A 256,001-nucleotide genomic window follows, 5' to 3' on the forward strand; every position below is an offset into this window, starting at 1 on the left:
TGATCAAGTTGCATCAAGTAATCTCATACTCAAAATAATTTATAAGCTTTCCCTGTTCTTGTTCTATAACTGTACATTAGAAAAGATGCTATAATTTGCAACACAGCTGAAACCTTTAGAGGATTTCTTTCCTCTCCAGCTACCAGATAGTCATAAAAACAGTAGGTAAAACACAGTGAGCCTTTGCATGGTGTGCTTGTCCATTTTATTTGCCTGACCCACCCCCATGAAACACTCCTGTTGGTATTCATGCCCCCGTGTAGTTCCTTGAACTTGAACTAGAGTGATGTTGTGCTAGTTCCAGGCTTATATCTTAAAAGGACAGTGGCTTCTACTTTTTGTTTTTGGGAGCCCTGAGCTGCCATGTAAGAAATTCAACTACCTTGCCATAGAGACCATACAGAGGCCGTGTGTGTGTGTGTGTGTGTGTGTGTGTGTGTGTGTGTGTGTGTGTCTGTGTGGGCGGGGGGTGGGGGGGGGTTGGAGAGTGAGACTCAGCTGAGCCCAGCCCCCAATCAGCCAGCTGATTGCAGCAAAACAAGTGACCACTCACAAGACTAATAGAAAAATCACTCAGAAGAGCCCAGCCAAAATAAACAATTGTCGTTTTAAATCACTGTTTCAAGATAGTTTGTCATGCAGCAGTAGATAACAGGTGTCTTTGCATTTTTTTAATGCACTCATTCCAAAACATTTATTAAATCTCTATGGCATGCCAGCCCTAGGAATTAGATATAAGTGCTTAAAATTAACGATTAAACACATAAGTAAATCATGTTTACTCTGAATAAAATATAGCCAGATAAAGAGTGACTGGTGACAGTGGTTATTTTACATGAGGAGATCAAGGAAGGCCCTTCTAAGGTTATTCCTTTCAAGCTGAGATCTGAATGATCTAGAAGGAGCCAACTACCCAAAGATTAGAAGGCAGCAAGTTCCAGGGGAGCAGACAAGTTAAACGGCTCTGAGGTGGGAGTGTCTTGGTATATTTGAAGAGGAGGCAGCCAGGAGCTGGACCACAGAGAGTGAGAGGTAGAGTGATGAGGAAACACGGTCGAAGAGATAGGCAGGGACTAGATTGTGTTTGGGCCATGATGGAGTTTGGATTTTATTCTGTGTGTAATGGAAAACCATTGGAGAGTTTTATGCAATAGAGTAGTATGCTCTACTGTGAGCAATTAAAAAGGTGGTTCTGGCAGCTGTGTGGAATAAAACCTTCACAGGCAGTGGGACACCCTGGTGGGAATTTCCCACCCATCAGGGAAATTCGTGAGGCAATTCTTGGAATAGTCCAAGCCCTAAGTGAAACTGGCTCAGACTAGAGAAGTAGTTTTTAAAGTGTGGTCTTGCCAGTTTGGTAGTTCCTCAAAAAGTTAAATTTAGAGTTGTCATATGGCCTAGAAGTTCTTTTCCTAGGTATATATACCCAAGAGAATTGAAAACATATTTCCACACAAAAATTTGTGTACTCATGTTCATACCAATATGACTGATAATAGCCAAAAAGTGAAAATAACCCAAATGCCCATCAACTGATAAGTAAAATGTGATATATTCATACAGTGAAATATTAATCAGCCATAATGCAAATGCAGTGCTGATACATGCTACGACACGGATGAACTTTGAAAATATGATGTTGTATAAAAGAAGCCAGACAGAAAAGACCACACATTGTATGATTCAATATTTATGAAATGTCCGGAATTGACAAATTTAAGAATAAGAAAGTAGATTAGTAGTTACCAGGTTCTCGTATGAGGGGGAATGGGTAATGGCTGACTGCTAATGGAGTGATAAAAATGTTCTGGACTTAGATAATGATAATTTTGCATGATTTTGTGAATATACTGAAAACTATGAAACTATATATCTTAAAAGGATGAAATTTATAGTATGTAAATTGTATCTCAATTTTTTAAAATGTCGAAAATATTGCTGGGGATATACTAGTGGGCCTGCAAGGTCAAAACGATATTCGTAACACTAGGATATTATTCACCTTTTTTATGCTCATTCTTTCATGAGTATGCAGTAAAATTTTCCGGTGGCTACATGGCATGTAACATTGCAGCAGATTGAATGCAGAAGTAGTTATGAAAATCTAAGCTTTTTTAAAAAAGCCAATAATTAAAGATATTGAGGGTGAAAAAGAAAACAGAAAGCAATGCCACTCATCTCACTAAAGTTTTTGGGAAAACATGGCTACTTTAAAATGTACATATTATGTATATGAACATGCTATGGACTTTTATTAAAGAATAAATATTTTAGATTTGTTTCAGCTCTAATTTCTAACAGTAATAATAAATATTAATGTAACACACATAAACATTGGAATCCTCGATAGTTTCCAAGAGTGTAAAGGGTTCCTGAAACCAAAAACTGTGAGGATTGCTGAACCAGAACGACAGCCATGGAGGTGGTAGGAAGTGGTCGGATTTAAGATCTGGCTGGGGGTTTAGATGTTAGTGGTAAGGGAAAGAAAAAATCAAGAATGACTTCTGGTTTGGGGCATAAGCAAATGTGAATGGTGGAACCATGGGCTGAAATGGGGAGAACTATGTGCAGAGGAGGATTGGTAGAGAAAATCAAATTTCGTATCAGAAATATAGACATTGAGACATTAAAGGGTGATCTCATTTAATCCTTCCACTGATTTGAAGAGTTAGTATTAATAATATTTCCATTTTACTGATGAAGACATTGTGACTTAGAGTTTGCCTAGAACACAGAAGATGGATCCCGATTTGAACCATATCTGACTCTGAAGTCCCCGTTCATCTCAGTAGCCCTACTTAAACTCACCCAGACTCTCAAACAAGAGGAAGTAATGTAGGGATTTAGTAAAAGTGTTACTTGAAATATGTAACAACCAGTTGGGTACCCTGTGGAGACTGTGGTTCTCACAGCAGCTACAAGATTATCTGTGGGATGGCAGGCTGGTCAATCAGGGTGAGGCGGCCAAATGGGTAACAAGTATTACCCACTAGAGCCCAGGTCTCCTATAGTCCAGGGCCAAAGAAACCAGGGGATGGTGGGGAGAGAGGCAGGCAGAAGCACTAGGGTAGCAGTTCCCACCTTTTAAGAAGAATTTTAATATTTTAACTCTGAGTGCAATAACAGTGTAAACCAATTGAAAGTCAGCCATGGCGTTGGGAAAGAAAAGGTCAAGATATTTTTCCTTCACCCTGGACTTAGAGAAATTGTTTTCAAAAGCAGAGAGGTTAGGTTTGAGTTTTGCTATTTCTTATCCTGCGAACAATCAACTGGCTCCATTTCTAGACCTTGGATAAAAATCAATCAATCAATCCATCAAATATGGAAATGCGACTTATAAAATATATTCGTTTCAATACAGGACAGTGTGTGGAAATACTTAAACTAAAAAATTCAGATTCCTGTGAAGTTTAACTTGAAAAAATTTTATATTGCTATGAAATATTATCTAAACTAGGTGACTATAAGACTTTTGATATTACTGACTGTATATTATTTGATATTAAAGTGTTCTTTTTTTTAAGTTTGAAAACAGCATTATGATTTTGCATTTTAAAAGAGTTACTATCTTAGATATACATATTGTGGTATTTTCTGATGAAATGATATGATACATCTGACAGTTGATTTTAAATAATCTAGTGGAGGGGGTGTGGGGACAGTAGGGTTATAAATGAAATAAAATTGGGCATATGTTGACAAATGTTGAATCCAGGTAATAGATAAATGGGGATTTATTATTCTATTCTTTCTATTTTATGTATGTTTGGAAATTTCCATAACAAAAGGTTTAAAAATGAGTTCAATATTTATTCAGTGTTTGGAGATTATGGCTGCTGCTCCAGAAAGGACACAAAGGATACAAGATTGTAAATTTTTTTTCTGTATTTTACTTACTTTAGGGTTTATTTATTTTTTGACAGAATTTTGTGAAATTGTACATTTCAAGGCGAACATAAAAAGTAGTGTGTATTTATCCATAACCTCCTTTATAGTAGCTTCTGGATGCCTCACATATGCTTCCAAATATAGCAATGAGAGTAAATAATTACCCCTAATTTGGTCTCAACAGTCAGCTGCTGTCATATTAATTGCTACCTTTGTGTGTAGCTACTGCTTGCCTGTAGCCAGTGATAACATTTGAAAATAGACTACTAAATTCAGATGTTAACTTAGTAAGCTTTTCCTTTTTCAGGTTATTTTTTTTTTAGGTTAAAATTTTTTAATTCTGTTATTGATTTAGTTCTTTATTATAATCTGGCCATATTTTACCTTAGAGGAGTCTCCAGAACTCACTTTTTACCCAACTGTTGAAAAGGTGGCTCAGTAATAGTTTACCATTTCTAGCTATAAATTATACTGTATATGTGTGCATGTGTATGTATTTATATATAATGTACATACCTAAATAACATTTGTTTTCATTGCTTCCTCCCCTGTTACATGAGAACATGACAAGAAGATGATTGTCTGCAAACCAAGAAGAAGGCCCTCACCAGGCTCCCAATCTGCTGGCACCTTGATCTTGGACTTTGCAGCTTTCCAAACTGTGAGAAGTAAATTCCTATGGTTTAAGCCACCTAGTTTACGATCTATGGCCATAGCAGCCTGAACTAAGACAAGGAGTTTGGTGTTTTATAAACCTAGATAGTCAACTATTTTTTGAAGTGATAAAGAGTTCAATTTAACTAAATTTAAGGACAGAGTAGTTAAATACAGAGAATTGGAGTTATTTAATTCATCTCAGACCTTGAAGAAATGGGAATGTAAATTTAAAATGGTTGTTTCCTACTCCTGGCTCTTCACTACTAGATAATGTTCTTTCCTACTCTTAATTAATAACATGCATATCTAAAATTAAGCCTCTTTTGTTGCCTTGGATTCTGTTACTTTAAATAGGCACTCACCAGATTATAATTTTTGCTTGTTTAAAGATTGTTGGAATCTGATACTAATTTTTTTTTCCTGCCAAGAGAATCACAATGGGCAAGCTGGAAGTTAGAAACAATTATTCAGGATAGTACAATTAAGTTGGCATTTCTCCCGGCATCTTTCTTGCTACCTTTAATTATTGTTGGACTCTAGTTCAAGGAAATCGTCATAGGAGAAGAATTCTTTAGGGAAAAAAAAGAGTGGTAGAGTCCCTAATTCTAAAATACAATATGTACTCTCTACAGTGTATTCTAAAAACTATTATATAAGCTAAAATTGCTCCTTAGAAAGGATGCCTATGGAGGAGGCTCCAAGCTTGGAGATTGACAGTCACTTAGAAGCCAGCTAAGGTAAATAAATATACCGAAATTTCTTTCTAAGACTTCGAGCCTAAGTCAAGGATGGGATTATGTCTAAATGGCTAAACTTAGAATAATTGCCTCATGAATAGTAATATTGATTATGACTGAAAAGCACAGAGGATATGTGTTCTATTTTTGGTTTAACTGAATGCTCTTTGTTGAGGAAGCTGAGTGATGCATTTAGTCAATCGATTTTCTGAAAGAATAAACCGTGCGATATGTGGATGTGAGGAAACAGAAAATAGTTCTTGACCTTCAGAATCTCTCAGCTGCACAGGTTGGAAGGAAGAAATTTATAGACCTGAGTTAGTTAATATTGTAATACTAAACTGTGTAGGACTGATTACAAGTACCTGCTCATTCAGAGTGGGAGAGAAAAATGAGTGAGATTACTGTGATTTAAAGGAGGTGTGAGAAATTTTATATGAAGTCTGGTGTGGAGATCTCAGGTTCAAATTCACCCATGTAGTAAAGGTCTAATGATTCTGTATCCAAAAAATGCCCAGATCAAGACTTGTAGTTTTATTTAATTGACTGTTTATTTTTAACACAAATAGTAGGACTATACAATATATTCTTTTAAAAAAATTTTTTATTTTTCCACTCAATTATATAATTTTGGTGCTGCCTCATTCCTAGCATTGCATTGTATAGATATTCCAGAATTCAACTGTTGCCTCTTGGTAGAAATAAGATTGTTTTTACTTTTCAAAGTTCACGAACAACATTTCAGTGAATGTCATCACACACATACCCCTCGCTTGTGTATTTCTGTAGGAGAAATTCTGAGAAGCAAAACTGATGAATCAAAGGGTATGCGTGTTCTCAATTTTGATGGAAAAATCTGCATATTAATGGCTGTTCTTATATTCTCCATCTTGGTTTAGTGAGAAGGAATCCAGCCAACCAAGGAAAATATCTTCTCCAGAAGACTGCTGAGAAGGCTTCTTCCTCATCTGAGGAGCCCTGGCCCAGTGGGGAGCCTGCCTTAGCTGCCTGAGGCTCTAGCGGCACATCATTGTCACCTCTTTAAGAAGAGATAGCTCTGGAAATTCCCGCCCCCCCCCCAATATGGAGTTATATATTCCTTTCCCTTTAGATTTAGCATATAATTCTTTTTAAGTGGAAGGGAATTTAGAGGTCAACCCCCTTATTTGGGAGAAAAGAGGAGTGTGCTTTTAGCTTCAAGTTAAAGAAAATAACTCAAACTGGCTAAAACAATAAATGGAATGTATCAGCTCACATTAACTGACAAATTCTAGATAGCAGCCTTCCTGTGTGACCTGATTCAGAGTTTCTCTTGGCTCTGGACCATTTTGTATGTTGGCTTCATCCTTGGCCTGGCTTTCCTTGTAGGGCTACCGGCAATTCTCCTTGTATACTTCCTTATTTTTATCCAAGGTACGAAGAGGGTGTTTCTTCCTCCAACCATCAAACAAAAGTTCTGAACTTCACACTAACTAGACCAGCTTAAGACAATTGTTCATCCCTGAATTCACAACTCTTATGAGGGACATAGGTTCACAAAGCCTCACACTAGAGCTAGGAGTAGGGCCAATGCCACCCAAACAACATGAAAGCTTCACAGTGAATGGATTCTGATTAAACCACTACCTCTTACAGAGGAACTTCATTTTCTCTTGTCTTGTGTTTCTGTACAGAGGGACTTCTACTACTGTAGTACTCTGGGCCTCCCCTTCACCTCTTGCTTAGCCCACCCTGACTGGTGGATAGTAAAGTCTGACATTCATGGTCCTCATTTCTCCACTGGATGAAGCTAATCTAATTAAAGATTGCAAACTTTGGATTTCTGTTTTCTTTCCACATAGAGCTTATATAGAGCAGTGATACTAAGATAAATGTAGATGTTCTGTAGCCTCATACATCTCTGGTGTGCTGTGCTAGGCTCTGGTCTGAGGGAGGATGAGGTTGGAGGGACACAGTAACACAGCAAATAATTTTGTCCACGGAGTTAAATTTCTCTCTTCTAATCAGCTTTATCAGTAATAGAGTCTGTATTTTGTTCCCCTTCTCTTTATGTCTGATGTTGTACTTCTGAATTGGTTCTCATCTTAGGAGAGAGAGAGACATAAAATTATTTATTGGCCTTTTAAAACCCAATACTGCACTGTTTCAGGTTCTAGCCTCCTTAAGGCTTTTATTCTCTGTAGGTGGAAACACCCAAATGTGATTATTCTTGTCCTATTTTCTGCTTCAAATCTAGACCTTCTACCCAATCTAGTTCCTGCATTTTCCATTTAGAGTTTGTCATTGTACCCAGGTTATTGAAACTGGGTCTTATCTTAAATGAAATGTCACCCTCCTTTGATGAGCCCCCAACTCTTATGTATCTTGGGTCCAACTTGATAACCTACTTAGGTCTCCAGTTCCCTTCTCAGACTGGGACCTTGCCAGTTCCCCCTCTGTGTTAGTTTCTTGGGGCTAACAAATTATCACAGACCTGGTAGCTTAAAAGAACAGAAATTTATTTTCTCAGTTCTGGAGGCCAGGAGGTAAAAAATCAAGGTATCTGCAAGGTTGATTCCTGCTGGGGGCTGTGAGAGATAATCCATTCAATGGCTCTTTCTTAGCTTCTGGTGTCTGCGGGCAAATCTTGGCATTCCTTGGCTTGTGGCAACTGCACTCCAATCTCTGCCTCTGTCTTCACATCGACTTTTGCTCTATGCGTCTCTGTATCTCAGATTTCTCTTATAAGGATACCAGGATTGGATATAGGGCCCATCATAAATCCAGAGGACTTCATCTTGAGATCTTTAACGTAATTATGCCAGTAAAGACCCTGTTTCCAAATAAGGTTACATTCACAAGTGCCACAGATCTGGATTTGGACACATCTTTTGAGAGGACACAATTCAACCCACTAAATTCACTTCTTAGTCTAACTGGAGAAACTGTGACTCCTGTGACTTACCGAAGCTCATTGCTTGCCTGGACTTCTGAAGACTACCTGCCTTGTATCCTCCTTTTGGCCACGTTTTGCAACAAATAAATCTTAAAACCATTTTCGCTGACTGTCTAGATACCATCTAGAGATTATGGCTCACCTTAAATACCAAGTTCAACTGCCCAATTCAACCTCTGCTGTTGGCACCAGCACAAATTCTACATTACCCCTACCCCCCTGCCTCAGTGTTTAATGTACTTTATTGTGTGAATCCAGGGCTAGGGTCTGATACTCACACTGGCCCTGCATGATTATAACTCATCATGTGCTACAGTATTCTGAGATGCTACCCAAGCATCTCTGGACTTAGAATTTTAATTGAGAACTTCAAATATTTATGATAATACCCAAACACTGGTTTTCTAATCCCATAACTTCTACTAGAAGTCAAACAATGAGATATTGCGTGTTAAACTATTTAGCTCAATGGCTGGCACATAGAAACACCACCTTACATGTATGCTATGCCTTCTGTGTGCCAGGCACTATATGCTAAGTGCTCCGGATATATTATCTCTGTTGAACTTCATGATCCTATTTTGATCCTCATTGTATAAATAATGAAATTAAAGCTTGGTAACTTTAAGCAGGCTGTCTTATAGGTAAGGAAGGAAGAAGTGATATTTGAATCCAGGCTGTGTGAACCTGGAAACTGTCTCCTTCACCAACACACCAAATTGCCATAAAACATGCTTGCTGAGAAAATAAACATTAGACAAAATTTTTGTAAGAATTTGAATCAGCTCTTGTTAATCAACCAAAATGAGTAGAACTTTAGGAACTGTAAAGTTTTGAAACATAAGATGCAATTAAAAATTGACTTAAATCTTTTGACATTTTTCCTTTTTAAATAGAGTTCATTGAGGTCTAATTTATATACATTAAAATGTATCCATTATAAGAGTACAATTTAATGGGTTTTGACAAATGTATGTATCTGTGAAACTACCACCACAATCAAGATAGTAAATTTTTTTATACTCCATAAAGTTCCCTTCTCTTGGCGTCCTATGTCTTACTGTACACTTTTGTGTTCAATTCCTACCCCAGCTCCACCTGCATCCCTGACCCCAGGCTGCCACTGATCTGCTTTCTGCCTATTCCAGAACTTCACATAAATGCAATAATACACTATGGGCTCTTTTGTATTTGGTGTCTTTTGTTCAGCAGACTTTTGACAGTCATTACCTGGTTGCATGTATCAGAAGTTCATTCTTCTTTACTGCTGAGTAGTATTCCAGAGGACCAGCACACCAATGTATTTATTCATTTAGCTGGGAGGTAGACGTCTAGGTTGTATATCAGTCAGGAGATTGAAACTAGTCATTTGGATAGGAAAATTTGATATAATTGGTACCAAATAAAAGGCGGTTAATGTCTTAAAGGGGTGAAAGAAGGCTGTAAGGGATCTAGAAGTAGAAAGCAAACTGAAGGAAAGTGGGCTCTGAAGGAACCAATGACTTAGGATAGGATGCCCAGACTCTTATAGGCTTCGGTTCACACCTCTTTGAGAAGAGTGTGGCTACCACAGGAATGCACAGCTTGCTTGTTCATGGTGAAAAAACTTGCCAAAGGACACAGGCTGGAGCTGGCCCACAGGTGGCCCGCAGCTTCAGATAATGTGGGCAGCTGGAGGAAATCTGTAGTAGCAACCTGAGGGTGGGAAGAATAAGACCTGAGGCTGTGGCTGGAACTGGCCAGTGAGGGCTATAGAGGTGAATGCTACTAGGTATTAGTACCTGCACTGAATAAAAATATGGAAGAAGGACCAGAACCCAGAAGGGAAATGCTGTCCTGCTGATATCATCTTGTAGTGTCCCTCCTGTGCCCTCGATTTGACAAAGCCCCACATTGTGCCAGTAGGCAAAGGAGAAATGCTTACAAGTTTCTGCTCCATATCACAAAGCAGGGCACAGAAAGGTGGATTTAAACCTGAGAGAGAATAAACTGATGACTAGCTTAGGTTATTGCTAGTTTGGGACTATTATGAACAAAGCTGCTATGAACATTCGTGAAAACAAGTCTTTCTGTGGTCATATGTTTCTACTTCTCTTGGGAATTACATAGGAGTGAAATATGCCTGAACATGGGATAAATGTATGTTTACCTTTATAAGAAACTACCAAACCATTTTCCTTTCCAAGTTGTATCATTTTGCATTCCCACCAGCAATATATGCTTCTTTCTCAACACTTTGTATTGTCAGCTTTTTATTTATTTTTCTCTCTCAACCTTTTACATTTTAGCCATTCTAGTACATATGAAGTGGTATCTTTTCAGGTTTTTGTCATCTCTGATGTGATTTAGTTATCCCCGACCCTTTCTATCTCTTCCTGTTGAAACAATGATGTTAGGAATCCTTTCCTGTGGTACTTGGCCATTCATATATTTTCATTTGTGAATTGTTCGTTCAAATATTTTACCCATTTAAAAAATGGATTGTCTTATTGAGTTGTATGAGTTTTTAAAATATTCTAGATAAAAGTCCTTTGTCAGATGTATGTACTGCAAAGATTGTAACATTCAGGTTTTTTTGGGGAAAAAAAGATTTTTGAACACAAAATGCAATCTAACAATAGGAAAATAAATTTGTTCTATTTTTTTAAATGCTAGTTTACTTTTTTCATACTATATGTACATAATTTTTTTTAACATTTTATTTTTTTATTCCCTCCCCAATTCTATTTTTGATGTAGGTTTGCTATTGTTCTGGAGGAAAACATGTACGCAATGATATATAGTTAATTCTTAATTTCCTTTTCAATTGTTTCATTGCAGCTTAATGCTGAATATATTTACACAGTGTCATTCTGAAGTGATAATTAGGAACATATCCAGGTATTTTCAAATTAGTGTGTACTCTTGTCATGTGTGACTATTCTCTTGAAAGCTCTAAGAAAGATTTTAGGGATTGTGTCTACTTTGAGAAGATTTATATATCATAATTCAATGAATTGTATTTGGGGGCTTCTTTCTATTTTTTCCTCTTTAAAACGTTAATGCAGGGCTTACAAACTCATAAATCAGTTACTTTTCAAATGAACAAAAAGTGGCATGTCTCTTGGCTGGTGCAAACGGTAAATTAGTTATCTATTGTGTTTTGTTTGATTAGTCTAGAATCTAACAAACATTCCGTTTGGAGCTGTAACCAAAAATAGGAGAAACACACATACATCCAGTTACTCCTTTCCCTCCTTATTAGTGAAGTTGTTTTACCTATTTCAGTACCCTGTATATGAGGAGAAGCAATAACTAACTATATAACAGCAAATTAGCAAATGTTCATAAATATGTTACGGATACTACAACTTGTGTATCTTCCTAGCAGTATCAATGGCTTGTTACTACCTAGATAACCATCCTTCTTTTATTCATTCAGTAAATATAAGTTGAGGGGCTACGTGGAACCAGGGTTCTGCTAGACACTGGAAATATGATGAACCAGACAGCAGGACTCCTGCTCTGTGCAGCTTACAATCCAGCTAAGAAGACACAGAAAAAGTCATTGAAAGTGTTCTGAAGGAAAAGTTCAGGGTACAATAGGAGCTAAAGGTCAATTATCCTGGTTGTGGTTCACTCTTTTTTTCTTACATTTCAAAATAGATGAGAGAAAAAAATGAGGATACAAGCTACTGTAAATGAGGGTATGTATGCATACATTTCTCCCAGGAAGAACAGTATTCAGTCGAATGATTGAGGTTTGCTTGGTCTCTGTCTACTGCCCTGGAAGGTTTGCTTGTGACTACAGTGGTGTTCATGATGCCTGATCACCACCCTATCTTATACTCTTCTACTCTATTTTGAAATAGAGTGGTGTGGAAGGGATGACAATGTGGAGATGGAATCCATTCAATTTTTCACCTTTCAAAGGAATGAGAACTGGTTGGTGAGCTCCTCTGAAGAATGGATAATCAGAGGAAAGAGCAGGGTTAAGAAAGCCATGGCCTTGTAAGGAGCAGAGTTCAGGGTCTAATTCCCGTTGCCTTATCAGTCTAGGATTGTACCTGCAGGGAGAGCTGATGGTATCAAATGAGTACAGAGCTGAGGAATTGGAGCGCCTTGGTTATTTTACACTGACCTGGAAAATATCAGGACAAATTACGGAATTGCTGGGGAGTGGGGGGGGGGGTGGGAGGGGATACGGGCGGCGGGAACTGGCAGTGGTAGTCCTTTTAGAAGTCTCAATGCTTTGTGGATATTGAGTGTTTTTTTTTTCTCCCACCGCTGAGTTGTCACCAATTCACCTAAGAAAGGATGGCTTGTGAATGGGGGTGAGGGCTTGGGGAAGGATTCAAGGACTAGGAGCTTAAAATTAGATAGACATCTGCTTCTGTCGCAGTTTAAAACGTGTTGATGGTCCAGACCGTTGTGGAAAATGATCTCAAAGAGGCTGTTAAGCTTTCTTCAAAGCTGCATTAAAAAACAAAACAACAACAAAAACAACATTAGGGTAGGTAGCATCTCTTTAGGAGGCAGAATCCCGCTAGCTGGTTGGAGGAGGTCAAGAGGCGTGTGTGCGCGCGCGCGCGCGCACGGCCACAACGCGTGCTCCTCTCGCGCGCGCCCTCCCCACCGCCCGTCTTCCTCGGCCCCACGCGCGGGTCCCGGGCGCCCCCGCCCTCCCGGCGCTCGCACAGCCCGAGCGCCGCTCAGCTGACCGGCAGGCGCCAGACGCCGGGGCTCCCAGCTCGCGAGCGCAGCTGCGGCGGCGCGAGCCTCTCACGCCGACACTCCCCCTGCGCGCCCATCCCCCACCGGGACCGGGATCGGGACCGACTGGGCGCGAGCCCGCGGCCGCTTCCCCTGCGCCGAGCGAGCACCGAGGCTGCGGTGACGGGCGGCGACTGCGCGGCCATGGGCGCGCCGGTGTCGCCCTAGGACAGGCGCGCGGAGACCGCAGCCGGAGCAGCAGCCTTGGCAGCTATCAGCCTTCGCGAGCGGCGGCGGCGGCGGCGGCGGCGGCGGCAGGAGCGGTGCGGCCGGGATGAGCGGGAGCGGCGCGGCGCCCGGCCCGGGCTCGGGCTCCTCCCCGGCCGCCTGCCGTTTCGCGCACTACTTCGTGCTGTGCGGGATCGACGCGGACAGTGGGCTGGAGCCGGACGAGCTGGCGGGTAAGGCCGGCTGCGGCGGCGCGGGACGCCGGGGACGCGCGGGAGGCGGGGTGCGGGCTCCAGACAAAGTCAGCTCCCGGCGGCGCCCGCTTCCCGGCCGGACGGGCGCTCGGGCAGCGATTTAATGACATTGTTATTTATTCCGCGTGCAGGGTGCGCTCCTGAGCCCGCGGGCGACGTGCCGCCCTGGCGCGTCCGCCCCGGGCTCTCGCCTCCCGGGCGTGGGGTTATTAATCATGGGAGCGGGGGCAGGGGTGGGGGGTGGCCCCGAGGGCACGGCCCCCACTAGCACGCTGGCCCCCTCGCCTGCAGCTGCACGCGGAGGCGGCCAGTGAGTCACCGGGCACGTTGACTCCCCTGCCTCGCTGCGATCCCGTGTATCCCACTCCTCCCCCCCCACCCCCTGCGCCCCGGCTGCGAAGTTTCAGCCCCTACACGTGACGCGGCGAACAGGCCCCCTCGGGGAAGGGAGCGTCCGCGACAGCTGGGATGCGGGGCGAGTCCCCACCAAGGCGGTGGTGGCCCTGCGGGGCGAGCGCAGGGCGGGAGGCGAGTTGGACTTCATCCCTGTTCCCGGTCCGCGCCGCCTCCCGCCTCGGGTTCTGCGATGACGGTCGAGTCACCTTTTGGAATCCTGTCGATTTGGCAGTGTCACGGAGCTGGCGAGGACCTTTGAACGCTGGGGACCGGCACGACGCTTTGTTGACACTGCGGACACTGTTCCCGAGTTTCAGTAGTTAGATATTTTCCCCTCTGTTGGGCGCACTGTGTGTTACTGCCTGGGTTTTCCTGGAGGGGCTCTCGTCCCTCCTCTTGACTCATTTGATGGCGCAGTGCAGGGTTGAGCTTGGGAACCAACGCTGGGAAAAGGGGCCGTTAAAGGATGGTGGGTGGGAGGTAGGTGGGAGGGGGGTGGTGGGAAGGAGTGCGCAGTGCCGAAGGGAGGCCCGGGAGAAACGACTGATTTCATTTTTCACGCCTGTTTCTTTCTGCGTGCCTTCTTGGATCTGAATCTTGATTTTTTTTTTTTTTAAATGGGTAAGACAAGTGACATCTACTGCCTGAACTTTATCTGTGTCAGTGTTAAGCAGATCGCTGCCTTTCAGAACTGCTTCCTTTGGAACACAACATTCCTTGTTGATTGCATCGATGTGTGTGTGTGTGTGGTTTTTTTTTTTTCCCTCTCATTTTGGATGGATAGGGGACTGGGCATAATGTATTAAATAATAAACAATAGTAAACAAAACTTCAGCCTCAAGATATAGTACCCATCAACGTATATCTTCTCTGAGTATCTTTTTAAGTCAGTTTCACAGCAAAACATTTTCAACAAAACCTATAAGTCTACTTTTAGTTAAAAATTTTTTGAAAAAGAGACATGACTACCAGGTTTTTCTTTATGTGTAATTAATGTACTGTGTCTTCAACTAAGATTTCATGTTAAGGAATATCAAGTTAGAAAAAACTTTCTAAATTTATATAAGTCTGCAGAGGGATTTGGAGAGATTCATCTTTGGGGATTGGTGAAGGGATTATTTCATTTTCTAGTATTTCTTCTTCCCTAAGCATCCTAAAAATTTATGGTACCAAGTCTGTTAGGAGGCTTTCTCAGTGGTGACTGATGAAAGGAGAAAGCCTGTATTTTTTTCCTTCTCCATCTCAAGTCTCTATGCCTAGTAAAACTAAAACACCTGTAGAGATGTGGCTTGGGACTCTTTGGGCATAGTGCAAATAGCTTTAACAAAATTAAAACAGTAAAAAATTTATTAATGCATTTTTTAGACAAACTGGCTTTTCCTTTTATAATACTATGTGTGAGTGTGGGCAGTTAAGATTTCCTCATAATACTTAGTGTTTTGAAGTAACGATTTTACCCGATATATTTCAATATCAACAGATAGTTGAATGACAAAGCAATCAAAAACCCTTGCCACTTAGCCCCTACATTCTAGTGTAAACAAATAGTGAAAATATATATAGTTTGCCAGACACTAATATGTGCTATGAGGAAAAATAAAGCAGGGAAATGAGGCTAGGGTAGTGCCAACAACATGGGTTAGGTGGTGGGGTTGTGATTTTAAGTAAGATGGTTAGGGGAGCCTTACGGATTAAGTTGACATTTGAACAAGCCCTGAAGGTTTCAGGGAAGTAAGCCACGTAGATGGTCTTGGGGAACAACGCTGTAGGCACAGTAAACGGCTCGCACAAAGACCTGAGGTGGGGTAGTGCCCAGTTTGTGCAGGTAACAGCAAGAAGACCAGTGTGGTTGGAGCTGGGCGGGGCGGGGGGGTTGGGTGGGGGCCGTGTGGGGACGGTGCAGGGAGTAGTAGATATGACCATAGAGAAGTGATAGGGGAGATTCTGTAGGGCCTCATAGGAGAGTTCTTAAGCTTTTACTTGGAGGTGAGAAACCACTGGGAAGGTTTTGAGCAGTGTAATGATGAGATCTGATGTAATCCAAAAGGATTACTGTGGCTGCCGTGTCGACTAGACTATATCCTGTGCAAGGATAGAGGTAGACTAATTAGGAGGGTCTTTTTCATTATTTGAGTTGAGAGTGGTTGATGGCTTGGACCAAGGCAGTAGCTATGAAGTGATATGCTGGATATATTTTGAAGGTAGAGCCAGCAGAACTGGCTGATGAATGGGATATGGTATTCATATTCAAAGAAAATAATCAAAGATGACTCCGAGAGTTTCAGCCTAAACAATTATAAGCATTTCTATTTATTGAAATTGGAAGACTGGTGGAGAAGCAGGCTAGAGAAGATTAGTTCAGTTTTGGGCATGTTAAGTTTCAGGTGCCCGTTAGACATTCAAATGGAGATATCAAGTAGGCAAAGACATCTCTCAGGGGTCTAAATTTATATTTAGATATAAGTGAAAGCCATGAAATTGGGTAATATCACCCAGGGAGTGAGTACAGATAGGAAAGAGAAGAGGCTCAAGGATTGTCTTGAGTCCCAGAAACACTCCAATGTTCACAGGTGGGGTGGATGAAGAGGAGACATTATCAAGGAGATTAAGAAGCGTGGCCAGTGAGATGAGCGGAAAACAGAAAATGTAGTGTCATGTTCCAAACTCACAGTCTTGTCATGTCTCTTTCCATCAAGCTGCATTTGGGGATCAAGGAAACAAGGCCAGTGAGGTAGGCAAATTAGTCAGAAGATTGTTTCTGTTTTGCTGCATTAGCTTCCAAGTTAATAAAAGTTAAGTTTCTATTTTACTTTTCTGGAACAGATCTATTTTTATCACATTGTTTTTTAGCAAGTTGATGCCTGCCTATAGAAGGTTTTAATTGACTTCTGTTAAACATACATTTTACAAGTTGCTTCATAGACTGTTTCTTAATACATGCATGTTCCTAGAATTTATACTCTGCAGGTGGCGGGACATTGAAATCAAGTTAAGGACACAAACTATATGATCTAGCAGCAATTAAATGGGCTAAGACCTTATGATAAAGTTAACAGGTCCTTAAAATTGTTTTCTGGACACTTCCCAGTTAAGACCAGCTTTACCAACAATAGAAAAGACTTGTCTCATCTCAAATAGGTCTTCTAACAGGTGGAAATAATTTAAACATATAAATAAAAAAATATTTTTCAATGGAGGACCTGGAAATTTTATGGGGAGGGACACACACACAGTATACACACACGTACACACATATGTGTATGCGTGTCTTTACATATACAGATATACTGGTATTATGCATTGTTCTTTCCCTAGCACATCTTAGCTGTTAGGCTTCTCTCATTCACTGTATATTTTCAATTTATACTTCATCCATAAACAAAAATGTCTTACATGCTAAAGCAGAAATGTTTAAATTTCCTTTAAATGTTAACGATACAAAAAAACTTTCAAACCAGTTTTTTATTGTATAAAGAAGGAAAGAGATGTAAGTAGAAATAAGTTATTGGAATTAGTTGATATGAGAGAAGGTAGATGTCATTTTGAAATTTTCTTTTATGGCCCATTCAAAGACCTAGCTATGGGAATTTACGTGGTTTGATTTACAGCAGTAGATCTTTTAGGCAATGGAAAAATAAAGAACATACTTAGACCTTTATTTAAATAACATAAATATGTAAGTCCCCAAGAGGAAAGAGTTTTGCCTCTCTCTTTCCTAGTACCTTATACATAGTACACCGTGTTTAATAAGTGAATGACTATGAGGTTTACATATGAGTCTACAAATTGTGTGGTGACCAGAATGTTCTTAAAGTATTCCCGTGGTAGCCTGGATTCAGTCCTGCTGGTAGACATTGAAGTCTGATGGGTGAGGTTCCTGCCACAGGCATTTGTTTAGCTCTCTTCCTTGGTGTCTCTAAGCTATTTATTTTTAGCTTTGATTACCGTGGGTGTGGTTTCCAGAAGAGCTTAGAGGCGGTGGAGACCTTGGTCTAAATTCAGATACAAAATTTAGTTGAGACTGACAGAATATCATGCCATGATAGTTGTGGAAGGGACCTTAGACACCATTTACATTGAAGAACCAAGGCTGAGAGATGAAGGGTCCTCTCAGAGGTCACATTTGATCAGCAGCAGACATCAGACTAGAGCCTGGTTGTTATAGTACACTGTGCTCCACAGTTATTTTATGTAATCTCAGAAAAAATACAAGCTTTACTTGAGTTCAAGCATTTCAGGCTTGCCCTTATTCCAGGCTGAATGTCATAGTCAAGACTGCTAAAGTATGTCTTTGCAAAATAATGGCCAGGCTTGGGTGGGATGGGAGTGGCCCTGGCCACCATTATTGGTAGTGCCTCAATTGTTAGATTTGTTGATATCCTTGGCCCACAACAGATTATGTTTGGGAGGTCTGGCATGGTCACTAGGGGAGTAGGGAAGGAGTAATACAAGAATCAGCCTCCATTCTAGTGAGGCCAAAGAAGATTCAAGGCCAGTTGTTCTGGTATAGTGATAACTTGGTTTTAAAAATCCACTGGAAATGAACTGTAGTGAAATTGGTCCAATAGTGGGTACAGCTAAATTTCTGTGATAATCCCTGGGCTTAGACATCTGCTCCATTTGTTAAGGCAGGACAGACCAGAGAAGATGAGATGGGAAGGGATAGGGAAGAAGGGAGACGTGTGTGTCTTTGGAGGAGGAGAAAATTGTTAGAGAAAAGGAGAGAAAGGGGATGGGGATAGATAAAGGAGGCTGGAGGAGTACAAGTAATATTTGCTGCTGAGGTGTGAATATATCCTTTTGCTTGGATTTCCACTCCTGGTCACAGACACTCTTGGGGTAATAAAGTAAATGTCTAGAATGCGATGCATTATTAGCCATAATTTCTATGATACTCCATATGGAAGAAATCATTTTCCTCTTCTATGATCTATTGGAGGATAAAGACAGTTACTACATATGGCAGTTTAGGAAACAAGTGTCACATCTCCAGATCTTTAACATTTTGGGTTGATAATGACCTAAATTTTATTTTGGTAAAGTATAAAAAACCACTACACTTTGGATTAATTACTTAATGTTAAATGCTTACAGTGTACCAGGTTGTGGAATATTTAGGTGACAGTCGCCATTTGGTAAGAATCTATAATGAAATAGCAATAATACAATAACTTACATTTATTTAGTACTTTCTTCATGCACTGTGCTAAATGCTTCATAGCTATTACCTTGTTTAATCCTGATCACAACCGTAGGAAGTGGCACTGTTTTCCTGTATTACAGATGAGGAAACAGAGGTTGAGTTTAAGTATTTCACACAGGTTCATGTAAGTGAGAAACCTGGATGGATAGTCCATGATCCATCTATGCCCATAACAACTGCATTTGCTGCCTCCTTAGTAATACACTAAATCATACAGATCGGAACCCTACTTGGATAACTATAATCAAATGAGACCGTCTTTTAACTTTTCTATATAGGAAAGATAATTAAGAGGAAGACTACTGGTCTCTGTGACCTCTATGGCTTGACCTCGCTGGTTTCTTCTTATGGCTAGGACTGATAATGTCTATCGTCTGTATTTGTTTATAAAGATAAGATATTACCATATAAATATAGGCATTGACTACATAAATAAAAACACTTTCAGTTTTTTTAACCTCTTTGTTCCTCTTACTGGGTTTTGTCTTCTGTCTTTTCTTAGCATAAATTGTTACTCATTATTAGATAAGTTTATAATTTTTGAAAGGAATGTGTAGTTTCTTGTGAAACCATGGCTGCCAGGGCAGTGAGACAGTAGTTAAAACTGACACGTAGTCAGAAGCCAAGATTCCAGCCCCGGCCTGTCTCTTAGGACAGCTCTGGGCCTCAGTGTTTTCATCTGTCTCGAGAGGGTTAACCGAGATGGCTGATTTCCCAACATACCACTCCTCTCTTCCATGGGCCTGAAATTGTTTTCAAGTAAAAAAATCTAGATGCATCAGTTAAAAAAAATTAATCCTAAATGACAAAACATGAGGACTAATATATCCCACATACACCACATGAAGACCAATCGAGTAATTACAATTTCTGCTACAAGGAAAGGGGGAAAAAAATCAATCTGTACATTTTTCTTTACAGGAAGGGTGCGATTTTTAATAAGCTTTTGAAATCAGTTCATGGACTCTCAGTTATTACTACCTACATGGGCTCTTAGAGATCCAGGGACCTTTGTTTGAAATTACCGTATTAGATAATTTCTAGAAGTCTGTATTCTGGTATTTTGGATGATGTTGCCAGTTATCCACAAAATAGCTGGTGGGATCTTAGAATAATTTTTTTTCCACTTTAACTTTTTCAGTATCTTTTTTTTTGTATTCAGATTAAGATTCAGACTCTTTACCCTGTATCTTAAATCTTTTCTGGCTGCCATACATAGACAGGGAGGGTGACTTATAAACAACAGAAATTTATTTCTCATAGCTCTGGGATTTAGGAAATTCAAGATCAGGATGTGGGCAGATTGGGTGTCTGAGAAGAGCTCTCTTCCTGGTTCATAGGTAGTCTTACTTGGAAGGAATGTATAGGCAAAAATCTCATTTATGAGGGCTCCACCCTTAGGACTTAAGCAAGTACCTCCCAAAGGACCAACCTCCAAATACCATCACATTGGGAATTTAAATTTCATCATATGAATTTTGGGGGGACACAAATATTTAGTCTATAAACCCTGGTTTACAAAGCTTTTGATGAGTTTCTCTCTACCTACCTTTGCTTCCTGTTCTGACTAGATCACTCTTTCTAACTACATTGGATTTCTTGTAGGTTCTTAAACAGAGCAAGCTTCTTATCTCATGGCCTGTTCATCTCTTCTCTTGCTGGAATCCTCTTCCCCTAGACCAGCATTGTCTGATATTACATGTGAGACACATTTGTAATTTTAAATATTCTAGTAGCCACATTTAAAAAATAGAAAACAGGTGATATTAATTTTAATGATATTTAATATATGCATCTAGGATACTATCTCAACATATAGTCAACAAAAATTATTAATGAGATACTTAACATTTTTTTGTTACTAAATCCTTAAAATCCAGTGTGTATTTAACACAGCATATCTCAGTTTGGACTAGCCATCTTTCAAGTGTTCAATGGCCACGTATGAGTAGGTGAGTGGCTACCCACCCTGTTGGACAGTGCAGCCCTACATCTTTGCAAGAAAGGCTTCTCCCCACCCTTCAGGTCTTTGCACACCTGTTTCCTCTTCAGAGTGGCCTTGCCAGACCATCCTGTGTAAAATAGTGTCCTTCTTCCCTCTGCCTGCCTCATTCTTGCCAGATGCCCTGCTTAATTTTCCTCATGACACTTATCCTGACAACATATTGTAGATGCATTTCTTTACTTTTACTTTTAAATGTCCATCTTCTCCAATAGATTGTTGGCTCCTAAAGGGTAGGACCTTTGTTTCTTGTTTATTATTGTACTACCCCTGGTAACCAGAATAATGCCTAGCTCATAATAGGGACTCAGATCGTTTGATTAAATGAATGAGATAATTTGAGATAGACAGAAATATAACTTATTTTATTACTGACAGGGGTTAATACATTTGATTTATGTGTGGGTTTTTAACCTCTAAAATAGAAGAAATAGAAGGTAGAGTTTTTTTTTTTTTTTTGAGAAGCTTGAGATTGATGAAAAAGCAAGAGTGTAGATGAGTGATTAGTTTTTTAAAAATACATATATCATCTTTGTGGTGAGCTACTAAAATTACTTGTCTATAATATATATTAGCCTATTCCTGCCCTTTGAAATAAACTGTAATAAGTAAAATTAATAACCGTTTTTTTCTTTACCAGCTTTATGCAAGCAAGCATGCAGGTATCAGCAAGGTTTTGACTCTTTAAAGCAAATAACATGTTTTATTTATTTATAAACTAGTGCCAAGTGATGAGCACATAAATAGTGGGTAGTGTTTGTGAAATTTCAGAAAGTGGTTGTGTTAAAGAGCACTTGTAGCATCAGTTGTGGTTTTAGTGGAGTATTTTAGGGAAATTGGATTCATAGTTTCCTTCTTCATGGGCATCACATCAGTTTGGGGCATGATAAGCCAGGATAGTTCTCTTTGCTTCTATAAAGTTTAGTTGTTTGTATATATTTTCCATTTATATTTTGTCTTTATTGTACTTTGTATAATGTTCTACCTAAAGCTTGACTTTTTAAGATGTCCTCATATGATGACCTTTTAGCCAGAGATTCCAAAAATTTTTAGCATGAGATTGTATTTTTCATATTACTTTCAAACAAAATGCAAAGATGGTTGGCTGAGTGTAAGGAGGTAAGAACTAAGAATTCTAGGAATAAAAGTGGAAGTATTTTATATATGCTGCTGAGACAGCACATCATGAAAATAGAAGAACATGAAACAATTGCTTTCTCAGACATCCCTGCACCTTTCCCAAGAATCCATGGCATTTATTATATTCTGAATTAAATATTGTAAATATTTTAATTAACATGGACTTCTTGAATTAATATTTTTTATTGATATATATGAATGGTACAGAAAACTTTTTGAAATAATGCTTTTTTTAAATGGCTTTAAAAGGTATATACTTGTACTCTTAAGTTAGAGGTAGCTCCAAGAAATCATCTTTATATGATGAAGCTATGAAAGTAGCGAACACTATTGGATCATGAATTATGATTGGTGATTTGTAAACATCTTTAATCGTTACAATAATAACTTGAAGGTATTTTTTTGCAAATGAGGATGCTGAGGTTTAAAGAGATGTTGTGTGACTCCCAGACAGTAAGAGCCAGAGCTGGGTTTGCATTCCAGGCTGTCTGGCTCCAAGGTAGAGCTTATTATAGAGTGCAGTAAGAATATGAGGAAGAATTTTAGAGTTGTAGAATCTTTCAAGATTGGCCATGCTGTGAAGGATGAGCATGCTCTGAATCCTTAGGTGCAGTGTGGACCTCTATATTTTAAACTGTGAAACCCAGTTTAAAGATATTTTTAAGTAGTCTCTTTTCTAGATCTCTGAGGCCTTATGATGTAAAACCACTTGTTGTGGGTAATTCTTTTCTGCCCAAGTCTGGAGAGTCCAGGTTTCTGCTCTGAAGACCATGTTTTCTTGCCCCTACCAGTCTTCCTCTTTTCTGGTACGTCACACTCTTACTGTCATTTATGTAACATGGGAAATTATTCTGTAGTTCGAAGACACATTAGTGTAGAAGCGATATTTAAATTACGTTTCTGATAGTCAGTTCCACAGTACAGCTTGTCACACGTTTGCTCAGACCAGGCTTTTGTACTTCTTTTTCCTCGTTCCTTTTTCAAAGATCACTCCTATTTTCACATTAGTCCTCATGAAGCCACCTTCTTTTTTCTCATTTGGTTGTCTCTGTTTTATAAAAACCTATAGAAGAAGAAATATTCTTTTGGCCAACATTTCCAATGTCATTAAAACCTCATAGCGAAGAAAAATTTCTCATGTTTAATTGACTCCTCCAGTTACCTTCATCCCCAGCAGAAACTGGGAAGAGTTTATGTGCCGCAGCTCTTCAGGTTTCCTGCGTTTTGTTCCTAACATCCCTTCGGTTTCTGTCCTTTTCCTTTTCTCATGGTCCTTTGAGAAAACAGGGACATTCTGCCAGGTAAACAATATTCTTTGTATACATTAAGTTTATATCATCCCCCCCCCCCCCGTAGATGGGACCTGAAATAGCAGGGAGGGATCGGTTTCCCCTAGCAGATGAGACATGAGTTGTTTTGAGGGGCAGTGAGCATCTCCTACTCTTGTACAGTTTCCTGCCCTGAATGTCCTCCCTGTCATAAGAATCAGCACCAATGTATCAACTGGAATTCCATAAGGATGAGATTGACTTTTGTAAGAATAGTGTGAGCAGTAGGAATTTAGGGCTGGTTTATAGGCGTAAAGTTTAGGATGATTCACTTCCAGGACCATAGTGTTTTGTTTCATTTTCTAGGTTAATTTCTCTTCAGTTTAAGGAAATTTAAATGGCTGGGGTAACAAGATAACAGATTGTTTAAAAATGTTTCCCATCTCCTGTCTCAAGTGTATTCTTTTTCTTAATAAATAAACTTGTCTGGATTTCAGAATATTCTGGCTTAGCTCCAGGGAACTGAGCTTTCGTACTTGACTTCATTTGCTTTGTGCCGTTGTTCACGAGAACAGTGACTGTGATTTCACAGTTTATTAAAACATAAGCATTGATACCACTGAGGTGATTATGCCAAAATAGGTTATTTTATTTAGTTGTTCTCTCTCCTGTCTGGCAGTGCTTATTTTTCCACTGGCAGCCCTGGCTATGGTTTGATTTTAAATAAATAGATGAAAGCTGTGTGTACTCGAATGCAAAATCTCGTTATTCCTCATGGCGAAGGACCATCAGGCCTCATTTGCTGTGAACCGTTTGTGAACCTCATTTGTCCCTGGTGGAAGGAACTAGTGGGAAGAGCATTCAGGTGTGGGTGTATGGAAGCTGGAAGGTGGCAGAAAACAAAAAATTAAAACCGCACCTGTTATTTCAAAGTCCTTTTATACTGATCTCGTTGATCTCTTTCTCACCCTTTCTTCTACTACATTTTATGGTTAGAGTGTGAGAAATGGGACAGAGGCATCCAGACCAATGCCCAGACCCTGGAGACCCCATAGATTTAATTGTCTACTGGAGGGGTCATAGCCTCCTGCACAAAGATCGTGCCTTTTGAAAGTTTAACAAGAATCATGCTCACTCTTCCCTGGAATGAAATCAAGCAGGAGTAAAAATTTAGCTTTTTCTGAATGTGGCTATAAGACCCAGAAGTAGACATAATTTGTTGAATCATTAAGGGGCACAGGCCTTGATGAGAAACGTCTGTTGACATGTATGCACATTTAGTATTTATTTCTGTGCTCCATTGAACTCTTGAATAGATCAGTCTCTTCTGTTGAAAGTCTTTGAGGGACAGCTGAAACATTGGTGTATGTGTGAGAGAGGGAGATTGGTGGTCCCTGCTGCCCCCCTCCCCCAATGTAGGGAGAAGAAAGAAGTAATTTCTTAAATACCTTGCTCTTAAGAATAAATTCTTTCGTAAAATTCAGATTTGCTTTGGGGCTTAAAGGAGAGTGTAAATGGTTGTATTATTTTAGTAATCACAACTGAATACTTTTTGAATACTGGAATAATGAGATATAGTCTCCTCTCAAGTGTGGGAACTATTTTGTGCCCTGTTCCCCTGTACCCTGACCTCTACCTTTTGACCTTGCTGCTTTGTGATGAGATTATGGGCCTTTGAGTTTTTCTCCAGTCTGCCCAGGTTTCCTTACACAGCAACATAAAGCTTTAAGCTTCCTTGAAAGACGTCCTTAGAATTGAGGATAACATTCAGATTTAATGTAGGCATGAATTTTATAAATTTTTTTATTTGAAAAGCCTGTCTATATATTTTCTAATAAGAACTTTCTAGTTTTTGTGGGTGTGTATATGACTATGTTCTTCCTTTGGCGTAAAACATTGTAAAGTAATTATGCTTATTTAGGGAGAGGCTAAAAATTAGAAGTTTCCGGGATGAGAAAACCCAAGAGAGACCCAACTAAACAGTTGCCTTTTTAGGTACGAGAAGTTAAAATTTAGATTCAGGGGCTGTCATTCGAGAGCAACAAATTGAATATTTTCAGAAATAATCAATGCTTTAATATGCTTATCTTATAAACACTTTTTAAGATACCTTATCAGATGCCTAAAATAGAGTAGAAAGAGAATCGGGGACAGGGAAAAGGAAATAAACTTATCTGTGTTTGCTACTTGTTAGTAGTTCATAAAAGAGAATTTTTTTTTTTTTTTGAGAGGATAAAATTAGTGTCAGAATAAAGGTTTGGGGGTTATCTATGTATTTTACTATTGTTTTGCAGACTGTTATCAAGTTTATCCAGAAAACTAAACATTTGCTCTATTTCAGACATTTTAGTAGAACTTTCTGAGGAATGTCTGTTTTATGCACTGTCAGAAGAGTTTTTAATAATGAAGCGTTAGGTTTACATGGCACTTTCCTGCTACTGAATGTTCCACTAGGACTGAGGATAAATAAAATAATTGGTTTGAAATAATAAGAGTCAGTGACTGCTTTTTAAAAAATTATGGCTTTTACATTATAAAAGTAATATGTGCTGAGTTTAAAAACTGGACATTACAGGATTGCATTAAAGAAAATAATCAGCTATTATCCCAAAGGGGTGGAATTTAAAATGAAAATAGAAGTTCTAATTTCTGGTCACTAACTAAAAGCCAGAGCGACAGTTTTACTGAGGTAGTGTAGTTAAAGGGGCTGAGCAACAACCCAAGAAACACAGTAAGATTTTTTTTTCCAAGTCCTTGCCACTAATTTAGTATATGACATCTGTAAAGATCTCTGCAATTGTTGATTGAAAGAGTGAATGAATAAATAAAATGGAGTTGTCAACCTCAGGTGTTTACTTTGAGTGATAAAAATTAAATCATTAGTGCTTGCAACACTTTTGTTTTTTTTAACCCAAATCCTCACTATCAGTAATTAAAGAGAAATGGGAAAAGAAAGAGTAGCTTTGACTCTCAGGAGTTTAAAGCTAAAATAATCTGTTTAAACTTTTTTTTTCTTTCCCTCCATTATGGGAAAGAGGAAAGCACTGGTGACAAATGAGATGGGAAGACAGGAAGGAGAAACTCGTAAGCAAAAGAGACAGTTCAGTGACAAATAAGATGAAGTCTTGATCCCTGACTTACTGGGAATCTGATTTACTCATAATCAGTAGCAGAAGGGAAATACATTTAGACAGTGTAAGAAACCCCCAATGGAAAATCTGGCTGTGTACCTTCAGGTTGTTGGGAGAGAGAAATAGCTTAGGGAGGCTGAATCTAGAAGCCACAGCAGATATGACACTTGTCCCTGACAGCTCCCTTCCTGTCTCCCATGTAAGGGTCGTGCAAACATTTCATGATCGGAGCTGGCAGTGGCTGCCGAGAATGCAGAGAATGCCTGACGTTTCCCTTTCCATGTAGCAGAATAATAAGAACAGGGTCAGTCTTTTCATTGTCTTGCTCCGATTTGGCTGTTGGTGCTCTTAGATCCTTTTGGGAAATGACTTTTCTCCTAAAACACACTTATCATGAGTTTCATATGTTTAAACCAACCAACCAACCAACCAACCAAAGATCTTAAACCAAAGAAATCTTTGTCATAGTAATTGGAAAAACTTATACAAGGACAGATGAGCTTCCTTCATTTCATTTAAATATATTACTTTACTGACATGAATATGACTTTTATTAGTAATGACCGTGCATTTAAAAAATTTTTTTTTTAGTAAACAAAACTCCAAAATAAAATTTTTTTCAAAAAAGAATTCTAGTTCTTATCTGGAGAAATATTATTTGCATTTTTGTTTCTGTTTAGTTATTTTTTAGGATGGGCTGAATTGAAGTGAATTTTAATTGCTTTAAGTACTGTGACGCATTGCTTATTTAAAAAGTTTTTGGAGACTACTATAACAGTCGCAAAAGAAAGTAAAGGGGCAAACCATGGGGAAAGGGTGTTTATTTATGGCTAGATCTTTGTTTCCACTTTTTGTTTCTAGAACTAGAAATAAAAAGAGATCTGTAGATTAGTCTGCTTTAAGCATTTGATGGAGTGGGAGATGAGTTGGGAAGAGAGGTTGAATCTAGCTTTTGGAGGATTTTTCTATCAGAATAGATCAAAGAGATCCTAAGAGATAAAGGCGTTTGGCTGGTTCACATCACAGTATTTGTGTGTGTGTGTGGGGGGGGGCATGTTCAGGTATTATTTGAGCAGAGCTCTAACTCCATTTCACTGCAGTTCTTTATGGTCTGTCTATCCCCAGCGTTAACTCTTCATGTAACTTAATGATAACAAAGTGGTGGCAGCAGTTTAAGCTTCACATTTGTACATCACACCTTGCCTAAGAAAAGATTTAACTTTCCTCATCCACTCCCCACTCATGTCATGAAACAAAATTCTGAGGAGTTGTTACGATTAGAACACTTTATGTCGCGCTTCCTTGAGGCCCATCCTTGAACCGTTAGTGCTGCAAGGGAGATGGGATTAAACTGACTGTTTAAAGACCAATTTGTGATTGGAAAAAACTACAGGACTGCTTCACAGTGGAAAGGGGGTGGGAGTGGCTGCTGGGAAGCAACTCAGCTGAAGGCTAGACTGTGAAGAGGGCCCCTTGAAAGACAGAAAAGAACCCCTCAAAGGTTTCGAACAGGGAAATGGCATGCTCATAGCTATGCTTTAGGAATATCACTCTGGTTGAGGGCTATAGAATGGAAAGAAGCTAGAAGTGGGGAAACCAATGAGGAGATTGTTCTGTAAAACAAACTAGAGAGGAAAACCTGAATTAGGATAGTGGCAGTGGGAGTAAAGATGGATCTGAAAGGTAGAATAGACATTAGATGAATTGACAGCCGTTTTGTATGTGAGGTTACTGGGGAGATGAGACGTACGTGACTGAGATTATGGATATGATAGTGACATTCATGGAAAGAAGGAACACTGGAGGAAATAAGTTTCAGAGGATGGCCAGTTAGGTTAATTTTGAATTTGTGCTAGTGACGGTGCTAGTATGACTATTTTCCATTATAGCAGGAAGGATTAAGATCACTTTCTCCATATATTATGATAGTTGTGATTAACTATGTTAAAGGATATACATACAGGCAGGTGGGAGAGTGAGAACTTGAATTCAGGGCTTCAGACCCAAAATTCTATGTTCTTTCCATCCTGTCACTCGTACCTCTATTTATACACCTAACTCATGCTACAAAACATTAGCTGTCATCTTGATGCATTCTCTCTCCCTTTCCCCTCCTTCCTTCTTTCTCTTTTGAGGGATACAAGCTGAGACTTATTTTGAGGTAGGATAATTTGTTGGGCATTAATTACTAAATAATTTACCTTTTCCTGCACTGCTTTAGCTTGTAATTAAAATGCACAGTTGTTTTCATTGCAGGCTTTCATGGTGCATTGAAAATGCATCTGTGTTCTGCAGCTATGAGGCAGTGAACCAACCATATGTTCTTTAACATTTTAGAGTTTGTACAGCAGACAAATAACCAGGTTGAATGTCTGGTGGTGCTTGCACTGGGGTTCTAGGCATTTACACCTAGAATGTTCAGGTCATCTGGTACTACTCTAGAACTATGTTTATCAACCGGCTGACAGTGAGTGTATAGGTCTTACTGTAGAGCCCGGGTGGATGTAATTGCTCAGTAAACATTAGCTATATCCTCATTAACATAATTGATTGGATTATGCCTCAGACACTGACTTTTAAGGTATTGCTGGAATTCTCTTTAGATGTTTAAAGACACTTTCTTGGGTTTATGTCCTTTTTTACTGATGGCTAATTTTTTAAAATAGGTAACATATTGATGTGGTATCATGTTCAGAAGATACAAAAAGGTTATGTTAAAAATATGTCTTATCTCTTCCCCCAGGCATCCAGTTCCTTTCCCCAGACAGAACCGTAGTTATCCCTTTCTTGTACATACTTCCAGAGGCGTTCGCTGTGTTTCATGACATATTTCTTATTGCTTTTATGATCTCACCTTTGAACTTTGATTTATTCCTTTTACGTATGTTATTGCCCTTCTACCTCACTTTACTTAGTAATGTCAATATTAACGGTATCGCTCACATTGTATTTTTTATTGTTTCTAGCAGGTCAGGTACAGTCCCTAGTTTGCAGTTGACTGTCATGTTTAAAGGTGCCTGACTTCATTGTTAGTGGCAGAAGTAAGACCAGGAGGAAGGTTCTTTTGGATTTAAATTCAGGCCCCTTTCACAACAGGGAACTTAATCATTCTCATGTGTAACAGAGCCCACCTTTTTTTTTTCTTTAAAAAAATTTGTTTACATTTTTTTATTTTTTATTATTTTTATTTTTTTATCGTGACATTGGTTAATGAAATCCAATAAATTTCAGCGGTACACTTTAACAGTAAGGCATATATATATATTTACACTGTATGTTCACTTCCCGTAGTCAGATTTCTTTCTGTCACCACATATTTGATCCCCTTTACCCTGTCTACCTTCCCTCCCTACACCCCCTCCCCTCTGGTAACCACTAGTCCATTGTTCATGTCCATGAGTCTCTGTTTGTTTGTCCTGTTCATTTGTTGCTTTTAGGTTTATATCCCACATATAAGTGATATCATGTGATTTTCAACTTTTCAGTCTGGCTTATTTCACTTGGCATGATTATCTTGAGGTCCATCCATGTTGTCACATATAGCAGTATTTCATTTCTTCTAATGGCTGAGTAATGCTCCATTGTATATATGTACCACAGCTTCTTCATACAGCCATCTGTCGTAGGACACTTCAGTTGCTTTCATGTCCTGGCCACCGTGAATAATGCTGCTATGAACGTCGATGTGCAAATATCTTTCCGGACTTGAGTTTTCAAGTCTTTGGGGTAAATACCCAGTAGAGGGATTGCTAGATCGTATGGTAGATCAATTCTTAGTGTTTTGAGGAACCTCCATACTGTTTTCCATAGTGGCTGTACCAGTTTGCAGTCCTACCAGCAGCGTATGAGGGTTGCTTTTCCTCCGCATCCTCTCCAACATTGTTATTACTTGTCCTGTCGATTATAGCTATTCTAACAGGTGTGAGATGGTATCTCACTGTGGTTTTGATTCAGAGCCCACCTATTTAATTCATTGGAAAGCAGCTCACTTATAAAAGAACAGTAATAAACCCATTATATGTGAACTTAAATCACATTCTGAATGAAAACAGGACCAACTTTGGACTTTTGTACACATGAGAATTACAGAGTCTGTTGGCTGCCTGTCTGTTTTAGGAATAGATTATCTGCATGTAATTGATGGCAGGCACTCTCATAATCAAGACATCTAAGTTGGTCAAGAGGGCTCAATAGCCTAAATGTAAAAGGGCTCAAAAGATATAATCCTTTCTTTTAATAGGTAGTTGAAAACTATCCACGATCTTTTAATAGATAGTTGAAAATCGTGAATAAAAGCTTTATTTAAAAAAAAAATTATTCTCTAAAGAAATACAGAACACATGTTTTAGTTTAACCCTTTTCTTTGGTAAGATACAGTTCTACAAATTATGTGATATCACCTTGACTTTATGGAGTATTACTACGCTAAGTGGAAGTTTTGATGGATTATGGTGGAAGGTAGGAAATTATCCAGTGTAGAGTATGGTTTGTTTTGTGTGCTTAGGAAAAAAAAGACCTCTTTGAGATGGCAAATTTCAAATATACGCAAAAGTAGAGAGAATAGTATAGTGAACCCTCATGTGCCCATCAACTAATTATCAATTCACTGCCAATATTATTTCATCTTCACCTTCTTACTCCTACCTACCACTACAGAATTATTTTGAAACAAATTCCAGATTTTATGTTATTTCATTCATAATATTTCAGAATGTGTCTTTAAAAATAAAGTTTCTTTTATGTACTTTTAAAAAATGAGTTTTAATTTTCTATTTAATTTTCAGATCCTGGGTACAATCAATTTATGTATCAGATAAACAACATAAAGTGTCTTAGTCTCATTAACCAAATAATTAAGTCAAGAAGTAAGCCTTGCATGTGCTTTTAACATTTTTAAAGTTATATTGATATATATTTTGAGAAGTAACTAATTATTAAAAACACCAGTGTTATCCCAACTTGGATATTTAGAAATCTTTAGAAGGCTCTTTTAATGCCATTGTTATAAACAAGCTTGTCATTAGGGCTGCTTGATTGTATTTATTATTGCTGTGGAACAAATTACCTTAAAACATAATGCTCAAAACAGGCATTTATTATCTTGCATACTTTCCAAGGGTTGGGAATCCAGGAACGGCTTTGATGAGTGTTTCTGGCTCAGTCTGTTTCATAAGGTTGCAGTCAAGTTGTTAGCAGGTGCTGTAGTCATCTCAGGGCCTAGCCCAACTGTAGCTTAAGAATTCGCTTCCAAACTCACTTGTGTGTTTCTGCAGGCCTCTGTTCCTCAGTATGTGGGCTTCTCCACAGGACGCCTATATGTCCTAATGACATGGCTGCTGGCTTCTCTCAGAGCAAGTGATAGGGGTGGGGAGGTCATGACGGAAACAGTAATTTTTTATAACAACCTCAGAAATGGCATGCCATCATTTCCGCCTTATGCTATTGGTCAAACAGACCAACTCTGGTCCACTGTGAGAAGGAGGCTTTGAAGACCAGGAGGCAGGGATCCTTGAGAGCCATCTTGGAGGCTGGCTACCACACACTGACTTTGGCAGTGTTAAAGCTTTCAAACACTGATTTAGGATTTATAATCTTCAGCAACCATTTTAAATAGAGCACACCAAAGCTATAGTAATGTGCAGGATTTCGATACTGTCTGTGTTTGAAAGAAATAATGCGTACAACTATTTTAGAGAAGCACTGTTGCAGAGTTTGAGTGCAGGCTCTGAAGCCAGTCTGCTTTGGGCAAGTTACTTAAATTCTCTTTACCTGGAAATAATCGTACTCTTAACTCCTTGAGATTTGCTGGTCAGATGCTTAGAACTGTGCCTGGCACATAGTAGGCACTCAAACGTTAAGTTTTTATTATTGTTAAAAGAACTTGAGAATACAAGTTAACTCAGCTGCTTTTGTACATGGAATATAGCGTAGCAGTTGAGGTAGCATATCAGAATGAACACTGAAGTGGAGAGTGGAGAGGTGGGCAGGGACCAGTGTGTGGTAGGAAGGATGAGCCTTCACCTCTGATGGCTAAGCAGAGTTGATTTGTATTTATGCTGTTGCTAAACCTTGACAGTTAATGTTTATTTGAAACTACTTTGTTTGAAAAAGTGTGGTTAGGCTTTTGTAGCACTTCTTCATTTTTGTTTCAGTAATAACACCTGGTTTCATACTTCAGCCTCAGCAGTATAGGGCACACAGGTGTTCTTTTCTTTAAAAAAATTTTTTTCCTTACAGCCCCACTTTGGAAGAGAAGTGATGATGGTATTTATTGCTCTTTAAAAAAGAGAAGAAGGAAAATGAAAAATAAAAGGAAAAGGATGACAGTGGAAGGGAACTGAAAAGCGCTTGATAATTTATGTAAGGAAGCATTTGGCTTTGGTCAGAAATTTAGTTGTTAGCCAGTTGCAAGCCAACCCATCTGGCACACTTTTTCATTATTCTTCTGAAATATTCATGGACTCCAGCATTCCCTGCCTTGTTTCCATTAGATCCTCACGTATTATGATCTTCTGGTAGCCAATCTGGAGTTGCAGTGGGTTGCCCTTGTTTTGTTTTCTTGTTGCTGTGGATATAATCAATATAGAATAGACACTTGAGAAAAAGTTTGTATATACTCAGAAAGTGTCTTGCAAAATAAGGTGTGGGGCAGATTAATGTAGGATTTAAGAGCACACAATGGCTAAAGTAATCAGTATAGTTCATCATGCTTTAAAAAGTATCTATAATTCTTAAACATATTTGAATTATGAATCTCCTCTGATCATTAAGCAGCCTGTGTCATTTTCATTAAAGATATTTTACTTCTGATTTAGGGAACATATAAGATTAGCAAACTTAAAACATTTTATTTATAAAAGGTATTTACTAGTTTCTTAATAATTTTCCGGTGATCTTTTAGGATGTAAATCAAGAGGGATCATAAGCAATCCTTTTATATTTTAAAATAAACTTTTACTTCAGATCATCGACACTAGGATTATTATTTAGCATTCAAAAACAAAAGTTCCAAAAATTGGTCTTATAAATTCCTCTTAAAGCTCATGAGATGGCTTTTTTACTGAATAGTAACTTGAGATTCACCTGGTTTTTCCTACTTCTTTTTTAAGAAGAAACTTTGCCAGTATTGAGAATGTCTTCAGTGTTCAAATCTGATTTTCTTCCATTAGCTTCATTTTACATGGGTAAGAGAGCCCTCATTTGTTTTTTTTAAAGGAGGTTGGCAGTTTGCTGAGATTTTACCTAGCTGAGTGATGGATTAAGATTTTAAAAATAGAGTAGGGTTGGTCTTTCCATTTTTGTAGGTTTACACTGTGACAGCAGTGTTGGAAAACGGGATGTTTGTGTCACAGATTTGTATGATATTGATTTTAATGTTTAAGTCTCATCTTCCTTTGGTTTCTCTTCTTTCGGCTTTGGCTTCTTTGTCTGTTCTGGTTTGAACGATGAAGAAACATAATGGCTTTATTGGGGTCAGTGCTTCCCAGAAACCTGGCTGACTTTAATGGTCAATAGGACCCATTTGCCACCATTTAAACAAAGGATTTGAAGGCCTTACAGGCTGCCCATCTGTCTTAGGAAGCTTTGTGTGGCTAACGTGCAAAAAGAAGTTTCACTTAGAGACAGAAGGAAGCCCTTTCTAAGAACATAAGTATTTGGAATTTGTAAAGTTTCTAGGTAAATACTTAAAGTGGTATTTAGTTTTGTGCTGTCACAAGTTACAAGTCACCTGATTTTGTTCCTATGTGTTAGGAAGAGATGAGTTGGACAGAATTAGAAGTCTTGTTGCTGAAGTAATTAATTTGAAGTTACTACAGAGCAGATTTTTTTTTTAGAGTAGAAAAGCTGAAAATTAGTTATTTCTGTGTATTATTTTCATTTACTTTTTCTTTCTTATAAAATTGCTATGATTACCTAGATCAAACACAACTATAAGCCATTTATTTGTTTAAAATTAAATTTGTCCTTTAGGGAGTAATTCTGTAGTATAGAATGTTCGCACTCTTTACCTGTGGCTCCTTAACTTGCCGTTTTTATTTGTCAGGTAGACCTTCGGGCATGAAGGAGGCAGGGCTGGCTGCATGTATTAACATTCTTTCTAAGTATATCTTCCTACCCTCTAGACTTGAGGGAAGCCTTAGCATAGTGGCTAAGAGCATGGGTTCTGGAGTTTAAAGTGCCTAAGGTGAAATCTGCCACTTGCTAGTTTTGCTTCTTAAACTTTCTAAGTGTTAGTTTATCATCTCCAAAGCAGGGACATATTTAACTCATAAAGTTACTGGGTTGATAAATGAGGTAATATACAGTACTTGGGTACATAGGAAACAGTAAATATAACCCATCGTTTACTTTTATAACCCCTCAGCATATAATAGATGCTCATGACACATTTATTGAATGAGAAAACTTCCAGAATGTGTAGCTATTGTCAATATAATTGATAAATACATTGAAAAAAAAAAGCCTGTGTGGTTGATGTCCGTACCTCATTTTGACTGCAGTCACTACACTCTTGAGATCATATCAGCCTCTATCACAGGCCTAACAAATATGAGGCACTCAGTTACATATTTGAATAATTGTTGATTTTTTATTCTCCCTTGAAGTGGGAAGTTTTTCTTTTTGTCACTTTATGTTATCCTAAAAAAGATTGACATTTTAGGCATTCTTGTTGAAAACTGAAACTATAAATATAGGAAGTCAAATGTTGGCTAATCAGATTGCAAAAGGATGAGTTTTTTGCTTCTTGTTTTGAAAGCTGAGCATCAATTCTCAGGTAAGCTCTTACAGACAAACTGGTACAGGTATATGGAGCCAAAATTATTTAATTTATTTGCATATACCTGGAATTGGAATCTATTTCCTTGCTAGTTCTTTTTTGCCATGTGTGAGTAAGGAAATTCTGTCTATGCTTTAAATTTTCTTTTGTTTTGCTTTTTGTTTTTTCCCAGGAGACATTAGTGTGTAATAGCTGTATATTTATTTTTCAAATAGGGCCTCTGAGTATAGATCCTTTATGGTAACTGAACTGCTCTTTTGTTTATTCTTTGCATATAGAGTTCTCTTTTCAAGTCCCTAAACCTGACTGGGGTCTTGACAAAAGGTTTCAGCTAATCTCATTTTCTATTTTCCCATGAGAGTATACCTCCTTTAGTTCTGCTACTTTCTTCCACAGTCTTTGTAGGTGAGGTGGGTTCACCAAGGGTAAATTCTTTTTTGTCTTTTCTTTTTGTGTGGGAAAGGCTGGTTGCAATGTTAAATAGGGTAAACAGAGAAGCATCTTTGAACAAAAGCTTAAAGGAAGTAAGGGAGTTAGCCAAGTGGATTTTGGGGATAAGTGCCTTCCAGGCTTAGAGAAGAGGCCCAAAAAGGCCCTCAAGTGGGGATGCGGTGGCTGTCTGAAGACTTAACCCTAAGGAGCTTGGAGGAGTGAACAGGATGAATAACAGGGGCGGGTGGACAGAAGAGTCACAGGAGCCAGATCATAAAGAGCCTTTTAACATTGAAAGGACTTTAGTTTTGACACTAAGGTAAATGGGGAGCTATTTCAGAGTGCGAACAGAGGGGAGACCTCTGACTTAGCTTTAAAAGGATCATCTGGCAGCTGTGTGAAGACTAACTTGTAAGGGTACAAGCAGGGAGACCCTTTAGGAAGCTTGCAGTAATCTAGGTCAGAGATGATGGAAGCTCAGAATGGATGGTGAAATATAATCAGATTTTGGATATATTTGGAAAATTGAAGCAACAGGATTTTATTACTAAATTGTGGGGTGTTGGGGGAAAGAGTGAGGGGAGAAATGTTTAAAAAAGAAAAAAGAATAAAGGAAAAAAAGAATATCAGCTAATTAAACTTAAAAAAAAAAATTGTGGGGTGTGAGAGAAAGGGAGGAATCAAGGATGACTCCAAAGGTTTTGACTTGAGCAACTTGAAAAACGGGGTTGCTGTCAGGTGGGGTAAGACTGTGGTTTGCATATGTTGGAGAAGGGGTGGTGCAGAATTAATTTTTGGACATCTCCAGTTTGAGATGCCTATTACATATTTTAATCAAGAGGTGGTTAGGTGCATGAATTTGGAGTTAGGAGAAAAGACTGCACTGGAATTATAAATTGTGCATTTTTTAAATCCTTGAGCCTGGATAAAATCACCAAGGGAGAGAATGTAGATGGAGAAGAGAAAAACGGCTGAATATAGCTCATGAACACTCTTTAAGTTCATATCAATAAGTGAGTGTAAAACATTTTAGGGAAACAATTACGAGTGTTTTTTAAAGGATAGAATAACATAGAAGGGATAGCAACAGCACCTGGTATCTTTTTTTTCTTCCCCCTTTTCCTTCCCTTATACAATTCTTAAGATTTTTCACTTGGTGGTAAGCTCAAGGTCAGTCATAGTAAACATATAGCTGACCCTTTTTCTGGTGGATTACCATGTTTTGATTTTGTTCCTTTTGCTCTTTCATTGATGTTCTTAAATCTTTCCGTAAACTTCAAGTATATAATTAATAAACAGATATTAGTAAATGCTGTCAAGATTTTTACATTTCCATTACACTTTCATTAAGCAGAACACTGAGACAAACTATAGGCAGTATATCCTTACTGCTAACAATATATTAATGTTATAAATTTTGAAAATGACCGGCTGTTGGACATAGTAGGGTATTTTTTTTTTTTTAACTTCATTCTTGTGTTTTTACTCCTGGCCTGAGATAATTCCGAAATGTTTGCCTTTTAGCAACTTTGTGTGCTTAAGCAGTACATCATAATGAATGATAGAAGGAAACTCGTCCAGCTGATGGAAAATCCTTGCCGATACTTCCAATTAGATTATTGGAGCTGATTCTGAACTGTAATAGGGTTTAGGTTAATTTAGGAGACCCTTTCCTCCTCACTTTTCTCTTCTTCCATGCTATAGTCCCAATTCCTAGGCTTGTCTTTGAATTTGTTATGTTGAGAGTGGCCCTTAGTTCATTTCCTCTTCTAATGGAAGGGTTCAATGAAAATAGGTTGGAGACTGATTATTTTCCCTTCCTTCAGCAATAAGGATTATTTATCAGTAGGAGGGAAGAAGGTTTGCTTTTCATATTTTACCTGTGGTTAAAACTTTTGTTTAAAATGACATATTTACCATTGAATCAAGGTAAATATTCGAAGAGCAAGTATACTTTATTTTGTCTCCATACTTGTAATGCTTCAATAAATTGCTGAATAAGTTGGCAGTCATAAGAGTCTTAAATCATACCTTGTGAGAGATGAAATTGTGCTAAGTGCATTAGTTAATAAAAGTCAATATCAAACTGAATTCATGGGGTTTCTAGTTTGAAGAATGACAGTTTCAAATACTAAGATTAACTTTCAGTTGGATAGTCAATGGATGCAGTCAGTTCTTAGTCATTAGATTGATTTGTGTTTGGGTTTTACTACTAGTAATTAAGCCAGTTCTTTAAGGGCAGGGAAGCAAAGGGAAGTTGATTTAGAGTATGAGTATTTTTCTTGTTTTATTCATGGAGTAATGGGTTTAGAGAAGCTTCAATAAAAGCCTCAATTTTATCTGTAAGTTCAGAATAAACCTTGTAAATAAAAGTTGTGACTCGTGGTTACAAACTAAAAGAGTAGGAAAGGAATTTATTTGAATCGTGCATCTAAATTTTAGGATAGCTTCTAGGGAAACCTCTTTGGGCTCTGGAGGTCTACAAGTCTTTGTAGATCAAAACCTGGGGTTGCATTTTCTTATTTTGCTGTTGTTTCGGTTTCACTGCAGGAATCTTTGATGGGAAAACTGAGAGCTCATGTCACTGAAGCATCATCAATGCAATTGCCTTTTGTTCCATGCCGAGGAAAAAGAAAAAAAGGAGGGGTGGGGAAGCTCTGATCCATATTGGCACATCACATATACAGAAATTTAGAACTGTCCTCTATGAGGAATTACTGAAAAGAACAATCAAACTTTGTGGTCAGTGATATACTTCCACATTACTTTGGAATGGGCTCAGTGTCTGCGTATGACTAAAGCTGGATTATCATGACAGCATGACAGTGAGCTCATGAGACTAGTCTGTGTGGTCGGTTCTCTTTGGGGATTGGGAGACTGAAGACCAGCTTCCCCCTGCCCTGCTTTTGATGTGGCAAAAGCGGTGAGCATTTCTCTGGTTTTAACAAGTTACAGATTGTTCCTGCCCCTTCAGCTCTTTTTCTCATTTCTCCTTTTCCCTACTTCCAAAAATCCTGAAGTGTAGTAGGTGGTAGATTTTTTTCGTTTTTATTATTATCTTTTTCCATTGCTAAGCTTTCTTATTCACCCTAAGCATTGACTTTGTACATCCACTTTTTGCTTAAAAAAAAAGAATATAATTGCATTTTTAAACTGGTTGTGAATATATCATACATGATTTTTTTAGGCAATTCAGATAGTAAAGGAAAATATAAAGTAAAAATGAACAACAACCCAACCTTGAGAGATAACTACTGATACATTTTTTTGGCCAAAGTAACCTTTCTATATATACATAAAGATACAATGTATAATAGGTAATTTATATTTATTTAATATGTAATAGTAAATACCTTTAATATATGACAACTATTTTTATTTACTGTTTTTCTTTCTTTTATTTAGGGGAGGCAACCCTTGGTTGACCTTATAGATTGCAAGGATCTTGTCAGCTTACAATCCCCTATTTATTTATTTATTTATCTATCTATTTATTTATTTATTTACTGCCTACAGCACCTGGTCTTCCTATGTGGTCTCCCATCCAAGTATTAATCAGACCCAACCCTGTTTAGCTTCCGAGATCAGACGTGATTGGGCTTGTTCGGGGTAGCATATCCGTAGACTATTTACTGTACTTTAATAATTATAATAGGATTTTACTATGTACAAACACTATCTTGACCTTTTAAAACTCTGTAATATATTTTGGAGATGATTCCATTTTAGATCTCTATTATCTTTTTAGTAGTAGAACACCGTGTACTTTTTGATGCACGCTTATTTATTTATTGTCTTCCCATAGGTTCTTAGGCGGTTTTGAATTTTTTACTATAAACAGTATTGCACATAATTTTCTAGTAGGAAACTCTTTGTATACATTTTAAATTGTTTCTTCAGGTCACCTTCCTAAGGGGGAGCTATGGGTTTAAGCAACATGCCTGTTTTATTTTTTAATGCATGTCGCCAAACCGCCCTCCATAAAAGCTATACTAGTTTACTCATCTACCAGTATTCTTGAAGAAATACTACTGGTGTTGACTTTTTTTTTTAAACCTTCATTGTATATTTTCTTAAAACATACTCTACTGAAAGATTCAGATTCTCTTTACTATGTAAACAGTAGCGTTCTGCAAATTTCTGGAATTCCAGGTGTCAGAGTTCTCTTCTGAAAATTAAGCTTGACTAAAAAATTAATTTTCGTAAAAAATAGATATATACCGTGATTAAAGTAGTATTTGCCTCTTAAAATAGCTTTAACGATCTTTGGTTTATTCACCTTTAAAAAAATCATAATTTCTTTTCTTTGAATTAGGAGAAAAAGGCAGAACCTTTTTAGTGAAACAAGAAGACTTGGTTGTCATTGCTGATGGGAGCAGATGGTACATTTTAAATCATTTCTGAACTTTCTTTTTGAAGACACAATTAGAAAATGGGCTTGGCTTTCAGTACTGTGTTTATCGATCCTATGCTAAAAGGCCCAAGTTTTCAGCTGCATCCATAATATATTCTCTGCATAAGGAGAGTATCGTACTGACTTTTGAAAAAAAATACATAGCCATTAATTAATTGAATTGGTCCCCTTGAAATTACTCTTGCTGAAAAGGTCTAGCCTTTCATGCAAAGAACGAAGAGGTTTGATTAATTTACAGATCCTGCTCCAGCATGCCACATAGTGTTTGGGAAATTGTCAGGCATTCATGAATTTTAAAAAGTTATCATATGGGAAATTCACTTGTTAGTTGAATTAATATCCGGAAGGACATGAATGTCCAAGAGGATCTTGTGCTGGGAATCAGGTTTACTGAGAGGCAATGTGTCATGTAAGGAAAATGCCCGGTCTCAGAATCACATACTCTGTGTTTTACTGTTGGGGAAGCCACTTACCTCTTTCTAGGCCTCAGTTTTCTCAGCTAGGTGGAGCAGAGTCATTCATGCTTTGCAAGCTTTGATGAGCAGGCCAGAAGCTGGGGATCTGGTTAAACTGCAGTCTGGTCTGGACCTGGCCTGAGATTCTGTGTTTCTGACAAGCTCCAGGGCGATGCCAGTGCTGCTGGCCCAGGTGTCACCATTAGAATAAGGAATTAGATGATACCTGTTTCCTTCTAGCTCCAAAAGTCCGATTCTAACTTAAGCTATTCTAGACGTTAAGCTTAATATCTTAACACTTTAAATATTTTTAATACTGTAAGGTTTAAGTGAAAGAAGACAAACATCTTTACGACTTTAAGTTTGCTAGTGCGGAATTTTTTTTCTGTGTATGTCTAGGATTTGTTTTAAAACATTCCAGCATTCACTGCCTCCCTTAAAAAGTCGGGAGGGAAATCGATAAAACAAGAATAACAAAATATGGATAATTGTTGAAGCCGGATAATGGGTACATAAGAGTTCATAATACTTTTCCAGTGTATGTTTAAATATTTAAAAAAAAATAAAAGTAAAAACAAACAAAAATAAATGTGAATCTGCCAGGGTCCCAGACCGAGGGGTGCATGTGTGTGCGCACTGCTTCAAGGCACTGGTTTTTCACTTTTAGCTTGTCTAATAGGAAGCAACGTAGCAGTGACCTGAGAGAAACTCTTTGAAGAAAAAAAAGCATAATGAAGCACATTTGCTGGAAAGAGAGAAACTCAAAGCTGCCATTCTCCATGTGCGAGACTTAGGCTCTTTGTTTCTGTTAAACACTGCAAGTGTGTCTGTGCCAACTAAACTTGAATGTGTTCATGTGATGTTTTTGGAAATTCATTTTGCAAACTGTAAACTCAAAATAGATTTTGGTCACCATTGTTGAATGTATCAATCAAATATTACCATATTTTTATAGGACAAAGATACTTAAAATAGGTATAGGAAGTACACATTGAACAAATGTTTTTCACTACCCCAGGGGTCTTTAGATGTGGGGTTATAATTTTGCTTTTAAATCCAGAGTGATTTTATAGTCTATGAAATAAAAATTTGATTCCAGTTAAACTCTGTCTTTCAGGGAAGAGTTGAAAACAAAGTGGAAAAACAGTTTATCCCAGAGAGCTTTGTTTTGGTTACCATTCTATAAAATGGTTATAGAATGGCACCCTGTTTAGGAAATAACATTTCGATATGGGATAAACAAATATGCTACATCTCACCAGCTCCACTACTACCCCCTGGTCAGAGTTACTGTCATCTCTTGCCTCGGTTACAGCTTCTACAATCTCCTGCTTCTTCCTTTTCCCCCTACCCCCCTAGTCCATATTTTTTAAAAAATATTTGTTTCTACAAATTTTTATTTTGAAAAATATCAGTCTGCAGAAAAGTTGAAAGAATAGTATAATAAACACCCATAAATCCTTCCTGCTATATTCACCTGTTGGTAACATTTTGCTGCATAAGAATTTGCTTTTTTAAAAACAAGGCAAACAAAACATTTTGTTTCGAAATAACTTTAGATTTGCAGAATTCCAAAGACAGTACAGAGTTCCTGCATAGCCTTCGCCCAACACTCCAGATGTTACCATTCCACATAATCATGGTACAGTTATCAAAACTAAGACATTAACATTGGAGACTGTGTTTGTGTTTCACTGATTTTTTTCACCGCTGTCCTTTTTCTGTTCCATTGGCCCATCCAGGATACCACATTGCATTTGGTTGTCTCTTTAGTGTCCTCTAATCTTTGGGGGAGACAGATTCTTAAAAGACTATGAATCTTTCCCCGGAATACCAACCAGTGCAGAACACTTGTAACTTATACATTGTTTGAGCAGGAGATTGTTTCTAAGGGAAAGAAAGATAGTAAAACTCAGGAGCACTAGAACTATGTAGCCACAGGGCATGATTGAACTTTAGATAAGATTACAGGATTTGACATTTTCTCCGTTAGATGCAAAGTATGTCTCATCCATACTTTGACAGCATAGAGGAAATTATTTTTATTTGAGGAGGTGAGAAATAGGGGAGGATCACATTTGAATTTGCGCTTAAAGTGTGTGCAGAATTTTCTAAAACAACATAATTGAGGTATAATTCACGTACCCTGTATGTGTCAGACAAGCCATTTAAAGTGAACAGTTTCCGTGGCTTTTAGAGTAGTGAAACCATCACGACAGCCAACTTTAGAACATTTTCATCATCCCAGAAAGAAACCCCATACCCGTGTCAGCTCTAGTTCCTCTTCCCCTCAGTCCCCGGCAATGACAAATCTACTTTCTGTCTCTACAGATTTGCCTATTCTGAACATTTCATGTAAGTGGAATCACAATATGTGTCTGACTTCTTTCACTTAGCATATTTTCAAAGTACATTTGTGTTGTAGTACATATTAGTACTTCATTCTTTTTTATTGCCAAATATAACTCCATTGTATGAAAATACGACATTTTGTTTTTCCGTTAGTTAATGGACATATGGGTGTTTCCAGTTTTTGGCTATTAGGAATAATGCTGTTGTGAATATTCATGTACAAGTTTGTATGGACATGTTTTCTTTACTCTTGGATATTGAACTTGGGAGTGGAATTATTGGGTGGGTCAAGGAATTTGTCAGAGCATTTTCCAGGGCAGCTCTACCATTTGACATTACCACCAGCAATATATGAGGGTTCCAGGTTCTCCATGTCCTAGCCAACACACTTACTGTGGTTTTTTTTTTTTTCCTTCATTTTAGCCTAATCCTAGTGAGTGTGAAGTGGCATCTCATTGTGGTTTTGATTTGCATTTCCCTGATGACTAATGATGTTGAGCATCTTTTCATGTGCTTATTAGACATTTGTATCTTCTTTTGAGGTGTAGAATGCTAATAGATGAAGGGGAAAGGGAAGGGAGCACATCAGCCTAAGAGAACAGGGACAAAGGCCTGAGAAATGGTGAGACAATCAGTAAAACTAGAGGAAAGGAGCGAGAGAGGACACTGGAAAACTGTTTGGGTCTCTAAGTTTACTTTTTAAAGGGTCAAGTCACACTGTCCTTTGCTTATCTTAAGCTTACATTGCTCAAATTTCAAGGATAGTCCTTATTTTGTAAATGTCAGAGAGAGTTGTGGCTAGCTCATTTGATTGATTCATTCAACCTTAAAGAATTATTGAGGGCTTACTTCCAGGCGTTAGTGAGAGGGGTAGACCAGTGAGCAAAAACAGACAAACTCCTTGCTTTTCATGGAGCTTATTTTCTAGGGGGGGATATTTTGTACCAATAAAAAAATCTCGGAAGCTGCCTTTATCCCAGCCATTCCAGGGTTTGGTAAACAAATCAGGTTTACTTTGTTCATGCTGTGGCTGATTATATTGGTTTGGGACATGGCCCCTTTCAGCTTTCACCTTTTCAGACTACAGTGATCTTGTTTCAATCTTCCATTGCATTAATATTCTTTATCAGTCATTTGTCATATGAGTTATATAGGTTTTGTGGCCTTAAGAAGAAATAAAAATGTTTCTTATCTCCCAATTTAATTTTTAAGTTTGGTAGAAAGCAGAAACTGTATCCTATTACAGTAAAAAGTTTTTTTAATGGTATAATTGTCCAGAAATCTAGATGGATTGGTGTTTGATAAAATATTTTGAAATTCTTAATTGTCTGCTTCATTTATTAGTTGTCCAAATGGTTGTGTGAATTAATCTTTATCAGATTGCTGGTCGTACAATAACATTTATTGAATTTGCACAGTGCAGTAATGTTTGTTGAATTTGCTGATTGCAGTAGTCATTACACTCCTGCATATGATGTGTAATGTAACTGCATATTATAATGAAATAGTACCATAGAAGTATGGATTTTTGGTTCTTTGCTGCCTCATATCTCTCCTACACTTAGCAGAATATCTTATTCATATAAGCTGTCCACTAAATACTTGTTAGAAGGCTGGAAAATCTCTAGAGTCTTTAAAAAAACAAACTCATTTTAGGAATTATTGTTTTTTAGAAAAAGTTCATAAACCAAAAGTGTTTTGGTTCAAATATCTAGGTTATTAAACTACTACGTTAACTTATTCTTGTTATAATAGGACTTAATGATGCTCTGTTTATCTCAAACTTATGATACATGGCTATAAAAATAATTTTCCTCTTTCCCTAACTTTCAAAAAACTTACTTGCTCATGTACTTCCTCTGTTTTCTTCAGATGGACTTCTTCCAGTTTTGCCATGGTAACATTTGTGGGGCACTTCTTTTTGAACGGTGCCCATTCCCTTGATGTCTACAATATCACCTTTCTTATAGATTCACATGTATGCGGCCAAAGGAATAGTCTGTATTTTATAAAAGGCCTGGAGAACATATAGCGAGTACCTCTTCTGTGTCCCTTTGTATTGATCCTTTTGATGATCGGAAGGCAGTGGAATGCTGAAAGAACCGCAGATTAGTTCTTGAACTTCATATGGAATCTTTAGTTTGGCTGCTTTCACTCAAGAAAATGTTACTAAGTTTCATCCAAGTTGTTATGGGCATGTTAGTTTATTGGTTTTTTGTGACTCAGCTGCGTTCCATTGAATGTATGTACTACAATTTGTGTATCCTTTTGCTTTTTGGTGGACATTTGAGCTTCCAGGTTTTTTGTTGCTGTAAGTAAAGCTGTCATTGTACAAACCATTTTGTGGGCATTTGCTTTACTAGGAGTAGAATTGTAGGTATTGTGGATTAAATATATATTTAATTTTATAAGAAACTGCCTGATAGTTATCTGAAGTGTTTTTTTCATTTTACACACCCACCAAAAATGTATGAGAGTTCCAGTTGGTCTGTGTCCTCACCAATAGTTGGTATTGGTATTGTCTTTTTAATTTCGATCAGTCTAGTTGGAGTAAGGTGGTGTCTCATGGTTTTAATTTGTATTTTACCTGATAATAAATGATATTGAGTACCTTTTCGTTTGCTTATTGATTATTTGCATGGGTTATGGTTATTCTCTTATTCAAATCTTTTGTCCCTTTAAAAGATGGATTTTTTTTAATTATTGATTTATAGGCATTCTTTAAATATTCTGGTGACAAATCCTGTGTCGAACATAAGGACTTTTGGTTTTGAAATTAGAAAAATATTTAATTTAGAGGTTTCAAGAATCTTTGGGGATCAAAGCAATTGTTTAATATATTTTTGGCAGACATTTAATTCTAATTATAAATCTAGGGTTCTAGAAGAAAATCAGAGGATATGTGGGACTTGTCAGTTACTTATTGCTGTGTAACAAATTACTCCATAGTGGCTTAAATCACCAGTGACTCATTATTTCTTCCAATTTGCTGGGTCAGATAGGCAGTTATCCTGCTTTCTGTGCTGTCTCCTAGGGTCACCAATATGGCTAGATATCCAAGATGGCATCTCTCTGTTGACGTGGGTGGCAGTAATGGCTAGAGGCAAGGTGGGCCTCTCTCTGCTTCTTCATGTTATCCCTTTATTATTCAGTACTTTGGCCCAAATTTCTTTAAATGATGGTTAGATTCTAAGAAAAAACAAGAGCTGCTGGGACTCTTAAGGGCTGGGCTTAGAACTGGCACAGCGACTCTTCTGCCACATTCTGCTGGTTAAAGCAAGTCACTGGACCAGCCCAAATTCAAGAGGAAGAAAATAGAACCCTCCTCTTTATGGAAGAGGTGGCATGCACATCAAGGGAAGGGAAGAATTTTTGGTGGCCTTTTTTGTGACCTTTTACCACAGGGAATAGATGCTTAGAATTTCCTAATAAAAGATAATTTCATTAAAAACATAATTTATAAGTTAGTCCTATGTTTATTGTTAAGCATCTTTCCAACTTTTTTTTTTTTTTTTTTTTTTTTTGCGAGGGATAACAGTTTATTTTTACAAAGGATCCAACAAACAAATTTGTTTCCAGGAAAGGTAGAGATTTGTTCTGACTACCAAAGTAGAGATTTGTTTATGACTTACTACATAAATTCTACCACCAATGTTTCTAGGAAGTGATCGGAAATTGGAGGTTAAAAAAAGCTCAGTGGTTTTCACTTAAAAGACAACAAGGAGTCTTACTGAGCTATTAAAGATGCTAATTAGGATTCGTTTCCTTTAATACCCTAGAAAGAATGTTATGATGCCACTTTACTGATGAACAAAATGAGCTTAATCACATCCTAGGAGCTAAGTGTTCTGACATTATAATCTCTTCTTTCAGAGCCCATCACAGCAGTGTTAAGATTCAAGATCTATTATTGGGCCACATTATAGGACCAGGTGTGTCATATGTATACAGTGAAGGGAAATATGATGGCCTTAGTAATCCTGCAGTATTTTTCTTGTCATGTACTTTTTTTATTTAAAAAATAAATGAGGTAAAAATTCACATAACAAATTAACCATAGACCATTTAAAAATGTACAGTTTAGTGGCATTTAGTACATTCCCGGCATGGTACAACCATATACTTTTTAAAAGAAGAATCTACAGGAAAATGAACAGTAAAATTATTACAAACCAAACTGATAAGATGTCTAAACGTTAACTCAGAAATAGTGTATTTGGTGAAATGGAATGAGATATATATACCGCCTTACACTGGGGCCACTGCATTCCCGCTTAAGTGCCAGTGTCTGGGCAGTAGCAGAATGGCCAAAGCAATCTGCTTGCCTCCTGCCAGCTTCCTGAATCCGCCAAAATTGCAAGAATAGATCACTTTTATCTCACCTTTCCTCTTTTAGGGATGGTAAGCATCTTCAGGGAATTTACCAAATTGGCCCCCTAAACCCCAAGGCTTGGGGGTTTCAGAGACCCATTCCATACCTGAGAACAGCCCTGTCCCTGGCGGTGGAGGCTGTGACCATCCGTTAGCCTTTCCACACCTGCAGAATATCCGACACACATGTTGTCCCAAGGGCTGAAGCCACCTTCCATAAACTAGACGTTGCAGGCTACGTGCAGTCCCCGCTCCCTTCTCCCTAAAAATGGAAAGGCATCTAGAGATTTTGTCATTGGTGCTTCACTGGGATCAGGTAAGAACTGACCAGGTGTAATAAGGTATTAGAGACTTAAAGGTACTTTAAAGTTTTTTTGCTATACTCTCCTTCTCACATTTACAACAGTCTCAAGTACTACCACCTCCCTTAACCTGAAAAGGGGCGGAGGGAGTGGCGAGGAAGGAGACATCTGTGAGGAAAAAGAAATACTCTGTTCAGAAGAATCAGTCATTCCAGCATCCATGTTATTAACTAGGATGGGATAGACTAATGTAGAAGCAAGAAGATTAAAGATAAAAATAACCTCAGATTATAGTAGCCCAATGATTTTTATTTAAAAAAAAAAAAAAATCTTTGAGGAGGAGCCCTGATAATTATTGGATACACTAAGAAAATGTTAGCAACCTTACCAATTAAAATTTCCTACCAGTCATGACTTCTTTGATATTTCCCTCATCTGTGAAACGGAGATCTCCGGAACTCCCAGAGGAAGGTACATTTGGGACTGCGGAGTGCAGCAACGTCAGTTCCCAGTACGACCATGCTTTCCTAGGAAATCTCCAAATGTAATTTGACTCTGATTTTAGCCTGACATGATCACATTGGAGCCAAACCCAGATAAAAATTGACTCCACTGCACAATGTGATAGATGATGTAAAACGGAGTTTAGAGGAGTGCATCTAACTTCTCATGGCAGGAAATGGGAAGAGTTTCACAGTGTAACACTGAACTTGCTAGATGGGCAAGGATTGAGGGGAGGATGTCTTGAACTGCAGGAAAAGACTTGTAAGGCAGAAAAGGGTAAGATTATGACAGCAAGTAATTTACGATAGCCAACATGGGAGAGAAGAGGAAGAGTAGAAAGTAAAACTGGAGAAGTAGTCAAGGGCCAAATAAAGTTTTATGTTATAAACTAAAGAATTTGGATTTTTATTCAGCTGTAAAGAGCCTGAAGAATTTTATACAGAGTATTGCAATGATCAGACTAGCATATTAACATATTAAAAAGATCATTTTGGCAGCAATATAGAGAGGCTGGATTGACAAAGAGACCCGTTAGGAGTCTACTAGAATAATCTGGGCACAGGTGATGAGTTACTAAACTAAGGCGGTCCTTTATGATGAATGGGAAGAGACACTACCCTCAGTAATGTGAGGCTGTGCTGCTCAGTATTGGAGTCACTTATTGAGTGCTTGAAACTTGACTATTCCAAAATGAGATGTTCTGTAGGTGTAAAATACCAGATTTCAAAGACTTAGTAGCTCAATAAAATTTTTGTATATTGATTACAAATTGAAGTAGCATTTTGGCTACATTGGGCTAAATAAAATGTCATTACAATTAGCTTTTCCAGTTTTTTTTTTTCTGATTAAAAATGGTGGCTACCAGAACGTTTTAAAGTACATATATAGCTCACATTATATTTCTTTTTTTTATTGCCGACTAAATTCATTTTAGTGCAGTTACCTGTTTTTTATGCTGTTTACTTAGAAAATGTTTCATTTTATTTTATAATAGATGTCTTGAAACTGCAATAATGCAAAATTGTTTTCATATATTTGGAAACAAATTATAGCTAATTTTATTAAAAAGACCTTCAACATAATATCTTCAGGAAACTGGTTTTTGCAAGACAACGTTGCCATGAATTTAGAATCCATAAGTTGGATAAAGTTTACTTGCTCTTCTGCAAATAAATAATTTTTGCAGTGAAAGTTCCCAAGCTGGCACATAGATAAGATTGAACTAAAGAACAAGTTTTATTTGGAAAACATTTTTTGAGACTTTGTAGGTGTTGTCTAAATACTCTAAAAAAATTTTTTGCCATGTTTTAGTTGACAGGCCAAGAAATACCTGTACAGGTAACAAACACTCCTAGCAAACAGAGCTGCTACATCAAAATTCTGTCTACTAATGGGTAAAGGGTTTCTTTGGGAGTGACGAAATGTTCTAAAATTGGATAGTGGTGATTGTTGCACAATCCCGTGAGTACACTAAAAACCACCAAATTGTGTACTTTAAAGGGGTTAATGTTAAGGTATATGAAATGTATCTCAATAAAGCTATTATTAAAAAAAAATCTCAACATGCACATCTGTTACAGTTACTGACTTACTAGGCATTTAATGAGAATTATGTGAGCAGACGCACAAAAAGCAACCATATGTTCGACAATTACTGTGATGAGACAAAATGGCCTTTTTTGGCTTATGTACCAGCCCCACAGATCTGGTGGTGTTTAGGGAGGCCTAGTGTCCTTTGGCAGGTATTTGTAAACGCATTAAACAATGGTTATATAGCTAACAGGATTGAAAGATTGAGTATACTTCATTCTCATTCAAGTTCTAGTACAAACTGAATATGTCACACTGAAAGGCAAGTAGGAAAAAAAAACACTCTAATATTTATTTGATCATTTGATATTGAAGAATTTATTCTTTAACAAGTTTTAGACAGAGTTAGAGTTATTTATATTTACACTGGATCTCGCTAGGCACATCTCCCATTTCTTGTACCTCAGGTTCATCCTGAGGACAATCATGCTGTCCAGCTCACTAGATACCCAGAGAAAAGCCATTCAGTGTTTTCAGCTACAGGACTGGCAAAGGATGCATTTATCTTTTTTCCCATTTGCTACCATCTGAAATAACATTTTCTGGCAAGTCAGTAGGCACCCATCATCCCAGAAGGAAAGAAACACAGCAAATTTGGTGCATCTCTTTTCTCCCTAATTCCTTTCCAAGTCATTTCCACAGAAGTGCCAAGGCTCTGAAAAGAAGGGCCCCAGTTTTACTGTCATGAGCAAACTGCCTAGATTTGTACACAGCTGCTGCATTTGTCTGAATCCCTGTCCTGAACAGCCTTGTTACCCGGCCTTGCTCTTTGCCTGCTCTCAGTAACCTTTCTGACACAGGTTTAATGCTGATTAGTCCCAAAACAATTCTAGGGCAGGGCTCCCTGCCAGGATAAAGAGTGAACAAAATTGGTTTGCACACAGGCCAGCTGCAGTTGCTGCAGCTAGAGTCTGTCAAATGTGGACCATTTTCTTGTTTACCAAGATGAGGTTAAATTAGCACAGCATGAAGCCAAATGGATAAAAAAAAGAAGAAAATAGAAAACTAGCTATGCTAGTTGAGTAAGATGCAGAGAGGGTGGAATTCAGGTGACTTTAAGTTAGTTTGAGAAAGGAAGGTAGTATACAGTGCTAAAAGCTTGATTAAAAGCCACTCGAAAGATTTGTTTGCTGTAAATGGGGAAGGGGGCAGTTGGATTGCATAATCTTTTAAAGATTATTCAAATATAATGTAATGAATTATTCATTTATGCAGTATTATTTTCTAAAGTATTCAAATCGGATTTTATGTGTTTATAGAGTGTTGTTTTCTGGTATAGGGACTTTTAGTCCAGAAGAGGAGGTAAGAAGAACTCTGTAATGAGAGAATCCAAACCTAAGAGTCTCTGACTTCCCAGGCTTCAGTTACCAGGCTCCTCTTCCCCAATTCTCTTCTCCTGGCACTGCTCCTTTGCAGAGCTTGCCCCCAGATCCCCTCTTGGGAACTCAGGCTTTTAACCCCAGCAGTGGAAGACTGAGTTGAGGGAAGGAGTCCCTCCTACCCCATTGCACCCCAGCCCTGGGCCTACAGGGGAAGAGGTCATAGCTGAGGGTAAAGAGAGAGAGAGGAAGAGGAAAAGGGAAAGAAAAGGCAAAAACAGAAGAGAGAGTATGAGACCAGAAGGCTCAGCGAAGGGTGAACTCCACTGGGATATTATTTTAAGTCTCCTCTGACTCCCAGGGCCTCTGGGCTTCACTGTCAAACCTTTCATCGGCTGCAGATCTGAAAGCTTCTGAACTTTTATCTCTGTTCCCCTCTCCCCTGGCCCTCCCAGATCCCTGTCCTGAGTTGTTAAAAGTGCCCTTACTAGTTTAGAGCTAGGGAGATAGGGAGGCAACCACCTTAACCTCCTATAACATTGTTCCTATAGGAAATGAATTCTCTTAACAGACCATAATATGAATGCAGCCATTAATGAAACCAAGGCTATTAACCTCAGCTGCAGCTTGTGTGTTTAGAGAGAAAGCCTTTCTTTTACTAGCTGTGCTTCTCATTCAACACTGCACTGTACTTTTCACTGTCCCTTACCTTGATTGAGGTGGTTTTACTTCATGTCTCAAGAGCAAGGCAGCAACATGATACTGACTCAGGACACAGCAGTAAACTCAGGCGTTAACTACTGACAGGCCATTGTTAGCTCAGGCTTGAGGGATGTCACAGAAAAGAAAAATCTGCCTATATTAGATGTCAGTTTGGGTAGGTTTTAGAGAAAAAGAGGCATCACTGTGGGGTAGAGTAAGGTAGTTTACAGTAGGCTTTAAGCCAAGCCCCGAAAGGTAGATTCAGCAGAGTGAGGAAAGGCTGGTCTACTGAGCTCCAGGCCTAAAAGAGTTGGGAAGGGGCACAAAGGGACTTTTATTCTATCTCTAAAGTTTTATTTCTGTTTTTTAAAATTGTTAAGCACATACGACAACATGTTAACATTTTTTGAATTTGGACAGATGACACCTACACAGAAGAGTTCATTGTTTCTGTTCTGCTTTTCTGTATGTTTGAAATATTAATTACAAAAAAAGAAGATAAATAGCCTTAAAAGCTGAGCATCACAAGAAACAAAGGAAAGAACTTCAATGATATACAAATCAGGAGCCAGCTCTTAAGTAGGCAGATGCTAATGGTAGTCCCTTATTTTATCAGGGTCTTAAAGGAACACACAAATAATACAAATAATATATTTTTCTGCAACCAAAGAACTGAAAAGTGACGGTCATCCATAATAAAAGATCAAATTAATGAAGAAGCAGACAAGATAAAAAAAGGTCAAAGTTTCTCTATGGCTTGGGCTTTTCATCTTTTAGGCATCAGATATACTAACACAGAAATTATTGTTGTACATTATTATTAAAGGAAATACATATAAATAAATGTATTTTAGTCACTGTCATTAAAAGGAGCAAGTTTAGGAATACCACACAAGAAATAACGATAACCTGTATACCTACTTTTTACACCTATATTTCTATGTGAAAAGTAAGTATAAGCATTATTTTTCTGACACAGTGGCTTTAATGCATTTATTTAAATTCTTCAAAAATATACTGAATAGCCTCTCTTTTGTGATATAATTGTGTCTGTTCACCAGCTTGAATTATTTTCTTTCTAAGAATTTTTCTATAAGTACTGTGGAAAAACCATTATCAATTTTTCTGTATTCCTCATTGCTTGGTTAAGCTCATAGCAAGAATTGAATATATTTGTTCCTTGGCAATATAGAATTTTGAACAGTCTATTCATCACCAGTAATATTGTGTTCCTAGTGAATAAGTAACTTTAATCTTAGTGCAGAAAGTATTTCTGTGTAACAGTTTTCTAAATCACAGTCTACTGATTATATGTAATTGAACAAAGTAATCTGAATTTGGTGGATGTTTGTTCATTCATTCGTATAAAATGGAAAGGCCTTTAAAACTCATCCTAAAAGCACCTCCCACCCATTAGGATGGCTACTATTAAAAAAATAGAAACCAACAAATGTTGGTGAGGAGGTGGAGAAATTGGAAACCTTATGCATTGCTAGTGGGAATTTAAAATGGCACAGCCACAGTGGAAAACAGTATGGCGATTCCTCAAAACATTAAAAATAGAGTTACCATATGATCTGCAATTTCGCTTCTCGGCATATACCCAGGAGAATAGAAAGCAGTCTTGAAGAGATGTTTGTATAACCCGTGCTCACAGCAGCATTATTCATAATTATAACATAGAAGCAACCCAGGTGTCCACCAAGGGATGAATGGACAAGCATAGTGTGGTTTATATATACACTGGAATATTATTCAGCTTTAGAAAGGAAGGAAATTCTTCAATATGCTACAACATGGATAAACTTGAAGAACACTATGCTAAGTGAAATAAGCCAGTCACAAAAAGATACCGTATGATTCTTTTTATATGAGTTACTCAAAATCATAAAGATAGAATAGTGGCTGCCAGAGGCTGAGGAGTGGAGGGAATGGGGAGTTATTGTTTAATGGGTATCAAGTTTCAGTTTCACAAGATGAGCTATGGAGACTGAATTATGGACGGAGATAGTTGCACATTATGAATGTATTTAATACCACTGAACTGTACACTTAAAATGGTTAAGATGATAAATTTTATATTATGTGTATTTTACTACAATAAAATTTGAAAAAAAAACTCTAAAAGAATTTGACTTACAGTAGTCTCTCACGGAAGTACAATTTAATAGACATCGATAGCAATAAAATTTATCCACTATGTAGGAATACCTGTAAAAGTATCTCGCAGGAGCACAAAATCCATAATGCAGCTTTCTGTTATTTCTTAGCTATTTCTAAATATATTGTAAAAGAAGAAAATACTTCTACAGTAATAATAATGATAATTTATAATTTCACTATAATTATCACAAATCTTCAATTCTTACTAAATGACCTTCATACTACTGTAAAACTATTATTCTAGAATTTGTACGTACAAGGTAAAAATCTTTACACAAAGTCAGCAGCAATTCCATATTCTTTCGGCTCCCACATGTTCATACTTATTCATTTACTTAGTAAGTGGTCCTTGAATTTGTATTTACTGGGTACTCTGTAGGCCCTGCAGTTTAGTAGTAAATAAGATACTACTCTTACCCTCATAGAGCTACAGGCTTTTTCAGAAGAAATGCCTCTATAAGCTTAGATCTGAAGGGTAGCCAAGAATTTGCAGGTGGCATGGGGACAGGGGTCAGCAATACTAGAAGAAATATTTATGGCAGAAAGAACAGCATATGCAAAAGCTGGCTAATCTGAGAGAGCTTAGTGCATATGGTGACCAGCTAGTGATTCTACATGGCTGGAATACAAAGGATATGGAAAATTCTGCAGGAAGGGCTAAGACACAAGCAGTCAGATTGTGAAAAATTCTAAAGCTATGTTTAGGAATTTGAGGTTTACCCTTAGTATAATGAAGCACTATTGAAAGATACTGAAGGGAAGTAATAGATTTGTATTTAGAAAGATTTCTTGGCTACATTACGGAGTAGGAATCAGTGGGAGTAAGCTTGGGGGCAGTTAAACAGTGATGACATTTGTAATATTCAGATGAGAGATGACATTGGATTGGACAAGCACAGTGGCAGTGAGGTGGCGAGAGTTGGGTAGATTTAAGACAAATAGGGAGGTAAACCAATAGGATGAAGTGATTGATTAGGCGTGGGAGTAAGAGCAAAGGAATGTCAAGGGCGACTCCAGTTTTCTGACTTGAGCCACTGGGTGAATGGCCATGCTGGTCACTGAGCTGGAAAAGGTACCAGGTGGAAGGCTGGAAGTGATTTTCTCTGGTCTCTCAGAACTCTTCCTAGTAACTCCAAGAATTTGTGATTCTCGACTAAGAAAGCACATCCTATATCCTATAGATTAGACCATTTTTACTGCCACTTATTTAAAAGTGAGGAGTAAATATGTTATTCCTGAGATGTCCATATCACTGGTTACTCGCAGACTTCAAAGTAATTGTTAAGATTTATTTTTAGAGCTCATTGGTTTATTTGTTAAAGTGGAGAGAATACTGTTTTTTGTAGGCATGTATAATTTTGTCTGGTTACATATATAACTGTTGTATATAACCCTTGATAGTCAATACAGTCATGTGTTAGTGACTCAAAAAGTAGCTGTGATGATGATGGCAGCCACTGTTGTCAATGCTGACAACATCAATATAATATCTAAATAAATTGATGTTAAAAATAAACATTTAACAACTCTCGTTCATTGCCAGTAGAAAAGCAAAATGGTACAACCACTTTGGAAGACAGTGTGACAGTTTCTTACAGAACTAAACATATTTCACCATATGATCCATCAGTCACACTCCTTGGTATTTATCCAGAGGAATTAAAAACTTGTATCCATATAGAAACCTACACAGATGTTTCTAGCAGCTTTATTCTTAATTGCCAGAATTTGGAAGCAACCAAGAAAACCTTCTGTAGGTGATGAATAAATAAACTCTAGTACATCCATACAATAGAATATTATTCAGTGCTAAAGAGAAATGAGCTACAAGCCATGAAAAGACATTGAGGAACTTTAAATGCCTGTGACTAAATGGAAGAAGCTAACCTGCAAAGGCTTTATACTATATGATTCCAACTCTACAACTTTCTGGAAAAGGCAAAACTGTGGAGACAGTAAAAAGACCTGCAGTTGCCAGGAGTTACTGGAAGAGGAGGGATGAGTAGACAGAACACAGGAGATTTTTTTAGAGCAGTGAAACTATTCCATACCATACTGAAATGGTGAATACATGTCATTATACATTTGTCGATACTCCTAGAATGTGTATCACCAAGAGTGAACCCTGTCGTAAACTATGGACTTTGGGTGATAGCGATATGTGGATCGTCTTTTGTTCAGGGTTACCTTCTGTTCAGACACATACACACATGCATGCATGCACAAATATCTTTTTCTGGCTTTTATAATATTTGTTAGAAATACTGCTTATGTTTTCTTACGTTAGTGACTATGGCATTTCTTCCAGCTACAAGTCGGTATGTAATATTACTGAATAGTTTGGTGAGATTTTTTTTTTTAATGAAAAATTGATGCAAGCAAGTAGAGCACTAACTCTGTAAGTGAAGGCTACGGTTAAGCATGCTTGCTGTCATGCACACGTTTCCTAACACTTAAAGGAGGATTTTTGAAAAAAAAAAAAAAAACTTTCTAATATTGTGATATACTTTTGTGACGTAACTTTACTCATTATTGCAATTTTCCTTCCTGGAAAACACAGAAAGACTAAGTAAGTTACCCAAGGTCACATATGGCTGAGTCATTCTATATTTATGCTCCAGAAATAAAACAGCTAAGATTCATTCTCCATATTATGAGAATATTGAACCCTCTTCATTACAGAAAACACTTTGTACGCTAGAAGGGATTTGATTCTGTGTTGTTTTCCTCAGCCTTTTTTAAGTGAAGGGAGAGTAAATTTCAGGTTTTGACTTGGGCGAGTCCTGGTATTATTAATCGACACAAGGAACAGAGGAAGAAGAGGTCGCCTGAGAGACATATAAGGAGTTCAGTTTAAGATACTTCAACTTCTAACAGCTTGTAGTAAAGAGTTCCGATGGGCACTTGGGAATGCTGACCCAGAGAGAAGAGCATGTATTTGGAAGTCAATATAGGTGGTGGTGTCAGCTGTTGGAATGTGTGGAGTAAGAAAAAACGAGCAGGCAGAACCAGTGGAATACAAATATGTAGGGAGCAGTAGATGAGAAACCCACGGAGGTGACTAACAGCAAGCTCCTTTAATAACTGCCCAGTCCATAAGAATTGGTAGGAAAGAGAGAATGCCAACTCGGATATGGACAGCTGAGCTTTCCAACCCCACACCTTGTTTAAATTCAATACCTTGCACTCGGGGTCTCACCAATCATTGCTGCTACCACTATGCTGGTGTTGGGGAGTACAGCTCTCTCTTTACTGTGCGGGCCTCTTATCTAAGAGTATAAGACTCAACAAAATTCTTACAGATAACACAAGGAAATCATAAATGGAAAGTAACACAGTCAGTTTAGGAAAATATCTGTGTGGCTGCTTTCATTGCTCACAGAATCTGTTGGTCCTTTAGGGCCCTTTACAGAGGTGTGTGCTTTTCTAGGTGGAGGACCAGCCCCCTGCTGAAACCATGATCTCCCTGCACATAGCAAATTCTTTTTCTCCCAAAAGTGAGAATTTTAAAGCATATCAGGGCTCCTCGTAGTTTAGGCTCAAGGGAAAGGTCATAAGAGGAGAGAGTTCCTTCTTCCTATCGGTCTTAGTTCCATCTTTCATGTGTTCTTTTCATGTCATAAAGATGTATTTTTTCCAAGATGATTAACAGTGGGATTGTCCACCTCCTTCAAGAGAGCCAGTACCCTTTACCACAAAAGTATGAGCTTACTCTGTGGACCCACGTGAGTAACCATCTCAGAATACAGTTGTCCAACAAAGGAATAAGATAAACACATACTACAGCAGAGACCCCTGCAGTGATCATTGAGATAAAAGAACTTGGAGAGATTGGTGTCACAGAACACAAGAGAGCAAGGACATTCAAGTGTCAAATGCAATAAAAAGGCCAACTAGAATGAGAGCCGAAGATGGTCTTTAGATTTTTTAATTAAAATTGGAAGTCACACTAATGCTGAAAGGCTGGTTTTGCTTAGCAAAAATCACATCAACAACTCACTGTAGCACAAACAACGTCAAGTAATTGCTGGAGTCATATTGCTTCTGTTTGATCTGTACAGGAAGTTCTCTCCCCCAGCGGATCTTGTTGCTGCCATCATTTCTCTGTATTTTTTTTTTTTATTCTTATTTCTAATGCAGGATTTTCTTTTTTGAAGAAGGTAAGAGGAAGAAAGTACTATTCTTGTGTATGTTATTTGATATCTCTATGTAAACTAAACTGAATTACTTGTATTTCTGACTCCTTATACATTTTTTTCTCTGTGTGTTTGTGTGTGTGTGTGTGTGTGTGTGTGTGTGTGTTTGGTGAGAGTATTGATAGCAAAAAATAGTGAATGGAAATGGAGAGAAGGGTCTACTATAGGTCTGTGCAAAAAATTGCTTCTTTGAGTCATGCAGCAGAGGAGTTTTAGGTTGAATCATCTTAGCAGTCTAGCTGTATAGTATTACTTGTCAGTTATAAATGTTTTATTGGTAGGTGACTTTCTTTTGTTCCTCAAGGCAACAGGTAGCTCTCTCGGAGTCTCTTTAGCAGAGGATAAGATTCTTTAGCAATAGGGGAAGATTTGTTCTATATTGTATGATAAACTGTAACATAAATAATAACATTATGCTTTCCCATGAATAATTGGATAAATGATTCTCATATCTAATAATATAGATGTCTAATAATGCTACTAACAATGCATTGTTATTATTGTAATAAAATAATCTGTACTTTTGTACAAGGGAACCACTGTTTAAAGAAATTGTGGTTTGTATTAGGCTAGTAGACCCCAGGATATTTGACCAGAACTAGAACCTTATTTCTTTGCTATAATTATTATACGAAAATCATATATATTCTTTAGAATAATAAAAATCATTTACTAAACACTGATGAACACATGGTACTCATTTGATTATTAACCTAAAAATTATGGACCCTTTCCTCTTAGAGAGTTTGATGGTATCAGTTATAATACTTCACTAACTTTTTAAAGTTTTTTTTTGGTTTGTTTCATATTTTATTATAAAAAGGATAGTATGACAAACATGGGTTAGGAGCACAGAGCTTTGTTTATTCCTCATTATCAGAGGACTAGACTCTAGATTCATTGTTAGGTTAATTTTGCAAGCAGATAGTCTACTTCTGTGTTCTGTGCTTTGTGGTAGGATACAGCCTAATCAGAAATTGGCTGGTCTTCGTCCTGCATTCCTGCATACAGTTGAGGCACACTGGAAATTTTCTTGAATGAGTTAATATTTCCTATCTTTAAAAAACAAAACAAAAATTCTTCCCTCCCTTGACCCTCTATTCTCCTCCAATATTATCCATTTCTCATCTTTCCAGCAAAACTCTGCAGAAGAGTTATTTATACTTTCTGCCTCTACTTCCTCTCTTTGTATTCTTTCTTGGAACGACTCCAGGCAGGTTTTCACGTCCACCCTGTACAGAAATCTCTTTGTCAAGGTCACAGTGTCTTCCATGTTGTCAGCTCCCTTCTTGTTAAAATGTTTTCTTGACTTCCGTGATGGCCATGCTTCTCGTTTTTCTCTTACCTCACTAGCTCCTTTTACTCATTTACCTTTATGCCAGTTTCTCATCCTCTTCCCAGCCTCTTAATGTTATGTGAGTCCCTTAGGACTCTGACCCTGGCCTGTTCTCTTCATCTACATTCATTTCCTAGGTGATCTTATCCAACCTTGTGAAGTTAAGTACCATCTATTTGGTGTTGACCTCTGAATTTCTAACTTTCCCCGAGAATTTCAAATTCATACATATAATGCTTACTCAAAACTTTTACTTAGCTGTCTAATGGGCTTCTCAGACCTAACATATCCAAAATTGAATTCCTGTTTCAGCACCATGACACCCCACACAAACCCCGTCCTTCATCATTCCTCATTTTGGTAAATAGCTACGCCATTCATCCAGGTGTTCAGACCAGAAACCATAGTATCATGATATCTTTCTGGACCGCTCCTTTCCCTCACATCTGCTCTGTCAGCAAATCATATCTTTTATAGCTTCAAAGTTATTTAGAATCTTATCCCTTCTCACCACCCTAACACCATTTCCCTAATCCATCTCTTGCCTAGATTATTGCAGAAGTCTCCTCACTGGTCTCTTTGTTTCCACTTTCACCCACCAGAGTCTGTTTTCCAGCTGCCATGGTGATCCCTTAAAACAAAACCACTTCTCTGTTTAAAATGCTCACGTTACTTCACATGATAACTTAGCATAAAATGGAAAGTTCTCAGCATTGGCCACAAGGCACTGTTTTATCTGGCTCCCGGCTACCTCTCTGTCTTCACCTTTTACCCCCTCACTCAAATACATCAGTGGTGCTGGCCTTCTTGCTGTATCTCAGCCATGATAGCTCATATCTGCCTCAGTGATCTGTATTTGCTACTTCCCCTACTTCAATACTCTTTCCTGAGCACGGATTCTGGAATCAGAGTCTTCTGATCTTGAGCAAGTTATTTAACCTTTTTATGCCTCAGTTTCTATAGCTATAAAATAATTGAACCTACTTCATAGAGTAATTATGATGGTGAAATGAGTTAATATATGTAGAGCACTTAGAAGAACACCTCCATATGGTAAACTATGTGTTCACTGTGATGATGAATATTCCTTTATCAGGACTGTACTTATATACTACCTGCTCAGAGGTTATTTAAATAGTGGTTGAATCATCAGAATAAATGATAAATATGCCTCCTAGGTATATCTGCTTCGAAGAGGATAGCTCACTGTGATGTCAAGACAGGCCATGTGTACAGTAAATGTCTGTGAATGTCACAGGAGTGCCCCTTCATTTTAGTTACCAACTGGTACCTCCTCCCGCCATTTCTTTCCTTAGCCAGTCTGTCCCGTGGGACCCAATGCTGCCCAGTATTCCCTCTCCCACCTCCAGCTCATGCCAGTTTAGGTGGGGTCTTTGGAGCCGGCTTTGGAACCCGTGCGGATAAGCATACGGAGAAGAGTTACCTCCCCACCACAGCCTCCCTTTTTCTTTGCCTCAGCATGGATTTCATGGGTATCTACAGTTCTCTATTTCTTACTCTCAGCTCTATCAAAGTACTGAGGCACATTTTTTTTTTTTTGCTTTGAATATTCTGTCCACCATTTGTTACCGTGTGTGTGTGTGTGTGTGTGTGTGTGTGTGTGTGTGTGTGTGTTTAACTTTCCCTTTAGAGAGGAAAAGAATAAAATGCAAAAGGGACAGGGCAGAAGAGACTACCTTTTTAAACTTCCTGTTTTCACTGTTCTTATCAGCAAACTTTCTTTAAAACTTCTAGACTTCTGTCTAATGGTCTAATGCTGCTCTACTCTGCTACTACTCTACTCTAATGAGTAGTTAGTTATTCCTGCAAATGAGAAAGAGGAAATACCTGTACCGTGTATTTAATGAGTGAAGTTGACTTCTTGAATTCAGTCATGCAAGTCCCAGTTGTGACAATTGGTTGCCTCCCAGAAGTGTGCAGTGTCCTGGAAGAGCGTACTGACTTATGTGCCCACCAGGGCACCCTCAACCAGTGACCTTGCATACTGGATGTGTGTGGGGTGGGGGGGGAGGGGGCGCGGGGCTGTTCAGAGGTCTGTTTTGGGCCTCTGTCCCTGGTGTTGGTTGGATGTCAGTTCACAGTTCTGGCTGGCCCTGAAGATCCAGATAACTTCTTTGGTGATTTCAGGGTGCCTTTAGTAATTTATAATGAGTCAGTTCCTTTATTCTTTCATTTCAGGAGTTCCATAGGTAACTTTCCCTTGCCATTTAGGGCTCTACATTATCATTATTTAACTCTTTAAAGGACAAACTCTGACATCTCTTTAAAGATGTATAAAATTTGTGGACATTTGGATAACATAAAAAACACAGAAGTTTTAATATTCTTCAAAGCCACTAAGTAGCAGAGCTCTAGTGTGGATTTTTTAACGGTCCGTGTCCTCACTGTAGTAAACTCTCTTTCCTCTTTATATTGCTTAGGGTAATCAATTAAGTGGAATCACAGTACAGAGCCAGCTTCAGCTTGCATTTGCATAGTGATTTACAAAAGGTAGAGTTACAAGATTGAATATAATATATGCTTTTGTTCTTAAATATCGGAATGTAATTTTTAAAACGTGATTTTTAGAAGTCTTAGATTTACAGAAAAATGGAGAATACAAAGTTCCTATATGCTCCTACATATGCCCCCATCCGCACAGGTACAGTTTTCTCTATTAGTAACATCTTATATAGTAGTAGGATTCATTTGTTACAATTAATGAATAAATATTGATATATTATTGTTAACTAAAATCTATACTGTATTCAGATTTCCTTAGTGTGTATTTAATGTTCTTTTTCTGTTGGGGGATCCAGTCCAGTATCCACATCGCATTCAGTCGTCATGTCTCCCTAGGCGCCTCTTGGCTGTGACAGTTTCTCAGACTTGCCTCGTTTTTAATGACCTCGACAGTTTTGACAAGTATTTGTTGGATATATTATAGGAATTTGTCTGACATTTTTCTCCTAATTAGACCGGGGTTATAGGATCATATGATAAGACTGCATTTAGCCTTATAAGAAATTGCCAAACTGTATGCCAAAGTGGCTGTGCCATTTTGTATTTCCACCAGCAATTTTTGAGAGTTTTGTCACTCACATGCTTGTCAGCATTTGGTTTCGTCAGTTTTTTGGGCTTTAGCTGGTCTGATAGGTGTATAGAGGTTGGGATTTAATTTTTAATTTAGTCTTACTATCATATTTTGTTATATCTGACTATAGAAACATTAGCTTTTTCCTGATATTTATCTTCAGATTAGCATTTAGAAAAGAATATGTGTGCTTTTTCCCATATGAATAACTGTTACAGATGTTTAAATATCATTTCATTTATTACAGTAAAATATGATTACCTGTTCTCTTTGCTTTCTTTTTAGTAATAGCTATGTACGATTGGTGTTAAGCTACCTTCCATTGATGTTAATGTTTCATATTTAATTGTTTTTGTTTAAATTTTTATTCTCATTTTCCATTCTTCTGAGTCATTTTTGCTTGTTTGTTTGTTCATAAAGCTTTTTTGTTTCTGTTACGTTATGTAGTTTTGTACCAATGGCTAGAAGCAGATCGTCATGGCAAGAGCCAAGATGCTGCAAATACGACTTCAGGTAAAAATAAAAATAAAAGTTGAGGTGTTAGAAATTATTATTTTAATTCACCCCAAGCTGATCATAATTGTTTATTCAGTTTTGCTTAGACCAAAAAAAATATATATATTTATTTTGTATTTCCGTTCTCTCATCTGCATCTTAATTTTCATAAAGACTTTTTTTGCTTCACCCTTGAAAAAATCATTCACAAGTCTTTAAGCTCTCTTGGCAGATATGTCCTATTAGGAGGAAAGACTTCATTGCAGCTTAGCTATAATAGGAAGTTACTTGACAATTTTACTCGGAATTAAGTCTACATGTAGTTGTAGTGTGGGACATTAATATTTGCACAAATTTGTAATTCTTGTTTATTTCAGGATAATGTTCGAAAGGTAGATTTTAAGTTAAGTAAAGCATGCTTATTATAATTTTCACATCTTGGGAATTCAAATTCTTAGACTGATTAATTTCTCCCACTACATCCTAGTGATAGATTCTAAGTTACAAGTTTATAAAACAGGCTCAAAATGAGAAGATAGGTTTTTCTCCCATCTCCCATCTCCAGAAGACATCTCCAAGATTTTCTTCTTTGGCTGGCACTAGTAGGAATAGCTACATCCATTCGTTTCTAAATCTTTAACAGTGTTATCAGAATTTCTACATAGTTGTTTCTTCCCATAATTTCCTCCAGAATAATATTTGCCAAGACAGTTATATATTTAACAGTGATCTTAACAGAGATCTTTCCTATTACCCACCCTTTTTGGCAGTCTAAGCGGTGGTGGTGATGGTGGTGGTGCTGCTGCTGCTACTGCTACTGGTGGCGATGGTTCTGGTTCTGGTTCTGTTTTTCTTTTGCTAGATTTGTGTTTCTGTTTTGTGGGTTTTTTCGGTTTTTGTTTCTGTGAAATTTTTTCTCTCTGGAGGTGGTTTTCCTTCTCTCCTGCTTGATTCATTGTACCTCAGAAGGGTGTGGTGTTCCTTAGTTAACAGAGCAGTTATGTTGAAAATGGCACTGTCATGACTTTTCTGATTTATCTCCTGTCCCATTAATAACTTGATATATGAATGAAGATAATGTTACTATTTTAACCAAACTCAGACAGGAATTCATTAAAAGGTAAGTGTTTCAAGGAGTTTATAGCCTGTGTTCTATGCTGTTTCTTCTGCCCTGCGATGTTTTATTTTATGTACCTTTATGGATGATAAAAATAAGCATTTCTGGGATTTGAGGGTCATTGAAGTAGAGAGTGTCTTGCTGGCTGGATATTTTCTGTATTTTCTGAGGATATCCTGTCGCTATGTCAGTAACACAGCAGCTTAGACCTTTAGAACCAGGAAGGAGTTTTTGTTTTGTTTTTTCTCTGACTTAAAGCGAAGTAAAAAATAACCTTTTTTTTTTTTTTTTTTTTTAGTGAAGAAGTGAATAATTTAAAAATCCTAGTGTTTGCATGAGAATCTAGTATCAGCTTAAAGATGTCATTTACCCTTCCTTAACCATTCTAAACCCTGACTCTTTCCTCAGACACATTGACTCATGGAGAGTTTCACATTTTTCCATTGGCTTTTTAATGTTTACATACCCTAGACATGGTGCAAAAATTGATAAACTTTCCTCAGGGATGCCTCTGACAGTTTTTCTGCTAGAAGTGTAAGGTCCATCTCTTAGAAGATGGAACTACAGGGTGGAAAGATACAGAGATGAAGTGCATGCCTAAGGAAAACGATCATTAGCCAAGGCCTTACATTAGGAACAGTAGGTTACTTGCTACAGCAAATCTACTTAAATTATGTGATTTTATTCAAAAAAGCTCCAATGTATTTCATATTGCAGTCTCCAGGAAGATTTTAGAGTGTGACTTTTCCCTCATCTGTGATCTGTTAAGTTTTACAATGAAAGTGTTTTAGTAACCATTTTTTCATATTTTTACCAAAAATGGAAACTGAGTATCTAGTCACACATGTCCAAGTGTGACTCATAAATTGTTTTATGATATTTTTACTTGTAAAAATACAGGTAAGTGACATTTATCTTTTGATATAACAGTTTTTATTTTGAGCTTTAAAAGTAAACTTAAAATGTAGAAAAAACACAGGTAACAGAATACTACTGCTCCAGGGTCTTCTGATTCCTCAGTATCAACTTTTTGACATTGAGAATCTCAGATTGATCCACATTAGAATATTTTATGAAACTAAGGCATTTGCAGGTTACAGATCTCATGGGAGGTAATTTGGTCATGGAGATAAAGAATTGAGCTGACAGCTCTTACTAAATTTTCTTGTATAGCCAAAGTATAGCCTACTTTTCCTTCCAGGATTTTGACAGGTAATGAATTTGGCTTAGAATAGCTTGTTTCTTTTCAGAGCTTAGTGTGTTTAATGTGTTTTGTCTGCTAAACTAGACAACTCAGTAATGACCTTTCTAATTCTGTTAATTCTATTACTAGTAAAGTCTGGAGATGCAGTCATGTTTATCAGAATTTTGTGGAAACTCAGCACATTCCCTTCTTTGAGCACCACAATATCTTTTTTTTTTTTTTAAAAAAAAAAAAAAAAAACACCTTATAGCACCTGGTCTTCCTAGGCGGTCTCCCGTCCAAGAACTAACCAGGCCTGACCCTTCTTAGCTTCCAAGATCAGACAGGATCGGGCACGTTCAGGGTGGCATGGCCATAGAACACTGCAGCATTGGGCCGATCCACATAAAAAATTTCAGCATCGTAAGAATTATGATTAGCTTAACGGAGGAATGTTTCTTTAGTAAATTAAATGTTTCCAAATGGAGTTTTTAATCACCATGTATCGAAATGAGGACAATAATTAGGTTACAGAAAGGATTATTTTAGCATATCTGATTTTTATTATCAGTTGTCTAGCCAGGATTTTAAAATTCAGATTCTGAAATTTTAAATGCAGACCTCTTATTAACAGTTCCATTTCAATTGTCCATTGAGAATTTTACAAGTCAGACTGTTAGAAGTAGAAATTGAATCACATTTCAATATTATCAGTCAATATAGCTGCAAAATAAAAAAAAAAAACAATGACATACTTTTGAAAAAATTCTGTATATTAACTTATTATTATTTATTATTTGTTTTAGGTGAAAATTTTGACCAGAGTCCTTTAAGAAGAACATTCAAATCCAAGGTTCTGGCCCACTACCCTCAGAATATAGAATGGAACCCTTTCGATCAAGATGCAGTGAACATGGTATGTGTTTTTCTTCTCCTTAGCTTTCTTTTTATTTTGTTAAGATGACAATAGTGACTATATTTTGAATGTCCTACATTGTTTCATTAAATTTAATCCTTTAAACAAACAGTTTTATAAGATAACGTCCTCATTTATAGATGTAGAAAATGAGACTCAGAGAGGTCCAGTGACTTCCCTAGGGTCCCCATAGCTAATAATTATATACAACAGACCCTCCAAGTCCATTTTCTTTTCCTACTATTATGCTGTGTTGTGAGTTTGCTTTAATACATAGATGCTTTGATAAACAGTGATATTACTTTGTTTACCTGGAGAAGATCCTGATAGAAGGAGTGTAATTGCATTTTTTTATTTCAAGGAATGTTGTGTGATGGGCCTGTAATTTATCATATTCACAAAGTAAAGAGGAAAAAGAACATCAGTGCATCTTTTAGACATTAGTAGGAATTTGTTTTATAAGGAATTTGAATTAATGTAAAGAGTTACCAGTGGTGATTGTAAATCCCCTTAAAGATTCTTGGACATAAGTAGGTAATAGTTTTCAGATCATTTAGGAAGGGTCCTGCTTAAAAGCCCAGATAATTTTTTAGACGTCCATGAACTATGTGATTATAAAAATCAGGGACCCGCCCCTCCCTCCCCCCCCGCTCCGAGTAAGCAAATGAGAGATCAGGTACGATGGACACAGAAATGCTTAAAGGTGGGCTGAGACACTGATTGGTATAATTCTTTTTGAATATTTTAAAGGTAGAGGCAAAAGACCCTATTGTGATGTGAAAACCATATGGGAAGGAAGTTATTGTTTAGTAGATGCTTGCTAGATACTTCATGTGTGCTACTTTCACATACATGCATACGTGTACCCACTGAGGAGTCATACTCATATTTTACAGAGGTTAAGTTACTTGCCCAAAGTTATGCAAGGAGCCTCAGAGCTTAAATCTAAATGATTTTTACTCCCTACCTCACTTCTTTGCCCACCCACATGCTGCGTCCCCCAAAGAAAAACTGTGTCATTTGGTTTCGACCTATACCAAAATGGTATGAGGGGGTCACATTGGACCCTTTGTGGTGTTTCTGTATCACAGTAAACCAATTCCAGTCTGGGTTTGCTTCAAGGAAGGAGTAGCATGGCACTTTGACTTTGATTCTTTACAGAGCACAGTGTAGTTATTTCTCTACACTGCTACCCAATACCAAAATAGTCAAAGATGCCATTTTGTTAGAAGTTAATACTGAGGGGCCCTGCTTCATTTTTTTGGTGAAGACAACTATAGATACTAAGTAGAACACAACTGTTAGTTCTATTTGTGAGAGTTGGAGGAGCACATGGAAGTTTATGACTAAAATAGTCAACAAACAGCAGTGACAAAAAATAATTTACCAGCCATTTATGCCAGCAAATTAAATGAAAGAAAAGAGTCAAAGAGTCAAAGCAATGGAACAGTGGGTAAGAATGTAAATAGATTATAACACTTCATCTTAAATTAATAAGATATTTCAAAGTATGAATTATTCTGTAAGAAATCACAATAGTGTCCAGAACTAGGTTCTTACTACAGTATGAATCCATAGCCATTTGGAACCAAATGCCACACTTGTGTTTTGTTTCTTTTAACCATTCGAATGGATTAATAGTGAGATATTTGTGATATCTATCTGTAAGACATTAATTTATGAAGCAATTATCAGCATCCTTGATCCGTCTTTGAAATTTTCTTTGCCGCTTGCCTCTGAGGTGGTTCTGTATAAGCAGCAAAAGTTTCCTTCTGAAGAATAAACACAGAGATGTGTGTTTTGATGGTTAAGCACCACATAGCATTTTTGTTTGTTGCTGCAAATCAGAAAGGATTTGCTGGCACTCCTTGAAAATCTCTTTAAAGCATCCCATTAAACTAGTCTGCAGTTGGGTCATAGATTTACTGCCTTTAATTTCCTCTTTGATTTATTAGTAAGTGCATTTGTATGAAGCTATAATTTATTCCCACCTAAAGGTATAAAGCTTTGTTCTTATCGTTAGCAAAATCCCATTCCAACAAGTCATCGTCTTCTGTAATATCAGTCATTCCTCTAACAAGCAACAGTGGTGCTTTGAAATAAGGGCCATTAATTTCACACAGAAATTAAGTACCCCAAAGCAATGAACTTTTTTAAATAAAAAATAACACTTATGTGAGTGCAGTGCAAATGTAATAGAAGATATACATAGGTGACTGGTGAAATTTTTCTCTGTTAATTGCTTTTTATGTTTATTTTGGTTGCTGATTCAGATTTTTAAGAAAAATAAATGGAAGTGTCATAAAACAGAACAATACAACAATTATCTACCCACCACCTAAAACTAACACATGTCAGCATTTCCAGATTTGCTTCAGGTCCGTACCTTCTCTCTTAAATGAAATGAGGCATTGCAAATAGAACTGAAGTCCCCTTCCTTTCCCCCATTTCACATCTCCTTGAGATAATCTATGCTGGCATCCATGACTGTTTATGGGGTGTTCTAGCAGATAGTTCTTATTCTTAAGAATGTACCAGACCTGGGAATTGTTAGGAAGAAAGTATGGTCAATACCTTTTAAGTAAGTTATATGAAATATAAAGATTGTATTTTATATATCTGTTGTAAATGAAACATCTGATATATGACATTTCAGTTAATTAAAAGGGTAATAGCTGTTGTAAAGCTCTTTACAATCCTTAAAGCTCTAAGTTTATAATTTATTATTTACTATTTTGGTAGTACTTATCACAATTGCAGTTAATTATGTAGCTAGGTGTGTCTCCTCTTGTGCCTCCTACTATAATGTAAGCACCATTAGGACAGAACACTCTCTCTTTACCATTACTGTATCCCTAGCTTTGCACATAGTTTGAAATGAAAGAGTGTTTTGCTTGCTTACTTCCCTTCTCCATCTTTGCAGTGCAAAACCCCCTCTTAAGCAGTAGTTAGCTGCTCTTCTCTATTTCTATAACATCTTGAGCACAGCGCTATAGCAGCACTGATCACATTATTTTGTAACCTTTCGTTTCTATGTCTCTTTCCTATTAGACTGTGAGCTCCTTGACGTAAAGGATTATTTTCATACCTGTCATTTGAATTATCAAGATCTAATGTAATACATGGCATTAAAAATGTTTTTTAAAGGAAGGAGAGGGAAATAAGGAAGAAAGAAAGTTAAAATGACCAACTCTGAGAGTTTTCTGAATAATTTCTCTTTTGTGTAATAAAGAGAGAGGGCATAGGAGTCATAGACCTATAGAAAAATGGAAAAAGGGATTGTTAAAATTCTAGCTAAACTTCCTAAAAAAGTCCAGAGAGATAAAGACATTTGGTCACTCAAACCAGGAGAGGTGCACAGCATTGTGAGCCTACTGTGGCTAAAGCAGTCTGATCATCAGTGGCCATCTGGTCAACAATGACAACTCTAAATTTTTAGTTGTTTTATTGTGGGAGAATGAGATGGGGAAGGGAATGTCATTAGTAAACAGTAATATTAAGGGATAACAAGAGAGTGTTGAATGCAATGGTGAGCAAATCTTGATTTATATCTCAGGTTTTCTGAAAAATAAACCTGAGAATTCATATAACAATTCTCACTTTTTAAAGATAAAAAAGGCAGTAACATTTTCCAGTTCCTGGTTCCCAGAGTAGATATACAATTCTTACATTTTTTGATTTGTAGGAAGGGAATTTAAGAATTTGCACATCTGTTATCTGTAGCGCAGAAAGTCATTCTTTACTTTGGCAAGCTTTTCCTGTAAATGTTTGTGTGCTCGAGAAATCCACAAATCTTTAAGGGAATATTTGGCAGCTGTTCAAAACAGTGTAAGCTGTAATTTTATGGTTTATGATATCAAGAAAGCCTATCAATTAAATTAAATCTTTATGTTGATTTTTGAGGTCACAGTGTTTCTGTATTGCCTCCTTAATGTAAAAAGAGAACTGCAGACCAAATCAAGAGATGAACTTAAGTCTGATTCTGTACCCCCAGCTGTTGTTTTTATTTTCTTGTTCATTCATTTATTCATTCATTCAAGAAATACTTCCGTGCCATCTACTAGGATAAACAAGTTTGAAATTAGTCTGGAGCAAGAGTGATTCAAATCATCCTTTCTCCTATCTTTATTGACAACGGTAAATGTATCAGATAAGTTTTCATTTATATTCTCAGCAGAGTATCTTATTGACTTGTTATGATGAAAGCAGACTTAATGTGAAGGCATAATTATGAAAAGATCCTGCCATGGCATTTTCTTAAACAATTTTCCCCAAGATTAGGAATAAGCAATTTTTTCCCCTAGCAAATCCAGGTATTCATGTGTTTTACCTAAGTCTGTATCATATCCTACACAAATATACACAGTAATTTAATTCTTGTCAACATACATAAAAATAATTAAGTAAAGCTACCTTAGATCTTTTCAAGTCTCATATTCAGTGATGTGAAATCTGAAGATATTTTCGCAGTATACCGATGCTGAGCTTCATGGTTTTCTTTTTACCCTTGTCAGTCATCATTTATTACGGCCTCAAATACTATATTGTTCCATGTGTGGTACTCTTGAATATTAAGGTTACCAGTCTTTGAGTACTTCGTATTCTAGAGATCAAACAAAATTAGAGAAACTAGTAATGTGTGTCAGTATACAGTGTACATATGTATGTAGCGGTGCAAGATTTTAATTGCTTCATTTCATAAAGACTTTTTAGAGAAGTGACATTTTAATGGCATTTATAGGATGAAAACACCATATTTCATGGAAAGGTAAAGGAAAACCTCTTTAGTAGTATTTATAGGGAAACTCAAAAAAAGTAAAGGAGTATTTCGTTATTTGTTGCTGCATAACAGACCATCCCAGTATTACTTAAGTGGCTTAAAACCGGGGTTGGCAGTTTTTTTCTACAAAGGGCCAGATAGTAAATGGCCAAGGCTGTGTGGGCCTTGCAGTGTCTGTTAGTCACTCAACTGTGCTGTTATAGTGCAAAAGCAACCATACACTGCTTAAATGGATGTGTGCGATTGTTCTCCAGTAACATTTTATTTACAAAAATAAGTGGCAGATTGGATTTGACCCGAAGGCTATAATTTGTTAACTCTTGATTTAAAACAAAAAACATATTCACTTACAAATCTGCAGCTTGGGTCAGGTTTGGCAGGGTAGCCCCTATCTGCATTACTGGATGTTGGTCAAGGCAGCTCGCTCGCGTGCGCGCGCGCGCGCGCGCTCTCTCTCTCTCTCTCTCTCTCTCTCTCTCTCTCTCTCTCTCTCTCTCATATCTCACCGTGTGCTCCCTCTAAGATGGCAGCGCTTTGGGTTAGCCAGATTCCTTATATGTTGGCTGAAGACTCCCAGGCAGTTACACAGATAGGCCAGGGTGGGCAAATCTATGGCCCTCAGACCAAATCCAGGTGACTCCTAATTTTTTAAATAAAGTTTTATTGGAATAAGTCATGCCCATTCCTTTATGTTGTCAGCAGCTGCTTGCAACTACAGTGGTAGAGTTGAGTAGTTGTAGCAAAGACTATATGGCCTGAAGAACCTAAATTATTTATCTGGCTATTTACAGACAGGTTGGTGGGTCCCCTGGTGTAGGCACTCTCAGTGACCCACCAAGACTCTTGATGGGAGAGTGGCAAGGTTCTGGAGAAGTATGTGGAACTAAAAACATTTTCAGAGCCATTTTTTAGAAAATACAATCTACCACAGGGAATAAATCCTGTGGGTACCTAGAGGAAGATCATTCCAGCCAGAGGGAATAGCGTATTTTGGCAAGAGCCTGCTGGATGTGTTCACAGAGCAGCAATGTGGCCAGTGTTGCTGGAGCAGAGAAGGCGAGCTAAAGAGTAGTCAGAGATGAAGGCAGAGAAGTTGCTGGGGCCAAGTCACATGAGGCCTTCTCAGGGGCCTGACAGTATAAGGATTTCAGGTTTTAGCAAGAAGAGAGACCATTGGAAAGTTTTGAGAAGAGTGACAAAGTCTAAGTTATATTTTTAAAGGATCACTTTAGCTACTATATGGGAAATAGATTATGGGGGACAAGAGCAAAAGCAGGGAGACTGGTTAGCAGGGTATTCAATAGTAACCAGGCAAGAGAAGAATGTGGCTTAGAGTAGTGAGAATAAAGATAGAAAGAAGTCATTCATTTCTGAATATATTTTTGAAGGTAGAACTGATGGTCTTCGTTGATGGTTGGATAATAGGGTAAGAGAGAAGTCAAAGATGACCCCAAGACCTTGAGGTGTTTCTCCTTGGGACGCCTTTGAAAACCACTGCCCTTCAGTGCGGGAAGACTGGTATGCTAAGAGGCACAACGAATTCTGTCCCCCTCCTGCTAAAAACCCTTCAGAGGCTTCCCATTTTCCTCCTCAGACTCCTAACATGACTCACCGATGCCGTTTGTGATCACGCCCCTAGTTGTTTCTCCTACGTTCTCTCTCACCTCCCCATCACTGTGCATCCTACTGCCAGCTGACAGGGAGACAGTGAACGTGTTTCAGCTCCTCAGACCCTCACATTCTGGCTTCTGGGCTTTTGCATACATCCCCTCTGCCTTCTCTTCATCTCATTAACACCTATATCTGTGCTTAGGTTTCTGCTAGGATTTTTTTCATTTTTTCCCCTGGTAGTTCCCTCTTTTCTCATTTATGTCCTCCTGCGATGTGTCCCCCCCCCCCCATAGCAGCATGTGTTTACCCTATTATAACACTTTCCATACTCTATAGTTTATGATTTTTTAATCGTCTTTTATTCTTACTGGACTGGAAGCTCCGAAGGAGCAGGGACCATGTCTTTCTCTCTCACCATTTTACTACCATCAAGGGCCCAGCTCATAAAGGCATTTAATAAGTTTGTTGACAGTTAGAATAAGGTACGTGTAACTTTTAAAGTGAATTGAGTTTTCTTGGTAATGTAGGGATTTGGGAGAACTTCTTAATTTTACACCAAGTCAATGATTAAGTCTGGGGAAAGAAAAGAAAAATGTATTGTAATATTGTATGGTAAAATTACTTCTGCGTAGAAAGCATACTGTAATATAAAAGTGGAAAGGAATATGTAAAAATTAATGATCATTAGGGTAGTTGAATTACAAGTTCTGTTTGCCTTAGTATATTTCAAATTTTCTGTAATATGTTTTGTTTCTTTTATTTAAAATATTTTTAGAAGAATTTTAAAGCATCAGTTCTGATTTCTTGTGCATTTTAAGTATCTTAAATATAACCTCTTAATTCCTCAGGTAATTTTATTCCCAAATTTGACTCAATCCTGAGTAGTTACCAAGACCTAGAGCATAATCCCTGCTGGAAATAATCTAAAATATCTGGTTCCTACCCTTCTATTTCAATAAATCAAAAATATTCCTAGTTTCAAAGTATATTTTTTGAGGGTGAACTATCATATTTAAAATAGAGAAAATGTTTTTATTATTTTTTTTGTTCATCAAATGAGCCTTTACCCCTTTCCTGATTCCTCTAAAATGTTATCATTACTTCAAAAATAGCACTTAAATATTAAATATTTGTATTATGCCCTTGCATATTTTGTCTCAAGCCAAAATGATGTAGCAAATGTTGTAGATAAAGAAACTGAGGGCTCAGAGAAGTCACATGACTTGCCGAAGGTCACAAGCTTGGATAGAGGTTCGCAAACCTTTTTTCCTGGTTTGAAGTCAGTTCATGTACTGCATTCTGATGCTTTCTTTCCCCTTCCTCCACAGTTGTGCATGCCTAAAGGGCTATCTTTCAGAACACAAACTGACAGTAGAGACCCTCAGTTCCACTCATTTATAATTACCCGGGAAGACGGGTCTCGTACCTACGGTTTTGTTCTCACCTTTTACGAAGAAGTTACAAGCAAGCAAATCTGCACAGCCATGCAGACGCTCTACCAGATGCACAACGCAGAGCATTACAGCAGCGTGTATGCGTCTTCCTCCTGCAGCATGGACTCACTGGCCAGCAGTATTGACGAGGGAGATACAACTTCCCTTTTGAAACTCCAGCGATACAACTCCTATGACATCAGCAGAGACACTCTGTATGTTTCAAAAAGTATATGTTTGATCACACCGCTGCCTTTCATGCAGGCCTGCAAGAAATTCCTTATTCAGCTTTACATGGCAGTCACCTCACAGCAGCCACCACCCTTGCCACTTGAGAGCTACATCCACAATATTCTGTATGAAGTACCCCTTCCACCTCCAGGGAGATCACTGAAATTTTATGGTGTTTATGAGCCTGTCATCTGCCAGAGGCCTGGGCCCAATGAACTCCCTCTCTCCGATTATCCTCTTCGAGAGGCCTTCGAGCTGCTGGGATTGGAGAACCTGGTGCAGGTGTTCACCTGCGTTCTGTTAGAGATGCAGATCCTTCTCTACTCACAAGGTAGGTCTTCCTTAGATTTTTGGTCTCCCCAAAACGAGTACTTATGCTCCCAACTGCTGTATTTCCATGGGATATATTTTTAGAACCAAATAATTCATGGTCAGAAATCTTTTTTTGTGTGTGTAAAAGGAACAGGTGTAGGTGGGACCAGAGGCTGAGACATAACTTCTCTTTAGGGTGGCGGTGGTGGTAGAGGAATACAAAAGCAGTAACTGGGCCGACTGGAGTCTGTTTTTTCATGGAAATAGCCCACTTTTCTCGTGATAACACGTAATTATCATAAAAGACACATTTAATAATGAAAGTAAGAGAGTCATGTTGCTACCAGGAACATGTAGACGTCTCATTTTTTACAGATTAGTCAAGATTCAAGTCAAAACTCAACTGAAATTGGAAAGGGAGAAATGAAATTGTTGACTCTACAGTTTTCTAAGGCAATCAGTCAGCTTTGGGTCTGTGCCTGTGGGGGATTTCACCTGGCGAGAGAGGGGGGACGGGCTTGAAACAGACACGACTCTCCTAGGTCTAACAGTCCCACCAGAGTTATGTGGGGTTTTTCGTTTTGTTTTGTTTTTAATCCCAGAAGTTACCTTTGTGATATTTTTCACTCAAAGTTCTCCTAGCAGATACTGAAGAAACTAACAAAATAGCCAGTGCATTTACGATAAGTAATGTTGCGCCCAGACTAGAATGCTGATTTTCGTCTGCAATAGAGATGCTGTGTCTTAATGGATAGTGAATTGAAGGAAAATATAAAATGATACCTGTGCAGTGATGAGTCCTCTGAGAAATGTAGCCCAAATATTTGGGTTAGCATTTTGCTAACTCGTATTTAGACTGGCAGAATTGTAGTGTGATCTCCTGACTGCTGCCGTCAAGCTTATTTTACCACTTTCCTTTTTTTCTTTTCTATTTTAAATTATAAGTGAAGCTGAGCCAAGTAGGCTATATTTGTACTTCCCCATCTTGTGTGTATGTTGACACTATTTGTCTGTTGACAGCCCTTCACGAGGTTGTATTTTCTTTAGTTTATCGGGCATAATGTTCTTGTTCTTTGATAATGTGTTCCAGTGTCTCAATTCTTGGTTGTCTGAAGTTCTTCTCAAAGGGCCAATATAAAGTTCCTCGTGCTCTCACTTTCTTAGTGCTCATCATTACCTGCAGATCATCCTTTGGTATTCTAAAGATTTAAGTAATTCCTCCTTCCTTTCTGTTGCTTTCTTTCTTGCTTTTTTCCCTGAGGGGGCTCGGGTAGGGCTTGGAGAGTTGCTGAAAGGGGTAGGGGCCTGGAACTTAATACCCTCAGGTGTACTAACCCATCAGAAAAAAAAGAATTTTAGACTGTATATCTGCAAGGGATCTTCAGAGTCACTTAGTTCAGCATCCTCATGTTCTGCCTAGAGAAGCCATTTAGGCCAGAAAGAATATTGGGTTTTGAAGTCATAACAGCCCTAGGTTCAGACCTCTGCTCTGATGCTCACGGGCTGTAACCACGGACAGACAAGTCACATCATCTTTCTGAGTGTCAGTCAGTTCATCTTTATGGGGATAACAGGTTGCTTTTTCTTCCTCTCTCCACACTAATTTATTGTGAAAGTTAAATGAGAAAACATGTACAAAATACTTTGGGCATAATTAGCTGGCTAAATGATAGCCAATGTTGTTGTAATTATTAGTTTTATTAGTCCTATGTAATCCTCTGTGAATTATGTATATCTTAAATTGTGAGGGTCTAATATAACTGCATTTAAAGTATAACATTGTTAAATTAAATAGTTAACACATTTATTTCAGGATTGAGAGCCTAATAAATGTTCTGTTATACTGAGTGCCATGCTTTTATTTAGAAAAAAAACTTCCATTATCACACTTCCTGTTTTAAATAGCACTGTTTTGTCTCACTGCTTGTGGTCTGTCTTGAGCTGTCATCTCTGCTCTGTTCGATTACCTTATCCTATCTGGTTTATGAAGTCTGTCGAAAAGTCATAGTTGATAAATATCTACCTATTTCAGTTTCAAATGAAGAAGAATATTTATGAGCATGTTTTTGTACTCAAGTTTTTTTTTGATAACTTGATCTTATGCCAAGAACAAGAGTGACTCCTGAGATTATAGAAATATATATGTATTTTTTAAGAGTATCATACAAGAAGTCTCATATAGTAATTTTATAACCATTCACGACAATCACTCGATGTTAACGGAATTGTACTATAAAAATGTGTTCTGTGTTTGCTTTTTTCCCTTGCCTTTAATCCTCTCAACAATGAGTTAGTACTGTTATTCATGTTTTTATCAGAAAGGAAATTGAGGCTCAGGGAAGCTAAGTAACCTGCCCAAGATCACCCAGCTATTATGTAATATGGCAGAGACTGAAAATGGGGCTGAGATCAGTCTTACTGCAGAGCACTTTACCACCATATATACCATATTGGCCACTGCACTTATTAACCTTTCCTTTTCTGACTCCATATTTATATTTCAAGTTGTAAACTCACACTGCAGGTTTATTGTAAAGGTACCAAATAATTATGGTGTATAAATGAAGCTCTGTGTAAATGCAGATTTTAACACTGACAATGCCTCTCCCATTAGAGAAAAACATTGCCTTTAAATGAATGAAATAAGAGTCATTCTGTTGATTTGTACTCTGGTGCCCTCTTTCATTCTTCCTGTTTTCACAGGGTTTTAATAACATCTGATACTTTGTTTCTTGTTTCCTGATAAAACTGCCTTAAAATTTTAAAATATTGCCAAGGGCTGAAAAATTGCTGTGAAAACCCAAGTGAATCAAAGTAGAGAAATTTCAATGATGTACATATCCATGTAGACTGATTTGAAATTCTGGTCCATAGCCCCTTTAAACAGATTGAAGCTGTTGTTTAGATCGCGCATACATCACAGTCACTTTGCAATGGTAACGAGCTAGAGATTTTAAGTAGAGAATGCACCCAGAAGGTGAAGGTTCTTTTCTAGGACCCCAAATTAGAAAAGAGCCCTTTCTTCTGCCCTCTGGAAATACCTGGAGCAAGACAGGGAAGACGGGCCTATGACCCTCTTTTCAAAAGAATCGTGGAGGAATAAAAGGGGAATTTAAACACCAGTGTCTTAGATTTCGATACCAATAATTAAAAATCTCAGGAACAGCTCTGAGCCTGGCTTACCTCCTTTGAGTCTTCACAGTGGAAATAGGCAGTTACCTACAGTCCTACCGCACTGCCTGCCTGTGTGCCTCCACAGTACTGCTCTCCCCACCCTCCTTCTTGTAAGTTGTGCACGAGTTGACCTTGTCAGAAAGCAGAAGTTACTTGAGGTTTTCTTGAAAAAGCTGGCAGTCTTCTAATCACAAGCTGCTAATCATGCTCAACTGAACATCAAAGCTTATTGCTTATGGAGTTTATAAATTATAAAAGCAAACTTGAAATTTTGATGGCAGAAAGTGGGTTCCCATGTTTTATATCTTAAAAGCGGTAGAATATGACTTATCTTTGGCCCATATTTTTATACTATTAGCTTTATTTTGTGATAAATAGAATCTTAAGACATATTTCTTAAAATATTTTTTGTTCTATATTGAAGAAACTAATGTTTTGTCACTTTATGTAGAGCACATGTCTTTTTCCAATTTGTGGCTCTTAACTTTCTTTTAGGGGTCTTTTAATGAATTAAAATACTCTTAATATTCATGAATTCCAATTTATCAGTTTTTTTTAACTATGAATTTCTATTTTATTTAAGAAATCTTTCTCTTCTGAGATCATAAAACTAATGTTTTTTTTTTCTAAACATTTTAAAGATATTTAGCATTTAAGGCCTTAATCTGTAAGAAATGGATTTTTATGTTGTGAAGAAGAGATCAAATTTAATATTTTAGAAATACCTATTTATCTGAATATTAGTTATTAAATAAATCATCATTCTTCCTCGCTCTGCTCTCCAGTGCCACTTCTGTCACTCAGAAGTTCCTCTGTGTGAGGGTATATTTCTAGGCTTTCAGTTTATTCTGCCAATCTTTGTGTCTCTGTGTGAGGGTATATTTCTAGGCTTTCAGTTTATTCTGCCAATCTTTGTGTCTCAATACTAAATCACACTGTTGTAATTACCGTAGCTTTAAGACTTGGTACCTGATAGGACAATTAATTCTCTTCACCACCGTCTTTTTATTGAACACATCAAATTCAATTGGGGAACAATTGACATATTTAAAATATCGAGTCTCCACTTCCTTGAAAATGATGTATACTTCCGTTAATGAGGCTCTTTTTTTAAATGAAATATTTATATAAAGTTTAAAAATATACAGACCAATTTATAAGGTTAGGGATACCTATTACACAAATAGGTAGTGAAAGTATGAAGTATGGTGAGACTGAGAACATTGAGTTCAGAGTGGAGGTCCCCTCTGCGGTGGTGGCAGGGGGACAGTAGAAGGGGGCACATGAGAACCTTCAGCTGTACTGGGGATATTTATTTCTTAATCTGCTGGGGGCGCATTTTTTATTATTTATGTATAAGGCTCTTCTTTAATGTCTCTCAGTAAAGTCTTATATAGTAAAGTAGATAATAATGTACAAATAATGATAATTTTGTTGCATCTGTTCCCATCTTTGTCACATTTCTTTTTCTTGCCTTACCACACTAACTAGGCTCTCTAGTGCAGTGTAGGATGGAATTGATAGTAGCAGGCATCCTTGTCCTTTTCCTGATTTTAAAAAGAATACTTTTAATGTTTTACTATTAAGTATAACATTTGCTGTAGTGTTTTTGTTAAATAACCTTGTACCAGATTAAAGAAGTTTCTTTGATTTTTAGTTCAAAGTTTTTAAAAATTATAAATATATATTTTATTGAATGCTCTTCCTGTATCAAGTAAGATGATCATGTTTTTTTCTTTTTAATCATTTAGTAAGTTGAAAAAAATCTACATTCCACCATTATATTCCTGAGATAAACCTGACTTTGTCATGATGTATTATTATCTTTTAAGTACATGCTTGATTTAGTTTTCTATTTTTACATCTGTGTTCTTTTAATGGTTTTGCTTATAATCTTCATTGCTTGTACTATCTTGTCCTGTTTTTGCCATTAAGGTTATTCTAACTTCATAAAAAGAGTTGGAAAGTGTTCCATTTTTCTCTGGAAGATAAAATGGAGAAGAGTTTATTGAAGGTTTATTTATTTGTTCCATGAATCCTTGAGAAAACTTCTCCTTAAACTGGTCTTTTTGGGAATATGTTAAGTACCAACTCAAGGTCTTTGATGGTTTCTTTAGGTTTTCTATTTCTCTTCCTTGTCCCCTCTTTCTCCTCCTCCTCTTCCTTGTCCTCCTTTTCCTGCTGATCCCTAACTCTTCCTCCGTCGTCGTCATCATCATCATCATCATCATCATCATCATCATCATCAACTGGGTACAAAGAACAAATATTTTTTGTAATACCACAGGCTACCCCCTGGTCTTTGACTAGGCATCCCTGTAGTAAAAGAATCCTAACAATTGAAAGATGCTAACACATTACTAGTCTCATTCACTCATTAACAAGGAGTTCATTCCATCATCCTGTTGTATGAAAATGTCTTCCAGGGCAAGGCCACTGAGGTTTGAGATTTCCATTCAATCTTATCAGATTCCAAAGGCAGGAGTGGTCTCAGCAGTATATGGCTTTACCCTTTCAAGGCACCTGGAATAATTGGTCTAAGAGACAGTGTCTCTTGTGCTCTGAGCCTCTTTCGAGGTGTTAATGTAATATTGGATCTCCCTTATTATGTAACTCATTTATTCATTCTTTTATCCTCAGCTGCTATCCCTCCTTCTTTTTATTTATATCCAGATGTCTTTCCACCTTTGGACAGAAACGGAAACATTAAGTTTGGCCACAGTTGGTTTAGATTGGGGTCTAGCAAGTACCACCTCCTCAGTCACTACCATTACCATGAGGTGAGGCTACACAGGTACAGAGCTAGTGGGCTGTTTTTACCTCTAGGCAATACGGCTTTATTCACTATTAACCCCAATTTTGCCAGATGAGGTGAAAGCACAACTGATCAGTCTCTGGCGAGTTCTGACATAAAAGTTTAAAAGTAGAGTTACAGTTTCTTGCTTCAGAAGAATCATCCCTGCTTCTGGCACTGTAGTCCTGGTCCTGTATCAAGTAGATAAAAGAAAGTTAAGGTGATGTTGGGACGAAAATAACAACTACAGTCCTCATACCAGCATCTGTCTCTATCCCCTTTTCCCCAGAGGTACCAGAAGAACAAAGGAATCTATCCAGTCAAGACCCTCCCTTAAGCCACCTCATGTGAAATATGGGCACACACTCATGTAGGTGTGCAGGTCAGCCCTTCATGCCTTTCTCTCCACCCATTTTAGACAGCAAATGTTTCAACTACCTGTGCCAATTATCTATTAAACCATTACTCTGAGGGCGATGATCAACATGATACGTCCATTCAATGTGATATCTCTGTCCACTGTTGAATACTATGTGCTACAAAGTGTGTCCCTTTATCTGAAGAAATGTAATTCAGTGGCCCAAATTGGTAGAGTGTCTTCTGTTTGAATCTTCATAGTATTTTGAGCATTTGCATCCACCTCCACATATGCAAAGCCAAATCTGGAGTTAAGTGTCTATTTCTGTTAGGAGCCATTTATAGAGCCCCGCCCCCCTCCCCAGGGCCACCAGCATTGATCCAGTATAAACCACTTGCCAGTTATGTGGGGGGGGGGGGGGAAATTCCCCCTGGGGAATCCTCCCCATAGCCATCTGCAGCCTCTGCCTCTCTTGTTGGCAGACGAAACAGTTCTTGTTGGCGCTTTGTGCCTCAGAGGGTGTAAGAGGAATACGTCTAGATTCAACTCATCTCTGTACTGTTGCAGCGCCCCCATGTCTACTCATTTTATGGACCCAGGCTGCCACTGCAAGGCAGCGCACCAAAAGGTCCACTTTGTAGTTCCAGGCACATCCCAGACCTGGAAGGAGAGTCTTCTGATGGGCATCAACATGTACTACTTTAGTGTGCTCCATAAATTTCCAGAGTGATTTCCATAGGGCTGCACCTTATATGGCATCCTTTTAGTCCAGTTTTCCATTGCCCACGAGTCAGTAAAACAAACATGTGCTTTTCTACCTTTGTTCATTTCTTCCATCACTGCTAGGAAAACAGCGTGCAAGTCAGCCCACTAAACTGATCCGTTTTCACCTTCTTCTTGCATCAGAGTGATAGCCTTCTAAACAGGACGTCGTTTATTCACTGTGGAACCGTCATTCATAAATGAAGCAACTCTTTGTTGGTCAGTTGAGAGTTATTCATAGGGCACTATCCAAGTGATAATAGAATCTAACAGCTCCTCACTCAGTTCCAGAGTCCACCCTGTGGGAAAAGAGGCTCCTGTTTGTGTCTCCTCCTTGCATTTTCCTTGTTAACAGGATTCCCATATAAACCATTTCCATTTTATTATGGAACTCTTCTGAGCATTGCCTTACCTCATTAGAGTGTTTTTCTGACGTCACCTAAGACATCATGGGAAATTCAGGTTTCAAGATTATTTTATGTCTTAAAGTCGTAGGGACAGCTTAGTTTAATGTCCCATAGCAAGCTAGTAATTGCCTTTCAAATGGAAATTCTCTAGTCCAGCATCTTACTTGTTGTCACTGGTTGGTGCTCACAGGCTTTTGCCATAATTCTCAGTCTACTCCACATAGGGCTGTTGAACAGAGTTTGTTCATACCAACACTCCAGCTTCTTTTCCACACTGTGTGGGCTCAGACTTATTTCAATTTAGCATGTCCAGTTAATATATGTTAAGGGCAATTTACATGCCTTCTGTTTTACTTATAGGGGAAGTATTCCCCCATTTAGATATAATATTCATTCCCATAAAACATTCAAATAAAACCTTTTTAAACATTCCAGCTTTCACCCAAACTTCCACCTTAATTCTATCAACCTTAACATTTTTTATATTCTATCAATCAAACTGTAGCCTTAAGCCTTTACCAAAGGGTTTTGATACCATAGTGCTTGAGGCTTCTGCATAAAGGGTTCCCAGGAATGTCTCTACCCCCTGACCATTTTACTTTTGTGCATTGGACTTTGGGCCCCCAGCAGGGGGTTGAGCCAAGAGGCAAAAGCCCTTTTGTCAATTTTTATGGTGACATTGGTTAAAGAAATCCAGTATTTTTCAGGTATACAGTTTAACAGTAAGTGTGTGTGTGTGTTGCATTGAGTGTTCACCTCCCATAGGTATATTTCTTTCTGTCACCACATATTTGGCTCCGTTTACCCCATCTACCTCCTCCCCAACCCCACCCTCTGGTAACCACTAGTCTATAGTCCACGTCTACGAGTCTCTCTTTCTTTGTCCTGTTCATTTGTTGCTTTTAGGTTTATATCCCACATATAAGTGATATAAGTGATATCATGTGGTTTTCAACATTTTCTGTCTGGCTTATTTCACTTAGCATGATTATCTCGAGGTCTATTCATGTTGTCGCAACTGGTAGTATTTCATCTCTTTGTATGGCTGAGTAATATTCCATTGTATATATGTACCACAGCTTCTTTATCCAATCATCCAATCATCTATGGTAGGACACTTCAGTTGCTTCCATGTCCTGGCCACTGTGAATAATGCTGCTATGAACATCGGTGTGCAAATATCTTTTTGGGTATGAGTTTTCAAGTCTTTGGGATAACTATCCAGTAGAGGGATTGTTGGATCATAGATGAATTTTTGGTTTTTCAAAGAATCTCCATGCTGTTTTCCATAGTGGCTGTACCAATTTGTAGTCTCAGCAGCAGCATATGTGTTTTGTTAATTTTTATCTTGATTAATCTGCCTGACATTACCCCAGGTGATTCTGGATCTGATTTCTCATTATGGTCTTTGCCTTCCCCATGTTTTGCATTTCTCCAAACTGGAGTAAATAGACTAAACTTGTTTAGGAACCTTTAATATCGGGGAATCTGCAGGGGTCCCTTGGTCCACCCAATCTTACGTAGTGCTATATTAAGACCTTTGTTTTAGCCACGTCAGTGTTCATCCCATTTCTTGATAGCCATCCAAAGATTTCTACCCTGCTGCGGTCAGTTCCTCGGCATTTCCCTTTCTTTTTCCTCTTTGTTTTGCTCCTATCAATATTTGCTTTGTTCGCCTGATTTCTTAATAACTGTTTAAAAATTTCCACCCTGCTGGGATGAGACCCTTGACTCTCTCCTCTGCCTCTTTGCATTTTCTTGTTAAATAGTCTGTTTTTATTAGCATCTGTAAGATTCATGAGGGGCAGCTGGGACAGCAGATCTGACTGGTTGATTTTGTGGCAGTGGGGGTTATATGTGTGCTGATGCAAAAGGGGCCCACAGTATTCACCGTGACCTAGGTAACAGGCCTATGTGGGTGAATACCCTGATTATCATATCGCCAACTCCACGTGGCCTGGGTATGAACCATATCAACTGCTGCTTCTGGGGCGCTCTGCCTGGCATTTGTAGGGGGAGTCAGGCAGTTCTCCTTTTCAGGGTAAACAGACTTTACAGTAGCTTTTACCCAGTCCACCAGGCTGGCTCTTCCCTCAGGAATGACCTGTGTGTCTGGGTCATGCATAGCCATCTCTGATTGTCTCATAGTTAGCTGTGGGTCCTGCATCAACCCACACATGCCCTTCCACTCTGCAGCGTTTAAAAACAAAGATACTGCTCCTAAATTACTCTCTCAAGCCCTTTGGGTAAAGATTCTTCAGGAAGCCGATGATACCGAGCCCGAGCTATAAAATGAGACAGCTCCTTCACATCATACCCCCTGGGGGTCAGTAGTTTCTTGGTTTCCCCTGCTACCGCCACTTGCCTTTGGTGACCAGAGGTCTTAGAGGTGCTCTTTGTTGTCCCTGCATAATTTTTTCCTTTCTGGGCAACTTTGAAGCTAGCTCAGTAGAAGTTCAGATTGACCAAAATATGAGCTTGGTCCAGCATCAAAGTCTGACCCATCACTTTCATTTTAGCTGTTAGGGATAACGATAACTAAAGGACTCTATATTCCACTTTTTTTTCTAATTTAATTCAAATTCAGAAGATCCCATGTCCCCCTTTTCAGGTTTCATAATTTGTTAGAATGACTCACAGAACTCAGGAAAGTTTTTTACTTGCTGTCAGTGGCTTATTATAAAGGCTACGACTCAGAAACAGCAAAACGGAGGAGGAGATGCATCAGAGAAGGTGTCGGGGGAGGGGCGCAGAGCTGTCACGGCATCTCCAGACACACCACCTCCCAGCACCTCAGTGTGTTCATCGACCTAGCAACTTCTCTTTCTTCATGAATCAATTTTTGCTCATTTTTATTCTCTAACAATAATTTATCCTTTTTTGTTTTAAATAATTTATCCTTATTTGTTTTAAATTTATTTTTAATATAGTAAAATTAACATATTAGTTTCAGGTGTACAACACAATGATTCAATATTTGTATACACTGCAAAATGATCATTTTGGTAAGTCTAGTTTCCCCGTCACCCTATGTAGGAATAAGCTTTCAGTTTATTGACAGAATCTGAATGTGTCCCTATCTCTTTCACCTCTGCTATATCTGTAGTTGGTTCTCTTTCATTACTAATAACTACCAATTTGTGCCTTCTCTTTGTTCTCCTTGATTATTTTTACCTAAAGCGTGTCAATTATGTTCCTCTTTTTAAAGAACTTTCACCTTTGTTGGTACTTTTTCTATTATATATTTGTTTTCTGTTTTATTAATTTCTGGTTTTGCTTTTTACTAATTCTTTGGGCTCATTATTTTACACACTGCCCAAATATTAGCATCTTAAGCATTTGAGTCTTATGGTAGTTTCATCTCACAGGTCTTAGTATCTGGTATTTTCATTTTTCAATTCTAAAACTTTTTTAAAAATTCACTTATTTTGACCATTTGTCCTGCTTTTCTCCCTTTTTTTTCTTTTTACCTTCTTTGAAATAATTGAAATGTTTTTTCTTGTTGCCATTTTCCACTTAATTAGTATACATGTTATATGCTCTGTTTCTTTGACTTAATGGTAACTTTTGAGGTTTTAACATGGACACTTCGTTTTATGTTAATCAGAATCTTTAAAATACAGATACTGTAAAATGCTTTGACTCTAGTCACTCCTGTCATGGCTCACTTGTTCTAGTTGTTGAGAATTTTGATAATTTCTCAACTTAGACATTTTATTGTATGCACTTGGTTAATGATGGTGTAGTAGGGAAGAGAGACACATAAATAGATAATTACAATAGGAAGTTAATATTTTCAGTGAAATGAATAATTGCTCTGATAGAAATAAAGATCAGGTACTATGAAAGCATGTGAAAGGGACTTTTTGCTATGAGAAAAAGTGTTACCATCTCAGGGAAGGCTTTCCAAAGGAACCTTTGTCTAAGGAAAAAGCGGCCCTTAACCAGTCAGTACAAGGCGATGGGACATTCTGGGTAGAGGAAAAGGGTATATACAGAGACCTGTGAAAACATGTCACATTCAGCGAATGAATTGCCAGTGGATGACTGCATGTGAGGTGGTAAGAAATGAAGCAGGAAAGGCCAAATCATTGAGGAGCCTTCATACACCATGCTGAGGTATATCTTAAATATGAACATAACTTCTTTTATGCATTCATCACTTTGGGTATCAAAGAAAAAATAATTTCCCTAAAATATTTGAAATTTTAAAAAACATGCTTGAAGAAGTAAACTACCTTTATGTCTTGATTCCGTTAAGAAATGTGTGGCATTTCATCCAATCTTGAAGGGAACACAACTGGAAAAAAGAATAAACATAGAACGCCCACAAGTGGGTGGTATTTGTGGTGAAGGAAAAATAAAGCATGCACAGCAGCAGTCTTTCGGTGTCTAGTAGAAGAGGGAAATTTTATTTTCACTTCCCATGTAAAAGTTTTATCAACGCAAGAAAATAGCCAAAGGTGCTAGTTTCCATTGCTTAAAGTTGTGTTTTCTACAAGATTGAATATTTTTCCCACCCACTATATAAAGTAACTATGCTATTAGGGATTTGCTATGACTGTCTAAACCCTGTGCCTTTCAGTTTAGGTCCAATAAGGAGACAGATTAGACCACACAGTAACTTAGAAGAATAATGTGAAGAATGATTAGGCTGTGCTGGGAAAGTAATGACATGAAGGGGACGCTAACCAGAAGGATACTCTAGGAAGGACAAACTTGGAAGGGGGCCCCGTTCCCAAGACCGAGGTTCCAACTCAGTAAAGAAAGTGATTGCAGGTCATTGGATGGAGGAGGTCAGTGGGTTGCCTGGGCCAGAGCTGATCCTCAGTCACTGGGCAGGAGAAAAATCTTCCAGGCACAAGCAAGCTGTGGGCGGGGAGCAGGCATATAGAAGTTGTCAGGGTGCCTTCATGGGTTTGAGATCTGCGCATGCGCTATCTGTGCTAGGAGTGCCATTACTGAGGACCGCTTACTGTGGGCGTGCGCCTGGGGAAGTGTACCACCAGATGTCCTCACATATCCACACTGCTGCTCAACCATGAAGCAGGAGCAGGAAGAAACAAAACGCTGTGCACACCGGAACTGGGAAGCCCCTTCCTCCTTCAGTGTCTCTACAGTGCCCTCTACTGCCAAACCTGAACATTGTGCTCACTGTAAAAGAAAAATACTTACAGACCATACATAGGTCATATAGATCATAGACCATGTTCCGAGTGAACCTAGAGCTGAGAGGCAATAAATAGATAACTGGCACAGGATGTGACTGCCTAAAACCCTGAGCTTTGCACTTGTGTGGCTCATAATTGAGAAAGAAAGAAAAAAGCAGCCCCTGACATACAGGAACTGAGGTAGCGCTCACAGGTAAGCCTCTGTATTATTGCCAACTGACCGGATGCTCACACCTAAGCCATGTTCTCCTAAAGAACATAAACATCCACTTGAAGCAAGGTCACTGTGCAACTTTCAAAATACCAAACATCCTCCTTTCTCGCTAAATTAGTTACTGCCACTCCACTTTGTTACCAGTCACAACTTTATCCCCATTTTAGTCTGCCCTCCTTGTAAATCAGGTTTATTGAGATTCCTTGTCATAGAATTGTTCCTATTTCTGACAGCATCCAATCCAAAGCAAGTTTCCACTTCCTTAGATTGTCCCCAAAGTTATCGAAACGAACACCAAACCCTTTAATAGGTCTCTCTAAACCCTCTAAGACATCCACAGTTGTCCAGGGTATGTGTTCTCCCTCCTTGCAATGAGTAATAAACTTAACTGTTCAAATACAGGTGCGTTCTTGGGGGTTTTGACTGAAGAGAGTTGACAGAATAAATGAGCACTCAGGATTTCTTAACCAAAAGAATATTTGGAATATTTCCTCAAAAGCTTAAAGTATCCAGAAGTTCAAGATGTGTGAGAGATTGGAGGAAGAACATCCCTCGACTTTAAATTATTTAAGGACTACTAAGTAGTTTTCTTCTCCTGTTTAGTGTTCTAAAAATAATTTCTTAAAACCTAGATTATAGTTTAGTTTAATGTTTTTTTCTTTTTTTTTTCTTTGTTTTTTATTTTATTTTTTTTTTAAGAAGCTAGTTGAGTCAGAAACATTGACCTTTTGTTAAGGGAATGATAGTCTTAGAATACTAATCTTTAATTAATAGCACCCTTCCCCAAATAAACCTTGATATTAGTTTATTTCTGTAAGTGTTTTCATGTCAACAAAACTCCATAGGAACCCAGGGTAAAACGAATAGCAATTTTTAAGAGTTAGCAAATATAAATAAGAACAGTCAAGTTATTTTTATAACAACCCATCTACGTAGGACATACTGAATATTTTGAGTATAGTCAAATTGTAAAACACTTAACTGAGTGCAAATAAAGTTTTTCTTGCTCTTAATTTTCTGTGAGCCCTGTTCTCCTTAGACTTCAGGAGTGACACATGGAATACATCTTCCTGATGGGGAAGCTTCGCACTTTCATTCTCTAGTCATTTCCACAAAGCTGCGGAAACTTCCCAAGAATCCTTCCCGACTCTGAAGGGCCTTGGGAAACTTGTATTCCCTTCCACCATTAAAATCTCTACATTTTTAATATATAAGAGGAAAAAAAGTGTTCGAATATTAGAATGTAATACTTGTTTCTAAGCACTGGTTCTGATCCTTATAAGGTCTACTAATACATAGTTAGAATGAGTCACTTGTTAACAGTTTTCTGTAATGAAAAATACCCATGACTTAGTAAATGGATATTTGATTTTTCTTTATAATGTGCCTGGTCATGCACATAATTAACTGAATATGTGACTGTCCAAGAATAATGATTTTTGAGTATATATTTTCTTGTCCGAGTTGTTACCATTTTATCCTACTGAAAAATTAGTGGTTCTTTAATCTCATGTGGACACAATCTAATCAAGCCTATTTAAATTGTGGCTATCCAGCAAAATTATGTAGTCTTATTCCACTAATTCAATTATTTATTCAAAAATATTTTTGAACATCTGTTATATACCAGATACTGTGTTAAGTGCTGAGGTTACAAAAATTAAAAAGACTCTAACCCTTGATGGAAATCGATGTCCACACAAGAGAATCTTAACATTTCATTGAATTTGGTGGTGGTACAGTTACTTACTTGCATGCCTTCCTACTCCTTTTTTGTGTGTTTTGGTAAGACTGTTGCAATAAGAGGAGAAAAATTATAATATTCAGTAGCATCAGTAAATTTTGATACACACTGGGTATGAACTAGGCCCTTTGTGGGGAAAATGAGATTAGAAGAATACCACTCTGCCCTGAGGGAGCCCTCAGTGGCAGAGAGAGCCCATGGGGCAAATGCCTTAATGAAGTCCCGTCCCACTGGAGATGGGAGAGCTACTGTTAGTTTTGACTCTACCACAGTTTCTAAACCTAGAGCATTCAACAGATTTTAGAGGTTTCAAGTCAGCTTCCATCCCTAACCCTACCCACATGATGTAAGATCTTTGTCTCCTAAAGCTCAAGCTTGTGCTGGTCACTCGCAGAGTAATAATTGGTGATTAATCTTCTGATCTCCTCTACCTCTCTAACACTCCACCTCCACAGAGTACCAGCCCTTATCAACCCGAATTCTTCTCTGAGCCTGCGCTGATCTAATGTTATTTGTTTGTGTCTGTCTGTCTGTCTCCTCTTGTTCCTGTGTCATCACCTCAGGTCAGCTCTTTGGGTTCATATGACTGACCCCCACCCCTCAGGCCATCTGGTATTTGTTTTTTAGAAGTATTCCTGTAAACAGATTTTCACCTAAAATTTAAGTCTTAATAATGAATCAGATAAGAAAAATAGCACACTTGGGCTATGGATAGCTGATGATTCATCATCAAAATCCTGTTGAAGACTGTTAAAGGTAATCATTTTCAAATCATAAAACAACATAGGAAAAATTTTTAAAGGGAAAATATTCTGTTTTTGCTCAATTTAAGTGTCCTTTGAGTTGATGTGAACCAAGTAGCATCTGATCATTTTCCTTAACCTTTCAAAGAAGACTTACCCAAATTCTTACTTCCTCAGATTTTCCTGTATTTGTGCACAGTGAATTCTGTGAGAAATAATTTCAATTCTACACTATCCCTTCTCCTAATCTCAAATCCAAAAAAAATCCTGAAAACCAAACACTCTTTTTGTAACTCATTTATTGGCAAAACCAGACCTGAACCAAAGTGGCCTATTTAAATTCTTTGGTCCTCTACCCTACTGGGACATCCACATGGTTTGCTGCAGAAATATTAATGTGTTTGATTACAGGGTGCTGCCCTTGATATTTCATGTGTATGGTATATGCACAATATTATTATTTTTTAATTTAAAAAATCTGAATTCCGAAACACGTCTGCCTCCAAGGGATTATAGATGTCTGTATAGAGCATTTATGGCATAGCGGTTTAAGAGGGTACTGTATTTGTATTTGAGGTGATGAATGTTAACTAATTACAGTAATCATGTTGCAATACATATGTATCGGATCATCATGTTGTACACATGAAACTAATACAGTGTTTTATATATATATATCAATTATATCAATAAAACGGTGGGGGAGGGTGGTAGGGCCCTGTAATATTGTAGATAGTTTTTAGTTTTGATAAATTAGTTCAAGTAAACAAAACACAATTTTTAAAAAGAAGACCTTAATTTTCTGCTTTCACTTTATTCCTAGATTTAATAGGTCTATAGTTGAGGGTTAAATATAGGAAGTATAACTATGAATGCATATATCTATTGATTTCTTGTACCGACAAAATGAAGGCTAACATAATCAGGATAACTATAGATTATAGCCATGATCATAGATACGAGGAAAAAAAGAGCCTCTGAATTAGGGATTGTATAGCTATGCATATATACAAAAAATGATCATTAGTGATATTCTTGTACATTTTTTAAGGGGAGAAGTGCCTAGAGCAATTTTATTAATTCTCGTTTCCTCCACATTTTAACGGACTGTAAATTCGCATACCAGTGATTTCAGAAGCAATGAATCTGATGACGTTTCCCACCCACCCGGGGAACCTTAAAACCGTTCAAGTCAAACTGTTTAACTCTTTAATTAAAGTGGGATGGAACTGACCTAGTTTCTGAATGGTCCTAAAGAATGAGTTTATTTATTAACACGAGAGGTTTTTTTTTTTTTTTTCTTTCTGGAAATTGATATTTTCAAGCTTAATGCAGTGATTATGTTTTTACTTGGAATCTTCCCCTCCGTTTTTCCTTATTCTGTGCAGATTATCAACGCCTGATGACTGTGGCAGAAGGCATCACCACACTTTTGTTCCCATTTCAATGGCAGCATGTTTATGTGCCCATCCTCCCTGCATCTCTGCTACATTTTCTTGATGCTCCTGTCCCTTATCTGATGGGCCTACAGTCAAAAGAAGGAACTGACCGTTCTAAACTAGAACTTCCTCAAGAGGTAAAACTTATAATGAATGATGAAGCATTTGCTGTTTGTTGATTCAGGTCAGGGCTACTTCCATTATGTAGCATTGTCTGTGTCCAGACTGTGTCTCTGACTGTTCTGAATTTCCCAAGTAGGTCTGGCGCAGAGCCTGAGCCATAGAATGCAGATCCTGACTCCTGATTACTGTGGCATAGTCATTAATTAAATATGGTTCAAAACAGGACAATGGCACATTTTCACAGCTCTAAATTTGTGAAGATATAAACAATAGTAGTATTATCTAGTTGCTTTATTCTAATAGTATTTCTTTTCCCTATATATGTTATAAATTTTGTTTTTGAACGATACTGCCCAATTTTAACATCCTTTAAAATCATTGCATTAATTGAGGTGAATTTGATTCTTGACCTCCATCGAATGGAAAGTAACATCTTTCAGCAAGCTAGGGATAATGGAAATATCAAATACTTTAGTATTCTTTGTTTTCAGACCTAAGGCTAGTTATCAACTTCTTCTAAATGTCACCTTGTCTAGGTGGTTGAGACAAAAATTTTAACCCCTAGTTTTTAGGCCACCTTAAAGTTACTATGCTTTCAGTGTGTTGTATTTTCAAATGTCTAAAAAGAAAATAAATAGGAATTCTCAAAAGCATTCAAGTCTAACTCTGAGCCGTTGTTAATGGTATTCAGAATTGCAGTGTAAAACGCTTGAAATGAAATATTGATGAGAGTGCCATGGCCTATTAAAACACATAAAATAGATAATTACATTATATTATTAGCTATTAGCACCTTTCTTAATAAAATCTTTCATATTGTGCTTCACTTTATTTCTTATTTCCCATAGAGATTCTCATTTTAATAAGTAAATTTAAAATAACACACTAAGCCACAGCCATTATACCCAGTAATGATTCCTGTAATCATCCATTGCTTACTTTATTCCAATGAATGTTTCTCTACCAAAATTAACATTTTTGTTCAGAGGAAAATAGCTTGATTCTGATCATATAAAATAAACAAACCGTCTTGCTCTTTTTGAGTTCTCTGCTTTGGCCTCTCTATTATATCTTTCCTCGGTTACCTGAACTCTCTTATTTTCTGTTTTATTGATTCGAACAAGTAGATTCTTTAAATTTTCTAGGAAGAAGAAACAGACTAGCCAAATGCATTTTGTTTTAGACACTTAGTGACATGTTTCAGTTTCTTAAGTATCTGGCCTATTTGTTAATGTTGATCAAATGATATTTTATAAGATAATTTGTATAGATGTATAAATATTACTTTTCATTTTTGCATGAGTAATAATTGTTGAGAATTTTTAAATACCACCTTGATGTATTTGTAGTTAGGAAATTTTTCTATCTCTGACTCAAGATAAACTTAATAATTCTTACAATAATATCTGCGATTCTCATTTTTCACTCATTAAATCAACACTATTTAATAAACATACATACTCATCTATTTATAGAGTAGAATAACATGAAGTAACCTGAACCAGCTGTCAAAATAGCAGTGATTCTGTATAGAAAGTATAAATTAGTACATGACTGTTTTAGAAGAATATGTTAACCGTATGTCTTTGCTTTTGTTTCATTTTACAATGAGATGAAATAATCTACTTCACATAATTTGGGGGAGGAAGTAGGTATAAAAATAGCCTTTAAAAGTGATTTAAATACAGCCACTAGTAATACTCATCACCCCCCTTTGTTCCCTGAAAACTGTAAAATAAAATAATAGCTAAAAATAATGACAGGGCTTCCTAGAATAGCTGTGAAAATGATATTTACGAAATGATTATTTTAAGAAGGTACAATTTTAGTTGGTAGCTAACTAATGTAACTACACAGACTTATAATTAACCACCCACTCACTTTCCCCATGATTCCTAAATGATAGGCACAGGTAGCCATTTGTTGTATTGTTTCTTGGCGGGGAGCGGTGAGGGAGTGGGGGAATAATGGTGGAAGGTATAGCTCCAAGGATCAATTGCAGAGAATCGTGCCTCACTTTCTACCATTCTTACTCATCTTTGTAGTAAATGGTGGACAAAAAATCAAGAGACAACTGAAATTGAATTGCTTTTGCCACTTTGTTTTTGCTATATCTTGTCTTGAGATTCTATGGGGTTGTTTTAAATGTTATGCTCTGGCTTACTCTTATGCCAGCTTAAACTTTAGCCTTTGAGAAACCAGATCCCTTACTTGACATGGAGAGAGCTGCCCTGGCCTTACATTTCTGGATACTTCCTCCTCCTGCCTCCATTTTTGGAGGTCCACAAAATGACCATCTCCTTGAGCCTTATTCATTCATTCAGCAAATAGTCGTTTCATATTCTACTAGTGTAGGAGACATTGAAAGACATCAAGATAAGTAAAAGGTGATTTCTACTTTTTAAAATAAGTCATTTATCAATATTGACACAGGCTGAAAATATATTTTAGTAAGAGGAATGAATAAACTTAGAAGATACACAGAGGAAATCAAAATGCCTTTAAGACAGGGGCATAAGAATGTTTCATGGCAGAAGTGTCTTTTTTCTCTTTTGTGTGAATATTTGTTGTTTTTCATTGGAAGTAATTACAAATCATGAAGGCTTCTGGGTATTGTTGATCAGTAAAATTGTAGAAATATTTAGTCCTAAAACAATATAAGATTGAGATGGCAAGTATATTTTTTGTTGTGCACTAATACTTATTGAGCTCTTCTTGTAGAATTTTTTTTTATTTAATGCTATTATAAGTGAGAATGGCATCAGAATACTCTGTTGTATGGAGTCCATATGTGTTTTAGAAAACAGCTTTTTGGCTTTTATTCAGTAAATTTTTATAACACAAATTCACATTGCCTATTTCTACTTTGTGATCTTCAAAGCCCCAACTTGGGCCTTTCTCAGCAGACACAGGAGGGTCCGAGAGGCTTGTGGGAACATGAAGACAGGCCAGTAGCCGTGGTGCTGGAACACCCACCTTGCCACACACTTCAGCTCAACAGTGATTACATGAGTATAACGAGCTTTAAAGTTTCCCCAAATGTATCGTTTTTCCTTTTCATAGGAGAAGGCGGGGAATAGAAAAGGATAGCAGGAAGGCATTACTGAAGGAGACAGTACAAAATGTAAGTGGTGGGAGGTTGCCGTTTAACATTTAGATTAGCAAATTAGTGGATTTTTTTCCTCTTTCATTTTTAAAGATATTGAATCATCCATTTGAGTTCTGGTAACCTACTTTCTCCCTTTAAGCTTTTTAGTATATCCTGCCTTGTAGCAACTGTAGAAACATAAAGATATGGATTTAAAGAAAGCTGTAGGCAGCACTACTGTCTTCGGCAATGTGACTTCCGCTCTTTGTTTATGGAAAACTGTTGACATTGAAGATGAGGAAAAATGCATTAAAAATTCCCACCAGGCTCTTTGAGGATGTGTATTTGGGACAGGTGTCAGGAAGTCACTTACCTTCTTGGGCCTCAGTTTCTTCATCTGCAGAATTAAATGGGTTGGATTCAAAGGTTACTTCAGGTTTGAAGAAATCGTTGTTGGTTCTGTTTTTGTATGGAAGAATATCTTGAGTTTTTATTGAGCTTGACTTGGAACTTTGCTGCACTTCTCGCTCTCAGCATCTAACATGCAGAGAAGGGATCAAAAGAGAAAAAGAGAGATCCAACTGTTTTCTCCCCTCTTTTCACCTTACCATGGCGTTCCGAATCAGAGGGCAGTGTGGATTCTCTCCTTGCTGACGGAGGTGTGTGTGTGTGGGGAGGGCAGACATGAGGTAAACCTCCTATTCTGTTTGTCGACTCCCACCCCGTACCCTGTGTTCAGGCCCTCAGGTTGCCAGGATCAGTTTTACATGATGGGCTTCACTTTTGCACCCCCCTCCCACCTACCCACCCAGGAGCAGAGTTTTACTTTACACTGACAGCCCGGTTCCGATGAAGGGGGTCTGAACAGTAAAAGTAAAATACTGCTTTGGGGTCTACTATAATCAAGTACCTGAGGGACAAGTACCTGAAGGATAATCAAAATTTTATGCAGGTACTGGGCCCTTGAATTTTCCCTATCTACTTGAAAAATATTTAAGTCTTTTTATTCAAAATCTAGAGTATAAGCAAACTCCAAAAAACATTTTCTTTGATTTCTGTCTCCTCTTTTCCTCAACTCAAAACTATCTCCTGAGTCAGATTCTTAATTATCCAAGGGTTAATCAAGGATATTTCTGCAAGGATAACCTCCACCACCTCTCTGTGCCTCCTGCTGTTGGTCTAATGACTTCGGAAATGGTTTTGTTGTCCAAGAGGTTGAAGCTAATTTTGGATAAAGTGAAAATTTATGGATTTTCTGTGAAGTGGATTGCTCTTCACCAATTTCATCCCATTTGGGGGGTACTACAGCTGCTAAGTTTTAGCAATTATTATTAATTCTAAATTACAAATGGCATAGAGCAGTGGAGTGGCATAGAAAGTTTAAGCTTATTCAGTGAGAACTGTACCCAGTGCCTTCCATTTGTAAGGTACTATCAGTCTATGCACCTTCACCCATACGGGAATGCTTAATGAATGCCATATATTACAGAATCATGCCCTGACTATAATAAAATGATGAGACACAGAGAAAATTACATATTTGTATTAAATATGGTATAAAATACTCACTTGGGGAGAAATGCTGGCAATAGAGATTTATTTTTAAAGAATAAAAAATTCTTAACCTTGAGAAGGTTCACATAAGAGACAGCATAATCTATGATTTTGTTTCTAATAGCAAGAATATTTTAGAACATAAAATGCCTTTATTTTAAAACCTTTATATTTCTTTTTTCTCTTTCAGGCTAATTTGTGTTTTGTGGATATTGACAACCATTTCATCGAGTTGCCTGAAGAATTTCCACAGTTCCCCAATAAAGTGGATTTTATCCAAGAACTCTCTGAAGTTCTTCTTCAATTTGGGATCCCTCCTGAAGGCAGCCTAGATTGCAGTGAGAGTGCCACCAAACTGAAGAATCTGGTTCTGAAAGATTTGGTCAATGACAAGAAGAATGGCAATGTCTCCGCTAACAGCATCAGTATGTACGAGTTACTCAAGGGCAACGAAACCATAGCTCGTCTCCAGGCTCTGGCCAAGCGGACCGGTGTGACTGTGGAAAAAATGGACCTCTCTGCCTCTCTGGGTGAAAAAGAAAAGGATTTGAAACTGCATTGTGAAGAGGCAGAACTGAGGGACTACCAGCTCAATGTACAGCTCCGAGAGGTCTTTGCTAACCGCTTTACACAGATGTTTGCAGATTATGAGGCGTTTGTGATTCAGACTGCCCAGGACATGGAGTCCTGGCTGACCAACCGGGAGCAGATGCAGAACTTTGACAAAGTAAAAAGAACCATAGTTTTCTTTTCCATGGTTCTTAGTGGGCTATGTCACTTGGTTTTGTTAACTTCCTTTTAAACAGAGATTTCCTCTCTCCCTTTCCGTTAATAACTTTTCTTTACCAGGATTTTACACTAGATATAATGATTTCACAAGAAAACAAATCAACTAGCTCATCCAGCTGGTCATTGAATTGTGTATTAAATTGCCTTTAATCTCATTTTAAATATTTCTATATGTTGAAAATTCTTGAATTATAGGAACTAAAATCTCACAGTTTTTTCAAATCCGTTACTACTATCTGACCTAAGAGTTTCATTTACTCTTATTTAAGGATGAAGTCTAGCTAAATAAGTACTTTTCCTTTTCTAATAAATCTTTATTTTTATATATTTTTCTTCAACCTATAATGAAGTCACAAGTTGTCCATGTAAAGGTAACAAACAGTTTAGTTTCAGAAGCCACATTTTTATCTCATTCCAGGATTAAGAGAGAGAAAGAGAATGAGTTAAGTTTCATGACTGTAGGTCTAAGGCTCTGTTCCACTTTGGGGGAAGAAGTGACAGAAAATAACACCAGCTTTTAGTTGCCTGGCTGATGTTGACGCTTCTTTCTAAGGTTACAATAGAATATTCTTCTGCCAGTTTTTCTTGACATACATACTAGATTCGCCCCCCCACCACCACCCCGCCCAGACAAAAGCACTTAGGGATGAGCGTTAACTCTTTTGGGTCACCAGGGTATATAGTTCAGTCCCCTGCCTTTGGCCTCTGTGATTGCTGAGGCATGATAGTACTATCAGAATGAATTACGACTTTTCACTAAATGGTATCTTTTAGTGAAAGGCTTGTACATTTTAAGGGGGCTGTGTCACTTGGTTTTGTTAACTTCCTTTTAAACAGAGATTTCCTCTCTCCCTTTCCGTTAATAACTTTTCTTTACCAGGATTTTACACTAGATATAATGATTTCACAGGAAAACAAATGCTCCACAGTCTTGGAGCATCTGGCAAATAAATATAAATTAAAAAATTCTGTAAAGGTAGGTAGTATAAAAAGTTATTTTCTGATTTCATCAGATATTTTTTTTCAGATGGAGGATATAAACCATATTGAACAGTTAAGTTCCGGTACACTTTATGTTTGAGAAAAATTCTTTAATAAATTAAGAATTCTTCATTTCTCCAAATGTATTCCTGCTCTTAGGTTCCTTTCTCATTAAGCTTAACTGTTTTTCCACATTTTTTCCTGTCCAGCTTAGAACCTCTCTGTGTACGCTCTTGATTTATCCTTGGGGCAATTCAAATTCTTATCTAAATTGAGCACTGGTACTTTCTTCCTTCCTAATCTTTATGTAGCTTCAAACTATAAATGCAATCTTTTTATATAACCCCTAGAGAAGTGAAAGTTTCACGTTGGAATCTAGAAGGCTTGTAATCATCTCATTTTTCACTAGAAAGATTTATAGGACTATGACAGAGTAGTCAAGTCTTTGCTGACCCTAAATGTTGTTTACAAAGGTCTGAATATCAAAAGCCAGGCATTTTGCCCATTTAGGAAAAACTTTTTGCTCTATAAAAAGTAAACTTGATGTTTATCTGTAAAATACCCCTTGAAGAGGTGAACTGATTTCTAGAGACCATTGTGACTCTTTCTCTGCCTATTTAGATTTATGTAAATACATCTGAACTGCAGAGGCACTTAAATTGAGTAAGTGGTTTCCGTAAGGAAGTTTTTAAAAGGCTTCTGAAATTTCAGAATGAAAAATAAATATGCCAGGAAGAATGTAATGAGTATTAGGGAGAGTAACCTTATGTCACAACTTACCCTTCCACCTTTTCCATTCTATCTTCTGCCATACTGCATCTGCTCTAAAGAATGAAAAGTCAAGCTAACCCAGCAGCTGAAATAAATAGTAATTCATTTCCAGATTTCAGCTAGTACCAAACCGAGACTAGAATTCCTACACACACATAGACCTGAGGAACTGCATAAGATCAAAGAACATTTCGAATTAAAAACTTAACTGCAATTTACTGAACTGCTCCATGTAGGAGACAAGCTGATCATTAGCAGGAACGTGTGGCTGGTTGAACGTGTTTTCCAAAGGTTTGGCTTGCTTCAGATGGTTTTTGAAGCAATGCTGTTTTTAATTGTTAAGGCCCAGACTGTTCTGTCAGTACAGGTCTGGAAGGAGTTTTATCTTGAATTAACAGTCATCCGTCAGTGTCTATACCAGAGTTGGGGCCTAGAAAAACATCCATTTGAAGAAGAACAGAAAGATTGTACCCATAAACACAGACTCTATTGTTTTTATTTAACGTTATTACTTATGTGTATATCATTATCATATCAGTTAATCACCTCACTGCCTTATGTCTTGGAGGTATATTGCAAAGGTTAGTAACAGAGAGCAGAAGAAATTACAGCTCATTGGGGATGGGAGTCAAATTTAATGGTTAAGTGAAGAAGATGACTGATGATCGTGTAGCCGCTGATTCACCATCTTCCACTAATGATGCTCTCTTTTCTACATAATGGCCATGAGGAGCAGAGTGTAAATCAATTTTGAAAGGTAGGGTCAGTGATAAAGACCTAAGTGACCTAAATTCCATGAATTTAGAAGAAAGGATGGAAAAGTGAATTTTTAAGGATTTTTGAATTTCGGAGGTGTCAGTTTTGTATAAGATTAAAAAAATGACCTTAGCAACAAATAATCTTTGGATTTATCATACAGTATTGAGATGGTCTCTTTGCACTAATAATTTTTTAATTATCTCATTACAGGCTTCCTTTCTGTCTGACCAGCCTGAGCCATACCTGCCATTTCTCTCACGCTTCATTGAAACACAGATGTTTGCCACCTTTATTGATAATAAAATTATGTCTCAGTGGGAGGAGAAAGATTCTTTGCTTCGGGTCTTTGACTCTCGGATTGAGAAGATAAGACTGTATAATGTAAGGGCACCCACTTTGAGGACATCTATATATCAGAAATGCAGCACTTTAAAAGAAGCAGGTACATTTGCCATCCCTTTTCAAATTAACTTAAAATCCACCATTATTTGTTTTCATACGTTATTGGCCTTATAGACCACAAAATTAATTTTGAGTTTTAGACTTCATGGCTAATCTTTGTACTATATTAAGAGGTGCTTTCATTAGTTGTATTTCCTTGTTTCTGAGTTCATGTCCATCCCATTCCTACTTGATGTTCCCTTTCTCTTAGAGAAAGCAATAACAAATTGAATGAAGTGAAACCACAAAGTTGCTATGGTTTTGGTCTTATTCTACCTTGCTGATTATGTTTGTTGCCTTTTTACTTCTCACTTCTTTTCTCTTTATCCAGGAAAACATAAGTGTTAATTCAAAATAGTAAATCCGAGATGCTGCATGATTCACATAACTAAAACAGTATGTTTATTTTAGTGATGCCATTAATTATAATAGCTTCATTTATTGAAATTAAATCTCTGGATTCTTGCATTCAGATTAGAGGTTTCCCAAATCTGACACCAGTTTTTCTGTCAAAGAGAATTATGAGTCTTGGCTAGTCCTGTCTAGCAGTGTAATATATGCCACTAAAAAAAAAAAAAAAAAATCATATTAATAGTCAACGTTTACTGAGTATTTACTATGTAGTGGGCACTATATCAGGTCTTTTACATGCCTTCTTGCACTTGATCCTAATGCTGAGGCGGGTAGAGGCACATTTACATTTGTTTTATAACTGTCCTCATTTTACAGGTGAGAAAACTTAGTAAGTAACTTGCTTTGCATAGCTAGTAATCACTGAAGTCATGATTTGAACCTAGTTTTATTGATTCTAGACCCTGAAGCCTTACTACCATGTTAGCTGTTCATTCAATAAAGAAATCTGTAAAATGTACCAATCCACATGATTTTATACATTTATATGTGGTTCGCCAGATAAACTGATATTTCTCACCTGAGTGCCCCCTTCCCTCAAACACAGGAGCTATTTGGAAGCAGTTTTTCCTCCGGAGAAAAAGGAGACAGCAAATGTGGGGTTTCTTTGCTCCGCCTCTGTTGCTTGTCTTTCTCACTTTTTTAAATAGATCAAAGTCACAGGTCTTGCAAAGCTGTAGTTGAAGCATATTTAAGGAAAGAAGTATGTAAATGATGTCTTTTATGTAGCCTTAGCAGTCTCTCTGATAACTCGCTGGAACATCATCCTACTGTATTCTCACTTATGTAGCCTTAGCAGTCTCTCTGATAACTCGCTGGAACATCATCCTACTGTATTCTCACTTACGAGGGTAGATCCTTGGAGCCCTTCAGGAAGTGGCAGTTAGCTCTGTTTCTGGAACTTGAGGGAGTAGAATGAATGAAATTGTCTGTGCCTGCTCAGAGAATACTGTGACTTTCAGTGCTTAAATGGCCATATGAATAGTATAATGCTGATTTCATTCCTCCCTTCCTGACAGGGTTTTTATTTTTTTTAATGGAGCTAAGCACTGATTACTTTGTGTGCTTCCAGAAAATCTTTTCAATTAAAATAGATTTTCTCTCATCCTCTCAAAGAGTTTGATACTCCCACTATCTTGCCAGAAATTATATAATACTCTTGAAAATGTACCATTACAGATTTAACATATACGAAAATGAGATTCAGCCAAAGCAGTAGTCTCCCAGGAACTTAAATTTATCAAAGACTTTTCAAAGAAGTTAAAGGAGGCAGCTGGCTGTGTGAGTGTGCTGATCTCTCAAAGAGGGTGCAGTTATTTCTTTTATCAGGTCAGATTGTCTTTCCCCCACGTTCAACAAAAGATATAGAGGTTGGTATGTTGTTGTCAACATTGGATGTTTATTGTGTAACTTTTGTCATCTTGCTTTTGTTTTTGTTTTTCCTGTAACTAAAAAGAATTTTGATTTGCAGGTGAACTCTCTAGGCAGAGGCTATCTGCTGTTGACATTGTGGCACCAGAACCTCATGATTTCTGTGCAGAAAGGCAACAAGTTGATAGTAATGCAGAGTTTTCGTTTTCCTTACCAATCACAGAAAATAATATTGGCACAAAACCCTTGAAAGTATAACCACAGGCCCATGACTTCTCAAAGCAGGCATTTAATCATTTCTGAATGTTCAGTATTCACTTGTGATGTAATCATAGGAAAGTAACATTGCGTTGTGTCCCCTCTGGCAGTCTTAAATGTAAACCCAAGAATAATTTATTGTGAATTATGATTTTTATTTTTAAAAAGCTTCCTAACTAAAAGAGAGTAACTCAATATTAGATGGATTCCCCTGTCATTTTAAGTCCAGTGGAAAAACTGAAGCTATTTTTCCTTTCATAAAATAGAGGCATTCGTTGGCAGAGATGGAATTTTGTAGTATTTCATGGAACATAAAATTGGCAGGAACTTCAGAAAATTCCATGCTATAAATCTAAGCATTATGTTGTCTAAACCATCTGTTAATTGTGTTTTATAAATATTAGAAAGCATTGAGAATATAGATTGGGTTGTGGAGAACCAGGGAGCATCTTCGAAAATTAAATATCATTTCACATTAAAACATGGCATCCTTTTGCCCAGCATAGAATATATGGATTATATTTCAAGAGAAGTTACAAGTTACTCTTTAAAAACAAAATTAAATTCAAAAAAGTTTTGGATAAATTTTTATGGGTTATGAATAAAAATTAAGGAAGTTTAAATAGATATTTAACGTTAAGTCATAGAGGGTAACAGTGGCTTCTGCAGTGCTTACCTTAATACCATCATCAGACACAAACAGCTGGGTCGGGTGAAGCACTGAGCTCTCGTAACATGGTATTCAGCATGTTCTTTTGATAAGAGTAGTATGTGTCTTGGACAGACCCCTCCCGCACACCCCTCCCAAATATTTTTTAGACTTTGTGTAGGCAATAACAAGCAGTACTCAATCTTTTGGTATAAAAAGGGGAAAAAAAATTGATTCTATGAAATATTTATAAAAATACTTCTTTACTTCTCTCGAATCCCTAGATTAGCATTTCCCACAGTGTGTTCTATTTATCAGACAATCACAATCACTGCTTGTTCTCCTGTTTTAGTAATTTCTAGGCAAGGGATTGGAGACATAGTCTTGATTCTCAAATATTACATTTCTTCTCTAAAATTCAGTTGATAAAAACATTTAAGATTTTTTACCAGAGACATAGTTTACTGTTGCTTAGATTTTTGAGACATCCTTCTAACTTTAAATGGTTTAAAAAGAGATAATTCCTATCATTAACTTTGCCCTATTTTATTCTTCAGAAGGTCAGTTTCTTATCCTCTGGACATTTTCTAAATGCCTGCTTATTTTATTTTTCTCTGCATCTAATTTTCCTCTTGATCTAATAAACACTACTAAGTTACTTCTACTAATGAGAATGTGACTGTTACTAAAAATAATAAACTTCACACAGTTCCTTGTTTCTTCAAATGGAACCAGAAATATTTAATGGGTCTTTCTACAAAGAAGTAAAGTAATATAAGGCATCCGCTTGCTTTTTCTTTACCTTTACTTGGCTTTCAGGTCAAGGAAAATATTTTATTTGCCATCATTTTCCTTAACGTTGTATTTAGAGCCATATTCTCATTAACAATATTGAATTTCTCATTTAAAGGAAACTGTTTCAGTACCAAATTATAGATTTTTCAACTCCACTGCCCTACTTTTGACAAAGGCAGAAATATGAAAATTAATGACCCAGTATTTACTGTAAATTAACCTTTTAATAATTACATTATACTAATTTCTGAAGAGCTTTTGTAAAAATTTATTTCAGAGTGTCAGACTGAGTTCCTTGTTGGTGCATGAGTAGAAGAAGCATTTATTTTTTAAGGCTTAGCCATGAAATGTCTCTAAGTCATTATAAATTTAATTCATAGCCCAGTCAATTGAGCAGCGGCTGACGAAAATGGATCACACTGCAATCCACCCACATCTACTTGATATGAAAATTGGTCAAGGCAAATATGAGCAAGGGTTCTTCCCAAAGTTACAGTCCGATGTCTTGGCAACAGGACCAACTAATAACAAGTAAGCATGTTCTTTACTTGAGTGGTTGGTTGAGGAATGAATGAAGTGTGCAGTGCTCTGCAGTTCTAATGGAGTAATGCTTAACTATTAAACATCTCATCAATCTGTTGCTTTATTCAAAGGCAAAATTAATCATTTTGAAATATGGTTTGATACTCTGAGTATATGACTTTTAATTCCATCATGTAAGAAATTTCAAAGATGAGAGATAATTTTTTTTTAGGTAATGTGCCTTTGAGAATAGGTTCACTTTAAATGACTGTGTTTAAGTATGGTGCTAATACTGTCTAATGGAATTAGCAAAGTTTTACTTTCATTATCTGTATTAGTTCACTATCTATATTAGTTTCCTAGTAACAAAGTACTACAAACTCGGTGACTTAAACCAACAGAAATTTATTCTGTCACAGTTTTGGAGGCTAGAAATCCAAAGTCAAGGTGCTAGCAAGGCCATGTTCCCTCTGAGGCCTCTAGGGGAGGATCCTGCCTCTAAGGGAGGATCCTTCCTCTCCTCTTTTAGCTTCTGGTAGCCCCAGGCATTCCTTGGAATCCGGTAGCACCCTCTGCCTTCACGAGGTGTCATCCCTCTGTGTCTGTGTCCAAATTTCCCTCTTCTGGTAAGGACACCAGTCACGTTGCATTAGGGCTCACTCTAATGACCTTTTTAAAACTTGATTATATCTGCAAAGCCCCTATTTCCAAATGAAGTCCCATTCACAGGTATTAGGGTTAAAACTTCAACATGTCTTTTTTGGGGGACACAATTCATGTTTATAAAATATCCTGATTGTTTGAATCACTTTGATACAGGTAGACTATTAATGTTAATAGTTTTATTTGCTTTTGGATAGCATTAGATTACTCATTCATTCATTTGGCAAATATTTATGGAACCCTTATTATAACGTGAGGCACTGTCTTGTTCACTGGAAGTCTAGCAATGAACAGAACAACAGAAATCCCAGCTTTCAAATAGGAGGAAACAAATATAAATTTAATATGTAAAATAAGTAACCTGTCAGATAGTGATAAGATTGGCGATAAAAAATAAAGCAGGGAAGGTAAGTAAGGAGTGCTCAGGAGGGGAGGTTTCGATTTTAAAATCTTACTGGCATATTTTCTTGCTATTAATCTTATATATGAACTCAGGGTTTCCCATTTCCACACACAGCCCCAAGTATTACATTTTCAGTTTTCCCAGAAAGAAAAAAGATCTCAAAAGTAATCACAGGATAAAGAGATTTATAACCATGCCTATATAACTGTTAGAGAGAATTTAATATACTGCTTGTAAGGCAAAAGCAAATAAGCAATCTTCAGTGATTCAGCAAATGTGACTATCTTTGGTAAAATTATGCTTAGTAAATGAAGTTTAATAATGCAAAGAATGAATTACTTAACTTGACCAGGAATGTGTGGACTTCATAGTAATTTTCTCAAGCAGGTGCTTATTTCTCTGTTTTGAAAATAAAATTAAATAGGGCATTTTGTCCCACAGAGCGTATAGTGAGATGCTAGTTATATTATGTAAGTCAATATTTATCCTTTTCTTTACTTAAAGCCTTTTACACTTTTGCCTGCCAAGGGAAATGTTCTCTCCTTTATATTATACTCCTTCCCTTTGTTATATAAATTCATTATCTGACATTTATGTTCTATTTCAGATTATTATTATGTATTTGAACCACCCTACCCAGTAGCCCTAATTTTTTAAATCCCTGAACAAATGCCACTGCCTCACACTGACTTTTCTGGATACAGGGCTATTTCCAAGGCCTCTAGGCCAAAAATCTATACCTAGGCCTTTATACATTTTTTCATTGTTGTTGTCACTTGTATTTTACCCTTTCCCTTTATTTATTATGTAAGTTTATCATCTGGTGTTTCTGTTCTGCTCCAGAGTTGTTAAAGAAAAAAAATATTCATGACATTTGTTGAAGATAATAAGACAGACTTTATTCAAGGGAGGCCATGTGATAGGTATAGGGACCACCACAGTGGCGTTTTGCAGTGGGAAAAAGAGATTGGACTTAACATGGAGTTAACAGCTACAGCATGGGCAAGTAGAAATTTATAGTGAAGGAGCAGAACAGAGGTCAATAGATGGAAAATTACTAAGAGGAACTATTAAGGGTAAGGAGGGAGTCTGGCTAAACTGACCTAACCAGGATTCTTGTTGAAGGCAGGGCAGAGTGAGTAGGCATCCCCTGGGGCTGGGGAAGGATGAGGAACTGGATCAGGTAAGAGTGATCATCTGAGAATTGGGGGTGAGGTGGGGAGTCCTTCTAAACTGACTTAGCAGGGTTCTTGCTATAACTGGACTTTACAAGGAAGTGCGCAGTTAGATCTAGGAGAAGGTTCAGGAACCTGACTAAAGTCCGGCCAAGCAGAAACTCTTTGTCAGGGTCCTACAGTTACCCCAATTTTCTCTGTATCTTTTTTACAGTCTCACATTGACCCTGCACCTTCAGGACATTTCCAAGGGTTCCACTTCCAAGGGCTATCACTAGATCTTTGCACATTTTTTTTTCTTGATATAAACCTGTTCCTTTAAAAAAAAAAAAACTATTAAGAAAGGCTACCCTCCTTGGTACCATATTTATAATTATTCAATGTTCCTCTAGCAGACTGAAATGAGATGATTCAGAAGCTTGAAACCAAAGGCATGCATAAATTATTTTAAAAGAAACAAAAACAGCATTCTCATTTTAAGCTTTTTGTAGATTGGATACTTTATTAATAAAAAAGTTAAAAATAATAAATTATCAGTATGCAATATGACTTTTCCTGAATGATAAAAATATAAATTCATTTTTTATATTGTGTATAATTATGTGCTGTCAAGGATATATACTCGAGTAAATATTCCTAGAATAGTGCAATGAAAACATAGTCAAGACCTGGGAAATTAAAAAAAATAGTTCGATATAAAATGTTCATTTGAAATTTTAGAATAGTGGAAAGTGATGGGGTAAAACCACCCAGAATACCATCCCCATGAGATGTTAACATTTGGTAGTGTTTTTTCATTGCATGGATCTTGATGCGTGTGCCTGTTCACACTTTTTTTTTTTCTTTACAAAATTAGAATATTGTTTATACAGTGCCGCATCTTGCTTTTTCATTCATTATTGTATCAGAAGCACTCTCCCACATTATTTTTAGAAACTTCATTTTTTTTAATGATTCTATTTCATTGTATTAACACCTCTTACTGTTGCACATAGGTTGTTTTGAGCACATTTACTTAATTGTAAGTAACTGTTGGTTGTAAAATCTGCTTATTAACTCAAAAGCTTTTTGGAAAAATCATGTATTTAGCATATTTTTGGAGTGAAAGATACATCCTGATTTCAGGAACATTTAAAAGCCAAAATGAGTGTTGAAATAAAGGAAACAGAATTTGTTACTGCTTATATGCAGATGGAAATCTGTAAACTGAAATGTTAGACTGTATCTCTGATTATTTATTTAAGGTGTATTTATAGAAGGGGCAGGTGATGTAGTATACTCTGCCAATAAAATGGCTGACAGACATGATAAGAATTTATAATAGGATTTTATAGACTATAGGGATAAGTAAGAATAACACACTGTGGTAGGTATTACAGTTGGGGAGTACAAGAAGGGTAACTATGTAGATTTTGATGAAACATAGAACATGTCCTGTGTGCCTTCTGAGCTATCTGAAAGATGAATAGAGAAGTTAAGAGAAAACTTTAGGGACAAAGTCTCAAAGGTGAGAGAGCTTATCCCATTAGAAACACTGAGATAGTTGAAAATAGGTGGAGTTTTAAGGTAGAAGGTGTGATCAGCTCTACTAAATGTAGCAGAGAGTTTGAGCAAGCTATTAATTGAATGAATTAATAGCCATTGCATATGGCAGGTAGAGATATTAGTGGCTTCATTGAGAGGATTTCATGGGAAGAGGATAATTTGAGATGAACTAAAGATCCAAAGGCAAATCAGTAGAGAGCTTACATCTAAACGTTTCTCTTTAAGCATTTCTACATGAGAAGATTTAAGAAAGAGATTTAAACATAACTATAGAGGGTCGAGAGGGGTAAGCATGGTTGTAAGCTGAAAGGAAATATTTAGTTTGGAGAGAAAAATTGGAGTGACAGCATTGGAGTGACTGATGGAGCAGGCTGAAGAAGGTTAGAGAGAATTGGTTAGGGACACAGATGGAAGAAATGGTTTTGAGCTAAGGCCAGTGTATTTTATACTTAAGGATTAGAAGAAAGGTGAGGTGTCTGTGTGTATGTATCATTAAATAAAGGACAGGTACAAGGAGGCAAGGTAGGTTATCAGTTGAGTGGAGACACTTGAGAGTAAACCGAAAGATGGAATAGTCTTTGACAAGATTGGGGGAGAGTTGATAAACGGTAGGTAAAGTGGTTCATGGGTAGTCATGAGTGAAATAAAGAACTAATATACAAGGATATAAGATAAGGGAAGTTAGAAGGTAGTATTCATCCAGATTTTGGAGCTCTGTTGGACAGGTAAGACGGAAAGGAGGGGACATTACAGGGGACATACTATGCATTTTTTAACCTCAGCTTTAAAAAAGTCTTGATTGTGCTGGTTGCACAACTTTGTGAATATACTACACACCATTGAATTCCATGCATCAAATGGATGATTTATGGTGTTTAAATTATATCTCAAAAAAGCCGTTATATATTTTAAAAAAAGAAAAATAAATGTCGCCAGTCTTTCGTTTTGAACAGTTCATTCTTTCTGTTTTAAAGGTAAGTGACCACGTTTTGGGGGTTTGGTGGTTTTCACCTACACCCTCTGTTTCTTTCAGTCGCTGGGTAAGTCGGAGCGCCACCGCCCAGCGCAGGAAAGACCGCCTGCGCCAGCATTCTGAGCACGTTGGACTGGACAACGACCTGAGGGAGGTATGTGGGCCGCCTTCCTGGGGTGCCTCATACAGGAGCCAGAACGAGGCTCACTCAGCCCAGCAGGTGTCATTGCCCAGGTTCTTTCCCATTCTTTTGAAAAAACAGGTTTAGTTGTATTCTAAAATCATAATCCTTTTGTACTGCCTTATAGCAGAAAACACCCTTTCTTCCTTTTCCTCACCCCCATTTTTGTAATTTCAGAACATCTGAAATAAGGCTCTAAAACAAGTCTCCGTGTGTAGCACATGTACAAGGCTAAGTTTAAAATACACTTTTGGTCAGTATGTCTTCTGTAGGGAAAAATATTTTCAGAAGTGTGGGCATTTCAAAGTTTCAAGCATAATTTAAACTTAGTAAGTAGAGATGTATTTACCTGTGCTTTGTCCTTGGCTTGTTGACACCATTTTTGAATTTTTTAAAAATTATTTTTAAATTGAGATGCTACGCTTTATTTATACTACTTGAAAATAAAATCATAATTATGGATTTGAATAATATTAAATAAGTTGATTATTTCTTGTGATCAAAAGAAAAATCAGATCTGTTAACTATTTTCTAAACTCAAATGTGTAGAAATAAAGCACAAAGCATCATTCCAAATGTATACTGCTTTTTGTTGATGTGTTCATACAAATATGATTTTAAACATTTTCTTAAGAACTGAAGCATAACCTATCTGGTGCTTTTCTTTGTGTTACAGTATTTTCTTTCCCCTTTCTTTTGCTGTGACTTTATCATATGCATGCTTGTTTTGCTTGTCTCTTTCTCCCATATCCTCTTCTTTTTTTGCTTTTCTGTCATTGGCACTTCTCCGTCCTCTTAGCCTTCCGGGGAGCTTTCGGTCTGTCAGAACTCCATGGCATTCTGGGAGTGGGATCAGGGTCCACCTCCTCCTGCACGACTCCCCAAAAAATCCTTCTCTGAGTGCTGCCTGGTATGTTCTTTACCTGAAAGTGCTTTGCAGATGTTCTCGAACCTTGTCTTTGGTGTTCCTTGAATTACCCCACATGTGTGAGTGCACATAGACTTAGAATGCCTCACATCACCCTGTTGTGACATAAACTCTCAGCCTCTCCATTTTGCTCTCCACCTCCTTGCGTGTTTGGTACCTTTTCATGGTAGTGTGTGCTAGCACGAGTATGAGTAATTCTCTACCATTGGTAGGTAAAACTAATTATTCAAATCTCTAATCTGTGGGATTTGGGGTGAGGGAGCAGATTTAGCAAACTTTTTTTTTCCCCCAAAAGGAAATAAATATTCAAACTCCCTTTGATTTAAGCATTTTGCAGCAGTGATTCCTTTTCAGTCAGCTTTTCTTTGGCTAGGTTTTACCGCCACAACATTTTAATTTACCCTTTGTGGTCCGTATTTTACATGGTCAGAAAATCAGGTCATCAGTAGAATCTCAGTGCTAAGGGGAACACCTGAGGTCATCTTGTCCAACTGGACATGATTTATTGAAGTCTAAAACTTGTCTAAAGATAAATGGACACACAAAGGCAGAGCTGAGCCCACAGCCCAGGACTCCTGATTTCCAGGCCAGTATTCTCCCCAGTCACCTTGCATACCAAGTGACACTGAACAGCTGCTTACCTGAGGGCAAGAGTAACTTTGGACTATTGGCCATATTTTTCCCATTATGATATATTAGCGTAAATTAACTTTACAATGGTCTTCTCTTCACAAGCCAATGCCAGTTAGAAGAATAGAATGTTTATTAGAAAATTAAGGGAGAGCCTGTACTAAAGAGAGCAGTTAGTCTAGAGTTTATTGACTAATAGGATATATTTTCACAGGTAGTTCCTAGTGGTTTGTTGCTTTTGGCTTTGACAAAAGATGAACATGGTAGAAATCTCAGAAGAACTCTGAGATAACTTCCCTTTGCAGTAAAATGGACTTTATTATAAAAATATTCCTTACAAAAGGTTTCTCGTTCTTCTCCGTTTTCATCTTAAAATACACCGTTTCCTCCAGCTGCCTCAGTGAAAATCTTGTTTTTCTCATCACTCATTTACTGTAAAGGCACTGCTCTCTTTTTGCAATACGCAGAGGCAGCCTTACTGGCTATGAGGATGCCTGTACCACCTTCTGTATCCTTTCTGTGCATGTCGATGGAACGTTGCTCATTCTGTAGCTTCAGCAGAGATGATCAGGAGACTTTACAGGTGGTTCAGTGTTGGCTAATAACTGTCCCCGCCCCATGGGTATAGTGCTGGGTGCTCGGTAAACATGGCCACTCAAAGGACAGCCACAATCTAGTTTGTTTATGATTATAAAATTGAACATAAACTTTTAAACAGTGCTTAATTTATAATCTAACTATTGACTTTTAAAAATCTAATTATTCATATATTTCAGAGAAAAAGAAAATGCTAGAGACTCCTTCCTACCCTCTTGCCTGATGATGGTACTCACTCCTTTTCTTCCTTAGCCAACTTTGATACTTAACTTTTCTTTAGGATTGAGCCTTTCTCTCATTCTCATTTAGGATTGAGCCTTTCTCTCATTTCTCTCGTAGTCATTCTCTCAACATTTGCCCAAGTCCCAGAGACAATAACTGAGGCTGGAAGAGAAACAGAACCCTTTTAACATTCCCAAGTTAATATTTGTTTTTACCAACCTTTTATCTCTGATTCGTAATATTCCAAATAACATTCATACAACCTGAAATAATAGGAAGTGAAGGTATTATCATTCTCACATAAAATCCCTGCCTAATATATCTCAGGTTGGTTTTTCTGAAACTTTTCATTTCCTGCTTTTATTTATTTGAAAATGAACCTTCAGGATGGTTCAGTAGACCTTGTTACACTTTATTTCCCTGGTGGTGGTAGTTGTCTCTCATTCTCAATTTTCCTTCTTTCTTTGACTCTCTAAAAACGATTTAAAGCAGAAAGAAGTATACACAAGTGTTTGGGGCACTCAATGCTTGTAGAGTTGATTTTATTTTTAAATCTGTCCTTAAACTGATAGCACTGGAAAGGAAACTGATTATTTTATTAATGTAGCCTTTCATCAGGAGGGTTGGGAAGTAGCAGGTAAACAAATCAATGAGATTTTTTAAAAAAATTTGTACTAGATTTAATGGATTATTTTTCTTCCAAAGGAGAAATATATTGAATGTACAAAACTGTTTTATTTAAAGAATGCAAAGGATTTTACACATCTTCACTTATAATTTCAAATTCTCCCCTTAAGACAGTACGATTTCACATATGTGTCTGTGGGAGGATGCACTGGCTTGCAGTCTCTTCTCCCCAACAAACTGCTAGTTTTACTATATAATTTTGAGTAGTTATTCTCTAAATATGGTCCTAAGACACTGGGACTTTTGGAGGATTCTGCCTTGTGATCTTGATGCAAACAAAAGAAAGAGACAGTAAGTGTCCTACCCTAATCACCATAGTGATTTTTTTTCTGGAAATTCACTAACCAAAGCTCCAGAGCAGTGGACTGGATATCTGTGCTCTGAGCCATCACTGTGTCTGAAAGATATACCATGTTTCCACTTTCTCTTGAGTATGGAAGAAGGCAACTGAGGGATGTAGCAAACATGTCACAGAAAACAAGATACCTCCTGCATTTGGAGCACATGACTCCTGATTTTACTGTCCTGACTTGGATTAGAGCAAAGGGTTGGTTTAGGGAGCCCCGCCCAAGAGCTAGAAGTATGTAAAGCCTGTTAAATCTGTAGGGAGAGGAGTGAAGGAAACCAGTGATCTGAAAGTCACTGGGTGTACCTGCAGAATCCTGATTTGTAATCCAAACACCCCAATTTTTTCATCCTAACCATGATCCTGACTAATCACAATGCTGGGTATTCCCAATAAAAAGACTAAACTAGATGAACTTCCATCTCATTTTGAATGAGTTTCAACTTGCTGGGGTTTCTTCTGTCACCCTCATTTTCACAGCAGTTAACAAATTGGTGGCAGGTACAAATGTCCTCTGCCTTTGGAGCACTAAAACTTGTATTGCTGCACGTATGCACATATGGCCTTTTCACATCCTGTTCCTGCACTTGTTTGTCTAAGGTTAAGTTTGTCAGAAGAATATCTGATGTTTATGCATTAAAAATACTCTTTGATTTTTAGAAATATATGCAAGAGGCACGAAGTTTAGGAAAAAACCTGAGGCAACCCAAATTGTCAGACCTCTCTCCTGCAGTGATTGCACAGACCAACTGGAAATTTGTAGAAGGCTTGTTAAAAGAATGTAGAATGAAGGTACGTGTTACTCACCGACATGAGGAAACTGTGCATACGTGTTTGTTTGGTGTATGAGGCTCAGATGAGCAGAGTCAACCCCCATTCGATCCTGTAGCTTCCCTGGAGGAAAACGTGTACTGGGGCCTAAACGTGTGCTTTTTACTGAGGTCAGGAACGTCTGTGGGTTCTCCATTGCCCACAGAACCAGTGCCAAGGGAGCACTGCACGGTTTTTCTTTTTCAGCCATTGCTGTCATCCTCTCCAACATGAATAGATATTAAGCCAGTCAGAAGTTGTGTCAAGGATGTTGTCATCTTATGTGAAAAATGTGTGTCTGTATGTGCACCTGTGTAGAACCTTATCTGTGCCCATACTTGTGTGTGTGTATCCCCATGAGGAAGAAGACCTTAGCTGTGTTGTAGGTTTCTCTGTATTACACACTAGTCTTCTCTCTGATATCTGTATTTAGTTTATCAGAGGTAGGTTTTCTTGAAAACCTCAGAACATCACTTCAGCCAATGCTTTCATTCATCTGCTGATCATTTCTTGAGGACTTTCTCTGTGTATTCAATAAATGCACTATTTTCAGAGATAGTGCTGAATAACGGACAAGATCCTGCATGAAGGAACTAGGTTCTCTCTCTCTTTATGTTTTATAAGAACAGCTAAGACTGCTGTAAATTAACTTACTTGAAACTTATTTCTATTTCCTATCTATTTTTCTGGTGCAAACTCATGAGCCAAGAAGAGAGAAAAGCGGAAAAAAAGGAAGGGAAAAAATGAGGCCTGATTCACTCACAAAATAGAGTTCTGAAAAAAATTTAGAGCTACCGGTTTGTATTGTGGTTTCTGCCTAAGTGTAGTCAAAACTAAGTGCAAATATCTTTAGTATGCTAAAATGCGGGGCCGTGGGAGGCTAGTTATGGAAGGATAGGGTTTCAGATTCTGACAGTACATTTTATAGGTCTGGTGTAATTCCCAGAATTACTCAAGTTAGCAGTCTGAAAATTGTCATGCATAAACATTTACATGAGAATCCTTTAAAACAGCATCGTTATCTCTCTTTAGTGACCCTCTTTCTGACAAAACAGTAAAAGTGTACCTAATATTACTTAAGTTAGTTGACCACAGAGATTAAGACACTATTCCCAGGGTGATTAAAAATCTACAATTAGAAATATAATGAGGGGAACCCAGGTCTCTTGATCCAGTAGTAGGCATGTTGGATTTTAGTTTCACTGCTGGGATGACACTTGTGACCACACGTGATATTTTCAGACAAAACGCATGTTGGTAGAGAAGATGGGCCACGAAGCAGTGGAGCTGGGCCATGGAGAAGCAAACATAACGGGCTTGGAGGAGAACACCTTGATCGCCAGCCTCTGCGACCTTCTGGAAAGGATATGGAGCCACGGCTTGCAGGTCAAGCAGGTAACAGTCCCAGGATGCCCGGATGACATAGCCAGTTAGGATCCCTGTTAGGAAACGTAACAAGAAGGAAAAGACATCATAAAAATTAAAGGATGGTCCTTTGTCACAGGATGACTGAAATGTGCCCCAAGCGTTTTAATTCTAGAAAAAGAAAGTATAACCCATAATTAGGAGGTGGTTTAGGGTTCTTTCCTGGTAAACAGGAAAGGATGAAACAGCACATTTCACTTGTAGAGGCCATATCCCCTATAAATTCCATTAAGTATCTACTTCTGTCACTGTTCAGGGAAAAAAAATCAGCCAGAATGAACAGTTCTTTACCATTTTAAGTTACTAGTTATTAGGGGTGGAAACCTCAAATGCTTTCTTTGCGTTTGTCCATCTAGTCTCCCTTTCTGGATTTTTTTTTCTGTTTTGTGCCTGTTTTCTTCCTCCTTTCTCTTTCTCCTTTTTGCCCCAGTTTTCTTTCTTCATTGCCATTCCATATGCTGCTAGAGCCTTTTAATTCCATGGTTACTAGCGTGGCTAGTATAGAAGGCCTAATTACATCTAACTAAGTAATAACCAAGCTGAAGTCAGCAATCTCTGTGCCTGCATTTCTGGCCTCTTGCTTCGTAGCTGCCCTTCTCCAGGCTGATGCCAGTTTTCTCAGTGAGGCAAAGGACGGATGACCTTGTTACACAGGGAGCAGGATGCTCAGAATGTCACAAAGCTGGGAATGGCTGAGCTTGAGTCTCCAGACTTCAAAATGGCCATTTCAGTCTGAATGGTTTTGATGAGAAATTATTTTTTGATAAATTATTTCTTATAAAATGAAAATTTTTATATACCTTGTACTTTCAGGGGAAGTCAGCTTTGTGGTCACATTTAATACAGTTTCAGGACAGAGAAGAGAAGCAAGAGCATCTTGCAGAATCGCCAGGTGAGAGTTCATTGATTTGATTGTTTTAAAAAAAGAGGTATCATTGGACCACGTGAAGAATCAATACTATATGGCTTTGTCTCTCTGTCTCTCTCTCAAGCTGAAACTTATGACATCTTGTCAGCAGTAGGGTAAAGTAAAAGGAGCAATATAGTTTATTAGCTGTGAGATCTGGGAAAAGTCACTTGACCTTGGTGATATGATCTTCAACTTCATCCACAAGTTAGAAAAAATAATATTAGCTATGCCAAGACAATGTTGATCAAAGGAGATAACATGTGAATTGTAAAGGACAAGTACAGCAGGTCTTTGAATAACCTAATTTCATTCAATATTGTTGCGTTATAACATTGATGAGAAAAAAAATCAGTTCCTGGCTGGGGCCAGTATCTGTGTGGACAGTTCTCCGGGGACTTTGGTTTCCTCCCACGTCCCAGAGTTGTATGTGTATGCGAGGTGAACTGGCTTGTCTAAGCTGTCCCAGTGTGAGTGAGTGTAGGCGTGAGCATGGGTATGAGTATGCCCTGCATGTCCAGGGTGGGCATGCCTGGCTGGTATCCTGAGCTGACAGGAGAGGCTCCAGCCACCCATGATCCTGAACTGGAATAAGTGGGTTAGAAAATCATCATCTTACTTGTTTTTATGAATCTTTCTTAAATCTTTCTCAATGTAGCTCACATTGACTTCAGTGTTTAATATTACAAGTGTTCTGGGTCTTTAATTAGAAATTTGGTGATATTTCTGTGATCAGAAATATGCTATAGGTACTCAATTATTGTTTATAGCCTCTGGTAAAATGGTTTCGTCATACATTGTTTCACTTCAAGTCACAATTTTTAAGAACTTACCAATGTTAAGTGAGGACTTCCTGAATATCTTACTCTCGCTAGTATTAAGGTGATATGTATACTAATTTTTTCTTAAAAGTTTTATAACCCTATTGGTCTTTCAGGGAAAAAAGCATGTATATTTGTCTCTAAAATCTTAAGGAGTTAGATTTCTTCTTCAGTTTATAAGAGGACATCACATGTTAGATGTGTCATACTTCTTTATTTAGCTCATTAGAGTTATATAGCGTTCCTAGACAGTCTTCCTACTATGTATTTTTCACAAGGAGCTTGCTTTTCTTTATGTAAAATAGCCATCTATTTCACAAAAAGTAGGAATAACAGTGGTAGGCTTACTAGAGATAAAATGTTTTATACTGAATCAGCTATTTGGGAAACTTTCCTAAAATTATTAATTTTTTTTTTGACATTCAAAAATGTAAAGCATATATATTTTTAAAAACTCATAAGCCAATCACTGGCTTAAGAAATAAAGCATTGCAAATATGATTGAAGCACCCTATTTCCATTCCCCTCTCTGCCCCTAGAGCACAATACTAACCTAAATATGTTGTTTATTGTTGAAAACCTAGTTTTTAAATGTATCCAGTGAAACAGCTAGAATATGAATTTGATACTACATTGCCCTAGAACAACTCTCAACAGTATGTTAAGGTTCTAATGTCCCAGAATGTAACTATATTTATAAAGATTGAGATTAAGTTTAAAAAGCATTTTCTAGTGTCCATCTCCTTTGCTCTTTTTCTATTGAAAAGTAAAACTGCATTGACATATGCCCTGAAACAGTCTTTAACACTTTAAAATGGTATTCCTAGAATATGTAGCTTTTCAGCCTGTAAGACCATAACCAAAGTTGCAGACTTTAAGAATAACCGAAGTAGCTTATCCTGATTAGAAAAAATAAATTCCTTGGAAGACATAGCCACTTGTAGGTTAAAAGGTTGGAAATCCATACTTGGTTAAAGAAGGAAGGTGGACACATTGGTTCCTGCACCAAAGGAGGCATGCGAGAATGTCCATCTGTTAGAGGGAGCAGCTGCTGGGCAACACCAGCAGCTTCATGGCGTTGGCTGGTCAAATGTTGGGAACTTGAACTGGGGACCAGAAACACAGCTGTTTTCAGTGGCCTTCAGTCAGTCAGTCAGTCAGTCAGTCAGTCAGTAGTGGGAACAGCAAAGCTCTGAAGTCAAAGATAAGAAATACCAGATGTGTCAAAGCTTCATGGGTTCACTGTGCAGCATTGTCAAGTGTTGATGAAGGGCTAATGAAATAAGAATGAACACGAGCTAAGTAAGGTTAAGATAAGCCATGTAGCTTTGGAAATCAAATTATTGTCTGTTTGGAGGGATGGGTTTTATAAATATTGCTTTAACACTTTTGATGATTCAGCCCATGAGGTTATGATTTAAAAATATGACAGTGTAAAAATATGTGAAAACATCGGTTTAAATATAAATTGTTTCATTATTGAGAAACTGTGTTCTAATTGTACAGAAATTCGCAGTTCATTGATTTTTCTGCTTTTAAATCTGGGCGGTTTGTTTGGTTTGGTTTGGTTTTTCAAAAAATACTTTTTGTTTGCCAACTGTTAAGCTTCCTAATTAATGTCAGTAAACAGTCTGCATTTTTATATAAAGGAAAGATTCTGTAAGTCCTTAGAGAGTTACAGTGGGTTTGAACACTGCTCTTTTTAACACTGAGCCAGGATGAGGCTAGATCATTACTGTTCCTTCAAGCAACACTAAGCAGGAGTCAGACATGTTAAGGTTGCCGAAAAATGGAAAAGGTCTGACTTAGCGAAAGAACCATAGCAGGGTAGACTATCTTAGTTTTTATTTTAATAGACTTTGCATTTTAGAGCAGTTCTCAGTTCACAGCAATATTGAGCAGATGATGTAGAGGTTTCCCATATACCCTCTGCACCACACATGAATAGTCTCCCCATTATCAGCATCCCCCACCAAAGTGCTACATTTCTTACAGATGATGAAATTACATTGACACATGATCACCCAAAGTCCGTAGTTTACATTAGGGGTCACTCTTGGTTTTGAACTATGGGTTTAGACAAATGTATAATGACGTGTAGCCCCCATTATAGTACCATTCAGAATACTTTGACCACCCTAAAAATCCTCTGTGCTCTGCCTATTCAGCCCTCCCGCTCCCTGTCTCCATAGTTTTGTCTTACCCAGAATGTCATGGAGTTGGAATCATACAGTATGCAGCCTTTTCACATTGGCTTCTTGCACTTAGTAATATGCAGTTAAGTTTCCTCCATGTCTTTCAGACTGTCTTAATTTTGACCTAGTCAGATTTTGACCAAGTTACTGCACCTAGTAGTTTGAAGTCCTGTTTCAGAGAAAGGATCTCAGAAAGAAATTGATCCTAGAAAGAGGACTGTTCTTGGCATATTACCTGAATGTTTCTACTTTTAAAGATGTCGGCCAGCTAAGACATAGGTGTTGTTTTTAAAACTTGCATCCTCAGACAAGGTTCCACTAAACTTTAAATGAATTTTTAAATCAATTGGCAGGAAGTGGGGTAGAGTTCAGAAAAGAGTAGACATGCTGCTTTTGAGTGGTTATTCCAGATCTAGCCCAAGAATTTTGAGTCACTCAATCATCCTATCTTCATCAGAAGTTTTTTATTAATTAACTTTCTTGCCTATAAACAATACATGGCTCTATAAAAACAATATATACGGTCTCTGCCCTCTGTACATTTACTTCCCATGCAGTAGCCCTGGATCAGACAGATACATAAAGGGAATTCTTGTGGCTAAGTATTAATCCACAAGTGTTTTATTGAAGGAGTAAGTAGCCTATTGCTTTTAAGTATCTTGGAATAAGAAATAGTAATAGAAGTACACGTTTAAATAGTTTATAAATTTCCCTCCAGAGTCACTAATGAGCTACTTTATTTGTTTCCTGTGGCTGCTGTAATGTACTGCCAACTGGGTGGCTCGAACAACAGAAATTTATTGTTTCATAGTTCTGGAGGGTAGAAGTCCAAAATTAGAGTGTTAGTGGGGGTGATTCCTTCTGAGGCTTATGAAGTCTCCTTCACAATCTGTCTCGTGCCTCTTTCCCAGCATCTGTTAGTCTCAAGAATTGCTCGGCCTATAGATAGCATTCTCCATGTCTTCACATCTCTTTTTCTGCACACATCTGTCATTGTGTCCAAATGTCCTCTCTTTATAATGACACGAGTCACAATAGATTAAGGTCCATCCTAATGACTTCATCTTAATTTGATCACCTCCAATGACCCCGTCTCAAAATAAGGTCAGTTTCATACATACTGGCGGTTAGGATTTCAGCATCTTGCTGGAGGACATAATTCAAACCATAACACCTATTCCCTATTCTGATGTCATCCAACTGTCCCATTAGCAGGTTATTCACAAATCTCTGTCTCCAGCCCTAGTTCTAGACATCCATCTTTGATGGCCCATTGGGATTTCAGACTCATCATATCCTAAAACAAACTCATTATCTCAGCACCTCTCTCTTTTGTCCCTATCAGGCTTTCTCTCTCCATCTTTTTAATGGCATCAGCGCCCTTCTTGCAATCAAACTGAGAAGCTAGAAAGTCATCCGTAATGTAACAGAAAGCCCACTGGACATGACATCAGAACACTCTGCCCGTTTTAATGAATATATATAATTGAGCCAGTTTCTTAACCTCTTTGAAACTCACTTTCTTCATTTGCAAAATTAAGATTAAGAAAGTTATAATTAGATAAGATAATCTGTATAAAACATTTTATATCCCTACTTAATACTGTTTTTGTCTCTTGAGTCTTGCTTACCCTTTATATTGGTTGTTAAGTCCTATGTTTTCTGCTACTGCCTAGTCTCTTCTTTGTTCTCTCTGACTTCCACTTGTCTTAGTTCATCCCACACACTGGCCTTTGGAATAACTTCCAGCTCATACCCCTATTTCTTTTACACCATCACACTATCACTCTAGTCGACTAACTGGAAAGTACTCAGGAGCATATCATTTCTTTTCAAGGTCCCTCCCACCTCCCTAGGATTTCTGTAAATTTCTAATTTGTCTTTTAAGCTTCTGCCATCTGGCTCTAAATAGTCTTACCCTCCTCAATGAATATTTGTTGAGCACGTACACTGTGTGAGCCCTCTATTAGGCCCAGAGGATCTAGGAAGAGGATATGGCTGAGCCTCAAGAGGCATATAGTTTCATAGGAATAATAGAAATGTGAAATTATGGTAAGTTTATGGTAGACACTCAGTTTTACAGGTCCTATTAGAGGAAATATCTAATAGTGTACCTAGAGCAGAGAGAATAGTCAAGAAAGATTTCACACAGAGGCAAAATTAAAGCTAAATTTTATTTTATTTATTGAGAACTTACTTTGTGCCAGGCACTAGTCTAAGTGTTTTACATCAGTTTGAATAAGGTAGGTACTGTTATTGTTCCCAGTTTGCAGATGAGATAGCAGACCACAGACAGGTTAAGTTACTCGTCCATAGTCAGTGAGCTGTTAGGTTCTCTGTCGGGTTTAAGAAAGACATGTTGTTAACTATTAAGCTATACTGCTCTCAATCTAAAGTGATAAATAGGCTGTAAATAAGAAAGATGCAGAAGTGTTAAAGGATAAAAGAACTTCCTTCAGGTTGGTCTGACCACATTTTCTTTGTCGTGGCAACCCCATCAGTGCACATTTATATCTGCCAAGTGTCAGCCCATCCTCTTTCACCAAGCACCAAAAACGTGTAGATCCTTATACACCAAAACGTTTCCTGTCGTGTCTTCCTTCAGTGCCAGCTGCAACTACATATTTGTGTTCTAGTGTTGTAACGTAGCCCACCAAAATAGAATGGATTCAAAAACTGAGAAAATACAGGTTTAATCACATCCTAAATTCTAACGGTACTGGTGTGCAGTTTGTCCCTTGAACAACGCAGGGTTGGGGCGCCAACCTCTCCACCCCGTGCAGTCAAAAATCCACGTATACATTTTGACTCCCCCAAAAACGTAACTTCTCATAGCCTACTGTTGACCAGAAGCCTTACCATTAACAAAAACAGTGGATTAACACATATTTTGTATGTTGATATGTATTATATACCACATTCTTTTAATCAAGTCAACTAGAGAAGAGAAAATGTTATTAATCATAAGGAAGAGAAAATTCATTTATAGTACTGTATTATATTTATCAATACCTTAAGTTGATATCATTTATTTACAAGATAAATCATCTGTCAGTACCTACATCAATATTGTCTTATACAAAACACCATAGATGTTATACGTATTACTAACACTAGACATCAAAAATGACAAAATGTGAAAAAGAAATATATACTTATTTACAAGTATAATGATTCATGCATTGATAATAAAGAAGCAACAATATGATTGCTTTATGAATAGCCTAGTGTAATCAATGCAGTGCTTCATGGTAGTAAGGAAATCTTCAAAAATGTTCCAGTGTATTTATTTTAAAAAATCCACATATAAGTAGACCTGCACAGTTCAACCCCATGTTGTTCAGGGATCAACTGTATTTGCTTAGTGCGATAGTACAATTTAATTTTCACTCGGAGATGGGAAAATAGAAATAAAGAGCACAGAACTCCATAGCCATCTCAAAGTGAGATTGAACACTCCAAATACGGTTCATTAACCAGTAATTGATTTCTTTACCCATTGCTATGTAAGAGAATAATCTTTCCTTCTTTTATAAATGTTAACTATTTAGGCTTCATAAGAGACTCATGGACATTATATTTCTAAATGTTCATTTATGGTCCTTACTTTTCATGATATACATACTGTAGTTTGGATTTTGAACTTTGAAGTAGAAACTTAAACCAGACTAGAAAGCTTAAACTCTTAGTTTTTTTTTTTTCTTTTAAACACTTTCAGGGTAGAGTAAGTCCTCACTTGACATCCTCAACAGGTTGTGCGACTTTAAGAGAACTGACAAATGATGAAGCTAGTTTTACCACAGGCTACTTGATAGAAACAAGAGTTAGATTCCTATGGCATCTCATCAATGTTATAATGAAACAATGTTATTCAAAGACCTGCTATATAGGGAAATTGTGTGATTGCAATTCATGAGCCAAGAGATGATTCACATACTTAGTAGCTTAATTTATAGACATTGTTTTCATGTAATTATGCCATGCAATTAGAATGAATAACTTTAGGAAATGACTGGACCTTATGGCCAAAATTTGCACACATTGCATTATTTGCTAAGTGAGCTTTTGTGATTCATTTTAAATTTACAGACACAGCCCTAGATTAACTAGAAAGAAAATAGCTGGTTTGCTGTATTAATAAAGTAGCAACATTCTGGGAAAAGAATCTGAGATTTTCCTGCTGTCTTCAAATTTTGTTTTTATTAAAGTAGTTTCAAAATATTAATTGTAGAATGTAAACCAGGTAAGTTTTTTTGTCCTTACTGTTATTTTTCTAATGTTTTGCTGATATTCTTTGATATAGTTGCCCTGGGACCAGAAAGAAGAAAATCTGACTCGGGAGTTATGTTGCCAACACTCAGGGTCTCCCTTATCCAAGACATGAGGTATTTGTTATGTGTGTTAGCATGTGGTGATAACTTTGAAATATTTATGGTTTTCACTTAATTTGCTCAAATGATTCTGACTATGTGTGTTTTTTGCTTAGATATTCTCAAGATAACATTTTTATAATCTTGTTTATTTTACCTTTATGCTATTATATATTTCCTGATGTTAAATCCAAAGAGAAAATGTGGCTAAGAAGAGTTTTAAAGCATCTCTAAGTTATTTTATAGTTTCTTTGGTTTAATTTTATAAAACCTCCTTAAATACCTGCGGCCTATAGATATAGACCCAAATATCTGCAAATAATGACAGCTTACTTGGCAGAAAAACTGCTGGCAGGTAGATTTAATTTGAAGCAAATGCAAATCTGAGGATTATCACTGCAGTTCTGCTGGTTTTAGAAATCATCAGAAAGTATCAGGATATCTAAAAAGGTTTATTGAATAAGTAAGGCAGAGGCTTTTTTCTTTTAAACATTTTAGGTATAATACTTAGTCAACTCTTAAAATATGTGGGTTTAATATGAATGATATAACATAACACATAACTTTTATTTTATGGCTTATTGCTTTATGAATATTAATTGATGTTTATTTGATTTGTCAGATACTTGCAATTGCAAAGCATAATGTTTATGAGTGACAGCATAGTATTGCAGTAACACATCCTGGCTTCACCATTTACTAGCTGTGCGACCCTAGGCAATATTTGTAACTTTTCTGTCCCTTAATTCCCCATCTCTCAAATAGAGAGAAAAACAGTTGTCTATCTTATAGGATTGTCATAAAATTAAATGACTTAGTCTATTACTGCGAAATGTTTCAAGAAGTACTTGGCTTATAGTAAGAGTTCAGTAATGTTGTTTTTTATTATCTCTATATCTTTTTTTCATTTTTAATTATTTTTTCCCTTGCATTTTTTAATTAATTTATTTGGGAGGGGGGGTGACATTGATCAACAAAATCTAATAAGTTTCGAGTGTACAATTCAACAGTTAAGTCATATATATTACATAGTGTGTTTACCACCCATAGTTAGATTTCTTTCTGTGACCACATATTTGACCCCTTTTACTCCATCTGCCTCCCCCCTCCCCCCTTTCCCTCTGGTAACCACTAATCCACTGTCCATGAGTCTCTGTTTGTCATGTTTGTTTGATGCTTTTAGATTTGTATTCCGCATATACATGATACCATGTAGTTTTCAACTTTTTCTGTGTGGCTTATTTCACTTTGGATGATTATCTCAAGGTCCATCCATGTCGTCACAAATGGCACTATTTCATCTGTTCTTAAAAATATGAAACATTTCACGAATTTGTGTGTCATCCTTGCGCAGGGGCCATGCTAATCTCTGTATCGTTCCAATTTTAGTAGATGTGCTGCTGAAGCGAGCACTATATATCTTAAATGTCATTATTCCTTGGTAGATGAAATGTAGTTGCCCTCATGTGGTTTATGATCCCTTTTGATGGTCAGCATAAGAGGAATAGTTATAACCTTGGGAGCTTTCTTAATAGAAACATAAAAACTATAGTCTGGTTACATAAGATGCTAATATTAGCGGAAGCTCAGTGTACAACATTCTGTACTACGTTCACATTTTCGTAAGTAAAATATTTCAAAATAAATCATATATTTTTTTAGCCAGACCTGGTACAAAGTAAATGTATAAGAGCTATTATTATAGATATATAGAGCTAGATAGCTTTTCAACTAGGAGTTGATAAGTACAATTCTTGGTAAAACCGCTGCTCACCTATTCCATTGAATGGTAGATCAAGGAGCTGTGACCTCTCTAAGCTCCTAAAATTTTTTACCTGGATTACATCGTGGTCCCCCTATATGACTATTCTAGGTACCTCATATAAGGGGAATCATGCCCTTTACATTCGGTTTATTTAACGTAAAATGAAGTTATTGAGGTTCATCCATTTATAGCATGTATCACAATTTCCTTTCTTTTTAAAGCTGAATAATATTCCATTGTATGTATATACCACATTGTGTTTTTCCATTTATCTATTAATGGACATTTGAGTTGTTTCCACCTTTAGGCTATTGTGAATAATGCTACTATGAGCATCAGTGTACACATATCTGTTGAGTCTCTGCTTTCAGTTCTTTTGGGTATGTACCCAGAAGTGGAATTGCTAGATCATATAGTAATTCTATGTTTAATTTTTTAAGGAACCATCACACCATTTTCCACAGTGGCTGCAACCATTTACTATTCCTACAAGCAATGCACAAGTGTTCTAATTTTTCCACATCCTCACCAACACTTGTTATTTTCCGGGGTTTTTTTTGTTTGTTTTTATTTAAACACTAGCCATCCTAATGGGTATGACTTTCCAGTTTCTTAAGGCATACATAACCATAGGTCTTCATAGACGTGCTAGAGTCTTCAGCTTTCTAATCTCAGAAACCAAATCACTAGTAAACCAAAATGTAATCAGATTCTCTAAGATAGACTCTTATTAACCAAGAGACTTACTTCAAGTACCAAAGAGAAATGGAAAAATAATGGGCTGAATTTGGGTCATCTGTCCGCTCTTGTCTAGTCATCTATGACCAGGTAAGGACCGGAAGCCAGTGAAACCAATTTATCATTTCCCTAACAAGATAACTTGATATTCTTTCACTGATGTGGATAGGCTCTGCTTGGAAGCTGGATTAAAATCAGAAGGCTTCTCGTCCTCCAGCTCCAAACGAGTGATCCTCATGCTCATGGTACTGATGTCATCTCAGGAAAGCCCTGCAGAAACACTGCCATGACTGTCCTGCTCTTTCCTCTGCTTCATGCTGTCTTTTTAAGATGACTTTTTATGTGTTGTTGTTCTTATTCACAATATGTGTACTTTAGAGTTTAACTCTTTAGTGGGCAGGCAATACTTTATCGTATTCCCTAGTTGCTGCCTAGATAGTTGATATAGATGTTTTTCCTTCAAAAACTCTACCCAAGTAATGTTCTAAATTTGATTTCTTTCAGTCTGGACAAGTAAAGAAGAAACTTATTATCTAAAGATTAAGTAGTATATCACCCTGAGTCCATGCTCTCTATTGGGCACATAGCCTCTGTCAGTACCTTATATCTTCCCAAATTTATCTCTTGAGACAAAGATATAGGCAGTTTAGGGACTTTGAGTTCTTATAGTTCTCAAGAGTCTTGCACTAGATTGCTCAGCAGCTGTAATAAGTCCAGGGCAGACACGTCTAAAGGCTGTCCTCTTTGTCTTACTATGTCAGACAACGTCCCAAGACCTTCATAGTTGCTAAGTATCACCAAACTGTCAATTATTGAATGATTTTTGTGTTCCAAAGAAAAAAGCTGGACACAGTAAATGACTGTACAGATTATTTGCATATAAAAGAGAAGTATTATCATGGTATTACCATTATTACCAGTTTCTTTCCAGAGTAGCTGTGCACATATCATCCAGCAATTGAGACTTTTATTCTCAATGACAAAATATAATTAATGAGAGGCAGAGTAGAACATCATACGATCATACTTGAATTCTATAATCCAAGTATAGATAATCTGAATAGGTAAACAAATGAACAGGCTGTCTAAGTAAATTCTAGAAATATTCTATTTGCATATAAAGATGGGACTATATTACTTGAGGGTAAATTGGTGAGTCACTTTATAAATAAATAATACATACATATGTGCTTACGAATATCTGGCTTTATTCTATACTAAAATTAAGTAGCCATGATTGATTTTGTTTCCTCTGGGAAAGAATATTTTGAAGAATTTTTATAACTATAGGATATGAGCTTATACTAAAATTGGCTAATTTTTTATTTCTCTGATAAATATTATTGGGTTTCATTGGTGATACAGTGAAATAAGCACGAGGTTTGGATTCAGGAAATGTGGATTCACATTTTTTTAGGTGCTACCACTTTTAGAAATCATTCAGTTTTAGAGAAACAGAAGCCCAATCAGATTGGCATCAGCAGAAAGTGGGATTTATTGAAGGTGCATAAGATTATCTTCCAGAATCCAGGAATAAGAACGATAGCTGGATTATAAGTAGTCTTGACCTAGGTTACTTCTTCTGTCTCTCTAGAAGCAAATTGTCTCTGTTTCTCTCTCCATTCTCCTCCCCTCCTCTCCCCTCCCTTCCCCCTTTTTTCCCCCCTCCTCCCTCCCTTCCTAAGAATAATACTTAGTATATCTGTAACTTTGGGTGGGTCACTTAGTCTCAATGAGTCTCATTTTCTCATCTTTAAAGTGAAATAGTGATCTGCCTCTCACTAGTTATTGTGATGATCAGATTAAGACAAAGCGCACAAAAACTTTTTAAAATTAGAAAGCTTTGTATCAGGGTTAAAAAATAAATGTTATTTAAACCACACCCTGTATGCTTTTCTGTGAATTAACAGGATTTATTTTGGAAGTAATACTTGTGTAATATTATGCCGAATGTCATTACAATTACCGATAATAAATTACTCCAATTAAAAACATTCAAAGGGTATAACTACACAGGAAAATTTTAATAGATTTGTATTAAAGTTTAACAACAACACAACACATATAAATTGTTTTAAAGCATAAAATTACATATAGGTATACAAAGCAACAGAGTTTTTTGAGCTCCTAATATGTGCTCGGCTTTACAGGGAACAAAGAAGGATGCGGGGCTCCTGAGAAGTATTGGGCTCCTCGTCCTCAGCAAGCTTTTGTCAAGCTGAGAAAAATATACCAAGGGAAAATGAGAAAATTAGTAGGCAATGCAACTTAGACTATAGAGTTTTATAAATTAGAGCGGTCCTGCAAGCTGTCATGGTCAAGGAAGCTTTCCAGAAAAAGCTGGGATTTGAAACATGAATAGAATCAAATAGGGAAGCTGGAAGAGAGTACTTCAAGTAATGATTGTAAAGTCTTAGAAGTCAGCTGCCTGGAATGGAATTTTTTCAGTAGGAAGAAACATCGACGCTGAGGGGTAATAAGCAGTCCAGGCTATACTGTGAGCTTTAGAAGATTCTGGAGCAGAGGAATTACATTAAGGAGACAATATCTTAGGCAGAGTACTCTCCCTGATGCCAGCGGACAAGATGAGCTTGAGTAGAAGAGTCTGGTGGCCTCACATCCCAACTCCCTTGTCTCCTAACTAACAAACAAACAAACACGAAAATTAGCAAAAATACTTCTAGGATTTGCCACGTAAATAAGTTTCATTTTATGTATTCCAATCCTCCCCATTATCCTTCAACATAGAATTTTTTCAATTTATAATTATTTTCTGTTTTGCCATGCTTTATCTACAATGGCTCCAGATACTAATTGTTTAAGGCCAGCATAAAACTAATTTTAGTAGATTTTACAGTTTTAGAGTGGGAAGAATACATAGGGAAAGGTGATACAGCATACAGTACTTAGCAGCTCTCATGTAGATTTATCTTCAGTGAATTCATTTTGATTCAACTTGGTCTTCCTGGATCAGGTGAGCTCTGGCCTGGCACTGTACTCGCGGGGGGACCGTGAAAATATTGTTGAACTTTAAGTGGTAAACGCCTTAGCATGTCCCCTTTGTTGCTTTCAGTCAGCTGCGTCATCATTTGGGAGATGGCAGTGGGGTTGAGGAACAGCCAGTGCTGTTTCGTGGGCTCACACTCGGGGTGCAAGTGCCCCACCACTGCCACCACCACCAATAAGAACAGGGCCTAAGGGGGGCTTGCTTGACACCAGCTTCCTCCACTCATGACCACATGTAACAGTGTTAGCCCTTTAAAAATAAAATAAGTCTCAAAAATTCTGAAAAAAAATTTCTTAGAGGTGAGGTGAGGTCGGCTAAGCCCCACAAAAATAGTAACAGCATTTTCTTTCATCTCCTCATTCTGACTTGTTTTTATGCCCCCTCTTTACTGTATCTGTGTGATGTGATTATAATGCTCTACATCTTCTTGTTTATCAGGAGTGTTTGATCAAAAATCAGCACTGAGGAATAAGGGCCTAAATCCTCAGATCCAGGGTTTGAGAGAGGGGGAGGGAGGGAAGGAGAAAGGAAGAGGAAGGAAAAAAGAAAGAAAGGATATGTTTATGTGTTGTAGGGAGGCAGTTCCTTATTCTGAATGCTTACAATCACCAGAGAAAAGAGTTCATTGTAATATTTATTACAGCTAGGATGAGTCATTTTAGACATAAAAAAATCAAAGGAAGGAATGGTGGGTCACAATCACAAAGACTTCAGTGACTCACTGTGCTGCTTTCCAAGTTACCCCTCCTCCCTGCCCGGTCCTTCTTCCCCCTTGGGAGGAAAATCATTTAGGAGGATAAACTCAGTCTCTCTGGGCATAGCATTGACTTCTTCACAGAATAATAATTCACACATATATAATATTCATTAGGGGTTTGACCACACAGATTTTTTTTTTTTTGTAGCCACACAGTTTTCTGAGTCATTGAAATTTTTAAGATGTTTTAATTTATTAATGCAATACAGCTTGTCTTATAATACCATAGAAAGTAAGATTTTATATTTTCCATGTGTTGTCCTGGGCTACTTGAAAAATGATTTAGTGGATTTAAGTTGTGGCAGAACAATTATTTTCAATAAAAACTTGAACATTTAGCTTATTTATTTTCTTTTCCTGGGGGTCAGGAATAACCAAGTGCCAGTTTACAGGTATCTATGAGGCTGAAACAAGAACATAATAAAGCCTGAAAGAACACATGAGTGTGAAATGCATTATCTTAGCATGTTGCCTGCATGCTTGTGTTGTAATAGTAATTTTGATGTGAGACTTTTGAAGGCTTAATCAATACAAATTATGTATGTTACCTATTTCTTCCTCTAAGTATAAAAGAACTTTTCTGTGCAAAGTGCTGTATGTAACCTTTAGTTCTTTTCCAGGTCAAGGTTAGTCTTAGTATTTACATTCTTGCTGTTGCTACGATTCTTTAGGCATATTCAAAACATGAGTGAGATCAAGACTGATGTCGGACGAGCTCGGGCATGGATAAGGTTGTCTCTAGAAAAGAAACTCTTGTCCCAGCATCTCAAGCAGTTGCTCTCTAACCAGCCACTCACCAAGTAAGAGCTTGCCTCTTGAGGCATTTCTGTTTCTATGACCTGTGTGCTTACCAAGCAGATTGCATAAGTTGACAAACAATAGCTTTATTTTTCTTAAGGAACGAGAAATCTCGAGGTAGGCTGTCTGCAGCGCCATCACAGACACAGGCTCTTCTTTGCCCCTCTCCTCCTAGACAGTCCTCAGTATGTGCTAATCACCTCATAATCACAAGAGGGCTATCCTTGTAAAAATTAATGAGTCAAGGATATGACTGGTTTAAAATAAGTAGTACCAACAAATTGCTTTCCTGAAATTTTCAGTCCCACTATCTATCAGAATAGCTGTTCGTTGCCCCCCACCCTTGTTAGCACTAGTCATCGCTTTTAAATCTATTTGTTTGTTGGACAAAATGAACTCATAGTTTTTTTTTCTTTAATAACTAAGTTAAAAATATATTATTAACTGTAAATATGTTCATTTTGGTGAATTGTCTGTTCTTTCCACATTAAAGTTTCTGCCATTAGTTTGTCTAAGTGAAGGTGTTTACTTTTAATGGAAGACATAATGAAAACTGTACTATACTATTGATTTTGTGCTTGTCTTACCCTTTTCTAGAAAGCTTTATAAGCGCTATGCTTTTCTACGTTGTGAAGAAGAAAGAGAGCAGTTTCTTTACCATCTTCTTTCCCTCAATGCTGTGGACTATTTCTGCTTCACCAGTGTGTTCACCACTATCAGTAAGTCTGGAGAATAGACTGCTAAGTGAAGAGTTGCTCAGATGACTAATGGAATAAGAGTTCATGTTGTTAAAAGTGAGACCTATGTGGGATACCCTTCCCCCATTTCCCTTCTGGAATGAAGATTACACCTCAGCTACTCAGTGCTACTGGAAGACAGCCCTTAGCTCTCAGCTCTGTTGGGGGTGCCTCACCAAAGACAACTACCCTCCTGCCAGGGCTAGCCCGCCTCCTGTGACTGGTCAGAGGGCTGTCCCAGAACTTGCCATCCGCCTCCTGTGACTGGTCAGAGGGCTGTCCCAGAACTTGCCATCCTTGGACTTTGCTGCAACTGCGTCACAACTCGACTTCTCCTTTAACCAGCCCCGCTTTCTTCCTCACATGTTGGCCCCAGAAGCAGCATTCTGCATGCTAAGATCTGACTCAGAGTCTGCTTCCCAGAAAACCCAATCTGTAATAGGAAATGGGATGGATGTGAAAAGGAATGTTTTATTAGCAGAATGTTCTTTCATCAAACACATAAATTCAAAGAATCAGTATATGATAATGATAAACTATAACTGAACGAAACTTGATGATTCAGAAAGACTTGAAGGTGTTGATGGACATTGCAGGTCTGCAGAGGGTAGAATGGTGATTGGAGATGTTTCAGATAAGCCGAATTATAGCATTTATTCTACTCACCATTACTATTCTCGTTTGCAGTGGGTCCCCTTCCCTACTTCCTAGGAGTTTTACTTTTATCAGTTCGGAGTTGTATGCACCTGCAAGTGTCAGAAATTTGGAAAACAGTGGTTTAAACAAATCGGTAGTTTTATTTTTCTTACATAATGAGAAGTCTAGAGGTAGGCAGCCAACGGTGCCATCATGAGAGCAGTCTCTTTGTCCCTCTCCTCCTAGATAATCTTCCCTATGTGCTAATCACCTCCCGGTTACAAGATGGCTATACTCAATCCACCTTCTAGCAAGAAGAGGAAGGAATGCCAAAGAACAAGAGTCAGAAACTGCTAGAAAAACACAATTTTCCAAGAAATCACAGTAGATATCACTAACATTTCACTGTTCAGAACTGTGTAGGATTTAGTTTTTCTAATCTCTGGTAGAGGCAGAAAAGGAAAAATGGAGTTGGAATGGTAATTGGGCCAACCTATAATATCCGGCAAACTAATATTAATTTATTAGGTTACTGCAGATATAAGAGGTGAAAATGTTTCGTACATTTTTGAAAGAGAAGAAATAGCAGGGATAGTTAAGACTCCTAAGTTCCTCCTCACATCTGCAGATTTCTCTTCATCTGAGAAACTCAGTATGAGGAATTGAGATACTTCATAAAAAATATTCTGAGTTTAAATAATATTACTCTTTTTATACTTTATGCAATAACTATTGTTTGTGCATCTGTGGGCTCTTTGCAGCCGCAGAACTGCTGACCCTCATAGGCCTTTTTCTGCAGCTTTGCTAATCCTGTCAATGAAAGATTCAAATAAGAGAGGCCTATGGCACCTAAAATAATCTTGCACTAACCTCTTCTGCTTTCAGTTTCAAAAACCATTTAATTCTGGTGATCACTAAACCATGAAAATATGGCCTTTCCTCTGACATTTTCCTTTCCTTCAGCCAAAGGAAAAGGACAGAAAGGGAGGTTATTCACCCAACAGAAAGAAAGTCTATATAAAATTAAGGAAATGAACCATTTGCCCATTCATTTTCCGTATCTAAGAAAGCATTGACCCATGAGCCCATATTGTAAGGCTGTATCTGGGAACCTTGTCTAGTAAATGTTTTTCATACTAGATGTCATTCTTTTAATATACCCTCTTGTGAATGAGTGAGCAGAAATCCCAAGAATACCAACAAAAAATACTGATTCTACCCTGCTTAAAAAAAAAAAAAAATGAAGAAGAAGAAGTATGGCTCCGAAGGATAAAAATGTGCTTATGTGTTTAAGCCAGCCCCATTTTTTAAAGGAAAAGGAAGGGAGTGTTACAGTGTCTAACTTTGTTTCCACGTTTGAGCAAAAGGTAGTGGTGGGACAGTGACATCTAGTGGTGTGCTTTTGAAGAGCCTTCAGAAGAAAGGGTTTCACAGCAGTTCTCTTTCCACGTCTTGATTCTTTTCCTGGGGCCCTTCCATGAGTCATCTAAGTAGGTTTCTAAATTGTGGTTCATAGACTTTACATTATGTCCAGAATGCAGGTGTCATTATTTAGTATTCTTGGCTTTGCATATTGAGCTGTAAAATTGGGATGGGAAAGTTCTGAAGTGCAGGACTTTAAAGCATTGCCCATGGAAATCAGTGACATGGGAAGGAATACTATCCAAGATGTCGTCCACTCCCTTTTTCATATGAAACCATGTCAGGAATCATGTTCATTTGTACTTGATTTTGGAACAAAACTGATAAAGATGTTAAAGCAATGAAAGTGCTACATAGCGCCATCAGTGTTCACGTTCTTAGGTGTTCCGGTGCTAATGCCCAGACGGTTTATAAATGTAGTGGTGTCATGTATCACTATGGTGATGTGCATGCCATGCATACGTGGTGATGTATGTGCCGGGGAAACCACTGCAAGCATTAGGACTTTTGGCTTATAAACTTGACCTCATCTTTCTAGACTGGGAGAGGTTGTGATCTCATCTTTTTGTTTATGTATATCTTGATAGATCATAAAGAGGAATTATCTATAAAGCCAACAGAGTTAATATGTATTTGTTTTGTTATCAGGAGAATTTTATTGTAATTTTTTTTAGTAAATCCAGCATTTTTTCTTTCAGTGATTCCATATAGGTCAGTGATCATCCCCATTAAAAAGCTGAGCAATGCAATCATCACATCAAACCCCTGGATCTGTGTATCAGGAGAGCTGGGAGACACAGGAGTAATGCAGATCCCCAAAAACCTCCTCGAAATGACTTTTGAGGTAGGTTCCACTAATACCTTTCTAAGCAGAAAGTGTCATATGTAGTTGTACACAAGGATTCCAGTTTCACTTTGTCATTTTTCCTTGTTAGATAGTATGAAGGAACACTCAAGCATACAGGTTCATTTTTGCAATCATGTACCTATAGTTGTCCTAAATACTTATGCTCATTTGTTCTGTATTTTTGTTATTTAATTGTTAAGCTCTATTTTTCTACTTGTAATGGTGCACTTTTGGGTTTTTCTGGGTCCCGTTCCATGATTCCCAATGCCTTTACACTAAATTCTTTAGCCACAGTGGTTCACTTCCTTACCGTAAAATGCTCTCTGCCTGTACCTGCTCAAGAGAGCTGACATCCATGTTTATGGCTTTTAGACCACATGGTGACATTAATAAAGTGATTTATAATATACCTTTTCAATGTTCTAGTTAGCATTTGGTCTTACCTGGTGAAGTATTCCCATATGTTTGAGCCCCCATGCAGGTTGATCCTGGCACACAGGAGAAAGACAATACCTGTGCTTATTTCAGGAGTAAAGTGGTACCAACTGAACATCCTGTTCCGTGTTCCTTGCAGTCTAGGAATAGCATTTTCCATTTGGAGTCAGAACACTCCCCCAAGAGCCCATTTTGGCCCTATCTATCCAGTGGGCTCGCAGCTATCTATACATAAAAGGTTAAAACCCTTGGCTTTTCTTTGACTACCAAGTATGGAACAGAGGGTGCATTTTAAGTGCAATCATTGCTGTTTCCAAAGTCTCTCAATCTGTCTGCTTCCTTCTATTTCTGCCACCACAATTAATTTAAGATGCCATCCTCTCACACCTGGATCACCGTGATACCGTCTTACTGCAATACAAAGAAGCCAGGCCTTTAAGAACTCATAGCTCTGATGTTCCCAGCCTTACATAGTCAGTTGTTGTTCATGATCATTTATCAAAATTTAATTGACATTAATTTTTACTATTCTTATTATCGTCACTTTATTTTATACTTGTCCACAAAAGGCCAGGAAGGGCGTTGATAACCGTGCCTTTTTTTTTTTCTTACGGTAGCTTTGAAGACTTCTAGTAGATGAGATTTGAGGTCAGTTCTGCCTTAGTATTTTATTAGAAACAGAAAAATAGTCATGTCAGTGATTTTTATTTATATGTAGTTGTTTTCTGACCTCTCTGTAACTGAATCTAAATAACATCCTTTTTTCACTTCTTAAAATTCTTCTCATCCTTTAAGGCACAAATCACTGTCCGTGCAATATTTCTGGGTTCCCCAGTTAGAAGTAATCATTCCTTCCCCAGCAATCCAGCAGTTATTTATGTCTCTAGTCTAGCACCTTGTACAGTCCTCCTCACTAGATAGTTAATGTCCATTTGTCCTCTGTCTTGTTAGACGTGAATATATTTCTCCTAGGGCACAGCACACTGTGCAGAGTGGGTCCTCTGCAGTTAAGTTAGGCAGAAGCAAGTACGGCAGCTAAAGCTGAGAGGTCGTAGGTCGGGATCGGGTACCAAATAACCTGTCCTGTCCTTACAGTGCCAGAACTTGGGGAAGCTGACCACTGTTCAGATTGGTCATGATAACTCAGGACTGTTAGCGAAATGGCTGGTGGATTGTGTCATGGTCAGAAATGAAATCACGGGGCACACATACAGGTAAGTAAATATCCTTGGCAGCTCAGAATTCTTTGCTTAAGACTCTAGACAAGAAAAGGTTTAAGAATTTTTTTTTTTCCCTAAAGCTTTCCCACTGCCTTCTGAATTTTAGTTTAGTTTTTTGGGTTGTTTTGTTTTGTTTTCACTGATGTAATACAAAATTGCCCAAAAAAATACTTTACAAAAACTGATTGTGTTTGCTGCTAATGCTTAGGCCACAAGTATTGCATATTGTATTGGAAGATTGATGTAACCTTGATAAAAGAGAAAGAAAAGAAAAAAAAGCTTAAAACAATTTCAGTAAGAGGAAAGGCTCTTTTGGACGCCTTTGGTTATGGCCAGCACCCCCCTTGGGACCATTCTCCTCTCTTCTTCTGTAACTTAACTCCCACAGTAATTCGTAGTTTGAAAATGTTCTTTCTAGAACTAACTACAGAATTTTAATATAGGTTAGGTATGAGAAAATATTAAAGAATTATTTTAATTTGGTTGGTTATCATAACAATTTATGGCTATGTAAAAGAATGTCTTCATTTTTTAGAGATTTACACTATAGTGTTTTTAGGAATGAAATGTCTTGGTGTATGTAATGTACTTTAAAATACTTCAACAAAAAATGAAGCCTATAGCAAAATGTTAAGTCTAGGTGATAAGAATATGGGTGTCTATTATACTATTTTATTTTTTGTATTTTTGAAATTTTCATAATTGGAAGAAAATAGGTACTAAAATGATGGGCTTCGCCCATGATGCCACTTTTTAAATTCTGATTTAATCTAGTGAAATATTAGTGATTCAGGAGGGTTTTGTTTTGTTTTGATTTTTGTCCCATTAGGTTCCCATGTGGTCGGTGGCTGGGGAAAGGCATTGATGACGGAAGCCTGGAGAGAATTCTTATTGGAGAATTGATGGCATCAGCAGCAGATGAGGATCTGGTAAAGCAGTGTCGGACTCCGCCCCAGCAGAAATCACCCACCACAGCTAGGAGACTGAGCATCACGTCACTAACAGGAAAAACTACCAGTAAGTAGTAGTAGTTGTTGGTTTTTTTCCCTTCCAGTGGGCCTCAGATGTTGCAGGTGTCTGGTGGCCATTTCACAGAAAACTGTCACATTAATGAATTGTGGTAAGGAGGTTAAAAAGAAGAAAGCTGAGGGAAATTAACTTGGGAGAAGGGACTTTAGAAAATGGAGAGAGAAAAGAAAAAAATAAAGCAAGACATTACAAATATTAAAAGCCTAAAGAATTTAGATGTAAAAATCCAATAAAAACTGCATACTCTGTTTCATTTAAGTTATAATAGTGTGAATAAACAACATTTTGCCTAAAAACTAAAGGAGGAATAAGGACAGTTATATATTACAATATTCCTAGGTAGCCACATCTAGCTATCCAGATCCCCTATACTAAGAGAGAGTCTAAAACTTCCTCTCCCCATCCCCCAACTTCCTATGAAGTGATGAAACAAGATACTATAAAAGAGTGAGTTCTATGGATAGGATGCTTGCTGTATTCACATGCCAAAGTACAATAAACTTTTATTTATACTAACGTGGGCTTTTGTAGGCTGAATAATGTCTCCCAAGGATGTTAGATTCTAATCCCTCGAAGCTGTAGATGTTACCTTATTTAAAAAAAGATGCGATTAAGTTAGGGATTTTGAGTTGGGAAGATTATCCTGTATTATCTGGTTGGGCCCTAAATGCAATCACGTGTATTCTTTATAAGAGGGAGGCAGAGGGAAATCAGACACACACAGAGGAAAAGACAGTGTAAAGATGGAAGTGGAAATCGGAGTGATGCAGCCACAAGCCCAGGAATGCTGGCATCCACCAAAAGTTTGAAGCAGCAAGGAGCATATTCTTCCACAGACCTCTGAAGGGGGCGTGGACCTTCTGATACTTTGATTTCTGCTCTATGACACTGACGTTTCTGACTTTGTGAAAGAATAAATTTCTGTTGTTTTAAGCCACCAGGTTTGTAGTAATCTGTCACAGGAGGCACAGAAAACTAATGCAGAGGCAGTATGATATAGTGAAAAATTTCAAAAGTTTATCAATGAACTACTTTTATTTCAGCTACAGACAATAGCCATAAGTAGAATAATAAAAGTACTGAAGAGGTCCTTAGTTTACTAAGAAAGCCATTTCCTTAGATAGTAGTAGTCCCAATCCATTAGACATGGTGATATATTCATTATTAGATTGTTATCTAAAAAGCCCCTTTATTCTTATATCATTCCTCTGATTCATCCTTTCTGCATTCAGGAATAAACTTTACACCACGCACCCACTAGAATAGATGAAATGTAAAAAGACTGAGGATGGAGAGCAGCAGAATACTCATACACTGCTAGTAGGAATGTAACAGGAAAAATAGTCTAGCATTTTCTTATAAAGGTACACATATACTTACCATACACTTGACCCAGCAATCCTACTCCTAGATATTTACTCAAGAGAAATGAATACATATATCTACAGTAAGGCTTGTATTTACATGTTCATAGCATCATTGTTCATAGTAGCCAGAATGGTAACAGTCCCAATATCCACCAACTGATGAATGGATTAGCAGATTGTGGTGTATCTATTCAACAGAATACTTTTCAGCAATATATAAAAATGAACAAACTACTGACACATTTTACAACATGGATGAATCTAAGAAGCATTCTGCTAAGTGAAGGAAACCGGACACAAAGGACTGTATCCTATATGATTCCATTTACATTAACTTCTAGAAAAGGCAATGTAATAATGAAAGGAAGCAGATCAGCAGTTGCCAGGTGTTGAGAGATGGGTATAGGATTGACTGAAGTGGGGGAGGGAGGGGCACAGGGGAACTTTTTGGGTTGGTGGAAATTTTCTATATTACGATTGTAGTGGTGGTTACATGACTATATATCTACCAGCGCTTACCAAATTGCACACTTAAAACTGCCAATTTTATTGTATGCAGTTCTTTATGCTGATTTAAAATTAAAAAGTTGATTTCAGTTCACTCCATCCAAATTATTATAACTTCTGAATCAGTCCAGTTTCACGGTGTTTTGGGAGTCCGTATCCCTACATTTGGTCATATTTTCTTTTCTTACTCAATAAGCAGAATATTTTAAATAACCTGAAACTCAGAGATGGATAACTTGCTATTTTCTCACAGAGTGTGCAAGGTAATATTTAGAGAACTAAAAGTTTTATCAGTTTCAATATACTACTGATCAGGACAGGGCTCTTTTGGAATGAATAAAAACTTTCAAAATAGATCTTCACGCTTAAAAGAAAAAATATTCAGAGAATGCTGAAAGTAAAAATAAAACTACTAGGAGCTGAAGAGACCACAGTATCAGTGTTTCAATCATAAGAGGTTTCTATTTTAACAATTTTATGCATTGGTATAGAAAAAACTTTCTGAGTTTTACCTATAGTGAATTCAGAGATTCTTACACACTGGAACTTATAATTTGTTCTTAAACACTAGAATTTATAGTTTGTCCTTTATAGTATGATATATAAATTAGATATAGTAGTTAATCACCACAAGAAAATATGAAATATGTAATTTTTCTTGTTAACTACTTCTATCCTTGGATGAAACCTGTTTACCACTTTTTTTTTTTTTAATTCATTCTTGGGGTTTGAAAAGCAAAGACAGTGTATATCCCATTCAGGCAGCCTACTAATAAGCTTCCCCTCAGGACCAGAGCCTAGATGAGCAAGTGCTGGCTGGGAGGATAGACTGACTAGCCAGGAACGGAAGGAATTCTGGTCTTCAGGTAGGATGCCTCAATGTACCTGGCATCTTCCCTGTACTTTAAACACAACAGCAAATACACAGATCTTGGGTTAGCCATTCAGAGCCTCAGAAGCTTTGGTCTGTGCCCACTAGCAACTTGGAGGTAGGTGATATAAGAGGGTGGAATACCTGAGGAATGAAGCTGTGGGTGTTCCCTGCCTTACTCTTCAGATCCTGAGGACTTGCTAGCACTTACGACAGACACCAGGCCAAGTGATTGACACCTAATATCTCATTCTGTTTTCCCAGTGATCCATGTATGAGGTGTGTATTTTCCCTATTTTTAGATGAGGAAACTCAAACTCAGAGGAAGTTAGACATTTGACCAAGGTCACAGATTACAAGTGGTAAGGCTGGGATATGAATCTCAGGGTCTCTTGGATTCATTTCTGTTGTGCCAAGATGCCTCTCACTTGGCCAAACTGGCCCAAGGCACGTTTCATGGAGCCCCTGGCAAAGCCATCCTCTGCTGGTGAAGTGTTTCCCCCATAGGTAGACACAATTGATATCCCATAGGACTTTGATTTATTTCCTTTGCATGAGAATTCAGCCGATATTTATTATTTTTCAGAACCCAATGCTGGACAGATCCAAGAAGGAATTGGAGAAGCTGTGAACAACATTGTGAAACATTTTCACAAACCTGAGAAAGAGGTATGATGAGCTATAAAACTCAGAGTAGCAGGATTTTAAAGCTGCTTTTGTACATGGTACATAAGGCAATACAGAGTGCTTTGATTTTCATTTGTCAGCTTTCTAATAACTGCAAAAAGATACTTCCTAGCTACCTGAAGCATTTGTTTCTGTAGTATTTTTCTTAAACGTAGACACAGCAGATTATACGTTAGCTGTGCATTTTGTTCCACAGAGAGGAAGCCTCACGGTGTTGCTGTGCGGAGAAAATGGCCTGGTCGCAGCACTTGAACAAGTGTTCCACCATGGGTTCAAATCGGCTCGCATCTTTCACAAGAACGTCTTCATCTGGGACTTCATAGGTAAATTAAAGCAGGTGTATGTCATTATAAGGTCACTGAGATGTTTCTCAGAAAACTCAAAGATCCAGGAATTGAGCCAATGAAGGTTAACGATAAGGGAATATGTTTTTTTAATTAAATATCAAATAAGCACTATCCTCGCTTTGCATTCACTCAACAAATATTTACGGTCCACAGCATTCTAAACACTGTTCTAGACGCTCAAGGCGTACATCAAGATATAACTAAAGACACAAAAATTCCTACGGTTGATAAACTTACATTCTGGTGGGGGTAAGTAGGACAAATGATGCACAGAAACATAACAAGATAAGCAATTCAGCTAGTATGTTAGAAGGCAGTTGCGGATCTGGAAAAAATAGAGCAAGGTACAGGAAATGGAATGGCAAGTGCTCTTTTAAACAGGGTGGTTATAGGCTTCGTTGACAAGGTGACATTTGAGCAAAGACTAAGGAAGTGAGGAAACGAGTCACGGAGTCACGTGAGTGTCTGGGAGGAGGGCAGTCCAGGCAGAGAGAACTGCCAGGACAGATGCCCCAAGGTAGGAGTGCGCCTGGCCTTTTCATGAAGTGGCAAGATCAGTGCAACTGGAGCAGAGTGAGGAAGAGAGAAAGGACATTAGAAGAGAGGGGTATTTACTGCCAGAGAAAGCTTGTGTAGTGCCTTCTAAGCCATTGGAAGGACTTTGGTCTTTATCCTGAACAGAATGGGCAGTATTGGAAGGCTTGGAGCTAAGGAGTAACATAATATAACGTTTTCAAAGGATTATTCTAGCTCTGTGCTATCCAGTATGGTAACCACTGGCCACATGTGGCTATTTAAACTTAAATCGATTTAACATAAATTTAGAATTCACTTTCTTAGTCACAGGGGTCCTACTAGTAGCTACCAGTTGGACCTTTACAGATAGAGAACATTTTATTACTACAGAAAGTTCCAAAGAAGTGTGCTGCTCTGGCTTGCTAAACTTCGTAATCTTTATTTTGGTATGCAGCTCTTCTAGAATTCCCAGTTTCTTTAAAGGGGTGATTAATCATTTTGTGTTTTCTAAATAAGGCCTAGGTGAAGCAGTTGATTTCATCTAGTAGAATTTTTGGACAAAGGAAGGAAAGTTGACAGATTAGTCCCCCTGGAAGCAATTTTTTTTTTTCCTTTTAGAATGCCTAGAATATTATTGCTCCTGCTTCTGATATGTGTGCACATACCTCTGTCTCAGACTTACTGACTCAGTTCCATTTTGAGGATTTTGCTGCAAAGTAGTAGCCAGCTATTCTATAACTAAAACGGAGGGCACCTTCTCAGTGGCCACCATGTCTTTGCTACTTCTAGAAAGTTCCAGTCTTAACTGCTGAGTCTGTTTTTCTTTTTTGCCAGTTTCCATTTCTTGAAGCTATTCTCAAGAAGAGAATAAACTTTCCAGCCTTCTAGAATGCAATCTAGATTAGAAAATAAATAAACTCCCAGGAGCATATTGTTCCACCCTGAAGTGATTAATCTATTATGAAGTGTTGATGTGTATTGTGATGTGATTCTGACTTCCTTCCCCAGAGAGAGCGGTTGCTTATTTTGAAACCACTGACCAGATTCTAGACAATGAAGATGATGTCCTTATTCAGAAATCATCCTGCAGATCCTTCTGCCACTATGTAAATGCCATTAATACTGCACCCAGGAACATTGGGAAGGACGGCAAATTCCAGATTTTAGTTTGCCTCGGAACACGGTATAAAGCCAGATCTTGACTTTCCCTGTCTTTGTTATATGTTGAACAAGAATCCAGAAAGGGTTAAACCAGATCATGGCCCTTCCAAAACTCCCCCATGGGTTTCTTTCATTTTAAGTTTCATTATGAGACTATTGTTTTTTGAGTACTTGCATTGTGCTAAGTACTTTACATACATTATCTCATTTAGTCCTGTTGGTCACCACCACCACTACATGGAGTAGCAACCTATATCCCTATTATATAGATGGGAAAATAGAAAATAGACGAGGCGCAGATAAATTAACAAATTTTCCCAAGGTCGCACAGCTAAAAAGAGGTGCAGCCAAGATTCACACTCAGTCTCACCCCAGAGCCCAGGCTGTCAACCATTATTCGGTACAGGCTCCAAAGATAGGTAGATAAATAATAGGTACGTTGGCAGATAATTAGACACACCAACACATACACACATATATATTTACTATGCAGACCTTGTACAGTTTGTATACACCACCATATGAAATTTAATAACATTGTGGAATTCTTACTATGTTAAGTCTTCTAAGACAGTTTCCTATCCCTTTATTTCTTAAAAAAATGATACATACAAGCTGTATAATCTATTAATTTTAAAACAGCTCTCAAAATTATAATAAATGAAGCAGACCTTTAGAAGTTTTTTTTGTCAATGTTTGTTTTCTTCTAAACCCTTAGAACCCCAAGGAGAGATGCAGGATGGCCCAGTTATGGCCGTCCTTGTCATGGAAGGCGTACTGAGAGATGCTCAATAAGAATGTCATAGGTACTTAGCAACAGATAATTTAATGTCAGAGTTTAGTTAGGAAATGCCGAAGACTAAGATTTTTGTCCTGAAACAACCGGTTTATAGAACTAAATTCTGAATTTCTTCTTAATAGACGAGGCCCAATTTCAGCTGTGCTCTCAAAGCTCCTTTTAACAAATCCTTATCTCCTTTTATCTCTTTACTGCTCTGATTTATTAGGCCAGTGCAACCTCTCTTGGTTTGTAAAATCTACTTAATGTTGTTCTGCTTTGATTTTGTTCCTTACCTTGTTGTATAAGTTTTTTTTTTAAGTTAATCTCTACTATTTAATGTAGTCTTTCTTCCCAAAAGGTCAATATACTTTGGCATGTATTACCACAGATATCTGCAAAACACTCCTGTACAAAAAGAAATTCAAAATGACATTCTGCCTCTTTTTAAAAGTAGTAAAATCAGAATAGAATTTCTTTAATGTGCAGGGGCCCTATGGCCGCCTGGTACAGACCTACTTTTAGAATCTAATGGGTTTCCTATCAGCGTACACTGTCTCATTACTCTGTCATTTTAACTAGTAAATATCCAGCTTCTTGTCTCTGGTTTCCTCTCTGCCGACCTCAGAGCTTGGCTAGATTTTGCCCCACCCAGCCCCACACCGCCCCACACCTTCCCGTTGAAAGCTCCAGGCTGTGCCTTGTTCTGCAGTGACGTCAGCAGTGCTCAGGACTGTTTCTGTTTGGGTCTGCAGGGACCGCCTGCTCCCACAGTGGATCCCGTTGTTGGCCGAGTGTCCTGCCATCACCCGGATGTACGAAGAGAGCGCCCTCCTGCGGGACCGCATGACGGTCAACTCCCTCATCCGCATTCTGCAGACCATTCAGGACTTCACTATAGTATTAGAAGGCTCTCTCATCAAAGGAGTGGACGTGTAACCCAGTTGGCTAGAAATTCTCAGGCCAGACCCCTTGCTTCTGAACCTTCTCCATCCATGGGACCGATTTGGACTTGTCTGACAAGGCAGTGAGTCACCACAGGGGGCAACACACCGTATCCCCCACACTGAACAATCCTCGTGCTACAGACAAGGCGAAATACTGTATTGTAGTTCATTTGAACCAGGAATTTAGTATAAAATAGAGTATTTTCATGTGTTAGATGTGTGTAAATATGCTATCTTCTTTAAGAAATTATATTACTCTAATAAGATACTTTTCTTAGATTGAATATTCCCGTGACTTAAAATAAGTAGCTTAAAAACATTGGAAGGTGGGGGGCGGGGAGGGGCGGGGGGAGTAGTGCTAGTCAGGAAGAAGCCAGTAAACATGTAAATATAGTGCAACCCAGTCGGGCTTTTTTTTTTTTTCTCCAAGTATCACAAAGGAATCCAGAATGCATTGTCACGTCATAGCCATCCATCCTGGTGTCTGATCCTTTGTACTGTGAATGTAAACAGCTTTTTCCTACTGTACAGAGCAGTGCTCACTTGTATCTTTTAAGTTACAAATGGTTTCATACATATGAATTGATTCACTTTTCCAGTCTTTTGGAGGATTTTTTTCATCAACACAAAATGAAGATATAATTCAAATACTTTAAATACTGAACCCCAGGAGCTTGGCTGAAATGGAAAGAGAACACACAAAGCCCTGAGAAGTGTGTTAAATTGTGGGATTATAACTTCTTTACACTCTGGAAAGATTAGCCTAGACTAACTTCATTCTTCGCATTTTTATTCCTGTTATTTGAGGTACTTTGGGCAGATGTGAATTTCAAAGTGTTGGCCTCAGTCGTTAACAACTGTAAACAGCCATTTGATTCTATACTTTTTCTTTGACCATCTAAATCCTGTAGTGGTCCCTTAGCTCTTAAGGATAACCATAAGCCCTGTCTTTGTTTGGTTCCAATCACCCCCTCCTCTCCCCCAATGCCCATCCCCCTCTCAGGAAATAGAAGGAATGTCTAAGAAGGAGGGCTCTGTGTAGCTTGGAATGTTTTTGTGAAAGTATTTGTTGACCATGATAATGCAAATAACAGAAGGAGAGAGAAAGAATGAACCCTTTCTGGGGGTTTCAGGGCAAGCTTTATGTTCCTTTGTTAGAAGAGGTAATAATGTAAAACAACTGGCCCAGAGAAAGTAAAAGCCAGTACAGGACAGATGGGCAAAGTGGAAGCAAAAGAAGATGGAACGGTTTTGAAAGACCAAATATTGTCAGTAACTTTTCAGTGTGATATAAGGAAGTTAAATGTGGTGTTGGCTGCTTAAGTCGTCTTATGGTAGGCTCTGTAACTCTGATAAGCATTTGCACATTGTTAGCAGTGAAATTGCCTCAGCAGAGCTCCAGGTTTTATTCCCAGTTTGTGGCTGAGAAGCAAAGCCACGGCCTCTCGGGGCCCTTGTGCAGTCTGAGGGTCCCGGGCTTCGGCCCTCTGTGTTATTATTACCTGGAGGAAGAAACTAAGAAAGAAGTGCCTCGCTCCCTTTATCCACCGCCGTATTCTGCCAGGGCAGACAAGGCACACCCCCTTTTGATATGTGACTTAGTATTTGAGGAAGAAATGGGTTAAAGTATTTAGAAACCCATGGAAAGAGTTTGAGGAGATGGTTCTGGGTGACTTGCGGAACCAGAGATTTGTTTGCCTGAGGCTAAATAAAGAGTATCTGTAGTAGTATGGCTGTGCAGGGATATGGAAAGTCTATGATGGGAAACATCCAGGAGCTCTTACTGTGTTTCAGTAATCAAGGACTATAGAACAATCCAGTCCAGGGTTCTCATTACCTTTTCCATGAGGCCATGCTTCTGACACAATCTGGGCAACCAGAGAGAGGTAACTTAGGTTAGCACGCTAGAATTGAGTCATCTAGTCCAGCCTTCTCATTTTATAGATGGGAACACTTAAGGATTAAAGAGATTAAGTACTTACTCCTGCAGCTGGTCAGTGGCAACACAGAGTCTAGAATTCATGTTTTTTTTTATTATACTAGGCTGCATGAGACTGACCTTGAAGGCATTCATATTAATAATCTTTCTACCCTTGGATCTTTATTCATCACCTATACATATAGGAAATAAGGATTAATATTCATGTATAATAATTTATAAGGATTAATATTTATTTTAACAAATTGCTCTCAAGTTATTGAGAATTACATCTTTTGTAAAAACTGGGAGAAAATTGGATTTGGGGGCCCATGAATAAAACTATCACTTTAAAAACTAATACCAAAAAGAGTTATACCTAAAGTCTCATCCCATTTTCTGTAATATGGCTATAACAGTGAAGTGACTGATTTCAAAAGAAAGAATCACATCAGAACTGACATACCCTCTGCAGTACTAGGCCTTTTAAAGTAGTCACCTTGAGAGCCCATATACTTATTCCAGTGATACAGCCAGCATTTCAAACATGTGGGGACTTCCTGGTGAGCTGCTTGAAAGGCCTTTCTTTTGAATATTGCCAGCGATGGTAAATATTGGCCTTTATAATAAATTAATATTTGGAAACAACAAAAAGTCCTTAGGATCCACATCAATGAATAAAAAGGATGCTTGAACAGAATTTTAGGTCACATAAAAAACAATTCAAAAGAAATAAGACTTAGTTCTTATGTGGCTTATGTCTCTGAGCCAATACCAAAATATTTTGAGCAGGACAGTTGCAGAATCCTTAGAATAAATATATATATAGCCTTCCAAGCTGACTTTTGGAAGGACTGTACCAATTTAGAGGTATCCTTTTTGTTATGTTAATTTTCAAAATTAGTATATTGCTTTATAATCACACCTCAAAGCTAAAGTAAATAAAAATCAATTTTGTAATTGACTTTTTTCCCCTCAAAATGAATTTAAAGTAATGCCTAGAACCATAATTAGTATTTTCATATAACAATGGCTTAAGAAGACATTGTTTTAAAATTAAATTGCCAAATATATTACCTCTTGAAACACTTTTTTCCAAGTGTTTTTCAAATATCCTAATCTCAACCATTGTGACACATTGGTATTACACCAGTATTAGGATTATGTGTGAAACCCTACAGCTGTGCCCTGGTCGAGGCTCATTAGTGCCTTAAAACTGAAAGAGACAATGTAGAGGAGCATAAAGTGAGACTCTAGGTGGGGGAATGCAGGCTACAGAAAACAAAAGCAAGGCCTCCCAAGCCCTCCATCCTCTTTCCCATGGTGGGGGTGGGGGTGGGGGGGTGTATGTAAAGGATTTGGTATATGTAACCTAAAACTTGCAAAAGTTTGAGATTTCTCTCTAAAATTTATTTTAAATGTTTCACACATTTTTGTACCTTTTGTAACCCTGTGGTATTTACTTTAACGTGGCTCTTTAAAAAATCATTTTAAAGAACTGTCACACTATACAAATGATATAGGGAAAATACTGAATTACTTATATTTCCTCTTTTGGCATAAAGCTCTGTTATATGTAAATATAAGTGAAAGAGGGGTGGAGTCTATACAAAACATTTTGTGTGTAGTATATGTTGACAGCTCTAAGATATTTTGAAACATGAGGCCACAGATGAGGACCTCAGATTCCCCAGGGAAATATTTATTTGACAGCTTTGAGAGTGTCGCTCTCAATAATGAAATATCTTCTTTTTTTGCTAAGAATTATGATTTTTCATAAGATTTTTATTTTGAGAACTGTGAGTATTTTCTCTGTGAGGTTTACAGAAACTAGTCTATTCTTTTCACCATGTTGAAAGGACAATCTGAACCTTAGCTATTTATATTTCAGTATTAACACACCTTCTGAATGAGAATGGAGTCTTGAGCTGTTCTCTACTTTTATAAAGTAAATCTATTTTCAACTTATCTATGTCTTTTAAAGTCCTTGTTTCTTATGTAAGCATTTGTTACATTACCATTTAGCTTAAAAGGAAACAGAAGTGAATAATAAACTACTAGGTCCCTGGTTCCTATTAAAATACATGTGTAAATCTCTTGAACCAAACCGATGTTCCAGCTTTTTGAATAGGGTGTTGATGGAGTGTCATCAAAATAATACAAGGAACCTCATCCTTTCAGATTTTACTAGAGCCGATTGGAAGGACAAAATTAAGATTGGCTCAGGAAAAGTATCACATTGAGCAATTAATACCAGAGTGAAAAAAGATCATTAAAAAATTTCTCCTGTCTGAAGAAATCCAGGGTATCATTGAGTTCTGTGAGAGGGAATCAAACTTGATCCAGTTACCTGAGTGTATTTGTGTGTGGCTCTTGTCTTTATTCCAAACCCAAATCTTGTTGACAGTAGAGAGGTATGGTAAGGAGTTTCTGTTGTCAATCTAATGAAGGTGTTAAACATATGGAAAGAATCCTCTGTGTTACACTGAACTATGTATAAATGTACCCTGTATATCTTTTTAACAAATGAGCGTTTCTACATTTAAATTATATTGTTTTTTTTCTTTGTATTGTCAACAAAATGCATCAGAACTGGATTTTTTCCCCTCATCTGAACATGATATAAAATTTAAAGAGTATTGTGATATCAAGCACTTTAGCATACATATCAGAGAAACTGACATGGGTTTTTCAGGTTTTGGAGTACATTTAAATATGACTTTTCATGCTTTGTTCTTTACAAATAAAACTGTGGGGTTGATACTTTGTTTTGCTTCATTATTATAGAATCTTAATACTGAGCATTTAACAGCAAAATGAATTCAGAAAGTAGAGTGAGAAAGCCAAAACCATTATGTAGTAAAAATACAGCCTGTAGGGCAACTGGTTATCCAGCAGAAGGGGTTAAAAAAAAAAAAAAAAAAAACACTACCTCACACCATACAGAAAAATCAATTCTTGGTGGCTTAATGATCTAAGTTTAAAAGATAACAATTTTTATGAGAAAATATAGAATATAATTACGAACTTAGGAAAGGGAAGAATTTCTTAAGACACTCAAAAATAACTAGCATTATAGTCCATGGTAAAAATAGAAGGCCAAGATTCATTATCTCCTATGTGTTAAGCATTACTTTAGATTATGGGCATACAGCAGTTTAAACATACAACTAATTACCTATTCTCATGAAATTTATATTCTAACGGAGGGAGTTATACAATAAACCTGATAAGTATAATACATAAAGTATTTAGATAATAAGAACATAACAAGCAAAGAAGGTGTTGTTGGGGCTGCTTGGAGCTGGACTTCAATTGTAAATGTGTTAGGGAAGGTCTCACTGAAAATGAAGTTGCCTTTAACTGAGAGCTTACTCTTGGACATTAGTTTGTAATGCCTGTTAGACATTTAAGTAGAGACGCTGAGTAGGCAGTTCCACATGTGGATTGAGAAGTTGGGGAAGAACAATGGTATATTTGTCAAGGTCCAATCAAGAGAAACTAAAGCAATTTGACCAGGGATACTCTAATGTGAAGAACTGTGTATTAAAGTTCTCTGGAAAAAGAACCAATAGGATATGTACACACAAATATATATTTAAGCAATTGGCTCAAGTGATTGTGGAAGCTTGGCAATCCAAAATCTACAGGGTAGGCTGGCAGACTGAAGACTCAGGGAAGAGTTGCAGTTCAAGTCCAAAGTCTGATGGCAGAATTTCTTGCTCAGAGTAGGTCAATCTTTGTTCTGTTGAGGCCTTTAACTGATTGGGTGAGGCCCACTCACATTAGAGAAGTTAATCTGCTTTACTCAAAGTCCACCAATGTAAATGTTAATCTCATAAAAAAAAAAAAAATTTTTTTATGGAAACATCCAGAATAATGTTTGAGCAAATATCTGGGCACTATGGCCCAAGCAGATTGACACACAAAATTAACCGTCAAAAACTATAACAAGAGATTAGAATAATGAAGGATTTGTTAATAACTGATAAAAAGAACTCCAAAGAATACAAGAATAACGCATATGGGGAGCAGCCATTAACCCTAGGGCTAAGACAATGCAAACCAAAAGATTCCCCTTACCCTCAGGCTGAGCACCAGACTTTATTAGAGCAGGTACAACCATGGCCCACTAGATGGCAAAGAATACAGAGATGCTGCACTAGGTGTTTGGAATCTGCCCTCAGGTACTAAGGGAAGTATCCATGGGGCAGTGCCATACCCCAAAGCTTTCTGGGAAGCCACTGAGCGAGTGCTAGGGAAGAAGTGCATGGAGAGGTGCTATACCAGTAAAACATACTGCAAAGCTACACAGTGGAGAGCTGCGAGAGGTTAGCTGCTGAGTACCACACAGCCAGGCGCTGCACATTGCAGGAGCCTGCAAAGGGGAACAAATCTGAATCTGGAAAAGAAACTACTCCAGTATCTCTCCAATGCATTCCACTGAATTCTTTCCAAGTACATAAAGAACATTTACCAAGATTAACCATATTTGGGGTCATAAAACAAGTCTCAATAGATTTTTAAAAATTCAAGTCATGCACAGTATGTTCTCTGGCCACAGGGGAATTAAATTAGAAATCAATAAAAATGTATCCGAAAAATCTGCAATGTTTGAAAATTAGCAATACACATGGATCAAAAAATGAATCAAACGGGAAAGCAGGAAGTGTTTTGAACTGAGTGAAAACAAAGCATATCAAAATTTGTGGGGTGCATCTAAAACAACTCTCAAAGAGAAATTAATGGCCCTAAACTCTTATGTTAGAAAAAAAGTCTCAATGACTTATGCTTCTACCTCAAAAAGACAAAAAGACAAAATAATAAAGATTAGAGCAGAAATCAATGAAATAGAAAAAATCAATGAAACCAGGTTTTTTTGAGAAATCAATAAAATTGATAAACCTCTAGCCGGATTGATTAGAGAAAAAAAGAGACAAGACACAAATTGCCAATATCAGGAATGAGAGAAGTAACATAAATACAGATCCTATAAATACTAAATAATAAGAAAATATTATGAAAAACTCTTTGGCAATAAATTCAACAACTTAGATGAAATGGAAGTTTCTTAAGGACAAATTACTAAATTTTGCTTAAGAAGAAATATATAACCTGAATAGCCTATGTCTATTAAAGAAATTGAATGTGTAGTTAACCTCGAAAAGATAACTCCAGGCCCAGATAACTTTACAGGTGAATCCTGTCAAAAATTTAAGGAATTAAAAAAATTCTGAACAAACTTTCGGAAAATTGATGAAGTATGTAGTTTGCTAGGACTACCATAACAAAGTACTACAGACTCGGAGGCTTACACAACAGAATTTATTTTCTCACGATTTTGGAGACTAGAATTCCAAGATCAAGGTGCCAACAGGGTTGGTTTGTTCTGAGGCCTCTCTCCCTTGGCTTGTAGACGACTGTCTTCTCTCATTTAATCTTCCCTCTGTACCTGTCTGTGTTCTTCTATTTTCCTCTTCTTGTAAGGACACCAGTCATACTAGATTAGGGCCCACCCTAATAATCTCATTTTACCTTCATTACTTCTTTAAAGACCCTGTCTCCAAATACAGTCACATTCTGAGGTCCTGGGGGGTTAGGACTTCAACACATGAATTTTGAGGGGACACAATTCAGCCCATAAACAAGGTAATACTTCCCAACTCATTTCATGAGCCAGCATTACTCTGATACCAAACAAATTAAAGACAAATACAGACCAACGACTCTCATGGACATAGTGAAAAAAATTGTTAACAAAATGTTATCAATTCAAATCCAGTGACAAAAAATGATACATCGTGATTAATTGGAGTTTATTAAGAAATGCAAAGTTGCTTTAACATTCAAAAATCAAGCAAAATAATTCACCATATTTACAGACTAAAAAATAAATGCAAATTATATGCTCATATCAATAGATGCAAAAAATTTTTGACGAGTGCTAATATTTAATCATGTCCTAAGAAAAACAAACTTACCTCACCTCAGGTATACTATGCTCATGGGTCAGCGATGAAATGCCTAGTATGAAGAGTATTTATGGGGAGAAAAACTTTTCCTTATGCCCAGCTAGGTTCTTTGGCTGGCCTAAAATCAAATTAACATAAAACAGATTAACAGGTGAAAAACAAATTTAATTATGTACTCACAGGGGTGCCATAAGAATATGAGACCCACAGGCAATCGGGCAAAAAAAGCTTATATGCCATTCTGAACTAAGGAGGTGGGAGGGGTCTGTGGCTTCAAAGGGAAGGAAGACAATTCACAGGAATATGGGAAGAGCAAATGTTTGGTAAACAAGTGTTTGCCGTGCCATGCAGAGACAGTGAGACAGAGAGGACTTTGATCTCCAGGTCCTGCCTCATTTCCCCCCAGCCCACCACACCTAGCCCATACTCTCTGTAATTATCTCTGGGGATGGTTTTCTTCCTCCGCTAAGCCCACATCTAAATTCTTTTAGGCAGTTAAAGGGGAGGTAATAAGCTCTTCCTGAGTCTTTTTGAGCTTTGTCTTTACCTCAAAATAGTCCACATGCCAAAGTGGCATATTCTGGGGAGACTTGTTCTGAATCCCTTCAAAACACACATGACTGCAATACAGTTATACACTCCTTTAAAGAAAGCCAACTTGCATTTTAGCTTCTAGGTTTCCACATGGCATGCTATTATGACTCATTAAATTTCTCTACTTAAAATCCTTTCCTGGCTCTGTCCATTAATCCTAAACTATTATATTACGAGCCTACCCAATCCTAACCCACCCCCGCTTCCCTACTGAAAGACCTGCCTTAGATTTGTCTTCAGAATCTCACTAAATAGCTAGACTTTGCCCTTTACCCTCTGATAAGCTGCAAAGATTCCATCAAGGTAATGCTTTCTTACTGTGCAAGCAATAAATAGACTGTTTTGATAATCCAGGAAGCCAGAATTCAATATTATTGATCATTCATATTTTCTCTTCTCAATTGTTTTAGTAATCTTTGTCCATTCCTCCATTTTTAATGTGTATTTTTGGATCTGATTCGTAGTTTGAAAACATTTTTTTAAGCTATTCTGTCTGTTCTATATGATGTAAATATTTTCGCACTTTTAATTTTTGGTGCTTTTTGTTGCACAGAAATTTTTAGTTTCCAATTGTTTATTATCTATTCCTTTAAAAAAAAAAACAGCTTCCGGTGCTATACTTGCCTGGGTTCAAATCTCTACTGCTTACTAGTTGAGGACCATTGTTTATGACTTAACTCTGTGAACCCAATTTCTCACCTGTCTCCCCACAGAAACATAAGCTCCACAAGAGGAGGCATTTTTTATTAACTGCTGTATCCCCAGCTCTGGAAACAATACTCAATACATAGAAAGCATTCAATAAATATTTACTAAGTAAATGAATCCACAAAGCTAGAATAATAATCTTATTTACCTCATAGGCTTGTTATCAGAATTCCTTTATCCATGTAAATTTTAGCCTAGAACAATGCCTGACACAGTTAAGAGCACAAGAAATGTTAGCTCCCCTCCTCTACTCCCTCAAAATCCTGCCTCTTAGTGAAGTTTTCCCTGCTGGTCTCCCCTCCCTCCCACCTCCCAGTTAGTTAAGTCATTCTCTCTTTCTTCCCCCCTCCTCCCCCTCCCACATGAATTACACCATTGTTCTCCCCTTAGTAGCACTCACTTGTCACTTAAAGTTCCTAACTTTGGGGCAGCTGTAAACTCCTTTGAGAATCCAAGGAAAGCTATGAAAGCCCAGAAAAACGCACCTATGCATATACACAAAACTCTAATGCACAATTTGAAAGAGCTCATAGAACCCTGACACTTGACTTTTTAGATTCCTGAATTAAATGGACATTAGTGTCAAAGACTTTATTGTTGTGGACCAGCAAACCTGTTCACAGGAAATTCCCTGAGCATGTCTTTACTGCAAGAGTCAGGGTCCAAACTGGGCTCCTCTGAGATGCCAATTTCTCTCTTCCTTTTGGGGGAAGGATGTGAATTGTTCCTTTCTGACTGCATTTTCAGAACCCACCCTGATGGGGAAGGACACTGTAGGGGACAAGGTCAGGGAGGAAGGGAGTTTCTAAATGGAAACAGGGGTCTCCAGTGGATTCTAAGACTATTTATAAACTTCAGCAACCCTGCTAACCTACAGCTTATAGGTAATCAACGAACGCTGACTATCATGATGACTTGTGTTCCTGTCTTCAGCAGGAGAGGGATAAATGGGAGACTGTCCCATAGCCCTTTCTGGGAAAGAGGAAGACTGCCAATTATATAGGTGAAGATCCCCGGGCCTGGCGACCAGCCGTGTGACTTCCCGTAAAGTCTGAAACCTCCCTCAGCCTCCGTTTTGCCTTAAGAAGAATGAAAATAGCAGAACGTTCCTCCTACTTATGTTGTGAGAAAGTGAGGTAACTGTATATCGCCTGCACAATGTTTGTGCCTAGAAGCACCCACTAGTTGATAGCTGTCTTTCATTAATATTAAATAGCAACCCGAAGGAAGGACGTTGCCTGCTTACCAAAGCCAGCTGTGGGCCTGGAGTCCGCGAAGGGGAAGACAGGCAGTGTGGGGAGCTCGCCTGGGACTGAGCCCGCGGGACTTCGCGACCTCCCCACGACCCACAGGCCTGTCTGTCTTCGAGAATACTTTTACCTTCCTTCTATCTAGATGGTTCCTGGCCTTTTTTTTCTGTCCTGGAACTAACTCCTCTTAACAGAAATGCACAGATCCTCAAAGGGCTCACCGTGCCCCCCTCCCTTTGGCTGCGGGTTAAGAACCCCTCATCTATGAATGGTTCTGTCGTCAAGCCAGAAGTTATTGGAGTCAGAGAACCGGAAAGATTGGTCCAGCCCTTTCTTTCATTATTCTGATTAGAAACAGTCCCAGAGGTGACGTGATTTGCCCAGAGTCCTGCAACTTCCTGGAACTAGAAACCAATCGGAAGACTGCCATGTTGCTGCTCTTTCCGCTGTTATCAGGTTACCTCCGAGCCTCGGGCTCGGCTTTAGAAAAGGAAAGGAGGGGTCGACGAGGGGGAGCCAGTGAAGGAAAAGTTACTCAGGTTTGGTGACTGCTTAGGATAGGAGATGAGAGAGTAGGGGTAATACAGGGTGTAACCTGCTCCCTCCCCCCCCCCCGCCCCAATATAATGTGAACAATTTTAAATTTGCTTCACGAGATCATGAAGTTTAGTGAGAAGTGCATCTTCCAGGTGGGGCTGGGAACTTGCCTTTTTTATTTACCCAGCCAAGCGCCTAATGCAGAGTAGGTACTTAATACACATCTGCTTCCTGGAGGACTGCATGGCTGGATGCGCCCTGTTCTGTCATAGGTATGTAGCAGGCTCTGGGGAGCCAAGCCTCACCTGGGAGGCATGTAAGTCCCTTCCAGTTTTTCTCAAGTATGGCTTTGCAATGAATATCCTTTGTTCGTAAATCCTTGACTGCATCTCTTGATTATTTCCTTAGGATATTTTCCTGGAAGCGGGATTACTGAGTTTGAAGGCCAAGCACATATTTAAGGCTCTTAATTCAGAACCCCTCCAACTGTTCAAAAGAGAGTAAGCTTCCCAGCAGGCTGGCCCAAACTGAGTATTATCAGGCTTCGCTTGCATTTATGTATGTATGTATATATTATTTATTTATTTTTGCCATCCAGACAATACAAAAATGGTATTTTATTTGCCTCTCTTTGTGGACTAATTAGATTGAAATTGAACTAATTTTAAAAAAACACTCTAAGGAGCTCAGAGAAATCCTGCATGGGGCAGGAGACCAGTGAAACCAGGCAATTACGCCCAGTGATGTGAAACTAAAGAGCACCTGTGTTTGGGGTGATTGACTTGAAGATGTAAACACCTGAACCTCACCGGAGAGGCTTCCTCCCAACCAGGGAGGGGAGCTGTGACTTCCTTGCATTCCTATGTTTATTTTCATTTCCTGATGACAACAAAATTATATAAAATAAATGAAAAACCTGCATATGTATCTTTAAGGACAGCAAGAAAAGGTAGAAATGGGATAACGATTTCAGCTTAGTCCTGGAGAGGGGAAGGGGTGAGTGCTGAACTTTGACAGATATTTCCAGAAGATGGAAGGCATGTCCCTGGGGCGGTCTGCTGCCAGCAAGAAGCGGGAGGGCAGGAGTGAGCCAGAGGCGGAGGTGGTGCTGGCGGCCGGAGCCGGCGCTCTGGAGAGTGTGTACTGGAAAGGCCGCTTTTCTGCGTGGAGCTTACTAGGCCAGGGTTCCCTGAGGACCCGGAAGGGTCGTTTAATGGACTTTCGAGGATCAAAGTTAAACTGCCAGAGACAAAGAAAAGTTGTAAGGAAGTGGAAGTGGTGGTGCAGCTCGGGCTGAGATCTGGGAGTGGCGAGAGGTAGCTTTGGCGTTTTCCCAGAGGAGAGGTGATGCTGGAGAGCTTTCCTTGGCTATGAAACAATGAGGACTTCTCACCCAGTCAGAGCCAGGTATTGTCTGTCCCCTGCTCTTCAGATATCCACTGGGTTCTTTTACAGACAATACCCAGGAGGATAACTGATTCACAAATGTTTACAATTTTATTTATGAATCTAGCTCTCATTTACTCTCAACTAAATTTATAGTCCTAATTTCAGCCAGCAGTTTCTTGATAATAAACATACAGAATGTGTTTTATAGTTTTTGTTTTTAAACTTTGTGGGGGAGTTTATTTTCTTGATTGTTTTAAACTTCCTATCAGTCTGTAATTTAACAATCAGCTTCCAACAGTTTAGCAATCTGACTTTTCCTGCCACTTTATTTCTTGTAAAAAGACTTAAGTGAAATATGAAGTTCTTAGAGGTTTAAATGAATGACTTAAAAACCTCATCACACTTCAAAATCACTTGGCAACTTTTTAAAAACTACAGTTTTCCCTGCCCCCCTCTTGGGAGACTGATTTTAAAGGGTTGGGACATACCCTGCAACTGATATTTCTGAATAGCTTCTCAGGTGATTTTTTTTTTTTTAAGAGTCAAAAGGAAAGTTTATTAGAGAAAAGGTAACACTGAATAGACAGAGCATGGTCTTCTCTCAAAGACAAAAAGAAGGAGAGACTGAGAGGGACAGAGACAATAACAGAAAAAGAGTAAAGGCACTGAGAGGGACCAACCCAGGTGATTCTTATGTTGCTACTACAAAGATCAACCTTGAGAACTGGTGTCTAAATGCTTACCTATCCTGTCTTGTTTGTTTTTAAACAGAGTTCGGAAATAGCCACTTTAACTTCTAAAATATTAATGTTTTGCATTTCTGGAAAACATTCCTTTTTTAACTCTCTTCCTCCCACTGTGGGCTTCAACTCACTGGGCTCTTTCAGCCCCTACCTAGCGTTGGATGTGGTTGCTCTCACTGCCCAGTGTTCTCTCTGGTCTCCCATGATTCCTGTTTTTTGCTCTCTGGCAGCATATTTGGTGCTTGCCTTTGTGGGTGACAATCGGCCTTTCTTCTTGATACTGTCTTTCAAAGCACTGCTGCTGTTCAGAGTGTCCAGGAAACTTGAGGAAACTGATCCTGGGCCATATTATCCATTCCCATAATTGGCATCGGGGTGCTTACGATGCTCAAATCTGCATCTCTCACTATTTCTCTGGGAAGCTCTCCAGATGCCCATGTTTCAACTGCCTACTAAGCATTTACTCTTGGATGTCCCGCAAAGCACCTCAAAGTCATTATTTCTCAAATAATAAGTTTCTATCCATGTCTGTCCTCTGTGTTTCATATCTCAGACAACAGTTCCACCAAGTTTCTCAAGGCAGAACCCCGGGTATAGCCCATTCATTCATTTGAAGCCAGTGTTCTAGGCTGCAACCCCAAAATCTCTGTCTTCACCAAATTTGTATTGGAGGAAGGGGGGCTGCAAAAGACAATAAGCAATCAGTCCTTAAATCTAATGGATTAGATTAGATTAGAAATTAGTCTTTAATTTCTCTAGACATCGTTCTTCCTCTCCGGCCACTACCTGAGTCAAATCCCCCCGATGACCCCCCTCTCTTTCTCATTGACCCCCTCCAGTCTATTCCCCCCACAGCAGTGTAATCTTTCTAAAGCCAAAACTTAAGTTTTAGCCTTCAACTTTAGCTTCTCATCCTGTCCAGATAAAGTCCACCTCCACAAATGTGGATTAAAAGGTCTTACACCTTTTGGGCCCTGCTGGTCTCCCCACCCCACATCTGTACCCAGGTGAACCACTTTCTGCTCAGCCACACTGAATAACAGCTGCAGTTCATGGCATCTGCCCTTCCCCGACTCCCTCCTCCCCTCCTGCCTGCCCAGCTAACTCCTGTTTACTCTCTGGGTCTCAGCTTGGATACTGTGGCAGGCAGCCTCTAAGACAGCCCCGCTGATCCCTGCCTCCTAGTATTCACACCCTCATGTACGAGCTGGATTTCCTGATGTGATTCTGAAGAATGAATAATGGCAGAAGTGCTGGGATGTCAATCTTCGCATTAGGTTCCATAAAGACCGTGGCTTCTTTCTTGGGGATCTCTCCCACTTGCTTGCTCTGTGGTAGGCCAGTTGCCATGTTGTGAACTGCCCTGTGATAAGGGCCACTGACAGGGAACAGAAGGAGGCCTCCACCCACAACTGTGAGGAACTGAATCTATCAGCCAGGCTGTGGGGGAGCTTGGAATTGGGTCCTTCACCAGGTGAGCGTGCAGCTGAGATGACAGCCTCAGGCGACAGCATAACTGCAGTCTCATGAAAGACCTTCAGCAGGAGACAACCAGCTTCTAGACCCAAAGACACTGTGAGTTAATAAACCGTTGTTTTAAGCAGCTATGTTTTTGTTAATTTGTTGCACAGAAATAGACAAATAATACCACCTCTGGACCCCTGACCCTCCTCCACATCAAATGCAGTGCCCTTCTTGAGTTCTAGAACCAAAAGTGTTCCCACCTGTCATCCCCAGTACTAAGCCTTTAGTATTATAATTAGGATTTGTCCATATCTCTGCCCCCAGATTGTAGGCTTTCTAAGGAAAAGAAAAGGAGGGAATAAAGTCACCATTTTCCTTCTCAAGACTGAATTCCTGCTCTGCTTCTGGCCCTACCTTTCTAAGCCCAGTGTCCACTGGGGATTGCCCTAAAATGCAGCTGCAACCCCAGGAAGAGGTTCAGGTCAGTTAGAGCCTAGTCTCCCCACCTCCACCTCCCCCTCCCCAGACGCACACACTCTTGAACATACGTGCACACACACATATGCACACACAGGCCAGGCGTGCACTCACTCAGACACTTTGGGCCCACAGGGCTCTACTCAGGAGGAAAGAAGGTGGAGCCACTCCTTCCTCCTTTCACACACACCCTCAGGCTACATTTCTGTGGCTTTTCTGAATGAAAGGTGGGGAGGGAGAGCCACCCCAGAACTGAGCCTTCGGCTTTTGAACTGCCCAGTTCCTCCACCTTCATTTCCAGCCAATAGAACTGTTCCAGGAGGACTTGACTGAAAAGAAAAGAAAAACTAGAGCCCCAGTGCTTCCTGCTGCTTTCATTTTCTGATGACCCGACCCATAGGCGACTCACTCTCTCTGACCTAACCCTGAGATGTGCCTAAGCTTCCGCCTCTGGCTTTCTGGAGTATCTGGCTATGTCTCCCTCTAGATAGATAATCGTACTGTCCTGTGGGCCCTGGTTCACTCTCCCGCCCTGTGCTAGAGGGAGGGCAGCTCTGTCCTCCTGGTGGCCCTTCTGTTACCCTGCACAGGCTGTACACTGCAACAGTGGCAACCTCCCCAGTCTCTCCTCACCCACTCCCTACCACCTCACGCCTATGGCCACCATCTGCCAATGTGTGTCTGTTGTGCCCAAGTAAGACGAATGAATGTATGAGACATGCCTGGGTATGAACACACCTCTGTCTAAGAAAAAACCTTCTAAATAACATTGCACCCTATGGTGTGTGCTTCTGTCCTCTCTGCCCTACTCCAGCATTCTCAGCAGTTTTCCTCTTGGCTCTTCCTCCTGCAATTGCTTTCTGCTCAGCTGCTCACTGTTGCTAAGAAGATTGTGCTCATCAACTGTGCTCTAGATATGTAACAGAGATCTGCTTTCAGAGTTGAGTTCTGCCCTTTATGAGTTTGACCCTGCTTGTGTTACTGGGCCATCTGAGGCTTCATCCACTGATTGAATCTGCTAATAAGCTGTTTCCCCAGTTGAGCTGAGATTAGATTAAACTACAAATATGACAATGCATGGCTTATAGTAGTAGTAAGTGTTCAATAAAAACTTCTTGTCATCTGTTTCAGAGGACCTTAATGATCCTTGTAATTTTTCCTTGAAAATATATCAAGCAAAAAAGGTTTTGATGTTTAGTTGACAAAGTGTCACATTAGGTTTTTTGTGTTTGTTTTGTTTTGTTTTTTGACAGGGGATGGAATAGGAGAAAGTTGAGGGTTATGGTAGGGAATCACTATTTTATTGTTTTTTAATCTGACTCTTTTGCCTTTGCTGTTCTGGGGTAATGCTCTGGGAAACAGCTGCCCTAATGCCTGAGGAATGGATGTGTCTGAACCTGCTACTGATTCCCAGGTGGCAAGGTGTTTTTCACATATGTATTTGAGTCTCTATGCCTCTGCTTTGGCCCCATCACAGATGAAAGGGAAGAGCCCTCATGCCTGAGAGCACATAAAATGCAATCGCTAACATGCTGCATACATCCTGCTATTATCAGTTGATGTACAGACACTTAGGACCCATGTATATCATTCAATTTCCAGATCAACAAATACTTGCCTTTAAAAATTAAGTGTGTCTACAGCCATGCTACCCTGAATAAGCCCAATCTCATCTGATCTTGGAAGCTAAGCAGGGTCAGGCCTGGTTAGTACTTGGATGGGAGACCGCCTAGGAAGACCAGGTGCTGTAGGCGTAAAAAATAAAATATAATAAGGGGTTGTAAGCTGATAAGGTCCTCGCAATCTGTGAGGTCAACCAGGGGTTGCCTCGCCTAAAATTTAAAAATATAAAAAATAAATAAATAAAAATTAAGTGCACGCAACTTTCTTTTCATCGTTCAGAGTAGACGCAGTGAGTAGGATATCAAGTCATGGATTTCAGTGATCTTTTCCAATCAGTTAAGGTTATGGTCTAGTCTGTGTTAGTACTTGAAGCATAATCAGAAGAGGAACCAAACACATTATGATGAAATTTTTAGATATTGAAATCAACTATATGGAAGTTTCTATACCCACAGAAATTCATTATTACAACATCCCAACTTTTTCTTAACAGCGTAAAAAAAAAATATATACCATAGTTCTGTAAGCTACAGTTTAATCAAGAGCACATCAACAATTGCGTTCTGAAGTCTACGTGTGTGTACTTGCGTACTGGTAACATTTTCATCTCAGTACATTTTAACTCCATTCTTTAATCTCAATATATTTTAACTACATTCAACCTACAAGGTTCTCTTTGTTGAGGTACTCTGTTGGTGGACATTCTCAGCGGGAGGAGAGCATAATGGCAGGTCAATGGGAATTACTTTTTGGAAAGGTGTGACTCCATTAAAAATCACACATTGCAGACTCACCTTCCCACAGGGCGCTTGTGTGATCCTGTACGTATTTGTTTTTACAAAGTGAAAAGTGTTTTTCCTTTGTACTTTTGCATTTGAGTGCCCCATGCTGGCTGGTAATGCCAACTCGTAGCAAATAAAAGACCCATAAACAATATTAAATTCAATGGTACAGTGTTTATTTATACCAAGTCTGGAAGTAAAAGTCGGTGCTATATTTTTCTTTTACATAGAATCTGGACTTATTCTGTCTCTATTTTCATAGTCTTTTTTAGACTGTTACTCTAATTCAGTCTATTCCTTCCTGAAAGCATTGATGTTCTCCTGTTTTGAGCCTCTCCCCATGTCACCGCTCAGTAGCCAGCGCAGGTCACAGGGGAGAGAGTCCTGGCTTATTTAGTAGCCCTGCCTTTGAAGCAGCGTTGTCCAGCGGCTGTGCTTGCTGAAAGTACGTACCACAACTCTGGGTGCCCAGACTCAGTCAGAGAGCGTTAAAGATCCAGTTAAAGGTGTCTTGCAAAATTACTGCTACCCTGGAATAGCAAGTTTTAAATAGTAAATAATTGTAAAGAAACTCATTAGGAAAGCCATATTTTATCTCCTTTTCTGTCATCGTTATAATAGAGGATTCGATCAAGTTTAATTTATTCAGCCAGGTGTCCGTGGAAGCTGCCTTGTTTGTTTGGCTTTGTTTTGACGAAATCCCTTGTCAACTGTGTTCCCAGCGTCAGTGAGCTAATCCTGCCCCCCTGTCAGATCCATGGTAGACAAAGGCCACTAACACAGAGTCTCTACAATGAGAACGGCAGAGGATCTATTAATGTGTCAGTTGCCTGTGAATTATGGCCAAGATATTTGCCCAACATATGGCACAAGGTTATCACATTGTAAAAGCAACTCACGCATACAGACACTCCTAACTAGTGACATAAAAAGATTATGCCCAAGGACAAGTATTCTTGGGAATTTGAAGCAACAACTAAATTACATTTGAGTTCATCTGTTGGGACTATTTTACTTTCTATAGGATAAAAATTAATTTGAGATAAAATGAGAACAGCTTTTAGGAATAAAGTAGAAAAACAACCACATTTAGTTCTAATCCTCAGTTACGACTGAGGGGGGTTCCACTGGCAGGGAAGAGTGCTATGACCAGAGTCCATTTTATCCATGAAGACATTTCAGTGGAAAGGAACAGTGTGATGTCATGGAGGCAGGTGTCACCTGGCCTTCTGACAACCCCTCCAGACAGACCAAAGAAGTTTGGCTTTCACCTTTGCAGATTCAGAGCCTTTAATTAGTTAGCAGCCAGCCCAAAGTTAACAGGACTTGGATACTAACAAAGCTCAAAGATAAGAATGTATGAAATAGAATGCCAAATTATTTATTTCCGAATGAGACATATAACTGCCCAACTTAACAGATATTGAGTCAGCCTAGTCAAGGAATCTCTCCCTGTCAGTAAAAGAGGCCCATGGCAGTGTGTTCCTATTAGCCAAAGCTCACCCGGGGTATGTGCTTTGGGGGACTGTGGTTGCTTGGTAGAGAGAAGAGAAATGGACAAAGTGGAGCGGATTCAGTAGTAATGCCACTACTTTCTCCTTCCAGAGTCGTGCACTAGGTTTTGAACCCCCACAGGGAGTGAGGTATAGTCAGAAGCTGGTCAGAAGATAGAGAGGTTTCATGAGAAACCAAATGTGATTTTGAGCCAAGAAGCAAAAGACCATTCAGAATCGAAAGAGGGACCCGATAAAGATTCTCTCCTCGACCAAACTCTAGTCAGGTTCCTCGGACTCTCTTCTCAGTGAGGCCTTGACTTTTGGAGTTTCGCGTTCTTAGTTTAGCATCATCTAATTTTAGCCAGAATCTCCTACCCTCGGTATCTGGTCACCCTTGATATCTGATTGGATTCATCATCCTCCACGTACCTCAGATAATGTCTGATCACCCTGAGTTGCCTTCAGCAAGAATCCTGTTAGGTGGGTATACCAAGGAATCCCTCCTTACCCCTCTTAGAAATTTTTCACCCACTGACCCAACCCTGCTCTCTGCTTGTAAATTCCCACTTTTCCTTGTGTTTGAAGTTGAGCCTGATCTCTCTCTCCTACTGTAAAACCCTATTGCAGTGGTCCCTATACCTATCTTGATAGTGCTCCTGGATAAAATCTGTCTTACCTTTGTTTAACAAGTGCTATGCATAGTTTTGTCTTATAAGGACACCAGTTATATTAGATTAGTGGCTCACCCAACTCCAGAGTGACCTCATCTTAAGGTCACATTTTGAGGTACGAGGGATTAGGATTTCAACTCTTTTGAGGAAACACAATTCCGCTCATAACAGGCAGCCTTACTATTTCTGCATAAAACATAGGATAGTAAAAATTCTAATGTTGCCTCTTATACTTTTTAAAAATTTTTTGTTTTCCAATTAGAGTTGACATTCAATGCCTTATACACTTTTATCCCTTCTTCTGGTAATGTACCACCCTCTTCCTATCCTAGGGGAGACAATAGTCTCATAACAACATTTAGGTCAATGACAGACCACATATATGAAGCTGGTCCCATGAGATTATAATAGAGCTGAAAATGCCTATCGTTTAGTGACATAGTAGCCATTGTTGACTTCATAGTCACAATGACACAAGACATTGTTTGCATGTGTGTGGCGATGCTAATTTAAACAAATCTAATGTGCTGCCAGTTATATAATACTATGGCACATGTAGTTTTGTACGGGATATAATACTTGATAATGATAATAAATGACTGTGTCACTGGTTTATGTATTTGCTATACTATACTTTATATTACTATTTTAAAGTGTACTCTTTCTACTGTTTATATATTTTAAAAAGTGCTGTAAAACAGAATGCCTTGTTATGCCGCAGGCAGCATCCTCACACATCTCATGTTTACCGAGTCTCTTCTTGCATTCTTTTCTCTTGTGCTTGATTTAATCCTGTGTTGTTTTGTTCAGTAACATGCTGTACAGGCTTGTAACCTATGAGCAATAGGCTATCCCATACGGCCTAGGTGTCTAGTAGGCTACACCACATAGGTTTGTGTAAGTACACTCTCTGATGTTTGCACAACAACAAAATCTCCCAATGACACATTTCTCAGAACGTATCCCTGTCATTAAGCAGCACGTGGCTATATTCCCCACCACTCCAAACCTAGAAATCCATATTCTTAGCTACACAGGACTAAATGTCATCCAAGCAGGTCATATGGCTGGTCAGCTAACACCCTTCCCTCAGATTTTTTAAAGTAGAGCTGGTGGGAGAAAGTTCTTTCTCTCCAGGACGTAGAACTTGGGCATGAAATCTTATTCCTGCTTCTGCTATATTCCCCATACATGGAGAGAACGTGAATGTGGTAAGAGAAAATGAATATTATGGCACAGGAAGAGAGGAGCCGAGATGAAGAGCAGAGAGCAAGAGCTGGAGAGCGTGGAGGCTGAACTAATCAGGCCTCCTTCGTGCTCAACTAGTTTGAGTTGCTTTCTATCACTTGGGAGGAAAACAGTTCTAGGAGATACAGTCATAGCAAAGACAAAAGAGATGGAGCATTAAGTAAATCCTGGAGGGAAGGTCCTGGGGAGAGCCTCTTGGGAGGGATAACATCTGCTGAGAGGAGCAGAAGGGCTAGATGGAGAAGAGAATTGAACTGTGAGAAATTCTTGGGGACACAGTTGTGGGACTCTGTGGAGGAGACGCCAAATTAGAATTTGGGTATTTTGAATATGCCCTTGTGGGATCTGAAGATATTTACATGAGAATTGAGAAGGCAAATTATCAAAAGACAGGTTGGTGAGCCTAGCTAGAATCCTAGGAAGGTGGATCTGCAGGAGCAGTACGATTTAAATATTTACTGGCATCAGGCTCTGATGTCTGTTTTCACAGTAGAGTATGACTATTAGAAGGACATTTAATCATCATTCAATAGATATTTATTAAGGGCCTATTATGTCTCAGGCACTTTAGTAAGGATGAATATATAGTGGTACATAAAAAACAGGTGATTTCTGCTCCCACAGAGCTTTGTCTATGCAAAAAAAATATTTAACAAATAAATATACTAGTAAATGCATAATTACAAATTATAGTAAATACTATGAAGAAAAAGTTATGAGAAATCATTATAAGGGACCTATTTTAGACTGGAAAGTTAGGAAAGGACTCTCCGAGGACAGAATATTTTGAGACCTAAGGGGAGTAGAATTTAGCCAGGCAGCAAGTGTAAGGGGAAGAGGAATGATAAGGCAATGCAAGGGAAGGGAAGAGAATTCTGTGCAAAGGAAATAACATGTACATAGGGTCTGCAGCCAGAAAGAGCTTGACTAGAAATGAAAGAGAAGTGTGGCCGAAGTATAATTAGGGAGGGAAGAGAGCCTAGAGAGATGGGCAACATCCCTCTGAATGGATTCTAGATTCTATTTCCATTTCAGTGGAAAGCCACTAAAGAATTTTAATTAATATTCCAAATGACCTTTAAAAAATGGAACTAATTGAAGTAGAACAACATTGTTAAGAGAGACCAGTTTGGAGGTTATTTGCAATCGTTCGGAAGAGAGAAGGTGATAGCTTGCAGTAGGTGATAGCAAAGAAGTCTGGATTTGAGATATATGTAGACCTGTGGTATTATGCCTGGTGTGGATATGATAGGTGACAGAGAGTGAGGCATCAAGAATGACTTTCACTTTACTGGTAGGTGGTGCCATTAATAGAATTGAGAAATAGTGAAGAAAGATGTTGCAAGGAGAAAGGCAAGGAAAATCAGAGTGATTTTGGTTTTAACAGGTATAAGATGCTTGTAGGACTTCCAAGTGGAGATTTTAAATACTAGTTGGATATGCAAGTCTCGCATATGAAAGATCTGGGCTAGTGAGCTAGAGGAACTCCTTACACATGGGTATAAGCCAATGTGTTAACAAAAGAAACTGAAAAGGTACAACCAGGTAGTGGGAAAAAAACCAATATAGTGTCACAGGTTCCAAAAAGAGAGTGTTACAAGGAGCCTCCAGTCACGTGTCAATTGCTGAAAATTCTAATAGGTTGAGGATTGAAAAATGTTTATTGGATTTTGCAAACAGATGGACTTTTGATGGCTTTTAGTGGAGAGGTAGGGGTGTAAGCTTGACTGGAATGAGTTGAAGAGTGAATGGGAGGTGGGCAGTGAAGTTAGGAAGTGTAGACGATTCTTTTAAAACCTCTATGATGGGGAGCAGAGTAATGAGACAGCAACTAAAAAGCGAATGTGAGGTCAGGAATTGTAGGATTTAAAGATGGGAGATACCAGAGCATATGCAATAATGGAATGCAAATGGGAAAAATTCCAACTAAGCAAGAGGATAAAGATACACAGAGGGTTCTAGACGGGTTCCTGGTAGAGGCCTGAGAGGACACACTCTCCCCTGGACAGGGCTAAGGTGGGCAACGTCTGCCTCCATCTTCACTCTGCTTCTATTGCTGGCCAACAAGCTTCCCCCTTCACCCCTCTCTTTCTGATTGACATAAAAGTGCTTCAGTTACATTAATATTTTTCTCTTTCTTCATTAAACTGTGAGCCAGAAATTTTAAAGGTGACAGCATATCTTTGTGTTCACTCCATTGCATTTTGATCTTGTGGTTTAGTTCTTCGGAAAGTATTTCTATCTTTCGTAGGTACTCTGCTGGTGAGAAATCTTCTTTCCCAACAAACCAAATCTATTCTGTAGGAGATGGTGTACATGTGATTGGAACAACCTAGTAAAATTTATCCTTGCCCCCAAAGTATCATTTAGTAAGAACTAATAATAATTAACTTAAGTATAGGAGTTACCTTTAATAAGCATCTTAATTTCACAGGTATTACTTCATTTAATCTTTATAAGAATTATATGAGGCAGGTTTTGTTATTATCTCCATTTAGAAATGAAGACACTCTGACCAGATGTGAAGTGACTTGCAAGGTTACACAGCCAAGAAATGGCAGATCCTGGGTAGTCTAAGCCCCAAATTTCAAGAAAAGCTCTAGTTGGATATTTACATGTAGTTTCATGACGCTTGAGACTGATGTGGAAGATGAGATAATCACATATTCTGACCACACTCCTGAGCCATGAACCTCTAGGATAGTGGGCCAGGAGAAGGAACGGAAACAAAAAGGACAAATGTAAATTTCAGCTTGGAAAGGCACTCGTGAGTGCCTTGAATTCGTCATCTGGAAATCTCTTACAGATCAACTGTCCCTCCACAAATTTCAGCTCATGTTCTCACAAGTTAAAATGAGACTGAGAAACAGTCTGGTTCCTGTGACAATCAGACTGGAATCATGCATTTATTAACTGTAATTAACCAGGAACGGCCTTATATTATTACTCTTCTTGTTCCAGCGCACGGAATGAAAGGCAGAATAAAAGTTTCCCACAACTTAATTTTCTGAGAATGGTATTTGAAGTTGGGATGAGATAAGGGATATGAAATCCTTTTGAAAATGGTACAGCTACATTGCCATGTGTTGCATTTTTGGTGGTGTTGGAAGGGAACTGGCAGCTCAGGACCTTGCGAACCAGTGATCCCACGCCCTACCAGGAGATGATGATATAGGTTCTGTGGTTTCCTGCATCCCCCAACTACAGTGCTCCATCAATTGAATGACCCATGCATCTTCCATCACACCAAGGAGATTAAAACAGAAGATGGACACTGTCCTTTGAAAGCTATAAGGACAATTCAGAAGCCCAATTTCATTCTGCCTTGTTTGTACTAAGTCAACAAGCCTTTTGGGAAGTGTAGGTAAGCTGTAGGATTCCACATTCACTAACAGACAAACAGACAAACTGAGAAGAGGCTTCCCTTTCTTGGGAAATTGCTCTGCGTAAACTAAGTAGGTAAAATGGTAATTTGTAATGCAGCTTAATTAAAGTGCAATATTTGGATTCAAAAGGACCGGGGTACAATCCCATTTCCATCACTTATTCACTATGAGACCTTTCTTCATTTCTCTCAAGCTGCTTCTGCTCAGTGATAATATGAATATGGTAATAATAATGCTTAGCTCACAGAGGTAATGTGAAGTAAAGAGATAAAATAGAAAAACTGCCTGGTGTTTTGTGCAATAGGGGCCATTATCAAACAATAATTCCCTTCCTCCTCAACATCTATCTTAGCCATTGGTCTGCAGCTGAAGTGTGAGGAAATGGGATCATAAACACTGAAAAAAGTGTGAGGAATCAAGTGAGATTCTGAAAATGGTTGCTCTGGAGAAGTGGGGAGCCATGGGTGTACTACAGGCTGGGTGCCTTAGGGGCTGTGCAAAGTGATGTGCTTGTTTAGTGAGATTGCACTGGAGGCTATGAAGCTTGTGTCATCACATCTGACACGTTAAATAAAGTCTGTCATATTCACCTCTAAGTTCAAGGTTTTCACCTTGGAGGGGCGAAACGTTTTGCAGCCAGTTTCACTGCTTGACTGTCATCTTTCCTGAGCTCATGTGCTTTTCATTTCTCAGAACCAGTTTATCGAGACTAAAGACTAATGCCTATGCTGTTGGCTTGTCTGAAGAAAACAAAGCCATTAATGATAGTTAACATATTAATTGCAGAGAATGCTTCTTTAAGTTTCTGTTGGCAACAAGTTACCAGTCTAACAGAGTAAGTGAAGTGCATCCAGACTCAATTTAAAACCTGGCCAGGCAAGGTTTTTAATCTTCATGCTTCAGGTTTTCGTTATTACAATTGCCAGAACGCCAAGCTTATAATTTACAAGTAGTACTACCCGTGTGTCACTTAGAAAGAAACCCAAACTTAAAGATAGAAACGAAACTCAGGAAAACACCAACCCAGATTTAAAAAAAAAAAAAAAAAAAAAAATCTTATATCAAATGTAGAAAGCTGTAAACCTCTGTTCAAGGTTACACTAATTGCTTAAATTTCCATTGCTCAAAGTAAGTGCATTAACCAATCAGCATGTCACTGCCCAGAGAAAAGTGAAAATTCTTTCAAGTTTCAAAAATATTTTCTCACATTATTTTTTTTTTCTTCTGTCTCGTTATTCAGTTCTTAGGTACCAGACTGCTCTTTCTATAATAGCCAGGGTAATACTTCCAGTGGGATTACTTTTATCTAAGCATTGCATCAATAGGGCCAAGATCATTGATCACAGTCATGCAGACTTTTGTTACACCGCCATACATTGCATCCCTAATTACAATCAGTTGTTAGAAAGGTGTGTGTCATCGTTAAGGGTAGGACAAAAGATGAATAGTTGCAAACCATTGCCTTCAAGCCTAAAACTTTGGTCTTCCTTTTCTCTTTTCCTCCATATACCAGTAGTAAATGAAAAAGGGGTTCTATGGAAAGTAACCTCACAGGGTGATCTGATATAAACTCCTAACTGGGCAGCTCATGGTGGTAGCTGGACATATAACTTTTTAGTAAAAGGTTTATCTTTGCTTCAAGCAAGCCCTGTCTATTGTTTTTGTGCATCTGGACTGACACACTTTGAAATAAATGTAACAGCATAAAATCTTGTTAACTCTCCTGTAATCCAATCCCTGCCTTGCTTTCTCTCACCTTCGGATAATCTTCCTTACATCCCCCTCCCCTCCCTTAATTTCAAATGTATGAAAGAACCAGAGCATTTGAGACCTTGCTTCTCAGCGATTGTCGTCTGTTTGGCTCAAATAAAATCTTACAACAATTTTTAAAACAGATTTGGATGTTTTTATGTCAACACAGTCAATCACCAAATCCTGATAATATTTTCTTGAATTTTTTTTGACATTATCCATTATCCATTCTTGCTTGATGGTTAGTTGTATGTGTCAACTTAGCTGAGCAATAGTAGCCAGTTATTTAATCAAATACTAACCTAAGTGTGTGTTGTGACTATATTTTGTAGATGTGGTTAATATCTGTAACTAGTTGACTTAAAGTAAAGGAGGTTACCTTTAATGATGTGAGTGGGCCTCATCAATCAGTTTGAAATGTAAGGGAGGAAAAACTTTGTATCTACCCTCCCAGGTTGTGTGAATGAGAGTTGCAAATTAAACTGACAAATTAACAGGAGAGGAAAAGGAGTTTATTTACCCAGGTTATATGCATATAGCAGGAGAACTCTGTCATGAGTAACTCAAAGGAGTGGTTAAAGTATGAGTCTTATATACCATCTTAATAGGTGAGGGGTTTGGGGGAGAAAGAACTTATGGGAAAACAAATGGCCTTTTGGAAAGATTCATGGGTTTCCATGAGAATAAGCAGGAGATAAGAACGTTTGTGATAATATTTGTCTATTCAGGTACCTAGGGGCCATAAGGAACTTCTCCAATAGAAGAGATTTGGGGTAAGTTTTATATTATTAATATATGCAAAATGTCTGTCTATCTATCTATCTATCTATCTATCTATCTATCTATCTATCTATCTATCATCTATCTATCATCTATCAGTTCTGTTTCTCTGGAGAACCCCAAAAGATACACATTGCCACTATTCCCAGTCAGGAATCTTATTATCTAATATTTGTACTATTGGAAACTTAACTTTTTGAAGTATTTTTTTTTTTTTGGAAGTGTTTCTCTGCTCCAAAATCTTATAAATCAGTTTTAAGTTCATCTTTCTTTTGCTGCTCCTCAAAGCCTGTGGGACACAGCAAAATTCATTCAAGAGGCAATCTAGGCGCTCAACATTTTGGCTCATCTACCAATTTAGTCTCATTTCCCAGCACTATCTTTCCTTCTGGCTAACTAGTCCCATGGTTCCTGAGTATGCTGTGGGCATTGTCATCTTCCTATCTGCATTTTTTATCACTCTTTTCCCATCCCCTCACCGTCACTTACACAAACATATTCTACCGGTCATCGAGGGTCCAAATTTTCTGACAAGTCTTATTTCATTGCTTGTTTTAGTTTTCTATTGTGACAACCTTAGTGGCTTAAACCAACACTGATTTAGTCTCTTAAAGTTCTGCAGGTCAAAAGTCAAAAATCAGTTTCACCGAGCTAACATCAAGGTGTCAGAGGGACTGGTTCCTTCTGGAGGTTCCGAGGGAGAATCTATTAACTTGCCCTTTTCAGCTTCTAGTGGCCACCTATATTCCTTGGCTTGTGGTCTCTTCCTCTATCTTCAAAGTGCCTCACTACAATCTGTTTTAGTTGCTGTCAAATGGCCTTCTCTCTCTCCTACAGTAAAATCTCTCTATACCTCCCGTATATAAGAACACTTGAGATGATATTTAGCACCCACCTAGATAATGCAAGATAATCTTCCCATCTCAAAATTCTTAATGTAATCTCATCTATAATGTCCCCTGTGCAAATAAGGTGACATTCACAGGTTCTTTGGATGAGGATAACTTTGAGGGCCATTATTCAGCCTAACACATTGCCACATCTTTTTTTACTTTATTAACTCCAACAAGCATAATTAATTGCTTAAACCATTCTCCAACATCTTCCACTTCTCTGCATTCATGTCTTCTCTCCCACCTATCCAGGAACCTATTGTTTTTAGCAATTCTGAGTCCTGCTGGAGGGGAAATTTAGCATCTTTGGATCATCAGTACTACAAATTTATAATGTCCAGTCTTTGTCGAACCTTCAATTCCCCTTTTATTTATTCTTTGAAAACACTCTCTCGTACTCACCAATGGTTCCTTCATAAGTCTTCTCAATTCACTTGAGCACTTTCAGTCTTAAACAGAGTAACTTCTATTTCTTTGAGAAAATCAAGGGCATCAAGCAACAGATACCTAAGCTCGTCCCACTCCTAAAAATGTGGCTTCATTTTCCACCATGGCTATATCCTTCCCAGGAGTCTCAGAGAAGGAGATAATCCTTCTAGTCCTCGAGACCCACTCATCCATCTTTATTTCTGATTCTAGTCCATGCTGTTTTCTCCAGGACCTTACTTTTTGAGACATGCTCTCTTTATGTCCAGTTTCTTCCTGGACTCACTCTTTTCATTCTTTCAACAAATATTTACTGAGTGCCTACTATGCAACATAAAATGCAACCTGGGTCTCGGCCTCTGAGCATGATCAAATTATTCACACACTAAACCATAACAGAATATACACACAAAAAACTTCCTTGATCTTCCATCCCACTCTCGCTTCTCTCTCTCCTTCCCTTCCTCAAATCAGACCTGATCATCTTCTTCTCTAAACTTGTTCATTCCCAATTTTCTCAATCTCAGTTTAGGTGACCACCATCCAAATTGGAAACATGAGACGTATTCTAGACTTTGTGCTCTCCTTTTATAAAGTTAGTCAATAACCAAGCACTTACTGTTTTCTCTTCTTGAAATCGCCGAAATTTGTCCTCTTCTATTCATTCTTATCCAGTTATGGCCCTTAATGATATTTTGCCTAAACTATATAGAATTATAATCTTAAGTGATCAGCCTGCCTCCAGTATTACTTTCCTTTAATCTATCTTCCACAATGCACCGAGAATTAGATATTGAAAAATGTGAATTTAATCATGTCGCTCTCCTGCTTAAATGCTTTTAATGACTCCCATTGCCAACAGCCTAAGTCCAAACTCTTTATTAACATGGCTCACAGGCCTTCCATGACCTGACCAGACTTATCCCCTATAAATCCCAATCATGCACTTGACACTGTAATAATTCTAAATGTTCCTTCAATGTGGCATGCTTTTTTCCACTTGCAGGCTTTTGCTTAGGCTGTTTCTGCAGCTTGTAAAGCACCTCCACCCCCAAGTCTGTTCATCTGTCAACCTCAAATCTATCCTTCCAAATCCTTTCAAGCAGCGTTTTCTCCAAAACTTCTCTGAACACCAGGCTGCCAAATACTCAAATTTTGTGCTTCTTTAGTACCTTGCGCACACTTTATCATGTTATACTGAAATTATGTTATTTACTGATCTGGTTTCCTTACAAGCATTAAGACCACAGACCATCTGAACTCATATAGCAATAATGGTGAGTATAATTTCATTTAATGCAGAGCTCGTACTACTTTATTTCAAGTATTTTATATAACTGTTATGTCTCCCTCATGGGGCTGGAAGTCTATTAAGAGTAGGAAGTATATTATTAGCAGGGCTCACAGCCCTTATCCTTATCAGATAGCAGATTATTTACATAAAGATATTCATTAATAATTATTGTGAACATTATGAAAAACGAGTATGTACTCTACTGATTGGGTCAGCTCTATCATCCCTATGTAACAAGAGCAGCACATTTCAATAGGATTTCTAAATTCTTATGCTGATGATTGAGAAAAATCAGCTAATCACACACACACACACACACACACACGCACACACACACACACAGAATTTTTGTTGTTGTAGTAAAAGTATCTGGCTAACAGGCAGCGATATCAACAAAATTGGGCTCCCTTAACAGGCAATTCCTCAGGTAAGGAGCACCATATTTTTGGTGCATATGTTATCAGTCCTGTTCAGCCACATTCTTGCTGTGGTCTCCTAAAGTCCCTTCCCCATTCCAGATAAATTCATCATTTTCTAAAGCATTGCCAGCACATCTAGTCCTTTTTTTTTGCTATCTTATAAGTTCAAAAGAATTTTGGGAAGCTGAGGCAAACCCTTTATTCTTTCAATGTAGGATAAACATTTTTATGCAAGTGTGATCTAGATAAAATAAAGTTGCCTTTCAAATGAAAAGAAAGAGCAGAGCTATGATAAAAGGGCAGTATATAGCCTGGTGGAATGACCAAATAAGCCTGTTCTCTTCATTCCTTATGGCTGTTCTAGGTTAGCATCTAAGGTATTTTTTAGCACATCTTTTTGTCCTAGTTGTTTCACCTTTTATTCTCATAGTCAACTACCTACCTAGAGTTTATGCCACCTGATTCTTATAGTGTCCCTATTACCCAATCTCTTGGACTTTTCTTTTTGTGGAGGCCACTCTGATTCTATATTTGGATTTACAAAAATTATTAATGATTATAAGTAATTTAACAAATTTTTATTACGCATCTGCTTTTCACAAGGCGCTATGGAAATTCAAAGATGAATCAGGTGTGGATGGGCCTAGCAGTTCTTAAACCTTGGTGTACATCAGTAGGACCTTTGAAAGTTTATAAATATCCAAGTAACCAGGCATCTACAGTAGAAATTCTTATTCCATTGGTCTGTGGCATGAACATTTTTAAAAAGTTCCCAGGTGTGTTGATACAGACAAAGACACTGTAAAAAAAACTACAGACCATAATCCTGTTCGAACATAGATGCAAAAATCCTCAAAGAAATTTTAGCAAACAAAATTTAGCAGCATATTAGAAGTATTACACACCATGACCAAGTGGGATTTATTCCTGCCACACGATCATCTCAATTGATACAGAAAAAGAATTTGATAAATTGTAACCCTCCTTTATGATTAAAAAAACAACAAACCAGGAATAGAAGGACACTACCTCAACATAATAAAAGCCACACATGAAAAATCTACACTGAACATCATACTCAATGGTGAAAGACTGAAAGCTTTTCCTCTAATATCAGGAAGTAGGCAAAGATGCCTACTAAACCACTTGCATTTAACATAGCACAGAAGTTCTAGCCAGAGAAAATAGGCAAGAAAAAGAGATAAAAGGATTACAAATTGAAAAGGAAGAAGTAAAATTATCTCTGTTCACAGATGTAGGGGAGGAAAAGATTTCCCTTGACCCTCTTAGAGTCCCTGGCTGCATCTGAAAATTAAATGGACAAAGATAGATTAACAGGAGAAAAGCATACAAATTTATTTAGGTTTTATATAACATGACAGCTTCATAAGGAAATGAAGACCCAAAGAAACAGTTAAACCTGAGTATTTTTAGGCTAAGTTTGAGAAAGAGTGGACAGTTGTGAAGAAATATGATAGGACAAAGAGCATAAGGTAAATATAGTAAACTGAGGAAAACTTAGCAAGACCTGTTGATTTGGATTCTTCTTGTCATCATTTTATCCTTATTTTGGACATAAGATTGCTCTTTTTCTCTGGGTATAGGAAGGGCCTCTCTCACATGAGAGTTTTATGACCTATTTCAAGGGAGAAAGGTATGGAGGGAAGGTAAGAATAACCTTTCTGCTTCTGCCATTTTCTCAAACTCTTTAGCTTAAAATATTTGATATGTCAAGATGCCATCTTTGGGGGTAGCATGTGTTGAATCTCATCATAAATGATATAATTTAATATGTAGAATACCTTAAAGATTATACAAAAAGAACGGTTAGAACTAATAAATGAATTCAGCAAAGTAGCAGGATAAAATGTCAACCCACAAAAACCAGCTGCATTTCTACACACTAACAATAAACAAACTGAAAAAGAAATTATGAATATAATTCCATTTATAATAGCATTAAAAAAGAATAAAATACTTAGGAATTAACTAGAGAGGTGTAACACTTATACAATGAAAACGGAAAAACATTGCTGAAAGAAATTAGGAATGTAAATGGAAATATATCCTATGTTCATGAATTGGAAGACTTAATATTGTTAAGATGTCAGTACTACCCAAAGTGACCTACAAATTAAGTGCAATCCCTATCAAATTCCCAATGATGATTTTTCAAAATTAGAAAACCCATCCTAAAATTCATTTGGAATCATAAAGGATCATGAATAGCCAAAAGACTCTTAAAAAATAACAAAATTGGAGGACTCACTTTCTGATTTCAAAACTTACTACAAAGCTACAGTAATCACAACAGTGTGGTACTGTCATAAAGACAGTCATATAGATCAATGAAATAGAATTGAAAGCCTAGAAATAAACTCTCACACATATGGTCAAAGGATTTTTGACAAGAGTGTCAAGTCCATTTAATGGGGACAGGATAATCTTTGAAACAAACGATGCTAGAAAAACAGGATATCCACATGCAAAAGAATGAAGCTGGACCCTTATCTAACACCATAGACAAAAATTAACTCAAAATGAAATAAAGACCTAAACTGAGACCTAAAACTATAAAATTCTTAGAAGAACAGAAGGCAAAAGCTTTATGACATTGTAGTTATGACATCAAAGGCATGGGCAACAACAACAACAACAAGAACAAGAAAACTGGACTTTGTAAAAATTAAAACATTTTCTGCATCAACAGACAATATCAACAGAACAAAAATGCAAACCAAAGCATGGGAGAAAATATTTGTATATCATATATCTGATGAGAAATTAATATCTAGAATATATGGAGAACTCCTAAAACTCAATAACAATGAAAAAACCCTTATTCAAAAATGGGAAAAGGACTTCAATAGACATTTCTGTAAAGAAGATATGCAAATGGGTAATAAACACATGAAAAGATGTTCAGCATCTTTTACCTTCAGTGAAAAGCAAATCAAAACTAAAATGAGATACCATCTCACATCCATTAGAATGGCTACTATTAAAAAGGCAGAAAGTAAAAAATGTTTGTGAGGATGTAGAGAAATTGGAACTCTTGTGTACTGTTGGTGGGAATGTAAAATGGTTGAGCTCCTGTGGAAAATAGTATGGTAGTTCCTCGAAATATTAAAAATAGAATCATAGTATGATTCAGCAATTCTACCTCTGAGCACATACCTAAAAGAATTGAAAGCAGGGTCTGATAGAGATATTTGTACACTCATAACAGCATTATTCATGGTTGCAAAAACATGGAAGCAATCTTAGTGTTAATCAATGGATGAATGGAGAAGCAAAATGTGGCAGATCCATATATACAATGGAATATTATTCAACCTTAAAAAGGAAGAAAATTCTGACATTTACTACAGTATGAATGAAACTTGAAGACATACTGCTAAGTAAAATAAGCCAGTCACAAAAAGACAAATACTGTATAATTCCATTTATATGAGGTACTTAGAGTAGTCAAAATCATAGAGACAAAATAGAATGATAGTTGCCAGGAGCTGAGGAGAGGGGAGCATGGGAGTCATTGTTTAATGGGTATAGATGAAACTCTCACAAGATAAATGAGTTATGGAGATGGATGGTGGTGATGGTTGCATAATCTTATGAATGCATTTAGTATCATTGAACTGTATATTTAAAATAGTTAAGATGATAAATTTTATGTGTTTTACCACAATAAAAGAAAATTGGAAAAAAAAATTCACAGGAATTTTCATGCCCTCCAAGGGTTGAAACTTAAATTTGGGTCTCGTTATACAGAGACTTAAGACTACATATGAATAACTTTAATATAAAGCAGAAATTAATGTGCACCTTAAGATGCACTGACAAAGTGTTAGCAGAGTGGAGAAGAGAAAAATATTACTTCCTTTTTGAGAAATCAAGGAGAAGTCCTTGGAGGAGTAAAGTGGAAGGAATCTGGAATTCGAACTTGAGAGACCTGCTTTCCTGCTCTCTCATCCCCATCACTTACTCTTTCTCATATAACACTGAATAAACCTCATAACTATATGTAAATGAAATAGACTCACATCTGTGTCACAGGATTATAGTGAAGATTTTAAACAACAGAGAAAGATAAATCATGTGGAAGCACATAGAATAATGCTAGATCCAGAGCTGGCAATCAATAAATGATAATTATGTTTGAACCTAAGCTGGCACTTAACTCAGGACTTGAATGTTGGATAGGATTTAAACATTCAGAGATGAGGGGCAAGGGAATTCTGGCAGAAGAGAGAAAAAAGGGCTTTTATGGACTGCATGGTTTTATAGCTATTTAGATGCATATACTATACAAAATATTTTGGAAGTTTGAAAGTCAATCCATGTATAGATCTTGGGTTCAAGAAGCTAACCGTTACTTCAGTAATTCATTTGTTAAACTAATACACTTTTTCTTTTAGTAATGTTGCTTGTATTCCTAACATACTATATGTGTTTTAATAGATGTTTTTCTACCTTAAAATATTTTGTATTATAAAAGTAATTGATGCTCATAGAAGTTCAAAGAAGAAAAAATTATATAAAATAAAAATCACTATTCCCACTTTCTTTCTCACTTTTATCCTTAGAGGTAATGGTGATTAACATTGTGGTATGTCTTACAATCATTTTTATGCATGTACAAATGCATGAACTGTGTGCATATATATATATATATATTCTCAATGAAATGATACTTTTATCTACTGTTCTGGAAATTGCTTTTTAGCCACTAAATAGAGTATTAATATCTTCCTATGTCCTATATAAATACCTTCCTATATATGTAAAGCAACCTCTTCCTTTGTAATAACAGCACAGAATTCCATTTTATGGATGTTCCATCATTTATTTAACCAGTTCCTATTGATGAACATTTGGATTATTTCCATTACGAATAATTCTGGATGAATATCTTTATATACATACCTGTGTGCTCTGTGTGAATATATTTTAGGGGAAATTCCCAGAAGTAGAATCGAACAAAATGTTTTACGTTTCAATAGATAATGTTAAGTTGGTGCCTTAATGGAACAAATAATTTATATTCCCAATAATAGAGTATGAGAGTATCTCTTTTCCTATAGAGTCATCGACCCTGGATATTAGCAAATAAATTTATTTATAATAAAATCTAGTTAAAAAGTGGTTGATTCTATTTACATTAAAATTATTAATAGTTATTATAAAATTTGTAAATAAATAATCTTAGTTTAGTATCTTTCTATATGTTTTTTTCATTTATATACTTTTGGGTGAGTTAACTCTCATGTTTTTAACTCATATTAAGAAATTATTCCTTATTTTGCAAGGTTTTCTCAGTTTGAGTTTTTTCTTTGACTATTTGGTATTTTTCCTTATGTGTGAATTTTAAATTTTATGTAGTTAAATTTACTAGTCTTTGAAGTCTTTTGAGTTCCCTCAGTTCAAGATTAAAAATATATTGAAGATAAAATTTTAATTCCACTTTTAAAACATTTTTAATTTTATTATTAGTTTTAAGTATATAGTATATTGGTTAAACATTTATATAGTTTATGAAATGATCTCTCTGATTACTCTATCTTCCCTCTAGCTCCACACACAGCCGTTATATTACGCTTACTGCATTCCCTATGCCGTGCTCCCCATCCCTGTGACCATCTATCAACCACTGGTTTGTGCTTCTTTAACCCTTCACCCCTTTGTCCCAGCCCCCCAAATTTCATCTTTAATTACAACATTCTTTTAAAAGAATACTCACGACATGCCAAAAATAGGAAAAAGTTTATACATTTTCTCTTTTGACTATACTACATCACATTATTGTAGAAATTAATAAGAATATGTTTGGTTTACTTCAGTTTCCCAAATCAAGAATTTGGATAAAAAATACTTGATTATTTCATATATGAAATTCATTTTAGTACAAATGGCAGTTGTTCTGATTTGAAGAAATGACAGAAGGTAAAATTTTAAAGAATGTATTTTTTTTTTTCAGAAATAGTTTTAAAGGTCTTAGATTTCTCAATTCTCTTCCACAAAATCTTATTTTGTAAATTATTAGAGGATAGATTATATTATTTGCATTACAGTAGTTTTTTAGTTGTAAAAAAATTGAATACTAACACCTTGTCCTATTCGGCCAAACTGAGGATATGTTTTCTAATTTTGTTCTTATAAAGAAATTTAAATTCATGTTCATATATTAAACCTTGCTTGTTAGGAAGACAGTAGACAATATGTTATACTCTCTGGTAACACCATCTTCTCTAACTATTGCCACAAATACAGTAATTAATTACCTCTGTTTCAGGTGCTTTGCTTTGTATTTGCATTTCTAGAACACCAAAGCACTGCTAAATAAACAATATGTCTAGATAAACTAATTCTTGTACATCTGAAACCTTGAAACCAATAACATTTATTTGCTGATCTAAGTTCTGAGATTACATTCTATTTTTATAAGTTCATATAAAGAATTCAAATTCTTTAAAAAATATTAAAAATTTTAAATTAACTTTAAGCAAAATATTAAATTATTCTAGATTCCTAGATACCTTATTTTCAATTTCTTAGAAATGGCAACCCAGCATGTTTCTTTGATTTTCTGTATTATGTCTCTACTTGTCCACTTGTTCATCTGTTGATGATGTGGCATGCTTGCCTTCAGTAATGATGTGAAAAATTAGAACAGGGGTTTTTCCAGGAAGTTGATTCTATGGCTGAAGATCAAATTTTTATTGACACTTAGAAAAATGTGTTTTCATAGAAGAAAGATATATTAATTAAAATAAATGTTATCGAATCACAGAATATTGTCTTTGGTGTACTTTTGGTGGGCAACTACTTCCGACTCAGTGTAGGTATTTCAAAACTTTAGAGCTTAAATTCTGATTTTTCTTGGTCTCCAACACCTGGCACCATCTTTTACTTCAAACAGGATTCATGTATGTCTTTTATTCAACCAAAGACATGTTTCTCCTAGTTATGTCCTTCCCCACCACCTCAAGTACTTGGCTATCTCTAAGAACTTGTTCTTGAAGTTACCATTAGTTCAATACTCTTTCCACTCCCCAATTCTCCATCTAATCGGTAATTCAGCTACACTTCCTCAAAGATGCTTTTTCTTACCTCCAGACTAGACCTGATCCCTTTGCCATACATGGTTAGGCTCACGGTACCTTTTTTCTTTTTCTTTTTCACAGTTTGCAATTATATTTGTGTGATTATTTGAAATGCCTGCCTCTCACATTCAATAAGAGACTATTTCTGCACTGCTCATCATTTTTTTATCAGAACCTGGCAATTAGTAGATACTCAGTAAGTATTTTTTGAATGAATGAATGAGTGAATTAATTAATGCCCAAGCTCAAATCCCACCCTCTCCAAAAAGACATTTCTAACCTGTCCAGCCACAATGATAAATCCCTCTTTAAAATTAGAGGCATTGGTTGTTGGTACCATTCATTTATCCCATAGAATCATAGATTCATAGAATTCAATAGGAGTTTAGAGGCAGCAAGCTTTATATTGTAAATAATGTAATCATTGAAATAAAATTCTTGGTTTTATTTTCATGAATAACACCATTAGTGAGGGAATGCCTTTTGAAGTGTCCTGAACCATCCTTAGACTATTTGTATTTTTAGATATTTTTCTGATGTTTAAAGAATCTACATTCTTGTGATTTTCGAGACTAATTTGATTCCTTAGGGTAAAAGAAAAAGCCCATTTGTTTTTCTAATGATGGTCCTTCAGATAGTCAAAGACTGCTTTCTTCCTCAATCAAAACACAGTCCCTCCTTTAATTATTGCTTTTATGTTGTAATTTCCAGCTTCTTTCATTATTCTGATTTACTCTCCTGTGAACTCATTCTAGTTTGTCAATGTCCTTCTTAAAATAAAATTACTTTTGTTATCAGCAATTTTATTTCTTAAGTATGATATTGAAATGTCATAAGATAGTAGTAAAAGACTTAAAACATCTAAAGAATTCAGAAGTTACTCTTTCTAAGAATAAATTCTTTAAGTCTTTCAGTTCGGAATTTTAAAAAGTTAATTTTGATTAAGTAATAGACAACTTTTAGTAATAGGCAGCTGCCAACGGTTGTTGGAGGATTGTTTAGATCACATAACCAATTCTATAGCTTATAGCTTAAAATGATCTGACTTGCTTGGATCGCTTGCTAGGTGAACTTCAAAAGGATTTAAACAAATAAGTAACAAAATACTGTACCTGTTTTGGTGTGAGAAGGTTTAGTCTTATAGCTGCTAAGGAACGAAACTCAATGTTTAATAATTATAATCAGCTCTTTCCTGGGCTCAACAAAAACGTTTTGATGTGGTTCGTATCAGTCTCCGATGAAGGTATCAGGATTCGTTTGAAAAACGACCATTAGTTTGAGTTGTCATTACAAACATTACTAAATTGCTGATAATAACCTTCATTTCCAAGCAAGAATTATCCTTTTTGGTCCTTTATATATAGTTTATCCTCTATTTCAAAAATATAATAATAAATTGTAAAGTTGCTGACAATAGGTAAACCTCAAAAGAAGGCAATAAATGCTACAGAAGAGAAATAAGCAAATAAAATAGAATTATACAGAAATTAATTAGAAGAGGTGAGGGGGAGCTTGAGCCTCTCTACTTCTGAAATGTTTTTACTATCGGCACATAGTTATTGCCATTAAATGTTTGCTACGTGAAAGAAAATGCTCAAGCATTAGGGATAATTCTACAGCAGGGATGATACAAGCCAGGTAGTTGGCTTAGCCAGAGTACCTGCCAACTCATTTTCAATTTCAATCTTAATTTTTATTGTATTTTCAATTTTAACATTTTTGAGAACTCAGTATGAGTTAAATATAACACTACAACCATTAAAAATACTCCAATATTTTTCTAACATGATGTAATGCAATCTCCTATAATCCAAATTTATATTATAACTCGTTCCCTCCCTCCTCTTCCTTCCTTCTTCCTTCCTTCCTTCCTTCCTTCCTTCCTTCCTTCCTTCCTTCCTTCCTTCCTTCCCTTCCTTCCTTCCTTCCTTCCTTCCAATGAAAATCTACTTGGGCTATTTAGGTAATAGTATTTTAAAGCAGCCCATAAATAAGCTTATTAGCCCTGGATAGAGGTGGTCATAACAACGTGTTCAAGCAACAAAATGAACAAACGAACCCTTTGGAATCCACCTGTTTGTTCAAAAATAGCAGGTGTTTTGTTGTTGTTGTTGTTGTTGTTGTTTATTTGTTTGTTTTAAAGACTCTAAGGAACTCAAATTTCTTTTTAAGGATTTTATTGCTACCTTTCTTACAAAAATTACCCAGATTATTTCTTGACTTCTACTTTGAGAGAGCAGAGGAAGTCCTGCTGTATGATATTAGCTCAGTAGCTGTGAAGCTTCAGGTACTTTCTTATCTGAAGAGTATATCCTAAATACTGTAATTCCTACATTGCTTGAACATTTGAATCTATTCTATCCCTATTTGAATCTATGGATTATAATATATATTCTTTACATAAATGTTCAAGAGAAAAGGTGTTCGAGGTATATTTTTAGATTTATATAAATATATAATTTCTATATTTGTGTAAAATATATAAATATATCCTGTAAGCAATAATTGAAATTTTAAAAAATTATAGTTGCAGTTTTTATACTTTCAAAAGCATATACTAATTTAAAATTATTTTTTGGAGGATCTGTCATAAACCAAATAAATACTTGAAACAATTCAGGACAACTTTTAAAAATTCTCTTCAAAAAGAAGTTAGGAGTTTTTGTGCAAGGTCCAGTTTGCCACCAATGAAAGCTCACTAACAGTTATTAAGCCTATTCTATTTTACTTATTAGGATAGGCATCATATCAATCAAGGTGATCACTATAACTTCCAAATTCATTTTGGCTTCAGTAGAAAAATTCTAAACTGAAGTTGTTTTGATTTGAGATAAATCTATAATAAATTTTAAAACATCCATTGGTTTATTGTTTTACAAGCAATTACTCCAAGTTTATTATTTGCTGTGCACTATTAGGCACTGGAGTACAAAAATGAATACAATATAAAATGCTTGCCCTTAAGCAGCTCACGTTTTAGTGTGAGGTGTTAGTTTTTTCCTCCAGGTATTTAATATAGAGTTTTTATATACAGTTATAGAAATAGCCTGTTAAAAAAACTATAGAAAAAAAGCATTAGTTGAAGACTTCAGAAGTGGATTTGTCTTGTATATAGTAAAAATTGGCTGTTGAATTAAATTAGCGGTTCAGAGATATCTATTTAAAATCTATAGTTGACACTATAGTGAAAGCAGTGAAACTTGTCAGCAGATGATTAAGTTTTACGGTTGATGTCCACACTTTTGTAGCCTAGGACCAATATCAAGTTTCTGGGGAAAACATCCTTCCTTCTCTCCCTGCTCCCCCACCATCATTAAATCAGGTTCTCAGCCTGTTGGTTAGGTGTGTTCTCAGAATAAAGGTGTATCACAATCATTCTGTTTTTCATTTTTCATTTATAAATCTGATAAGATTTTTTCCTTCTGAGGCAAGGAACGTTTATATTGTTGGCTCATTTTATATTCCATAAGGGAAAGTCCACACTTCACTGGCTACTTTTTCAATTCCCAAGACCACCAGTTAGTGGTGTTACTTCTGGATGAGTGAAACATCCTTTAAAAGTAGAGGAGGTATGCACTTGCATAGATTGATTACTGGTTTTTCACTAACTAGTCTTTAAGGAAAGTGACATCGGTCCCTTGGAAATTAACAACCCTTCAATTCGGACAGGCTTGAAATCTTAAGGCCGAAGTGGAGATAAAAAAATTGGATTGTAATGGGTTCAGTTACCGTTTGAGGAGGGCAGGCGGGAATTAGTGAATGGATACAGGGTCAAATGGGACTTTATTAATCGAGTCATTAAAACGGCACAAAAAAATAAACCTCTGCTCGTCCCAGGGAATTAAAAAAAAGTTTCAAAAACACAATTAAAATTTAGGAAACGTGGGACACATAAATTTAGTCTGGGCGCCTGGAAGACCACTTCCCCTGTCACCTCAGGCCAGAAGCTGGGCACAGCTGTAAAAACTGTGCGAAAACAGCTTTCAAAACGATTTTTCAACGCGAAAACAGTGCGCTACAAAAACTTGGGGGTGGAAAGCACTTTACGCAGTCTACTGTTCTCCCTGGTTGCTAACCTTTCCGCCTTTCGCATCCCGCCACTCCCCCTTTGCCACCGCCTCCAGCCAGGAGGCGTTTGTTTATGTGACGTCAGCCGTAGTAAGCAGTCCCCGCCCAAGTTTCCCTCTAGCCGCCGCGTTTCCCGCGCCGCGGCGCTTCTCCCCTTAAAAGGACAATAGAGGCCCCGGGAGCGCGCGCGGCCGCTGGGTCTTCTGTCCTCCCCGCCCTCGACGCGCGCGCGGCCGTATGCAAATGAGCTCGATTCAGGAGAATTTTGTACTGGGAGCCGCGCGTGCGCAGAGGGAAAGCGGAATCTACACCTTCCCGGCCAGCGGTAGCAACTGCAGAACTGCAGGAGACAATCTTTCTAGACAAGGCAGTTGAGGAGGAGGGAGCGATTGGAGGGGGGGTTGGCCTGGTGTGCACGCCACACCTTGGGAACATTATTGCGCGTAGAACGGCTGCTTTTGGAAGGTGAGTAACTCTAACTATTACTCTGGTGCAAAAGTGTCTCACGAGGCTTTGATTTCATAGTGGCTTTTTTTCTTCTTTTTTCACCTCCCCAGTCCTTCCATACACACAGACACACACAAACAGAGACACACACGTACGAAGTTTTGTCTTGGAGATGGCATTGCTGGGAACGCTGTTTTCGTGATCTTCAGACCCCCGATTCTTTTGTATGCACACGTTTAAGTGTGTCTTTTAATTAGGGAGGGGATTTGAAGCAAACCGAAAGTCTTGGGGTGGAGGAAGCGAGTGGAGACTGGAAATGAGTGAGCAGTCGCTGGAGTTCAGGGATCCACGTTGAAGGTGACAATGACTTTTCTCAGCCGCAGCGTTCTCGGGCGAAACCGAGTCCGGTGGCTGAAAGGCCCGAAAGGAAAACGACTCGCTGGCAATTGCCGAGGGGCCCCGGGTGGGTGCATCGCGTGGGCGCGCGCCCGGGAGTGGTCGGGCTCTGTGGCCGAACCTCGTGTTTTAGTTTATTGCAGCCCCTTGCGCATGTTTTGAGCAGGGTGGACCATAAATGCCATTCGCTTGAAAACTAAGTTGCAGTCTACTTGCGAACCGGCGGGCGCGAGGGGCTTTAAATCGGCCTTTGGGTCGGTGCCGGGGTTGCCGAGCGCACGCGGCGTGGCGTTGTTTGCCCAACTCCAGAGCGATGCGGATGCGACAATGAGAGCAACACGCGGCCGCTCGGAAACAGCCCCGGCTCCCAGACGCCTGTTTCCCCCCGGACCGCGCCCAAGCCGCGCTGGTGTCCGGTGTGTCTGTGGAGCTTTAAGTTTTGTTCGCAGTGTGTTCACCTGTAGCGTAGCTGTAGGCGCCACGACGAGGGATTTCTAGGGCGGCCGTGTGCGGCTTAAGATGGCCAGTCGGAGCCCAGTTGACTTGGGGATGGAGGCAGCGGCGTTGTCTGCGCCGACGGGGTGAGAGAACTCCGGAGGACACTGCTTTTTGTGCTGAACATGACAGACCACGTGCTTGGGGCTGCGACCTGGTTTTCGTCGGAGTGTCCGGCTCCAGGTCAGCAGTGAGATGCGGGCGCTGTTGGGTCTGACCGCCCGGCAGGACAATGATTTGCTGCTGATGATGGCGTCTTGCCAGTTTAAAAAGCAGAGTGAAAGTCGCCAACTCTCCGCGGGTGCGGGGCGGGTAATCCGGGCGTTTCTCATCAAGGACAGGGCAAAACTTTGATGAAATGGGCCGGCAGCCGAGGGGAGGGCTGGGCTCCGGACTCTCGGGGTGCGGGGTCCGGAGCCCTCCCCGGGGGGATCGTCAAGTGTCTGGCCCTGGGAAACAATCCGACATCCTGATGCTGCACGTAGGCAGCACCGGGCTGGACAGAAAACAAAGAGCTGCATGTGCCCGTGCGGGCCCCACCGGCGCTCGGGGAGGCTGCGGGCGGAGGGGCCGTGCGGGCCGGGCCCCTCGAAGTTCGGGCGAGTTTTGGGAGGGGCTTTTGTCCCTTGGCCCCTCTCGGGGAAACTTTGGTGGCGCTACTTGTGTGAGGTGCCACGCTGGTGCGCGGGGAGGCGGCGGGCTTCCGCGCTCCGGGCGGGCGGGCGGGCGAGGGAGGTGGCATCTCGGGGGCCCGGCACCCGGTGCCGCTTCGGCCGAGGGCCCGGAAGAGCGTCGCCCCGAGTTCCCCGCCCGTTCCCCGCGGCCCGGAGCCTGTGTCTGGGAGGTCTGTGGATTCGCCTTTGAAGTCGAACTGTTGCCATGTTTGAATTACGTCAGGGCAAAGCCATGAGGAGGAACAAGCCCCGGCAGCGCGGCGTGCGGGAGGCGCGGCCTGCGGGAGGCGCCGGGCTGGGCGGGCGGCCAGGCGGGCGCGGGGGCCCGTTGTTCCGGCGCAGGTGAGGGAGGAGAGACGCCGGTCACCTCCCGCTGCCCTCGCCCCGGCCAGCAGGTCTCCACGCGAACTTTCTCCCCGACCCCAGTTGTTTTATTTACCCACAGATCCACCGGGGGAGCATTTCTACTTCCCGCCTTGGTCCCTCTTTCTCGGCGGTCACCGTGTGCCCGGCGGGGAAGCTCAGTTTAGGGAGACCCGAAGGCTGGGGGAAGACGGGGGAGGCATTTTGCTGCTTTCGGGGAAACCGGACAGTGAGGCGAGCACCTCCACTCCCCGCAGCTGAGCCATGGCCCGCATGTTCAGGGGACCCAGCCCCGACGACACGCAAAAAACCACCGTGGGGAAGTTTTGGGGCTCCCGTTTGTCCTACAAAGGGAAGTGAGGACTGTGGTCGAATTGTGCGTGCCGCTGTTTTCTTTGTGTGTTTACTTGTGGGAGGAGATACCGGGAGGGAGGAGGTTTGTTTTGGTTGCTGGGGATGGGTGGGGGATTCTTGGGGTGGTAGGGTGGTGCAGAGTTTGATCTGGTAACTATGATACTAATAGGTTTCTTTGTGTTTATTTTCTTCCTCTAATCTTCGATTGCAAGACTAAGAATTACTATTTAGCCAAACGTGGACCTGCTGGATACAGTTTTACACTAGCAATCTTTTCCTCTCAGCTCCTTAGTTGTCTTACGGGAGGTTAAGACGCCCTCCCCCCAACTTTCTTTTAATAATTAAAAATATGAATTTGACTTTGTCAGTAAAAGTACACTGAAAGGACCTGTTTTTGAACTTGAGTTCGCCAGACTAGAAAAATCTTTTAATTTATGTTGCAAAATCTAACACGTTTATTAGTTGCACAATCTAAATTAAGTCTGGAAATTTGTTTTAGGTGGAGTTGGAGAAAAACCTGATGACTTTTAAAGTATTTATACATTTGCAAGTGATTTGGGGAAGGGGGATCTTTCTTGGCCCTAAAGGTATTCTTGGCTCAATGTCTGGTGATTGTTCACTAAGTTATCTTTGGGTGACCTTGAAGACGCTTGCAAGTAGGGAGTTGGGCCTTGGAGATATGCAGGGATTGAGGAGGAAGCTCCTCCGGGGAATGACTACTGGGTAATGGCTATTGCTGCCAGCTTCCTAGTTCCTGTGAATTGGGGTTGACCTTCTGGTTACCCCTCTTAGATTTTCTTTTCAAGCTTTATTTTTTTCTTCTTCTTTTTTTTTTTTTTTGGTATGTGGCCCCAGGCATAGCTCAAAAAATTATGCTGGTTTGACACATGGATGCTTCTTTGGTATTTGGGGTTTGCCTGCAGTCTAGACATCCAAAAAGCTGCACCATGTCTGTTGCTTCTTTCCAGATTTCTCCTGCATTTAGATAATGTTTAGGGGTTAGAATCTGAAAGTGGTCATTATCAGAAAATAATAATATTCTCAGATACGATGCCCCCACACATCAAAAAATCTATACAAATTGAAGTCTGTTTTGTGTTTTTCATTGTTTTGTTATTAAACAAACACATTTCTCCTAAGTTTTGGTTACCCAAATTATAAATACCTAAAGGCAACCAGTTTTAGTAACTACATTTCTGAAGTGAATAGAAGGAAAGTGTCAAGAAAATGAAAAACTTTGGATTTAATAACTTTATGGCTTCCCTTTGGGCAGTTATTTCTCTGGGTCGTGTGTTTAAAATGCATATGAAATGCTTTGCAAATACACCGAGATTCTTTGTTTTTCTTAATTAGTATTTTATAGCCAAGTTCTGGCTAGAATGTCAACATCCTATGAAATTTCAAATATGATATATAGAGCTTAATGGTTTTTATTTTATGTATACATGCAGTGGAGATTTGGTTTATCAAAGTGAAGGAGTTAAGAGTGGGAAAGATAGACAAGGTCTCTGCTGATTTCCCTTTTTGCATTTTGTGGGAGGCTGGAGATGAAAAGTTCAATAGGTAGTTTATTTTAGAACCTCAAGGCTGCTTTTGCACAGTATTCTTAATTCTATAGGTCTGAAACCTGGATGGTCATCACCCCCCCCCCCCCCAGAGTTGTAATCGGGTCCTGGAAAAACCTGGCTCATGGGGCTCAAACTCAGGCAGATTTATATCAGAAAAGCAATTTGAAAAAGATTTTTTATGTAAAGTAAATTTTTCACTGGGGAAAGCTTAAGCTTATTTGAAATCTAAACCAACTTTATAAGCTGTTCTTAACACATTAATTACCATGTCAGGCACATAGTAGGTTGCTTATAAAAATATGACATTTTTTTTTTTCCTTAAGAATAGGGGTATAATTGGCTGAGAAGGAAGGGAACATGTGTTATTTGTCGAGGCACTAGGGTTAGTTTGTTCAGAAGTCTCTGGTGTTAAAATCCCTAAATTCCAAAGCTCTGATCATCCTAAATGAGTTACTTTGTTGTCTAGTTTTCTCATCTGCAAAATAGCAATAATAATGCTTAGTTCATTGGGCTGTAAATGATTAAGTAATGTGCTTAGTAAATATTGGCTATTGTTATCCTCACAACTTTAGTAGAAAGTACATAATTTACAGAAGACAAAACTCAGGGCTGGAGGAGATATTCAGTAAATATTTAATGGAAAGAATGAGTGTTTTCGGCCCCCTCCCCACATTCAATAACCGCCTTCAGCTCCTGGTTGTCTATCCAGTTCTGATTCAACCATTTTACATTAAAAAGTCCTACAGAAATCTAGCAAATGTCATTTTCTTCCTGATTTGTCCACAAGAGTATCCTGGATTTCCCATACGTGTTTTTGACTCTCGATGGTTATAAATTGGAAATAGTTTGTTGACTTTGGTTCTCCAGTTTCTCCTCTAATTGAATCTGCAGCTAAGGTTTTGTGTATTTATGTAAATAATTTGGAAATGCATATTGTCCAAAATAAGAGTTTGTTTTCAAGGGAGGGTGGCTTTCTTTTTGTACCAGAAATACAGTAGACACAGTCTCATTTGCTATTACATATTCAAATACAAAAGTTGCAATTGAACTAAGTCTCATTTGCTATTACATATTCAAATACAAAAGTTGCAATTGAACTAAAATAACTCATTTCTAGCTTGTATTTAGTTGTTTCCACCTATTATAAATTTGATTTGGCTCGATGTTATTTTAACATGGTTGATGTTAATCTCATTTCGAGATTAATTTCTCCCCATAACTATTCTCCTAATCTTTTCTTTCTCACCATGTGTTGCTTGAAGTAAGAAATATTTTTTTTCTACCAATTGTTATGAAAGCATTGAATTGTTTACCAGTAATCATCTCTAATGAAGCTAATTCATTCAGTTTACATTTCCTGGAAATCTTTAAGCCTCAAAAGAAATTTTTTTTACAAAAGTCTATACATTAAATGTTAAAGAAAAATAACTCCAGTCACAACATTAGTTTTTTTTTTTTTATATACACAGCTTTATTCTGGACACCATTTCCTATTCCATGCCTTTAAATATATTGTTTAGATCTATTTTGGCTATCCTGCTAAGGGCAGTTAGCAAATTCCACCTATATACATTCAGCACCTGGTTGTAATATAAGAGTTACTGCCCTGAGATAGTTTACCATTAAGTAGAGGAGCTAATTCAGTAAACGAGTATGTGAAATCCTGTGTGTTAGGTATTCTAATAAAAATTTTGTAAAAAATAATTCTTAAAGAATATTCCAGCTTGGGATGGAGGAGAACCATCTCAGACAGAAATGACAGCCCTGAGTAGAGATATGTGGCTAATTATTAAAGTTGGTTTGATGCTCCTGGAATATCAGAATTCCAAGTTGGGAGCAGCTGGTAGGCAGAACCAGATCCTGAAAAGCTTTGAATTTCTTGCCAAGGAGTTTAGATATTATCCTGAAGCCAGTGTTGCTACCTTGGAAGAGATGATTAATATTTGAACTTGAGGAAGATACCACCTGTTCGAAGAATGCAGGGAAGTCAGTTATGTGGCCTGCACAGGACTTTAAGCACCATCAGCACCATCATGACAGACGAACCGGTAGCAATGGAAGGAATGTGAACCAGAAAAGTGAAGGAAGAAGCAGACTCTCTAAGGACTTCACAGAGGACAGGGTCAGAGCCATGCAGAGGATGAGAAGGGAGAGCCCAGTTGTCTTCTAAATTTTTTGTTTGACTGTATGTATGGCTGATAACCAAGATAGATGAACACAGGAAGAGCGTGCTTGGAAGACAAGGTTATGTAATCAATTCAGGGCATTTAAAGGTTAGGACTGCCAGTCCTTGTGTTGGTGTTTTACAGTTATTCAGAACAGTTGGGGTTTATCCTTATTTTATAAATGAGGATATAGAAAGGTCAGAGAGCTTATGGAACTTTCTGAGATTTGACTTAAACCAGATGTATGCTACCTTACCTCCTTTCTTAACATTTTTGTCAGTCAACAATGGGAGAACAGCTTCACAGGAAGGAGTATGGTCTAGTTTCATGAGCATAAGTCCCTGAAAAGGCTGTTTCTTTTTTTCCCACAAACCTTAGCTTAAAACCTTCAGAAATCAGGATTCTACCCTCAGTTTCATTTGTTTGACACATCCTGGGACAGACAGAGTTTATATTTCTATAATGTATAAGTCTCATACATTAATGAAAATAAATAGTATACTAGATTGATATTTTTGTACTCTTGCTTCACCACATCCCTGGAAAGTAGAAGTGAGATTTCACCCTAATATTACAGAGGGGCAAATAAAATTAGAAGTGACTTCCTATTCAGTTGTAAAGACAAAAGCAGAAATAGACTCCAACTTGACTCATTACAGTGCTTTTTTCAGCAGACTGACAATATTTTCTGATAATCATCCCTTAAAAACAAATACCTTCTCTCCAACCTTTATAACTTCCTCATCCACTAGAATCGCTTGGATTTGTGATTTTAAAAATTTTAAACCTGTGCTTTTTCAGCTGAAGACATTTCTGAGTTTGACCCCTTTCCTGTACAGTGAGTTCTAGGCTCTTTTGCTAAGTGTGGATTCCATAGGCCGCCACAGTTATAAATACTTTACCATAAAATTTCTCAAAGACTGGGTACATGTTTTGAAGAAGCTATTGCCAGAAGCGGGGTTCACCACACCTTTCTCAGCTTTCCTCCTGGCAAGTTTAAATTTGTCCCTTAAATGTGAATAAAGCAGATTCAGAACGTTTGATGCTGGGACATGGGCTGGTATCTAGAAGCTGGTGAGAGGGGATTGATAGTGTTTAATTGCTCCGTGGCTTTCTTTAAGCGCTGATGAAACATGTCTCATTGTTGGGGAATACTGCAAACCAAGTGGCCTAGCAGCCAGAGAACACAACACACAGTCCTGTTTGACCGTTTGTGACAAGTGTTGCTCCAGTTACACTGTTAGTGTTTAGCGGACCTTGTACTTCTATGTGATTAAAGATAGCATACCGTTGACTAAAATGGTGTTGAGGGTGGCATTACCAATTAAAACAACTCAAGGTTGCTCATAGCTTTTCATCACTGGTGTTTGTTTAATGTTTGTTACCCTTCCTTTCCCATCCTCCTGTCATTTGTAAAGTTCAGCTCTAAAATGCATCTCCTTCACTTCAAAGTTGTCTTTGGTTGCTTGGTTCCTTTTGTCTTTGTTCACCACTGCTTCCTTCCCAATTTATAAATCTTTTGCTTGCCTCTTCTCTGCAGTTTCCTTCCCATTCTGCTCTATGTATCTTCTGATCTTAATAGTCTATTCTGTACTCTCCTGTGGAGTATATTTCCTATTGTGTCTCTCTTCATCTGCATGTCTTTAAGGAAGTTTATTTAAGCTCTCTGGGCTTTTTCAGTTTCCTCTTTTATTTAAGGTGTGTGATGATAACAAGGTTTAGGGGCTTGGTGCTCTCGATTTAAAAAAAAATGGCAGTGTAGAAGGGGGTAAAGTGAAAGTAAGCCCTCTTCATTCTTGCACCCCTCAGAGACAATTACTAGTTTTTGAAAAATCTATTTTAAAATGCCAGTTTGTTTATTTGTAGTCGCATTTAAAAAAAAAAACATGCTAGGGATTATACTGTGTAACTATTATTCAACTTGCTTATTTAACAGAACAAAATATCTTGGATAGTTCCCTCTGTGCATATGTCATAGATCTGCATTCTTTTAAAGGGCTGAAAATTTATAAGCGATCATCTTTAAGCTTAGAATTATTTATCATAAAACTTTTCTTAAAGAGCATCCCTTCAGTATTGGCCATTGTTGTGAAGATTCTTTTTCTTTCCCATTTATATTCTGTTGCACTCAGTAATTTTACCTTTTGTGTGTTGAATTAAATGTAAAATAAGACATGTCCCTGCTCTTTGGCCTCATCATCTCATTAGTTTAATATACAATTGACCCTTTTGTATCTTTGATATACAGTGCTCACCCCACCCTTTCCTTATTTCAACACTAAGGTTGCATTCCCCATCCTTTCATTAAATTAATCATTAGAGTTATGTGAATTTTATAGCATTAAAGTAGAAAACACCTCAACAAACCAATCAAAAGAAATGTTTCAAATTGTTGTATTTTAAAATTTTACTTTTTGTCTATTTTGTTTATATAATCACGGTTATTTCTTTTATGGTTTTTGCTGGCTTAGCTATTAACTTTAATCTTTTTGACTTTTTGGGAGATTGAACTAAATTAGAACAGTAATTTTAGTGTGGCTGATTTGTCTTTAACTGTTAAAGTATTTTAAAAATTACTGGCTATTTGGCTGACAGTAGCCAAAGAAATAACGTCAATGAAAGTTCTTTTAAAAATGTGAAGTGCTATACACAGTTTTTTAAAAAAGTTTAATCGACATGTTTATTGAGTATCGACTAAGAGACTGGCACTATTCTAGATGCTGAGGTTACAAAGGTGAATAAAGGCGATTTCTAACCCAGTCTATTTTTATTTTTACAAACAAGCTTATTGAGATATAATTCACGTGCCATAAAATTTACTCTAAAATAATACAATTCAGTGACTTTTAGTGTATTTACAGAATTTTGCAACCATCATCACTGTCTTAATTGTAGAAGACGAATGACAGTTTTTAATCATCATTTTATGTCTTTCCTGATTTTTGGCTTTATCTCAAAGCTCAATTATCTTCTGATTTCCCCCAACACACACATAAGGGTGGGATTGTATGGGGTCTACTCTCATCTGTAACTATTCATCAATTAGGAAGCAGATGGTGTTAGCTTCCTTCTATTAAAACATAGTGCCAAGTGATGAGAATAGATGCAAAAGTCATACGTAGTTTAATAAGTGAGTGTCATTTGAAAAAATAAAATAGATTGTTCTGGGGGAATCATTTAATATTGCACAAATATGAGACTAGGAAAAAGTGTGTCAATAGAGTCAGTAGGTTTGTTGAAATAACAAATCCCAAGTTTAAAATCAAGCCGAGCCACACCCACCCACCACTTTCTCAAGTATATAGTTTCAGAGCAATTTTGTGTTCTTAGTTTTCATCCAGAGACCAGGATAGGTTTTTGTTTTTGTTTTTGCTTTTTAAAGTGTTAGTGGGTCTGTAGGTTTTGCAAAAATACTTTCAGTTAATCTCTGGACTCCCCAAAGCTCAAAATGGTTAAACACCAACCACTGCTTAAACGGGGTTGCTGTAAACAAAGCCCACAATGAAACCCCTGTGTATTTGCTGCAGATTCCCAGGTGCCTCTCAAGTGCAGGAATAAGTTCAGAAAAGGTTTAATAGGTTTATTAAGAAATCATTCATTAAAAGGTGCATGTGCTACGTGTGTGTTGCATCAGGACAAGGGTCTGACACCTCACTGCACTATCCAGAAGAGAGAGTGAACCCTAGGATTTAGATCCCACTCTGATGTTTAGGTGGAAGAATTTTATCAGGACAAACATAAAGGACTTATAGAACTATAAAAGGACAAATATAGAAGAACTACATAAAGGATGATCAATCAGAGGACATCAGGCTGTTTTATTTTCCCTGATGTCTTATGAAAAATATTCCTCAAACCGAAGAATGGAATGTCTTGTGGGGACTGCTGGGTAAGTTTTGTGGAGGTCCCCAGTAACAAAAAAATCATCGAAAATGAACACTTGATTCCCCATAGCTGCTGATGAAAAGGAAAGTCTCAGTATTTCCTCAGTATAGAATGCTACCTCCCTAGCATTTCTTAACAGCTTGCCAGCCTGATAAACTGGCACAGACTATGGCTTCTTAGTTAAATGCAGCTTCAGTGAAGGTAGTTCATATCTTGGAGATGATCTGAATGCTGTATAGTTTTGACGGCATGTTTATTTGTGGGGAGGAAAAGGGATTGTGAAAGTAGAGATAGGAATCTCTCTGTTGTAATAGGATTTGGTCTCTGTGTTAATGGAACGAACTGGCCTTTCTTGCTGTACTTCCTTTGTCCTTGCTGAGAAGAGAGGCTGAAGTTTCCTAGAGCTATTGATGAAGCTGGTGACTGTAAGAGGAACTGTGGACTTTTGACCTTCTGGATGGTAATGGAGGGTGTTAGGGGAGTTTGGAGAGCCCACAGGTTGGTTTGGGGACTAGAAAGTTACATTACATTTTTGTTACAAAATAGGAATATGCAAAATAAGCAAGGACTTAAACTTTATTAACACTTTTTTAAAAAGATTCTATAATCCTGTGTCATTTGATATTATTTTTTCCACAGCAATACATGACCATTTTCTGCAGGAGGCTATGTTCTTTTTGTTTATCATGTGGGTTTAGTGTTAGATTAGAGAACAATATCTGCCTTATTTCACAGCCCTTGCCATACCTTTTTCTATTCTATATAGAGCACCTTCTTCATTTTTTTCCCCCTCTCAAAAAAAGTAAAATTTCTAAATATTTCCTTTAACCGAAAGATTAACTTAAGAATATTTTGTTTTAACAGTTCTTAAATCGAAGTAACTCTTAGTTTAGATTTAATTATTGAAATGTATCAGAGGCCTTCTGTCCCTCCCATCTCCTTCCGTTGCCTGCCTCCCTCACCAACAAGCACTTTTTTAACAGTAGTCTCTATTTAAAAGGAAAGCTTCAGTGTTTAGCTAATTGATTGGTAATAAAATATTTTCTTAAAAACATTATAAATCTTGCTTATATTTCAGAATCCCTCAATTTCTCCCTGCTTCCCCCCCCCCCCCCACACAACCTTGATATTTGGTGGTTTCTCTGAATCACTTTCATAAATACTTGCTCTGGTATACTAACCAGAATTGGAATGGAATAGGGTCAGGCAAGAGATCACCCAAAGATAAATACTGAAGTGTTTGGTTTATTCATATATTTTAATGTATTTCTAAAATAACTTTAAAAGGATGGTATTCTGTGGTTATAACTCCTAAAACTTTGGGCACAAACCTAATTAGTATTAATAATTTTCTCTTATTAATGCTTCATATAGTGCTTTTGTAGTAATATTTAGTTGGACTCTGACACACATACCCCCTCAACCTCTGGACTTGTCCATTGAGATTTAGTTTCTATATTCATTGCTGTTTCATCACCTCTTCTAGTCCAGATGTTCTGGTAAAGTTGGCCCTTGGTTTGGATATTTGAAATTACTTCTAAGGTACATATTTACTGCCAGCTACATTTTTGCTGCATCTAGTCCTAAAGCTGTTTCTTCCTTCCTTACTTGATGTTGAGATTTTTTGATCCTTGGAATCATAATTTATCTCACTCTACATTTCTTGGAATCTACCTCCTGCTATTACTGCTCTCAGGCACTGAGCCTCATAGAAGAAGAAGAGCTCCAAAAACCTCTGTAACAACTGAAGAGCAGACTAATAGTCAGGCAACATGAACTCCTTTTTAATTTGTCTTAATTTATGAAATTATTATTCTTAAATTTTAACCCTGGATATTTGTGACTTTTACATCCTCCTTTCAGTAGTTTCAATTCAGGGCCAACTTGCCTGCTTAGAACTTCCCATTTATAACAAAAGAAATCCCCTCTAATTTCCCATAGGGCAAAAGGAGTGTAGGTTGTGATGCATATTGAGCTACTTATATTTATATGCTTGGTATTAAGTAGTGGTCATGGTAAACGCTCAAAACTTCCCCAGAGGGGAATCACGTTGATGCAAAGGTGCAAAATAAAGGGTGGTGTTTTAGCTTAAATTTTAGAGTATATCCTTCATTGTGTAGGATTTCATCATTTTATAGGATTGTGGGCATATTTTGTTATGTTTTCTACTTAAATACTTTATTTATATTTGTTTTGTGTGTTGTTTGTTTTTTAAATGCCTCCCTTTCCCCATTTTTAGAATGAATGTTTGCCAGGAGAGTAGAAGAAGATAGTAGAGGCCTTGTTAAATAACTGAGATATTCTGTGTATTTTATAAGCTTGCCGTGATAGTGCAAAGAATGAAGATCCAGGAGGTCTCCCAGAACCCTCGTAGCTGTCTTGACCATGTAATGCCAAGTTGCGGGAGATAGGGTGGAGCATGGAGTTCTCTTGTAATGGTTTCTTGTTAATAAGCATCAACAAAGCTGTGTCAATTCCCTTGGCTTTACAGACTATTGCCCAGAAGAAAAGATGTTTGGTTTTCACAAGCCAAAGATGTACCGGAGTATAGAGGGCTGCTGTATTTGCAGAGCTAAGTCCTCCAGTTCTCGATTCACTGACAGTAAACGCTATGAAAAGGACTTCCAGAGCTGTTTTGGGTAAGATCACCTGATGTTTGTACCATCCCTTAGAGTGAAAAAGATCACAGCATATGAAAATATTTCTAAACAGGGAGATCGGAGCCATGTACTGATATTTAAAATCACTTGTATTCTAATCTAGGGTGTTAAAACCAAACATACTGACAGCCTACCTTTTTTCAGTATATGAGGAAATACCAAATTAATTGTGAAACTCCTTGTAGTTATAACCAAACAAACCTTTTTGTTGTTGACTCCAGTATGTATAAAGAGATTTTTAAAAAATTACCTTTTTCTCTTATAGTTATCCTCTGATAGTTTTCTGTCCTTTATTGTTTTTCTAAATTATAGAAATATATTTTAACCCAACCTGGTGAGGTTACTAACAAGACTTAATGTTGAGCTCTGAAACATGTCAGGATATGTTAGCATTCATTTTATAATTTTGTTCTTCATTTTTCTTTTGACAATAAACCTCTGCTTAGTAAAATGGAAATTAACTTATCAACAGATCTTTGGATAAAATACATAATGTTGAATCATTTCCCATGTTAGAAATTTCACCACATTTTTTCTTTTTCTTTTTTCTTTTTTTAGGCGAGGCAACTCTTGGTTGACCTCACAGATTGCAAGGACCTTGTCAGCTTATAGTCCCTTATTTTTTATTTTTTACGCCTACAGCACCTGGTCTTCCTAGGTGGTCTCCCATCCAAGTACTAACCAGGCCAACTCTGCTTAGCTTCTGAGGTCAGATGGGATAGGGCTTATTCAGCATGGCATGGCCATAGACCCACTTTTTTCTTATCAAAACATTTGTTGATTATTTATTGTTAATCCTGGACTTTGTAGTTATTTTTAAGGTTGTCAGAAAGAGTCTCCACTGACCTTGCCTTTTTAAATTACATTTTTTATCAATGTCTTCATTTCCAGTTGTGTACATAATATCAGTGTTTTCCTGTACATATTTATAGTACAGGAAAAATGTAGTAATTGAAAGTTCTTCAGAGAGGTAATTTAAAAACAGCTTGGTGACTAGTCCTATAGACTTTTTTCCCTCTTACACAAACATAATCATTTTTAAAAAATTACAATGCCTCTCTGGTTTTGTTAGTTGTGAAACTAGAATATCATGGCATGTTATTTTATAGGATGGTATTTTGTTTCTTATAAAGTGTCTATACATTTTAAGAAAGATTAGTTGGACAGTATTGTTTAAAACTGTGGCAACTAGAACCTCCTCAAGGTTTTAAATTTCACTATTGTTTAGTTTTAAAAACATTATTTTAAAATGACCAAATTGCGACACATGGAATTAGATCATTGGATCTATAAGTTAATTATATTATTTCTGAACTATAGAAACCTTGGAACTGGATCATCTAGGATGATTAGAATTATCATATGTAAACTATAAATGTATATAATTTTTCTAAAAGAAATGTACTTGCCTGAATTCTTTCATGTAAAGAAGACCAGTAAAGGTTTGATTGTTTTCATTGTTTTCTTATCAGGTTGCATGAGACTCGTTCAGGAGACATCTGTAATGCCTGTGTCCTGCTTGTGAAAAGATGGAAGAAATTGCCAGCAGGGTCAAAAAAAAACTGGAATCATGTTAGTTCATCTTTCGTCTTTCTTAGTTGTACCTCCATTATATTTAAAGTAATGTTAGTTTCCCTGCTAATTTAGCAAGTAATATGTCCCAAAGATGGAAAACTATGGAAAGAATTTAAAAAATCAATAGTTGCTTCTCAGATATAATCACTTAACATTTTGTCGTATTTGGAAGCAAAATAGCTTGATATGGTATTTCCCTAAGGCTGTATCCAATATCTTCATTTCAGAGATTCACAGTATACATTTCATATATTTTTAGGTTTAACCTAGAAATTTCTAGAATTAGACATGGATTGTTTTTTCATCTCTTGACAATTATCCTAACTTATGTTGAGACTGATGAGCACATACATTTTTGAATCAGTGCTTTTATCACTTATTAGTTGTGAACTTCGGGCAAGTTACATTTTTATATAAAGTGCAAAGATAATAGTTGTCTCATAGAGCCGTTGTTAGAACTGAATGAGATATAAAGTATAACACACAGTAATCACTCAATTAGATGGCAGCTATTGTTATTCTTCATATTTAAATTCAGTCGAGATCAAACTGGTATGTGTGTTCTGTTTGTCATTTCACTTTATGTCACTAGAATTCTTCATAAACTATTTTCAATGACCAGAACAACACTGTTTTAAGTCTTATTTAATTCTTCTATATGCAAGCTTTCAGACTTTTGGCATTCAAACAGAATATTTGTTTTTAAGCAGATAGGCATTTATTCTTTACTTTTATTCCTACACTAGCCTTACACTGTCCTTTGGTGACCTACATTATTATGATAGGTTTGTATGGGTTTGTTAGCTTATAAAAAAGTGAGTTTTTCTTTAATAGCTTATCTGGAGAAGATCTAAATTATGATTTCAAAGGTGAAGGCAAACTTTCTACATAGGGGTAGAAATCTGCAAAGTAGTAAATGTGAAAGACTGCATGAGAAATGAGACCGTGTGGGGCTAGACCAATGTCCATGCTAGACTCAGAAAATATGCCATTGCCATCATAGAATCGACCTCTGCGACTAAGGATGTGTAGTGAAGAGAGCTAAAAGCATAGGTCTGAACACCCTCTCCTCACCCACTCTTGCCCATTTATTTACTAGCTTGCAAAAAAAGACAAAGTACATAATTTAACTTCTCTCATTTTCCTTTACACTAAAATTAGAGCAACAAAAACAGCCCCCTTACTGCTTTGTGGTGAAGGTACAATCAAAAGTATATGAAAGCTTTTTGTAAACTGGAAAACATCCTGCCGAAGTGTAGGTTGTTGTTAGTTTTGATTTTTTGTAACCTTTGTATGTCATTCTCACCATATACAAATCTGTTTAATTTTTTTTGTCTAGCGTGCTGCTGCTATTACCTACTTCAAAGAAAAAAAAAAAACCCTAGATAAACTTTATTCTTTAACTCCATGTGATGATTAAAATGAAAGTACATGTGAGCTCCCAAACATTCTAGTAGAAAACTGGTTCTCAAATTTGGCACCTTCAAATAGGCATTTGTCTGAACCAAAGGAATACAGAGGTGTCATTTTTTAAGTGGTATTAAATATTCAGTATTTTCTTCCAGGTGGTAGATGCAAGGGCAGGACCCAGTCTAAAGACTACATTGAAACCAAAGAAAGTGAAAACTATATCTGGAAATAGGATAAAAAGTAACCAGATCAGCAAACTGCAGAAGGAATTTAAACGTCACAGTAAGTTTGATATTGAAACATGAGTATTTAAGAACAGTTGTTTTGTTTTTATTTTTGCCTGGGGGTGGCATATGCTATTTATGGACCTTTTTAAAAAATTCGTATTATTTTTGCTTTTTTTAAAAAAAGAATGTTGGAAGGGAATGCTGACTTGGTAAATACATAATTTTTATATTATCTTTGATTTTGGTGTCATTAAAATACTTTCACTAGCTGACCATTTTTTCACATTGTGCTGAGACCACTCTGACCTCTTTATTGACATCTTAATTTTTTGGAAGATAAAATTTTCAGACTTGTTTACTTCATATTTTAGCCATAAGGATATTGAGGCCTGGAGATGTGCAGAAAGGTGCGTAAATAATTGGCAGACATTCTGAGACCAAAGCCCAGGAAAAGTAACTTTGGTAATCATAACACATATCACAGTAAAGCTAGCCTCAGGATTTTGAGGTTTAAGGGAAAGTGTGTGTTGTGTGGGTTGATGGAATGGCAAAGGAATGACAAATTAATATCCAGTTCATAAACTCTTATAGGAAGTCATTGAGGGGAGGACACTTGTAGTGGAATTTCTGTATTTGAGAATTTAGATTTCAGATTTTAAAAAGGAAGTGCAGTTCATATACTGTTATTATGTAACATTTGTATCATGGCGGGGGTTGTTCTGAGGCAGTACTATTGAATCAAACACATTAGTATTTCTGCAATGAAAATGTATTCACATATGTGGAATAAATATTTTCATAGTGTTTGCATAGGCAAAATAAATATAGTCAGGTTTGGCTCCCTAATTATAGGTCAGGTCAAGCCAGATATTTGTGACCACATGGGTTAGGAATAAACTTTCTGTTTTCAGAGCTTTTTCACAATTATAGATATGCTTTGTGGACTTGTATTGGAGTTTTCAGGATTAAAAAAAAATCTCTAGGTTCCTGTTAGACAAATTATCAGTCAATGCTTGTTTTAGAATAATGGAAAAAGACAGTTAAATATACTGATCAGGTAGAGTGAGGAAGGAAGGATAACTATAATCTCTTGAACACTTTGTTATATCTACCAAGTACTTTACATGATAATTATCTCAATGATTTCTCATTTGGAGATTAGCATTAGAAGTACAGAGCAGTGATTTAACCTTGACCCAGGTCTCTTAGTGGTAGAGATGAATGTGACCTTGTGTTTGTCTGACTTCAAAGCCCTGTGCTTTTTCTATGATACCATCCTGCTCTCTGGTACAGTATAACCAATATCCCAGGACTCCAGAGTCTTTCCAGATCTGCTACTTTGTGCTCTTAAATAAGAAGGCGTTACCAGTCCATAGTTATTCTGATGATATATTTAAATAGTTGAAATATTTTAAGGTATTTTAGTAAAATATTTAGGTAACAACAAATAACATGTATGCTTTAATTATACATGTCCTTTTCTTAATCAGTTATCTCCAACGGGGGTGGGGAGGAGGGGGGAAGACTATCTTTAACTCTTCCCTACATTCTTACTGGATGCTTTAATGAACATTTGGGAAATAGTAAATTTCTTATATACCACTAGAAGAATATATTATATATATTCCTAGCTCTTCCTTTTAATTATAGGAAAAGTGATACCTGATTGACTTGCCTTTCCTAAGAGAATATATCCAGTATAATTTTAGATTTTTGTGACAAAGCTATGTGTGGAGGAGCCAAAGACTGAAAATAAGTCACTTTGAAAAGCCATGTGGGTTTTGGTGGCTCAGACTGAAACGGTTTTCTCAGGTGATTGTGAATCAGTAGCACCTGTGTGCAACATACCAAACAGTTTTGAGATATTTGAATTTCAATGCATCACCCTCTAAATTGTTTCCTTGCCTCAGGCTATTTATTAGCTTCTGAGCATCCTGCACATACCTGACCTGTTTTCCTCTTCCTTATATGTTCTTTCCAAAAGCATTGGACCTAGAGTTTGAAGATCTCGATTTGAGTTACACTTCTTGACATTTAAAAATATGTAACCCTGGTGTCACTTAACGTTTATTTAACCACAATTTCCTAATCAGAGAAATGGGGATAATCAAGTAGAAAGGGGCTTTTGTAAAGCAAAACAAAATGAAACAAATTCCTATATAAATGTTAGCTATTCTTTTTTCATCCTTCTTCCTAAGATAAATCTGCCAATGATTTCTGGTTCCTGTAGAATAAAGTTTGAAAATCCTTAGCAAGTCTTTGGAGGTCCTATTTTAGGCAAAAGACATTTGAGCTGAGTCAGTTCCCTTATGCATAGTGTGTTCTGCTTCCACGATTTTGCTCATCATACTCACCTACTCCATGCCATCTAATTACTCCTTTGTGCTTTTCCAAATTCTCCTGAATTTTTAGATTTTAAAATTTGCATTTCTTTGAAGAATTTTCAGACCTACATTCTAGAAGAGTTTTTCTTACTGAGTTTGTATATGGTTAAGTTGTATCCTAGTGTCTCAGTTATTAGATTAAACCATATGAAATTGTCATTTTTATAGGTAGAAAAAATCAAATAACTGCAATATTAAGTACTTCCTAAGACTGCTGCTGCTGTTAATTATTTGGGAACATCCCAGTAGACTTGTTTCTTTAAGCTTGTTGCTATTCTTGAGGATTTTGCTTGTTTTTTTTTTTTTTTTTTAAATGAAGTTAAGCTATTCATATATTAGAAGTGAATGAACATATTAAAAACACTACTGGCGCTTTATTTTAGAGACCTAATTTTATGCTGTTTAAACTTTTGTTAATACAAAAGACTTGTGAGCTCTCTTCAGAAACATTCTTTGGTCTGTTTCTTTGCACGCAGGGTATGACACAGGGTTTGGTGTCTAGTAGATATTTAATAAATATTTGATTGGTTCTCTTAACTGGAAAGTTGCTCTACCCGCCTGTCATAGAAGGCAAGGTATAGTCTTTAACTAAAGGTAAGATGTATGGTAGGCTCAACCTCTATTTTTGACATTGATCTTGCTGTGGAATAGTAGTATATAATGCCTTATAGTACAATGACTATCAACCAAAAGATTTACTTTCTGGCTTGTGAATTTATATGAAGTATTCTGAGGGCAAAAATACTAAATTGTGTTTAATTTATATCTGATGAATTACCTTTATTCCTTTGTATATCAGAATCTGTTGTAAAGTGTCATTTTTCTTTGTTTTTAGTTTACAGAAGGTTAAGTATGATGTCTTGACTTGGATTTCTTTGGGTATATCCTGTTGGGGGTTTGCTCAGGTTCTTGAATCTACAGATTTATGTCTGTTGCCAAATTTGGCAAGTTTTCAGCCGTTATATTTCTTAGAGCACTTTTTCACTTCCATCCTCTTTCTCCTCTCCAGGACTGCAGAGACACAAATGTAGGATTCTTGTTTTAGTTTGACAGGTCTCTAATGCTCATTTTGTTTGGTTTCCGTGTTGTTTGTTCTCGGTTCACTGATCGTTTCCTCTGTCCTTTCTCTTCTGCTGTTGAGCTCATCTGCTGAGCTTTTTATTACATTTATTGTATTTTTTTTTTTTTTCAGTTCAAATTTCAGTTCCACTTGGTTCTTCTTTTTTAAGTTGAGACCTCATATGCAGGAGGCTCTGTTTTCATTTGTTTCAAGCATGCTCATAATGATTTATTGAAGAATCTTTGTCATCGCTACTTTAAAATCTTTGTCAGATAATTCTAACATCTCTATTACCTTGGTGTTAACATTTATTTGCCTTTTCATTCAGTTCAAGATCTTCCAGGTATTGGATATGATGTGATCTTTTACTGAATCCTGGACATTTTAAAACAATGTTTTTGAGACTCTGGATCCTGTTTAAAACCTTGTTTCAACTGACATTTTTTGGACACTTCTCTAGCAGGGGATCAGGGACGGGGCACCACCTTTTTACTGCCTGGTGATTTTAAAAATCAAGTTCTCCACTCAGCCTTCATTGACACCTGAGGTGGGAGGAGCTCCTCATTGCTGCAGGAGGTGTGAGGGTGGGAGTTAAAGCTCCTATATGGTGGGGTGCCCTTGTTCCTGGTGGTCCATGGTGAAGGTCTTAACTCCTCAATAGGCTTCCTTTGATACCATCTTGGTGGAGATGTTGTGGGGCTTCATAACAGTCTAATGAGATTGGAAATCTAGGCTCCCCACTTGGCCTTTGCTAGGGTAGGTGTTTTTCTGTGGTATTTGGCAGGAGTAGAGTATAATTGTCTAATAAAAATTTCCTGTCTTGCTGCCCCTTTCCTGGTCCTTAGAGAGAGCAAGCTTTATTTTTCATTTTTTATTTTTTATTCTGCATCTATCGGCATTTCTGGGTTGGCTATTTATGAGGCCAAAAAACCCCATAAAAATTAAGGACTTTACCACCATGTCCTTTTTGGGTCTCAAGCTTTCTAGCTGTTGCTAACTTCCAGAGTCTTTAGGCTTGTTTATATGTAATGTTCAGGGCTTTTCATGTGCTTCTTAACACAGGAGGAATAGAGAAGAGTATGTCTCTTACTTTCCTGAATGCTTAAGTTCTCATTTTCTTTTAGAAACATTTTAGTACATATGTCTTCAAGTATCAGTAAGTAGTAAATAGAAAATAAATTATTTTTTCTTCTTTTTACTTAGTCATCCTCAGTGTTTTATGCTTAGACTTAGTTGCAATTGTATATAATGAAATTATAATTTTTTTTCTCTTTATTGCAGATTCTGATGCTCATAGTACCACCTCAAGTGCCTCCCCAGCTCAATCTCCTTGTTATAGTAACCAGTCAGATGATGGCTCAGATACAGAGATGGCTTCTGGCTCTAACAGAACGCCAGTTTTTTCCTTTTTAGATCTCACATACTGGAAAAGGTAAGAGCAATAGAAAATCTTTCTCTAACCAGCAAACCTCCTTAATTACAGGCAACTGTTTCCTACTTCCTTAGCAATTAAATGGCATTTGGCAAACAGCTGTTAGCACACATGGTTGGAAATGGATTAAGCAAAAATTGATCTGAGGGTTGAGATTTTGTGTGTTTTTCCTGTTAAAAATGATCTAAAATAAAAATCATGGTAGGGAACCTGAATTTCCTATAATGGAGTAGACTTAGGTACTCATTCTGACCAACTGTCCCACTGAGAAAAGCAAAAGGGCTAGAATTACATATTTTTAAGTTCTTAAAAATGGCATTGATAAATGGACAAGTTAAGGTATAAAGTGAGGTCAGTACTAAGTGAATGAGGGATCCCAAGTCAAAAAAAGAGATACTAGGAAAGAGAAAAATTATTCAAAGAGAAAGTGGTTAAGGATTTTCTAGTTCAGAGACTCAGGAAAACTAACAAATTAAAAGCAAGATGATAAGTAATTATCTTACGGTCAAAGAAAATTCACCCACAGACATATTATAGTGAAAGTATGGAACATGAAAGACAAAATAGATCTTTAAGCAGGGAGAAGATACATTATTTTCAAAGGAACAACGTACACACAAAGCTGAGTTCTTAGCATAAAAGAAGGTAGCCAGAAAACAACAGATTAATATCTTCAGTGGTCCAGGAGATAATAACTTCAAACCTAGAATTATATATATTTAGCAGAAATATCTTTTATGAATGGGAGCATAAGGCTTTTTGACAGGAGAAAAATTGAGAGTTGGCTGCCCAGTTGTTCCTCAATAATGAAAATTCTGTAAGCACAATAAAAGACCCTAGATCGAAATTCTGATGAGAAGGTTAAATAAAGAAAGTAGCAAACATTTAGGTAAATTAAACACTGATTGCTTAAAATGACAATAGTTGTGGGACTAAAAAGAATTAATGACAATAATAACATATAAGTCAAGGTAATAAAAGTTAGTGTTGAAATATCTTTTGCATTGTTTTGATAAATATATTGAATAACTATAACTTGATTAATCAACTATGTGAACACTAAAAGAATCAATAAAAATAAGAGTGTAAAACCTCCAGAGAAGAAGGGAAGGGCAGAAAATTTAAAAATATACCTAGCAAAACAAAATAATAATAGAAAACTTTTGTATATTTGTAAATTAAGAAACCATGGATACAAGAAGAAAGTATAATAAATATTAGAAAAACTTTATAACTAAGACAAAGTTAAAAATACTACATGTCAAAATGTGCTACGAAGTTAATGAGGTAGAGGAAAATTTACCACCTTTAATAGTTCTGATTAAAGAAAGACTAAAACTAATGAAGTGACAGTGTATCCAATTTAAAGATTAATGAAGCCCAAAATAAGGAAAATAAAAGCAAGGAAATTCTAAAGATAGAAATAGAAGTAAATGGAGTAGAAAACCAATAATGCAGTGGGATAGGATCAGTAAAGCTAAGGATTGGTTCTTGAAAAAGACCGGACCAAAAAAATTGCTAGAGACAAAGCAGATCAAGAAAAAGAGATGGTAAGCATTTTAGGTTAAGAAAAGGGAGATTTAGCTATAGCTAAAGCAGGAATTTAACAGACAGTAGGATATTACAAACAACTATATGCCAATAAAGTTTAACATTTATGTGAAATGGATACATAAATAGAAAAAGACAGTTTACAAAAACCATCTTTAAGAAAAAATAGAAAACCTGAATAGTCTCATAGTAAAGAAATTGACTCAGTGGTCAAAAGTCTTCCCTCAAAAAGTAAAAAGTCCCAGGCCCAGATAGGCAAATTCTATCAAATACTTAAGGTACAAATGATTCTAATCTTGCACTGGCTTATCCAGATTATGGATAAAAAAGGGTATAGGCCCCAAGCATTCTCTGAGGCTAACATAACTTCGATAACAAAACAGTATATCATGACCAGATTAGACTATTCTAGGAATGTAAGATTGGTTTAAACATTAGAAAATCAACTAATATAATTTACCACATGGAGATTTTTTAGAGGACGGGAAAAATGCCCATCATCTTAGTGGTATATTGAAGATGTTTGATAAATTTGAACATTCCTTGAAGATTTAAAATAAAACCTTTAGCAAAACAGGAACAGAGGGGAACCACATTGATAAATTGGCATTTTTGAGTAAAGTTGAATCGTAAAGTATAAAGAGAAAAGGGAGAGCTAAGCCTAAAATCAAGGAGAGAAGGAGGTGGGGTGGGATTTGAGAAAGGCCTACTAGGGGCCACTTCATAGAAAGTGATCCTTTTTTCTCCTTAGAGTATATGATTTGTGGATGTTTTGTTGGTTGTCATTTTTCAATGCCTTTTTATATTTAGATAGATAGATAGATAGATAGATAGATAGATAGATAGATAGATGGATGATATCTACTTAATATTTAATTAAAGTGAAACCACCAGCTGTATTAGCCCGTTTAAGGTGGTGGTTTTTCTTTAAACGTTGGTGGTTTTTGGAGGAAACATTTTACAACTTTTGGAGCAGCCTCAAACTGACTGCTGTCTTTCAGAATGCCTTCTGTCCCCTTGATGTATGATAAAATGCCAGTGTGGGATTTAAGGGACCTGGGTAACTCCCATTACCTAGCCATTTGGGGTTACTCTAGGAGCCCTTTTTGTTTGGAATGTGATAAGATTGTAGAAGTAGACGCTTATGATCATGTTGCACTCTCTATAATGATGATTAGATTTCTTTTTCTTGTTTGTGTTCCTGTTTTTCTGCCTTATTAACATATTTTATCTCTCTCCATTTTTTATTTTAGACAGAAAATATGTTGTGGAATTATCTATAAAGGCCGTTTTGGGGAAGTGCTCATTGACACCCATCTATTCAAGCCTTGCTGCAGCAACAAGAAAGCAGTTGCCGAGAAGCCGGAGGAGCAGGGGCCAGAGCCTCTGCCCATCTCCACTCAGGAGTGGTGACTGAGGTTTATGTAGAAGGGGAACAAAAAATGATTTAAATCTTAGGATAAAAAAAAAAAGACAACGAAATGACCCTCCTGTTTTGAAAGAGGATACCTGCTATTCTGCCAAAAGACAATTACTAGAATAGTTTTGAATGGGTTATTTTTCCTCCATTTCCACAAGTTTCACAAACTCTGAAGCCAGTATCTAGCATACTAAAAGAAAAAAAAGACATGTACATAATATTTAAGATGCTCAGTATTTCATAGGAAAGCTGAATGCTGCTGTAAAGTGCTCTTTAAGTCTTTTTTTTTTTTATCCCCTTTTAATGAATGAAATTAGGGGACTTTCAGGGGACAGAGATGGGATTTGTTGTATGATAAATGTATGTAGTTTTAGTCTTTCTATATTGAGAAGCAGTGGTTGGGGCATTTTTAAAGCTGGCTGGCTACACTTCTTTTCCTTCTTGATAATAAATTTGTCATAACTCAGTAATATGGACTTGCCCCTAGAGGTAGTTGTTAATAATTTTGAAATATTAAGGTCTTGCCAAGGTTCTGATGATTCAAACCTGTACTACTGAATATTAAGCGGGACAGACTAAGCTCTTTGGTGCAAATACCTTGAAGGAGTAATTTCTAAATATACAAAGAGGTAACTGGACTGTATATGTTGTATCCTGTGTCACCTCCCTCATAAAGATTTTTAATTTATATGAGACTTCTAAAGCAGAATCAAAGCTCCTCTTGAGGGAAATGTCAAGTCTTTAGGATAAGCAATCTTATATAAATAGTACCAAAGCATCGCCACATGGTAGAGAACACTCTATTAAAAACCTTAAATTAATCTGAAAAATAAAACGTGCAAGCCTTTAGGATGGCGTGCGCGCGCGCGCACACACACACACACACACAGGTTCATGCTTCTTGGGGCACATTTCTTAGAGGGCTTGCCGAGTGTGTAAATAATTGACGTACATAATTGACTTTTGTTTGTGTTACATAACTGGTGACATCATTGAAAATCTGCACAATTCAGTTTTAGCTCTGGATTACTTCAGTTGACCTTTGTGAAGGTTTTATCTGTGTAGAGTGGTTGTTTGACTTGTTTTAACCTATTAGGGTTTTGGGTTTTTTTTTTCACTCTATATTAAAGAAACATTCTATGGAAAGAGGTGTGTGTTAGTACTGAGTAGGTTGGTTTTGGTTTGGCTTCTTTCATTCAGGCTTTCTGAACATTGAGATACTAGATGATAAGTCCTGAACACAGAGCCCTTCAACTCAAAAATCTATTAAAAGCCTCTTACTTGAATCCAAACCAAAGTACTCTCATTGCCTCTTTTCTAAAAGTTCAGGAGAAATATATTACCAGTTCAGACTTTTCATAACGAAGGAGGATCATTTGCCTACCTTATAATAAAATGACTCAGTGCTTATTTTTAAAGCAGGATTTTAAAAATCGGTAGTATAAATAACAATAAGGAGTGAGCCACTTTTTATGGGAATCCTGTAGTTTAATAGTTTTTAATCTAAACTTAAAATTTTATATTCCTTTTGGAAAAAAACTACAAGCTACCATATGCACAGACTACACAGTGAGTGGGGTTGGCTCTCCCACAGCCTCTGGGGTGTATTACAAGAGTCCCAGCCATTCAGCCATTATCTTCCTCCTGAGTTATTTTCAAATGGTTTTTTTTTTTTTTTGTACATTTTGGCTGCAGTATTGGTGGTAGAATATACTATAATATGGATCATCTCTACTTCTGTATTTATTTATTTATTACTAGTCCTCAACCACAGTCTTCTTTTTCCCCTTCCACCTCTCTTTGCCTGTAGGATGTACTGTATGTAGTCATGCACTTTGTATTAAAATTTTAGAAATCTACAAATCTGTTTTGTACTTTTTATACTGTTGGATACTTATAATCAAAACTTTTACTAGGTTATTGAATAAATTTAGTCTTATTAGAAAATAAAAGAAGCTGTTTTGTGGCTTTGTTTAACAGATGTTCTTAGGTAGGTAAGAATAAGTCCTGTTTTTGGCCTTCACAGATACTCAGTTTAAGCCATTAGTATTATAACAAATTTGAAGGAAAAAAGTGGTCTTTATGAAAAATACTGTAAAAGCAATTTTAACTGACATACAAAATAATTAAGCTAGCGTATAAGATAATTTTAACAATGAAGGACAAAATGTCTCTTGTTTCTGTTTTTAGGTATAGTTGGTGTACAATACGATATTAGTTTCAGGTGTACAATATAGCAATCACCACACTAATTCTAGTAATCTGTCACAGTGCAAACTTATCACTATATTATTGACTATATTTCCTTTCACCTTTTCACCCATATTCCCTCCCCTCCCCACCTGTTCCCATCATGAGCATCCCTTTGGTGTCTTTTTGTTTGGTTTGGCGGGTTCATTTTTGGAGATACCGTATGTAAGTGAAACCATACTGTATCTTTCTGTCTGACTTATTTTACATAACAAAATACCTTCTAGGTCCATCCATGTTGTTGCAGATGGCAAGATTTCATTTTATTGCTGGGTAATATTCCATTCTGTGTGTGTATATTTTATCCATCCAGTGTCTTAATGTCTTCGATGTGGTTTTATTATTGTCTTATTGTCTGTGGGCATAGTGGGAAGCATTATTGAGACTTTAGAGAAAACTATAAAAATTGGAGAAGGGTACATTTTGGCATTGGGAACAGACCTGAGTTCTCTAATTCCTGGCTCTGGCTGTTATTAGCCATTTGAGTCACTTAAGTTTTTGTGAGCCTCCATACTTCTATAAAATAATTTACAGAATTAGATACTTCACAGAATTATGAGGAATTGAAGTTGATGTAATCCATATCAAAGTTTTAAAAACAGAATGTTTATTACCTGGGAATGGTAGATCCTATGGGCCAAACTTTTTATACTACTATTAGGGTTTTAAATTTGTTTTAGGATAGTCTAGGTGATTTTGCTTGCATGTAATCTGGTTTATTGTGAAGTTACCAAGCTAGCCTAGGGCAGTGGAACGATGACAGCACCTATATTAGGTATTGCTGTATAATAAATCACCACAAATTTAGTGGATTTAAAGAAATTTATCTCAGTTTTTGTCTAGGCGCAGTGTAGCCAGATCCTTTGCTCATCGTCTCTTTTCAGGTAACTTGGTAATAATCCACTTCCAAACTTGCTCAGGTTGTTTACAGAATTAATTTTCCTGTGGCTGTAGAATGGAGACCTATATTACTCACTGGCTGGAGGGGCCCCCTCAGTTCCTTGACACCTGGGGTCTCCTAACATGGCTGTTGACTGCAGCAGGTCTCCAGAGTTCATTTGCAGGCGAGGCTGTCTTCTCGGGTACAGCCCACATGCAAGTGGAGAGAATTACACAATGAACGCCACAAGGTGGGCTGTGTAGGGATCATGAGGGACACTTTAGAGTTTTGTCTGTCACAGCACCTAATTTTTTTCCTAACCGGATCACCCGATATTGAGCCTCTGCCCTATAATACAAGTGCTTTGTCTAGCAAGTAAAAAACGTTTTCCCATTATCAAACACCTATGGGCTAGGCACGTTTAAACATTATGTTTAAACAACCTTGCAGAGAGGGGGAAAAAAAAACCTGTTCCCAAGAGAGAAAGTGGAGTGGAAGGTCATATAACTTATATAAAATCAGCTTTCATGAACCAAAAAGGCTTTGTTCTCCAAACTGAACCTTTTCTCTGCTATAGCAGTGGGCAGTGCCGTCTTACCTGCATTTGGAGATGGTTACCTGGGTCACTTCTGAAGGCTGACAATGACAGGCAAGTTTTACTCTTGCAAATCGGTTAATAAAATTTTGTTTCCTGACTTTTGATGTTGAAAGGACATATGTGCTGTCTTTTTCTGGAGAAAATAGTCTCGAGGAGGTTTAGTGAAACGAGTATTCTAACGATAAATGAAGGTAGCCAGAACTAACCTCTTGCTCTGTAGTGAAGAATGGAAGATACCCAGGGAGCCTCTTGATTCGGCGCTCCTAGAACAGTTTCCTAATCCCCAGATTTAGCATTATGCCCTGGCAATCATTTTGTGTGCGATGTTCAGTGAACTGGGAAGGGAGGAGAAAGCCAAATTGGATCAAAGATAGATAATTTCACAGGCTCATGTTCTCAAAGAAAGGGATCTGAGGGTTCTAACAATTTCTCAGCTGTGGAGTTTGGTTACTCATTGTGATCATGAGAATGCTTCAGGTTTCAAATATCTTGCACCCTGGTTAAAACTGCTTATTATTGTGTGTTGAGGAGGGGGTCTTGGACATACTTAGTTGCAAGCTTCAGTGTAAAAGAGCTTAATCTTTCAGTTTAGAGAGACCGAAAAGGTTTTGGTAAAGCCTGCCTTTTGTCTCAGTGTCTGAAGGGGGTGGTGGTGAATGATTTACTGTTTTAGAACTTCAATTTTCTACACTTCTATAACTTAAATTAGTTTTAATAACACTGTCCAGATATTGGTTTTTTGTAAGTGCAAGGAGGAGTGGTGGTTTTATGTTTAAACATACTTAAATCTCGGAAATGTTTAAGACCCAAACATAAAATGCTACAGCAAGTCATTGGTAGTTAAAATAGGAAACTGAACAATTATGTTTCCTTTTTCTTTTTTTAAGGTAACAAATGTATTTATTTGCCTCCAACCACCTTTACAGTCTCTTCCAGCGTTGTTTCTGCCCCCATCACTTCAAGGATCACTGGTAGCTTTCTCATGGAGGGGGAACCCAAGGCCCTCGTTTTACTCCTTTAGCCTCTCAACAGCACTTGATATAATTGAGAGTATCTTTCTTGAAATATTCTTGGCTGATAACAGTGGTTTCCAGATTTTACTGCTTCAGATGCTCATTGCCCTAGGGTTCATCTTCAGCCAACTTCCAGACCATCTCCGTTTCCACCATCCCAAATACCATCTGAAATGTGCAGGCATCTCCCAAGTCTATCCAGAGCTTTTTATCAACCAGGGTGCTGGCAGAAATAGATGGCTTACTGAAACTGGTTAATTTGAGGGAAGTTTTTAAAGGGACTTCACAGGGTATAGGGAAAACCCCAAGGGAAAATGTAGTTCTCAGGGCTGGTAACATTGGGGCTAGTAATATTAGGGTGCTCTTACTACTCCTAGGTCTGAAGGCTTGTGGGGAGGGAGTGATTAATGGTACCAGGAGACAGGCTATGTAAAAAGGGTAGGAAATGGGGGAAAATGGCAGGAATAAATAAATATTCCTGACTCTACATTGACCAACTCCATCATTACTGCCTTCACATCTCTGACTCATTTACTCACCAGCTTATAGCTAGGCAACACATTTTTCAGGTTTCAGCTTAGATACCATGTGGGGAAGGCTTCCAGAACAAGCCCAGCCCTGCACCCCCAACATGTGCACGTGCATGCGCTCACGCACACACACACACCACAATTATATGCTAAGAAAGCTAAGTAAGCAAGATCATCTCTTTACCACTATTGCTCCCCAGAGTCTAGACAGTGGTTATTATCATGTAAGAGCACAATGTTTATTCACTGATTAATTACAATTTCGTATTTTCACAAGTCATAGAAGTCTTGAATTTATACTAATGTTCTTGATAAGTCTTAACAATTTAAAAAATACTAAGTTTTAAAAATTAGCATACAGAAAAACAAAAGGGTGGTACAATAGTATGCTTTCCCCTAGATCACCAACCGAACGCTTTCCTACATGTGCTTTGTTTTGTTGAAGGTTGTGACGATATGATGCTTCATCCCTAAATATTTACACAGTCATCTCTTAGGAATAAGGATATTCTACACAAAACTACAATACCATCGCCACACCCAAGATAATTAACAATAACTCAATCATATCTAACATAATCTGTACAAATTAGTTTCCCCCGTTGTCCCAAAATGTCTTTTTAAACTTCTACCCCTCAACCAGAACGTAGTCTAGATTAATGCATATACTTGGTTCTGTCTCCCCTCTTTTAATCTAGAATAGTCTCACACACACACACACACACACACCGCCCTTTTTTCCCCATGACACTGAGCTTTTCAAAGTATCCCAGTCAGCTGTATAAGGTCCCGTTTCTGGATTTTTCTTAGTAGATTTGGTCACATTGTTTGGCAAGAACACGGCCCCGGCTGTGTGGTGCATCTCTCGTGTCATGCTGGGAGGTGCACAGCGCCAGCTTGCCCCACTGTCGGTACTGCTAATTAACCACTGGGTTAAGATGTGACTGCCAGATCTTTCCATTTTAAAGTATGTTTTTTCCTTTTGGAAATGAATAAGCTGTGGGAGGTTTTTTTTTTTTTTTTTTTTTTTTTTGAGACTTTAAACATTTTATTCAAGTATTCATTGAGGGCCTATGACCAAGGCCCTACTAACTTCTGAATAGTCCCTTGACATGAGAAATATAATCCTTAAGTTCTTTGAGAATCTTGGCTCACTAAGGTTGTTGTGCTTACTCTCACCATTTAATTGGGCTGGACTTTCATTGATTTCTCTGTAGTTCCCATTCAGAAGTAAAGGCAGTAGGAGTTAGGTTCGGCACATGAACTTATTGGTTAGTATCACCACAGGATAGATGAGTAAACGATGGAATAGAGATGAAAGACTGGAATTCAAATCTTAGTTTTCATACTTAATGGCTTTATAATCTCTGGTAAATTTTCTCTGAGCTCATTTCCTCCCCTATAAACTGGTTAAAATAATGGCAGAGTTGTAGTAAGAATAAAATGAGAGACTACCGCCTCAAGGACCTGGCCTATGACCGGTGCACAGAGATGGGTTTGTGTCATCATTTTTTCTTTTAGTCTAGCACTGAAGTCTAATGGTACAGTAGGAATGAAAACTTTTATTATCTATGGTTATGGTGAACACGGGAAAGGTCTTAGTTCATAATAAGATACCTATCCCCTCCCACTCACCACTGCCAAAAAAAAAAAAAAATCCCTAAAGCTTTATTAAGTTTCAGTATTTAAAGGAGAAAATGTACTTACTACAAGATTATTATGTTTTGGCAGCACCTGAAGCACAGGGATGAGAAATTGTATAGAGGGCGTGAAGCAATGTCAGACATAATTAAGCTACACAAAAGTGTGCTGAAATCCAGGGAGTGGCCAAGATGGGCTCTAAAGATGATATTTGAAGGGTAAAACTTGGCTGTCCTGGAACAGTAGTATGGAACCAATTCATAAACCATGCTGAAATAGTACAACACACCTTTTAGTCTCAAGGCCCAAATCTGAGTTGGTTTAAGCCAGGCCAGTTGCCTGCTTTGGCCAGTCTAGCCTCCTGGAACAACTCCAAGGGAGTGCGCCATTCACAGTGTAACAGAAATACTGCCCTTTTTCCAGTTCTGCTGGCGCCGAAGATAATGCCACTGGGGTGCACAATTTCAGGGATGCCTTTGGCTCTAGTAGCTTGAGACTCTGCTCCTTAAACTGTCATTTAGACAGATTTCAGGCTCCTTTGTAACATATTCTTACTTTTCCCATAAAGCAGTGATGAGGGATGCAGTAGGAATATCTTTGGCTGTTTATAGAGCATCCTGGGGATATCAGTGTGCCAATTATTAAAAGGATGAAATCTGTCATAGTTAACACATTGTAATTTTCATTTTCTTCTGAAGAACTAAAACCATTTCATATATTTCCAGTAAACTATGAAATATTGAAGACACTGCCATTCAGAACCGCCAAGAAGAATTAAGCCCTTTGCTGGTATTTTAACTAGAAGCTTTTCTGTCCTGGCTATATTGCTTCCCTTATCATACACATATTACTAAATGAGTGTCCACTAGGTGGTGCTAGTCACACATAATACTCAGACTGTTTTAGGATCTTTGGTTTACACATTCATTTTACCTACCTAGTTATAGAGCTAAGATTGAACTAATCTATTGCTTTATCTACAGTCAGCCAAATAGTTATTTTCACTTAAATGTAAGCCTTAGAAATGTTTAAAATGTTGGAGAATCTGTTTCTATTTTCTTTTGACCTAGATAATTTCAGTCTTTAATAAGAACTTACTGGTTTGCAGTTAATTTTAAATTATCATGAAAGAGAAAGAAAACGTATTGTGTTCTCCTTCTCCAAATGTGCTTATCTCAGAAGACTGCCACTGTGAATAAACATATGCTATTGTGGGACTCAGTTCTTGGATATCACAGATGCTGTAGCCATAGTCCTAAAGGTTGAGGACAGCTTGGATGTCTGTCCAATATATTTTTGGAGATTAAGTTGATGTCATGGAATTGAGGCCAGAAGCTACCAAGCCCTCCCTGAGCCTCTCACTGAACTTGAGCACGTTGCTACTGTCTGGACAGCTGTGGTTTTACAAGCATTAAGCAAGGCTAGTCCATCGAGGTATATAAAGTAAAAATTAGAACCCCTATGTCTGTTTATATTTTCTCATTCTTTTTTATCTGTTTTTTTTTTTTTAATTGAGGTATAATCATCACATGTTATATATTACTTTCAGGAATACAACATAGTGATTTGATAATTGTATATATTATGAAATGATCACCACAATTAACAAATCTAGTTAATATCCATCACCATACGTACTTACAAAAATTATTTTTCTTATGGTGAGAACTTTTAAGATCTACTTTCTATTTTTAAATGTTTTATGACATTAGCACAGTGCTATGTGGGCATAATTTATTTAGAAAACGGGTACATACTCCTTTTTTACTGGAGAGAGTTGTCTACTTCTCTGTACGTGTATTGCATGTCAATAAGAAGTTTACTTAAAGAAAATCACTGTTCTAGAGACCATAGAGTAATGGAGGGTTGGTAGGGGGGCCGTTTGTTTTCAAGTCTAAGAGGTCATTTTGGTGAAATGCTAGAGAAAGTGGGTCTATGGACCTTTCCTATTTTTGAGGGGGAAGGAAGAATGACAGTTGCCAGAACTGTCTTACATTACATGCTTATCAAATGGTTGTTTCCTCTCCCACAGTGTAATGTTTCCTCTCTGCCTTTATCAAATAGAGTGGTGTGTTTTTCAGAATAGGATATCCTCCTTTGGGACTAAAGTTATTAAGTGTGCCTTGTCATTGACGGAGAGAGAAGAAAACCTGGCTTTACTTGGAGACTTCTGGTTTCTTCCTTTGCCTCCCATTCAATTGCCTCCCATTCAGTTGGATACCTACAATTCTTAGCTTTAAATTATGTTTTTTAAATCATGTTGAAACTCTATAGAAAATAGTGTGAATGACCAAACTGGTTTATTCATCAAGGATAAATCTCTGCATTTGCGGAACTATTGAGGGCATCAAAAGAGGCCGGGACAGGTAAAATTGCTCGCAAGGCTTTGTAAGGAAGGTTGAGTGGAGGGTAGAAAATCATTATTTAGATTTAGCAGTTGTGAAAGTGAAGCTATGCAGCTGCCCTAACATGACAGATGATAAACAATATGAGGAAATAGTAGAAAGAAGTTCTCTTAGAATAGAATCAAGTCAGAACATCTTGGAAAAAATTATTGGTGGATGGTAGAACCTAAGAAAACTCACTTCAGGGAAAATGGATGTGACTGTGTATCTTAGCAATAAAATAACATGTTGCAAAGTGTCAGAAACTAATTTATTTATTCAGTCACCTATTTAATAAATATTGAATTCTTATTCACACCAGATGCTGAACTGGGCACTGGAAATATTATGGTGGACTACACTACTTTCAAGTGCCCTACAGTCCTGGAAACTACACAGCAAGAAGTGATAAGGCGGGGGGTAAGTAGCGGGTGCTATGTTAGCGCGTGGAAAAAGGTTTCTAGACAAGTTCCACTGGTTAAGGGAGAGGTGTCAGGTTACCATCTACTGAGATTTTGTGCCAGGCTCTGTGCCATGCACTCTAAAAAAAATCTCAGTGGCTTTTAAAACTACTCTACTCTAAAACTAAGGTTTTTAATAAATTCTACTGTTGTCCTCATTTTATAGATGAGGAAACAGACTTAAAAAGGACAACTAATAATTTTGACACAAATACCAAACAATTCTGTAAGTTAAGTAGAAAACTGAGAAAATAAAAGGTAATTTGAAAAGTATTTATAGATTAAAAAAAACAACAACTATTTAGCCCTAAAAAAATGTAAGCTTCCTTGGGTACATTTATTTTCAAACTTTTTATCAAAGTATAATACATGAAGAGAGAAGCACTGTCATAAATGTACAGCCCAATGAAATTTAGTAACAACACACTCACATAATTTACATCCCTCTTTTAAATTAAAATTATTGGGGTGACATTGGTTAATAAAATCAAATAAGTTGCAAGTGTACAATTCAACAATCGTCATATGCATATACAACATTGTGTGTTCACCAGCTTACATCGTTTTTGAGAAATGGAACATCATCAGTTTTCCAGAAGGCTCCCTCAGTTCCTTCCTCTAACTTCTAAAAATATAAATTACTTTTGCTTGTTTTTATACTTTACTTATATGGAATTGTATAACATGTCCTCTTCTGTCTGGCTTTTTTTTTTTTTTTTTTCCTAAACCTTGTTTGCGAGATTCATCTATATTGTTGCATATAGATTTAGAACATATATTCTCCTTACTATATATTTCATCACATGGATGTACCATACTTTTTTCACAGGTATTTGGGTAGCTCAATGAACATTTTAATTTTAGCACATCTGGAATCATATGGATGAATTTCTGTTTGGTATATACTAGGAGTGAAATTATTATATCCTGGAATATGCATATGTTCAGTTTTAAGAGTTATTAACAAAGAATTTTCCTAAGTGTTCTTACCATTTTTTTTTTACTTCACCGGAAGTGTGTTCCATATCCTTGCCACCTTCTCATTTTAGTTTTAATCTACGTATCCCTGATCGCTGAGTAATTTTTTATGTTTATTGGCTGTCTGTATATCCTCTTATGAAATGTCTGCAGTGTCTTTTGTCTTTTTTATCAGATGTCTTTCTCATTGATTTGTAAGAGTTTTGCATGTATTCTAGATATGAGTCCTGTGAAGGGTGCTCGTGTGTATGTGCGTATGTATGTGTGTGTGTGTATGTGTGTGTTGCAAATATCTTTTATCACTCTGTAGATTGTCTTTCGATTCTTAACAGTATCTTATGAAAAAATTTTCTTAATTTTATTTTATTTCTAGGCGTTGTATAAGGAAGTGTATCTGGCTTGCTCTTAATTTTTTATTTTACTTTGAGGTGGTGTATGAGGAAGTGTGTCTGTCTGGCTTGGTCAACTCTAGGTTTGAGGAAATGAAACCTGAGAACCATTCAGTTTTCATAGTAGTTTCAAGCACTTTTAAATACATAAGTGGAGTGGGAATTGGTTTTTTCTTTTCCAGCATTATCAAGGTATAATTGACAAATAAAATTGTAAGATGTACAATATGATGATTTGATATATATGTGTATTTACATGTACTGTGAAAGATTCCCCAATCAAGTTAATTAACACAGATGTTCTTGATTTTAATCAGACTAATTAATTTTGTTTTTTTCTTGATGGTTAGTGTTTTTATGTCCTGTTTAAGAAATCATTGCTATTTAAGCTATACTGTTAAATGGACTTTGTATGTAATAGAAAAGGAGGCTTGCAAAGGAAGTGGAGCAAAGTATAGTGTCATGTGGAATGTTGTTCTCTTTCCAGTTAGAAGTCAGAAAAGCAGCATTGCTTGAGATTGATAAAGTATAAAGTGAAACTGCAAAGTGTACTCTCTAGAGAAAATCCTGCCAACTTGACCCTGTTTAGTACACAGTTCCAGCTTGGGGGCCAAGAGCTTGATTTTTTTTTTACTCATCTGAGGGAGAGAGCTTTTATACCTCCACTATTTTTAAAGCCCGTATTTAATTTATTTTTTCATATTGCAGGAGAACTTGGTCACAGCTTTGTTAGATCTAAGTTTCTTCTTGTATTGATGTGTGTATATATATATATATATATATATACACACATACATACATACATATATATAATGAATAAGTTCACACAATTTTTCTTTAGTGGATATTATCTTCATGTTATGTATGGTAAAATGGATATATTAAATATGAAGCTCTTTACACTAGAACAAATAAGCATAGCTAAGAAGCCAACTTGGCTTTAAAAATACATATTCTCATTGTAAAGATAAGGGAGCAATATTTTTTAAAACAAACTAAAAAAAAAATCAGTTGTAAATCCAGCTCTCCACCTCCAACCCCCAATCCAAGAATAGCCTTGGTATTTTGCCTTCTACTCCAGGGCTCAATATCTAGTTCTTGCTCTTTTCCACTGCTACATAAGCAGTTTTCCAAGTCAGTAGGTGGGAGGAGTCCAGCAGTTTTTTTTTCTCTACAATTTTATCAGAGAGAAGAGATGGGAACTTCTATTTTGTAGCTCAAACAAACAAACAAAAAGTGCAGGGAAAGAGAAGTTAATCCACGTTTGGAAAATCAGAGAATAAAGGAAAATTTATTTTCTTTGATGAACAAGGGTTCGTAGCTATAAAGGGTTTCTGCAGTTTCTCAAGTTTGTGAAGAGCCTGTGTACTTGCCCTCTCCTTCATGCCATCTCTTCATGTAAAACCTTTAGAAAGAGATGAAGAAACTTGGCCACAGTAGTGATCTGACAGTTAAGGTCGCATGAAATTTCACAGCAATGATCTGAAAAGCACCAGACAAAAGTAACTAAGATAGTAGAGGTGGCAGACAGAAGTAATGATGGCAGGTGAGTTAGGTGGCAATCTAGTAATTTCTTTTTGTTGATTTTAGTCCTTTGCCATGGACAAAGAAAACATAATGTTTTGTCAGAGCATGCATTCTAGCCTCTTTAGTCTTCATTGTTGATGGAACTGGGACTGGAATTAGAAAGTCAACATCTATGTTTAAAACTGAAGCATTATATAGTCTTTATCTAGGACTCTACCTAAAGTAGATACTTACGATTACATATAAGACTTAGCTACACAAAAGAATGAATTTGAACCCTTACTTCATACCATATACAAAAATTAACTCAAAGTTAATCAAAGACCTAAACATAAGAGCTAAAGCCCTTGGAAGGAAACATAGGTATAAATCTTCACGGCCTTGGATTAGGCAACAGTTTCTTAAATATGACCAAAAGCATAAGCAGAGGAAGGAAAAAACAAGTAAATTGGACTTTATCAAAATCAAAAACTTTTGTGTATTAAAAGATACTACAAGAAAGTGAAAAGGCAGCCCATAGACTGGAAGAAATATTTGCAAATAATGCATCAGATAAGGGCATAGTATCCAGAACCCTTAACAACCAACAATAAAAGGAGAAACAGCCCAATTAAAAAATTGACAAAGGAATTGGAAAGGAATTCAAATGGCCAGCAAGCACATTGAAAAGATGTTCAACTTCATTAGTCATTAGAAAATTGTAAATCAAGCCACAATTAGATACCACCTCATACCTACTAGGAGAGCTATAACAATAATTTTTAAAAAACTAACAAACTTTGGTGAGAAAGGAGAAATTAGAACCCTTATACATTGCTGGTGGGAATGTAAAATGGCACAACCACTGTGGCAGTTTGGTGGTTCCGCAGATAGTTATGGAGTTACCGCATAACCTAGCAATTCCACTTCTAAGTAGGTATATGCTGTACCTGAGAGAATTAAAAACATATGACCTTACAAAAACTTGTACAAAACTGTTCAGAGTATCACTATTCACAATAGTCAAAAGGTAGAAATGTGCTCTATCCATACAATTGAATATTATCCAGTCATAAAAAAAGAATGAAGTACTGATGCATGCCACGACATGGATGAATCTTGAAAACATTTTGCTAAGTGAAAGAAGCCAGACACAAAAGGGCACATATAGTATAATTCTATTTAGATAAAATTTCCAGGATAGGTAAATTCATAGAGACAGAAAAGTAGATTAGTGTGTGATAGGGGAGAGGGGATGGGGGGAATTCAGAGTGATTGCTAATAGTATGGGGTTTCCTTCTGGGGTGATGCAAGTGTTTTGGAATTAGTGGTGATAGTGGTACAACCTTGTGAATATACTAAAAACCTCTGAATTGTACATTCTAACATGGTTAAAATGGTAAGTTTTGTTTTGTGACTTTTATCTCTAATTAACAAAAATTTTTTTCACTAAATTGCTATTTTTAATATACTTAAAAAGGAAAAGAATTTAAATGTTTGATGATGGGTATTTGAAATAATTTGTGCTAGATTCATATGTACAGATTTAATTAATTTATTGATGTGAAAAGATGTTCATGATATTGAGTAAAGAAAAACCAATTATAAAATAATATTTAAGGAATGATCCTACATTTTGGAAAAAAAAAAGAAAAACAAAGCCAAAATACACCACAGAGTGAGAGACTGGAAGGCCATTACACTCTGGCTTGCCCAACGTTGTGTTTTCCTCAGAATCAGGAAAACATGAAAATTGAAAGAGAAAGAGATGGGTCTCTAGGTAATAAATCGATTTAGAAAATGTCATTAGTTTACGGCCATGCCACCCTGAACAAGCCCGATCCCATCTGATCTCGGAAGCTAAGTAGGGTTGAACCTGGTTAGTACTTAGATGGGAGACCACCTACGAAGACCAGGTGCTATAGGCGTAAAAAATTAAACAAATAAAGGATTGTAAACTGACGAGGTCCTTGCAATCTGTGAGGTCAACCAGAGGTTGCCTCGCCTAAAAAATAAATTAAAAACAAAAAGAAAAAGAAAAAAGAAAATGTCATTAGACAAATGGTACCTGTAACCGATAGGTTGCCTGCTTCTTGACTGTTTCCTCTGTCCCTTCATCCCTCCCTAGTGAAAGGAGTAAAAAAGACCAGTGTGTTGACAATAAAATTGTTACAGCCGCACTTAGGAGCTACTGTAGTTATGGGTCTCTGAGCCCTTTCCTGCAATTCCAGTTTTCAGATGTTTATATGTTGTAAACTCTTCATCCACATTGAAACTTTGCACTTTTGACTGCAGCCCAGAGTTTTAATTGTTATAACAACAATGCCTTTTGGCTGGAGGGAAAAGAAAAATAACCATTTCTGGAACTTGAAATATAGTCTCCCACATCATTTTGATTTTAAAATAAAAACTTTTACCTGATAATCTTTTTTGTATCCTTTGCAGGTTTAAAAACAATATGAAACACTTAATATTTTTTAAAAAGCATTTTAAAAATGACTTATTGATAAAGGTTGTGCATTTCTAAAAACTTTAATAAATTATAAAATAATTTTTACTATCAACCACAAGGAAAAGAGGAGACATTTATTAGCTCTTTACTAGTTGTATAACTTTGGAAAACGTAAATAATCTCTGTGCTTTGCTTTTCTTTCCGAAAAACGGGGATCATAATAAAACCTACTTCTTGTGGGAGCCATTTGGTGTGCTAGCCTCTCAGATCTCCCCTCAAGAAACCTGACTTGCTATTCCCCTCTAAGGAGTGCTTCAGCTGTTAGCACTTTTAGAATCCACCTCAGATTTTGAGATAAGATCATGAACTTCTGAGATAGCCCCTAGCCAGTCACTGAATCAGTAGGGTATGAGCATAGCCATTTCAGCCCAACACGGTACTCCTCTAGTGGACAGAAGTTGTTCTAGAGTTCCTGATGACCAAGGCTTTGTCAGACTGCAGAGTGGTCTGAGGCTGTTCTTGTTCAACCTGCCGCTTCTTCCTTTCCTTTAATAAGCATCATCAGATCTGCAGTGTGGTCTGAAGACTTACTGCCCAATCCTGCCTTTTCCACTTTTTATCTTCTACAGGCATTGTCTCTCAGTTGACCTTTACATTCCTTACTCCAATTGCTCCTCAGAGGACCCATATTCCACATTCAGATTTGTTTTAAGCCTTAAGTGTGAGAGTATGTGATAAATACGAGATGATGCCTGGCACATAGTAAGCCCTCAATAAGCGTTTAATATTACTAGCACTGTGTGGTAGATTTTATTTTTATTATTTATTTTTTTAGTTTTAAATTTAAAAAAATTTTAATTTATTTTTATTTTTTTAAATGGCAACATTGATTAATGAAATCCACTGAGTTTCAGCTGTACATTTTAACAGTAAGGCATATATATATTTACATTGTGTGTTCACCTCCTGTAATGTGGTAGATTTTTTAAAAAATGATTTTATTTTGGGTCACCACTATTTTCTCATTTATTTCTGATTTGGTTTCCACCATTTTCTTGATCTGGCATATAAATATATGATTGCACGTATACTAAAATATTTTAAAATAAAAGTTTTATCATTTGTGTCCTGTGAAGGAAAAAATTTAAACAACTATTGACTAGCATTTGACAAAGAAATTAAAGACAATGAAATAAAGAGAAGAGAATAAAGTGAAGATAATAGTCTGTTAGGACAGAAAATTTTATTTAATATTTAAAAAATGTATGTCATATTCTCTTAAGCACTCACCCACTCCCCCCTCCCTCATAAGAATTCTCCCTTGTCAGCATTTAAAAGTTCTATTTTTAAGAAAATTTTTGGGTCTGTAGCTTAAATCCATCATCATCTTTTGCTAGGCTAAGTGCTATTTCTATTCCCCAGGAAAAATTCCAGAGCTACTGTTTTCATTAGTTTGTCCAATTCAAATTTGGGCTTATTCAACTTTCATAGTTTGCTAAGAGATTAGATTAGCTAGATTTTTCTATGTTATTCCCAAGCTTATTGACCTTTTATTTGAAGTCGTTTTGGAAATATCTTCAGTGACATGATTCCCATCATTTTTCAAATTGGAAGCACCTACTGCATACTGATGGATGGAGCTGGCCATCAGAGATTTTAAAAATCCTTTATGCTTTCTGGTAAACCCAACACCAAATAAGCAATGTAAATATCCACTGCTTGTTTGTCATGAATATGTGTACCAGGGTGTGTCCTTTTGGTGGTAGAATTGCTATTATTTTTTTTTATTATGGTGACATTGGTTAACGAAATCCAGTAAGTTTCAAGTGTACAATTCAACAGTAAGGCATGCATACACACACACACACACACACACACATACATATATATGTTGTATTGTGTTTTCACCACCCATAGGTACATTTTTTTCTGTCACCATGTATTTGACTCCTTTTACTCCATCTAACTTCCCCTCCCCCACCCTCTGGTAACTACTAGTCTATTGTCCATGTCCATGAGTCTTTCGTTTGTTTGTCCTGTTTGTTTGTTGCTTTTAGGTTTATATCCCACATATAAGTGATATTATGGGTTTTTTAAACTTTTTCTGTCTGCCTTATTTCTCTTAGCATGATTATCTCAAGGTCCATTCATGTTGTTGCAAATGGCAGTATTTCATGTCTTCTTATGGCTGAGTAATATTCCATTGTATATATGTATCGCAGCTTCTTTATCTAATCGTCTTCATAGGACACTTCAGTTGCTTCCACGTTCTGGCCACTGTGAATAGTGCTACTATGAACATCGGTGTGCAAATACCTTTTCAGATACATGTTTTCAAGTCTTTGGGGTAAATACCCAGTAGAGGGATTGCTGGATCATATGGTAGATCAATTCTTAGTTTTTTGAGGAACCTCCATACTGGTTTTCATAGTGACTGTACCAATTTGCAGTTAATGGTGGAATATTTTATGAGGGTAAGGTCTATCAGAGAAGTTAGTAAGGTAGGTTTTTACCTTGAACTTCCTTGCTAATTAGTTGGAATATAGGAAATGCAACTTTGTCAGAAATATTCTCTTTAAATATATAACCCTAAAGACCATCAGATATAATGTTGGCTCCTTGAGTCTTTGTGACTAATATTACATATGACTGGCATCTTCATATCATGTCAATGTAAACAGAGTATCAATTATTTTATTCTTGCCTCTTTTTGTTTATTTTTTCTACAAGATGCTAGTTCTCCCTTACCATGGTGGTTCCTGGTCAGAAAAGTAGTCAGTTTTCTTATTGCAACAGGCAGAGTAAAAGTTATGAATCTACAGAAAAGGCACAGCACTCTAAGCTTCTTAAGGGCAGTTATTGTTGTATATCTAATTATATTTTCCACAATTCTTAGCATTAGTGATGTGTACATTAAAGTTTCGGGGATGTGTTAAAATATATGTGTATGTGTAAATTGTGAGCCATAGTAGTTTATTAATTTTTATGTACTTATTATATGCTTACACAAAATGTATACATCCATAAAATGTAGATTTGATTATTTTAAACATGGTAAACTCCTGGCCTTTTAGGTCTTATCTGGTTTATATTAATCTAGTAAGAACAGACACTACACTTTGACCTTAGTCAAAAGGCCAAGAAGCAATTTGGTTTATAACTTTTATAAAATCTCCAGCTTTGTTAACCAAACATTTTCCAAGGTTTGGTTAGAATGTTGCTGAAATGCTGCCTTCAGCAATGAGCACAGCCAGAGAGGGCATAGTTTGCTTTGCCCAGAAGTGGGCACCTGTTCTCTGGGGGCACGAAAAGGCTTGTCAGGGCTATGACAGTAGGAATAGACAACCTCTCATTAAACTCTAGTACAAGGAATACAGTCCCTAATCCTTGCAGAATTTAATCCAAAACTAATTGACCATATATATGAATCCTGAAAGGATGGTTCATACATGAGACTAGGACAGGAAGATTGCTAAGATTCCTTCTGTATTAAAAAAAAACCCAGCAACTGTATTTGGGAATTAGATTCATAAAATGAATAATGTTTAGTGCTTCATCAAGGACCTTCTTAAGTAAAACTGCCTTTTGTTTTTTTTCTTTTTGCAAATGCCTGGCAGTGAGGAGTGCAGTGGATATCAGTGCAGTTTGCTGTCACTGCCTTGCCTTGGGCTTAGGGTACCAGCAGCTTTCCCCACAGTTGCACTTTTTTTTTTCCTTTTTTACCATCAATATAAATGTCAACAGAGTGGAAAAGGCAAATAATGTCTAACTTATATTATGTTATTATGTCCAGTCTGACGATCATTCTTTTAATTCGAAATCTGTTTATAATTAATGTAATTACTAATACATTTGGATTTAAATCTATCAACGTGCTATTTGTTTTCTATTTTATCCCATGTGTTTTATGTTCTTTTTTCCTGGTTTTTTTTTTTTTTTTTTTTTGCTTTCTTTTGGAGTAGTTGTTAATTACTCCATTGTTCACTCCTCCCTCCCTTAGCTTCTTAGTTATTCTTTTACTACTCTTTTAGTGGTCACGTAAGAGTTCTAACATGAATTGTTGATTATTAATATTTTAATATAACTAAGTACTTTTACTACTTCCTGGACAGTGTGAGGGCTTTTAACACTTTTATTCCACGTACCTTTGTCTTGCCTTTAAACATTTTTGATTTTGAAAAAAATTTACACCTTCAAAAAATTGCAGTGATAGTGCAACAAACTTCTATATATTTTTCACATAGATTCACAATTGTTGATCTCCCCCCTGCCCCCACCCTCTGTTTTGTTCTTAAAGGCTTTCAACTGATTGGATGAGGCCCACCTAGATTCTTCAAGATAATCTCCTTTACTTAAAGTCAACTAATTATAAATGTTAACCATATTTTAAAAATAACTTTATTTAGATTAGTGTTTATTTGAATGACTGGATACTATGACGTAGCCAATTTGACACATAAAATTGGTCACCTTTTAACGTGAAAAGAAAAGCTGTTGATTGTATAGTTAAATCAGCCAAATCAGATAATTCAAGCATAAACAAAAAACTCCTTTGAGACCTGCATTACTAGTTTTCCCATTACATCAACCAGATACCTCCTCAACTGTGCCCTTTGTTTTGCAGACATTAGATCTGCAATTTAAATTACTGCTTCTTTCCTTTGTCCTTATACACATTACTCCTCCAACCTTTGGAGAAACACCCAAGTTTCCTTCTTTTTTCTCGACTATCTTACCTTCTAAAAGATTACTTTGTCATTTAGATTCAAAATAAAACATTCTACTCAGCCGGCAATACCTTTTTCTGTTTTCTTAAATAAACTGGAAGGCATACAATAGGTACTTGGGTAGTCGTCCCTACTCTCCCATGGGAAAATTACTTAGGTTTTGCAATACAACATGCCATGCTTTAAAATTTGGCAAGAAATAATGAAAATATACCCTTAAACAAAGTTCCGCTGAGGACAACTGAGTAGCTAAGATACTTAGCTAGGCAAATTCAACCATAAACTTTCTAATTCATTGTGTACAAACCTTCAGGATCTTGCAATGTGACCCTATTGACCTAGAAAGATGAATGCACCTTTAAAGAATGAGCAGATTACTTGGCTTCCCATCAGCAGACTTAAGCTCAATGTTTTCATGGCAGTGTAATAAAGCTTTGAGAAGAACACAGTTCATATGATAACCATTGGCCAGAGAAAAGGTTCGATTCAAAGATATTTCAATTCTGTTAAACAAATTCTGCCTGGGGTATACATACATGCAACTCAATGCTCCCTCAGTGAATGTTGGACAACCCCATGCCCTGGGAGAATCTGGCTGTGTTCAGTTCCAATTAACAAAGGGCATTTTTCAAAAATCTCAAGAGTGATATAAATAGCTGGGGAGGGTGTTAATTGAAGAAAGGCGCTGTTTTATCAAGTGAATAACTATGTGAATGAGCTTTGTAAACTCTACAAAACACTAAAAATATTTGTTGTCCACAAAATGATTTTGCAGTGTGTTTAGACCGAAAATGAAATAATTTTGGTAATGCTGTTTCAAGATCAATGAGTTTTTTGTTTTATTGCCTTGCCACTAGAATCCGTGCCCCAATAGTTCATTGAAAGGATTATATCTGATGATCTACATATACTTATTTTAGAAATTTGGAAAATGGAGAAGAATATGAAAAATAAAATATAATTACTCATAATCCCATCACCCAGAGGTAATAGCCGTTAATATTTTAGTGTGTTTTCTTCTTGTCCTTTTTCTTTACATATAAATACATACAGAACTATTTGATACTATGATATGATATATGAGGCAATATAGCATGGGGTTAATATTGTCAGATAGATTTAGGTTTGAATCTCGACTCCTCAGCTCTCTAATTGTGGTAATCTGGGCAATTTACTTACTATCTCTGTAACTCAGTTTCCTTAGCTAAAATATGTAATAATATTAGTGACCTACTTTGTAGGGTTATTGTGAAGATTAAGTTAGTTAATACATGTAAAGCACTTAGAACAGTTCCTAGCACATTATAAACATTCAATATTATAATTATAAACAATTTTCATTTATTATATAATACCAGGACATAAGCATTTTCCAAAATAATTTAAAACACTTAATGAACAGATGATTGCCATATTCCATTGGAGAGATGTGCTATGATTTACTTAGCCAGCTTCATTGTTGAATTTTGTGTTTCCAAATTGTTACTATAAATATTATCTTGATGAATATCTTTGCGCATCAAGTTTTGTCTGCATTTCAGATTGTTTGATTAAATTAGATTCCCGCAAGTGGACTGTGGTGACCAGAGTCCAGTGTGGCCCCCAACAATCCCCCTCTTCTGGTTCTCTTCCCTAGTTGAAGTCCTCTCCACCCCTGCTTCACACTAAGTAGTGTTTTATTGTATAATGAATAGAATCTTGCAGATGTGACAAAGTGTGACTTCTAAAGCTAAGAAATTGCTGTTTCTTACTTGTTCTCTGTTGGATCACGTGCTCTGGCAGCAGACAGCTGGCACATTGCGAAGGCACTTTAGCATCTCTATGGAGAGGTCCATGTGATGAGGAGCTGAGGCCTCCTGCACACTGTCATGTGAACAAGTTGTCCTGACTCAGTCAAGCCTTCAGTTAACTTACGCCTTGGCTAACAACTTGAAAACCTCTGAGACAGAACCATCTAGCACAAACTGTCCCCAGATTCCAGACCTGTACAAACTATGTGAGATAGTAAATATCATGTCTATTGTGAATATAGACAACCATATTATATTATAATCATCAAACTTGCTAAGAGCCTAGAACTTAGATATTCCAGCAACTAAAAAGAAATGATAATTATGTAATATAACAGAGGTGCTACTTATTGCAACAGTGGCAATTCTAGTATAATATATATATTTATCAAATTAACATGTTGTACACCTTAAATTTATACAATGTTGTATGTCAAATATATTTCAATAACGATATCCTATAAGCTTCTAAAATTTGAGGTCCTTTTAATGCAACAATAGATCAGTAATATATAGACAAACTGGATTAAAGGTAGAATATTTAAACATGCTTGATAGTGTTAAATGACTTTCCAGAAATGCTATATTGATTAACCCTATCAGAAGTAGGTGAAAATACTTATACTGTTACACCTTCATTATCACTAGGTATTTATATTTGCAATTTTTGTAATTGCACAGAAAAAGTGGGCATTTTGCCATTTAAAAATTTTGCTTTTATTTGATCTCTAGTGAGGTTAGTTTTTTTTTCTTATAGTCCTTTCTTTTTAAAAAACTATCTTTTTGAGCAGTTTTAAATTCAAAGCAAATTGAGAGGAAGCTACAGAGATTTCCTATATACCCTCTACCCCTACAAATGCTTTATCAATATTCTTGACCAGAGTAGCACATATGTTGCAATGGATGAACCTATATTGACACGTCATTATCACCCAAAGTGCATCATTTACATTAGGGTTCATTCTTTGTTGTGCAAGGTTAATTTTTTTTATATTTCTTTCCATTTGTATTTCCTCTTTTGGAAAATCTATTAATAATATAATTTTTTCAGTCGCCTATTGGGATCTTTGTGTTTTAGCAATTTGTATGAACTCTTTACATACAAAGGATATTAACCATTTGTTATGTTTTGTTTTTCAATTGGTTATTGCTTTTTGGTTTTGTTTAATGATATACAGATGTTTTACATTTTTATGAAGTCAAATGGACTGTGTAATATCTTCTTTTGTGTTTAGGCTTAGAAAATCCTTGCCTGTTCAAAGAGCAGATAAATATTTATGTATAGTTTTTGGTTATGTTTTATATTTGGATCTTTAATTCACCTGGGATTTATCTTTTTTTTCTTTTGTATCACCAAATAGCTAGCTAATTTTATAACACTACACAATAAGTAGAACAATTTTAGTTTATGTAATAAATAGAACAATTTCTCTCTTTTTTCATTAGCGATTATTATCTAGTGCCTGTCTCTGTGCTCTCTATTCTATTTTACCCAAAAGCTCTTCTTGTGTCAATATCACTTTGTTTTAATTATTACGAGTTTGCAACGTTTTAATAACTGGAAGGACTATTTAGTAGAACCTTAAGAAGTATGACCTCATAGCCTCTCAAAGCCACAGAGCATTTTCAGAATGCAATTCAGATGCCATTTAAAAATGCTGGGTGGCCCTTCACATAAGAATATGAAAGAAGGCAAAATTTCATCAAGACTAGAGGTCTGTAGAGCTGGTCAGAAAAAACATTTTAATATTTTACGAGCCAAAGAAATCAGTCCCATCATGTGTTTTAGCAGCCTGGGTGAGAGTTGCAGACTTCATGAGTACAGGAAAGAAAGAGGTCATGATATGATTCAAACCCAGGGATGTAAATGAGTTCTGCTGCATAAACAGAGTTTGGCCAATAAATTTGTCTTCGTATTTTGTGTATTTCTGTCAAACTGTGGAAAGTTTGAAATAATTCAACTGTAAAACTGTTCTGGCTTGGAAAGCTTCTGAAGACATTCCTTTGGTAATTTTTTCTTTGGTTATAAATTTCAGGTTTTCAACTTTTGGGTAATTCTGGCCATTAGAATTTTTCTTTTAACCATTCAGTTTATTGTTATTTCTGTTTATTTGCATATATTGTTTGTTGTTTTATAATAGAAAATTTCTAGCATATTGCTCACTTTTTATATTGTTTAAGTTTTTCTCTTCTCTTTCTCTCTCTCTGTATTAAATTTGACAGGAAGATATTTATTTTGTTTGTATTTTCTCCCCGAAACTCCTGCTATTGAATTTATCAATTTTACTGTTTTTTTCTTTTATTTAACTTTTCTCTTTTCATGGATTTACTTAGCTATTCTAATTTTATGAGTCAAATAGTTCAATTTTAGTTCTTAAGAAGGAAAGCATGTAAGCTTTAAGATTATTTACTACCAAATGTAGCTTGATTAGAACGCCTAAGTTTCCTATGTATTTTTCTTTTTCATTATTTTCTAATATTTTGATATTATATTTGTTTTCCTCTTTGACTCAATATTATTTTATTTTTTAAAAAATGAAGCCTTGACTAAGCAAATCACTAGTTACACTCTTTTTACAAATTACTAGTTACTCTCTTTTTATACTTTTTAAAAAGGTATAACTTTTTTGTTCATTTCTTCTCTAAAAATAGTTTCTCAAAATTATGCCATAGACTAATTTGCAAAATACCAATAGCAGTTATTTCATCGAATCATTTAGTTCATTTGTTTGATACCACTCCCACCTGCCACAGATTAAATCCGCTCCTCCTCCGGGGCTCTGTGTATTCCCGAACCCTAGCCTGGAGCTCTCTTCCTGAAAGAGATTTGGGTTTTGGACTCACAGTCCCTGGCAGAACACTGGGGCCCAGAGGGAACAGATCTCTCTGATCTATCAGTATGGCTCTCTTATTGTGGACGGATTGTGTGAGCTTTTGAAAACCATGAAGTCTCTCTGGTCTCAGTTTTCATCATTTCAAAAGAAAGAGGATTGGGTTTGATGATCTCTGTGCTCCCTTTGCAATCCAAAATCCTAGGTTTGATTTTCAGGAGTTTGGTCCAGGGACACAGACTGTGATTCTGCCATTCCCACCCCTCTCTCCACCATTGTCTCTCCAGCATCACAAGGCCCTCGTGTCCCCAGGACACCATGTTGAGTGCTTTACACTCTTGCATGCATTGAAGACCTGCAAGGATCTTATGCTGTCTCCCTTTTACAGATGAGGCCAGGGAAGCTCCCCAGGGTTATGGAACTTATCCAGATCACACAGCTAATAAGTGGTGTAAATGAGTTTACCCTGTCAACCTGGCTTTAGAGCCAAAGGCTTCTACTTTGTACCACATCACAATGGAGTCTTCTTACTCTTTGATCACTTACGGATTATTTTGTCCCAATTTTTGCCAAGTCGAGAAATTAAAGTGAGAAAGAGTAGAAAACTTTCAGATTTTAGAAGTCAATGAATTTTGTTGTTGTTGTTTGTTTGTTTTTTTAAGAAGAAGAGATAACACATACAATTTTGTTTGGGAAATTTCAGAAAAAAGACAACAATAAAAATTTCCACATGGCAAACTTTTATTATAGTTCCCTATAATGACTATAGAGGGCACCAAATCAGTAGGCTGAACTATGTTTAAACATGGTGTTGATAGCCTGTCTTCCATTTTCAAGTGTCGCCTTGTTTTAATAAATGAAATGAAATCAAGATATGCTAAATTCTTTACAGTTCATCATGTTAAACTCCATTCATTTAAAGCATCTTAAAGTAACTTTAAACTAATGTATTTCTTATTCCTATATAAATTACACTTGTATTTATATACCAAATTTGATCATTTTATGTCACAGAAGATTAAAGTTGGAGGAGAACTGACAGATCATAGAGCTGATTTTCTCTTCCTAAACGGGAAAAGTGACATCATATTTGTGAATGCACTAGAATTCCTGTTTGGAAAGAGGTAAGAGTCAAGCTCACTCTAGGATTTTGTTTAAGGTTTAATAGTCTATCTTCAATTGAAAGAATCTCTGAGTTTTAAAAATATGTTCCTACTATTGACAGACAGATTTATACATGCTATTAGTGTACCTACTGTCTGAAATATGTTTAAGCTCAGAAAGGCTGTGTAAAAGTATTTATTGGTAACTGGCTCCCTCTATTGGGAATTATTTAACCTTTCATGATTTATTTCTGAATCTCTGAACTGGTAAAATTCTTGAGAGCAAATTTCAATGTTTAAAACCACAAATCTTTGAACTTTATTCTTTAAAGAGTCCAAGATTATAGACGAATGGATTTTTGTTTTTATAGGATCTATCTTAGAAATTAATTTATGATGTAAAATAATCCAAAGACACGTATAAATTAGCTACATATCAACACCGTAATTGCAACATTTTGGAGAAACAATAAAATGGAATTTAAAGATACATTTTGGTAGAAAAGAAAAATACTGACTGTTCTTGAGGTGAGAGGTGGATATGGGACATAATAGAAAGGTGATGATGAGATTGCTCCAGAATTCAGACTGAAAAGAATAACCTTGTTAACAGTTCACAAACTGCTTGTGCTTGTAATTTTTTTCATTTGCTCTTTTAGCTATCCTGAGAGATAGGTGTTATTCCCTTACTTTGCAGGTCGGGAAACAGTGTCATCAAGTTAAGTGATGTGCCCAGTGTTGCAGAGCATCATGGATGCTGTGGTGTGCCACCCAGGTCCCCTTCATCGCTGAGACGCTATATAGTCTTCCAGTTCCCAGGGGAGTTGTTGGTTGATGCTCTCCACTGAGCTGCTCCCTGGAATTGTCCTCAACCAAAGAAAGACACATTGCCCAAAGTTATGCTCCCTCCCCAGAGATAGTGCATACCCAATCACTGTGTCATGTAAGGGACAAAGATTTAATCTGGGGTATCTCAGAAGGGCCATCCCAGCTCCAGAGCTCCCCCATGGGATCCCTCAAGAGTCCTCTGCTGCAATTGTACTTCAGTCCAACTTCCTTCTCTGTCTGCTATTTCTGACGTCACCACTCACAGGTTCTATTTCTGCAAGGATTCTCCAATAACCTCTGCACAGAAACCTCAGCGTCTCAGAGTCTGTTTCCTGGTGAACCCAACTGATGACAGCTGGCCCTGGATGTTGTCCAAGGAATCATCTCTAAAATGGGATTTTGTTGATAGTCCTGGCTGGCTGTCATAAAGACACTCTCGTAGGTGGTAGGGGAATACTAATAGGTCCAGGAATGTAGTTCCACTGCGATCGTCAAGACTTTTACAGGTGGTAAACTGGGATGGGATACTGATGGAAGGAATTGCATTGGCAGGTGCAATATCTCGGGGCTTTGAGAGTTTTGGAGGAAATTAAGTAAATGTAAGGATTTGGAATTAGATGGCTGCTGCTTGGAGCACTGATGTGCTTTGGAGAGAGACAATAAAAGGCTGAGGATGATTACTCACCAATATTATGGGAAATGTGAAGCCAGAGTGCTTCCTGGGCTGTAATATAAATAGATTCCCATCTCCTGGAGCCTAGTAACAGTAAAGATGAAGATTTATAAATTATAAGGGTAGTAGAGTTCCAGAAAATGTTGACTTATCAACTCTAACCGGTCTCTTGTATCCAGGCCAGGGTCCTGATTTGGAGGGAGTAAGACTCTGAGACTCTTAATAGGGACATCTGGGTTGAGACACTAAAAAATCTTGAATCTCCAGATTCTCTTGGACTTTCTGGGGCTGCAGAAGTGACTCATTCCTTCCTTAAAGGCAAGAATGCCTCTTGTTTATTTGCAGATGATGCAGAGAATCCAGCCTTGCAGGAGAACTGTGCCCTGCTCAGATGCATCTCTACCTCCCCTCTTGGCCATCAGAAGCATAACTAGGGTCTAGCTCTGACAATCCAGCCAGAGAAGGCTGGAATAAAGAGACTGTGCCCGGAAGTAGTTGCGGAACCTGGCCAGAGTCTACCATTGGGAACTGGGAGTGTAGGTGTGGGACCGGATCCTGTGGGTGCTGAGTCAAGGGGCACAGAATATAACATTAGAAAAGGGAGAGTTTATTTATATGAGAGCATTCTCTCATGGTATGGGATTTTCAGTTTGGCAAGGAGCCCAGGAGATGGCACTAATACACTGCAAGGTTGCCTCTTGGATGCTTGAAAAAAATTGCCCACATTGAAGTGAGATAGGACTGGAAGCGCTGCCATGGCAAATGGGGAAAGAGAGAAGTGAATATACTCTGTAGGCCAGAAAACTCACCAGACTGGCAACACGGAGGACACTCCATTTACCCTGATGATAAAGCACAGCCTGGTGAGAAGGTAAGGTATCAGCGAGAAGCTCTTGTAGCTTCTGTCCGGAGTTGCTGGGAGGAGATGCTGTTACAGATTGGACTCACTGAGACTAATGGGGAGGACAGGGTCCCAAAATAATAAAGGCCAGCGGGCCGAGCTCATCTTCCATAAACAAGGTGGGGGCGATCATCCCATGAGAAGCTGAGAGCCCATTGGCTATAAACACAGAATGACAGGATAGCAGTCGGAATGGCTTCCCCTGCCCCTGTCACTCCAGAGTCACACCACATTGGCTCAGTGAGGCCAGAAATTCCATGGGGTGGGATCTCCATTTTTCTTTTAAATGTTAAGCTCTTAATCTTGTCTTTTTGTTATTGTCACTGTGTTTCTTTTAAACATGTGTCTTCACCTGCCAGAGGCCTTTCTAAACTGGGATTCCAAAAGCAATAAAGCCCAGGTGTCCTGTGGCCTCCACTTCCTGGCCCTCCTTGACTTCTTCATCAGGCATCCAGGACAGAGCCACCGTTCTAGGTTCTAGATTTATCATTCCTGTGAGAACCGAGACACAGTCACTCAAATCATGTCATGTGTTCTGAGGTCCGGATGAGGATTTCCAGCTGAGAAAAGCTGCAGTCTATCTATATCCTTAACTTTTTCTTAACCTCTTCAAATAATGATTAATTCACCTTCTGAAGACTCGATTTTCCCCCAAACCTCAGGAGGGTTTTGGCCATTCTCACAGACCACCTGTTTCTCAAGCTTTGACTTGGGCTGTTATCCTTTCCCTAGCTTTCATTTCTCCGCTCCCTCACTCTTGAGCAACAAGTTTTTCCTTTCTCTAGGATCACCGGAACTCGCTCTTTGTTCTCTCTGTGAAGGCTTATCAGAGAGGCTTGCCCTGTAGGCCACCTTGCCAGGGAGTCAGCCCCCGTCTCACTCTCTTCTAGTCCTTGCTTGGCTTCAGAGCACTAATTACTTTGTTATATTTATACAAATGCATATAAATAACGTAGTTAATTATGCAAATATAAATCTGTGTATGTAACTATTTTATTATTAGTGAGTATGAATCTCCCTCCCCAAACTCAAGGATACAAGAAGTATAATTTAAAACTTTTTAAAACAGAAATATTTCTGACTTTAAGTCCTCAGTCAGCCCAGGTATGAAGCTTAATCTCAGTCATCTCCCGAATTCTCTACTGCCCCAACCCCCACTGGGGTTTATTCAAGTGCAGGTCCCTGAGTGGGGTCACTCATCTGGCTTTTCTGGCCACTGCTGCTCAGCCTCCTGTGCCGGTCCCTCCTCTTCTGCCAGACAGGGCCCTACATTTGGGGTAACCCCAGGCTCAAGGATGAGCCCTCTTCCCCATGTACACTCTCTCATGAGATAACCTCTTGCAGTTCTTAGATGTTGAAAAGGAAACCAGAATATGTCACCCCAAAATATGTCTCTTTGACATAAGAATTATTTTGAACTAAAAGCAATTAAGAATTGGGAAATGCAGAAAAGCTTCATGTTTTCCCTCTCTGCCCAAAGGTGGGACACAGATTTTCCTCCACCAGAGCTGATTCTAGACTGGGCCCACAGACAGTAGCATCAGAGGGGTCTGCAGATAAACCTTACTCCGGTCACTTCTGCCCCATTTTTACTTTTCCATAGTTTGCTGCTCTTGGAAGCCTAAAACCACTTTCTCTAGTCCTGTCACTTCTCTACAAAATTTTTGTCCTTTGTTGAAGATGCTCTCTAAGTCAGAGCTCTAAGCTACATCTTTGAGTTACTTTTTCCATTTGTCTCTGTCAAATACACACATTTATAAATTTCAATTAACCTGTCTTTTGTTACAGAGCCCAGCTGAGAACTTAGAAGGGAATGATGAAAAGGATTTTTCCCTTCTACAATCCTATTATCTTTATATTAATATTCCCCCCTGCCCAACTTCTAGAGAAAACTTCTTCCAGAACTTTAGAGGGGTACATCATCTGTCCACTTGACATTTCGACTTGGATGTCTAATTATCTCAGGGGTAAATATTCAAAAGAGGAATCTTGATTTTTAACCTTTGATGTTTTCTCCCACCATCTTCCCTGGTGGCACAAATTAAACACCTATGAGCCATCCTTGGTACCTGTTTTCTTCATCCAATTATTCAGCAAATTCTATTGGCCTATCTCCAAAATAGACCCCTGTTCATCCACTTCTCTTCATCATCAGTGCTTTCATAATGTCTAAAGTTGTATCATCCCTCACTAGAGTATTTCCCCAATTTGTTTTTCTGCTTCACTCTTATAATCATTTGTTTTTCTGCTTCTTCTTATAATCATTATTCCACACAGCCACCAAAGGGTTCTACTAGGGCTAAGACTACGGCTAAAATGGTAAGACTCTGTCATAGCTCTGCTTAAATCATCTACTTGCTTCTCATTACACTCAAGCTTTTCATGGCCTTCAGTTCCCTAAGCGATCTGGCTCCTTACTTTCCTCTTTAATTCTATTTTATATCATTCTTTCCCTTGCTGGTAGCTCTAGCCAAACAAGGTTTCTCATCTCCCTGCTCCCTTGTTTTAAAATAATACAAGCTTATTTTTGTCTTCAGATCCTTTAATTTTCTATCCCTGAAATGCTCTTACTCAGATATTTATAAAGCTAGTTTATTTAGGGGGGAGAAGTTGAGAAAAAGAGAATTAAGGATGACTTTTTTGGGTAGGTTTTTTATTTGATTGGCTTAGATGGACAATAGTCAGTCCCATTTACTGAGATGTGAGTACTGGGGGAGGAGAGATGAAATTTGAGATGTCTATTATTAGCTTACATTTATAGAGTGCTTGCATATTGTATTAGTTATCTATTGCTGCATAACAAATTATCCCCGAATGTAGTGGCCTAAAACAGTATTTATTTTCTCACAATGCCTGTGTATCAGGAATCTGGTTGTGGCTTAGCTAGGTCCTCTAGCTCTGCGGCACTCACATGACTACTGGTGTCTTAGGACTCATTTAGGAAGGATCCTCTTTCCAGCTTACTCTGGTGGTTGCTGGCAAAATTCTTTTTCTCACAAGCTTTTGGACTGAGGCTTTATTTCCTCACAAACTCTTAGCCAGAAGCCACCTTCAGTTTCTTGCTGCATGGGCCTCTCCACATCATGGGAGCTGACTTCTTCAGAGAGGGTATCAGAAGAGAGAGAGTGCTGGTAAGACAGAAGTCAATCTTTTGTAACCTAATAACAGAAGGGACATTGTAGTACTTTGGCCATATTCTATTTGTTTCTAGAAGCAGGTTAGGTACAGCCCACACTCAAGGGGAAAAAATTACCACAGGAACTGAATACCAAGAGTTGGGGATCATTGGGAGCTATGTCAGAAGCTGACTACTACGGGCATGCAGGCGCTATCCTAAATGCTTTATACATTTTAATTAATTTAGTCCTTATAACACATTGTAAGATAGATAATGCTATTATTGTCCCCATTTCACAGATGAAGTGCCAATAAGTAAAGTAGCTTGCCTGAAGTCACACAGCTAAAGTCACTGGGGTACAGGGGTTTTCACCTAGGTCGTCTAGTGTCAGCGTCTATATTAACTAGTTGGCTGCACTGCCTAAAATGGGGGTGTCCAGTAAGAGCTGGAGTCCAAACTTCTTGGGAGAGGACTGGGCTGACAAAAGAGACTAGAAGATGAGTTAATAAATCTTATGATAAGAATCACATCTGACTTCCAGTTCATTTCTCTCTAGCACCCAGACCCCCCACCCCAAGTGTGAAGGAAATAAGAGGCAATAGATATAAAGTATTTCTTCTGATATGCATTTCTTCTTTGTCCCTCCCTCCCCGTTCACTTTCCCTCCCTCCCTCCCTTCCTGTCTACTTTCCCTCTTTACCTCTATCTCTAACTCTTACAAATACAGACTGACAACTATGTGCTGGGGAAAGTATTAGATCCCGGAGAATGTATTTTTAGCTCTTTGGATACAAAAGACGCATCATTTTTGAGATGTATTTGAATGAGTATAGATTTTCCTGAAATCATCTACTTGACTGTGATCTATTTTAACTTGACCTGTCTTCCTAGTAAATGTACAACTATCAGGTGTTGTGACAGTACTAGAAAATAAGCAATTTGCAAAGCATTTGCACAAATTCTAAGTGGCGCTTACTACTTTGACTTCCTCTATTAACTACTTAGCAAGCGAAGCAACTCTTTAATTAAACATGATGTTGAAAATAATTTTACAATATTTCCCATTAAATGAGCTTTGAGATTGCTTTTGTGTTCTTTGTCATCACATGTAGAATAATAACATTCTGTTTTGCATATTGAATACAGGGAGTGTTTTTCCATTTGGGTCACTAATAGCTCACTATTATCTAATTTCAGAAATGAGTTCAATACCCAATCTACAAATTATAAAGTAAGCAACCAATTTCTCCAAATGAACCACAATTCAGAGTTAAGCTCACAAGTCAATTTTTCTACATTTGTGTCAATCTGTAACAAGCCAAACCTTGAGAATCTACTTCAGCTAAATAGGTTGGACAGAATTTAGAAGTTCATTAGCAAGAAGTTTGACCCTGAACTGAGACAGGCCATCAGAAGAATGACATGAAGATGAAGTACACAGTTTAGACCAATATCTTTCAATCTCTACTTTATGGTTGGAGAAGATCACTGAAGTGGCAACCTTGCTTCTTTTTTAAGAAAATACTTAAAAACAATGGAAATAGTAAGTGTACTGCTTTCAAGTTCTGTTGAATATTTGGACTATTAGCAAGAAAAATACGTTGTAAAAACCAGCCTATGGCAAATATCAGGAAAGAAAGTGTTGTCTGGGAAAATCTAATCTACTAAAATTTTGATTAGTGAATGAGCTACCAATTTGGTTATACTGCTGGGCCATTCTGCCAAAAACAAAACAAACAAACAAAACCTATTTCTAAGGGATAAATCTGAGAGATCTCACAATAGCTTCATTTGACCATTAAAAAAATATTGAGTCTTTGGCTATGCCTCCCTGAATGTGCCTGATCTCATCTGATCTCGGAAGCTAAGCAGGGTCAGGCCTGGTTAGTACTTGGATGAGAGACCACCTAGGAATACCAAGTGCTGTAGGTATTAAAAAAAAATATTAACATGTTGCCATGGAAATACCCTGATGATTTACATGGCTGTGCTAGTGCTTTTTTTGCTTGTTTGTTTGTTTATTTAGAATTGTGACAACTTCCTTTACAAAAGTACTCATTTTATGTGGCTGAGAGGTCAGTGCAGGTATTCTCTAAAGAATATCATCATCACCAATGAAATAAAATTAGCATACTAAAAGATTCACTTTTAGCTGAGGAAGTTGCCCTTTGGGTCTAAATCAGTCTATCAGTTAAGGCTTTATTAAACATTGACTAAGCGCATAGCATATTTCTGGGTGTTATGGGGCTGTGGGATGCCACACCTGCTGAACGGCAAGACCTAATGGGGAGCTTTATCTAATAAATAAACCAACATCTTCTTGTGATCCCTCTTCCGAAGATCCTCATTAGTGAGTTCTGGGATGAGGCTCCCAGGAATCTGTTTTTTGTTTTTTATGTTTTTTGTTTTATTTTTTGTTTGTTTGTTTGTTTGACTTCCCAGTGATTCTGTGATTGGTTGGGACTGGGAACCATTCCTGTCAAAGTCTGCTCCTTGGCCCACATCATCGGCAAAACCTGAGAACATGTTAGAAATGCAAATTCTTAGTCCCTACCCGGCCCTACTAAATCACAGACTCTGGAGATAACAATCGATCTGTTAACAAGATCTCCAGCTAACTTTGATGCTTGATAACTTTAGAGAATCATGACCTTTTATTCAGACTGAGATGGATTTCAAGTTCTTATTTTTCTCTTTGCTGAAGAGCTAAAGGAATAGGACTTACTTTTTCTCCTTGTGTAAGTAGCCAGCTGCACTACCCTTCTCATCCTTACCGTGCCTGAAGAGGTGTAGAGGGGAAATGTGCTTCCTCAACTTCTCACTTCCTTACTGCCTGGGAAGACGAAATATAGACAGGGGCCCTTTGCTTTCCAGGAAAACAAGAAGGGACAACAAATAATAACCAACAGGGGAAATGGCACAAGTTCTGGGATTTAAAATAGTCTTCCTATCCTGGTCCCTGGTCTTTTGCCCTCTGTTTTTATTCCTCAGCATGGAGCTCACATTTTGCCCTGTTTCTCACTCCATCTTTGGTAAAACCATATGACTCTTCATAGCAACCCAAGGACTAAAAATAAAATATAACCAAGCAATAAATGTCTCCCTTCAGCATAAAAGTTTTCTTTTTACTTTTTATTGGAAATCACCCAAATACAAATTTTGTTTAGTATATTCTGATTTTTCTTGATCATTTAGAGTTATTATAATAAATGTTAACTGTTGTATCTTACAATAAACAATGATATTGTGGACCATTGGCGATTGAAGACATGTTTGTTCATTAAATAATTCTGGATGTCTAGGAGTTCTTTTTCCCATACTTATTTTTGTCTTTTCTCTCACCTTTAAGCCATTAACAAACATGTCCAGGTATCTTTTTCAATATTCTTCACCTTGCTTCTGATTTTTGCTTTTGATTTAAGAGGGCTGGGAAACCAGAAAACAAGTTTGTTAGAACTATGTTTAGAACAAGTACAACACATTTACAAATTTTATTTTTTACTGATAATCTCAGTGCTAGTGAAACTTCATTAAAGTTAATATTTCTTAATATTCTCATGCAAGTGTTAATGTAATTCTTTGGGAAAGCAATTTGGCAATAAATGCCAAGATCCTTAAAATGCTCTTTAATATAACATTTTTACTTCTAAAACTAATATAAAAAATAATTTATTATAAAAAACTGATCCACAACAAAGTTTTTTGTTTTATCGTTTATATTAGGGGAACATAGAAAATGACCTAGGGAGATTATAGAACCTTATCAATGAAATTATAGCCCTTAAAACTGACAGATACAAAGGTTTTGAAATAATTTTAACATATATGCATGTAATATAACATTAAATGAAGAAGGTAATCCCTCCACCCATTGCAGAGGTTAGAAATAACATCATAATAAGGTAAGTATTTTATGTAAGTTAACTCATTTAAACCTCACAAAAACCCCTCTAAAGCAAGTACTCTTATAACCTCCATCTAACAGATGAGGAAACTGTTACTAAGAATTTAATGCAAATAATTGTCGGAGTTGGTATTCAAATCTAAACAAGGTAGATGAAGAGGCTGTGCTTTTAACCATTATGGCTTTAAATAGGGACATCTCAGCTTATGCTTGCTGTACTAACATAATTATTCATGGTGCCCCATTTCATTTTCAGAAGTCCCAATTTAGACGAGAAATAATATGGTTACACTAGCTCTAGGTGAACATCGCAGTGCTCATAATTAATTCTCAGTGGATCAGAAACTGTGCGGATTTGCTGAGACTGAATGCATGTACAATCAGATGTGAGAGGAAATCAGTAACCCAGAACGTGACCTATATAAGGAAGACTATGATCACGAAGGGTCAGTAACCGAGTGGGCCTTCTGCCTGGAGGCTGGCAGAGCTAGGGGCAGGGACAACCAGTATGGGAAGTAGTGTGTAACAATAGCAGAAATAGTGACTTCGGTTGTAACAGATTGCAAAAATGGTAACACAACATCTTCCACCAACAGCTGTTATCTGTTTCCCCATCTCTTGAATCTGGGCTGGCCTTATGACTTTATTTAAGGAAAAGGATGTGACAGAAGTGAACACTTCCACCTTGTGAAAAAGCCTGGGCTTGCCTGGTGGAAGGTATTTGGAGAAGGACCAAGGTGTCCTAGCCGACAGCGAGCTACATGCAAGTGAAGCCCTTAGGATCAGATCAGCCAGATCCCAGCAGACCGGCTCACTGACTGCACTTCCAGCAGCTGACTACAAATGCATGAATAGGGCCATAGATAAACTGCCCACTGAGCCCAGATTGCTGACCCAGGGAATTGTGAGCTGAATAACTGGGTGTTATTTTAAGCCGTTGAGCTTTGGGGTGGTTTGGGATGCAGCAAAAGCTAACGAGTATACCAGAAAATGCTTGCAAATATCTCCAACTTCCACTCTTCACAGGTCTAGGCAGTGTTTCTTTGGGGGTGTCTGTGCCAGACAGGAACAATGCTTGGGATAGAAGGGGAGGGACTGTGTATCTAAAGTCACCTGGAAAAAATGAAGATCACTGAGCCCAGAAAAATCGGTTGTGACATATCTTATCCAAGAAGATTTATGTGGTCCATTCTTCCAGAAGATAAATCATACACATTGCAAAGTGAGATAAGAACAAAGTAAAATTTTCCAAATATCTAAGAAAAGTCTTTTTTTTTTTAATCCAGAAATTATCCATTTTTGTTCTTTAATGTTGCTGTTAATGAAGAGCCTGCCCATTAGGCCTGTTCCTTTGTGTAACTCAAGTACTAGAATTAAAACTGAATGTTATCACAGTCCAAAATTTTTGCTCCAACAGAAGTTATAAAAAGAGAACACTTTGCCCCTTTGAAGCAGACACTTGGTCATGCCACAAGTTTGGCTGTACATCTCAAACGAACCTGTTTCATTGCTAAGGTAAGTAAATGAGATTAGAACTACTCACAAGTTTGCAAAAAGTAATTGATCTTACAATATCTAGCATCGTTTTATGAATTTATTTTTTACTGAGGTGAAATTCACATATAGCAGAATTAATCATCACAAAGGATAAAATTCAGTGGCATTTAATGTATTCTCTTTAGTTTCAATACTTTTTCATCACCTCAGAAGAACACCGGTCATTAAGTAATCACTGCCTCCTCCCCCATTCCCTGATAACTACTAATGTGCATTACACCTCCATGGATTTGCCTAATTTGGATATATCATATGAAAGGAATCATTCATTAAAATGTGACCTTTTGTGTCTGCTTCTTTCTTAGCATAATGTTTTCAAGTTTTATCTAAGTTGTAGCATGTATCAGTATTCCCTTACTTTTTATGACTAAATTATACTCCATTATATGTATATACCACAATTTGTTTATGCACATATTCATCGATGGGCATTTGTTTCCACCTTTTGGCTATTACGGATAATGCTACAATAAACATTTGTGTACAAATTACTGTGTAGACATATTTTCATTTCTCTTGGGTATATTATATACCTTGGAATGGCATTGCTGGGTCATATGGTAATTCTACGTATGACTTTTTGAAGAATTTTATTTAAGATAGAGAATAAAGGAAAAAACAGAAACACCATTTGATTGGTTTCTGTTTCTTGGTGCCCTGAAATTTTGGTGCTGAAAAACTTTCTCTTATTGTCCATTATAAATTATTTAAAATAGGCCTAAGAATAAAAAGATTAATGCTATTTTCAAGTGATGCACAAAAGTTAGAAAAAGATATATTTTGAAAAAATATATATCCGGCAAATAAAATAGTATTACAGGTGAAAAACATAAAAGAGATAAATATGTCATAATGATGAAAGAACATTTATCCCAGAAGATATAATAGTTATGATGTTATGTGGAACCAACCACAGGTATTCAATATACATAGATGAAAAACGAGTGGAACTACAAGGAGAAATAAACAAATTTATAATTATAGAATGAAATTTTAAACATACTCTTTTAAAGATGGACAGATCATATTTGCTAAAGATAAATTTTTTGAGAATTCAACCAATAGTTAATAGATTTTATTTAGAAGATATATATAAAATTGAAGCCATGTATAATGCGTTAAGCGATATGGGGAAATGTATAAAGTTGTATAAGAACATTATTGAAAGTAGAACTTAATTCTGTCAGGAGCAGACAGGAAAAGCTTCATAGTAGCAGAAAGCCACTACTGGGCCCAGATGGCTGAATAGAGTTTGGTGACAAGTGAGAAGGATGTTCTGGGTAGAGGAACGCACAATCTGAAACACAGAGCCCTGAAACTTCATCATGAGTTAAACAAAGATGTGAGCCAAGGATTTGTATTGACTTTTACGTACAAAGGCTGTAGACAAACCATTATGAACACTTAAAAACTCAGGGAATATTGTACCCATGAACTTTTCCTGAGGAATACATTAGAAAATCAGCCTCATGTAATCAAAATGACTAAAGAGACCTTGACATGAAGACTGTGGCATTACCCATTATAAGCTCTAAAGTCACACCAAGAGAGATAGTCAGACATTATGTACTTCCTAATGGAAGAGCGTGGCACCGCCTGTGAAACTATGGTGTCAAGGAAATTGAACCTGAGTCTAATCATGATGAAGACCCAAGAGAAGTACAGGCTAATTTGAGAGAAAATTTGGGAGAAACTTCAGAAGCACACAGATGCCTTGTTCTGTAAGAGAGAGAGAGAAAGGATCAGGAATGACAGTGAGATTTCTAGTGTAGGTCACCTTTTAGTATTTAATCCAAACCTTCTTATCTTTAGGCTGGTGACACTTTATGATGTCTTCTATGATCTCTGAATCATACTATTTTTTTTTTTTTGGTCTTAATTTTGGCTTCAATTAATTCAGATACAGACTGAATTAATCATACGGCCCAATTCCTAGTGCATTATCATCAGTAGTCTGTGCAAGGTCTTTCTCTTGCTTTATTTATTCCCTGTTAACCTCATTTTGCACTCGCAGCTTCTTCCCTTCCTCAGAGAAGCATTCTAATTTATTTAATGTGTTTGTATTGGTATCGTTCTTACAAAATATGTATTTTTGCGTGCACATGGATTTTTACTTACAAAAATAATATGCATCTTATGTATCTTGGCCTTGGGTTCTCTGCTTTCAGTCCAGATTGATATGTACATCTGATCTGTCGCTTCTAATTGCTGCACAGTACTTCACATGTGTATCTACCATGTTTTACTAATCTATTGTCCCAGTGGTGGATGCCCAGATTATTTCCCACTCACTGTACTGCAAACTGTTATTACAATAAACGGCTTTGCATACGTCCCTTTATGGACCTGAGATTATTTTAACACTGGATGGAGCTTAAATGTTACCCAATGCTCATTTAATGATAATTAACAAGTATTTACTGAATGTTATTATAGTCACAGGCACTACTTCAGGTTCTAGGCATATAGTGGGAAAAAAATTAAACAAGGTCCTTGATCTCAAATAGCTCATATTCTAGTGTAAGGAAACTGAATAAACAAATTTTTACATGTAGGAAAAAGCTCTACGCAGAATAGTACATTAAAACAGTATAATGTACTAATGTCAAGGTGGCTATTTAGATGAGGTAGATAAGAATGAACACTGGAGTTAAGACCTGCACGATATAGAAGAGTCAGTTAAGTGTGAGTTGGGTTAAGAGCCTTCCAGGCAGAGGGCTCTGAGGAGGGAATAACCTTGACATATGGGGCCAGCAGCAAGAAGGCCCCATGCAGGTGAACTGCAGAGGATAAGGAGGAGTGTTTTGGAAGCTAAGAATTAAGTATTGTTGTGTTACCAATATTACCACAAATTCAGCAATTTAAAATGACACAGATTCTGTAGATCAGGAACCCAGGCACAGCTCTGCCAGGTCCTCTGTAAAGTTGCCCTTAAGGTATTGGCCAGGGCTGGGTTCTCATCTGAGGATCTACCTCCAAGCTCATGAAGTTGGCAGAACTCAGTTCTCAGTTCTCAGAACTCAGGCTGTTGGACTGTGGGCCTCCATTTTTGCTGGCTGTCGGCTGTCGGCCGCCCTCAGTTCCTTGCTCTGTGAGCTGTCCCAGCATGGCTGATTGCTTCCTCAAAGCCAGCAAAGAAAGAGTATCCTAGCAAGATGGGTTGTTATCTTCTGTAATATTACCAAGGAAGTGACATCCCATCATCTTTGCTGTATTCTGTTGGTTAAAAACATGTCCTCGTCCTACCCACTCCAAGGGAGAAAATTATACAATGCGCGAATACCAGGAGGTGGGGATCATGGCGGCCATCTTAGTCTGCCAGCCACAATAAGGTAAGAGAGGTTGGGAGGGGGGTTATTATTAGGAGAGCCATCATAAGTAGTATGGTTTTTTTCCTAAATAGGATAGAGAACCCTTAGGAATTTTCAATAGATTTAAAATTCTTAAATATTCCTCTGCTTCATTGTCTAGGATAAACAACAGGCCAGAAGAGAAGCAAGAACTCAAGAAAACCGGTATACCCTAGATAAGAGATGACAGTGGCCTGCTTAGGTGGTAGAATATATAGAAAGAAGTGGATAGAATTGAAATACACTTTGAAGATAGAGTCGACAGCACTTGCTGAAGATTTATTGTGTGGCTGTTCACAGACAAACTAAGTAGTTTGCCCAAGTCACAAGCTCTGTCGTTAAATGAGCCAGAATTAGTACATTAGTACTGTTTTAATTTTCTGCATGCCTAGTTCTTAATCCAGCTCTCTTTCTGCTATGCCATTATGCCATTATAGATGCTATAACATATACAGTACATGCTTCCTCTACTAACTGCAATTTCCTACCCTCTACCTCTCACCCCTAAATAACTCAACTGCTTTGAAGGAGAGGTAGCGGTGCCGCTAAAAGATGGTTTTGGACTTGGTAACATTAACATTGCTATTGGTAGGCAGGAGTAGCAAAAGCAATAGTCTTGGAGAGGAGAATACACTCGCTCCAGCCTTGGCAAGAGACCCTATCTATTCTTATATTCAGCAACTCTTGTGATGCCCTCTTCAACACATTTATAGAGGTCTGGCCAGTCTGAGCAGTATAAATTATGAGAAAGGAGACTGTGCTGTTTTCTTGATTTGTACTCTCCTGAGATGTGGGGTTTCTGTCTTCCGAACGCTTTATGTAGTGTCCTACTTCCTTTTCCTAGGCTAGCCTCATGGTAGAGAACTATCATGGGATGTGTTCTTTCAACTACTTACCCAATTTCTAGAGAAGACAGTGGCATGAGAGTAGAGACGGTTTTCATAGGAATAACTACCAATTATTGAGTCTTTATTATATGCCCGGCAATATGCGAAGTACTTAACATCTATTAGCTCATTTAATCATCAAAAAACCTTGTGAATTTTTATACCATTTTAGAGGTAATAAAACTAAAGTCTAAGAAGCCGACTTACACTGAACTAGTGCTCTTTCCCACCTGCATCTGAATGTAAATCTCTTTCCTAGAAAAAAAATTCACATCCGTGGACAAACATTTAAGTGGTGTGTTTCATCTTTTCCCCCTCATGTTGCTTAACGAGTTAGTTGTTAGTCTTTTTGAAAAAATGGTTAAGAAGGTTTTAAAAGTCTGCATCTTTTTATTTCCTATTAAAATCAATATGTTGTTTATTTCCATTCTCCATGGCCAAAGAATTATTTCATTGCCTACGCAATGAAATACGCTTTCTCTCAGGATTTCTTTTGAGATTAAATATTCTTATTTTTAAAATAAATTTATTACAGTAATCTATCCTAAAGACATTAGTTTTAAAAACATTAGTATGGTTTTAAAGACATTAGTATGGTTTAAAAGACATTAGTTACCAAGAGACTGAAAAATATCAATATTGTGATGAGTGTGAAACGGATGTAGGAACATTCAGATTAAATAATAAGAAGTAGCTTGATTATCTCTGGGGAGGTAGAGATTGCTCACCCCTCTTTTGCCAATTTTAATTCCAAACAAAAATAATTGGGCAGCTGGGAGGGGATTCTGAAAAGGGAAGTAGGGAAATGACAGAGAAAAGTAAGGCAGCTAATGAAAGGAATGTTCTTAAGCCAGCTACCTCATGGGAAATAATACAACATACAAACCTTAGAATTATTCCGCCTGAGAAATGAAGGAGTTGAAAAGTCATGGGCGAAGACTGCTGCTTATATGTGTGTATGTGGTGGTGGTGGTGGTGGTGGTGGTGGTGGTGGTGGTGATAATTTTCTGTGCTTTTGACTTTCCCCACAATCCTACAGAGCTCTTTTACAATTGGAGATGGGGAGGATGAGCCTTTAGGTACAAGGATGCAGACACTGACAACTGGAAGTCACAGGAACACATCGACAGGTCTGTAGAAGGTCAGCTGGGCACTTGTGCTGATGAGTGTGAGGATAAACAAGCCTCATTCTATGTTTTTTTTTTCCTATTGCACATTTAATTTAAGATAGCATTTTAAACTGAAACACAACTCTCCCTATGGCATTGTCTTGTGATGTTGGACAGTGAACTTGCAGGTTCTTCAGTCCTATGGGAAGAATGTTTGCAGAGGCAGTGCCAAGGTTAGAATGGCCACTCTGTTGACATAGTGACTATGGGTGCCTTCTTCCAGCTACACTACTAGGAGGAATGTCATGGAACAGGGCAGGTCTTTCCCTGGCACATGTAAGTTGCTGATAAGAGTCTAAATGTAACTTAGAAATACCTATTTGGAAACATCTATCAAAACCATAACTGATTCAGTAATTCTTCTAGGGATTTCTCCTCCAGCTATACTTGGAACTTTGCCAAATGATAGCTAAATACGACTATCCATTGTAGCATTGTTTGTAATGGCCAAAGTTTGGAAGTATCCTTAGTATTCTTCACTAGAGGACTGTTTAAATAAATCGACATCTTGATACATTTAAACAATGTAATACTATGCTGGTTTGAAAGAATGAGGAAGCTCCTTGTATAATTACGTGAGATGATTGCTAAGATATACCGTTAAGGAAAAAAGCAAGTTTGAGAACATTTGGCTGAAAAAGATGGTGGTGGGAGAATACATGTGTGCATTTGTTGTATGTACATAAAAGTCTATGGGAAGATACACAAGAAACAACAGAAACAGCTAACTCTGGTTGCTTTAGAGGAAGGGAACTGAGGATGAGTGAAAGGAGACTGTTCCTTCTGTAGTGTGGCTGTATTGCATTATCTATTCAAAAATAAAATTTTAATAGTTGACAAAGAACGTTTTATCTTGAGGGCAGCAGGGAGCTACTAAAATTTTGTTTTGGTCTTTCATTGACGATAGAGGAATGACATGATCAGACCTGTTAGGACACACTACCAGTTAGGATGGATGCATGATGTCAGGGAGCCTAAAAGGAGAGAGAATGACTGGATGAAGTAAGAACAAAAATTTAGTTCCTGGGCTAAATTTCCAATCAGGGAATATTATTTAGCCATTAACCTCCAAGTAAATGTACTTGAGTAACTAGAGGACTCAGTCTGAAGGTAAAAAGTAACAAGGTTCTGCATTTTCTTAAATTCTGTATGTCTATTTGGCATCCGTTAATGAAGTCCAAAAGTTTACCTCTGTCCTGCAGATTAGCTTATCTGGAAGTCATGCACCTTCTTCTAATTCCCACACACAAAACCAATATTTCCCTTGCCTTACATCATCTCACAGGAATTAGAGACCACCTCCACAGCCCACTGAAATTACTTTCAAGTTTCATCCATGCATGTATCTATATTTCATTTTTTTATGGTTGAATAATCTTCCTTAGTATGAGTATACCACATTTTACTTATCCATTCATCAGCTGATGGACATTTGGGTTGTTACTACTTTTGGTTATTTGAATAATGCTGCTATGAAAATTTGTGTTCATGTTTTTGTGTGCAGATATGTTATCATTTGTCTCAAGTATGCACCTAGGAGTATATACCTGAAACTGCTGGGTCACATGGAAACTGTATGTTTGACAGTTTGAGGAACTGCCAGACTATTTTCTAAACTGGCAACATCATTCTACATTCTCACCAGTGTGTATGAGAGCTCCAACCAATTTCTCCACATTCTTATCAACACTTGTTTTTATCTGTCTTTTTGGTTATAGACCTCCTGGGTAGGTGTGAAGTGGTATCCCACCGTGTTTCGATTTGTATTTCCCTAATGCCTGGTGATATTAGGCATTTTTTCATGTACTTATTGGCACTTGTATATCTTCTTTGGAGAAATGTCTAATCAGATTGTATCCATTTTTAAATTGGTTTGTCTTTTCATTATTAGTTTTACAAGTTCTTTATATATTCTTATAATACATAAAAACATATGACATGGAATAAATTATACTCTATGTTATTGATGATACAAGTACCTTATTAGATATTTGACTTGCAAATATTTTCTCCAATTCTGTGGATTGTCTTTTCATTTTTTTGATGGTGTCCTTTGAAGCACAAAAAGTTTTCCATTTTGATGAGTTCGATTTAACCTTTTTTTTCTTTTGTTCCTGTGCTCTTGATATCACATCTAAGAAATATAACTATTTTTAAGATGTATTGCTTATTAAAATGAGTAAAAAATTATGTGAAAAATTCTGGGGTAACAAAGTGAAGGTGGACAAGAAATAGTTTCTCAAATGACAAAATACCTTCTACTATTTTGGGCTTTCCTTTTAGGGTAAATTTTTTATGTTTCATTTAGTATTCTTGTCTTTTTATGGGAGAAGGAATTATGCAGGTTACTATTTATTCAAATATTTACTATTCTATGTTATTATTGTGGTTTCAATTTGGACAATTAACATTTTTTTTAAATAATGGGGTATCATTTAAAAGTATTATTTGTTAATTTTCTAATTTATAACTTGTTCGCAGGAAAGTAAAAAGAAAGTAATTAAAATAATACGAAATTCTATCTCCCAAAGCTAACTCGAAGTTAAAACTTGTTTTACTAGAAAGGTCCTTACTATATTTTAAGTAAAATTAGTCGAATTACTAAATATGTTTAATGCAGCCCCATTTTTGTAAAAAAAAAAAAATCATAGGTATTTCTTGAAAATATGTCTGGAAAGATGTAAGCAAAAGTTAATAGTGGCTATTTCTGGAGAGAGTAGGTTTCATGTTTTTGGGAAAATTTTTAGTCTCATTTGATTTCTAAGATAAACATATGCAATAAAAAATAAAGAGAAAATCTAGCCTTTTCTGTGCATATTTAAAATAAAAAATTTTACAAAATCACAATTGTACTAAATAATGTTTTATATCATGTTGTTATCCTGCCTTTTAAAAAATTCATATAAAATATCATGCCACTGAATATTCTTTAAAAAGATTATTTTTACTGGCTGAATTATAATTAATGGGCTGGAATCACCTTATTTAACTATTTCTCTGTTGTTGATTGTCTAGGTTTTTATTTATATTTTTTCATCACTTAAAAAAGTACCATGATTAGCATTTTTACAAATAAATTATTGTCTGCATCTCTGATTATTTCCATAGAGGCGATTCCTAATATTAGACTATTGGATAAAAACATAAGACTATTTTAAGATGTCATATTGAATACATTCCTTTGAAGATACAGTAATACTGAATTGTTGGTTATTCTTTTTGGTTTCATTTTTGCCAGTGTAATTGCCTATTTCTACACTTTATTCTCTATGGAAGCAGCAAGGAAAAGGGTTGAAGGAACTTGCAGTGCACACTGTGGGCAGGAGCCCTGGAGGCTTAGGTCCTAGGAAAACTACTAAATGTCCAGAAGCTCTACTTACCCTATCTTTAAAATTAGGGGAGGGGTTGTGCAGCCCTAAAATTCTCTAGTTCTCCTCAGGCTACCAGGAGAAATGCTGCACTCTACATGGTCAGAAAAGAAGCAACTAAAGATACCTTTTAGTTTCTCAGATTTCTACTTAACTTACAGAATCGTTTGGTATTTGCATCAAAATTACTAGTTGTCCTTTTTAAGTCTGTTTCCTCATCTATGAAATGAGGACAACAGTAGAATTTATTAAAACTTTAGTTTCAGAATAGAGTAGTTTTTAAAAGCCAATGAGATTTTTAGAGTGTGTGGCACAGCCTGGCAGAAAATGCTCAGTAGATAGTAACCTGACACCTCTCCCTTAACCAGTGGAACTTGTTTAGAAGCCCTTTCCATATGTTAACATAGCATCCTCTACTTACCCCCTGTCTTATCACTTCTTGCTGTGTATTTTCCAGGACTGTAGGGCACTTGAAAGTAGTGTAGTCCATCATAATATTTCCAGTGCCGTTTCAATAACATGAAGCTACAGTAATTTTAAGTGAATGCGGCATAACCATCTATGTAGGAACCATACGTTTGCCAGACAATGCATATTTAAAACCTTCATAGTTTCAAGGGATGTAAAGATTGGCTGTTTTTACAGAAATCAAGCTATCCATTATTTTTATTTTTCTATTTTATTGAGTTGGTTGGGGTTTTTTTTTTTTGCTATTTATTCCTGTTGCTTTTATTGAATTGTCAATCAGCTCTATGGGGCAGGGGCTATATTTGTTTCACTCACTATTATATACTTATCGCCCAACACATAGGAGGTGCCCAATAAATATTTGGATCCCTCTCAGCTTTATTGCAAATGTAACTGACATATAACAATAAATATTTGTTGAATGAATGTATTCTTACCACACTGATTTGAAACAACACCTTGTTTCATATTTTAAATACAGAAATTCCTTGCTAAGCTTGGAGGCAGGACTTTTCACAAATACTGTAGCAAGACAAAGCAAGGTGTTATAGAAAATAGGGAGTGGGGGAGAGAAAATAAACAAAATCCCAACAAATTAAAATTTGGGGGGCATAGGTTTTCATAATAAGCCAAATTCACTGGCTTTAAAGATCTCTAGAATCTGGAAGAAAAGCTTTTTTCTTGAATCACCTTTTTCATAAGGTATCAGGGCAGCGTTATCTACTGAGGTACAAATGTTATGCTATTCTTACACAAAATGTACCATTCCGGACTTGAAATTTAATTATTTTTGCTTTTGTACTTTTTTTTTCGTGATTAATTTTCTGAATCCATCTTGTGACATAAATCAGTAAAGATTTATTCAGAATTATTCTATTTAGTGGAATATTTAGGATCTACAGCTAGATCTATATGACCCAAGGAGTAGTTTTTCTCTTGGTCAATTAGAAGGTAAATACTTCGTGATTAATATGATTGAAATACCATTCTTAGATTCATTATCAGCTCAGGCTACAACAGGTATAACCTGTGCTGTAACTTTGTGCTTACTCATTGATACAAAAATGTGTCTTTTACATTTTTTTAAACCTATGTCTATTGTTTTTACACCCTTAAGGGCAAAGGTATAGTCTTCCTCCCCTAATATTCAGTAGCTTCTGATCTGTCTCCAGTTATAAACAATGAAACAAATGGACAATCTTATATTTGCCTGACCCTCGAGGATACACACAAAAGGAATTCAGAGACTCAAAGCAAAAATGCAACATTAAGGTACATTATATTACCTGAGACTGAAAAGAACACAGATAATAACTGGAAAACTACTGTATTGAGAAATGATGAAAATCACGGCAATTTTTGTGTGGGCTCAGCCAACAGTTTTAAAACTGAACCTTTGCCTCCTTGATTATATTTCTGAGTTTTCTCTGGTCTTTCTTGCTAGTCTTCGTAATTTTTATCAGTCTCAGGGACAGGATCTAAAACAATTCTACTTGGTGTAATAGCGGGACACATGTTGGGCCTGAGGTATTGTTGGGAGATGGTTTCCTCCGCCCCTTATTCGTTTGGTATGAGAAACGCTGATATATTTTCAGCCTTTTCTCTTAATTTTATGTAACCTTACCAAAGATTTTTATCAGCTTTTTCTCTGCGTGCCAATGAATTCATCTGTTTCAAAGAGACAAACGAACAGCCTAAATAAACACAATCTTATTATTGAAGGTTGTGGAGTCATCCACTCTGTTTTTATGGCAATGTCGGGGCATTCTGCTCTTACACACTGAATCCTTTCTGAGGAAA

At 37.4% G+C, this 256,001-nt stretch overlaps 2 protein-coding genes, 2 non-coding genes and 5 pseudogenes across 12 annotated transcripts; 5 read left to right on the top strand and 4 right to left on the bottom strand.

The window, feature by feature from the left end:
- The first annotated feature begins 12,891 nt into the window (after nt 1-12,891).
- Nucleotides 12,892-148,088, top strand: DENND5B (DENN domain containing 5B). 6 transcript variants are annotated; one of them, XM_016152058.2, is made up of 24 exons: nt 12,892-13,370; nt 62,988-63,053; nt 66,142-66,251; nt 73,971-74,637; nt 91,374-91,561; nt 96,380-96,916; nt 99,700-99,931; nt 101,813-101,899; nt 103,795-103,945; nt 108,756-108,849; nt 109,676-109,786; nt 112,947-113,078; nt 114,339-114,491; nt 115,335-115,413; nt 122,748-122,829; nt 129,753-129,881; nt 130,477-130,598; nt 133,373-133,518; nt 135,052-135,170; nt 136,006-136,193; nt 139,537-139,619; nt 139,834-139,960; nt 141,509-141,683; nt 143,195-148,088. In XM_016152058.2, exons 1-24 carry the CDS (start codon nt 13,244-13,246, stop codon nt 143,376-143,378), a joined length of 4,089 nt encoding a protein of 1,362 aa, XP_016007544.2. In that variant the 5' UTR covers nt 12,892-13,243; the 3' UTR covers nt 143,379-148,088. The 6 variants fall into 6 exon arrangements, with proteins under 6 accessions (XP_016007544.2, XP_016007541.1, XP_036092577.1 ...); XM_016152055.2 differs by lacking the exon at nt 62,988-63,053 and having other exon boundaries at nt 12,894-13,370; XM_036236684.1 differs by lacking the exon at nt 101,813-101,899 and having other exon boundaries at nt 12,896-13,370.
- Nucleotides 39,250-39,368, bottom strand: LOC118614083 (annotated as a pseudogene).
- On the bottom strand, nt 65,598-65,716 carry LOC118613963 (annotated as a pseudogene).
- Nucleotides 124,124-124,227, bottom strand: LOC118614431. Its single transcript, XR_004956037.1, has one exon. It is a non-coding gene; the product is annotated as a U6 spliceosomal RNA (small nuclear RNA).
- An 11,985-nt stretch (nt 148,089-160,073) lies between the features above and the next one.
- On the top strand, nt 160,074-160,192 carry LOC118614409. Its single transcript, XR_004956028.1, has one exon. It is a non-coding gene; the product is annotated as a 5S ribosomal RNA (ribosomal RNA).
- A 24,494-nt stretch (nt 160,193-184,686) lies between these two features.
- SINHCAF (SIN3-HDAC complex associated factor) lies at nt 184,687-210,397 on the top strand. 4 transcript variants are annotated; one of them, XM_016152051.2, is made up of 6 exons: nt 184,687-184,844; nt 197,218-197,365; nt 198,859-198,958; nt 200,527-200,653; nt 205,324-205,474; nt 208,279-210,397. In XM_016152051.2, the coding sequence occupies exons 2-6, from the start codon at nt 197,238-197,240 to the stop codon at nt 208,436-208,438; spliced, it is 666 nt and encodes a 221-aa protein (XP_016007537.1). In that variant the 5' UTR covers nt 184,687-184,844; nt 197,218-197,237; the 3' UTR covers nt 208,439-210,397. The 4 variants fall into 4 exon arrangements, with proteins under 4 accessions (XP_016007537.1, XP_016007536.1, XP_036092734.1 ...); XM_016152050.2 differs by lacking the exon at nt 184,687-184,844 and adding an exon at nt 185,546-185,900; XM_036236841.1 differs by lacking the exon at nt 184,687-184,844 and adding an exon at nt 186,765-186,786.
- LOC118613962 lies at nt 198,020-198,137 on the bottom strand (annotated as a pseudogene).
- Nucleotides 210,398-222,884: 12,487 nt separating the features above from the next.
- On the top strand, nt 222,885-223,003 carry LOC118614402 (annotated as a pseudogene).
- An 18,308-nt stretch (nt 223,004-241,311) lies between these two features.
- LOC118614784 lies at nt 241,312-241,430 on the top strand (annotated as a pseudogene).
- The last annotated feature ends 14,571 nt before the right edge of the window (nt 241,431-256,001 follow it).

The sequence above is a fragment of the Rousettus aegyptiacus genome, unplaced genomic scaffold (assembly GCF_014176215.1).
Source record: "Rousettus aegyptiacus isolate mRouAeg1 unplaced genomic scaffold, mRouAeg1.p scaffold_m13_p_2, whole genome shotgun sequence".
In the NCBI taxonomy this organism is placed as follows: Eukaryota; Metazoa; Chordata; class Mammalia; order Chiroptera; family Pteropodidae; genus Rousettus; species Rousettus aegyptiacus.

Bases quoted from the DNA above. Each gene is read 5' to 3' on its own strand.
- SINHCAF (XM_016152050.2), top strand. From the start codon at position 185,843: ATGACAGACCACGTGCTTGGGGCTGCGACCTGGTTTTCGTCGGAGTGT. The intron at 185,901-197,217 runs GTCAGCAGTGAG...TTGGCTTTACAG, and splicing joins GTCGGAGTGTCCGGCTCCAG to ACTATTGCCCAGAAGAAAAG. The intron at 205,475-208,278 runs GTAAGAGCAATA...TTTTTATTTTAG, and splicing joins GATCTCACATACTGGAAAAG to ACAGAAAATATGTTGTGGAA.
- DENND5B (XM_016152058.2), top strand. From the start codon at position 13,244: ATGAGCGGGAGCGGCGCGGCGCCCGGCCCGGGCTCGGGCTCCTCCCCG. The intron at 129,882-130,476 runs GTAAGAGCTTGC...ACCCTTTTCTAG, and splicing joins TCTAACCAGCCACTCACCAA to AAAGCTTTATAAGCGCTATG. The intron at 139,961-141,508 runs GTAAATTAAAGC...TTCCTTCCCCAG, and splicing joins CTTCATCTGGGACTTCATAG to AGAGAGCGGTTGCTTATTTT.